The sequence below is a fragment of the Zonotrichia leucophrys genome, chromosome 4, assembly GCF_028769735.1.
Source record: "Zonotrichia leucophrys gambelii isolate GWCS_2022_RI chromosome 4, RI_Zleu_2.0, whole genome shotgun sequence".
Taxonomy (NCBI): Eukaryota; Metazoa; Chordata; class Aves; order Passeriformes; family Passerellidae; genus Zonotrichia; species Zonotrichia leucophrys.
This window is the reverse complement of record NC_088173.1, coordinates 49,815,110-50,101,824: the sequence shown is the minus strand read 5'-3', so window position 1 is coordinate 50,101,824 and position 286,715 is coordinate 49,815,110. Positions and strand designations below refer to the sequence as shown.

Genomic DNA, 286,715 nt, shown 5'->3' with positions numbered 1-286,715 from the left:
TCCTCCATTTAGACACCTAAATAAAAAGTCTTCAGAAAGACTTTTGAAAGCCCCGGACCTTATCATTAGTGACATATTGTTGAGATCTGTTATCTGTGTGGTTCCACAAGTGACCTAGAATAAGAAGAGAAGAATTCTTGTTTTTAGAAATGGAAGAATTTGCCCTTTACGGAGTCTCCGTGACGCAGAAATATTGGGCTGTCTGCTGGCCTTTGCTTTGTCTGTCATTGCATGGGATGTTCTTCCTAAGCAGTGTGGAATTGCCCAGGGGCAATCAGCGATCAGAAGCAGCTGGAGATGATCCAGGATGGTTTTGTTGGCCGTGCTGCTTTGCCAGGGTGAGCAGGGTTGGGGCAGAAAATCCACCGCAGCGCGAGTGAGCAGCAGGAAAGCAGAGCAGGGGGAATTCATGGCACACCACAGCAGCTGTGGTGACTGCTGCAGGCCACAGCCGCAGTGTGGATTGAGGTTGCCCTCGGATTTTTCACTGATTTCTTTCAGCATATCTGCAGCCAGAAAAATCAGGTCTGGCTTGCTTTCAGCTTCACTTTAGCAGAGCCAAAGCAGACTTCCTGCTGTCGGCTGCAGCGGCTTGGGACAGGGTCTGTTCTCAATGTCAGTGAGTAGCACACAGGTCCTGGGTGCTAAGCACAGAAGGGAACTTGTGTGAGCAGCTAAGAGCATCAGAGGAGTTTGGGCTGTGTATTTCTACTGTTGGAAATTGCACAGGGTCTGGCTGCAGATTGATATCAACTGGGAGTCAGGGAACGTGAATATACCGTACCACATTTGATTTTATCATTGTTATTATGAAGACAACACCCCAAAGACCCTAATTCTAGCTTATAGGAATAACTACAGCCTGGCTAATTTCCACTAGGATTTCACTTCAAATTAGCTCCAATTAAGAATACTTATTTTTCCAGAGATAAGCTTTTGCCAGAAAGAGTAGTTTCCTTTAAATCACTGGATTTAGATGCACATTATAGAACTCAGTACGTATGCAGAAGTGTTGGTCTAAGTGGACTACAGAAGAGATCCTTAATTTTGATTTCTGTCTCTAGCTACAGCCTAGCAGTTTCTCAAACATCATCTTTTTGACTAAATAATGAAGGAGAAAATGGTTTCCTGGAGGGGCTTGTGAGAGGCAGAGCACTCACTAATATTTAATATAGACAAAGTTAAATTAGGGGGGAAAAAAAGACTTGCAGGAGATTATTAACCACTTTTTCTGTCAGAAAGATACAAAAAGAATTGCTGTGCTAGGCAAGTCTGTCTACACATCCTAGAAATGTATTATTTAGTAGAAGTATTCACCACTGCAAGATATTTTTCTCTCTTTTGGTAACCTCCACAAGAAAGAATAAAAATAGATAAACTATATGGGCACCCATCAGTCTTAATCCAGAATATACCTGTCTGCACATGAGGTTCTTCAGAAAGATCTGCCCTTTTGCAGATCCAGATTCCACTCTTAAAAATGCAGAGCAGGAACATCCCCTTAAGCAAGAGCTAAAGTCTTCCCAAAACTAGAGACACTGGTCTGCAGTCTTACCTTTTTTCTAGTGTGCTTCTCCTTCCAAATTACTGATCCATAAAATTGCAAATGATAATACTGACATGAGAGTGTCCAAAGGAAAAAAACCAATTTGCCTCCATCAATGGCTTCAAGACAAAAGCCTATATCTTCAGTTCTGCATTTCTTTGGTATGAGAAGAAACAGGTCTGCAAAGAGGCTTCTTAAAATAAAAGAAATTCAGCCTAACTGGTTCTGCCTGTGTATTAAATACATCTGTTGGCTTGTGGGGGCTTCTATTACTCAGAATTGAAGTGAGATTCACAGGAACATTTGTTTACTGTGTATCCGATCAACCACGTTGAACCTTTACCACAGCACCTAAATTAGACAGAAAAGAGCAATGCATTAGGATAGCACTGGCATTTGCAACGTAGTTTTTAAGGTCTGTTCAAAATGAAAAACATACAGAGGTCATAAGCACTGTTACTGGAATGAACTTTTGCAGAAAGCAGGAGACACCCCCTTTTTCAGGGCAAAGATTGCTAAAAGGTGTGATGTGACACTGAAAAGGATTAGATATATAAAACAGAGAATATCAGTACAACAAGATATAATTCAGAAGTCTCCAGCTACAGGTGAGAGACTTTACTGCTTAAATAGACCATGCTTGATTCCTCTGGATTCAAATTTGGGTGTTGGACTTCGAAATTCCTCAAATTTGCATTAAATAGAAGATGTGTAGCTGAGGGCATATATGTCAAACAAAAAAGAGTTAATAGGCAAAGACCCTGCTGTGAAAACCTGGCATCATCCTCAGGGAATATTTCATCCTAAAATCCTTAAGCCTGTTTTGGAGTGATTTATTCTAAACAAAAAATGGAAGGGGTTTGCTTTTGGGAGATAGAAGAGGTTTTTTCAGGGTGTGGATTGCAGCCAGCACAAGTTGAGATGCAAGCACTCTGCAGATCACACTGGCCAAAGCTTTTATATCAGGCAGCAGAGTGATTATCACTACTGTTAATCTTCACTTCCAATAATTTTCCTGTACTTTATGAGTAACATGGGGAAACAGCACAATACTGCCTAACAGCTGTCTGAAACCAAATGTGTTTGTATTTGTAAGGAATGAGGGCATTTGGATGAGTACAGCACATAAAGGATTGTGGATTTTTTACAAGACCTCATGCTGGATTTATCTGTTGTACAGAATAATGCAAACAGCCCGAAAGATGAATAAATTTAATGTTTTCTCTGTCAATAGCAAGAATCCAATGGGAAAATCTCCAAGGTCATGCAATTAAAGGCTAATCCTGGAACTCAGCAACAGGCAAATGAAGGTTGAACAAGTGAATATAGCTGCTGCTCTTTTAATTATGAGAGTTGGGCTTTTCAAGTGTGTGCCTTTCCCTAGCAATTTTCTGTTCCTCCAGAGACCTATGGACTGTTTGAGGACAGAAAATTGAGATTAATTAATCATGTCTCTCCTGGATTCACAGAGAGGTTTGTTTGAGATTCCAGTTCTAGTCCAAAAGCAAAGTGCTGTTCTCTTACATAAACCTTGTGGTATTAAATCAGGGCATAATGAGATCTAACAAAGTGGCAAGTATAATTTTGAAATACTGTGGGTTTTCACTCTTGCTCCTCTCAAGGTCAGTTCCAAAATCTCAAAATCTTCTCCCAGCTCTCCCTCAGTTTCAGTTATATTGTTCAAATTTTGGCATTCCTGTCCGAACCTTCATTTTAGTTCTTTGAACTGCCCAAAGCAAAACTTGAGACATTGTGCTTGACACATTGAGACATATCAGAGTCCTCTTAGGTCTGTGACATGAGATTTTTCCTCTTTGAAGGTAGAAAAAAACCTGTGTGTTCTTCCATCCTTTGCAAAAACAAAACTTCCAGATACATCACCCAGTATTGCTGTAGAAAAGCCTCTGTAATGAACCAGATTTGGCTGATGTTGAAGCAGTTCTGTCTCTGGCTTTTCTTTCCCAGCTGTCTAACCTCATTCACAGCAGAGCCACAGGCAGAGGTGTGGTCCTTGCCTGCACAGTCTGCTCTTGTCAACTTATTTTCTGCATTAGTCTCTCGCTATTGACTCGTGTTTTCCTCCAGCTGCCCATGCTTTTGTACCAGAGCAAATCTCAGTGTTGTGAGATAGGGACCAAGAGGAGGTGCTTGGAACTGTTTCACAGGGTTTCTATGTACAAAAGCATTTCTGAAACACTTAAAATCCTTTGGTTAAAGTAGATCAGTATCTGCCAAAAATAAGCCCTCAGGTGCATTTCCGCAGCCACATGAAACAAGCAGCCACCTGTGAATGAGTTGTGCAAGTTGTGTAGTACCAACAGGATCCTGGTTTTCCTCATCTTTTGCATCCTCAGTTAAGGCATGGGAGTTGCATTTGATAGCAAGTGCTGTGATGTAATGTAAATAAATCAAACCTTGTCTGGTTTGCTGAAGAGGAAATTATTAAGGGTTTCTGTCTTTTGATCAATAACGGTGAGAGACTTGAATTAGAAAGGAAGCAAAGAGCATTGGTGGAAAATGACCACTGAAAGCCACGTAGACCTGTGTGCCTGAAGACTTTACTGAGTATCCAATGAGCTGCTGAGTTATTAACATCAGACTCTGGGCTGCTAAATTCTCTGCACAGACTTTGGACCCAGCTGTGTTCTGGTGTTTAAAAACTCAAATGGAAACCTTGACAACTGATAAATTTATCACACAAGTGTGCATTTTTGTGCTTAGTCTTTAACGCACTGTTAAAGCCTGCTCCCTGTCCCTTTCCTTTAAAAACTGAAGGCAAACTCTTTCCTGCAGGTGGAAGAAGCTGTCAGCTTGTTAAAAATGAATAAAGAAGGAAGAGAACATGTCATTGGAGATGTTCAAGCGGTGAGCTGAACTGTACCACCCCTCTGCTTGCTCTCAGATCAAAAGCCAGTCCCTGAAGTTGCATGGCAGCTGTTTCAGAACAGCACCATGTTTCCCTGGGCTCTGGACTGTGCATACCTCAATGAATCACAGCTCCATGGGCAGGGTAGGTATTGGCAATTACACTGGAGAGGCCCTGCTGGAGGGGATCATCTTTACACAAAGCAGGGAGGAGGAAAGATGATACTCAAGCTGGTTAGAGTACATTGTATCTGCCAAAAATCTCTCTCATAGCTATTCCCTCCCATAGCCATGTAAAACAAGCAGCCACCTCTGATCACACTGTGCAACACATCCCTGTGTTTAAAGGTGTTCATACTTTTGTGCCAATCTGCCCATTAGGAGGGATTGGGATACAGAACTTGCACTTTCATTGTAAGCCTTGGAGAACTTCCTCCATTGTTCTCTCGTTTGTGTCTTGAAATGGTCCTCTTGTGTTACTCTTCAGTAAAAGGTGAAAATGCATCCAAATCTCCTTTAGAATTCCGTTTTTAATCTTTAAAAAGGAAATCTGGAAAAATGGCACTGATGTTTACTATTAGGAGTTAGACTGAGGACAGAGCATCATCAATCTAGGACTGTTCTGTATCCAGGTGACGCTTAAATCTGGAGGTGTGTACTCAGTAATGTGAAGATTTTATTCACAAGGTTAAAAATTCCTCTTGTATCTCTAACTGCAGGATTCCCCTTGGCTTTCATGTAATCCTTGCCTGCTACCAAAGCTAATTTTCCAAGCCTACCTCTCTGCTTAAATAATTTCTGTGATGTCTGTGCCAGATTAGGTGCAAGTAAAATGCGTGTTTCTCCAAGGCCAGCTCTGATGTACTCTCAACCTCGTGATCGTCTCTCACTTGCTGTTGGTACATTCCCTTCCACCTCCCACTGTCCTGTGCTCCAAGGCTCTGCCACCCTCCTGCTACATATCTAAGAGTGCACATTTTTGGGTGGTTACAAAGCATCCCAATTTTAGTCATCTTCAGGCTGCTTTTCTAAGAAATGGTTATTGGAAAGTTGTTAACATTCCCTGGATTTCTGGGCAATACTGTCTTAGGTGTTATCGGTCTTCTGCTGAAGCTGAAAGCTTTCTAGGGCATGGGGCTATTACAGTTCTGCCTGGATAGTCCCTAAAACAACTCATATGCAAATAAAAAAGAGTGGTAATTGCTAGGAACTCAGTGAGCATTATCAAGTAACATCTACTGAGGTTGATGTAATGTTTTTAAAGAGATGGGGCCTTGAATAAGCCAATCTCTCAATGGAAACTGCTGAAATAAGTGTGAAATGATTTCTTTTTGTCTAAGGCTTATGCCACCTTTTTTGAACTGCGAAAGTTTCAGGATGGCAACAATGCCACAAATAATTACTGTTCTAGACTCCATTTTCCATTAAATACCTAGATTCAGTTTGAATCAGTGCTTCACTCTTAAAAACAAATCATTTTGGGTCTTAAAAGTAATTCATCTGCCACCTTGACATTTGCAGGTGCTATTCAAAATCCACCTTAAACTTTTGAACTCCAGGACAATGAGCCAGAAGCTCAGGTGCAATTCATTGAGGTAAATTCATTCTGACTCCAACATGTAGAAGGAAATTCAGTCCAAGAATGCAGCTGTAGATATTTAGGAATGTCCCAAATGGCCATGATAGATCTGTGAATTATCACTATAAAGTAGTTTGGGTGAAAAGGGAAATGTTGAACCCAGTAAAGGGAGCACCTGTGGTGTAACCAGGCCCATGATGGAGCCAACCTGTGACACCTCCTTAGAAGAAAAACTTGGTGTTGATCACCAGTGTTAAAACATCCAAGTGGCGACCCAGTCATGGTAAAGGAATTGTGGGGTCTTGTTCTTCCCTTGTTGGCATAGATTACAGAGGCAGGCTCTGGCCTGCCCATCAGGCTGGGCTGAAAGCACTTGGTAAGTGGATGCTTGCCTAGACAGAGCTAGGAAAGGCTGGTTTGTTTGTCCCTTGACACGTAGCTATTTTCTCCTGTCTGTCCTTTCCTGTGTTTTGGTCAATATGGGCATGGAACAAATGTGACAGGGAATGGATGTCAGAAGAAGTTTCCTCTCCTTTATTTTCTGCTTGGCCTTGCTGCTTCAGCTTCCTAGGAGAAGTTTCAGGTGGCTAAACAGAAAGCACAGGGGCAGCAGCTTTGCTAAGGAGGCACAAGGAGGAGGACAAGAAGCCTCCAAGGAAGCGTGGCACTGGCCTAAAAGGATTGCATTGGGGTTGTGGGATTGGCTGGGGCTCTGATGCCAGTTCTGAGCCAAGTGGCCTATAAGCCTTTGGAGATCTGGGGAGAGATTGTACTGCCCAGGGCTGACTGAGGCTGTTTGATTGCTTTCCTAAGGCAATCTTTCCCAGAGCCAGCAGAGCTCTCTGGTTGCCACCTCAGCGTGGAAGTGCGCACTTAGGGATGTCAGGTCTCTTCTTGTCCCCTTTACAGGAGCAGCTTCTCAAAAGAGCTTTTGTCTGGAGCAACTGCCCAGACAGCTGGGCAAACCCATGCTGGTCTGTTCCTGTGTTTCCTTTCCCAAGAGCAATACCCAACCCTAGGCTGGAGAGCCTGGCATTGGCTGCCTGACCCAGGATGCTTGTGGTCTTCTCAGAATAACACCACCCTCAACATGAGCTTGGCAAGTGCCACAGGGAACACAGGGCAGGAAACAAGATGGATCTGTGAGCAATGTCTTGGGTTGCTCTCCCAGCAGGATGCTTGCAGAGCCGTCATCTGAAGCAGCGTTGGCAGTATTCAGCCATTACTGGAAAATTTAGAGTTTGAAGCTGCCCTGACTGAATCCACCCAGCTTTGCAATCATGGAATAAGGCTGGGACAGAGATGGGTGGGAGGTGAGACCTTCATTGGAGCCACGAGGGCTGTGCTGGCCACAACAGCACGGCAAGAGCCAAAACTTCATAATCCCCTGTGCTTGAAGGCAAACAGCCTTGGCTGAGCAAGACCAGGAAGGGCAAGGTGTGACGTGCTCCTCGCCAAAAAGCGAGGAGACAGGATGAGGTGGGACAGCAGAGGCCGTTTGCCGGTGGTCCTGGCATGTCCCCATGGGTTACACACCTTGCAGTGTTGGGCTTGGCAGAGCAGCAGGGCTGTGGGCAGGCAGGGCTGGCTCCCTGGGATGCTGTCGGTGCAGCCGCCGCCCGCGCCACAGTCTCCCCTTTGTTTCTGGTGCCCGTGCATCCAGAGGCTGTAGCTGCGTTTCCTACACCCACTGGGAGGATGTGGGATTTTCCTGGCTGCAAAATGCAGCAGCAAGAAGCTCTGCAGGCTGGGCCAGTGACTCAGCTGCCAGCAATGGGCAGAGGACATTTCAGATGGGCTCTCCCTTCTCCATGTGTGCAGCAGCCCAAGCCACGGTGCCCTTGCAAACCTTAATCCTTTTGTTTTCCACCCCACTCCTGATTTTGCCACACAAGAGAAGAAATTGATCTCACCAGAAGGAGACACCCCAACTGGTTTGGAGAAACAAACAGATGTTTTTTATTTTCAAAATATTTCATTCCTTTCATCATAGTCATTTCTGCAGAAACACAGTCAGAAGTTGCTGTGTAGGAGTATGGATTTCTGGTAACGAGGCCACCTACACAAATCCACTGCAGGAAATAGGAAGCCCATACCTAAAGCCTCCATTGTCTAAGGCCCAGTTTTGCAGAAGTGCTTAAGCATGGCTTAGTCCTGCTGCAGGCAATGGGAATAGATGATGCTGAGCCCTTGGCAGGAGGGGGTCAGGGCTGCACCATCCTAGACCTTGACTCGGTGAGTCACAGCATTGCAGGCGTTTGAGAGTCGGGAGAATTCTGAATCTCGGCGCAAAAATCCCCACACAATAAATAATATCCTGTTAATTCATCTATTGCATCTTGGGTTGATAGTAGGAAGAATAAAAGTACCTGTTTCTTCCCTTCCACCTTCAAAAAGGTCTTTCATTTCCTGGAAAACCTCCTTTACTTGTGATACATAAGATTTTCAACATTTTCTCTTGGATTTGTAATATTGCTATTTTTAATTTCACTGGCAATAATAGAGTTTTCTTCAGAATGAGCTGAAGCATTTAGCCCAGCCAGACAGTGACCCCGTTTATCAGGGTTCAACAAAACATATTTATATATATTTCACAGCACAAGTAGAAATATTATTCAAACTTCTTGGCCATTTTGATGAGTACTTTATTGGTTCCTAATGTTAAGGAGGAGGATGAGAAAGAGCCATGTTAAGGGATATATTTACTGAACATTAGTCTCAACTGTGGTAATAATCTGCTTAGAGAAAATAATTAGTAGTAGTTTTAGCATCTGTTTGCCTGCTATCTGCTCTAGGTGGACTGTACCTTCACTAACATGGATTTTTTTCATCTAGGCAAAAATCTCTCTTTACTTTTGCAAAAGGTACCTGTAATTCCACAACTAACATCAATAACTTCATTAATAATTTAGTTAATCTGATAGGGGAGAAAACCAAAACAAACCCTAAAAACTTTGTTAAAATTATGTCCTTTCCAAAAAGGAGCAATTCTGCAGCAATTCTGTTCAATCTTATGAGTATATTATGGACTGATTTAAACAAAACATTCAAAAGATTTGTGGAAACCACACTTCTGTTGATTTCTTGGTCAATCATGTCCTAAGCTCTTTAAAGAGGAAACATGGGGAGCACGGACTTAAAACTTACACTGAGATGATCTAATACCATGTTTGTAGAAGCTGCTTAAATGTTGCTTTTTCAAACTGAAATACCTTTAATCTACAATGTTGGTGGCCACTTTTTCCTTGATGTTTATAGCTTTTATAGTACTTCTTATTTGAATGTCTGAAAAAATTTAGAGGAAAATATGTTTATCTGTTTTCTCTATATTGAAATGGAGAAGGAACCATACTAGGAAGCAATTTCAGACAATAGCATGGATGTGTGAATTATGTTGGTTTTGCTCCATTGCACTAAGCTATGTTTTTGGGTCCAAAATAATGTTGGAGATGGGCTAGGTTAGGTGTTCCATTTGCTTCCTATGGAAACCTGATTTATGGCTTTATTTAATGTGGGGGGGAGGTTCATTTCATAGTGAAACTTATGTCACTGCTAGAACCAGTCAGAAGCTTTCAGAGGAAATAAAGTGGCCTTGAGAGCAAGGGAATTTTACACCTTTGCAGGCCAGGCTTTACAGTTTGTTTTGTTAGTATTCTTTGTGTTTAATCTAATTCAGACAAGCAAAAAAAAAAAAAAATCCTTGAGCAATTTCAAGTTCAGCAATTAGTGGCAGCCAGGACTGCAAAGAGTTCAAGAGCTGTAGGTTTAGGTCCCCACGAGGCCATTGGAGTTATGCCACATCCCTAAAGGTCAACACACTCACCTTGGGGACAAGAGTCTAGTTGTCAAATCCTCGTTCCTGTTGAAGCAAGGCCATGATTCCAGCTTTCCCACATCCCAAGGGAGGGCCACAAGCATCCTGCAGCAAGCCTGGCTCTGGCTCTCAGCTGGAAGTGGCTCCATTTGATAGCAGTATTCCCAAAGGGCCAAAAGAACTCTACAGAGTGGTCAGAGCACTCGGGGGGACTGTGTGAAAGGCAAGTTGAGTTCTCTGCTCTCCTGAGAGAGTGCCTGCAATTATTGATACAGAGTGGGAGTTTCAGAAAGTGTGGTTTGGGGGTTTAGCTTTGAACAACTGACTAATAATTACATCGTTCTGCACATGGCTTGTGAGAGAAGCCTTGCGTTCTTCCTTTCACAGAAAATAATTCTGTATCCAACCACGTATTTCAAGGCCAGTCTGGATGATGTTTGTGTGCCTGCTTTCCCTCCTCGCTGAAAGCCACAGCGGAGGCAAAGCAGCACCAAAGCCTCACGCACCTCACCCGTCAGGAACTGGATGCCCTCTAGCGAGGCTGCCACATCTCAGATCCACCGGCCCTCGCTGTATTGGGAGGTGCCACACAAAGGGAGCTGGTTTTGCAGCGTTATCCCCCGAGGCTGCCTTTCCTCAAGTGGCCAAGGCTCGTCTCAGCCTCTAGACGGAGCACTTTGCTGCCCTGTGCCCTGCTCAAAATCCACTTATGCCACCCAGGGCATTTAAAAGCAGCTGGAGTATGGCAATGTTTGGTTTCCAAGGAGTTAACATTGAACATTTCAAATGCTTCGTGTGACTTCACCAGGCAGTTTGCAGGATGTGAGAGTCTTCAAAACTGTAAAGGACCAATTTAAATATTTTAATATTAAATGCCTCATCAGTTTATGGAACTATTTGGGCTCTGTTAGTAAGACTCCTGGCATATGAATGTACACAAATGTTTCCTGTGTTGCTTCCCTCCATCCTCTTTTAAATGCCAAGATTAGGTGTACCTGAAAAGGAACCATTTTTCTTCTGCAGTGTTAGAAGCTGATCCTGTGCTCATTGCTCTGAAAACAAACTCACACCTAATGAAGTGAGAGCAAGCACTCCTTGGCAGTTCCTTGGGTCTTTTTTCCCTAAAGCCCGCTGAAGATTTGCCATAGTGTGGAACTGGCAGGACTGTGGGACTGTACTGTGGGCCTGAGAGATGATGCAGAAGTTAGAAGCTGCATGTGGGAGATTAAAATTGCCATGCAATTGTCATATTTTGGAATATAACTTGGAAGCAATTTTTTTCCTCTTGAACTATTTTATATTTTATTAAAAGCCTGGTACTTTTCCAGTTCAAAACATGTCTCATTAGAAGACATTTGCAATATTATCTCCCAAACAGCTGTTTGCCTTTACCAGTGCTTTGAAATTTAAGTGTTTGCCAGACACAAACTGCAGTTCCACTTTCCTTTCTGTGCAGTGTCTGCCTAGAATGAACACTCAGAGTGAAAACCAGGCTTTGCTGATGGTGCAGAGGGAGGATCTCAGATCTCAGCTGGGTGCACACAATGAGTGTCTGGATTGCAGCCACCTGAGGGGAATCTGCAGGTGCCAGCATAAGGACAAAAGGGATGCAAAGGATGGGTTTACAGCCACCTGCCAGGCTGAAGAGGGGATGATTTCCCTCACTATCCTGCAAAATAGAGCACCATGAGATGCTTGTTAACACTTGCAAGTTCTGTGCTCATTCAGACACTGCTTGACATTCCAGACTTCAGAGATTAATGGGCAAGCCAGAAATAACATTTCACCATTGTAGCACACATGGCAGGGATGATTGTGTGGCTTTTTCCTACCTTCAGGGCAGATAATGGGATTAGAACAGGAAGAGAGAAGTGACATGCATCATAGGTAAACCACAGTCATCAATCTCTTCCTGTGGCAGCATAAAAAAAGTACAGTCACTCTTAATAGGCTCTGGGATTCCCCATAATCAACTAGAACTTCAAATTTCCCTTTCTGAATATATGTGGTTAGTGCTAGAAACTTTTAGTCAGCAGAGTGGAAGAGGAATTACGTGACAGACTACTGCACCTAAGAATTCCTCTCTTAGAAAGAAGAGATAAATGAAAGTGAAAATGGGCTTGTTGAACCATTTAAGACTTTAAAATAGTTAAGGAAAAAGGAGAATAAACACCAAAACTTCTTAACTTGCAAAACAGTTTTATTTCACACTTATACAAAGGTAAGACATTTTAAAACACTTGCAGTACTACAGATTACATCTACAGCCACCATGTTAACAGGGGACTTCTCAGGCCTCTGAAGTTTTTCAGGATTTGAAAGTTTTGAAGCTGATTGTCTATACAGGATAAACCCTCCTGCAGAGCAACATAATCACATAGCAGGCTGGGTGTCACTGCTCTAGAATTCAGAAGGAAATGTGACTCTCCAATTAGTCCTGGATTGACAGTATATGAAAGAAATAATGAAGAAAATGAAGGTACTACTGAAAAAAAAAACACCCCAAAACCTGTGATGTGCAAAATCTGGATTTGGACTGCATGGATTTAAAATATTCAGTGCTCCACAGATGTCCATGGTGAGCTACTTTTTCACTTCAGATGCAAATCCTCTCTGCAGTGCAACTGTCAGCAAGACAAAATTTACCCTCCTGCACCATGGAACTGAACTTTTTAGGTACCTGAAATCCTGGAATAACAGAAGCTCTGGGGATGTCTGGGGAGTAAGAACAATGGCACAAGGTGTTGCCTGGTTATAAACAATAAACTTTGGTCACCCAAGCAGGTTACATTCAAGTTTCATTCTGGTTTCAGGTGATCAGCTAAACACAAGAACATCTACGGATAGCACAGAGCTCCAAAGGAAGAACCAAATCTACATTTGCTTTCCATTAAATCCAAAAACAACTTGCCATAGGAAAACAGTGTTTCATACAGAAATACAGACAAATATACAATTAATTTTAGAGTCTTTCATGGAAATAAACAACAGGAGACAAATACCAAAAGATAACCTAAAAAACCTTCAAAGGAATAAAAAATACTGTGCTTGTCCCTTCAATCAGTAACCTTAGAAAAGGCAAAGTAGCCTTTCCCAGCAGCAGTGGGCATCTTCAACTCTGAAGTGAAGTATCTTTTAGTTAAATAGTAAAACACAGCAGTTTTTATCCAAAATGGCCATCAGGGAAGTTGTTATGGTAGAGGGGAAGGGACCCTTCCTTGACTTCTGCAGTATCTCATTTTGGCAGTATTGGGTACTGCAGCCCTCCTTCCCCAATGATTTTTGTTGAAAAAGAGAAATAAACCAAAAAATCTGCCCTTTCAGACTTTGTTCATGTGGCAGAAAACATGCAGAAGGCACAAGCCCAGTTTTTAAACCTTTTCCAGGTTATCTTTTGGCCCAGCTGTACAGCAAGGCAACAAATATTAGTATAAGCTAGTTTTCTTCATGATTCTCAAAAATTCTTGCTCGCTTACTTCCCCATCTCCATCTCGATCAGCTTCATCAATCATTTCCTACAAAACACAGTGTACATTTCATCAGGCACTGGACTCTAAACACAACACAATCCACTCATTAAAACAACAATAAATCAGAGGCACATCAAGTGAAAACAACAATGGATTTGACTGCTTTTCATATTTCTGATCTCTCAGCCCTTCTGAAATAGGAGTAAATTCCCACCCAATCCCTGGGAGCTACAGGAATGGTCTGTGCCTGTTAGAAAAGCTCTGGCAAATCAGAATTTACCTGAAGTTCTTCATCTGTTAAATTTTCTCCCAGCTCCTTGGCAACCCTTTTCAAGTTTTTGAATGAAATTTTTCCTGTGCCATCATCATCAAATAATCTGAAAGCTTTCAGGATTTCTTCTTTTGAATCCTTTTCGCTCTAAACCAAGAGTAAAGCACATGTTAACCAGAAAGCCCCTGACACTGAGATGTTCCTTTCTCTTATGCTGCCACAAGAACTTCTGCTAAGAGTTCCTACCATTTTTTGTGTCATCATAGCTAAAAAGTCTTCAAAGTTGATGGTGCCACTTCCTTCCTTGTCAATGTCTGCTATCATCTTCTTAATCTCTTCCTTCTTTGGCTCAAAGCCTAAGGCACGCATTGCAACCTGTGCCAAAACAGCAAAACCAATTCTGTTAGGAGGCCACCAGAATTTTGGTGTAAGAGCTGAGCTAAAGCCTGTTTCATTTCCTTGTCCAGAACTCTGGTCACAACCATGGAAACACCTTGGGGTCCTCTACCATCTGCTTTCATCTTGCTGAACAATAATAGTGTTGGTTTGATTTTTTATGGTGTTGTTTTTCCTATATAGTAGTGGAAATCCATTGTTTATATCAGGCAGAGGTAATTTTCAGGTTACAGAAATTGAGATTTCAGAAATTAAAGTTTACAGAAATTGAGGTTTCACATGCAGAAATTGAGCAGAGTGTATGTAAGAAATCAAGGTAAAGGAGGTAAGTAAATGTAAAGTGTTCATGCTTACAAAAAAATCCAACACATAAAATCACAGGGAGACACCTGATATTCATCTTCCCCTTGTACTACTGTATGTGTGCAAGTGCACACACACTGCCTGAGTTGTAACTGAAACACAACTCAGATCTCTTTTTTGTTCTTTTTTAAATTAAAAACCAGGTATTTTTTGGATTACATATATGCAAATATGGTTGTAACTTTCTTGAATGCATACAAAATCTGTGTTTAGTTCTCAGGTGAAGTAAATATTTGATACTCTGATACTCATCCCAGAACAACAAAAGTCTACTTCCCAGGAACAAGCACCTTAGTCATGAAACCTGAAACTGTTTAGTTTCTCTAAAGCTCAAAGCTGTCAGATTTAAACAGCCACACAGAGAAGCCTGTCTGCTTCATGCATTACATGCAGAGTGCACCCCAAATTCAGTCATGACAGCAAGCCATTACTCTTCCTTGTACTCCAAAAACTGCTTTAAAATAGGGTTGGACAAACAGAAAATGCAGCTACAATTTTGAGATCAAAGATATTTTCATCTCAGAGGAAAAAGAAAAAAAAGTTTGAGAACCTTCAGTTCTTTTATGTCAATGCTTCCAGATCCATCAGTGTCAAACAAATCAAAAGCTTCTCTGATCTCCTGCTTTTGCTCTTCTGTAAGTTCAGGTTTCAAGCCACTTTTCTTCCTCTGGGCTGTACCTAAGCCAGGTTTTCTATAGTTGGATGCCTTCAGAAAGTGAAGGGAGAGAACAGATAAGAAACAGCACCTTCCTGGGAAAATTTCAAATACACTTAATTATAAATGAGAACAGTAATACAGTAGAGGTGAGAGACATTTCCTTGCTGCCAATGATAGACATTGATTCTCTAGGTCAATTTCCTTAGGTTGCTGTAGAAAGAAAAAAAGAGATTTTGTTTCTGGGGAATGTGGATTTGGCCTTCCTGTTTTCTGTTTTAAGCTGAAGTATTATCAATTCAAGGAATAATGCCAAAAATCCAGGTGGACAGCCTGAAAATGGAGACTCACTGAGGTGACCATAACCCTCTGCACCTCCTGCCAGTTGCCTTTCCTGCAGGTTTATGTGAAACATGAGTACAGCATCCTCACAGCTAAGGAGGGTGGCTGCTTAGGGTCTTGGCTGTAAATAAGACTCAAAATCAGCCACTCCTGTGGGAAACAAGTGTAAAGGGAGCTGTGTGGCTCCAGGCTGCCTGTCCATCGAGTAGATGTGGGATCAGGCAGCAACACCCAGTGGGAAAGTGAGATAACAGACGATCTGTCCCATAAGGAGAACTAATCTGCTTGTGCTGGGCTGGTGCATCATTATCCAGGACACTTCCGAGACGTTTTCTGCCTCTGGTGTAAGCCAGTGCACGACAGAGTGTCCCACCCACCCATACAGCAGGGAAAAACCCTTCCTCAAGTATAGTTTTGGTTTTAAATCAGCAGCAGACAGATTTTCGTCCTGCAGTCCAATTTGCGCAGGATTGTGGAAGGAAAGGCAGCCCCTCCCACCCCTAGCTCCAAGTGGCTAGGCTTTATAGAAGTAAATAAAACAAGCACAAGGCAAGGGATTTGTTACCTAGTTACTGCTGACCAGTGGCTTCCCTCTGCGGAATTGCTAACGTGTTTAGGGTTGGGATCTCTCTTTCAACTAAGAAGATTCCATTTTCTTCTATTTGTTAATGAAATTTCGTTTTCCAACGTGATTTGTCCCTCCCAGGCCGGACTGCAAAGCCATTTGTCTGGCTCACCCCTGACTTCCCTGTGCTGCTATTAACACACGAATCAGACTTTTACTTTTATATGCCTCACTGGGAAGAAGCCACACGAGACCTTTTCCTGGCTCCCGGAGTCTTACTGTTCCATTTATTTCACATCTGACTCGTGCAAATAAATCCCTTTCAGGTTCCACCTCCGGGCCTGGCCGGTGCCATTCCGACAACGCCGCCGGGGCCGAACGCTGAGCTGCGGTCTGTGAGCTGTGCCAAGAAGAACCAGGCACGCCGAGAGCCGGTGACGTGTTTTGCGAATCCCGGTGGTTTTCCGGGCGCGTTTTTCCCGTTGGAGTAGGGGGCCTTTCCGGGGTGCGCTGTACGAGGTAACCGGGCAGCAGCGACGGCCTGGGGAGGGGTGGAACCTGAAGGGGGTTTGCGGCGGGAGGGGGCGGAGGGGCTCGGGGAAGGCGGCGGTGGGAAGGGAGCCCGCGGCGGGGAGGGCGCGCTCACCATCCGGCCGGGAACGCCGCTCCGGGCTGGCACCGGGCGGGACGAGACGGGAGCTCCGCACCGCCGCGCGCAGCCGGCACGCGCCGCCCAGCCGGCCAATGAGCGGGCGGAACGAGCGCGGGAAGCCGCCCCCCCTCACGGCGCCGGCCAATGAGAGCGCGGCGTGCCCGTGAGGGACAGCTGAGGGAGCGCGAGGGCGGGCCCGCCCGCGGGGAGCCTGAGGGAGCGGCGGCCGTGTCCAGGCAACTCCGTGTCCAGGGAAGCGGCGGGAGCGCGGCCCCTCCGGTGAGACACCCGCACCGGCCCGCCGGGCACCCGCCGGGCCGCAGGAAGCGGCCGGGCCGCCGCCAGTGCAGTTCCGGTGTGTCCGCTCTGGGCGGCTTCCCCCCGGCCGTGTGGAGCGGGCGGGCCGGGACGCGCTTCCTCTCCCTAGCGATAGTAGGACATAATATTCAAGCGGACTTTCGCTGTGTGGGATGGGGAGGAAAAAAAAAAAAAAAAGCTTTTTGGATTGGGAATAGCTACGCAAAGGGCCCTTTAGGGAGATGGGAATAAATTCCAGTACCTGAAGGGAATTTACAGGAAAGATGGGGCAGGACTATTTACAAGGGAATATAGTGATGGGACAAGGGAGGATGGGTTCAAACTGACAGACAGTCGATTTAGATTGGATATTAGGAAGAAATCTTTATTGTGAGGGGGTGACAGACGGGAACAGGCTGCCCAGAGAAGTTGTGGATGCCCCATCCCTGGAAGTGGTGAATGCCAGGTCAGATGTGGCTCTGAGCAACCTGGACTGGTGGAAGATGATCCTGCCCATGGCAGGGCGTTGAAACTGGGTGATCTTAAAGGTCGCTTCCCACCCAGACCATTCTGTGATTCTGTGATGTGAATCTGAGCATAAGAGTTAAAGGACTCAGGGTTCTCAATTTTTGCTGTGTATACTTTGTTATTCAAAAAGGGAGCTTTATTTTAATCTGCATCTGCCGCAGGACCATGGTGTGGAAGATATTTTGAGTGAAAGATTTCTTTTTGATGTGCTAAGAAGGAATAGTTGGTCAAAACTTTAAAGTCTCAGCAGTTTGTAAGTTACGAAGAAGTGGCATTGCTTTTATTTTGCTTAATGAAGTATTCATGCATGTTAATTGGACTAAACAGAATTTGGAATAAAATATGTTTTCCCAGACTTGAAGGTTAAAGTCAGCATGGCATGACTGTTGTTACCAAGAAGGATCCACACAGAGCTCTTGAGTTTGGCATGTAATTTGCCCATTCTGCTCTAATGAACTTTTGCCCTAAGTCAGGCAAATAACTGAAATTCCGGACATTAGGGCAGGAGGAGGTGGTAGTTCCACACAGCCTGCATGCCAGAAGTGTAAGAAATCGTGGGAATTAACAGCTCTTTACTATCAGCCAGCCAGAAACAATTCCATGGTATTTTAACAATGCCCCATTTCAGCAACTCTGCCCACTGATTTCTCAAAATAAGCACACAGGATGAAAGGTTTATATGGAAGAAAGCCATGTTCAGGGGTACACTGTTAAATTAATTTTTGGTGATTTGTGCTCTGGTGTGCTGTGAGGATGGGGCAGTAATTTGTCATCTGTTCACAGATGCTGCCCACTGGCCATGGCTTTCAGAGATGTGAATGCCAGGAGACACATTGGACTCCAGCAACTCTCAGCCTTGGCATCCACTGGGAGAACATTCCTGGGGCCAGTGAAATCACATAAATTCATTGTGGATGAAATCACCAAGGAGAGCACATTGATTTGTTCTGCTGTTAGGCTGCTGGAAAGTTTGGATTTGACAAGTGCTGTTGGGCAGCTTCTCAATGAGAGCATTCAGGCCCAGAAGAAGGAGTTTAGGACGGGGATGAGCACCCTGTTGTTCCTGGTTGGAGCGTGGAGCAGTGCTGTGATGGAGTGCCTCCAGCAGAACGTTCCTGTTCCAGCTATAGTGTCTGTGATGTCTGAGGGGTTGAACTCCTGCTGTGAGAGAGTCCAGTGTCTTCAGATACCAACACACGATGTGAAGAAAGAGCTGTGTTCTAGCAGAGTTAGGCCAAAGGCTTCTGAAAGCAAAACTGGCCAAGCTGGACGTGGTGCTCTTACAAATCCTTGGGATTTGCTGTGTTTTCAGAGAGATATTTCTGCAACAGAAGAAGTAATCCCAATAAATTCTTGTTCCTATCAAGGAGATGATTGTAATTTTAACAAGCTCCTGGTTTCACCCTTGGCTGGCTTTGGTTCAGTGGCTTCATTTGTCAAGGCAGCGGGTGACAAAAGTTCGCCTGCGCTGTCTGGAAGTGCTGTTACTGCTTCCAGCTGTATCACACGGAAGTTAACCCACAGCAGGCACTTCAGCACTCTAGGGAAAGGCCCTTCTGCAGGTCAGCAGGGAAGTTTTCAGGGACACCTTTCAGGACCACCAGCAGATGTGTGTGGGTGTTGTGGTTTAGGACCCCTGGCAGTGGCTCTGAGCCACGGAAACCAGAGCAGCGTGAAGCTGCTACAAAGCATTGCTGCCTATCAGCAGGAGAGAGCGGAGGGCAGTGGCAATTCCCAGATTAATACAGCGGAGATTGTGACATGCTGTGTGCTGGGCCTGCCCGAGAGCTATTCCTGTGTCTCCCCAGGCTTTGTCACCTTGGTGTCACCAGAGCAAGCCTCAGTCATCAAACACTTTGCAGACAAACCCCTCCGTGTTCTGCTGATGGATGGTGACCTCACGGAGGGGTACCGACACTTAGGGTTTAACAGACCGCCTAATGTAAGGACCATCTTGGAGCATCCCAGTCCACAGGGATGGGCAGGAGACGCGTGGCTAAGCAGAACGTTGGATATTCTGATGAGCTTTGAAGTAAACCTGGTTTTGGTCAAAGGAAACGTGTGCAAGGACTTGATGGAGAGGTGCACGGCCAGCAGGATATTGGTAGTTGGCTGCGTGGCTCGGGATGTGCTGCGTGCCTTCGGGGCAGCCACCGGTGCCCGGGCAGTGACGTACCTGAGCCAGCTGAACGCTGCCTCCGTCGGGAGCGGGGCCTGGGCGGAGCTGTGGAAGAGCCGCGATGGGCGTGCGGTGGATCTGGGCGAGCTGCTGCCGGCGCGGATCAGCGCGGGAGGCATCGCGCTGCTCACGGCCGTGCTCACCACTGCCCTGCCTTGCAAGGCGCAGCTCCTCGAGGACCAGTTCTGGACTTTGCTGTATCGGCTCCATCACGCTCTGAAGGACGGCAAGGTTTTCCCTGGGGGCGGTGCGGTGGAGCTCTTGTGCCTCAGTCACATCCAGGCGCTGGCAGAGCAGCCCGGGCGGCCGGGAAGCGACAGAGCTGTGAGAGAGCTCCCCAGTCCCTGGCTGGCAGAGTACAAACCCATTGTGCTCCAGGCGCTGGCGAGTGGCTGGAGGCGGTACCTGGCCGTGCTCCTGCGGAACACTGCGAGGGCCGGCTCGGAGCTGGAAGCGGGTGCCTCCGTGGATCGTCACCTCCGGAAAGCAGCGGCCTGTGGCTCCCCCTCAGCTTACATTTTGGAAGAGTTCAGGAGAGGTGGAGTGCTCGGGAGTGGCTCTGAACCCTTCCCTGAGCAGGTCACAGGTTTAAGGGTTTGTGATAACGTTGCAGCCAAGACGGAGGCGTGGAGGAGAGCTCTGGACCTGGTGCTGCTGGTGCTTCAGACTGATGCCGAAATTATCACAGGCCCCAGAGGGCATCAGATCCTGAACTCACCTGTGTCAAGCGAATTTATGTTTTTATAGGATTTTGAGGATTTGTAAGTCCGTGGGAGAAGGCTGGGTGCAACCTACATGTCTTTATAAAGCAAACAGTGAGATGTGATTGTGACTTTAGAATGTAACAGCAGAAGTCAGAATGAGAGACAGTGACAAAGTGATTTCTTATTTCTAGAAATGAGAATTAAATAACAAACAAAAAACCACTTGTGGGTTTATCTCTAACCCAGGCCATGCATTTCTAGCTAATGGTATTGCCTGTGTTGATGTCCCCTAATGTTTTCTGAAGAAAGGTGGAGATCTCTTACATTATATTGCTGTACCTGTGTTAAATGAAAGAATATTTGTAATTATTTCTTAATTAATACCTTTTTCTTAATTTCTGTACATTGCAAACATAAGAGTTAAACTTGAAATAATGTGAGTGTTTCATTTTATACTGAGAGTTTGTATTTATAGATTCTATTTTTGCATATTTATATGGTCCATACATCTCTGATTTCCTAATGTAGACCCTCTGGAATTTCCCTGGTTTTGACCAATTCAGGCTGAATCCTTCCTTTTGGTATTACAGACTGGATGCATCTCTACACAAAATTTTCCTTTACCTTCCCAACTGGATTTTTAGATCATTTCCATGGGGTCTTTCAGCTGTCCTTGCAGAGAGGAAAATGTTGCTGTTAGTTTTCAGTGCTGGCTAACAACTAAATCTCTCCTGGTGACTGAGGCACAGCATTTTTGCTGTGTTACAGCACTGACAATTTGAAAGCTGGGCATGGAGAGCTGGCACTTCATTGCAACAGAGAGGTGTGTAACTATGGAGATATTTTTTTTCTGAACTTGGCATTCTGAGTCACACTGAAAGTGAAATGTCTCACCAGTCTGGTGAAAATAGAATGGAAAACGAATGGAAATGGTGATGCTAAAGAGAATCCTTGCATTCAAGAGCTTTCTCATGAAAATGCTCGTGGCTGGCAACACAGATAATAAAATTCATCCACAAATAAGGTTTAGATACTTATTGGGGGTATCTGTACTAAAGTCATGCAATGTCTTTGACCTGAAACTAAATATTCTGGTTTTCTGTCAGATCCCAGAATTTGGTGGATTTTGGCAAAATACTGTAGGGACTTACAATTTTAATTTGAAACAGTAGTTCCTAGCAGCATAAGGCTCTCGTTAGAGTACAGTTTTGATCATCCTGCAATTTTTATTTTCATTATTAGAAGGTTGGCAATTTATTATGTAGCTTTGGACCACATTCTTGATGTACCAAGCTGTGAGAAGGAGTCTGGTAGATCAAAAGAGACAAAAGGAGCTGGGGCTGTTAAGTGAGAATGAAATGGAAACACAGCACATAAATAAATATAAACAGACTCTGCTGCTCTGCAAGTGTTTGCAGCTCATGTTGGGCTTTACACTGTTTTTCTCAAGCCTCCTGTACTGAACATTGCATAACCCCTGTTCCCAGGGAAAGCTCCACTTGGACTTTATTTGAATAATAGAGTGAAGTGTGTTATGGAAAATCTGCAGACAGGAATTGTATTGAGGTGCTCCAACATCTATTTATGGGACTCTCAGACACTGGGAGCTGACGCACCAAATGTTGAGAAAGTCCAAAATGATGTAATTTTTCCAATCAGGCTTTTGAAAAGCACATCATGATATATTTAAATGTTGTGATGCCAAACCAGGACAAGAGGTTTTCAGAAAAGCTGTCAGATGTTACATTTGGATTAATTAATGCCTGTTTTTGTACAGGCCAACGAAATGGAACCATTTATAAACTGGGTACATCCTGTATCCTGGGTTACTTAAAATTCTGTCTGATGTGCACAGAAGATTGCCATGTGAGCTCTCCTCAAGGCATCCCCTCCTGTAATTTGGGCTACAACATTCTGCTGTGGCTCCCTCAGCCCCAGGTCTCCCAGAGCTCTCTCACCGTGGAGCGGAGATCCCGCGCCTGCCTGTGTGCCATCGGCACAGAGATGATTTCAACATCTGCCCCAGCTCCTGCCAGGCAGAGGCTCCTCCTCTGGACACAAAGGCTGTTTGTGTAGAGCATGGTGTGATGGCAGAGCTAAGCTTTCACATGTGATGTGCTTGGGAAATTGGGAAATGGCTGAGATTCAGGAGTTGGCACATCTTGCTCCCCACTGGAACCAAGTCCCAGTCAGGTGCCTTGTTTCTCTCTTGCACCCCAGTATCATCATTGCCATCTCACTCCACCTTCTGTTTGGGGCTGGTGGCATTGTATTTCATATTTCTCTTTATAAAACAAAATTTTATGCCTCTGTACCTTGAGAATATCCTGAAATGTAGGAGAGGTTTTATAATTCATAGCAACCAGACCCCTGTCCCAAGCTGAGCCAGCCTGGAGGGCACAGCCCCCTGCCAATTCTGTCCATGTAAGGGACATGGACCAGTGATCAGTGGCTGTCAGGAGGCACTTGAGAGTTTGCCTGCTGCCAGGTGTGCTGAAAATGGGAGCTGGCAGTGTGGGAGACTGTGTGTGCCTACAGTGCTCCCCAGGCAGGAGAGGAGTGACTCTGGGAGGGTGAGGAGGAAACTGTTCAGACTGTTTGTTTGCACTGAACTCCTTTAGATACTCTAGGCAGGGCTGATGGAGAGGCTGGGAGAACATTTTCCTTTTTTCTTAGAGGAGGGAGTTGGAGAGGGCCATTGAATCTAGGAGAAAAGTTATGGAGTGACAAGATATTTTCAGCTCTGCTCACAAGGATGAGGTGACTGCAGGCCTGAGTCATCCCATCAGTCACACTGCCAGCAAAAAGTCCTTCTGAAGAATGGGAAGAAGTGACCTTCTTCCATGCAAAGCAGCTGGGCTTCCCATAACCAACATCTACAGGAGCTGAACCAACAACACCAGGTATCAAGTGAATGAAATGTCTTGTAACTGTTTGGGGTTTTTTGGATCTTTTTGTTTGTGTGTGATCTCTATAAAACTCCTGTGTAAATTCCCTGTTACATGAAAGTGCCAAACTCAAATGGGGCTGAGCTGCTGCCTCCAGAATGGACTTGCTGTTCTGGAACCAGCTGAATTGCCAGGACTGCTGTGAACAACAGGCACTTCTGCAGTAACAGAGGCCCATTACCAGCCTGAAGATTTGTTTTACCCACTTTTATCTCTCTCTCTCTCTGTAGATCAGCAGTCCTTCCGAGATAACTCCACACCAGCACAGTCAGAGCATAGTTTGTATGACATAATTTGAAAAATCTAAAAATTACAAATTTAATTCCTCCACCAGCTTCATTGTATTAATTAACCATTTATTGCAAAGCTGCAGGACCAAGCCTTTTTTTTTTCTAACCAAGCATGAATAGATCTGCAGTCTTAAAGGACTTTTTCTTTACAGTTAATGTTGCTCCAAGACCTAATGTCCACAGGGATGATTCCAGCCCAGGTGAGAGAAGAGGGAGAGCAGCTCAGGTGCATGCACAAACCAGGGACTGGGGCTGATACTGAATAGTGGGAGGGAAAAAAGAACACACCCCTCTGTTCTGGCTTCCTACCTGTTTATCCTGCTCATAATACCCATTTCTGTACATTTTTGAAGAGCACCCACAGTCGTGCTTCTGCTGATTTCGATGCTGGTTTGCTGTGAGTACTGGGATTCAGCTTCTTGCACTGTGTCCCTGAAAACTCTGTAGGGCCAAGGGCACTTTGGGGCAGAGATGCAGAATGGAAGGAGAGAGCAATTCCCCAATTTCTCCTTCCACATCAGGCCCTGGATGAGCCCTGGGGAGTGGCTGCATGTCACATTTAATGAAACCCCGAGTTCCCAGCAGCCATGTGTTCCCATGGTGAGAAGTGTTTGGGAGGAGTCTTTCTCAGAGAGTGGAAAGAAAGGCTGGGCCATGATCATGCACAGATGGTGAGAGAGCTCATCAGAAAGGAGAGAAACCAAGGGCTGTATTTGGTTTCCCTGCCTAGCAGAGATTCAAAACAAAAAACTGTTTAGTTCAAAAGGAATTCTTTCCTTGGGGACTAAGTGCTACTCCAAACAATAGGATTATTTTTTTCATTATTGCAGGAGTAGCAAAGATAGCATGCAGTTTTGATTTAGAAGTAATGGGAAGATTCGCCTCAACTGTGTTTTATTCCAGCTGAAATCAGTAGAATGGGGTTTAGTACTATTCACAACTGTTGTCCACTGTGTTGTGAGACCAAATATTTAACCAGCACTGCAGATTTGGAGAGATGACTGAAAATAACACAGTAGGTGAATTTACTTATTTCCAAGGTATAATTTGAGGCACTGCTTTCACTGACTACACTTCAAAACAAAACAAAAACAATCAACAAAAACTTATTATTTGTCAGGACTGGAGAGCCAGAATCACCCCACAGGAGTTGTATAAAATAAATTTTGTTTATATATATTGTATTTGTACAGATATTCACACATTCTGGAGCAGAACAGTTTCTCAATCAGCAACATTAATTTACAGTGTAGTAATACAACTCTAAACTGATTCACCCCCTCTTTATTTCAAAGAAAACCGTCCAAATATCTCCTTTTATAGAATAGCTACCTATTATCAGTTTGGTTTTGGTTTTTTTTTTTTGAAAGAGCCTTGTAGAAAAAGGATCCCTCCAGTAAACTGAAAGGAATTGTTTGGGGTATTAACTCCTGTATCCCATCTGCTGCTCCCTGCATTTGCAGTTCTGCCTGTGAGTCACAGCTCCTAGATAAGCCTGTACCAGTTTTAGGGGGAGTGAGCACAATTCCACATGTGTAATTCCATATCACTGTAATGTCTGTGATCCCCTGCACTGATGAAAATTAACTGGTACACCTGCAGCAATACAGATATGCTGATTAGATCAGATTAATTAACTGGCAAAGCCCTGCTAATGTGAGATTATTCCAGCTCCCTGAGTATTCCTTGCTGAAGGTAAGGGGCAGTCATTGCTGAGTACCTCTCACTGTCTTCTTCATCTCTTGGTTTATGTGAGCACTGTTTAAATACCCACCCCGAGCATCCCACCCAAACTCTGGTGCTTTCTGGAGCTCTTCGGCTGGGACAGTGTTGCTGATGGAAACATTTTCCTGGGACATCAGGAAACTTGGATGTCATTGGCAGTAAGAGAGCTTTACTGGAGCTGAATCCCAAATCTCTCTTTGTTTATCTGAAGTACCAGGCAGTTAACTTGAAAAAATGGCCATTTATTGTGACCCTGGCTGTGCAACTACTGAGGCTTGTAATTGACATCTCAAACACAAGAGCAGTGCTGTGAAAAAGCACTGAGAGTTGCCAAATGTCAGAGCAGTAATTGCTGTACACAGAGTCACTGTGGCTAATTTGGGAACTGCTCTCACATCTCAGCTCCAGTGCTGGATGCTTGGGACAGTTTCCCAGCAGAGCTTAAGGAGGGCCTCCAGCTTCCCAAATTCCTCTCACAGCCATTCATAAGGCCAGTGAAACTGTGGAAGAAGAGAGAAGTGTCAAGGCCAGGAGAAGCTGGAGGAAATCCAGTATCTCTTGTTTGTTCACATCTCATTACTAAACAGACATTATTATTATTATTATTAAAGTGCTGAAGAAAGGCCTTCCAAAAATACAGGAGCTAATTTAAAAGAATTTTGTCTGTGCCAAGAGGTCCTGCTTGAATTAACTGTGTTTGCTCACCTTGAATGGGAATTCCCAGATGCTTTTGCTGATGTGTGTGTGTGACAAGATGTAATTTCCCAGATATGTTATTCTCAGGAGACTGGAGGGGAAGTGGAAATCCCATTTGGGTCCTGGATTAATACAGGGACCAACCCCTTTCTCATTAAAAACATCAGTGAACTTCCCTTGGTTTTGGGGATTGGTCCCTGAGAAACTGAATTTTGCAAAACCATGATTCTAAATACTGGCAAAGGGTGGCTTTTGGATATTTCTTAGTGACAAGAAATGCAACACAAAGACTGCAAATGATGAGGAGTGCAACCTTCATTCAAAGCCACTCTCTCTCAGATGAAGCTCTGGTAGCAATAACCATTGCTGAGGGATGACATGAGAACATTTCCCTCAGAGGTGCCACTGAAGAATTTGAGGAGGTTTAGAAGCCCAGCCCATCCCTGGGTTAAGGGATGCCTCCTGCAGGGAATGTCACATAGGAAGGGCAGTCGGCTTTGGAATCAGGCATATCCAGCTCTGTCAATCTGTTTCTTATCTTGAAACTGCAAACTCTGTAGAGGAGAAACTCTTTACTCTGTTCGTGTCGTATGTAACAAAAGGAGGCCTTGGATCAGGAGTCAGAACTGTTGTAGGAATGAATGAATGTTTGATGTCATCAAAGATACAGTTTCTTCACCTCAAAGGAAATTTCCTTGATTTGCAAAGCTGATGAAGCTGATGGAATTTCTCTAAAAGCCTTCTCACTTGGCCATACACCATTCCCACTGCTCTGAGCCCCACAGGGATAATATCAGAGTAGCTCTTGGAGAGTAATAGTAAACTTTGACAATGAACACAGTAGCTCTTTTTTGGAATGTGGGGTGAAGATTAAACCACAGCAGTTATAAAGTGCCAAGCAGAGCTCTGAGTAGTCCTACAACACACAGTGCAAACTCAGAGGAGCAGAACATCCGAGCTGGCAGGATGGAAGGAATGTTGTCTTTTCAAATGCCTGGGAAATGAAGTGAGGCCACAGTATATGTGTGAGGGGTTGGAGTTTCACTAATTCTTTTTAACATCTCTTTGAAATAATTCCCCATAATCTGCCATCGTTTCCTTTGCAAGCCATCTCTTTATTTATGGCTTTAATACTAATCTCCAGGGCTGAGTCTCTGTCTGTTTGTCTTGGTCTGACAAAAGTGTTGGAAGTTGCCCCTTGGCACATTTCCTGTATTGATGATGCAGTGCTGGGTCAGGCAGATTTGTAGCAATGCTTTTAATATTGCAAGCAAAAAATGAACAGATTTTATTGCTGCAGGTTAGAGGAAAATCCTTCCTTCTCCTCTTTGGTTTAGTTGAGGTTGTTTTGGTTGTGGTTTATTTTTTTAAGTGGAAACTTAAAATGCCTTTTAGAATTGTGCTTTCATCTGTCTGCCTCTTCCCCTGCTCTGTTTGCTTTCGAGTCCCCAAAATTAGCAAGAGTAATGTTCTAGTTTGCAGTGCAGTAGGAAAGAATAACTTGACTTTCTAAAATGTAATAAACAGTGCAAGACCTGGAACAAGTACAAAACCTTCAGACAAGGTGAAAGCCCCCAGAAGAATACCTCCATTCAAAAAGTCTGGGGATGTCTGCAAACACTGCCAGCAGCTTAAGTCTTGTCCTTTTCCTTTCCAAACATGTGTATTAGGTTTTCCTTTAAAAATACATACTGTATCCCTGAACTCTTCCACACTCCCAGTCAAAGAAGGTAGTATTTCCTTTAGACCAATTGATTCATACACAAAAGATGTGAGACATTATTTTGGTATTGGTTGTTTCCCTCTTGTGATATTGATGGAAAACATTCTCTTTGAAATGTTCAACCTTGAAAACCACCAATCATCTCCAGCTCTTGAGGGTTACCTGGCTCCACGTCTCAGGAATTCCACATTCACTTCTACCTGACCTGATCCAGCTCTGTTTAAAATGTCCCTTATCCTCTGGGGCCTGTCTCTGCTGTACAGGAAATTTTACAGTGGAGAAATAAAGTGCAGTGTACAGATTTGTGTTTTGGTTTGGAATGGAACTAACTGTGATCTTCCCCCCTCTTGGTATTTTTACAACAAAATATCTGCTCTGCAGACAGGGCAGAAAGGTTTTGTTTTGTGTAGGAAGCTCAGCTACAGCCTTAACCTTTCTGTAATGCCTCCAGGCTAAATCAGTGAAGATAAAGCCCTTACATCACACCATCTGTTCTGTACCTGGGCCCCTCAATGCACATGGGATGACTTAGAATAATATGGCTAACAGATCAGGGTAATTTGTTCCTTAAATATGAGCTTTGTCATTTTGGGGTCAAATATGATGGAGTGAGAGACTGTCTGTTGTTTAGTGTGTCATCTGTTCCACCTGGGTGACACCCATCTGTTTGAGTGTCCCAAGCAGAGGATCATTTTGTAGCTGTGCTGCTGCCAGCAGCCTGAGAAGGATTCCTTGTTGCATTTATTTACTTCTTTTTATTTGTCTTGAAATCACTGCTGATTACGGTCTGACTTTCTCTTTGTGGTCAGATGAGAACAGCAGTGAAAATTCCACTGAAATTTGACTTACTGGGAAGGAGCCACAAGTGGTCTAGGATTTATTCTTGGATTGTTTTGCTGTGTCACCATCTTTTATTAGCTGGCAATTTCCTGTTCATCAGTGACAAAGCAGTCAAACAGCACATCCTCTGCAGTGGAGGTTGTCCCTGCATGAGTAGCTTTTTGTATTTTAAGTCTGGGCAAGAGAGAATTCTTCATAGGGGTAAAAAATGTGTGTGGAAGGAAGGGATTAATATTAGGATGATGGCCTCATCATCTGATTTGGCCTCTTAAATCCTTCTGGAAGTGCCAGGTCTAGAAATTCCCGCAATTAATTTTCTTACAATCCCTTCTGTATTCTGCTTCTAACAAAGTCCTGTGAGAATGACTGCAACAGATGAGAAAATTAACTGAGATTTGAATCACATTTGAAATTGGCAGGAAAGTGAGGGGCTTAAAGCCAAGCTCCACAACGTCCTCAGATACAGAATATTTGGGATCAAGAGCCCAGTGTTTGCTTCTGAGGAGAACTGGGGCTGCTTGTGATTTGCTGCAATCAATCAATCAATCAATCAAAGAGATGTCACTGGGAAGGAAGTGCATGAAGGGAGAGCCACCCTGGGGAACAGCACTAGCTGGGGCTGGCACCCTTCCTGCTGCTATCTGGAGTGTGGAAACGCCAGGCTGGACAATATCACGCATCCATTTTTGTTGCTGTTGTTTTGTTTGATTTTTTTTTAGTGAGCTGGTTAGCAGAGGTTGGATGCAGTTGATAACAGGGTCACCTGTGAGAACTGTGTGACCTGCTCAGATGTAATTCTGAGGGCATTAATTACATTAATTACATATTGCTGACATTTCAAACCATAAATAGAGATCAGTGTTGTGTTGCAGCCTTTGCAGTAATCTGAAGCAGCTCTGTTCCACAAGAAGTTTTGGAGACAAGTAACCACTTGAAGCCTAAAACTGTTCCATTGTCATTATTGCTCTATGTTTTCATTTTTAAATCTTGCAATTAGTGTTCTTAAAAAATAATAAATAAAGCAAAAGGCAAATGCAGACCATCTGTGAAATAGAAAGAAATTGTTAAAAGCTGCATCCACGAGGATCTCTGGGAAGAGTGCCACAACACAATACAGCATTCAGCCAGCATGATATAATTACAAATTAAACATCTCTAAAACAAATTCCACATTGAAAATAAAAATGAGTTCTGCTTCTTTCTTTGTGGTGGAGGATCACATTAATCTCAGTTCTAGAAATCACCACCTATCCTCCTGCAAACTGCAAGGTCTGGGGGGTCTGCATGCCCTCCAAAGGTGGGGTTTTGGAGGGGCTGCCTCATGGGGCATTGGCAAAGTCCATGTTTCAGTCAAGGGACTGAGTTCAGGAGGATTTAGAGCACGTGTGGAGCTTGCTGTGTTTCTTAGAGCTCTGACATAAAGGCAGGTAATTCTGTGTTCATGGCTTACAGAAATGTGCCTCTTGCTCCAGGAGATGGCTCATTCAGCTCCTGTCAGCTGGGTTCACTGAAATAAAGGGCTATTGTGCATTGTGTTAACACATAATCATTTTACACTTAACTAGAACACAATCTTCAATATATTCTCATTTCTTGCTTTTATCTAAAGGAACATTTTTCTGGTTTAAGCCAGACTGGATCTGATGGCTCTTGGGGCATGCTTGAGGTAAAAGTTCTTTCAGCTAAATCATCTAAGTATTTGTAATGACAGCTTATGTGATCATTTACTGCTGTATTTGCAAGAGGAACAAATGGAAACTTGAGTCCTTGAAAAAGAAAAGGCAATAGACAAATTCTGTAAATAAATGAAATTGATGATGACACCATATTTAAAATTATTGCTGAACAATTTTGTCATTTAAACAAGACTCTTTTTTCTAGGCTTCACAGAAAAGTGTTACCCTCAGTTTTAGAGGTTAGTTCTGTCTGTTAAATAATCTGTCCTCCCCATTGAAACCAGAAGTATTCCTAAGAACTGAAGATGACTGTAATGAAACAAAGTCTCCAGAATAAAATTTCTCCATGAAGATCAGATTAATCCCGAGACTGAATAAACAAATGTGTTTCTCAGGAAAGTTGAAAGTAGCTGCAAGAAAATGGTTTGACCTGCAAAGGCACAAAATAGTACCCCAAACACAACACAGTTTTTGGAACCTTCCTAATTTAAACCAAAAGAAAAATCTTCTACCTCATGTATGTAATTCTAAATAAATAATCAGTGATTAACATGTTTGGAATAGGAAAAACTGAGTTTTCTGCTTTGAAGAGGAGCATAAACCAATGGCTTTTAAGGGAAGGCCCATCAGAGTTTCCTTTGGACATCTGAAACCAATGAAGATGTCCTTGGTCAACATGAGTACTGCAATAAATGTAAAAATTGAAGCTTCTTTGCTTGCTGATCCAATGTTTTGTTTTTCCCTTGTGACACTGTTGTAGAAAAAGCAGCCATGTATTTAATTGTGAATTTCTTTACTTAGTTCTGGAACTTCAACCTTAGATTTTTTTTTTTAGATTTTTCAATACCTCTGAAGGGACATGATTTAATTTCAGAATTCTGTTTGATGTGCATTGTAAGCTTTGCTTTGGTCACAAAAGCTCCTGTTTCTGATTGCAATTACCACCAGTGTATTTCTTTAACAGAGAGGTTATCTGGGGAAATAATTGCCATTCTTTTATCCAGTCTGTTCATCTCCACACTTCCACTCCTCAGCTCTCCCCTCATGTCCTAGGTGTGTTAAATCAGGGAGCCTCAGCCCTGCTGTCACCTGAGCTCTGCTTCCTGGCTTTCCACCTTCTGAGAAACCATTCTTTGGACAGAGTGCCTTCTGCAATGAGCCCTCTGTGCCTTCTGGGATGAAGATGAGCAGCAGCAGCCCAGAGCTCTTGTGCTCAGTCAACTCGAAATGACAGCTGCTGTTAATAACAATTAGAACTCATTAAAACCAAGTCCACTGGTGGTTTGTATGAAGTGAATGCCTGCTTGCTCACTGGCTATTTAATTGTCAAGCAGACAACAACAGCACTGACTGGAGAGCTGCTATAAATCCAGCTGACTTCCTCCATTTTCAAATCTCCAGAGACTGCTGACAAAATTATTGAGATTCTTTTCCCCTCCAGTGAATAAGAAATGCTGAGTAAAAGGATATTACATAAATTGGCTGACATTTGGAGTGGACTAGCTAATTCTCATTGCCTCGTGTGTGGTGGCTGTGTGTGTATGTGCACATGTGCCTGGTGTTGTCAATGAGCTCCCTGCCCACTCCCCTCTGCTCCCTGCAGGCTGCTGGGAGGCTGAATTTTGGGGGTTACGTAAGAGACAGTCTAGGAAAACATCCCAACCATGTGCAATTTACCCTCAGCACTAACCTCTTTCCTCCATTGTGTCATGCACTTAAAAAAATTATTTTTTGTTTAGTGGCGTGACGGGGATGTGTCTCATCTGAAAAAATGAGGTCTGTCTGTTGTGGGGAGGGAGTTGGGTGTACCAAAATTGACTTTTGCTCACTTCTGCTTTCCATGGGCTGTGGCTGCAGTCCCTGGAGTCAAAAATCTCTCCTTTCTCTAACAGCTGGGAGTTGAAGATCAACAAGGGCAATCGTGCAGCAAAGGGAGATAAAAATGAGCTGTTAGGGCTGTACCTTCACCCTACTGGCAGCTGCTTCCTAAGAAAGGGCTGGCAGCATGTGCTGTGTCTACAAACATTTCTGACAAATAACTTCCCTTGAAAAGTAACAAAAAGTAATGTTGTGAGGTTACACTTTATGGTCAGAGAAGTTGGGGTCATTCATACTTTGAATAAATTGATATGAAAATCATAAAACACATTCCAGTGAAAGTGCTTTTCACCAGGAACATCACTTGTTTGCCATGTGTAACCCTCCTCTGAGCTGTGCTCATTCTGAATGCAGCTTCATATTCCTGCAGGTTTGGGAGGATTTTATCCTACAAGTTTTGGTTGGCCTGTCTTTTAGCACCAGAAGCACACTCCAGTACGTTTTTCTTATACCCCTTTGGAACAGTTACTTTAATACATGGGATTTTTCTCTTGTGGCCTAGAACCTTAATCCTGATTCCACTCAAGTTTCATAGCAAAGATAAATTTGTGTAAGCAAAGTAATATTTGTATTTTCTTTCAAAAGTGGTTGGGATCAGACCTCTACTCCCTGTCTCTTCTTTGTAATGTTCTGCTTTCAATTTCTTAAACATTCTGTTCTTGATCTTTTGCAGGCTGACATGAATGAGAGTTCAGCTCCATACAACAGAGCAGCAATTACAGCTGAATTCCTCCCAGCACCACTGCTTTTAATATGCTAAAATCAATCTGGATGCAGACAGGAGGTGAGCAAAGCAACTCTCTTGTTCACACTCACTTGTACCACATCTGGATTCTGGCCAGTTCCATCCAGTCTCCTGTGATAACTGCATACAGTTTGTTCCTGTCCCTTCATCCCTTTGCTTACAATGCTTACAATTTGCTTTTCTTGCATGTAACCATCCTGGAAAAAAGACTCATGTCTGAGAGGTAATGTAATTGTGTTTTCAATTATCCTCTGTGGGAGTAATCCAAACATCATCATATAAACTAATTTATTTTTTTTTGAAGATGGTACACAGAGCTCCTGTAAAGAAACTGAAATAAGAATAAAGGCTATTCAGTGCTGGTCTGTTTTGTATGTGAGTGGAAGAACAAAGGTACCCCACTTCCCTCCTCCTAACGACCAACCCTACTCACCTCTGTTGGCTCCTAACACAGGATATAGCAACACACAAGCTGCAGCTTTTCCCCTCGGGATTTGGTGTTGTGTCTTGGGCATGTGGCAGCCAAAAAGCATTTGTTTACCCCCTCATAATTTTCAGGGGCCTCTATTCCTTCCTCTTTCCAGAAAAATTACTTCCATCTGCTAAGTACAGTTGTTTAAAAAAGAAAAAAGTTGGATAAAGTTAAAAATTACGCTTTTTGCTTTTTTTTTACGCAAATCACTTCATCATTATTTCTGTCACAGCTTTACTCTGCTGTCCTTACTGCACGTCCTAGACCCAGGCAGTTTCACACATGTGGTGCATGGAGCCAGGACCTCTAGTGAGAGCTGGCTGGGAACTCAAATGTCTTAGAAACAATGGCTGCCATCATCACTCCAAAGAGGCAATGGCTTTTTTAGGGATTTGGATCGAGGCCTGAACTGACTCCAGAGTGCTGAGATGCTTTATTGGTGCTTCATTTGGACAGCATGGGAGATTCCTGGGAATCAACTGCTGAAATGGCAGGCAACAGAGGGATGCCCTAAAGCATTCATTTCTCTAGAAGCTTATGCTCGGGGCATTGAAGGTGAGAGAGTAATGAAGAATGACAGAAAAGGTTTGTCATCAAGCTAACGACTCCAGTGACAGGAATTTAATTGCAGTCATCCCCTAAGCTTGAAAAAAGTTTCAAGCAGAGCTCCCAAATGGGTGCAGCTGACTCCTGAGACACTAATTGTGTGTGCCTGGCAGTCAAGTGGCACTGGCCAGGCTGCACTAAATGTGGAATCAGGTTGGTTCAGAATAGTTGATTCTGAACTAATTACTTAATAAAATCACTGGTTTATTAGATGATTAACCTAACTTTTTATTTGTTATAGGCTCTGGAGAAAAAATACATTGGCAGTAACTCATTCCTTATATTGCACTCCTTATATTGCATTCCTCAGGCAGCTCTCCTGCCCTGAGCTCCATTTATAACTGTCTCATCTATTTGCCTTTACAGAACATGGAATCTTCTAGAAACCAGAGAAGAGCACACAATATTGATGGAGAAAAGCAGGAAAGGGATTGGCTCTAGTGGGTACAGAAAAAAACCCCAAACAAACATAAGAAATGGGGTTTTTTTTACTTCCCTAAGTACATTCTTTGGGCTGTACTCAGGTGGTACTCAGCCTCTTCCCCTTCTGAATTTCTGAAACTTTGGTTTTCTAAAGATCACAGTTCTCTGCTGCTTCGTTCTGTTCTCCATTCCGCAGCCACAGCTGGGAAAGGTATTTATTCTCATCCATGTCTGTGTGATGAAACTGGCCACTAGGAAAAAACCCAGTGTTCCATAAAAATAACTCTGCTCAATAATAAATTTGTGCATGAGGTCATATTCTTAATCTGAAAATAAATAGCTAAATAGTATTAAAAAAAAAGGTCCAAAAAAGCAGCAAGCAGTTTATAAGGAAGAGAGCCATACTTCAGCAACTAATGAACTAATGATGCCTTATGGGCTACTTGGTACCATTGTAAGAAGGAACTTGGAACAAATAATTGTCCTTGAAATCACCTCTACAAATACCCTTGATAACAGTGAAGTAGCTGGCATGGCACTGGTGTCACTTTACATTGCCTGTGGTGGGGCTGTGACAAGAGATCTGTTAGTGAAGATTACAGGAATTGTTCAGCATGAGTTGAAGTCATTTATGCAGGGCCATAAAGGCTCTTGTACACTTTTCTTGGGAATGCACAAGTGCTGTAGGTAAAAAGATTTCAATACCTTCATATGATATCTGTGTGCACTAAAAATATCATCTGGAGGTGGCTGCCAAAGAAGTCAGTGAGAGCTGCTATTTGAAGGGTGTGAGTAAAAAGTAATGTTACCGTAACTTCCAACCAAGTAGGTGAGGTAGCCTGGGGATACATCCTGTGCACATCCTGTTCTTCCTTCCATACTCTGCACAGGGATTGATATCCCTGCTAGGATCCAGGGCTGCTGTGCATCCAGCCTTTTCCTTGGCATGGTGTCCCCACCTCTCCTGCTTAGAGGGACAGCAGCTTCAGGTACAGCAGCTGCAGCATCATGGTAGCTTCAGGGAGGCCAGGGAACACATTGGGAAGTAAAAACCTTAAAGGAATGGTAACCTTAACATCACTCTCTTCTTGCCTGTCTTTAAATCATCCCAGAGCAATTTTTTTTACATCAGTAAAAACAAGGAAGGATGTTGGCTCTGAACTGTACAAGCGCTACTTAATACAAGCAGGGCTTGGCCAGCAGCGCCTGCTCCATGGGCTGCCTTGGCAGTGTGTGGACACCCAGGCAGCTCTGCAGGAGCTCTGGCAGCCCTGGCAGGCTGCAGCTGCCCCGGGATCCCAGCCCCGGGCTGTGCGCTCCCAGATGTGACAGGGGCACGGTGCTCCCTGCACAGCTGGGCTGAGTGACTAACCCTGGCTGTGCACCCACACACTGATGTCAGGAGAGCAGCCAATAGCTCAGAGTGACTCTCCTTGTCTCTGTGTGCACGTCAGCCACAACAGTGGCAAAGCCAACAATGGGCAAGGAAGCAATCAAAGGAAAACCCAACTTCAGACTAGGAGCAACTGATGTAAAATGGGATGTGTAACTCCTATTTCCAGTGAAAGGAATCATCAATATTAGCTCGCTCATTTTAAAACAAATGAATCATTAGATGACAAAGCCCATAAATTGATTCATAAACAGCTGTCATCTGAATATGAAAACTCTGAGATTAATCTGTCTGAAAAATTGCAGTTCAATTGTGAATGGAAATAACAACTAAAATCCAGCATTCATCTTGGCCAGGATGAATTTTACAAAATAAACTTCAGAGTACACATCAGAGTTCTCTCTATCCTTGTGTGTATAATATGTGTATGCTGTCTGGCCACCTGGATTTCAGTTAATTCATTAATATCATTAATTGCAATGACTTTGGCTTTCTGGTGTTTGAGGGGAAGGCTTCTATCACTGTTTGCTTGCTGAGTTTTTTGTTGTTTTGTTGAGGTAGTTGTTGGCTGTGGTGCAGTGACTCAAGGCATGCGATTACTCAGAATGAGCCCTCAATACTTATGGCAATAAAGTTTGGCACGAATATTTTTGTTATTTTTCCCTACAGTGAAGCACTCTTAGACAAGGTGTGGGTTTAGGATTGGTTGCACTTGCTGAGGTAATGGATGCCATGGTACCTTCTTTGAAGAAGACTGAAGAGGTTTGTAACTTGAGTTTTGTGGTAGGCAGGTGATGGGCAGTCTGGTGGGACTCAGGGAGACTGCCACCCTGCCAGGGAGTGAAATGGGGAGCTGAGAGCTACTGTGAGATGGGGAAGTCCTAGGGGAAAGGAAAATGAAGGAGCCCATGGAAAATTGAGCTATAGGGTTATGAGGATTGGCTGAGGAAGGAGAACATGGGCTTTGAATTTCAAGAAAGGAGGCAGGGATTAAGAAGCGTTGGGGAAAGGAAACACAGCTCTGGAGCACATGGCTAGGAGCCATAGTGAGATACAAAGTAAAAGTAGTCCAGAGGACAGAGCTTGGCATGAGGAGCTGGGGAAAGATTTAGAAACAGACCAGGAACCTGGACCTGACAGCAGGGGAAGGGAAAAGAACAGGGTGGGGACAAAGGAGAGGAGACGAGACAGGCTGGGGGTGGAGGGTGGGGCAGCCAAGAGAAAGGAAGATGAGTCTGTGCCTATTTCAGTGTCCTCCTGGTTCTCACTCCTGGGTCTGGCATTACACAGCCTTTCCCTTCATCTGCTGTCAGGAGACACTGTCATCCCCTGATAACGTGCACACATGGACTCCTACACAGCAGACAGCCTGCCACAGGGGACAACCCTTCACTGTTTGGGACACAGAGTCACTGTGGCCTGTGGCAAAGCCAGTGGGCCCAGCTTTATCTCTGGTGTCAGCGGACAGGGAATCTGTGAGTGTTACATCAACAACATGAACAGCCCACAAAGGTTTCAGAGCAAACATTCAGACTCCTAATGACACCTGTAACTCTTGCCTTTCATTCTTAAGTCCCTGTTGCTTGGAGTTTTCATCTTCAGCATTCGTTTTAAGGTACAGCTGGTTTTTCCCTAGCAAAGTCTTCCCAAATGCCATGTGAAGTATGTGATGGCTGGAATTCGTGGCAGAATGAGTTCAGCAGTCAAACAAGGCAGAGGTCAGTAGCTGGCCACATTCATGTCAGAGTGAGCTTCCTCTTTAGCATTTGCTGGGGGCGCCTGGAGCAGGTAATGCAGCTTTTACAGAAAAAACCAATCAAGACTGCACTTGATAAAAGTCATGAGGGTACAACAACGCGGCTTACGCGGCATTCATCCTCTATTTTTTCCTGAGGAGGAAAAGGATATCAATTGTGATTCTTATGTTATGACTATTGCTTTTGCATAAAAGGACGCAAAACACTGAGCAATTTAACCTCCCAGATGCTTGGAAGTTAATGATTGCAGGTCAGCTTTGAGATAATAGCCTGGGCAGTGTTGGGAAAGTCATTTTCTGGCAGATAACAGATTCCATTTTGGCATGTGGACAGTGGATTACAGTCCTTTAACCACCACGAAGAGCTGCGCTAAGCTCTGGTCTCTCCAAGAAGCAAACAAGATTTCACAAGAGCCAGCTGGCTTCAGTTGCACTTACAGCACTTGTAACTTCAGATATCGTGGGAGATGCAGTCATGGTGAACTTAAAGACATATAGGGATGGTTCCCTAGCTGAGAAAGGGGGGATTGCAGAACATGCTTGTCCCAAGCCGGTCACTGCATGGATGGATGCGTTGGGGTGTGGTGGAGCAATAACTGCATCCACCCCAGCTCTGAACGCTGCCTCAGGCTCATTTGGGAGAGTTCTCCCTCCCTAGAAATAAAAGCTAATGCAGCACAAGGGACCACATCATTTCTTTGCACTTCCAAAGGCATTCCAGGGCTTGTCTCTCCTTTCTCAGATGCTGCTGTGCTGATAGCCTGTACAGGGAGCTGTCTTTGCAAGGGCTTCATGAGTTCACTGTGCCACTGGAACTCTTTGTGTTCTGCATGTGATGCTTGGTCTGTGACCTGTTGCTGCAGGGTGTTATGCTCTGGGGAACCCTTCAGTGGGGCCTAGGTTTGGGGATCCATGGAAACAGTCCTGAAACAAAGAGAAAACAAACGGGAGAGTTGTGACATTCCTTCTGGAATACTATCAGCACAGACTGTTACCAAGAGAGAGAGGTTTGGGGTTGTCTCTTTATTCTTGCTGTTTTCTACCTGCCAGCTAATACACCCTACAGAAATGACGCAGAGCAAGATTTTGGTTGTGCAAGTGGTAGAAATTAAATTCATGATGTAGTAAAATGATTTTTTTTCTTTGTAATGTCCCGCTGATCTCATCTCTCCTTGCCCTTCAGTGTGACATGATGAAAGCTGCACGATGTGGTAACTGCTGTTCCTTGGGAATAGTCTGTCTTTGCTGTATTCCTCCATGAGGTTACTTTGGCTTTGTACTATAACATACCAGGGAATGGAAAGAGTATTTTCCTCACTTCCACCTATATTTCTATTTCCAGCTACAGTCCTGTGAATAATGTAACATTCTCCAGAATTAGCCCATGTGGAAGTTATTCTATGTGGAAGTAATTCTATGACCTGTGTAATAATCTCATTTAAAAGAGGATAAAGACAAATCTGTAACAAAACTTCCACTATTTCATGATCACTTGCTAGGAGAGAGAGTGAAAGACACATTTTTGACTTGCAAGGGGTTTGTAGTTGATGTGGAAATATTTAGAGCTAAAATTATTGCAGGCAGACTTGTTGCAAGCAGCTGTGCTTGAGCTTTCCAACCTTAACTATTTTGTGCTTGTGTGAAGATCTGCTTCCTAACAATTTGTGTGTGCTCTGATCAAATGGGATAATGGGTTTCTGAAATTACAACAACCACACAGGCTGTATCTGCCTCCCAAACACTGATTTCCCCCCAACACAGGGAAAAAGATCTCCCTCTAATCTCTGAGCATGTGTTCAAGCACTTCCAGTACAAAAGCAGTTGCTTTACCCTGTAGCAATACAACAGAATGTGTCTTCAATCCTGAGCAGGGGCCAAGTTACTTTGGGACATTTTTTGCCACTGGGATCAGGAGAGATAAATAATTAAACCATGATCTTATGGTTACAATGCAATGCTATGAGAAAGAGATGTGATTTTATGCTTTTTCCCATTAAGGAATCTCTCAACAAGTCTGGATTTCTTTGAAATCCAATATTAACTGAAATTGTTTGAGTTCATGACGTTTGATTGCAGAGTATTTTTGAAATTTTTTTTTAAATGTATATCATCAGTCTTTATACTGACATTGTTTCTTTTCTTAGCCTGGAGTAATTTTGCTAATTTAGATGGATTGCTCTATGTGATGTGGATACAGAGAGAGAGCGTGTGTATATGTGTTTGTGTACATTAGAGAGAAGGAGAGGGGTGATTTTGCTAATTCTGAACTCTAACCCCCATAAATATTTGTACTTGAGACATTATTTCTCATTTCTCATGAGCTGAGGTCACTACTCCATCTCTTAGACCTGCAACAGTTGCCAGTGCTTCTAGACAGTTCAGATCTTTTTCCAAGTGCAGTTATTCTGGACTAGAGAAAATTTGATTTACTTCCAATTTAGACCTCACTGGATTGTTTGTTCTCTTATCTTCAGCCATACTGGGCTGCTGTGTTTCCAACATTCGTAAAGACAACCCAAACCAAAGTTTTGGCCATCTGTGGCATTATCAGATTAAGCATATATGGGGAAAATTTTATTTAGAAAGACATAAACAAGTGTCCACTGGTGCTTTACAGGAATAAAGTACTCCTTTGAACTGGATTGGAGACTGTAAGAGGTTTGTAATAGGGAGGAGATTTTTTTTCTATTGTTGATGTAATGTCTTTCTACTATTTGCACCAGAAAAAGAAAAAAAAAGAGGAAAGAAAATAAGCTTTTGTTTACAAGAAATATTGATGAAGGGTCTTAAAGTCTTCAGAAAGGAAAATGAAAAACTGAACTTGTGTTACAGGTGTTTTTAAAAGAGTGACCATGCACGTAGATTTTCCCAGGCACTTAATATCCATGTATACTTCAAGCAGAGAAACTGTGCCTCAAAACTGCACCTACAAAAGCAGGTGGGCAAAAACTGAAGCTACTTTCTATAGTAACTAATATTTAGAAGGGAAATTCAGCTATAGCCAGATTTGTGGCTGTTTGCTTCCATCATACAAGGCAGGAATCTTCCTCCCAAATTTAAACTCAAGCAGTTACTGTACTTTAAGTTTCTACATGTCCTGTAACAAGTGAGTGTGAGAATTTGTGGGAGACCTTTGGTGTTAATATTCAGTGCTGGAGAAAGGAGATGGATGATTTTTTCCACTGTTAGCTGAGTGCTAGACAACACAGGAACAGCTTCAGAAGGGACACAGCCCATCCATCTCTTTTTGGCTAATTGCTGCTTGGATAGGCACCAAAGAGAGGGACTGGGAAGCCAAGGGAGTGGAGAAGCTCTGTGGTGGAGGGGAGGCCTGGGCTGATGTTCCGTTTCCAACAGCTGGACGCGTTCCCTGCCACCACAGACACAAAGCACCCGCTGAGTGTCCTCGTGGTGCAAGATGGATGAGCCTGAGTATTCCTGGGTGTCTTTGCTTTCCTGGAGTTCCACTTGCTTTTCAAAAGTGAGGGGCTGTTTGTTTGGTTGGTTGGTTTTAATTCTATAGTGAGTGCTTTTCAAACACTACCTTCATTATTCCAGTGTGAGCAAACTGGAGATGTCATCCTGATAAACTATCAAGGACATATGGCCGAAACCCTTTGAAAAGCAGTTTTTATGAGAGGGGATTGACATTTCCTGGGCTCTTCATATGGCCGGATTTGCAGCAGTAACTGCTGGAAAGGCAGGAAAGTTGTTGCCCCTTGGATTAAAAACCAAAAACTCATGGATGGACCTGATGGAGTTTCTTACTCCTATTTTAAAATTATCTCAAAAATTACTCTTGTATTTCTCAGGGTTTTCCTGTAATCACACTAACAATATAATTTAGGTTTGAATTGTGTTTACTCTGGAGTTTTTCCCCTGATGTTCTTGCTGAGAGGCTCTAGAAGTTGAAGAATTATATATTGAATAAATGAGATGATTGGATGAGCAGATGATGCCTTGTGTTTAGTATGACCTCTGTGTTAGAGAGCAGCACTGAATAAAACAGCTTTTTCTTTGTAAGAGGTAAGGCATTCCTGTGAGGAACAGGAAATTGGACTCAGATGATTCTTAAGGGTCCCTTCCAGCTTGAGATGTTCTCTGATTCCATTAAAAATTGTAGCTTGTTACAGAACAGTGCAGGACAAACAGAGAATGGCAGCAGTTCAGATAAATGGAACAGGTTAGAGAAGAGGTCTCTAGGAGGTTCTTTTGAAGTAGCAGGAAGGTGGGCTCGAAGGCACTGTGACATGGAGTGCCTTACACAGGCCAAGAGAAGACTTGAAGGGGTTGGATAATTGAAGGTCTGGGTGGAGGGGAGGCAGCCCTATGGGTGTGATTGTGTGGAAGATCTGAGCTGAGGAAGGGTGGTGGAAGAGGCCACAAAAAGGGAAAACGCTACTGCCAGAATCGCTTTAGTCAATGTTCAATATTAATGACCATATTAAGAGGCTGGACGGCAGAAGAAAGTAGAGTGGAGAAAAGAAAACAGGCGTGTTTTCCATTTGAAGAAGAGAAAGGAAAATATATTTAAAAATATAGAAGGTTGGCAGATCTTGAGGTGAGTGTAGATTGCTTAGGGAATAGGACTTTCATTTTAGCTCCGTTTTAGTTGTAGGCCCCACATACACAATTCCCAGTGACAAGCTTTTAAAAAGTTCTCAAGCCTCACAGTTTTATTGGTGCACTGGATTTTACTGATTTTCAAAAGGATCATTTGATAAGGAATTTAGGCTGGTTGCCATACCTACCCTGCCACCACTGGGTTTGGCCCACTCATGGAGATCAGGGCTCCAAGGACTGAGAAATAGCAGGACTGTGGCCTGTAAAGCGTGGTGTCTGCTCTGCAGCTGTGACAGGGCATCCAGCTGAGAGCTGCAAGGGCTGCCGTGTGTGCAGGGAATGTAAAGTTCCACGAGTGGCTGAGTGGAACCATGGGTGTTTCGTCTTTAGGAAGTTTTTTTGGTTTTAAGCATTTTGAGATTGTTTTTAAAGAACTTCTTAGAGTTTTTTAAATGACATTTTCACCCCTTCCCTTCATCTACTTGAATTCAGCTTCATCTTCTCTTAATCTGCCTTCCAAGAAAGACACAAGGACTTCAGAAGGCTCCATAGCGCAAGGACACAAAATGCCCTGAATGGAGCTTCTGTTGCAGGGGAGGAGCAAGAGGAAACAAGAAGGGTCTTCACTGTTGGCTGTGACCGTCCAGAGCTCTCAGGGACAGTGATAATGAGGGATTTCCTTGAGAAGGAGCAGAGAGTGTTTGAAGTGGAGGGGTGGCTGGGGGAGCTAGGGAAGGGGGATGCTCACGGAGCAGCAGGGCTGCAGTGCCTGCCCGGGGCTGTGCCTGTGGCACCGAGGGGAGCAGCTGACACGGGGCGAACCTGTGCCTGGGCTGGGCCGTGCTCTGCCTGCTCCCTTCATCAGGAGGGCGTGGGGAGCAGCCTAATTTTCTCTGATTCTGGTAAAGAACTAAAATTTATGGCTTGCCAGAGGTCAGAGCTGGGAAGGGAAGCTGAGCAGCAACAAAATATCCTTGACGTACTTGTTAGCAAAGTGAATACTGCAAACTGCGTGAGCTGGACTCTGTGTCTGCCTTGGCGTTGGTTTGTTCCTGTGGGTTGCTGCATGTTGGCTCTGTGAAAAGCCCCGTGTTTGCAGTCCCACCTGGGACTGTCCAGGGCTGCTTGTGCTGCCTTTGAAGCCACAGAGCTTCCCAAGCTCCAGGCGTGAGCAGCCAGCCTGCTGTTACACAGGAGATAAGGGGCACAACCATGTTTTGGGAAACAAACCTTTTCATCCTGTTTTGTTATCAGCCTCAGGCACGAAGTGCATTTGATGGGTCACTATACTTTATAAACTCTGCACATTTGTTTTACTAGAGGGGGAAGGCCTGTACCAGAATTTTCACCTGTTGCCTTTTGCTATCACTTGGCTCCTGCTGGATGGCAGGAGAACTCGTCTCTGGTGAATGCAATGGAACAAAACGGTTACATCGGATTTATTTTAAACACATGTGTCATCATATTGTGATTTAAACAATTTAGTGTGGTGCAGAGGCCACACAGCTTCTTCTGATCTAAAATAACTCACCAGTTACTTTTTTTATAAGGCCAGAGGAAAAGATGTCCGACCGATGTTCGCAGCATCCCGTTTCCAGCGCTGCCGGCAGCGATGCTCAGCCGGACGGAGCCCCGCGCTCCAGGCCGGGGTCCCTCGGCGCGGGGACCCGCTGCCGCCCCTGCCCGGTCCCCCGGGATGCCCGGCCCGGCGGTGCCGGCGCAGGGAGCGGCCCCCGGCACGGCGCGGGGGCGGTCGGGGGCGGGGCGCGGCGGGGGCAGCCCGGTGCCGGCGGGGAGCCCGTTCCCGGCGTGCTGGGCTCTGCCGCCTGTCTCGCTTCCCGCTCTCCCGAGCCGGCAGCACCGTTGCGCAGCTCCCGCGGACCGGCCGGGACGGGACGTGTTGGGAGCTCGGCGGGGCTCGGGGCTTGCGAGGCGAGGCGAGGCTGGACGGCCGGGGCAGGGGCCGAGGCCGCCCGGCGCTGGCGGCGGGGGGCGGCGGGGGCCCGGCGCGGCGCGGAGCTGCCGGGGCCCGGCGCATGGCGGCGGCGGCGCCGGGGAGCATCGCCACGCTGCCCGACGACGGCGGCAGCGGCGCCTTTCCCCCGGGGCACTTCAAGGACCCCAAGCGCCTGTACTGCAAGAACGGCGGCTTCTTCCTGCGCATCAACCCCGACGGGAAGGTGGACGGCGTCCGCGAGAAGAGCGACCCGCACAGTGAGTTATCCCGGGAGCACCGCGGGCGGCACCGAGGCGGGCGGACGAGCGACTCCTCGCCCGGGCAGCGGGGCTGCGAGAGGGGCCGCGCCTCGGCCGTCCCGCCCTGCCGGCGCTTCGGCAGCGAGCCGTGCTTGGAAAGCGCCCGTCAATGTGCCGAATGCTCCTGCGCGAGTAACCGCGAGTACGCAGACCGAGTTAATTCATACCGAGATAATTCATACCGAGTTAATTCATACCCACATCCCGCAGCCGGTGGTCCCGCACCGGCACCCGCGGGGTGTCCCGGGGCAAAGCCTCGCTGGCGGCTCCGCGCTCAACCTGCTGGGTGCAGAGCTTGTCAGGTGCACAGTTTTTGTTACGGGCTTGAAGGGGTCTCTGGTTTGTTTGCGTGGCCCTTATCCGCATCTGATGGTACTTGGCGGCTCTACACGGCGGCGGTGAATGCGTTGGATGCATCAAGGTAGGGAGGAGGATGTTCTTTTTCCCGGTGCAGGTAGGCGTTCATGAGCAGGAGCACTTTTGGCACACAGGTACTCTTAGGAACTGAGGGGTAAATCTGGCCAAGGAAGCAGGCTTTATAACAAACTGCTGTTAGAACACCTCTCTGGCTTAAACTGTTACATGTTGCATTGTTTCGTTGGTTTTTTTTTAACTTAATACAGCTAAAATGTATGGATACCAGCAGCAGCAGGAGGTTGTCCCTCCAGTACCTGATCTTCTGAAGGGAGGGAAAGGCTCCTGGGCTGGGAACGCAGCCCATGCACTGAATGATCATAGGCTTTCAGGGAGTGTGTGGCAGGTTGCTGTTACCAACACAGGCTGCTTTTTGTCCCACAAACAAATTGCCTTTTGCAGAGCTCAGAATATTTTGGAAGTATTCAGCACGGAGGTTTTGTGGCTGCAGTGGTGAGTTTTTGATGCGCCTGTGAGGCGTTTCCATCAGCGCAGGTACAGGGACTGCTGGGTCAGATTGCCCCAGTGTGATTCCCGTTGGAGGGAATTTGTTACTGTGCTCGGTGTACAGGGCCTGCCTGCAGGCACTTGGCATGAGGAGCAGGTGAAATGCCTTACTGGCATTCTTCATCTGCTCTGCACCTGTGCTCTGACTGATGGATGCAGGGACCAGGCTAAACTCGGGGACTAGGAGCAAAAGGAAGTGAGGAGACAGACCAAAGATTCTTAATATTACTTTCCACTTCAGACATTCATCTTTTGCAAAACAATTAGTTTTACCCAATAATTCCAAAGAATTCTTGTAACAGGAATCCTTAAAGGAAATAAATCTCATTAGACCATCAGACATGTCACCTCACCCTAGAAGCAGCTATGGAAATGTGCTGCAAAGGGAGGTGATGTTGAGTGGAGGATATTCAAAGCTGAAGCTGAGTCCAAGACATTGCCATGGCTGTTGGGATCTTGCCTCATTCCCTGTCTTTGCTTTTGAAAAGTGCAGATAATGGTGTGTGCTGTTGTGGGCTCACCTGGCTGGGCCAGGCTGCCGTTTATCACTGCTGCCTTTTTCATCATAGAGCTCCCCCATAATAATTTCTTCCTTCTTGCCTCTTTTCATTATTCTCTCAGGAAAACCAATACTATTTTTTTCATTCTTGAATCCACTGAATGTGTGTTTTCTCTTCCTATTGAACCTTATCAATACCAAAATTTTCAACTGACATCTTGTGCTTTCCTAGTAGTGAATTCTCTCATTTTTTCATTATCAGACAGCTCTTGGCTTGTTGCTTTTTCTTCCTTCCTTCTTCTTTTTTTTTTTTTTTTTTTTTTCTGGACGAACCCTAGTTCTGAGAAGCAGAGAATCATCAGTGCCTGAAGCATCAGCGAGGGTCATTGCTGGGGCATTGCGTGGTTCACATCCTCAGCATCCTCGCTGTAAATACGTCATTCCACACGACTCTGCTCAACTCTGACCTGCTGAGTGCTGCTCTGTGGAAGTCCCTGTGAAATCTCCTGGTATTCCTGGCATGGCAGAGGGCAATAAATCTTGGACAACGTGAGAGGACTTTAAAAAAGAAATTAGCAATGAAAATATGCACCTTGAGTAGTTCAGGGTGATTTTCTTAGTTAAGCAAAAGGTTTTGTAAAGTGGTTTTGAGAAAAGAAATACAATGTCTGCACAACTTGGTTTAGAAATAATTAAAGGCCCCTTAGTAGAGATGCTTGTGGTTGCTGCTATTCTTAGGAATTAATTATACAAAATAACATTTCAGTAGCACATCATCCTTCTTACTTTTAAAGGAAGTTCTTATTTTAGAAGGCAAGTTACTGTCTCCTTATGTTTCAGACCAAAGTTTTAATACTATAAACAGTTTCCATGATCCATGTCCTTTTTAGCTCCCCTCTCCTGCCTCTATTTGAAATACACAATACACATCCGCTTTAGGTTTTACACTCGCCCCACTCACCTTCATTTACCCATAATTGTGTCATTAATGAAATTAAGAATGCTGGAGGATTGGGATCCTATGATTCACCCAGCTGAAAGCCAGGACAGGGCGCCTTCCATGGCCATTATTGCCACATCTGCCACGTGCGCTGCCGTGACTCCAGTGAAGTGCCCCTTTGGACACACTCTGGGGACTCCATCCAGAGCGTTTCCCCTTGAAGAGGTACTTTCAGACAAACAAGAAACAGAAGGCGCTTTCTGAGAGTTTTGTTGTCTAAAGCAAAACAAAATCATGGCTGGTTTGTTGTTGTTGATCAACAACTGTTGATTTATGCCCTGGAAATTGTACAAAGGACCCAGTGTTTCTGGAAAGGCTGTTAGAAACTCTCCAGAGGTGTTTCCCTCAAAGAGGCTACAGTGCTGGTGAGGGGGAAAAACCTGGAGAATGGAAAGGGAACACTTACCCATACATTTAGAACATGTCTAGTAGCACAGCTGGTTCCTTTCAGAGTTTCCCGAAATGAGGAATGGTTGGCATTTATGTATTTCCATAATTTCTTACGCAGCTTTGTTTCATGATGAGCATAACCCAAGACAGTATCCAAGGCATCCTGAGCCATTCTTGTCCATTCCTTAATGAGGTGACAAGGCTCCTGCCTCTCACTTGGAAAGGATTCAGCTGTGTGAGCTCAGTCAACCCTGCAGATGTATGAAACACCTCCTTCCTGCTCAGTACCTCTCTCCTCTTCCGTAAATATCTGAAGAAAATGTAAAATAGGGTAATACTGGTCCAGGAAAATTTCTTAAGAAGGTTCCTTTCATAAATAGTGGTTAATATTAAGATTTTGACTTGTCTCTCTCACAACATTTAAATGGTTATGCTGTAAATGTTTTAGAAGGACTCTGCTGAAGTAAAGACTGACTTTTAGAGCAACTCAGTGAAGAAGATGGAAATCTGGAAATCATGCAATGGGAGAAAACTCATGGTGATCCTCAAACTGAGCAAATGTCAGGAGGTGTTTTCATATGAAGGTTCAGGACCTGGTGTTTAGCTTTCATAGCTAAGTTGTTTGGGACTTCTTCCCCATTTTGGTGTCCCACAGACACGGCCAGAGCTGTTGACAGGGCAAGATCTTTTCCAAATCTTAGCACTAAGTGAGAGGTGACTTGTTTAAAAAAAAAGCCTGCCCCTAAATGCTCAAATACGTTGCTTCTACCTCAGTCCTTCTGGAAACAGACTCTTTTTGCATTACTTTTGATCTGTTGCACAGATCTGAACTGCTTTGCCAAGTACTTTGTGGCATAGCATGGAAATTCGTCCTGGCTCCTGGATGTAGCTGCTTTTAGGGGATGAAGTAGCAGAGATCCCCTGTGAAAAAGTTGGGAATATGCTTACTTTGCTTTTTTTATCATAGAAATACCATCATGTTCCTGTGTTCCTGCTCAGGGGAGGATGCCTTCTCATCTCTCACTGTCTGCTACTCCTCTATCCCAGCTCCTGGTGAGTCTTGCCCACCCCAGAGCTGTGTGACCCAGCAGCAGGTGCACTCCCAAGGTGAACCAAGGCAACACGAGATGTCTCCAGTGGGCAGCGATCTGTCCTGTCCCTCCCAGCTCTTTTCTGCCCAGTCTGGAAGTGGGGAAGGTTCCAAGGGCACCACCACCCACAGGTACACTAGAGGGCAGGATTTAGCCCTTAGATTGTCTCACACAGGAAATCAGGAGCACTTTTAGGTACTTACATAGTCTGCTTTGCAGGAAAATGGTAATCCAACTCCTGTTAGCCTCTGCACTCTCAGAGCTGGAAAAGACAAATACAGATAACATGTGAGGTCAGATGGCTGCTGTTGGTTTTCATTTGTTTCATAAATGCTTGAAATTTGTGCAGCTGATTCTAAGAAAAAGTTTATCTGTAGTGGGGTCATATTTAAAAGCATTTTACAGAAAGTAAATTATTTTAGTAACTCAACCTGAATTTTACATCATAGTCTTTTCAGTGACACTTGGTAAGTTTTCCCCAGCTCCCCTGGATTACAGATAAGGCAGGCAGTTCTAATAAATGATTATTTGATCATTATGGTTTTTAGCACTATTGGGAGCATTGCCCTGGGATCAGAGGCCATCTGTTCCAGGATACTTGAGAGGTGATGGATTGTGCTGAACTGGTGCACAACCCTGGGATTAATGGTGCTTTTGACTGTTGGTGACAGTGTGTTCAGTGCAGTTATCTAATATAACCAAACCAGACCCAGTGCAGCCCAGAGAATGCTCAAGTTACTGTTGCTGAAGAACATACCTAAGTGTATGACATCTGTAAATTGAGTATCTATACCAGGTGGTACCTGAAATGTTTACAGCATGGTTTTTGAAGCCTTAATGTTGGTGATGAGATACTGTTTCAATCCTGATGGAGAATTAATCGCCTTTGCTTTCGTTAGCACCTGTTTAAGACTATGTGTTTCAAAATAAAGCAGCTCTCTCACCCTTCGTCATTTTCAGTAATGTTTGGTAACAATGTGCAGGTCAAGTGTTTTGCCTGTGCCTCTTCTGCTGCCTCCAGACTTGTCAATAAAAATTTTGAAAGGGCGACTCTCTAGAGTGCTGGTGGCATTTTAGGGTTATTATCTTACGTAGTTTTTTGTTTGTTCAGGGTAGGGCCAGATTTTGACTGGAGCTCGATAGGATCAGCCGAGAATACAAATGAGATGATGTCTGAGCAGTTGGGTGGAGGTTGTCCTGCAGGAGCTGTCATGGTGCACTGCTGCTGGAGGGACCCTGGCTGAGCCTGGCGCTCATCTCTGACTTGCAGAGCTTGAAACCACATGGACTGGGTGATTCAAAGGAAAGGAGACTGAGGGTACCGGGAAAGGGCAAGTAGGGCCCAGACTCCATGGCCATGTGCAGAGCCAGTGTGGTGAAATTCTGCTCGTGTGCTGCAGAGCTCAGCGTTTGTCTGTGACCTTCTGACAGGGTTGTAGCAGATTTCATAAAACCAGAATCATTAGGATTCCTGGAATATGCAAGTCACAGAATCCTTGTAGCCATGGCTGTGGAATCCTGCATGGTGGTATTTTGTAAGAGCAAGGAGAGATGTCAGCCGTGATACAGCTTGAAAATATTTGTAGTCTCTTTCTTGGTTCTTTCCTTCCTGCTCTCAGGCCGACCCATGATGCCTGATGCAGACTTACCCCATATCCTGTGCCATTCTCTGGGGATGTAGCTTTGGGGTTATTTTTGGTGTTAAAGGATGTCCTTAACATACTCAAGTGTGCACTTATCACAGCATCTGGATCTGCACTTGGGGAAAGGTCTGCAGCACCTCTGGCAACTGGCATCATTTTTTTGGTATCTTTTCTTGGCTTTTCTGGGTACTGGGGAAAAAATCCTGAAGTCTTTATTTGTCACCACATATCCGTCACTGAGATGCCAAGAAAAGTGCCAGGGAGGTGGTAGGGAGTGCTGGTAGTGTGGAATGGAGTGTCCCTCTCCAGTGGCAGCTGATTGTCACTGCCTGTCCTGTGATGCAATGTCCTCTTCTGTAAAAAGGCAGGACAGGAGACAAGTTCTTCCCAGATGGATGTTTTGAAAAGCATGAGCAGAGTCTATGCAGTTGTCACCTGTGTTACATTTCAGGTTAGAATAGAAATCTTGGGACTGTATTACAAAGAAAGTTCACACAGTCCCACAGCTCTGGGAAGACCCATGGAGAGAGCAACATTCCTGGGTGGAGTGTGCAGTTACTCTGTGGGAGCTGCTGGTACCTGTGGGAACAGAGGTGGATACAAAACCAGGAGCACGGGTTAGTGTGGAGAAGCAGCTACCAATGACCATGTAGAGGCTGCCACCTCTGTGGAAAAGTCACTTAGGGAATCCTGCTGCACAGACCTGGTGGGCAGTTCCTGGCAGACAGTATGTGGATTCAGTTCCTTGGGTTTGTCCACCTGTAGTGGAGCAGTTGGGATGAACAGCTGAGCATGCTCTGGGCCGTTCATTGGAGTATGTAAATAGGAAGGATTCATTTTGTGATTTTAGAGATGTTTACAGACTCACTGTGGATGTTTTGCTGACAGAAATGTTGTTCATTCAGGAAGATGGAGGACAAAAATGTACAATGTTCATGTCTGTAGAAATGCAGGAACTCCTCAAAGCTGAAGAGGTGCACAGAACTGGCTCATGTTGCCAGGTGTTATTTATTTCAATCCCAACCTTCTGCTTGCTTTACAGCTTCAAGCAGTAGCCTCCTCCAGAGCACTTATCTGTGCTAGAGCGAGTACCAGTAGTAGTACGGTGTTTTCCCGTGATCAGGCTCTACTTTCATGGATCAGTATTGTAAGACTGTGATATTTTATTAGAAGAGAATGCTACTAGGAGTGGGGTGCCTGGCTGCTGCTTTGATGTGAAAGGTGAGACTGTTTGATGGCCAGTGCTTGTAGCTGCTGTACTGCAGGAGCACCCTCTTGCAGGAGCTGTCTGGAGCAGTGTGGGACTGAAACCATCCCACAGATCTAAACCAGGGTATGGGCACGAGCAGTGGTCAGGCTGAAGCAGCAGGGAGTCAAGTAGGTTCTTCCAAGCTGCAGGAGGTCCAAGGTCTCTCTTTTGTTGTGAGGAATCCCTTCTTAGCATAGTTCAAATGTACTTAGAATAAAATTGAGGAGTGTTACCCAAATATGCACTGTGTGTTTTATTTTCAGTTAAGGAATTTGATTTCTTACAAAGAAAATTCTTTGCTTAAGCAGGGTTGCATTCAAAAGCAAATTAGAGCCCTTTTGTGAAGACTGGGATTCATTACTGTGCTGGGTCAGCAGTGATTGAGAGCTCTTGTCCTTCACTGCAGCTCGTGCTGTTCCCCTGTGCATGCTTTATTGAAAGGTCAGCACAGGGTGGTTACACAGCTTGATGGAAGGGGATGAAATAGGACGATGAAATAAGACTTTGAGCTTATTGTGGCATTTGCACTGTCCTTGCAATAAAGGAGCTGTGCTGGCACCAGTGCTATACTGTGTGTGCATGTGTACGGCTTTAAATTTTTAAAAATTTGTTTACTTTTTGAAAAAATATTAAAGTCTCAATGATCAGTTTCATTGGTACTGGAGATAAGGGAGGTACAAACCCAGTATAATCTCCATCTCAACCTTTTGGCCAGGTTAAGAGCAATCAGCTGTAAAAGGCAGCTCAATTCACAGGAGCTCCTCTGTATGGGCTCTTCCTTCCTCCCAGCTGCTGTGCCATCTCTCTGGATCCTGGGTGCCTGACAGAGTTCCTTTTTCACCACTGTGCTCCAGACTCTCTGAAATCCCATTTACTTATTCATCTTGGCATTTCTCAAATCCAGCTTTTCCTTTCTGTGCCACTGAGGCTTACTGAGCCTATGGGGCAGCAATGTCTCACTGCTGCTGTGGCAGCCTCTGCCTTTCATCTCATGTGTTACTGCTCCGACATCAGTCACAGCCCTGAAATACCATGTACTACTGACGAGTTGTGTGAGTTGTACCTGCAGGAGGAACACTACAGAATAACTTTTAAAAATTACACATTTTACCTTCTCTGTCTTCTGAAATGCTGTTCCCGTGTTTGCCATGGGTTGTCCCTGGTTTTATGTGTTTGTTTTGCTGCAAGTGCAAAACAGGTCATAGTTACAAGGAGATGAGTGAATGCACAGTAAACATAAAGCAGAACTTCTGCAAGTTCTGTACGTGTCTTGTGACACGGCTCTGTTGGCTGAACAGTTGCACCAGCTTTGTTCTAAGTTCAACACCCAAAAGTGGTTATTCTGAGATTTACTTCAGTCAATACTGAACGAAGTGAAAGCAGATGGAAACAACGTGGGGCATACCTTCCCCTTGCTAAGAAAAGCCCTTTGGGAACAGTCCTAAAAAAACTACACGTGAACAGGCATGCATTATTCTTTTGATAAGGCAACCCTGAAACATTTTTCTAAATCAAGAATATGGGGTGAAAAGAATGGTAATTTAGAGACTAAGCTTTATTACCAGTAGCCAGTAAGGAATGAAGTTCTTCTCTGGTAAAGTTAGGAATTTTTTCAGTGTGCTTTAGCCCCCTTGACTTCGGAAGATGCATTAGTTCATCTGCAACGCCAAGGAGTCAGCAAACAGTGTGGCAGAAAGCATTCAGAAGGGTTTTACATGATGGTGACTTGGAGGTTCTGGCGTTCGAAATCCTTTCGTAATGCGAAGCAATCGCTGTTTACTTTACTCAGCAGCACAAAAGGCCCAAGTTGTGCTTTGTAAGCAGAATTCACAAACTTTGGATTTGCTTTTGCATGGCATTTTTACTTTTAAAGGGCTCGACTAGGTTTCATCAACCTGATTGTACAAGCTGTGAGAAGTGGAAAAGTGTGGCTGCGCGTGTTTTACATGCGGGCACACAGGCAGGGAGCCACTGGTGCCAGAAGTGTTGGATGTCACACTGTTCTGAAATTATTGTTCTGCATGATGGCTTTACTGTCTTTTATATGAAATGTATAGGGAGCACCAGAGAATGCTGTGTGTTTGGTAACCAGTGTTTCATGGGGAGGATTCCCAGTGTCATAGGTGCATGTTAGGTAGAACTGGGTACCTGCAGCAATTGAGGTCAAGGTAAAAATCAGAGAACCTGAAGATGGAAATAATTTCCATTGTATTCAGTATCCATGCTACTTAAAAAGGTGCAAACTTTTAAAATCTGAGAATGTCCGTGTTAATGTGGTTGATTACCATAGTGGGTGGATGCCTAAACAGTTACACAAGTTACTGTTCTGCTTTAAGCCTTGGTTTACTCTTAAGTGTAATCAGAACTTCCTGAAGTGTTTGCATTTCACGAGTGTGTATTTTTGTTGTAGATGTTTACATTTTGGACACCTTGGGTCTGTCTGTGAGTGGTTTTATGCCTCTGGCTGGCAAAAAGGAAAAAGATACACTTAGAATGTTGTCATGCAAAAGCAAAGAAATGTGCCTTTGTATGGGAGCGTGACTCACTGTTTCTCGTCCTGACACTCCATTGGCTTGATTGTTTTTGTTGCAATTCTGATGGTTTGGTTTATTAGCAGCCCACCTCTCCCGCTAAGGTTTGCTGGTTGTTTCTCCTCTCTATTTCTCTTTTTGGTGCCTCATATGTGTTCCAGGTTTTAGGCAGTGCCTGCATAAGTGACTCTGGCAGTGGCTCACTTTTACCATGAGCGTATGAAAGCGAGCAAGGAGTTGTTCTCTTGTTCACGCTCTGAAGACTTGGGGATGCCTCGCATGTCAGCGCTTATCAAAGAGCAGGAGATGTTAAGTTGCTAATTGTGCCTTTGAGAAAGATATCAGAAACTGTCAGAGACTGATGTGAGCAGAGGGACACAAAGATATTTGTAATTCTTAGAGAAAGTTACAGTAGGCATCACCAGGCTGGGGTTTGGATCTGATCCAGCAGACAGGAAAAGCCAGAAGGGAGTGTTAATATACGTGTGTTTGTAAATGCATGCGTAGCTTTGAACCAGCCCCTGGGTTTGGGAGGGTTTGTCGTGTTAGGTGTGGAGCAAGCATGTCTGACTCCTTGTGTTTTGCTTGGACACCTGGCTGGGAATAGATGTTGCCCCTGAGCGTGAAGGAATGGCCAACTTCAGCCACAGAGGATGGAGGAGTGGGAATTCGGCTGTAGGGTGTTGCATTTAGCGAAACTTACTTTCCTTCCTTTTTTTGTGAACTTCCTTGCATTTCTGATGCTTATTCCCTCTGGAGCTGACCCACCTCTGCAGTGAGGTGCAGAATAGCTGCTTTGTGCTTTCCTGTGGGCACGGAGGTGCGGGAGGATGGGCAGTGGGAGCTGGCACAGCAGCTTCACTGCGCTGTCACTCGGGGGCCTCGTGGAAGGATTTTCCTTACAGGGCCTCTGCAAATATGTTGGAGATGGGCCCTGAGCCTTTGGCTGGGGCTGAGCTTTTCCACAGCAGACTGCAGTAACACTAGTCATTGATCCAGAGACGTGCAGCCTGGGATTCTGGGGGTACAGAAACTCCCTTCTCGTAAACTGAGTGAGAGGTGTTTTGCTTTTTGTTCCAATAAAGCAGCTGTATGTTAGTGAAAACGGGGGTTGCAATAGTATCCAATTTTTCCTCTCTTCCCAGGCTGTGAGCTGCTCCCTTTGCTGCAGTGTGGCAGGCAGGGTTCTCACTGTGAAGTGATGGAGTCTCTTCAGCAGGAGGCTGGACTAGAGGGAGTCCTTCTGACCTGAGTTTTGTATGATCCTGACCCTGGGGATGGTACTTGTAGCTCTAGATTGCACTGCAGGCTGTCTGTAGGGTGTTAGCTAGAAGGGTTACAGGGAAAATACAGCTGAAGCTGTAATTGAACCTTTATTTGCTGTGTAAATGCATCCAAAGCCAGAAGCTCATAGTTGTTTTTTACTTCATGGTTTTTCTGATATAGTGGTTAGAGTTCCCATTTCTTTGTGGAGTAGGAAAATGGGGGTTTTATTAATCGCTTTGGCTAATTCATCCTCAAATTTCACCTCCTTCAGATGTGTGAGTTTGCCTCATGCTCCAGTACAGCACCCTCCTGTACTGCCCTTACTCTGCCCTGTCTTCACTGCTCTTTGCTCTTTTTGCCTTTTATTTTATTCCAGACATGTTTCTGGTCCTTTTCTCTCCTCCCTGTGACCTTTATTTTCCCTTTCCTTACTAATCCTGTGGCATTCTCCTGCCCCAGAACATCTTAGCCAGTGCAGCTGCTGTGAGTGAAATACCAGCACGTGGCTTTGGTCACAGGGATTGCCCCAGGCGAAGGGCTTGCCAGCAGATTCCCACTGGGAGTCAAAAGGTAGTACCAGCTCAGCAGTGAGCAACTTCCAGAATGTGCAGCTCTGTTTTCCTGAAGTATTAAGTTGGTAGGTTTTGCCCAGGTCTTTGAAATGAACGCATTTTGAAGGAGATTTTGGCTGAACCGTTTATGGTGCATAGCATGGAAACCTTTTGGGACCATTTAAGCTGTGCAGTTCCTGGGTCTGGGCCACTCTAAAGCTTTGGTTTATTAGAACTGTAAAAGGACCTGAGAGTTTGCATTGTACGTGTGATTTTCCAGTTCTAGTGCTCAGGACAATAAAAGTACTTTTGGAAAATGTTCATGTTTTCTTTATTATTTTGCATTTGCTAACAGCTTTCCTGTCTAGCTACTTGTCCTCAAAATTATTTTCTCCACTGGACTGTGCAAAAGTGCCTTGGAAATTTTTTTTTTTTTGAAGTATCTAAGAAAACAAGGAAAATCCATTTTTTAAGAGAAATCTGAAACTTTGCCAACCACAATGCTATTAAATACCACTTTTAAACTTCCATACTCTTAGAAAGGTCTCTCCAAGTTGTGGAATAAATGCCCATTTGTAACTCTCTAAAATACACTGTTTAGTTTAACCTGCAGTTTGTACATCTGTCCTGTACATAGCCTCTGCAGGAACATCTCAGTGCCTGTTGCAGTGTGCTCCAGCTTCCTTTAGTGCCACAGATTGTGCTGGTTTCTGTGGGTTGGACTGTATAGCTTGTGGTGTTTTTCAGCCAGAACATCAGTGAATATGACTCTCTAACAGACCTCTGTGTATTGTTGGGAAAAAACATTCCTTCTCTATCCATTTTTATATGACTGGAAGGCACTGTAGGTTCACTCGAGCTACATCACTCAGAATTTCTTCGCTGGTGTGAAAAGTGCAAATGCACATCCTGCAATTCATTCCTTCTTATTCAGCAGAATGATTCTATTAAGCTTATTATGATAGAAAAGAAAGTCTTTAGTAGGAGCTGTAAATTTCCTGGGTCCTCTGAGTTGCTTTTATTGTTTAATTTAATAACTTAATGATGACTTAGCCCCAGTCCTGGGGATGTTTGCTCAGCGGGTGAGCTCTGTGTTCTCACAACACCAGCAGGCACCGAGCAGAGCCTTGTGCTTGGTGTTCCTTGTGGATTGCAGGGCATGAATGGGAACAGGGAAATAACTCACTGCCGTGCTAGAGGGGCCAGAATATCTGGGAAAACGGGCCTTTTTAGCCCTTGGTTAATGAGCTCTTTCACAACAATCTGCTGGGTTTTTTTTGGGCTACAAATGTCTTAATTATTTGACTTCCATGGATGGGGTCTTGAGGTTCAGTTGTGGGGAAAACAAGTAGATGTGAAATGATGAATGGAGTCTGCACTGTTGCTGTTGGTGACCAAAGACTGTAAAAAATGCAGATCATCGGTGTCAAGTGATACATTTCTCTTACAACCAATTTAGTTGCAGTGATCTAAACCTAAAATTGTCACTTCTGCTGATGATCATAGAGTCAAAATGTGTTTGATCAGTAAGGCTGTGTTGTATCCTGATATCTCCAGTGTAACCCTGTGGCAAATATTCACTGCATTAATAAAGCTGTAAAATAACACTGAAACCTGAAAAACTCACAGTACTGTTCTGGTTCTGATTGTTCACGTGTTTTTGGGTTAGAGAGGAAAACCCAGTGAAGCTGATTTTCCTTTTGGAGCTTTCAGTATTGCAGCTCTTTTCAAACTCTGCAGGAATACCTTGGGTGTTTGGTTTTTTTTTTCATAAGCTATACAAATTTTTACAGGACTTAGAAACCTTTACCAGAAGCTCATTTTTACAGAATTTGAACTTCTGGCCGGGTGTGATGCTGTAGGATTTCATGTGTGTTTTTGTCCAGAGAAAGTCATGAAGCATAATAAGTCAGTACTGTAGTAATTAATATTAATTTTCAACTGTTCCACAGCTGTTTCTTGTTAAGTGTGTGGTGAAAGCTGTGTGCTTGGCACATCTCAAAAGTCCATTTCCCACAGTCCCTGCCCAGAGCACTTTTCCACGTTCTTGCTTCCCCAGAGGCTAAGGAGTTACACCAAAGTGTTTGGAGCTGTTCACAAGTCTGATTTTGGCCTCATAACTTACGAGAATGATATTTTGGATACTTGATACTGAGATAAAATTGTGCCTGACTTCTAACTTTTACCATGAAAAAGGGTTTGCAGCAATAATCCCAACCGTTTTATGTTCCCTGTATTCCTGGTGTTGGAGTTTCAGTTGGCTTCTTCCGTGCTGTCTTTTTTTCCCTTCAACAAAAAGCCAAATAAGCAACAACCTCTCTCTGAATCTCAAGAGATCTCCAAAATTTACAGTCACTTCAGGCATTTATTCTGATGGCTGAAAAGCTGAAGCTATTTAGAACTGCATCTCCAAATGGAATAAAGGACCTGCTGAACCAAAGCAGGTGGGTGAAGGAAGCTCTCATCTGAGACATTGCATACAACAGGCAAAGGCAGGCAAAAGGGGAAGCTTTCATCCAAACTACTGGGTTTGATTTATGGCTACAGAAATCAGTTAAGGAGTTGTGTTAATAATTCACAGGTAGTAGCTCAAAGCTGTGTGATAGGACCTTACAGGTTTTCATTTCTATAAAATCTTTAATTTCTTTTAATTGATGCGAGACACGTTCCTGCTTTGTATAGCACTGTTTCTTGTGCCTTTGCTGCCTTCACCTACTGCTGCAGTTCTGTTTGTTTGTTCCACCCACTTGTTGGATAGATGAGGTAAACTAATGGATATTTTCTGCTGGGAACTGCCAGAACCCTTAGGGAGTGATATGGACCTGGACAGTCTCAGTTAGGCTCACTGACAGTCTGCCTGTACAGAGCTGTGTGCATTCCGTGTCCAGTGCTGTTCTGCAAACATTGAGACATACCTCTGGAAAAATTGCCATGAAAAATTTCCATTTTCTCGGAGCAGTTGACTGTGCCCTAAGTGGCCTTTCAAGGTATTTCATGGGTTTTAAGCTGCCTTTATGCGAAATGAAGATGGAATAACTCAATCTCGCCGTTGCGAATTCAAAAGTAGCTACTTACTTTCTAAAAACGGGATCAGAAAGCCAAATGTTAAAAATTGATTATTTTCATTGCAAGCTGAAGCTTTCTGTGGTGGAGAGTTTGAAGCACTGCCTGCTGCAATCCCACGATGGCTCAAAAAGGTGAAGAGAGGTGAAACCTTTTGTTTTTTTGTTTTGTTTGCAGTCAAGCTGCAGCTCCAGGCGGAGGAGCGAGGAGTGGTGTCCATCAAAGGTGTCAGTGCCAATCGCTTCCTGGCCATGAAGGAGGATGGCAGATTGCTGGCCTTGGTAAGCAGCACCTGCCTGATGTCTCTGTGTTGCTGTGTCCTGCCCTTGCTCTGTGTGGGGTGGCCTTTCTTCCTGCAGGGCTCACTCGGCTGCTCGCTGTGGGATTTATCAGGAGAAATGAGCTCTGCACAGCTCCTGTCAGTTACCTGAAATAGGAATTAGGAGGAGTTGGGTATTTCTGCCCTACTCCTAGGAGCTGCAAAATTTAACAGGAATGGCTGGTCTGAAAAGGAAAAAATCACAGTGATCAGGAAATTATAAAAACAAATGAAGAGTAAAGTGTCTGCCTTTTTACCCTCAAGAGTAATTTTTTTCCCTTTCACTTACTTGCACATGAAGTGATTTTAAAAGACCTCTTTGAAGGGCAAAGTAAAACCAATTTCTTTTAAAAAATTACTTTCATGGTACTAATCTGTATAAATTATTTTCTCATTTTCCTCTTTGTAGAGAATCACGGTTTTTTTTGGGCACTTGTACTTCCCAACTGGAAAACTGGCAAGAAAAATATTTTTGAAAATGTGATGATAAAATTTTAAAAGTTATATAAGTGTGGATAAATTAAGCTGCTCTCCGGTGAGACTAGTTTAGTTTAAACTCTTGTGTATTTTATTGGTATCAGTTGAATTTTTAACTGTGTTTTAGAGCCAGTGTATGCAGCAGACTCAGACGGTTAATGTCTCTCTGAGCCAAATGATAAATTTTGCTTTAAGAGCTGAAGTTACATTAATTTTTCTTATGAGACCTAGATACTGTAAATCCTCATCCACATTTATATCCTTCAGTGCCTGGTGAAGCACCAGGGCATCCAGCCTGCCAGAATTTTGGTTTGCAATAGCCCCTGGTGCTTTGTTTATTCACACAGCCCCATTCAGCCTCTGTGCAAGTCTGCTCCGTGGCTGGGGCTAACAATGTGCATTCCTAACCCTGGCTGAACTGCAGCTAATGAAAGACCCGTGCCAGGGGATGCAGAAATTATTTCTGATTCCCTCTGCCTCCATGAAATGAGACTGAAAGTAGTTTTACAGGAGCAGGGCTCCCCAGGGCACTCCTCAGTTCTGGCTCCAGGGAGTTTTGTGTGGGCTCGGGAATGCAGTTAAAGAACCTGCTTCAAGTTACTCGGATATTGTGTGACAGCTCAGTTGAAGAAAATGTGAGGAGTTGTCCACTGTGCTATTCTTGAGTTAAGGATAATTGGGAATTTCCTGTGGTGCTGGTGCGGTGGCATTCGACTTCCCATTCTAATAGCACTCCGTACCCTGAGTGACGGGGGAATGGTCAAAATAGGGTGTTTAGCACCATTTGTGAAATGATAAACATAAATACAGGGGTGTGTTTATATTTGGGGTTTCTGCCCTGCTGTTGCATTCTGGGTTTGCTTGTAGAATAAGTTTCCCTTGCAGCGGTTTTTGTTTGCTTAGTTCCTGTAAGGCGAAACGCTTGTGAAGTATTGCCCAGTCACTCGGAATTGCTCTCTCAGAGTATGTAAGGTTGGGTCACTTTGTGCTTCTCACTTGAACTTGTAAAACTCTTTTTTTCTTTGGTGTTGTTTCTGGAAATGGGTATTACTTGAATCATGTTTGCTGCATGCAACATTGTTGTTATTCAAAGGTGGAAACTCTACTCTTTTAAGACTTTTCTTCTGCAGCCAGCCTAACAAACGCTGCTGCAATTTCATGGCTGTAGCACTGGCAGTGCTTTTCTGTGAGGATTCCTGCACTGTGACTTCCAACAGTCTGTGGCTGGCTGTGCCTTTACCATTTTCTGCCTCTAAACACATTCATGAAACTGTTTCTAATTGCCAGCGTCTCTTGCTCATTAGAGCAGGGCTGTGTTTCATGAGAGCTCGCAGAGTGTACGCTGGAAATGTCTGTGGTGAATTGCACATGGTGAAACACTGCTGAAATTTCTTTCAAAACATTATGGAACTTTAATTTCTAAACACGTAATTTAGTCCTCTAATTAGTCACTCAAGTACTATTCTGTCCTTTTTAATGTCTGAGGTTTTTTAATTACTTTTCAGTGTCCAGGATCAATTTGCGCAGAGTCCTTGTTTTGCAAATAAATTAACATTTTTAGAAATATGTTTGCAAATTCTTATTCAGGCCTGTTTTTCATCTTGTTGGATGTTTTTGTAATTACCTGTTGAGACATGCTGCAGGGTTTGTTCTGAGCTGGGCTTTGCAGGATGATTTATTGCACAGCCCGTGCACCGCTGCTGACGCCGGTGACCTGTGTGGGGGTGCAGTGGGTCGTGTTCTTGTGTTGAAATCTGGATGATGCAGCTTTTAATGGAGCATTTCCATGTTCCTTACTAACAGAGTCACTCATGGGGGAGAGGTGATCTCTACTGCTGGAGGAAATGGCTGGATGTGAATGCAGATAGTCAAAACCTCCCCTTGGGAAATGCTCTTTTAACTGAAAATATTTGTGCAGAAATGCATCTGATCCAGCAGAGTTGCGATGAAAAAATGAAAAAAAAAAAACATTTCCCATCTGATATAGCTTATTTTGACGTTCCAGTCAAATTTCATGGAGTGAAATGTGATTATTTAATTTAATGAAGAAATTTCCCAAACTTCCCACGAAAGCAGGAATTTTGACTGACTTGTATTTTATGATAAATAATTTGTTACTTAAGGATATGACCTGTTCATTCTGTCATGCTTACATGGCTTTGCTATGATCAGCCAGGTTTTGCCAGACTTGAAGGACTTGACTCTAAGAGAAATTCTTGTCTTTTGCTGTTATGGATTCAAATTGTGCACAAACAATGTGAAAATAACCTGCATTTAGTTTGAGGAGAGTTCAGGTGTTTCATGAGGTGCTGAGAAAGCACTCTGGATGCAGCCTGGACTGAAGCGTATTCAAAAGGAAAAACCACAGATATCCAGAGTTTTTCCAGGTGCTGAGATTGACAGTGCAGTGGCTGACATCCTGCTTTTGCTAGACAGCAGTCCAGCTCCTGAAATGTCACCTCTGGGGGATGTTCAGGAATACACAGTTCATGAAACCTGAGCTGTCATTTGTCACCTTAATGATGGGGTTTACATCAAAATGTTTACATTGACAATGGACTGTAGGAAAGCACTGGTGTCACATATGCTTTGGGGAGAAATAAGAACTTTTCTTTTTTCACCCTTTTTTGATGTGCCTCTGCCTGAATTTCCAGCTTGGGCAATTGTACTGAATTGTCTGTATTCTGCTTAAAATTTTTGTTCTTGAAGGCTTCTTTTACACATTTTCTGATCAGAACAAAGAATTACACAGTAATTAAAAGGAAGTAAAAAGCTGCTTAATCTGTGTTAGAGACAATAAATGAACCATAGGTAAAAACCTCATATTGTAAGTTTTTAACAATATTTTCACAGTAAGTATCTTTCTTCAGTTGTGAAACAGTTAATCTCTATTTCTTAAAACCAAAGGTACTGCTCACATTCTTGCTAAGTTAGTCCCCAGAATGTGAAGAATTGATTTGTGGTGCTACACCAGTAATGCTTTCTCTTTTCCCTTTTAGAAATACGCAACAGAAGAATGTTTCTTTTTTGAACGTTTGGAATCCAATAACTACAACACTTACCGCTCACGGAAATACTCGGATTGGTACGTGGCACTGAAAAGAACTGGACAGTACAAACCTGGACCAAAAACTGGACCTGGACAGAAAGCTATCCTTTTCCTTCCCATGTCTGCTAAAAGCTGACTTCCACAGCAGATTCTGAGCACCAGTGCCACACAGCACTAAAGATGTCGCCTTTCGTACTCCTCTCTGAAGTAGCCAAATATAAGCAATTATTTGCTGATATTATAACTACTTTTGCAGATACCAGATTAAACCATGAATGTATTATACTGTCTTTATATTGCTCTTTAAACCTGTTGTGCCAGTGTGCGTGGAGGTAAAATGACTCGCAGAATATATTTTCAGGATCAGTGACACTTTTGTTTTCTTCTAGGTACCTATGTATTTTATTTACCCTATGCTTGCTTTATGGAGTAGAGGAGAACAAACCCGATGCACACTCATAGCAATAATTACCTTTAAAAATAATTTATATCTTAGCTTATTAGAGAATAATTATGTTCTAATAATTACCTAAAAATAAGTCCACAGATAACTATAATATTCAACATTGCAATAATTCTAAATTATTACTATAGGGAAATATGAAATGTATTGCTATCATGTCATGTTTCTGTAGGGCTCGGGCAGCTCCCTGTGGTAGAGCTTGTAGAACAGGCCTGTGTAGACAGCTGGGAACTCCCTCATGGTTATGTCAATCCTATCAAACCCCTCCCGGTACCCGAACAGCAAGAGCTTGGCCACGTTGCTGGTGATGGGTGTGGTGTTTTCCGTCCTGGCCAGCTGCTCCAGGTCCATCCACTCGCAGCGGAGGCACTCGTGCTGGCAGAAGCTGATGCGGAAGGAGGTGGGCTCCATGCGGCAGATGATGTACATGTCCGACTTCCCGAAGGCTCCGGGGTGCTTGTGCTGCTGCCTGATGCTTAGGATGGACTTGAACTCTGACTTGATGCCAGTCTCTTCAAAAACCTCTCGAACTGCTGTGTCTCCTGGGTGGAAAGAGCAATCCTTGCAGTACATCTGAGAGTACTCAGCATCCTTAAACCTTTTGGAAAGGTGGAAAGCCTCTTACTCAGCATGTTCTCTATTCTGCTTCAAAAGGTTTTCAGAATGTAGGTGTGTTTTTCCAACACAAGGATAAGCTAATATTTTGATTCCCAAACAACAGTAATCGCTGTGTGCCTTTCCTGTGTATATCCTACAGAATGCCTTTGGTAATGCTGTGCAGGGTGTGGTTTGTAATGGACACTGATGGCTGCAGCTCCACTGATCTGTTAATCCAAGACAGCACTGCACTGTCTTTGCAGTCCTTTGGATCCCCATCCCTCTCTTTGCCCCTGCCCAGTCTCGGGTTCAGATCCTGTGCAGCTGCACCTCTACTGATGTCAGACCTGTTGATCAGATCAGTTTCACTGCACTTCACCCCAAGGGGTACCAAAATGGGTGGAATTCTTTTCAGAAAGTGAAAGTTGGTGCCAGATCCTTTTCAAGATGTACCGTAAGAGTCAGATGACATTTCAAATACGCCACAGCACCAGTGCAGCCCAGAGCCTGTTCTTGCAGGAGACATGCTGTAAACATGCTGCATCTGTGCTGCATGTGTGCATTCTGTGTGCCCCAGCCAGAGTGAGGTCAGGGCTAACATTCCTCACCACAAACGCAGCAGGAGCTTTAAGGGTCTACAGGGTCTGTGTGCTGCAATTACAGCCAGAGAACCACCCACCCATCCAGGACTCCTCCAGAGATATTTTTCTCTTCAATAACAAATTGAAGAGTCCCTAAGAAGTCTGTTAATATTCCACTGATTTTCTTGAAGTCTGCAGTTTCGTTGTAGTCAAATCCTACTTGTCTGGGGTAGGATTAATACTGGTAGGTTAATACTGGCTTTTCCCAAATTAATGTAACCTCCTGGTTGTCTCTGGTTTAAGTGGTCAATGTCCAGAACTGTTGTGCAATGTTACCTGCTCCTGTTAGTTCATTTTCAGTAAGGAATGTGTGCTAGCTTGCTTCCAAAAGCAAATGCATTTTAAAAGACTTGTAGAGATTCACCATCCTGTGGAGGCTTGCATCTTGCCAAGTCCGAGGGGAACAAAGCAGAAGATTCAGGGGTAGTTTCAGATATTGGAAAAAGAAACTCCCTGTGGCAGGTGGCTTTGTTAGTGGGCAGGGGGCTACAGAAGTGAACTGAGATCATGAGAAACTGAGGCAGGCTGTGGTTAAGAAACTTGCAGTAATGATGGGTTTCATTTAAGCGTTGAGCTTTGCTTTCAGATGAAGTGCCATTTTCTGTTTCCCTTTTATTTAAATGTGAGTGTGTATATATATATATAAATATCTAATGACAATTAAACTAGAAGAAACACTAGGGCTGGAGTTTCAGAAATGTTCAAATACAAAAATGTGTGCACTTTGCTTAATCTGCATTATGAAATTGGTGTCACTTGCATAAGTCAGTTTGCACTCATTTTAGTAGGCAGCCAAGCATCTTGTCACTTCATGTAACTGAAGGATTTTAAGCAATGTAATTGCAATTTTTAATTGTAATTTAAAATTTAGTCCCATGAGTGACTTGTGTTTTAAGGTTTGATGTAAGAATGAAAAAGGAAAATTAGGCTCTATTATCTTTTATGCTTGACTAATTTATATCTTTTTGTAATATAATATGTGATGCAGAGAATCGTAACTTTTATTATTCTGTAGTTTAGAAGTGGCAGGAGGGAAGCTGTAGGACACTTTTGTCTTGGGTGGTTTTCAGTGCAGGCTCCAGCCATAACCTCAGCTGTTCAGTGAGGGATGGCTGCTGTGGTACTCAGCAGCAGTGTCACTCTGGGGAGTCCCACTGGAATGCCACTCCTGCTCATTTGTTGTTTCCTTGAGTACAAAAGTCCTGCTGCTGGCACTAGAAGTGAGAAGGAGCCTGCCTAGATAAAGCCATGGCATTTGGGATTCTTTTGAAAACATGGATCCATTTCACCCTGTTAGATTACATTGTCCAGCAAATATTTTGGATTTCCATCACCAGGTTTGACAGAAAGACTTAAAACATGACTCATGAGTAACAAAAACCAAACTCAGCCATATCCTGACAACTAGCAACTTTCTCCATGTATTGAAATAATAATTGGAATACAACCCCACCACACATTGTTGTGGGGAGACTGCTAAACCAGGAGGTATTTTTAAGGTACGGAACAGTCAGGAACCCTGGGCTTGACACCCAGCTTAAGAAGTAACCAGCCTATGGATAATGATTTTAAGGGCTGAGATACAAGGAGAAAAAACCCAGATTTTCTCTTCATAAACACCCCTGTTCATTCACCTGTGAGGGTAAACTGCAGCAGTGTTCATCAGCTGTGCTGTGTTGGAGAGAAATGAGAAGTTTCCTCAATCCAGCATTGTTTCCTACCACAGGGGTGCTTCATGTCCCTGTTGGGAGTAGGTGCCCACAAGACTGAGGCCCTGCACTTCACCCTGGCCCTGTGCCGAGGAGCTCTTGGTCCAAACGAATCAAGTGAAGGGGGTGGAAGGAAGCAAGTGCATTTATTGGAATGGAAATTTTTCCTCAGTCCATCCCTGAAGTCACTGCCCTGGATTCCAGTGTGAGCTGAGAGCTCCCTGTTTTGGTTTTATTTGGGCTATATATGGATTACCTTAATCCTCTGCACCTCTGGCTCATATTGCAGCATATCTGACCAGCCTAGAAAAACTTAGCTGGCCTCAAGCACTCACTTAAAGAAAGTGTGGAAAAGAGTAAATGTTACAAACACAAAACTTCTTTGTCCTGAATGCTACCCTGTTACCATCAGGGTCCCAGGATTGTGTCACTCCATCTATTCCCCATTAATTCAAAGAAACAATCCATCACAGGAGCAATGTGGGTCATGCTGTATTTCGGTGGTGTTCATGTCTTTGTATTTCTGTTGATGGCTGACCTGTTCTCATAGGACTTACCAATGTCTTCTCCTGGATTAGACAGACCTCCTGGAAATTTCCACGCGTTTATAGTCTGTATTGGAGGAAAAATCCATTAGTGAAGTAGTCAGCCTGTGTTGTACTCTTTAATAAGAAGGAGACAATTAACACAAAGTTTTTTTTTTTTTGTTGTTGAAGTTGCAGTATTGTTATTTTATAAATATCAGTAAGTAGGAACTTGTTTGTTCCTGCTGACAGGATGATTAGAGACAGCTACAGTCTGTAAGAACAATGGGAACAAAACACCTACTGATTGAAAATACAAACTGTCTAACAGTCATTAGACAATGTTGCTGCTAGATAGAGTAGTTGAATATTTTTTTAAAAGCTGCTATAGACTATATAATCTTATATTTAATCACTAATGTATTCTACTTCCATTGTTTTGGCTTTTTAAAATGTATATATATTTAATCTTACAAACAGGTATTATGATTGTACTGTTCTATACTGCACTGGCTTTAAGATGTGTCTGTAATGATCATTTAGTGTAACTTGTCATTTTCATGGATACAAGAAATGAGGGCTTGTGTGTGATTTATGTATAGAAACATTTATTGACAATAAAGTTCAATATTAAAACGTGAAGTGCAGGCTTGGTGTTGTTACTCACACTGCTAAAGGAGTCCCAGTCCCTGCACCTCTGGCAAGAGCACAAAGATTTGTAGGCTTTACCTTTACTTCTATGTACTTTCTATTTCTTTCCTTGTTAAAAGTTTATGTAGGAAGAAGTTACCCTTCTCCTAGAAATAAATGCAGTAAAAAGGCACACTGGCCCAAAAAAAGCCTTTTTTGTCTATGCAGCACAGCAGGGAAGCTGTGTGCTTTCCAGTGATTTGAAACCCTAATGACTACATTGGAAAACTATTTTTTTTTCCTGGGCATTCTTAAAGGGCTTGGATAGGAATTTAAAGTAATAGATTAAAAATAGTGCAGATGGAAAACACATATTGGCTTTTTTCTATTGGCTTTCAGATTTACTTTTAGTTCCTGGAAATCTTTGTGTGCTGTGGAATTGTCCTGTCACAATTAAACCCAAACAACTCTTAAAATTCCAACAGCTGTTACTATTTTATTTTTACTCTCATATCTGTTCAAGATATTTACTAAGAGGTGAGCATGCACATTTATATTTTTGTGTATAAAAGGGTAAATAATAGGTATTAATGTTTACAGTGTGCTTTGTTCCCTGGAGCTGGAACCACTTTTGGAGTCTACAGCATGAGAAGTAGGTTTATGCTTTAATTGGTAATTGTTGAATGAAAGCCTGAAAGTCCTCCTAAAGCCAAGTCCTCAACATTTTAATTTACTGTAAGTAAAAATATAAAATACAAAAATGAAAATTAGACATCTTCAGTTACAGGAAACAAGTTCAGAGGAAGAGAAGTACCCTTGTCTTTTGTGTTAGAAACTCAACACGTGGTATGATTGAACCTGCCTATGAAAGTTCATTAAGTTCATTAACTTAATTAACTTCATTAAGTTCACTGAAGTTCATTAACTGTATTGTAGGTCCTAATGAACTTGTAAAAGGAAGTAACTTTATACTATCACAATTTTGGACTGGAATAAAAACAAAATATATTTTGTTTTATATTACAGAATAGGCTTATCTAAATGAACTTCTCTATTTTATAATCCTGCAATAAACTTACCTTATTTCTGTCTTGTACAACTAACACCTTTCCAGTGCTTTCATCTAGAACAGCACCTGGCATAGAAAGAATATTGAAAAAGAGAAAGTGTTGGACAAAGTCATTCAATCCTAACAACCAAAATTTAACATGTTTTGATAAATATAACATGTTTTAACATGTTTTGGTAATGTACAGATAGCAAGGTTTGTACGGATGAATCACAAAGTGGTTTGTCAGTGGAAAATGGATGCACAATAAAGTATCACAAAGAGCTTAAGTATCCCATATAAAAATTCAAAGTTGGCAGTACCAAGATAAATAATTGCAGCTTTTAAGTTCCGGATTAGACAAGAAATGAAACGAAGAACTTGCTTGTGTTAATATCAGAACTAAAGAATGCAAGATCAAGAGGTTACCCAAACAATCTGGCAAAGCTCGTTTCAGCAGAGACAGGCCTGTAATCTTCCTCAAATAACAGAGAATTTTCCAGTGACTCTGGCTGAGAAGCCACCCTGAAGGGGGGGGTGAATGTTTCTTCAGTGAAATTCATGACAAAGCCCCCACCTGCTGTAGTGGAGATTTGAGTGGTTTTGGGTTAATAACACACTCTGGGCTGACTGTGCAGACAATGTTCAGCTGTGTGACTGTCTCTGAACCCGCACTACCCAGCTAACAACCCATGACAGGAACTGCACCATAATCTGAGTCAACTTCTTCATCAAAAAGTGTTGCTTCCAAGTGGAAAAGTGACACTTTCACTTGATGAAAAAACCTGTCTGACTGAGAAGTGCAGCTTTCCCTTATATCCTCATGCTCAGCCCATGACTTTCTCCCACAGATTACAAGTTTTCCTACTTTCTGGAACCCAAGTGCTTTCATGTTTAATTATGTCATACTCACTGGTCATACTTTAAAAAATGTCCTTCCCTTACAACAGGTATTTTTCTCAGATTTTAAAGAGTGCTGTGGTGCAACTTACCAGGATCTTTTCCACATCAGTCATGCAGGGCATTCAAATTAGAGGCTAAGGGTAACAAAATGCTCACATCATTTTACAAGCAGGAGGAGGAGGATACAGACACATCTGTGATGATGTGCATTTAAAATGCTATGGGAAACTATACCCACAGGAAGGAATTATTAAGGAGTGAGTGTCCAGCTAAAAACATCCTGTTTTTTAATAATACATGGCAGAGTTATGTGTAGGAGGATATTTCAAAGATGAAGTACCAGTCTTCTTTCAAGATATGTCAAAGGACATGCTTTAAGAGGCTAGTCACATATCTGCCTCCCCGGGGCTTGTGACTTTATGATTTCATTCCTCCTGTAAATATTTAGCAGTGTCCAAGTTCAACTACTGTAATGATTAAAAGAGGCAACAAAAGGAAAGCAAGAGGAAGTTTGTGATAAGAGGATTTGTTTTCTAGAAAAGCCTCAGCCAAAGGGTTTGCTGAGACCAGGGAGGGCTGGTGAAGGCAGGAAACTGTTGTTTGAATCAAACAGAAAGTGTGTTTGCTCTCCTCTGTTCCCCTGAAATTGAAGCCTGTGAATGTCATTTTTGGCAGTGAATCTCCCAGTGAGGTGATCAGAATCTCTGCTAGGGGATACCTAAATCCAGAGCAAGAAGGATGAAAACACAGTAACAGGATTTGCTGCCTGGTCTCATGTTCCCTTGCTGGGCCACACTTGGTTGGCATCAGTGAGACTGCAGTTTGACTGCCCTGGATTGTGGTTCTTAAAAACTCTGCCTCCTGCTACAAATGTGGTATCTGGACCTTTAATTCATCCAATGCCAGGATGACTTTCTGGAAAGGTTTGTACCTGAAACCCAACCAAGTAATCACTATTACAATACCACTTGGTTTTGAATGTTTTCTTTTAGGGAACAGGCAAGAAAAGCATTTAAACAATAAAAGAATCTCTTAGATAACTCCAGATAATGAGTAACAGAGGAGAAAAATATCCTACTGTTTTATTTATGACTGATGTAAAAATGCATGCAGAGATGCTCAGTGTTGAGATGCACCTGTCAACCGCAGAATGAGTGCAGACACCACTGCTTGCACTGCAAGCATCAGCAGGCAGGGGCAGGTATTTGTAAAACAACTTGGGAACTACTTTTAAGTCACTTTCCATAAGTGGCTTATCAAACCTATCCACCTCCATCTTCCTGTGCAGTTCCACAGTAATGCAGCTGCTCAGTTTAGATTTCCTTACGTACCAGGACTGGCCAAGGCTGCTCATCCTATGTGTGTGCAGGCTCTCCTTCCTGGAGTCCTTCAAGGACTTTGTTTTAACAAGTGGATTAAGGTGGTAGCAATGCAAATAACAGCTGTGTTGTAAGGCTTGTTTGCAGACCATGTGAGGGGGAAGAAAATGCCTTTCACATTTCTTTTACTTTCCTTCCTCAGCTTGTCCTCTCATGCCATTGTTGCATACTTACAGACATGTCATATTTACAATCATGTCACTTTCTGGATGTGCTGCATATTTACAGTCATGTCACTTTCTGGACATGCTGCATATTTACAATCATGTCACTTTCTGACGTGTTGCATATTTACAATCATGTTACTTTCTGGACATGTTGCATATTTACAAACATGTTAATTTCTGGACATGTTGCATATTTACAATCATGTCACTTTCTGGATGGCAGGCCACATCTTCCTTGGTTGGAGGTGGAGCATTTTGGAAATGCTCTTTAAAAACACGTTAATCACTTCACACACCAGAGACTCCTCTGTATCTTTACACATGTGGAAAATCCTGCCGCCTACAAACGGATGCAGTAACTTAGCTGGAAGACACATCACACATTCCACTATTTCTGAACAATAATGGCCAAGCCCAATGAGTAACATTTGCTACTCTCTGCTTGGCCACTCTGATCCAGTCTGGTAAAACATGACCTGACCCAGCTTATTCACACCTTTGTCATCACTTGGCTGCACGGTGCTGAGGCACAAGGCCTGGCTGTGCTGCCTTTGCTGCATGGGAAACTCCAGACAGGAGCAAAGCAGCTGCTGGTCCACTTGGCAGTGAGAGTCACTACCTGCTCCCTGCTCCTGGCCTGGCTCCCTGCTGGCCAGCCAGCCACTCTGCTTTCCACTTAGGATGCTCACAGCACTGACTGCTGCATCTCACTGTCTGCCTACAGCTTTGAGATGGACACTCTCAACAGAAAATTGCTTTTATTTACTGCAGACATGTTCTAATATACTTTTTGGTTAGGGAATAAAGAAAGCCTTGTGTTTGAACCTCTCCTCAATATTCGTATTTAAATACTTTAATGTTTCAAGAAAATGAATTAAAAATAGAATGGATCCTTTCCACTACTCAGGGTCTCCCTCCTAAAGTAGAAAGATAATGGAATAAACCTACCAGGTGGTATCCATGCTGCTTAGTGTATTTTTGGGATGTGTTCCAGATCCACTCGGAGTGGGCAGAATAAAGAACAAAAAACCCCACATAGCAGTCATTATTTCACACTTGTTTACCTGCCCAGAATGATTTCTTGAAGTATTTATGTCCTTTAAAGAAAATCCCAATGATGACTCAAAGCGCACATCTTTGAAAAATGGTAGCAAAGAACACATACATTGTATGTTGTGCAATTTTAAAATCCATACAAGAAATCATGTAATCTGTATACCTGCACTTACCAAAGTTCTCTTTAATGTTTTTTTCTACTTGCAGAGTGCAAAGAGTTTTGAAGCACAGCTGCAAATTATGCTCTGAAAATGTATTTTTCAATATTTGCGAGTCTTTCAGAGTTATGATTTTTCTTTTAGCTCTTTCTGATGCCCACCAGGGTCACAACTCATCTTTTATGGGATTTCCTTTCAAGCAGCACTTCCAGCTCTGCAAGTTCTATGCAGAAAACCTCTCTGTCACTTAGGTTTCCTCACAAGGAGCAACCCGGTGCTTTTGTGAGGAGAATGCACTGTCCTGCTGCAGTTTAATGCCACATATTTTAATGGTGAGGTTTCCAAAATACCTCAGGAAAACATGCTCCAACATGTCCATTGACAAACTCCAAGGCTGCCTTCAGCACCCACCCTGCCCTCTGCTGGCCTGGGAACCGAAGACTCCCACTGCTGGTGGCAGCAGCTCTGTTTTGTAATTCAAGGCTTTTTCACCCGAGCTGCTGCTACACAGAACAAACCATCTTTTATGAGTTCTTCCTAACTAGATTTTTCAAATTGCTGTTTATGGGCCTTAACACCACTTGGTGGAGAAATAACACCCTACAGAGTCCCTGTGTGCCCTGACAAACATGTCAGGGCTGCAACTGGAGAGATGTGCTCTCGCCAGTCTCGTCATTTCTGTGTGTTAATGTAACCCTTATCCAGTACATGAGGGCTCCAAACCAATCTCCAGTCACAGGTAACTGAGTGATGGGATAGGTAATGGCTTATCTGTGGCACTCTGCTGAGTGAGAGAACAAAACCACTGGAATTTGTGAAGCTAACTTCAAGATGAGTGTATTTTTGGCTCATCATCAGTCCCTTGTGTTGTGCTGTATGAAAAAATAAAAAAGAAAAAAGGGGAAACTGTCTTGTCCAGCTCCTTGGAAATTTTCTGTTATGGAACAATTTTCTAGCTGTGGGAGATCTACATGGATAAGAGTATGGTGTTTGTGGGTTTTTTTGTAAAATACATGTTTGGATTAAAGATTTCTAGGCACAGTTTAGATCAGCTTCCAGACCATTGCCATTCAGGCTAATAGCTGCTTTAGCTTCTGAACAATCCACGTTGGGTCAAGTTTTCCCCATTTACAGACATTAACTTCAACACAGTTTAAACAGATATACACATTAAGCACACAGAGCAGAGAAGTGCTTTTTTTCTCTACATTGGTGGTTGCTTTTTCATTCCAAAATGCAGCAGCCAGCTGGTTTCCATGTGCTGGTTGTAGAGAGGAACAATTCCTACTGAAGAGCCTCCTAAGGGCCCTTTCAAGATTTTCTGTGGGTGTAACTACTCCTGTAACTCACCTGCAACCCCCAGCTGGTGTGTGGCAAACCCTGGCAGCCTGCTGGGCCCCTCTGCCAGCCACAGCGTCAGCGTGGACGAGCCCTGCTCAGCGTGGTGGAAAGCAAAGCCTTGGGAAGCAGCCACTGCCACAAGGCTGCTCTGGAGGATGGGGACACGGAGCCAGACAGCAATGCGGCCTTCATCCCGCCACTGAGACACAGACTCTGCAAGAGAGGGAAGTGAGGAGGGTCAGGGACCCCTTTGCCCTTGGTCTGTGTTGCTTTAAACTTTACCACACACTATAGCCGTTGGTAACGTGCAAAAATCTGTATTTTCATGTAATTTACCACAGGGTAAAACTATTGTTGGTGTGAGGAACTCACCAGCAGTCTGAGAGGCTGCCAGGTCGACATTTTATGTGGTACAACTGGGTGTTCACGTGCAAAATGATGGCTTTTACATTTAGGGTCTGTCACGAGAAACAGGGGAACTACTCTTCTGGAGTGCTCTGTCCAGTCCTGGGCTCCTCAGTACAAGGAAGATAAGGAACTACTGGAGTGCATCCAGTGGAGGCCACAAAAAGGATGAGGGGTGTGGACCACCTCTCTGTGAGGGGAGACTGTGGGAGCTGGACCTGTTCAGTCTGGAGATGAGTCACAGTTGGGACTTCATCAATCCATCCAAATACCTCAAAGGTGGGCGCCAAGAGAATGATGCCAGACTCTTTTCAGTGATACCCAGTGACGGGAAAAGGAGCAATGACCACAAACTCAAACACCTGAAGTTTCACCTCCTCACGAGGAAGAACCAGTGAGAGTGGCACAGCACTGGCTTGGGCTGCCCAGTGGGGGCGCGCAGTCTCCTTATCTGGAGACATTCCAAACCCAAATCCACCTGCTATGGTTTGTCAGTCCTGTGTCACCTGCTCCAGGCGATCGGACTGGATGATTTCCAGGGGTTCCTTCCAACCCTACCTATTTTACGGTTCTGTGAACGATCTGTTTTCCTCCTGCCAGCGCCCTTCATTCCCCGGCCGCGGCTGAGGCTCCGTGAGGGGAGGCGGCGGCTGAAGGCGCCCTCTGGCGGGCCGCCCGCCCCCCTCACACAGCGCCCCCCGCCCGCCCCGGCACTCGGGACCCCCGCCCGGCACTTGCCCCGCAGCCACCGCCCGAAGGCGGCCCGCTCCAGCCGCGGGGAGCCGCGCAGCTCGCCCAGGTCCACGCTCACACCCCCGAACTTGTCCGTTCTCGCCCGCAGCCCCGCCAGGGCCGCCCAGCCCCGCGCCCTCCGCAGCCCCCGCCACGGGCCCGCCATGGCGCTGAGCGGGGCGGGGAGCGGCCGCCCCCGGGGCGGTGCCGGCCTCTGCTCCGGAACCGCTCCGCGCCGGCCGCCGGCAGCATGTCCGCCTCCTCTTCCAGAAGGAAGAGCAAGGGGCGCCTGGCCGCAGGCAGCGGCTCCCCACGGGATGCTCACCTCGGAGCTGCCGCGGGCGGGCCGCTGGTGCTGCGTGTCGCCGACGCCGTGGAGGCAGGTACGGCGTGAGGGAGGCGGGCATGGGCAGCCCCGGCCCCGCTGCCTCAGCCCGGCGCGCTGAGGGCGCCTCGTTTGAATCTGAGTCCCTGCCCAGCCACTTTCCCGCCGGCTCAGGAACGCAGGAGCGGGGGATCTCCCACTCCAGGCCCCCATGAATCCTACCTTTATCCCCGCGGAAGGGTGCCGGCGGTAGCGAAATCGCGGTGGAAGGGGCGGCAGCGTGGGGCTGCCCGTGTTCGCAGCCCCGCCGGCGGCACCGCCTCACGGGGGGCCGCGCGCTCCCCTCAGAGCGGCCGCCGTGAGGGCTGGCGAGGCTGTGCTGCCCGGGGAGCGCGGGAAACGCCGGCGCTACTGAGGGGAAGGACAGAAAAAACTGGGTTTTTTTCCTCCCGAAAACTTTAGGAGATGACAAAGTCCCGAAGATGCTGCGCAGAGCGCTGGCGCAGCTGTCGCTGAGCAGCATGAAGTCTGCGGATCTTTGCATAGGGAGGCCGGCCCTGCTCACCTCCGCTGATGGGCGGCAGGAGGTGAGGCCCTTTCTTGACCCTATAAGTGCTTTTCCCATGCTGTTAGCCTGTTCCTGTTGTATTCAATGGAACAAGCATGGATCATGTGTTGAGAAAGATGGTGAATGTGCTCTTCCATGTTTTCTGCACTGTAGTTGCATCTGTATTCTCTGTGTTGGCAAAAATCCGTGCAGCTGATTTTTTTTCCTATAAATTTATAGGTCATGTATGAGTAAATGGGCTATATATTACATCTGTTTTAGACACAGATCTGTTTTACTTGCAAATAAAGTGTACAATTATTTGCTAATTTCTTTTCACTGATGCATGGCTTTTTCTAATCAGCGTAGTGTATGCTTTTGAGTCATCTCCAGAATGTGTAGAGAGACCTTGTGGAATTTTTTATCACATCTGTAGGCAAAATATAACCCTATTAATTTTGAAAGTGTCTTAGATCAAATCTTAAGAGCTCAGTGCCCCTTGTGTCTTGCTCATTGGAACCAGGTTTTAACCTAATCCTTCATATTAACCTTGGCTGGAAATGAGCAGGGCAAGACCTTAATTAACAGGTGTTTGCTTTGAAAACTCTTCCTAGGTCTGTACTGCTTGGCCCACTGCAGGCTTCCCAGGGGGGAAAATTGGGCTGGCTGAAACTACTCAGAAGAACCTGAAAGTAAATCCAGGTGATGCCCTCACTGTGCAGCCTGTGACTGGTGCAGTCATCCAGGCAGAGGAGGTCGATGTAAAGTTGAGGTATGGAACCTGTTATAAACTTACTGAGGTTTTTATTCAACCAGATCCCTTGAAAATGTTGTCATTCTCTTATCATTTCACAGAGCTGGCATTTGGATTGTTGTAGAGTCTGATGACAGTTATTTCCTAAATACAATTACTTTACAGTTACTTTTGAAAGTGTAACTGTGATGTAAATAAACATCCCAGTTCCCAGGCAGTCATTTGCAGGTTTTTTTTTTCCATGAAGAAATTCCTGATGTCCAGAGAGCCATAGTTTCATGTAAGAAGCAAGAACATAAATTACTAAAAGAATACATTGAAGTCCCATTGCTTAAGTAATTCCTAGGTTTCTAGATGCTTTACAGGTGTAGTTCATTCTCTGCAAATTAAACACCTCTGGGTAGTGCTCATATGCATCATTTAGCTTTTCCTCCACTTAAAAGAATCAGACCCCAACACCGTATAGTTAACTACGTGTTTACTCATCAGGAAAGGCTCTGATCTATTAAGAGGTGTCCTCTAAATGAACTTTATACACCTGTTTTCCATCAAGCTGCTTTCTTGACGGCTCAAATCGAGCAGCGGCTTTCAGGCGGGCTTGGGGCTCCCCCCGTTGTTCGCACTTGGAGTTGCAGCAGCAGCGGCTGCTGTCGGTGCCCTTGGTGCCGCTGCTTTTCAGCCCGCAGGGCTGTGAGTGCTCGCAGAAATTGGGGAGTTCCGTCTGCAAATTGGGGGTGAAGTGAGTCTTAGCTCTGAGTCAGCTAATTAAACGACTAGCAAATGCTTTGTGGGAAATCTTGGAGTGTTTTGGTAGTGGGTGTGCAAGTGCTCAAGGCATTGCTTTAGTCAGTAAAAGTTGTGTGTGTGTATCTGCTAAAAGAGACCTGCCTGATCTAAATTTTTCTCAATTCAGTACCTGTAGCAATGATTAAGATGCCTGCATTGCCTATTGGAGATCCTAAGAAATAATAAGTGCAATTTAGGATTTTGTTAATTACAATGTTTTGTTTGGCAAAGCTAGGTTAAATAGGTACACTTCTTTTGTTACTGTGTGTCTGATACCTTCAGGGTTATAGTCCATATGATATGGGGACTGTGAAGTGCTGTGGACTGTGGTTTTGGTTTTAAGTGCTTGGAAAACCAATTTTTTCCCTTCCTACCACAGGGACAAAGATGGAACTGTTAATGCTGAGGAAATGTCTGTTTGTCTGCTGAGAAACCTTGGTATGAGTTTTACTGCTTCTCTTTCGACTGTTCAATTTTTGTAGTTCTGGATACAAGAGCAAGGATTTTCCTTTAATGTTCTCACTCAAGGGCTTGTGGCAGAATAGGGGAAAGTTACTTTGTTCACACTTTGTTCAGGGATCTGTCTTGGGCTGACTGATTGTGCCATGCTGCAGATATCTAATTTGCATTAGCTGTGGCTCCATTTCTCCTGTCCAATACTTGCCTCAAGTCAGGAGTGTTCACACCCATTGACAGCCTGCAGGCTGATACTGCTGGGGTGCACTCCAGAGTTTACTTGCACTGTGAGGAAAAGAGTGCACTGCTGCACATGAATAACAACATTAACTTGAAATTCCAATCTCTGAATCCGTGATTTTTTTTTTGTGTTGGTGGTAAATAAGTGAAGTTGCTCTTCATTGGGTGGTAGGTGTACATAAGGAAGGCAAAAAAGCAAGGTAAGTTATTGAAGGTAGTGAATACAAAATTTTTGCTTCTTACAATGCTAATTCCAAAATCCTCTCTTTATATGAAATTTTAAAAGGTGAAATTGATCATGAGTTTAGATGTAGGAGATTACTGGATAAACATTTGTCAGTATCATATGTAGAGTCTGCTTGTGCACAAAAGGGTCATTCAAAGAACCTGAAATTACCTCGTAATTGCCTTTTGTTTTGTTAATTTATAGCACTTTCTAAGCTTCCTGATAAAGAATTTTTTTGATGCAAGAATACCTTGAGTGTTAATTGCTGCCAAAGTAGATTGAAATAGCATCATCTTTGTCTTCTTTTCTTCTTTAACCTTCTCACAGATGGGAAAATAGTCCTGCCAGGAAACCTCTTGGCTTTCACTTACTATGGCAAACTTTGCAACGTGGTGGCGATGAAAGTGAGGGGGACTGACGGCGCAGAGCTGATTGCCCAGGGCAGCGCCGTTCCCAGTGACTGCAATGAGCCAGACCTTGAGAGCTCTGATTTGGAGAGCAGTGCCTTAGACTTGTCCCTGCAGCTGGGCAGGATGGACATTGGTGACAGTCCCCAGGTTGGCTCCACGAGCACCCCGAGCAAAGCCGTGGATCCAGGCTCGCCAGTCACTCCCGGCGCTCCAGGCTCCGGGCACGGAGACAGAGCCAGCAGGGGGGACGGTGCAGAGCTCACCCAGGATCTGCAGCTGCCTGGGGAGGGCAGCACTGAGGGACTCCCGCTCACTGGCAGAATCGGAGCAGTGAGCCATACAGATTGTTTTTACTTCATTTCTTCAAGAACTAAAATCAACTTTATTGAGCCAAGGACCAGTGCAGCAGAGGATGGCGAGTGTCAGTCCCGGGTCACCTATGACATGATCGGAGGCTTAGGCAGCCAGCTCAGAACTATTAGAGAAACTGTTGAACTGCCCTTGAAGCAACCTGAACTGTTCAAGAGCTATGGTATGATGCCTGAGAGTTGGCTTTCTTCATTAACTTTTGTCTTTAATGTGAATTTTTTGTTTTATTTTTAAACACTAATTACTCCAGGATTATGCACTGAATTTTATGTAACTGATCTGGTAAACTTGTGTGTCCAAATGATGTCAAACTGCTTTATAATTACATTGTGTGGATACTATGGAGATGTTCTGGTTAGCCTGTGTGAGAAACAGTTGAGCAGGGAAGAAATGCATGTCTGCACCAAAATTCAGGCGTGCATGAGCAGAATTTATAGCAAATAGGAAAAGTTTCTGTACTTGGACACTTGAAAGGGGCAGTTGTTTGTGTTGTTGTAAGATTTTGTGTTGGTAGACTCAGTTATTCATATCCTTTAAATGGAAGAGAACTCAGATTAATTCTTCTACTTTTTTTATTCCTGTGCGTTCCTGTAAAATTTCAAGGAGGTCTTTTGAGGCTTTTACTCAAACTGCCAATGTGTTCAGCATGGAATTACAGGGTGGAATACCAGATACATTTACTGTTGCCATATATAAAGTTGTAGGTAATATATATAAAAACTTGGAGCATTTTTGTGACTGTGCTGTGTATTTATCACAAACGGCTGTGTACCTTGTTGAGGTGTGCATTGCTGTGAGGCAGGGCTCTTTTACCTATAAATACTTATTTACTCTCTTGTCTTGGAGGCCCATTATTTCTCTCTATGCCCTCTTTCCCCACACACAGGGGAGGTGATTTCACTGGGGACAGTTTCCATAGCACACAGGTGGCTGTTTCCTGGCCATGATCCTCAGGTGCCACTGGGGTGCTGTGAGGCATCTCCATCATGAGTGCTCCAGCTCAGTTTGCTCCAACCCCAGCATCACCACAGGGTTTGCTTCAGCATGAATGTTCTTCATCCCTAATCCCTGAAGCTCGAGCAGATTCTCTACTCATCACATGATGTTTTCTCAGCAGTTACAATCCTTTAGCCCCCATCCAAACGTTGGGAGTCCTTGTCTGCTCCTGGGCAGTGAGGCTGGAGCTGAGGTGAGCCTGTGGTTCCACAGCCCCGTGTATTGCCAGTGCCAGAAACACCACAGGAGGGAGCAGCACGTGCTTTAACGGGCTGCTGTGAAGGAACCTGTCTGTAGGGATGCTTTTATTTTTTATCCTTTGTCAGAGGGCAGATTAATTTTTTCCCTTTGCCAGTGTATTAGTTTCTAAGATTTGGGCATGTGGCCTGCCTTGTCTGGTTCCCAGTCCCACCTGGTGTTTCTTTGGTTGTGTTTCACCAGTGTCTTTTGTGCTGGGGTCAGGCCTTTGTCAAATGTCAAATGTCTCTGCTTTTTGCTTTCTAATTTTTCAACTTTTGTTTTTGGCTTTTGTGCCCATTTAATTTGGCTTTGCTGGTCTCAGACTTTCTTTGATGGGCTCTGCCTGGGATCACAGTTGTATTTCATGCAGTTTGCCTGTATTTTCTGTCCAGCTTCAACTATACACAGCAGTACCTTGTTCTTCCAAAGTCCCTTATGTTTCTGTCTCTTTGGCTCTTGACATGTGCCATTAAATAGGCAGATTCATCCTTTTAATGTGTGTTTGTCACCATCTTGCAAACATTCCTACATCAAGCCTTACAGTATCTCTAGAACTTTTTTGGAGTGTTGAAGAGAAGTGGTTTTCTGATGTGGGAAATTTGATATGACCCTGTAAGAATCATGAACAACTTAAAGGGTATTCATGGACGTTAGGTACTCAGCTGAGTAATCTTCTTGAGTAAACACAGGGAAGACTGTAATGATCTGCTGAAAAAAATAATGATTTAAATAGGTGCTTTTTAAACAGAATCTTTTGGACTTTAAAAATACAAAATGTGTATGTATGTCCCATTTAAGAGCAGCCTTTTCCCTGAAAGCCTAATTCATCATCATGACATGTCTGTCGAATGAATTAATGCTGGGGTCAAGTTATTATTGGCAGTAACAGGGCCAGTGAGGTGTGCAAGTGCAGGCTGGGCCTGGCATTTATCACCAGTAACTCCTCTACTCTGTTTGCCTGCATGTGCCTGTCCCAAGGGATCCCTCCTCCTCGGGGAGTGCTGCTCTATGGCCCTCCAGGAACTGGGAAGACCATGATTGCCAAGGCCGTCGCTAACGAGGTTGGCGCTCACGTTACTGTCATTAACGGCCCTGAAATCATAAGCAAGTAAGTCCACCCACTTTGTTTGCATTAATTCTGTAAATATAATAGCCCAAAATATACCCTGGCATCTCTCCATCCATTGTGGAGAGATGTAGTATTTGCTGTGGGTTACCCGCCCAAAAGAGTCAGAAGCAAGTGGGAAAGGATTCTTTCAAGTGGGGCTTACATTTCTTGTATTAAAAGATGTTCGTTGGACTTGGCCAGGAAATTTGTGTAAGGCATGGACTGAATTAAAAGATGGGATTAAAACTGCATCTGCAATTGCCTGTAGGTTACTTCTGCAATTAGAAGATGAACTTGTTAAAATGTGTTTTCAACCAAAGTGACACTCCACAGACTTATGTCTCCAGATAAGTAGTTTTCTGTAGGTAAATTTTTTGTAGGTTGTAGGTAAAAAAATATAGATAAAATTGTTTCTAACACAGAAAAGAAGCAGTTCTCTTTATCTGTAATAATTCTAACTTTACCTTTGCCCAATTTCACCTTAATTTCTGGTCCTTGTAGAAACAAAGATAATTGTAGATTTGCCTGGACTTCAGGACTTTGAAAGTGTGAGCTACTGCTTTCTGTAACTCACAAGCAGTAATTCTCCAGGCTGCCTGGAAAAGACAAAAACTGCAAGATTTTTATTAAAATATTTTAATTCTCACAGGTTTTATGGGGAGTCTGAGTCGAGGTTACGTCAGATATTCGCTGAGGCTTCTCTCTGGTATGTTCCTTTGGAGAAATTTATTCCTGGTATCGGTTCCAGCCTTAGTGTTCTTAAAAGAAAAATGTTTCCAAGAAGCTTTGAATTGTGACTTTTTTTCATCCAGTGCTTTTTAAAATAAAAGAAATTTGTTTATGTTGAGCTTAGCTAGGAGGAAAGCAGTCACATTTTAGAATGCCTCTTAAATCTTTTTGGACACTGCCCTTTTTAGGGGATGTTAGGGATGGTGCCAAATCGCTCAAGCTGTGTCGTTAGTGCATTGTGTGCTTGTTTCAACAGATGGAGGCATGAGCCTGAGTTTCACCAGGATCCAGATTTTCCTCTAGTTTTTTATCTTTGGAGGCCAGCTCTAAATGAGTTGGTGTTGGTACTGGATATAGCATTTCTCTGGAGCAGAGTGGCGTCTTGCCCATATTTGTAAGGCCTGGCCAAGGCAGACTTTAGACTTCATGTGACTGGTGCTCATTGTACATCAGCAAAAGATTATTGCATACTGAAGGTATTAATTGTCTAATATAGCATTAATTTTAGTTTTCTGAGTTTTTGTAGAACTGGATGTTTTCCATGAACAGCTTTCCTCTGCCTTAGTGTTTTAGATCTTCCTGAGCACCTTAACATTTTTCCCTTTATTTTTTTCCCCTCAGTCGCCCCTCAATTATATTTATAGATGAGCTGGATGCACTCTGTCCAAAGAGAGAAGGGGCTCAGAATGAAGTGGAAAAGAGAGTTGTTGCTTCACTGCTGACATTAATGGATGGCATTGGCTCAGTAAGTTGAATCTAATGGGACAATTAATGTACATGGGGACTCACTGAACAAAATAATATTGCTTCTACAGTGGAGCCAATTTGAGATGTATCACTTGTGGGGAAATGAAACAGACTTAGGTGAGACTTTGTAGAATAATCTAATGGTTTTTTGGATGCTGAGCAGAGGGTGTAGGAGAGGAATGTCTCCTGAAGACTGTTAGTTTAAAAGAAAGTAGGTTTCTTCCATTCACTGCCTTTCCTTTGCCTTCTACCCCTCTTGTAGTTTTGGAGATCAATCTGAAATTTCAGTGATGGCCCATCATTGAACTAAACGACGTATTTTTAATTGCTCTGAAATCCAAGTCATCAGAATACTTCTGGTGATGTGTCGGCTGCATGATTAAAGGCAACAGCAGCTATTTCAAGAGTGCCAGAGCAGTATGTAGGACATAAACAAAAGCCTAATAAAGAAACAGTAAATTTAATTGACTTGAGTAAATAATGGATTAAGCCCATAAAGTCTGGCAATCTCTCATCTATTGTTTTATGATTATTATTAGCAGGAAAGATGAAAGAACTCTGTCCAGAGTATGAAAATGAATTTCTTCCGTTTATGTAATCTGCAAGTTTCTCATTATTTTCCTGCATGGCAGTTTGAGTTGCCTGGCCTGGAATTGTTCACAGGCAGAACATATTTTCTGGTGGCAAAGAAATATTTCTGGATATTCTTCCTGGAAAGAGTGCTTCATTCACAAGAAGAGAATGACATTACAGGAGACCTCCTAACTGATGGTGCCTCACTGTAGAAGTGAAGAAGCAGAGCTTGAGGAAATTGGTTAGGATTTTTGACCTTGCTTTTCCTGCTGGACTTACAGGAAGCTTTATAACCTCCTGTCTCTCTTGGGTTTGATACCTGAGCTGATTTGTTTCCCAACTATGTTTATTCAAGGTCTGCTGATACCTTTTTGTTCTTGTGCCAACACTGAATTTTAGCTTAAGCACTTCTTTTTCTCTCCTTGGTTCTTAATTTCCTGATTTAGGAAAGCAGATTCTTGGGGATTAAAGTGGGAGTGCCTCTTGTATTATCTGTTTGACATTGAATTGTATTTTAGAAGTAATACTTTGTGTTGTTTGATGCCTTCAGGAAGGCAGTGAGGGGCAGCTGTTGGTCCTTGGGGCCACCAATCGCCCTCACGCCCTGGATGCCGCGCTGCGCCGCCCGGGGCGCTTCGATAAGGAGATAGAAATTGGAATTCCCAATGCCCAGGACCGCCTGGACATACTCCAGAAGCTCCTCAAGAAGGTTCCCCATTCACTCACAGCACAGCAGCTGGCACATCTGGCTGATAGTGCACATGGTTACGTGGGTGCAGACTTGGCAGCCTTGTGCAAGGAAGCAGGTAAGGCTTTGTTTATTTGGGGTATTATTTTACTGTTAGTCTCTTTATTGAAGCAAAACCAATCCACAGTCTTGTGGAGAGCCTGGTTTAAGCATGGCTTAAAGAAAGAGGCCATGAAGGTATTCAGCTAAGGGAAAAAGCAGCCTCTCCCAGGCTTGATCCTGTAAATAATTAAATTCTCAGCCACCTTTTATATAAACAACAAGATTCTCAGACCGTTCTGTCCTTGGCTGCTACTGGGAACAGACGGCCAGTCTGGGAATAGATATGAAGGTTTTGAGACCCTTCCATATTATGGTGGGAACACTGATCTTGGTTTCAGTAAACTAACTTCAGGTATTGTAAACAAAAGGAGGAGCTGAAGTTTTCTCTACAGCCTATCAGGAGCTCAGATTTTGCAATATGCATGAACTTAATTAACACGGTTATAAAAAGTGATTGATTGAGTGAATAAATGGAGTCAGATGCGAAAATCAACAAAGGTGATCGCTCCCTCACTTCGACACAGTCTGTGCTAATAGCTTTTGAAACACTGAAGGTTTATTAATTCTTATGCCAAAGGAAACACAGCCAAGCTCTTCCCAGGCAGGTGGGAAAAATTCTTTGAATATTAATAACTTTTAACATGGTGTGTTAAGATCAATAACCCTGGGGAATTGCCCATGCCATTTCTAGGATCTTAGACAGCTTGCTCTCAGTAAAGCAATGGTTTTGGGAGTTAACTAACATCCCTAAGAGTTTTTCTACTTTCTAGACAGCCCCTTGCACACAAAAACCCTAGGTCACTCTGCCCTGCAGGTCCTTGTTCCCAGGCTGTGGAGGCAGTGGGCCTCAGGGGTGTTTCCTGTGTCTCCCATATTTTGTGCCTGTATTCCATTTTCCTGCAGAGGAGGAGCTCCTGTCAGGGGCGAGGCTGCTGGGTGCACCTGGCTCAGGTTGTGCAGCAGAGCTGGAGAGGTGCAGAGCACACCCTGAGCTGGGGGCTGGAACGTGGCCCTTGGCCTTGGGAACAGGCATAGCCCTGGAGAATTATCCATGCCAAGGTTCAGTATGTTCCAGGGAATGCTTCACTTCTGTTTTCACTGGATGAAATATTGCAAGTACGCTCTATCAGATCCTGGTTTTTGCTAGAGTGCATCTGCACAGTTTGAGCATTGGAACTGAAATCTGCCCATGAGCAGCCCTTTAAAACAGCTGAGTCAAAATCCAGCTGTCCAGCCCTGCTTACACGTGTTTGCTCCCTTGTAGTTCACAAATAAGTTTGCTGCATGTGCTGGTTACTTTTATTTCCTTTGGCACCGGGACAGCTTCCTCTGGCAGTGGCACAGAGCGCGGATAATCCCTGCATCGGAACTGACTGTGAAGATGACAGATGTTTCATTAAGGGTGATGGCACCTGGAACAGCCAAGGCTTTGCTTGCCAGCTTCCAGAATTTTTAAGGGATAGTTCTCAAATAGGAATTTGTGGAGTTTTTATGAAAAAATCTATGACATTATTCCTTTTCTAGTGCTTTCCTCTTGGCTTCAGTTGTGTTTTAAGCGCTGTTTTTAGTTAGAAAACATAATTTTTTCCTGCTTGTTTATATTTGTTAATTAAAAAGATAAACTCCCCTTTTTTTTTCCTTCCCCTGTGTTTTTGGAAGCCTGTCAGTCTGCCTGTGTCTCAGTGCTCAACTAGTAAACACTTAACTAATGTAATCTCAAGTTCTCAGTGAGAAGTGTTGTGGTTTCAATTCCAAACATGACCCAGCTGAGGCTTTTCCTTATGCATGTGCAGATGGCTTCATAATCCAGCTGCAAATAGATGATATTTACCCACTTCTTGAGGACCTCTTAGAAAATAAATCTGGAATGTTGTGCAGGTCGAGCATTGCATAGACAAAACCCTTCAGGCATCTTACCTGTGACTGCTTGCAGGCCATGGTGTTATCCAGGAGCTTTGCATCCAAAGCCAGAGGTGGGAACGAGGGGAGGAGGATGTCTCCTTCCTGTTGCACTTCTTTCCTCGAGTTGGAATCCGTGCTGTGGGATTGCCCTGGCATTTGTTACGGTGGGGTGACCTCTGCTGGGGAAATACAGACCAGCGCCCTTAACTCCTTGCAGCCCACGGGAAGTTTTCCTCCTCAAGAAATTGCACAAGCATGAGTCACTCGAGCTGTTACATAAACTGAATTTAGGTTGCTCATCATTAAGGAATGTTCTTAGTTGGAGAATTTTTTTCTTTTTTTTTTTTTTCCAGGTATGCTCTTTATCTGTTTTTTATATTACATTTTCAACATCTTGTAAAACATTACTGCTTTCACTGGAGTTAAGCTTAGCAAATACTTTTATAATATACTGTTTCTCCTCAGCAGAGGACGATTCCTTCAAATGGCAAATTTTCCAGTGTTTTTTCTAGTTTTTTGTGTTGTTCCAAGATGCATGGGCTCCTATTGCTTCACTTCAGAAACTCTGCTGTGGGCCAAGCTAGCTTGCTGTCCAGGAATGCTCTCTGATATTCAGCCTAAGCTTCCCTTGTTTAGTTTTATCCCATTATTTCTATTTACATCCTTGTATAACACGTTTGCTCTCCCTCCTTAGTGTTTACACCCTTCAGATATCTCTAGGCTGTTCTCATGTCCCCTACCTCCTCATTCATTACTGAGCCAAACTATAAATATTTAGCTCTTTTAATCTTTCCTCATAAATAAGTCCTTCCTGCCTTCCGAGAAATTGTGTGGATTTTTCTCTGAACTGCCTCCAGTTTGTCAATAACTTTTTTGGGGATGTAGGCCTTAGAATTGAACATAACATTTCATATATATATATATTACATCATCAAACGTGGTATAAACATGCAGGTAGGACATCTAATGCACATTTCTAAAATGCTTAGCATTGAGACAACATCTGAGTTAAGAATTCTTTCACAAATGTTAAGGTTATTTGTGCTACATTCAGACTTGATGTATATCTCAGTACAGGGGAAATGTGGAAACAAGCTTAGAAAAAGGATTTCAGAACTCAGGACTACATGCTCAGTTTTGGGCACAGGATTACTGTTGCTTGCTGATTGTATTTCTCTTGTGGTCTGTGGGAGACTCTGGAGTCCTGCATACCCCATTTATATCCTTAGGTTTGGGGCTGGAAAGACTGCAAGGTTGCAAGCTAAATATGTTTATATTCTTAATACAAAGTTTAGATCATTTTCCAGAGGACTCATCTTTCCTTATCTTTCTGCTTCAACTCTGTTTTTTTAACACATATATTGTGTATATACTGCTTATATAAACCAAGAGAGCAGTAATTAGTAACATGGTAAATGTGGTATTTGCAGGGCTTTTGCATCTCTAGTCAGGTTTCTCAAGATACTTCATTATAAAAGCTTTGATGTTTGCCTTCTATATAATTCTGAAGATCATTTGTTAATGGAAAGTAAATAAGCATTGTAGAATTAAACATATTCCAACTGTTTTTTTTGGCAGAAGTTGTTTGTTCTCCAGTGCAGGATTTGCTTAGTGGTACTGCTGGGGTCAGACAGTCAAGTTTCATGTTCTGTTCAGCAACTCTGCATTTTCATGGGAATTTTGAAGAAGTTTTGGGGGCCTGTAATGTCCATTTTGTGTTGGATGTTTCTAGGCCCCTGTGACTATGGTGTGTGCAGAATCCTGGTGTGATGTGTGCTGGGATGGGCAGGGAGAGGAAAAGAGGACAAGAAACTTGGAGAATCTGTGCAGTGTGATCTGAACTTTCCCAAACAGGGTGTTGTGACCAAAACTCATGACACCTTCATATGGAGATGCTTCTAATAATCAGCTAAGAGTGGTTTTATTTTTATAAAGAAGATAAACTGAAGATACAGTTCTAGCCTCTCACAAAAATGAAACCATAAAGCTGATTTTTATAGGATATCTACATGTCCAGGTTACAATATCTGTCATGGCTACACTGGAGAAATGAAGATTTGCTGTGATTCTCTATTGCCTAGCAAGATCCTTGAGATTTCCATAGAAGATAACAGCCAAATGTGATAAACCTGCAGATTCCATCCTGGGGGCATCAGCTTGCACTGGGCTCCTCTTGGCAGACTCCTGAGGACTTGAGTACCATCCAAGGGATTCACACACAGAATTCTTGACAAGAAAAGGGCTGATTTATGTGTGTAGCTGAGAAAGTCGTGTTCTTCAGGTTGGGAGAGGTCTACAGTATCCTAAATTATTTAGTAGACTGTTTTTTAGTGTGAACAGCTGCCCTCTGAATTGTTTTGTCTCAAGCAGAGGAGTGTGTAGAAGATAGACTGCCATATTCTGGCATATAATATCAGTGTTTGTATGACCTTGAGATCTTGATGCTTCTCCTTTATTTAATTTGCCACGTGGTCTTTTATTAATTACCTAAAAAACTATAATGGTTTTAATTTATTGGTGAAGATAAGCACTGTACTTCTTTTTTAAAAAAAAACCAAAACATATGAAATGTTAATTATGTAGCAGGGACATGAATGGTATAAACTGTACTGAATGTTAGAAGATGCTTAGCAACAAAGGTTTCCAAATATAGCAATTTATTATAAACTTATCCTTCTATGGCTGCCTGTAGCATTTCAAGAGGGTGAATATAAATATAGCTTGATTTCTTCAAGGAGTGGGTTCAGTCATATTGTTTACAGAGAAAGGAAGTATTTGCTTTGTGACTCTCAGAATTTATCTTGAACATCCTTGCTCATTACACATCATTTCAGTGTGCTGATATAAAACACTTGGGCTGTGATAAGATAGCATCATGAGGAGAGGAAGAACAAATGGCTTTGTTTAAATAGTGGTCACTCTGGCAAGAACATTGATTTGCTTCCAGTAAGGATGCTGCAACCACTGGGACTTGGAGACTTCTGTGAAAGAGGCACTGGTGACTTTGTTTTGCATCAGAAATTTTTTTAATTGCCTAAAAAAGGTATCACCCTGCTTAGCCATTAGGATTAGAATGGTTTGCTGGCTTGACCTGTCTGTTACAAAATAATCTTAGAGAAATAAGAGGTTGAGATGCATTTTTGACCAGTATGAATCAGCATTACTCTGCTGAATCTGTGAAGCCACTTTGACAGGCATGTGATAATGGTCAACAGAGTCAATTGTTGGTCAACAATTGTGACTCGGGTTCTGCTGGGGGTGTGCAGCAAATGTAGATATTTTCCCTGGATTGTGCTGCTAGATGTAGGAATGTGGGCTTGAGATGCTGTTGAAAATGCAGATTTTGACAGAGGCAGTTGATGACCAAGGCAATGGGATTATTTGTTTTGCAGGGTGGTTTTTGGTTTGCTTTCTAATTAACCGACTGCAGTTGCAGTGCTTCCCCTTTCAAATCTGTTTGACATGCTATAATTATTGTATTCCCTTATGGAAAGTGACTGAAAATACCATGTCTGTGTTGTTATTTATTTATTAGTAGCAGGGACAAATATTGAAGCTGTGCTGTTGCAAACAATCTGCTATTGCATTGTCTAAAGGAGTACTGGTTCCCATGTGATATTCAAAATGAGGTGGGAAAGGCTGCTTGCCTTTTTGTGGAAAGGTCATGAAGAAAATGTGGGAGTTTGGGGAATATTAATAACATATCTAGTCAGATGGTCAATATTAGAAAAAAGTGTTATGAAATTTTTGCAGAAAGGGCAGAATATTGGATTTTGAAATGCACTGAAAAGCACAGACATGATATAAAAGTCAAGATATAAATGAATTTTTGGACTGGGACAACTGAGTTTTCTGGCACTGTGTTCCATCACTCGAATTTATGGTGTAAGGAAAGCAAGAAAATCCAATGCCCATGTTCAGTGTTAAGAGTGTGAAGTCGGTGCTGTGCTCTGTGGTGTTTAACTCGGGTCCCTGAAGCTGAGGGTGTTTCCAAACCAATGCAATTGCCTGAGCAGGTTAGGAGCAAATGGGCCCTTGCTTGCACACACACATGGTAAAACAATGTGGCTTTTTTGGCCTCTGTAACATGGATTTTGGGATTGTTTCTTCCAGCAGCAGCTTGGAATGAATGATGGCTTTTCTGCAGAACTGGCTACATCTACAGCAATGCCGGTGCACCCTGTGGTGGTTTTTGGAGTTTTTTTCTTAAAGAAAATCTTTTTTCTTAAAGAAAATATTTTTTCTTAAAGAAAGTCTTTGCTTTTTTTTTTTTTTTTTTGTTTTGTAATGGTACTTGATTTTTGGTTTTGCACAAGGAACATTGCACTCACTGCAGTCAGGGCATGTGAACTTTTGGTTTTCATCATAACTAATTTTAAGTGTGTGTTTATCCAAAATCTGCAGCTAATTGGATGATGGGATTGCTGACTTCATGCACACAGTTGTGGCTTGAGTACTTAATAATCTGTTTAAAGCACATCCCATTCTGCCTCCTGATATTTATATAAGCAGGAAATGGGGATTATTTTTTCAGAAGAGTTGATCAAAAGCTGTAACTAATATTTTAAATGAACCTTCTTGGCAGATGTCACCATGTTCTTGCTTCTGCAGCTCGAGTGGTATGAAAGAAATGATGTTATTCATGTGTGGCAATGCAGTTAGTAGGCATTTGTGTGTGGAATGATTGCTTACTATTGGGGGATACCACTTAAACATTTTCAGGCAAAGTTTTCATGAGTCTCCTGACTTGAATTTTTAGCTGTATCCCTTGCCAACATTCCTAATTACAATTAGACTGGGCAGTTAGCCATGAGCTGTTGCTTATTGTCTTTCTGCCCTTGCTGTTCTGGTAGCCTGGCAGTGCTTATTTTTTCTCCTCACACACGTGTGACCACCCTTAGGTACATTTGTGTCTGGGGGCAGGCTAGGAACAGGCAGTCTGGTATTCCTTGTTTCCCTCTGTTGTCACAGTGTCGGGATAAATGACGTGTGTGTGTACCTGATGTGGGAACAAAGCATTTCCTCTACGAAAGAAGTTCTGAAAATGCAGTTCCTCCTTCCTTCCTTCCTTGCCCTCCCCTGTCACACCTCTCAGCAGCTCCACAGACACGTTCCAGCAAACGCCAGGGCTCTTCAGGAAGGACTATAAATCGTGGATATAATCCCTGCACTAGGTTAGTGCTCAGGTTAGCCCAGTGAATTTGCAATGTTATGGTTACAAGGGATTTAAGGGCATTATCTTTCCTGTGCAACCAGTGCATGAAAGTTCTTCAGGGATTTTTCCCACATAGCTCTGGCAGCTAAAGACAGATTGCAGAATATGGTTTTGAGAGCAAAAAGTCAAGGTTTCTCCTTCCTGACTTTTTTTCCCTAATGCAGTTTTATGTACGGGTTAAATTAAAAAAAAAGTTTAAAAAACATATTTAAACCGGCTTTAAGTTATATGAAATGCTTTTTCTATGCATAAACCTGTTAAATTTTGAAGTGTGGCATGAAAAGATCTGGAAGTAGAGGGAGATGGAAGATGCCCCCTTCAGTGCCATAAGAAAGCTGGGGTCTTACCCATCCGTGCCCCTCTCTTGAGCTTTCCACTGCCAGCCATGTGGTAGAGGATCACGTTGGATCTGACAGGGAGAAATGATGTGTGTCAGCTGGCTTTGGCCAGAAGAATTTGGGAGGGAAATGCCAGATCAGCAGAGAAAGAAGAAACATTTACTCTTGTAAACAATCTTACAAGAAGATAACAATTTCTTTGAAGATACTTAAGAATTCTGGTGTTGGGATTCTGGTGGAGTAAGTCCAGACAGGATGGATTTGCAGAAGGAGTAAAAGATGCATGATTAACCATGTTGTTGGGCTCAGTTTATTTCCTCAAGTGCTGTGTATATATTCTGTTTTGGAAACCTAAAGTATATATGTTGGTCATTCTGAGTGGCTGCTTCCTATTATTTACAGTGATGTGTAATTATACACAGACTCTGACAAATAATAGCAGTGTCGTGGCATCTATTTTTAGGCTCAGATATTTGTTATTGTGACCTAACGTGCCAAAACTTAGCCAAGCTATGAGCAAGAAAATCTTACAGGCAGACAATGCTGTCGACCTTGTGCATAGCCTGGCACCAAAGAAGGAGCATCTGTCCCAGGACAGGGCGTTCTGCTGGGCTTTTCCCCTCTGTCCACTTGGTTTCCTCTGTTCTAGACAGACAGGATGAGTTGGTGAGGTAGAGCATACAGTTGCTGGGCTGGAACAAACTGTTTATTTTCCATTGTTTGTAATCATGCAGGCCTTATTATGCTGCTCTTTTTTTTTTTCCCTTTTCCTTTTTATTTTATTTAATTTTTTTGTTTAAACGGGGGTTTTCCATTCACTGAGGATCGGTGTTATTCACTATGCCTTTACTCAAAATAGATATCTTGTGCCTGTGTAAAGTGCCACTGACCCTTCCACACTTCAGTCCTTCCTCCCCTCATGCAGGACTGGAGTAAAACAGGGAAAACCCACTCTCCCACTTCTGAGTCCCCCCAGGCACTGCCAAAGGGGTTGTTGGAACTCATTAACCCTGAAGAATGGAGTAACATCGGAAAAGCAGCAAGCAGAGCTGAAACAAGTGCTGTGCTCAGAGCCAGTTCACAGCAATGACATTATGGTCAACCCAAAACATTCCCATGTGGAAGACACCCAGGTGCCCGATGTTTCCTGAGGTGTTCCTGTCTGTATCTGCATTATAACTTGTGTAGTGGGGGACATGGCTTTGCTGTAGGATTCCATCTCTTGCCTCTGCACTGCTTTTGGCAGCAGGGTTTGCATCCTACCCTGCATTTCCTTACGTTAAATCCATCTTTCAGCATCTCGAGACAAGGATGTGTTTTCCTGCCTCTGGCAAGCCACTGGCTGTATCCTTCTCCTGTTACTGAGGCTCCCTCCCCCACCCCTCTTGCTGGAGGTCAATCTGAAGTGCAGGAAAGAATGATTATGATAACAGGAGGAAACAGGAAGAATCATGCTTTCTTTTTCAATCTGTTTTTTATTATTGTTTTAATGTAAAACATTGTTTCAATTAAATGCTGACCTGTGCAGCGGCGTGTGCGTGCACATGCTGAAATGAATTCCGGCTTTGTTTGGAAAGCTGTGACCTCTTTATTCCTGTTCTGGATCAAGGCTGTTGCCTTTCAAACCTACTGCTGAGGACTGAAATTTCACTTGTACTCCTCGTAGCACTGGCTGTAACAAACCTTAAGAGCTGTGGTCTCCTTGGGCATTTTTATTTGGTGTTCTCTCTCAATTTTTAAAATAAACGTGCTTGGTTTTAAGAGGTACTCATGTCAGGGGAAAAAATAACTATGACATTTAAAATGCCTCAAATGAGTACTTGGTGGAGTAGGTATAGAAATGAGTGGATATCTTTATCCTTTACTTGCTTTCTCTATGCCTTAATTTAGTGTGATATTATTTACTTGCATTTTTTTAAACTGAGATTCCTGTGTGAATTGACTGCCCTGAAAGAAATGAGAAGACTGGACCTCAATGCCCACTCCCACCCCACAAAGTCTTAGCTGCAATGACACTGGAATAGTATGTTGAGTTTGCTATTTGTTTGGGTATAAATTTTAAATCTGGGGGGGTGAATCTGTGTTGTCTCATTTAAGTTGTTTGTTTTGGGTTGGGTTTTTTTGCTTAAAATGAACTTCTTTGGAGGAAGGAAGAAGTGGGTGAGAAATTTGCCTGAGTTGTTAAACTGAGTCACTTACATTTTATACTTGTCCTCTGGTGACCAGATTTTCATTTTTCTCCTTGGCCTCATGGAATGTTTTTATTTATATATCTTATTAGTTTTGGATGTTCTGTGCAAGGGGAAACCTGAAATACAAACTTTTTTCCTTTCTGTTATTGTATTAAGAGCCTGCGTATTGGATGCAGGTGCTCTGACTCTGCCGTAATTGGCACTTTATGGAGAGACACCAGCTGTACTGCTTCACAGGGGACGTATTAGATCTCTTCACACGTTGTATATATTGTAGGAAATGCAGAATTCCTGTCATTGTCACAAACTTTGCATGTCTGCTTCTACCAGTGCCTCTGCAGAAAAAAAAAGACAACAATCTGCTGAAAGTTAAAACCACGTCTATTTTCAGAAACGGCTTATCCCTTTTATTGTCCTTTCATGTAGCACTAATTGATGTTTTGTTTGGTTAAATATAGAAGAGACTTAACAAATGTTTGTCTTTTTATGGTCATGCAAGGTGAGCTGGTGTGGTATGAAGTGCTTCATTTGTTTTGGAACACATGGCAACAGATACTGCATATCTGGATGTGTGTGTACCTGCACATAAAATTATACTCATCGTGTAATAATATACCAAAAAAAAAAAAGTTTAACATTTTCAGTTGCTGGACGGGTTTGGAAGCAGAAGCAATAAAACTCTAAATTATATTAGGCCTTAAAAGGGATAATTATAGAGGGGAAGCAATCCTGCTTTTGAGCATCTTACACAACAGGAGCTTCAGTTGCTCTCTTGGGAATGCCTGGGAGCTGCCAATGGTACCTCTTGGCCCTGCCTGAGGAATATTGATGTGTGAGTAGGTGGGACTTGTGTGGCTTCTGAGGGATTGATTTATAGGAGGGAACTAGGAATTAGTATCAAGATTTATAGATACTGTATGTGAGTGATTTGTCCAAACAAAAGAGTGGGTAAAAGCTCTGCCTGCTTTTGAAAAGTGTAATTGCTGAAGGGAACAAAGAGCTATTGAGTGTCACAGGGAATGTTTGTTCCATATCAAGAAAAATGCAGGTGTCTGGCATCTTATTATATGGGAAAATATGGTTCCAATGGAAGTTAAAGCAATCTCATCAGATTTTTTTAAAAAGTTGTGAAGATACTGTCCAGATAATAGAGAAGTGGGTGAGGTTGTGGATTTCTTGTGAGCTGATTTAACATCTCCTTGAATGTTCATTGTCCTGCTTCCTCTGTGGTTTAAAAATGTGTTCACATCAATGTATGGACATGGGGAGAGTTTCATCTCTGGGAAAAGGGGAACAAGGCTGTTTCATTCTGTCTGTTGGAACTGATACAATTGATATTCTATCTGTGGTTGTTAAATCCCCTTTTTTGTGCTCTCTTTTCAGAAATGTCTAGCATGTTTTTTGACATAGTTCAGGCCCAGCACTGAGACACTTTGGAGCATCATTTCCTTCCCTGTGCTGCAGTATGTTTGTGTGTGGAACACAGTGCTCATGGGCACCAGGAGGAAGCCTGCCTATTTCCATGTTTCCTTGTTTCTCTAGGTTTGTGCGCGCTGCGGAGAGCGCTGGGGAGGAGGCCCGGCCTGGGGGACAGCGCCGTGGCTGGGTCAGTGGTGATTGCCTTCAATGACTTCCTGCAGGGGATGAAGGACGTCAGGCCCAGCGCCATGAGGGAGGTGGCAATCGATGTGCCAAAAGTAAGTTGTTTTGTGCAGTGCTGTGGCAGCTTTGTCAGGGCCACAAAAAGAGAGGAATTTCATGGAGTGGAAGCCTCAGGTTACTACTGAATGTTATGCATCATCTTTCTGTTTGGGTGTTTGTTTATTTATTTATAACTGTGAAGAACTGTTTGCAGAATGGTTCCTAATGCTCCAGGAAGAGTTTGGGAGTGCAGGATCGTGTCTCCTGATCTCTATTTTTTTATGCTGAGTGGATTAATGTAGTACAAACCTTCAAGGAAGGTCTGGAGCAGCCATGGAATCTGGGGCCTTTTGGGAAGCAGACACAAACTAAAGCAGAAACCAACTGTTAGCATTTGTAGCCAAAGTGTGTTGAAATAAACTGTAAACAGTTTGATTGCTCTGATTTTTATGTAAATGTGGCCTGAATGTCTTCAGTGGTATGATATGGTTTTAAATGAAGGCAGAATTCAATGCTGTAGGCTGATTATGACTGCCAAACAGTCACCTGTCAAGCGACTGTCATTATATGAACAGTTCATTTGGTGGTGCCAGGTTCATCTTTACCATGCTCACTGCCCTTTCTTAATTACATATTATAGTATTTCAGTAGCAGACCCAACATAAATTGGGCTGGGGAACTGACCTGGTCTAAGGCAGCTCTGATCTGTGCTAAGAAGATTGAGCAAAATAATTTTCTATTTAATCTGACTAAATCCTGATTCTGTGAGCAGTTGTGTTGGTGTTCCTCAGCAGCTCCCCAGGCCCTGAAAGAAAACATTTGTTTCATTGCATGAAAATTAGTCACTTGGGAATTAAATTGCACAACTGTAGACCCTTATTCCCAAACTTATAGGAATGGGAAATGAAATCCGTGAACCGGATGCTGCACGCAGCCAGCTCGGATGTCACACTTGGCTTGCTAAGAGCCCGTGCTCTGCAGGGTGGAATTGCTTGGGCTGGCCCCAAACAGCTTTTCCTGGAAATGGTGTCATGGCACCAATATCCTCAAGGCTAAGTGGCTCTGCTGAGAGCCAGAGTTACTGATTCTTGCCTTGCTCGTGTGCTCAGGTTGTTATTCCTTTGCTGTGCCTCTCAGGCACTCCAGTCCCTTTGGAGCCAGGTGGAATGCTGCCCAATGGCACAACACAGGCAGGTAGAAGCAAAGTCTTGGGCTACTGCAGGAAATCTGTTCTCAGTCCTGGTCATCCTACTCCTCAGGTTCCTCTTGTCCACTAAACCACCCTCCTAGTGATTGTTTTCCTTGATTGTCACGTGGTTTTATTTGTTAAACATCCACTGAGTTATTGGAGTACTACTGGAATTCATTCCTTTATTAACAGCCTAGTGGAGATTATTTTTGTTATGACAGGACCTGCATTTCCACAAAGCAATGCGTATTCTCTGAAAGTGTAGGGTAAATTTCAAGCCATCTGCTTGCTGTCTGGGGTGAGTTTAAAATAGATTCTAAAGTAATTTGGGTGCAACAGATTTTGTGTCCTGCCATATCACCAAAGGAAGGGAGTTTGGAACTAGATGATCTTTAGAGTCCATTCCATCTCCAAGTATTCTGTGAAGGCTGTAATCTAAAAAGTCCTTGCTAAAAATAACTTGATACACTAAATAAATGATAAGGTGTGAGATTTTTTTTCCCCAAAGAGAAGACAGGAATTTGAACTACATTTATAATATCAGCTTTTTAGGTATTTATTGTAGATGGAGTACTCACTTGGCAACCCCCTTGGTGTGGATGGGCCTTTGGCCCATGTAGTTACTTACAAGTAAAACCATTGACATACATGAGATTTTTTTGATTTTCAGCTTCATTTTTTAGATGGTGGGGCTCTTCCATACATATTTCATTGCTTTGCAGTAGCCATGTGCCAGTCAAATGACAGGAGTTCAAAGTAACTCCTGAATAAAGCCACAATTCCTTTCTCTTGTGTCTGAATTGTGTTGGCTGTGACCAAGGCAAATGTAAAATCCTTGCTGCCTAGTTCTGTGTACCATCTTGCCTTCCATTTTAAAGAGCCTTTCTTGAACTTTACTGTGTGTACAACCTTTTTTGAAGGCTGCTTTTTCTGCAGCAAGGATTTAGGGGAGAGAGGATGCACATTATAAATCAGGAAGTTAATACTGCAGTTCTTTGGAGAGTTGCACTGCAATTGCTGTTCCTCCCTCTCCTGTGGGTCTTTATGAAATTTTTTTCAGAGCGTGCTGTGGGTTTTGCTTGCCTTTTTCACTCCCTTTAGTGTAATTCAACACTCAGATTTGTGTCTTTGCAGGCAAAAGATTCTGGATAAGACATTCTTTGCCAGTCTGCTTTATTTCTTTATTACTGGTGCTTAGTAACCTCTGGGGAGCTGCTGCTCTGTGTTGCACTCTGAGCTCTGTTGACCTGGGGGGAGCTAGAGGTTGCAGCAGTAATGAAATGTTGGTGTAGCAGAGAGCTGGTTCTGTGTGTGTGAGCCCAGCCCCAAGGCTCATCTTGAAAGCCATTTCCACAGTGACAGAACTGTCACACCTCATTGCTGGTGTTGCAAGACCTCTCCTTTGAGATCCTGTGCAGGTGAGAGCAGTGGCACTATTGCTGGTTCCCCAACCTCTCCTCCCTCACCTCTCCCCCCCCCAACACTTATCTCTCTCCTTTTGAAATGAGGACAAGTTTGTTCTGTTTAGAATTCACCAGAATGTGAAGGTCGTAGTTTATTAGCTATTTTTGCTTTTAATACTATCGCAGCACCAGTTCCTCACCTTGTACTGTCAGAATTTAAATTGTAGGCAAAGTCAGAATAAGTCTCCAGATTGCTGAAAACAACCTTCATGTAAAGTGACCTTACTTCACCTTTTCTGTTCAATTCTGTCACTTGTGCTGGTCTTAAATGCCGTGTAGTGGGTCTGAAAAATCACTTGAACGATGCCTGACTGATATTCAGAAGACTGAATATTTGCAGAGGATAAATGACTGAATATTTAAGAGAGTAAAAGTAACATTTAAGTTTTATCTCCCTGGCTTTTTATGTGCATGTAAAGTACTGCTAATAGATTTTGCCTTCTGTTGCTGAAACTTAAGGGGAATTCATGATGGCCTAATTAATTTCAAGATGCTCTTGTTCATGTTTGTCAAAATCTTTGTCTGGATAGAAAGACGTGATGACTAGTCCATACTTTGCCAGGTATGAGTAAGGATTGATACTGAAAAAAGGAGAACAATGTTGTCTCCTTATGTTGTCTTCTGCCCTCAGAAAAAGTTGTCTAAGAGTGTCAGATTTAGTTCTGTGCAGTTACAAATCTACATAGAATCAAGAGCTGTGGGGGTAGGTAATACATCTTAAATGAAATTAAAGTCACACTATGTGTGACTATGAATAGTCACACTATTTAATATCTGACTCATAAACACAAACTTTTGTTATGTTTGCTGTTTGCTCTCTGCTCTCTTTGTAATTTTCTTCTACGTTGAAGTCTGACAATCTAAGAGAAATTTTATTTGATTTGAAGTTTGCTTGGTCTTAAATAAAAGTGTTTGCACCACATCCAAATGCTTTTTTTCATCACTTCAATACAGACTGAATTACCTTTCTCAGGGACTGTCTACTTCTAGTTTCCACTCCTTGTCCTGGCATCAGGGGAAAATAGGGACAAACCAAGGGTGACTCCAGGTTTCAGCTTGGGGGAAAGGCAATACCTTGCCTCTCAGCAACACCCTGCTTGCTTTTCACATGTAACTCCCTTTCCAGAGCTGAAGGATGATTAATGTTGAGCAAATTTCTGGAAGAGTGTTTTAAGGCAGAAGATCATTTGATTTAGGTGTGCCTTGACATGTTTAATATTTGAAGTGGATGGTGACCAGAGGAAGAGCAGGCTGGGAAGATGTGGAGAAAATTCTCAGGCTTGTTGACAGCCATGCAGGAAGAGGTGTGGCAGGTTTTAGATTGGTCTGCTTTTTTGGTAGGACATAACACATGCCTTTATGTATTCCTGACAGTCTTGTGCTTCTTGTTTAATAAAGACTTTTTGAAGAAGTGACTCATTGAAAACAACTTTATTAAAGAACCAGTACACATTCTGCAGAGCATTTTTGATTTATTTACTTTAATAGTTCTGCTCTGAATTGTCTGAATTCAGCAAAAATGCTCTGTTCTGCAGGTATCTTGGTCAGACATAGGAGGACTGGAAGATGTCAAGCTGAAGTTGAAGCAAGCAGTGGAATGGCCTCTCAAACATCCAGAGTCCTTCATCCGAATGGGGATCCAGCCTCCCAAGGGTGTGCTGCTGTATGGACCTCCTGGGTGCTCTAAAACCATGATAGCAAAAGCTTTGGCTCATGAAAGTGGCCTCAACTTCTTGGCAGTGAAGGTAGGCCATTCACACTCACATTTTCTTAGCTCCTACATAACAACTGATGGTTTTACCAATTTCCAGTGTTAAAATCCAGTGACTCTTAGTGTTTTTGTTCCCTATATGCTCCTGCAAACACCTTGTAAAAATCAAGTAAATTTGTGTTTTCTTGTATGCTATTAAAAGAATTATTTTGTCACAGCACAGATCTGGGATGGACAGGTAAGCTGTGGAGTGAGGTCTTAAATATTGGCATTGTTTAAAGTCTTTCTAAAAGTGGCAACAATATTTATACTGCAATTAAAGCAATGTAAATGAAAAGTGCCTCTGGATAGTGGATAGCTGCTGTTACTGTAATAATTACTTGCATGCATGGAAATATCATCTAATCTCTTATATTCCTTTTCATTCCTCAGGAAGGTCACTTTCTTTATCTCACTGTTTGTGTTTCATTACAGATTTTTTCTTGCCCTATTTGCCTTTTTTCCTGGGGAAATAGTTCTACTTCATCAGTTTTCAGAAAGCTTGAAAAATCAGTTATATCTTGAATACTCTTGTAAAAATGGGGTATTCTCTCAGCATTAAGAAACACTTAGTATAAAAAAATTTTGGATTTCGTTGCCAATGAATCAGTGTAATTGATCACTGTGGGTTGTATGGAAAACACATGAATGGAAGTTATTTAATAATAATACTGAGCTTCACTGCATAGGAAAGAAAAAAAAAGACAGCAGAGTGATTCCACATGGGGTAGTCTAGCAGCTGTGTCAGATTGTTAATGAAGTGCAAGAAAAAACATTTGTTTAAGTGTTTTGAAAGTATCTCCTCCTCAACAGTAAGATCACGTCCCCTTCTCTGTTGACCATCTCCTGACTCACAAAGCCTCCTGTGTTAGTTTGCACACAGCTTCCTCCTCCTCCTATCCTTTCAGGCACGCTGTGGATCCTCTCTGGGTTGACCCTGAAGCCAGCAGCCCTTCACTGCCCGGGCTCCCTGGGATTACAGGCAGCCCTCTGGGTCACAGTCACGTCAACAAGGGCAGCCTTGGAAACCTCAGCCCTTAAGAAACGCTACCTTTACTGCCTCTTCCATAAAGACAAAGTAGTTCTTTGTGCTCCAGAGTTACTGGTAAACAAGGTAACCTTGTCCTCCGCCTCTGCTTAAAAGAAAACATTCCTCTTTGTCTCACCCTAAGCACTGGTGCCTGAGAGGGTGGGGAAAGAAGGTAGCAGTCTGGAAAAAAGAAAATCAGTTGAAAATGGATGTTGTTGCTGTCTTGTATCCCTCAATCATGGCACCATCAGACAGTTTACTGATGCAGTTAATTGTCTGAGAGTGAAGGGTGGTTCATGCTGACCAGGAGGTATCCAAAGCTGCAGTGTACAGTAATGCAGCATTTTGCCATGGTGCAGTTCTGCACGTGCAACATTCCCCATCACTGACAAGCTGCAGAAGTGTCTGGCTCTAGGAAATTGCCTGTGATTCCCGGTTGGTTTAAATCCTCTGGCCTGGAACTGGTCAAATATTCAATGTACAGATGTTTCAAGAAGCACATCTCTGGAGCATGTCCAACCTTGGACATGTTGACTCCAGGAAGGGAACATAGCCCACTTTCTCTAACTTCACATTTGTTTCCTGGACAGAAAAAGGCAACATCCATCATGTACTAAATGTGTTAAACATCGTCTGTAGCATTTTCTCAAGCACAACAGGCATGAATTAATTTCCACTGCAAGTGTTCCTGCAATAAATCCAAACTAGATGAATTTGTGGGGTTTTGGTTTGTTTTGTTGGGGTGTTTTTGGGAGAGGATTTTTCTTTTCTTGCTTATAGCCCTATTAATTTTCCCCTTCTCTACATTATGTGTTGGATATCCATCCCTGGAACTGACATCAGGCATTTTGAAACGAACGTGCAATTCTTGATGATTTACTTTTCAGACTTGCATTTTCCTTCCAGACTCTCTGGAGTAAGTAATTCTGATGAAAAGTGTCTGCTGTACAGCTTGTGGGATACTCTCTTGGGATAGTGCAGGGGGCAGAGGTTCTTGGGCCCTCCTGGAGCAGGGGCTGCAGACAGGCAGGAGGCACAGCTCTGGGTGCTGCCTCTCCCTTTGGCTGTGAAGCCTGAGAGGAGATCGATTCTGTTCCATGCAGTGCTTGCTCGGTTCGGTGATTTTTGGACGGCTGGAGCTATTGTGTGTGCCCAGTGCATTTTAGAGCCACGAGCACAGCTCCCTGCCATCAGTGCTGGATGTGCTGTCCTTGTCTGAGCTGGCTGTCCTGCTTCAGTGCAGCAGGTATCGCCTCCACGCAGGCTTTGTTTGCCAGATGTGTCTGTGCACTTTGGACAGCTGACTCTGTTCAGTGAGACGTTTCAGCTGGGTTTTGAGCAAACTGCTCAAATGTGACCTTTCCATCTGTCTTGGGCATAGGGAGCTGTCACAAGGCAGCCTCTGGCCCATGTCTGACTGGCTTCTCATGAGGTTTGGGAGATGGGCTGAGTCTCCATGTCATTTCTGGGCAGAGGAGCTGAAGAAAATAACGTGATAACAGATGTTTGACGTTGCATCCTGTTCTCTCCTGAAATCTATTGTGAGGTTTGAATGGTTAGTGTTACAATGAATGTTGCCCTTTTGTAAACATGCTCTTTGATACTTGGCCAAAAACTTTTTATAGCTGTATTTGCACCAAGATTGGTGACCTTTTGCTTTTCCAGAGCAAAGCAGCTTGTTGGTTGGTTTGTTTTACAAAGCAATCTTGCATATCATTCCTAGGGGGAATAGTTTATTTTTGTTCCTTCTCTTGACTTTCTTTGTTTCTAATACAATGTATCTGCTAAATTTACTGGGGGGGAGGTTGTCAGCTACTTTCCAGGGGATGGCTCTTCCTGCTCCTTCTTGCCAGCCCCTTTTTCTAACTCTCTTGTAGCATTGAGGGTTTTCAAGGTTTTAGTGGTCATCTGGATTATTCCCCCCTCCAAATCTCTGTTACAGAAAAGGCAGCAACTGAATTGTTCTCAGCTGCTTGGAGATTTTTCAGTGTTTTGCACTCATGGATACAAGTGAGTGTAAGACTGTGTGAAGGAATGGATTAGGATAATTTTTTCGTTATGCAGGATTGAACACTAGTCTTGACTTATCAACAGCTTTTGATCTGACTGACTGCTTGTTTCAGTCAGCCTTTTCTGTGCTTTGTCTTTCACAATCCTCTTGTGCTTGTACCAAAGTTTGTAATTTTCTTCTGAAATGTGTTTTATGCATTTTTTGTGCTAGTAAGAAAAACCCCTTATATTCAGGTATCGGACCTATCCATATGACTATGATGGGGATATAATTTTCAGCTTCTGCCAGGCTGATGACACCTTGCTGTCATATACAACCTCTCTGACATTTTTGCTTTAGATGTCATCTAGCTTTCTGAAACTGAGCATGAAGGAAATGAAACCCTTTGTCACTGTATTTCCTCGTTGGACTATTTGTGTCATAGGTATTTCTGTGGACTGTTTTGACAGTTCCTGCACTTAGGGTCAGTTTTGACTGGCTGGTTTTTTGAGCTTTATTTTTTGTGAGACCACTAGGATTTTTGTGGTGATATTATATTTTTGGAAGTAACTCGCCTGGCTTGCTGTATAGCATAGATAATTATCTCTGCATTTGTCTTGCATCTTAGTTTATTTAGATGCATTATGACTGCCTTCTTGGATTTTAAATTTTTTAGTTTATTTTATTTTTAGGAAATCCTGTGTCATTGTGTTTTGCGAAGAATCAAATGAGTATTACTTTTCCTTACATATTTTCTGTGGCTTTTCTGGGAAGCAATTAGCAGAGTCTGTGTGGAATCTTTTTCCCCCTCCTATTATTGTGCTATTTAGGTCATTAACTTTACTACCAAATAAAAAAAACATTGAGCTTTTTCTGGTTTTAACCTATTTCAGAATGAACACTGGAGTCAGCTCTTAAGATGTCAGGCTGGGAGGTACCATCTGGATACTCATCCAGATAAATTCTATCACCCAGCTGTGATGGTCAGATCCATGGGGAATTGGAGTTCTGTTTTCTGTCTAACAAGCAGATTACCTGAGTTTATAAGATATATAACAAGAAAAATTATCTAACTTCTATATGCTTTTGCAGGTTTCAGAACCATCATTTTTCCTCTTGCTGCTTAGTGCTTTTTAACATTTGTCTGTTTAAAATCAAAAGTAAGGCCAAGCCTCACTTAGGGGTAGTGACAAAAAACAGCTTAAATTTTAAAAAGTTAAATGCCTTGCAGTACAGCTAAGCGAGGCATGGTAATTTTTGTAAACAGGATGAAGGAATACTTGAAAAATCCCCACCACACAAAGCAAAGAAAACCAAATCCACCTGTGACAGTAAGGAGTGTTTAAGGATGTCAGCACTGAGCAAACCACTGGTACAGATGATGTGAACTATACTGTTCTTAAACTTTATTTTGAAACATTCGTTAGGAGATCCAGCTACAGTGTGATTTAAAAAAAAAAAAGAGAAAATATTCCTGACCTTTTATTTGCTGTTACTTAAGAGCTTGGGCTGAAGGAATCTTTTCTTTTTGCAATGAGCAGTAATTACAAAAATATACAGAGTTCCCAGGGCTCTGACTTCACCTTGGCTTGGTTCAGCTTCCTGTGTCACCCAGCCGATGCTTTTGTACCACTCCCCGTGCTTGACATGTGCTTAAGCTTAGTTTGTCATCTAGGTCAATTATGTCAAAATATTTTCCAATTCAAGTTTCCTCTGCTTTTCCCTTCTGCTCTTGGCTGTGGCAGCTCCCACAGATTAATGAGGCTTGGAAAGGTCGACTGCTTTGCTTTGTGAAGAGCTGTCACTGAGTTTTGGGGAGATAGCTGAGCCTTTTGATGGGGATTTCAGTGAGCAGAAGCCTGAAATAAGAAAGCTTGGTGACTGTAAGTAGTTTAAAAGCAAGGCATTTGAGATGAAAAATGCAGAGGCATTGTGGCTTTATGAGAAATTTTGGCAAACGTTTGATAAAATTTCTAAAAGGATCCACAGTAACACATTTACGAAAACTTGTTAGTTAATTAGCAGATAGTAAAAATAACTCTGTTTGAAAAATTGGACATTTTTTACAAGGGATAGCAAGTTGAGATACTTTGTTGAGCTCTTTTAATCCTGAAGCTTTCTGCATATTGTACTCTACTAAAAATCATTCATCCATTCTTACCATAAACTTACCAAAAGTGACTATACAGGCAGAAAATGGTTAGATATAATCCCTATCTCTTTGTCCCTTCTCAATTACATTGCAAATTTATTTTTTATTAGTGCTTAGTTTTTTTTCTCTCTCTTCAAATTACCAGTGGAGGAATGGAGTGTTGCTGGAGGTGTGAAGTCTCAGCAAATAGGTTTTGCAGCAGGGGTGGCTCATTTTGTGTGATTTTGGATCCTGCATGGATCCTGCCCTGATGATGCCAGAGGCACTCCAAAGGCATTGGTGCATGCAGTGAGTGTAATTCAATGTTTCCAGTCAGCTCATTCTGCAGTGCAAATCCTGGCTTCTGTCTTGTGTAAAGAAGCCTCAGAAGATTGTCACTGGAGTTTGCTGGTCAAGGCAAATGGCAAACAACTCTGAGGCCTGGAAATAAAGAAAACTGGATATTATAGTTGCCTTTGCAGTTTTACCATGCTGCTTGTTACAACTCCACTGCAGGGACTGGGGATAACAGGGTTTTGCCAGTTTGCTCCCTTACATACTTTGGAGCCCACAAGCACCTGCTGAAATGGAAGTTTTTCAAACCCCAGATAGGTGTCAACAAGTTTTTAATGTCCTCTGGAATGCAGGGCAGAGGGAAAGGAAGTGATTAAAGTGGTGCATGGTGCTCAGCCTGGGGTTTCCATGTGCTGAGAAGCTGGGAGTGATGCAGGTGAAATCTTGAAGCAGCCCTGAAAGAGAAGAAGCAGGCTTTATTCTTAACAAGCAAATAGAATGCGTTTTCTGAGCAAATATTTTTCTATGCAGTGTAACCAATTACCAGATCACACACGAACAGCCTCTGCCTTAGAAAGAGCCTTACTGTTAAATTAAAGCAAGTTTCAGTGTTTATCTTATTAACTTGCTTCCCTACAGCCACCCTCAGTCATGTGCTGCTTTGGTTGGACTGTGGGAGGGATGGAATAGCATTTTGCCATGGAGATTACAGTGCCAAAGGACTCAATAACTAATTTCTGAGTCTCTTCAGTGTTGTTAGAGTAGAGCATAAGGCTGAGAGAATTGAGATTGTTCAGTCTGGAGAAGAGAAGGCTTAGGAGTGACCTAATTGTGCCTTCCAGAACCTAACTAGAGCCTACATGAAAGATGGAGAGGGACTTTTCCCAAGAGCAGGATAAGGGAGAATGGTTTCAGAGTAGATTTAGATTAGATAGATTAGGAAAAATTCTTTACTGTGAGGGTGGTGAGGCAGTGGCACAGGTTGCCCAAAGAAATTGTGGATTACCCATCCCTGGGTATTGGATGTGGATTACCCATCCCTGGATGAGGCTCTGAGCAAATGTGGTCTGGTGGAAGGTGTCTCTGCCCATGGCAGGGAGGTTGGAACTAAATGATCTTTAAGGACTCTTCCAACCTGGGCCATTCTGTGGTTCCATGACTCTATCTCACCTTCAGTGTCCAAACTGGAAAGAATTAAAAAAAGATGCTGGGATTAACCCTATGAATGGTGTATTGCTGGGGTGGGATCAGACTTTGCTGTTCTGAGCTGGATGTCTAAGCTTCTCCTGCAGCCTTAAGAGAAATTAGCACGTGGCACCTGAGAGGTGAACATCTGTCTGCCCAAATCAGTTCATGTGAATGTCTAATTCAGATGCCATTGTGTGACTGTGGGCACTGAACTTTGCCCTAGGAACACAATGTGAATGGTTGAAAAATAATTTTGGCGCCTCTGTCCTTTTCTTTTCGTTCTTTTCTGAGATTCACAGTACAGAGCTCAGTTGCTAGAGACATTATTTGAAATTAGATATTAATTCTGACTGATACTTTAATGCCTGATGATTTCTGCTTTGAATATGGCAAAGAAGGAATTGTGCATTATCTTGTAATAATAATCTAGAGCAGTAATTTATTTGATGTGATATAAACTTTCTAGTTGGATCTTCAGGACCTAGGAATTGTGCTCTGTGGCTAGCACAGTTTGATGTGTCTGTGTAAGAGCCCAGAACCTGTGTGTGAGGTTATCAGGTATTTCTGTGGAGTCTGGACTGAGCTGTGTGCTGGAGACACAGCTGGAGCTGTGCCCGTGTGACTCAGAAAGCTTCAGTGCATTACTTGCCTGATTGTCAAAAGAGTGAAAAAGAAAACATGTAAGAGAAATCACTGCCTAAATTTCCTACCCAAGTGGTGGAGAAAATCTGCAAGTGGTCTTAAGGCCTGCTCAGAAAAATGACTGATGCTCTTTAACTTCAGGGGTAGCAGATGTCCCTCTTGCAGTTTAAAAATGCTTTGAGAACCTCTGTCAAAGCCATGTGTGCACAAGCTTATCTCATGTTGCTGCATGTATACAAGGGTTTTATCTTTGTGCAGTTAATCTTGGAGAGTTAATTCTGATAATACTTTAAATGCAAGAAATTTGGGGTTTTTTATTAAAATAAAAAAGAAATTAAAATTCCTCCAATCCAGACCATAAGCAAGTAGAAGGTTTCATGATGCATGGGGATATATCTTGTACGTAGGGATGGAATAGTCTTTAGGCAGAGCATGCCTGGAAACTCTCTCTGCTTTGAGGCTGAATAAAGAAACCTCAGCAGTATCCAGTGGGCCTGAATTGGCAGATTTTTTACTGTCAGTCTGGACTCCAGCTCACAAATGCTTATATGCATGGCTAAGCTACAACTACTTCTGCCAATTTTCTGCTCCAAATCTTTTGCTGGTTTTGGAGTCCCTGTGCAAATGTCCACAAGAAACAGGTTTTATTTCTACATGTCTGCTTGTATGGAAGATGACTTGTTGCAGATGAGAACAGAGCTGTGCAGCATTAAACTGGCCCATTTTTTTACTAGCACCTCTTGGTAAGTCTATCAACAGCTATAAAAAGCTTTTAAAAAGAATCCATATGCTCACCCCTTGGCCAGAAATGATCTTTCAACAAATGTCAGCTAAGTCAAGCTCTTGTCATTTGCTTTTTAAAGCATTTAGAAAAGCACTGAAAAATAAAATGAAAAAACTCTCCTGGTATTTCTTCAGTGGCCTCCAAAGCCTGCTAAAGGTGAGCTTTGTGAAATGAGAAGCTGTGTCAGCTGCCAGCAGGTGACTTTGTGGTGGCCTGCACACTGCCTGTCCTGCAGATTTGTTTTCCAAACAAGAGCTGCCATCAATCTGAGCTAAAGGACAGCACAGGTGCAGACAGGGTAAAGCAAAGGCTCACCTCAGGTGGGACCAGAGCTCACCCAGCTACCTCCAGCTGCTTTGAACATTTCTAGTTTTTGTGTTGTGGTTTTCAGTGTTTGCATGACTGAATTGTACAGCAATTCCTCCTCTTCTGTGTGTGCTTTGTCTTACTTTGGAGCCTTTTCTTGCCATGGACAGTAAGGATGAGCTGCTCACAGTGAAAAACATGACACTCAAATGGAGTTCTGGTATCCCTCATGAAGGGTGAACTAGGAGACTTTCAAACCAATTTTCATGAAAATTCTCCACAAAGAGGCACAGCTCATTAACATGTAGCAGTCTTTCACCTGGAGTTGATTTTTAGTGAAGAGAAAAATGGAGAAAAACTTAATGTCAAAGCTTACAGCAAAAAGTTACATTCAAAATAATTCTCTTTGAAACATTTTAAATGGTATTTATTGCTTTGATGTTGCCTTCATCATATTTTAATGCTTAATTAAAAATAAAACTACACGCATCTGAAATTACATTGCACCTTAAAGCTCAAACAGGGTAGTTTTGGGGTTTTTTTGCTGAGACAAAAGAAAATGTCAGGCTGTTTGATGTTGGGTCACAGGAGAGGAGCACACTGTTGGCACAGATGTGTGTGATGTTGGTTTCCATGGGAATACTGATGTGAATGAAGATTACTTATGGGAATAAGGGCATGAAAGGGAAGCTCCAGAGGCTCCAAGGAAAAGTTAGTGAGAGAAATCTGTAATTGTGGGTAGAGTCTGCAGTGGTTTCTCATTGTGACAGAGAGCTGGATGGGAAGAGAGGACTCTGCTCTCATTCCTTAAGGATTTGTCAGGGCTGTGCTATCGGATTCCTCATCTGCCCTGAGCGTGATGAAGGACGAGGGCCCAGAGCAGCTGGGCTGTCTCTGAGCTGCAGTCTGGCCCTCACTGGCTGCTCCACGCTCCTCATGGCTGATGGCAGTAGCAGCAAAAGGCTTTGTGCTTCTCTCTCTCACCTTGTATTTTGTGTTTCTCTCCTCACCTTGTTTTTCCCTTCTGTCTTTCCTGCGTTCCTCAGTTTTGTGTGTGAATAATTCTGTTTCCACTCAGGTACCCACCAGACTCCAATTTTGCAGTCATTGGAGGCCTCCAGGTGCCACTTGAGCTGCCACAGCAGTTGCTTTAAGAAAGAAAACAATGCCAGTTGTGTAATTTACCTTTCCTGCAGGCCAGGCACACAGTGCTGGCCCTATCAACTCTTACAGTGTGGCTATGGCCAGGCTGCTGCACTCACCTGGTCCTTTGGATAAAGGACAGTTCTTTGAAAAGAAAGAAATAAAAATGGTGTCTATGCCTGGATGCTTTGCTGATATCAGATAACTTGTGCTTTGCTTTCCAGAGGATATTATTTTTTACCCCTACGTGAGCACAGGTGTTTTCCAGTGTCAAGGTAAAGTCAGTGCATTAACTGTTACTGCAGGAATGAAAATGAGCATGGAGAGGGGAGCCTGCAAAAACCAGTGTGCTGCATTTTTAGAGTGATGAATCTGTGTTCCACCACCCTGGGAACAAAGTCCAGATGGTCCCATTCAAAGAGGGCTTGTAACAGAGGCTCTGCCATTGCCAGTGCATAAATGTGTGTCTGCCACACATTCTTAATTGTGACATACCTGCTGTTAAAGCTGCCCTGTGCCCTGGGCTGAGTTACCTGAAGGCACCCACAGCTGGGAGGAGGTGGTTCAGCTTTCTGACTGTGAAGGATGTTGTTTCCTCTGGGGGAATTACAAGGACACCTGTTGTTGCCTGGGAAATAGATGGGAGCCACTGGCTCTTTTCGTTCAGGGCAGCAGATAATGATCCTTGTTTGTGGCTGCAGGTCAGTGCTGATGCAAACCAGCCTGAAGTCAATGAGTCATTACCAATCCCAGGAGAAGCTGAGGCCCATTAGGAAGCCTTATTTAAGGAGCCTATCCTACAGGATACAGCAGAACAGAAAATACTCTGAGAATCTGCCATTGTTTTACTTTTTAGAATTTTAAGTACTTGTTCAAGACTGGAATGCTGACCCTGTGGTCTCCAGTCCGTTCCTGGTGGACAGGGCTGTGAGGATAAGCAGGCACCACAGCAGCTGGCACTCATAATCCTGCTTGGCAGGCTCAGCAGAGCAGCAGGAATGTGCATGAGCTCAGACACTGAACAGCTCCCTTGCTAGGGATGGGTTTCAGGTGTGCTGCTGTGCAGCTTCTTGCTTCACCTGCAGAGTGTCAGGTTCAAAGAAGTGCTGTTAAATGTTTGTTTAACTCACTGCTGTGGTGCTTGGCTGGGCAGGATGCAGGTTGAGAGTGCAAGGAAATGCTTTGCTGTGATTTGTTCTTCTGGCTCCTTTGCAGCCCCTTGGTGTGCTGCTGTTGAGCACTTTTAAGACCCTCACAGCATTTGGTTTTGTGGTTAATTCAATTTCTCATTAAGGTACTGGCAAAGTATCAGGAAGAGAGGACTAACCAACATGCACAGGTACTAAAATAAATGGAGAAACCCTCTATCTCTACCAAGCTAGGTCAAAATGCACCCATAAGACTTAAAAATGACAAAATCTCAGAATTTTTTGTAAGAGAGCGAGACCAGTGTAGCACTGGCAGACTGTCTCAGTCATTTTGTACACAAATGTATCATGGTTTTGAATCTTCTGTTTTTCAGGGGCCTGAGTTGATGAACAAATACGTTGGTGAGTCTGAACGAGCAGTGAGAGAGGTGAGAAAGGGCAGGCTGTGGATAACATTAGATACAAAGATTCCTGGGCTTTCAAATTCTTCTCTGCTTATGAGGTTACCATTAAACTTGCTGAAAACTCCTTCTGGTGTAAGCTTAAAAAAGAAAAGAAGAAAATGAAGCAGCAGGGATATTTAGCTTTCTCCTGCATTGGTACATGTTGAGTTTGGGATCCTGTGGCAGCTTTTACTACTCTTTCAAAAAAAATCTGTTTTAAAATAGAAACAACCCAAGACAAGACAGGCTGATGTCTGTTATGTGAAACTCTGTCACTCCTGAGGTGTGCAGGGGGTGAGAGTGTACTGTAAATGCTTCCTTCCCTTAAAACTGGGTATTTCATTGTTGTTTTTTTGTAGATCTTCAGGAAAGCCAGAGCAGTGTCTCCTTCAATTCTCTTCTTTGATGAAATAGATGCCTTGGCAGTTGAAAGGGGAAAGTAAGTAATCCTGTTACAAAAACAACAGACATTATTTCCTGATAAATGATTCTTACACTGTACAGTCACAGTTTTATTTACCTTTCTAGAATTTTTTTATTAAATATCTTCATTCTTTATACAGAAGGGTAATGTGTGACTTACTCAAGCCTATTTAACTTGGCATAAACAGGTAAGCTGATGGAGTTCCTCCTTTCTCATCTCATTAGCAGCAATGAATCTACTGGTTCTCATGCTATTTGGCTCTTTTCTGTGGTTTTACCTTTTATTTCCAGAAACTTAACTCCTTTTTTTTCCCAGGCTTGTTGCCCTGGCCTAATTTGGTGTCTCCATCAAGCAAACAGTAGGATCATAAGCTACATAACACAAATTTCCAAGGAGAATACTCATAAAACTAAATTTACACCTATGTTTAAATGTTTTGCCAGACTGGGAAGAAACTTCATTAAAAGATTTGGGAACCCTTGTGTCCTTTCATGTGTGACATTAAGAAGGGATTATTGTGCAAACAGCTAATAGTATTTTCTTAATATCCTGCTTTGTGATCATTCCAAGAGATGTTTAGCTCATGTCTGAAGTAGAATGATTGCAGTTTTTAGTTGCCACTACAGCATTTAAGATTTGACAGGCTCTGTAAGTGGACTTTCTTGGGGGATACCTCATTATAAATGTAACTGCTACTTGCTGTTGCAATAAATACTTTTATCCTGTTTTATTATGCATGAAAACCTGCCAAATAGGTGCATTAGAAAGTATTTGTCCTGTTTAAAGGCACATCAAAACTTCAACATTTTTCTGGGAAAAAAGCTCCCTCAGCATCCCTACAGGTTCTTTTGTATTGCAAGAAGGATAACAGGAAAGGATAGCAGGTGTCATTTTGATGTTTTGGTGACACAAATAAATTATTTGTGTCACAGGAGGTGGCATCACATGTAGCATAGAGCTGCCCTGTGAAGCTGCTAAGACATGAACATTCTTACTGTTGAAAATGCAAAATCTGATTGAAGATGTTTTCCTCAAAGTCCTTCTCATGTGCAACGTGGGCTGCTGTGAAATTTGTGATCTTCCTAGAAGTGCTATGCTCTGAAGCAACAGAGAAATTGCAAAATGGTTTGCTTGAATCAAGCCATTGGAGGGGAAAAGAAATATCATCCCCTGCTGCAACTGTTAATATGTTTAGCTTCCAGAACCAGCACTTCATCAAGATCAAACCTCCAAACCTCTTGGAAGGTTAAGCCATAATACATTTTAAACAGTTTTTTCACACAGTGCCCTGGAGGTGGTGAGTTTGTTTGTTTGTTTGCTTTTTAGGGAGTAAACAACATGATTTTACCTTACCTGGGACTGTGGGGGGTAGCAGGCCTGGCACAGCTTGCTGAAGAATGTGGTGTGACCTGCTGCAGTGGTGTTGTGCTGGAGACATCTGGTTTTGGAGCTTTAAAAAGAACAGGGCGGGACACACAAATATTTCATTGTCAAATCTGAACCAGATGGGAGGTAAAATATGTAGCAGAGTTCTCATAAAATTCATCTGAAATTAAATGGTGTAGGAAACCAGACAAGGCACTTATTAGAAATGGCCCTTTTTTACAGGCTGACTTTGCACAGTAGGAATTTGCAAATGCACTAGAGATGCTAACGATTTCAGGCCTCTGGAGATCCATTTCCTGTGCTATTACTGACTGTGCTGAAGTTTTCAAGGAAACACCTGTTTATATTGTCTCCCCATTCCCTCTGTTGGCTGAATTAGTTTTCTTTGCCTTGGCAGTGAAGAACACTCTGTGATACAGCTTTGTGAGAGTTGAAATCCTTGATAGGATGCTGTGGGCTTTGTGCAGAATGTGCTACATTCCGTATCTCCTGGGTAGGCAGCCTCTCCTAATCCTACCAGGGTATGTCCAGAAATCCAGAGAATCCGAAACTGTTAAACTGTGGGAGTAATTTTATGTATAAATCTGATCAGAAATATAGATGTGAAATAACATTGAATAAATGACTTAATGTTTTTGTTCTTTAAAGCACCCTGCCAAGTATTCATTAACTCTTTCTTTAGATTTGACTAAAACTTGTGGTTGTTTTGCTCCCAACCTTCTGTAGAAGTGACTAAACAATCCCTTCTCAGCAGCAGGGGCATATGAACTAATAGATTTTGTAATTAAATGAGTGTAGAGGCAGACAGAGAAAGCTAAGGAATTTTCTTGTTTGGACCATTCATGATAACTCCTTTGCATCAGGTAGTGGATTCTGTCACTGCCCAAGCCATTGTGCAAACACTGTGGCTGCACTCAGTTATGCCACAGTGTTTTATTTATGACACACTCCCAAGCCATAATTCATTCCATAATTGTTACACATCTAAGATGCTACCTAATGGAACTGTCTCGTGTAGCAGTTTTGTTTTACAAAATCTATTTGTGTGTGTTTATTAGTTAGAGCAAACAATACTTTGAAGTCAGCAAAAATTATAGTAATTGCCATTGTTCATTGTCAAAATGTTTTATTTGGAAAAGATTATTTCTTATCCAGCCTGCTTAGAAGTCCCATATGTTTTATTGATATCAACTAAGATTTTTTCCTTGTCTGCCCACACTCTCCCTAGTTTGCATGTAGTGGACACAGTAATACATCTTGATCAAGGAATTAAGCAAGTAGGCTGGAGGCATACCAATTTTAAAGACAGTTTATGAAAATATTACCCTGCAGCTTTGAAGAAAAGTAGTTCAATTCAAGGAGCAATTGCTTGAGATAAAAATCTGATTATCCTTTATGAAAGAAGAGAGAGTGAATCTGAATGGTCTTGAGTTTCCAGAGTAGTAGTGAAGACATAAAGATACTTTGAGCTGTGTTCACTTCTGCATTTTATTCTGTTACTCTGAGCTTCTAATGCTCATGGAGGATTTTTCCATTTCTCTCTGATTTATGTAGAGATGTTAGAGTAAGTTTAGAGAGAACTGAAAATGAAAAATTAGTGGCTCAGTGGCCTGACTAGAGAAAAAGGGAGGCATTCACCATGAGTGTTTCTAAAGAAAAATTATAAACCTGCAGCAGAAAAGATGGTAGAAAGTTAGAGGTTTAAGGTTTGAAGAGGAGAAATGATAGAGAAAGAAAAAAACTTCTTCAGTCATGCATCAGGAGAGGTGAACTTTGAGATGCACGGAGCCTTTTCCTCTGCTTTGTGGTTCTAATTAGCATCTGCTTGCACAGATTATGACTTTTTCCTCTGCTTTCCCCATACTTTTGAAAGATGCTGTTATGACTTTTTGTAGGACAGATTGCACTGAGGCAGGACTGGTCCAGATACAGCAGAGTTTGTGAGCAGCAGAGTTTGCCTTGAAGTGATCCTGTGCCTGCACAAAGCTTGGGAGACTTTACAAATTCCACAGCTGCTGAGAGTTATGGGTATTTGTTACCCTCAGTATCCTGACCATGTAAAACCTAATTCTTCTGGCCATTCGGGGTTGCCAAGAGGGAAATGGCTTGGTAATTAGTCTTGAAAGTGATGAATGAACTTGGGTCTGTGTAAATGCAGTGCAGACAGTCTGTTTGCTGAACTTCAGAAATCTCCGTGCTTTGGAAATGGGACATTGTTTATATAAGTAGGATTTTTAGGATTTTTCAGCAAGAGACATCCTTTTCTTGTTTTTCAGAAGCAAAGCATTTCCCCTTTAACTGCAAGTCTCTATAATGTAGGATGGGAAATGCTGCAGACTGCTGTGAAAGGCACTGATAAATGCTATATTCCAAGGGGAAGAAAAAAAAGGCAGACAAGGGGCAAAATCAGTACCTTGCATTTGACATGTGGATGCCAAAAGTTGGTAGAGGAATATTGCTAACCCTTTTAGAGGATAAAAGTGACAAAGTGAAGGGACTTTGCTACCAATCCCCTGAAACCACAGCATGATGGTGCTTTTTTGGGGAAAATATGTTGTCCTGCATGGTGGGGGAAGGACAGATAGATAGATGCCTAAGCCACAATTTAAAATAGTCAGAACCACTGAAAGACACACTGTTTTCCCTTTTGGTATTAAAATCTTTGCAGTCTCAAGTTCTGAGGCTCTTGGGCTTTTAGAAGAACCTGTGAAAAACAGCAGCTTCTCTTCTGTAATGTACCACCTCTGCCCTTAAACAGAGATAATGATAAATCTTCTCTTTTTAAACCAAGATTCTGGGATATTTTAGCTCATATTTATTTATCCTCTACCCTTGAACTTGTCATTGTATTTTAGTGCCTGTGCAGATTCCCTGATGCAATGGGCAGTGTCTGCCATGGAATGAGCTCAGTAATGAATCCAGTAATGAAACCCATGGGCTGAATTCTGTGGGGATGCAGCAAAAGGGAGAGGTTCTTGGCAGAAATCCACCTTGCACAGGGTGAATTAGCAGTACTGAAGCTGGAGGAAGTATTGTCCCCCTGATATTTCTCATGCAAAGCCAGAAGAACACTGTCAAAGTATGGAAGATATGGAGAGTCCCCCTGCCATGGTTGTTATGAGGGACCCATAACTTTGTGTTTCTGGCCTCTGTTGGCACTGGTGTCCCAGAACTGGGGGACATCAGCAGATTCCCTGCAACATCTGAGCCATGTTTGCACATGATGGAGAACTGAGGCATTCAGAACTTTGGTGACTGCTGTATGAATTCTTTGAACTTTTGGAATTTGATATCCAAACAAATATCGTCTGGGGAAAAAAGCTGCATGCCTAGTGCCAGCTTTTTATTTTAGGCCTAGCAAGGACTGGTGAAAGAAGAAAGTTTTGAAACAATTTTATTTTACAGTAAAGCTTGTAATTGGTTTTGGAAGAGCAGTTCTAACAAATTACTCATAGCTCATGTGTGCATACAGCAAATGTCTGCAATCCCTTTAATTTTAAAGTGATCTTGTTAGTGCTTTTGGCTATCAAGAAGCATTTATCATGTGATTTTGCATCTGTGTTTCTTCCTTTTGGTTTACAACCCCAATAATTTGTAACTTCCCAGCCTACATTATAATTTGGGTATTTGAAGTCAATAGAGACTTTCATTAACATCAGTGAAAGTATGGCTGGATCCATAAACCCTTTTCTTGAAGTCATCATTTTAATGATAGGCAGGAGGAACATAATTGTAACTAAAATTTATGAACAGTGAACCTATTATACATAAATATTATTGTAATGAAATGAAATTCAGTCTAGTTAGTTACTTCTAGGTCTCAAATACTTACAGACTAAACTGTGCTTTCTTGCCTGGTAGATGTGATTGATTACAGATTTAAACTTGATTAACTTCCAGGAATGCACATAGGAGACATGCTGAGAAAAACAGAATGAAATAAAGTGGGAAATGTACTGTGCATCAGGTGTGTGCTTGGTTTGGGGTTGTTTTTATTTTGTTTCATTGCTTTTTTTTTTAAGGCAACATCAGTGTTAGCAGAATAGGAGAACTGATGATGTTAGCATCCTTCCTGTCAGGCAGGCAGTGCCTGGGCAAGCTGCAGGTGTGGGCTAATGCCAGTCTTCCATGGATGTGCATCTGGAATTAGCTCCGAGCAGATGGAAATGGGTGATGGATCACCACCTAGACACTCAAGCATTTGGAGATGTTCTTGGGGAAAGCCCTCTGGAAGAAAGCCTGTTGATTCCTAACCTGTCTCAAGCTGGCCTCCTTTTCCTTTTCTCTCTTTTTGCTGTGTTTCATTTTTCTGGGCCTACTTCATGAACTTTTGGAAGCTGCAATAATGAGAAATGTAGGTGAGTGGAAGAGGCTGCTCACACAACCGTGAAGGATAATTAGGATGTGTCTGCAGCTGCCTGCAGGCCATTTGTTTCAAAGTCACCTGCTGACAGCTGAGCACTGTTTCCTGTTTTCACAAAGCTCATCATCTTTTTAGGAAAGTTTGCTTGCAAGCTGGAGACCACTCAAGGAGTACTTGGAATTCTTTTATTTTTCTGTGCTCTTCTAATGCCTCGCAAACCAAATTACGTGAACTGCATTTAACTGGTGAATCAACAGTTGGCAAAACATCATTTTGGCATGGAGGTGACAATGAAGATAAAAATTCTACCCAGACTGAATTTCCCAGACTTTACTTAGGTTTCCTCTGGGTATTTCCCTTCTGTACTACTTGAATTTTGTGCTTGACAAGAAAGGGAAGATATGAAACAGTATGGTGGGTAGTAGTTGATAGAGTTGGTGCGTACAGGATCCAACAGCATCTAATTGTAAGGTGCTGATGGAGGGAAGGGTTTAGGATCCTCTTCTTGCAGGGTTTTCCTGATCACACAGGCAGGAAAATTCCCTCCCATGAGGAATATTTCTTGTCTGAGCACTAAAGGGGCTTGTGTACCAGAATGTTTTGAGGTTGTTTTTTTTTTGTCAATGAATAGTGATGCCTTAAGTAATAATATTAAAGATTTGCATGTATATATTGTTCTTAGGCTTTTTAACAACATCCAAGCCTGTAGTATCTGTAGTGGTCTTAATGATGATTGTTGAAGTTGTACCGTTCACAGAAATAAGTTTGGCCCAGTGTTTTAATATTGGACAAGCCTGCTTTTCCTGACTGGCATGCCGGACAAAATGCCCCAGTGATGGAATTTTTGCACAAAATTTGATATCAGGGACCATCCTGTAGTTATTGTCTTTCTGGTAATGCTATTGGAGTAGAGAATTTTTTATTTTTCAAGTGCTGAGGAAAACCTTAACCTGGCAGAGGCGTGTTGCAGCCGGGTTGGGAGGGAGAGCAGTAGAAGCGTGTGACAGTTAATGAGGATGGCGGCACGGAAAAGCCGGCCTTGGCAGGTGCTCCTTGCTGACAGCTTCCCCCTGAGCAGCCCCCACACAAATGTCAGACTCAATAAAAATCCTTCAGGCTGTGCAAGTGGGAGTCTGCTGGCAGGATGCTTCTGGATTTCAGGAACCTTTTCTGTATTTCAGGAACCTTTTACCTCTGTAGTTCACAGAGAGGTGGAGAGTCCTGCCAGCAGGGTCTATTTCAACCTGTTCACATTTTTTTGATCCCGAGCATTCTGTCATGTCAATGAGTTTTACATTTGTTTTGATATGAAATTATTTCCAGAAGTTTCAGTGAAAGGGTTATTTGAGATGATACCACGTCCACAAGTATTTTTAAAACCTATAAATTTTGGTTGTGATTGCGATTCTTTTGTTTGAGGGTGAAAAATAATAAAGGCAGGTTTTATCCATGTGTAAATCTTGCCTGATGGGATGCTTTGGAAGAGAAGGTGGGCTGGCCTCCCTTGTCACAAAACCTGATTACAGATTTAAACTTGATTAACTTCCAGGTTAAATTTTAAATTACTGATTAAATTACTGCAGATGGATTAATCCCCACATAGATTTCAGCTATGTGGGGATTAATCCATCTGCAGTAATTTATCCTGAATACTTCTCCTGAGGTCATTCTCTGACCTTGCAGCTTTGCCTGAGGTAGGGTCAGCTGTGCAGGAGAGGGGTCCTCCCAGACTTGCTTCTGCTTTGGCAGCCTCACAGTTGCTGTGATATTAACAGCTCTCAAAATGTTACTGTGTCAAGATTTCCTGCATTTCCCCATCTACAGTTTAGCAGTGTAATTAAATTAAGGTCCTGATTCTGAAGCCAAGGTATTTTGACAGGCTTCAGTGCCATTGAAGTCAATGGTGGGATGGAGACTCACTGGTTCTCCTTTACGAGATTTAAGTGATGGTGGAGATTTAAATATATTTTTCAGTGAAAATGACATCTGGATTATTTTTTCAGAAGTGCTCTAGATGGTCAGATGATGCAAATGTATGTTTGCTTTAGTTCACAGTGGTGATGCTTACCAAATTTCATCTTGGGGTGAAACTGCAGTGACTGCATTCTCAGATTGCTTTTAGTTTTCAAATATTAAAAAATGTGTTAGAAAAAGGGTGGGGAGGGGGAAAGGAAATTAAATAAGTAAAATGTACAAAACAAGAAGTTGCTGTCAAAAAAATTCCTATAGCAGGAAGGGTAACAGATTTAAATGTGATTTCATACATCTGGTTATGTCTGGAAACAAAATCTTCTTGGCCTGAAGATCTGTATAAGCTAGTGAACTGTATGTACTCCTTGGTGTAGTGATAGGATCAGGCTGTGGTTGCTTTTATATCCCCTGGAAGCAGTATGAGAGTAGTTTAAGGTGTCCAGGGGGAAATTTCAGTGCCCACTGATACATGAATCCAGCTGGCTTGAATGGTCATTGGATATAGCCAGAGGAGATAGAAATAAAAGCTGTGGAGAGCCCTCTCCTGCTATATTGATTTTGGAGCTGGTGCTCCTGATCCATCAGGACAAAGGCAGAATGAATTCAGATTAATTGTGAGTCTTTGGTAAGCTGTAGAATACATGGTTTATTCTGCCAAAATGTGTATTGGGAATGCCTTCAGCCAAAGTAAAATACCAAGAACAAGTTTGTCTTTCATATTCAGTGTGGAGAGTCTTACCTGACAGGCTTCAGGAATCTTCTCTGGTGGTCAAGCTGAGTGCACATGCTGTGTCTGAGACTGGTGGGACACTTGCAAGGTTAGCTGGAATACCACATAGAGGAGGATTTCTGTCTCTAACTGCTGTAATGACCTTCTCTACCTTTAAAAACTTCATTGAGGATTGTAAATAAAGTGCAGTTGGCAAAAAATTAAAACAACACATAGCCTCGTGTATTTGATTAGGGCAGCACCAGCAATTCTCAGGCAGGCTCCTCTTTGCTCCCACACTTTTTATTTCAGAGGTATTTCTGGTTGGGCCACAGCTCCTGGTGCACACACATGGCCCTGCATGGATTATGTGAGGGGCTTAGCTCTGGCTGCCTGGATTTGCAGGCAGCGTGTTGACAGGAAATGAGTTTGTACCAGGACGTGCCTTTGGAGGACCATTTCCAGGCAGTTGTGAGGGTGACATCAACGCGTGGAGGTCAGGGGGAGGCAGGGGAGGGGGGCCAAGGCAGCCCCTTGGCTGGAGGTTGGTTTTGGCAGTGCCTCTGTGGGACTGCAGGGTTCATCATGGTTTGTTTCTCTGGCTGCTGTTTGCGTCCAAACTCCGGGCAGCCTTAATGAAGGTTGCCTGTGCCCATTTGGGAACCTGCTGGGAAAGCATGGGAAAATGGAAAATGCCATCCTTGCCTGTTACCCCTGGACAGCACTGGAGCTCACCATGGCTCTGAGGCAGCTCCCAGCAGCTGGGGAAGAGATCTCTCCCTGTGCCTGCCTGGGATTTTTATAGGGTGTCCTGTTAAGCCAAAAGCTATTTTATTGTAGGCTGTGCTGAAATGGTGTGATGGCTTAGTGAACTATGTAAATAAAAGCACTGACGTCAGAAATCCGTGGTGTCATAGGAGCCGGGCGCTTCTTCACTTCATACTGATTTTGGTATTGATATTTTTTGCATGCATGGACTTTAAAATTGTTTGATTCACTTTTAAGCGATAATAATAAAGCCCCTAATAATGTTCTAGAAGCCCTGCTATTGTCTGAGATGTGTTATACCATGAGTGATTGCCTAACTGCAGTTTTCAGATGATGCCTTAATTGCATGGAAGTCTTTGCAAAGTGCATTTTCCTGTGGGGATTTTCCTTAGAATAAACACTTCTTTAATGTGTTGTGGGTTTTGGTTTTTTTTTGTTTTTTTTTTTTTAGTCAGAAGCTTGTAAGGGAAATGTTTATATTGGGGAAAGATGTAATATCCGTTCTAGCCGCCTCTCTCTAAAACTAAATTTTTCTTTCTTTTTTTTTAAGGAAACAAAGAAAAGTTTAGCATCTCCTCCAAAGTCTTCTAGCTTCAGATCATCTCAAATAACGTTAACATTTTTGTCCCAGTTTTACAATTATTTTTACTTTTGCTCAGCATTTTCTTTTGCTCAGTCTATTGGGTATAAAGTGGAGTAAAATTGAAACTCATGGAAGATGGGAGGCCTGGATCCCTACTGAGACTAGCTAATGTTACAAAGTTGATTTTAATTTCCTTTAAGCTGTGTGTCTTTCCAAAAGCATTTGCTATCCATGTCCAACACCTAAAGTGTTTTATCACACTCAGCCCTCTTTAAATCAGTGGGACTCTGACCCATGGGTATGTTAGAAATACTCAAATATGGCTGGGGAATTTCCAGTGTGGCTGCAGAAACTCCAGAATCTGACAAGCAGGTAACCCAAGTCCCTTCTCTAATATTTCTTAGCAACCTAAATATTTTACTCTCTTAGCCAACATTTATTATAGCTCCTTTAAGATGTTTTCCAGACTGAGTGTGATAAGTTCACTGTTGTGCTCTGGAAAATTGCAGAACTGGTTGTAGGATAGGAAAGTTAGGGGATTTATTTGGAGCTGTACAACAGTGATGGAACCATTACTGTTGCTTTGGCTCTGGGACATCACTGTGGTGGCAGTGCTGCAGCAATATATGTGGATAATAACTGTACAACTGTATTTGTGCACTCTCTGTCTGGAAATAATTGGATCACTTACATTTTAGTATATTTAATATTTTTATTTTTTGGAAAATTAAAACATCAGGATGATCATATGGCACTTCTGTGTGTGTGTAGGTCCTGTTTATCTATATAAGTCTTAAATAGAACTTTTGGAAAAGGACTTGCAAAAAATTTGAGATCAAAAAATTATCTCCATCCTGGTCTTGTTTTAAGTATCAGACTTCTTTTTGCTTCTTGCTTTATAGGGATCCAGAAGAACTGGTGAGATTAATTTCTTTAAAATTGTATTGAAAAGAGCCGATTTAAGGGTAGAGAAGTAAAACCTTTCCCCTGTTCAGCAGAAGAGGGAATAGCCCTTGAAGAGCAGTCCCATTGGTGAAAGATGATGGAGGTGTGTGCCTGCCATCCACAGGGGAAGGTTGTGTGGAAAACAGTGAGGTTTTGGTGTGTGCCAGGAGAAGGATTCCCACTTTCTGGTCAAGGAGGATAAAACTCACATTTGTGGTACAATCTCCAGCTGCTGTCCCTAGCCTGCTTCAGTTTCCCTGCCCCTTCTCAGCAGAGGGAATACTTTATGCTTGTCTGCTTAGGTTTTTCACATATTGGTGATTTTAAAACTGAAGTTTTCAGTTTTTTAGTGTTGGGTTTTTTCCCTGGTATCTGGAAAACAAACTGAGTCAAAGGACTGACAATGCAATTATGAGGCAGTTGGTCAACACTCAATTTATTCTCACATGGAGAGAATATAAAAATGTAGAGCAACTCTGCAAAACACATAACTGCCTCATTTTTTATACTGCATAGGGGGGTGTAAGCTCTTACTTGGATGGTGTTAAAAGTAAAGAAGGTTTGTCTGACTAGTAATGAAGTGGCTTGAATTCAGTTTTCTTTAAAATGTTTATTCCAGATATCCAGATTGTGGTAAGTTCTTTACAACCTCCATAGCAGGGCAATAAGTAAAAAAAAACCCCAAATCTCAGTTGCTTTGCTGAATACCAAGAAAACCTATGGTACTCAAATTCTCTGATTTGGTTTTACCCACTTCTTATCACTGATGCCATTTCAGAGGGCGAAGGCGAAAATAAATATTGTATCTTTTCCTTTCTCCTGTTTTGAGGAAGGCAAAGATAATGCTTTGACTTTTTATTTTTTCTGTAAATCAGCTCTTCAGGTGCTGGGAATGTAGCAGACCGTGTCTTGGCTCAGCTGCTGACAGAAATGGATGGGATAGAACAGCTGAAGGACGTGACAATCCTGGCAGCCACAAACAGACCGGACATGATAGACAAGGTACAAATAGATGCACTGTTTATATCCTGTTCCTCTTGAAAAGACCACATTTTGGTATAGTTCCATCTCTTACTCTCCAAACTGCTGTCTGATCAACTTAATGATGAAGAGTAGAAGGTTGGAAATGAAGACAAGGCAGAGCAATGGTTCATGTTCCTCACTTTTTTCCCCTCTCTACAGATTTTTTAACAGAAAAAAAAAGTTTTATGGTAGCCTTAAATATCTGTTTCCTAGAAGAAGCTTTCCTTAAGCCAAGCTCATTGAACTAGTGCAGCAACATTTCTGTCAAACTGCTGCTGTGGTTTTTGCTTCTGTTGTGTTTGTTTATGCAGGAGTTTGCTGGAGTTGGTTGGTTTCATTAGTTACTTCCTTTCAAGGATTAAGTGTCTCAGCAATTCAGTTACCAACTGTAAACAGGGAAATTTCTCCTCAAATCCCACAGCAGCTCTGCTGGTGTGACAAGAACATTTCAAGTTCGTAAAATCTTGAGGGTTGTAACACTTACTGCAGAAAGCATCCAAGCACACACCCAACCTAGCAGCCCTCTAGAAAATGCACTGTAAAACAGTTTACCACTGTGGTGTCTTCTCACAGCTAAGTGCAGTAGATGGATCAGTCTGAAGTGATTTCCTTTAAGATATGATTGGTACTGTTGGTAAGATTCTTTATTCCACAGCTTTTTGCCTTCACAACATTATTGAATTTGATGACACGTTAATGAAATAAGTTTATCTTTTTTAGAGTTTCTTATAAGTTTCTTAAATCTCCCATTGTAAGCTGTTTTTGGAATCATCTTTTCTGTTTTTCTTGGAGCATTCAGACATAAAATACATGTGAAATGTATATGTTTAAGATATGGTTTGTATGCACATGAAGTCTTGAGAAGAACTTGCATTTTGGCTGCAGAACACAGCCTCTTCCCCTCTGAAGTGAAGGAAGCCACCCAGCTGATGAAGACCTGACAAAGGCTATCTCAGAGCTTACTTGTACATTTATCTGTGAGCCTGCCATGACAAAGCAGAGCTAGCAAAGAGTTTTCAGTAAAAGGTGATAAAACTCATCAGTGAAAAATGTGCTTGTGCAAGATTGAAACTTTTAAGATTTCACTTTTGTCAAATTGATTTGTGTAGGCACACAGTTTGTGGTAATTGGGGTGGGGACTGTGGCCAAACCTCACCCCTAATTGGCCACAGCTGTGCAGGACAGGTGACTGCTATTGAAGGTAAGGAGAGCCCAGGGCACTGCCCAACCAGCAAAGGGAGCAGAGGGCACACAGGTGCAGGGCATCAACAGGAGGGGATGAAAGGCTGGGCTGAGGGACAAGAAGGGCAGATGCCTCTAGCCTTCTGGAGTGCTGTGGTGTTGCTCTGTGTGGGTTGAAGCCTTCTGATACTCTACAGTGGCACTCTGTGTGTTGTGGCCATCTCAGCTGTGATGTATGCTGTGACAGGTTTGGAGGGTTTTTTTGTAACTGTTTTTTGGGGTAAGACTAAGCTGAATTTGAAAACGTTCTGGTTGTTGAACAGCAGGGAAATTTCTTTTGGTGTCAGTTCAACATTCTGCTGTGTTGTCTCCATCACCACCTGGAAGCTGAGTTCTATGTCATTCTCCCTTTTGCTGGATTTCTCCTGGGCACGTGGTGAACACTGGTTTCTCATATATTGGGTTTTATTTGAAATACTGGCAATATTGGAACAGAACTACCGTGAGTTAAGGGTGCCACCCTGCAACACAGAGGACTTTAGGGTAGAACCTAAGTTACTGTGTATTGTACCTACATCACTCCAGATGTAAATACAGACCTCTTAGCCTGGGAATGAAAGTTTTCATTTTGACATGTTGCATAAAAATGTAATGTATTCTGTACATATGAATTTTATGGGAATAGTGAACTTTTAAGAATGAACAACACAGTTCTGTTATCCAGACCAGACAGGCTGTACCATGAGTTGTACTTTTTGCCTTTCCTGAAAGAAAGATCATGATACCAGAAAGCATTTGTACTTCACTAATGGGAAATCTTTCAGTAGGGGTTTTAGTTTACTCTGTAATTGGTGACCCCTTTGTGAAGGTAAGAATTTGTTAAATTAATATTTTATATGGAAATAGTTATGCATGTCAAAAAGTGAATGTCTTGTTTGCATAGGTAGGTATGGTGATTATATAGTAATTTTTGAGGATATGACTTTTACATATGGTATTAAAGTGCAATGCAGTTTCTGTTCTCTACTTCCAAAGGCTGGGAAAATGTCTGCAATGCTTTTTTGTGACTATTCTTCAGTTTTCAAATCAAGAAATCCTTGAGGAATGTGTGTTTCTAAGGCTTCTATGCCTGCAAAATTGGTAACAATCCATCCAGCATTTTAATTTATGTGCCTCCTGCTTAACTGACAATGATGTGATGATTAATCTCTTGTAATTTGCAAACAGCACGTGGGGATATCAAATGTAAGGGTATTCCCCAGAGCCTAGTGCAGACTTCATTATCCCTGCAAACACTACAGTACATTGCTTTTGGAGAGTGAATAGATTTGAGTCACGCTTTATACAAAGTTATGTGTAATGAGAAACTTGTTTGGGCTTGTCACAGATGCCTATTAATAACTTATTTCTCTAAGATGTCATGATTGTATTGAAGTAATACTGCATCCTAAAGTTGTGTCTCGTGTTTGTGTCTCAGCTGCTTTGCATCTCATTCATGTGATGCTGGGGAGACTTTGGAATAGTTTCTGTTTTCTGTAAGAATACAAACCCAGCACGTACTGTTTTCAGCCATGTATGGTACAGAAAGTGATTTCTCTTGGAAGGGAAATATTCTGGAACAAGATGTTCTGAACATTCTTTGAAAGTGATACAGAAACAAAACACTCTGAGTCAGTAATAATAGTAAAATCTTTCCTTTTCTTCTTCATTCTATAAGCAGAATTGATGAGCAATAACTGGAAAAACTGCCTTTTGGTTTTAGTGACTTACCCACTCAGGAGTGATTTTTCATGCCTAAAATATGTAGCAGTAACTTTATGGACCTGCTTATGATTCAAAGCCTGTTTGTATTTTCCTATGCATCAGTTGTCCTAATGAGAGATCACTCATCCCTACATAACATTTTTTGAACCCTGTGTATAAATTGCTCAGCTTGAAGTGAAATATTCTGTCCAGACATACATGTGAACAAGTTTTCAGGTGTGCTGTGACAGATTTCTATGGCAGAAAACCTATACCAACTCATCAGGATTCGTGTGCCCTGTTTTTCCTTTTCTCAGTGGAGCCTGTGGAACTTTGCTTTTTTTAGTGTGGGCTTACTTCTGGTGTAAAAAGGGTGAATTGGTATCATTACCTACCCATACAGATATCTTTTTTCCCCCTCCTCTTAAACAGCATTTCAAACTCCATTAGCAAGGGTAGATAGGGAAAAAAAGGAGACTGCCAGATCCCCAGGGACCTCGGTGAATGTTTTAGCACAGGAAGCAATATGCACGTTGGTTTTCCCTCCTGCTGGCTCCCATTTGAATGTCAAACACTTTAGCTGTGATGTAAAACACGAGGTGAGGCACTGAGTGAAGGGATGGCCCGTGGTACAGGGTGACATCCTGGTGCTCCTGACAGTTTCACTTCTCCTTATCTTGGGGTGCAGAAAAGAGTATCCTCAAATATGCTATTTGCATAAGAATGACAGGATGTGATAGGACAAATGAAGATTAATGGGAGGCTGTGCTGTCAGCATTGCCCATTGTCTCCAGATTGATGATGGTCTGGATTTTGTCTGCATTCATGAGCTTCAGTGTAGTTGAAACTGGAAGCTGTCCTGGTACCAGAATACTGAAGAGCTGAACCTTTGCAAATGCTTTGTTAGCACAGGAGGGCAGTGCTTGGCTCCCCATTTCCAACCATCCTGCTTGTTGCTATAAAAACATGTATTTTGAATATTGTGCTGGTGCAGGGGATTTTTCCCACCTCCTTTTGCATGTTTATTTTGCTTTTTAAAAACTTCCTGCTCCCTAGCCTTCCTCCTTACTTTTTTCCTCTTCCATCACCTGCAAGTTTTGCTGCTCCTTATATAAGCTTTGTTGACTTCATTCTATTAACCAGTGTCTTTGAAATTAGCTTATTTAAGAGTCATGTGAATAACACTGAGTTTTCTGTTCTGGGTGCATTAACAAAGTAAAACAGAACTGCAGCGGATATTCTTCCTAGAAACTGCCAAGCGTGAGGAAAGGGAGCGAAACTCCCTTCCCTCATGCTTCAGTTGGATTTGGAGGAGTCTTCTGGGCAGAGAAATCAAGCAGGCATTTATCAAATTGATCTGCCCCTCAAAATGTTGATTACTATGTAGTTATGGGACAATCTTAATTTAAAATGGCTTGTTTTGATGATAATAAAAAAATGCATGATAGAACCATTTGGCAGAATCAGTAAAGAAATTATAATTTCTTGCCTGCAGCAAAAGTGAATAATCTTTCCTCTTTAAAAACATCAAAGTTCACTCATTCTGAAGGCTCATGGAAGAAATTCAGATATTTAAGTTTGCAGTTTTACAGGTTAAAAGGAATAGGGAAGTATCTTGCACATTTATTCCTTATTGTCTGGAAATGTGTACGTGCCGTTACAAAGCAGGTGATGCAGTGGCACAATCTTACTTCAGTACCACGTCACACATTCTCCTGTTTTTTACATATTTGCCTGTTTGCGATTTCTGTTTTGCCCAGATACATCTCACTAAAGGTTATCCCTGTGTTCCAAGTCTGGCTTGGTAGGATTTTGGTTTTCCCAGGTGTTGTACAGGACTGTACAGTTAGAAGGCACATAATCCATCATGTGTCTTGCAGGGGTAGGGAATGAGCAGAGTAAGGAAAGGGGGATAAGTCTCTTGCTGCCATTTCTCAGCAGTGCAGATTTCATCCAGATTTGGAGGACAGGGGACCAAAGATTGGGTGCTTTTTAGAAGGAAATGGTGCAGGAACATTTAACTTTCCCACCTCTTGTGATGCAGTATTTCAGAATAGGAACTGAAGTATGGGAATGCAATCACCACATCTCTCCACACTGCTGAACCTTTTAATTATTATTTTTTTTTACTTTAAATACTGAAATGACTCCCTGCTTGTCAAAGGACACTCCTCATATTCTTGTAAAACCCTGGGATTAAAAACAGTGAGTGAGATTTTGTGGGTCTCCTTTTCAGTCAGCCAGTACCTAGAGCATTTACATCATCTTGTCCAGGTGCAAGTATGACTCTTTGAAATAACAGAAGATGTGGGATTTCTTTTGAAGACAAGATTGTTCTGGAGCATATAATAAATTTTCAGAAAATGAAGCTTTAGGGAAAAATAATATCAAACTACGTGACACTGAAAAGAGGATCAGATATTCTAAAATACGTTCACAATTTTGGCACCATCACATTTTCCATCAATTGGTTTTCTCTGGTATGTGTTTGAGTTTTTCCTCTTAATTTTCATAAACTTGCAACTCTGACTGGGACAAAGAGGTGCTCTGGGAAGTGTTTTAGAGGTTCAACTTTCCCTTTATTAATATCAGATCTTTACACTTTAGGGTGATTAGAAGCTTATTACCTTTACTTAAAAAAAAAAGAGCAAAAGAGTGAAGTGAAATTATTGAGAAGTTTTCACATTTTTTTTTCACCTGCGAAACTGAAATGGCTGAATCGATACAGTTGATGACCAGTGTTGTTTACTGGCTGAGGCTTTCGGGGGGTTGAGACCTCCAGATTTTGAGGCTAGTTTACATAGAGAATCCATGGTTTCTAAAGATCCTCACCACTCTTAGTGTGCAGAGGTAGTTTTGGAGTTCATATCTATATTTGTATCTCTTTACGTCAAGGATCAGGTTTTAAGATTCACCTGAATCTCCCTGTCTCCCTTCCCCTCCACCTCCTTCCTCACAGATGAAAACTTTGTTTTCTCATGAGCACAGCAAATAAAATATTTCCAGGTGTGCAAAAGTGATTTTTGTTTCCAACTATTCGATTGTCAGAGTGTGGAGGGCTGAGTAGTAAATCAGCCTTAAGGCTGCTATGGTTTTAAAAACAAAATCTTAGTGGTGACAGCTGAAGAGCACAGTGACTTTTTCACTCAAGATTTATTACTTGCCTGAAAAGAAAGGTTGGAGGGAAAACTTGTTGGTCTGCATATTTTCTCCTTTAGCTGATATACTATAGGGCCAGGACAAGTTGGCTTTATTTTGTCTGTGAAAACATACATTTAGACAGTATATGTAAAAATATAATAGTTTTACTTCAAATAGAACAGAAGAGTCAATTCACGCTTCTCTTGTTGTTTACAGCAGAGAGCATTCCTTGCATCAGCTCACTGGTGTGTTTTAGCATCACTTATACTTTTATAAACTTCCCTGAAGCACATGCCAGAACATTTACTTCAGGGTATCAACGTGTATTTATTTCATTCCAGAGATGGAAAGGTGAAGGCCATGAGCCAAAGTTTGTTCTTACTCAGCCCTCCTGCCTGGAGGTCACACAGTCCAGCTAAGGTACACAGGGTGCTAGCCAGCCTCTGTACACAGTGGGAACTTGGAAAGGCTCTTGGTTCATGTCTGCTGTGTAACTGCTGTCCTGGTTCAATGAGTCTGTAACTGTGGTAGCAGGTGTGGTTTTGGAGGTTTGTGGTTTTTTGTTTTGTTACTTTTGTTTATGTTTTTTTTAACAGTGACATGAAAATTATGCTGTATTTTAAGATAGCATGAGAATATCTGGGGTTAAAATGAATAACACCTCTAAAAATGAAGGGCATGTAAGCAGTACACACAGAGTAGGTGTAAATTCCTCAGAGTTGGGTTAGGTCAAGCCTATTCTTCATGTAGGTTTAGTAACAAAGCAAAAAACTTGATCTAGAGAAGTAACACTGATTTTATGACTAAGTGCAATGTACCTGTACAGCAAAGTAGAGAGAGGGCAGAGAAACAAAGTGCAGCAAGGCACTATGGCACTATATTGCACAGTCAGTGTGCTGGATGGCATGAGTCTTGGTTATATTTAATTAGCTTCATTAGGGTGGTGATAGCAGTTAAAGGAGAGACATTCCAAACAGCCTTGGGTTTTAAATATTTACAGGAGTGACGCTGGGAGGGATGTAAGTGTAATACTGAGAGCTGCAGCAGCTTGAGGAAGGGCTGCAGTTAGGGTGTTTGGGCTGTAGCCACAGACACATTTAGAGCTTGCTTTGCACTTGGTCTTCTGCCCAGCTTTCCTCTTTGTGGATGCAAAATGCACAGTGTTTGTCCAGCTTTTTGTGTATGCTATATTAAAATAGCATTATAGAGGATGTTGTGTTTGTCAAGCACTCATGAGTTAAGAACTGGCTGCAATCTTCATTCAGTGTGTGCATCGTAATGCAGGCTCTGTTTACGTTAATTAAAGATGTGTGCATTGTGCATGATTAATTAAATTGCATTCATTTAGAAAATTATTTTTGCAAGTCATTATGATTGCCTCTACTTTAATTACCTTAATACTCACATTTCCTTGCTTTTGAGGGTTCTGATTAACACTGTTTAAAATCAGATGAACCATCACTAGTTTCTGGGGGAGAATTATCAGGTTTCATTGTTTTGTGTCATACTGAGATCTTTGTGGTTATCAGCAGTACAGGACCCTCTGGGTCTGCCACAAAAAGCTTGTTTATTTGATATATGTGATAAATTGACAATATTAAGCTCCTTTGCTTAATGCTTTACTGATTTTTTTTTTTTTTTTTTTTTGTGGGGTCTGGAATGGGACTTTTGCCTGTTATCCAGGATATTTTCTGACAACAAAGGAGTGCTTTCGCCCCACTACCCAGACTCTTGGTTTTCAGTGTGTTTTCTCTTAATGTCAGGCTTTTTATTCTGGATGCCTTCTTTCTCATTTTGCCTGACTCTGTTCAAACCACTCCCTGCAGTCATTTTGGGAGCCTAAATCCAGTATGGGCTGCAGACTCCTTGAGCCTTGGTAGGATCAGTCTTTGAGTAGGCAAAAGTTGGAAAAGGTATCTACAAAATGTCAAGAAGCTTCACAAAGCCTTTTCAAATTGAGATGTTTCAAGTCCTCTGTAATGTGGTCAGGTCTCAAGACCTCTCTCCAAAGGTTAGGGTGAAAGAGTTTTATTTTTATTAATTTTTTAAGAACTGTAAATAAAACTACATTTTTCCTGGTCTCCTTCTCATGCAACAGCTGAAATGTTTTGACTGGAGCATTACAAAACAAATCAGTCTAAGGCAGCCAGCCAGCTTGGAAAGGACAAGAAGGTCAAAGCTCAGAATAGCATAAGCTACTAAATAAATTATTTTATAATATAAAATGTTGAGTGACTTCTATATTAACTGTTGATAGTTATCTTTCCCCTAATAGGATAGGGAGCTGTTCCAGTAAAAAGGGTGAAACAGGAGGCCTGGCTTTGTACAGGTCACTGGTTTGGTGTCAGTCAGAAGCAAGGGCAGCTTGGGAGGATGAGGTGGCCAGCACACAGTGCCGCTATTTGGTTGCACTCTTAAAGATTGTGAACTTTTCACTTCTCATTTTAGGTTTAGGAAACCTCTGAACCTCAGAGCTTTATAATGAGCAAGCTGAAATACAGCCAAGCTCTTTACATCAGTAAAAGACTCTAAAGAACAGCTGAATTTAGGGATTAGGTGCTATGCACTTGTTTCTCAGTAAGAATTTTAGTAATTTTTTATTTAATGTTCTTCATAGATATTAGATACCATCATTAATCCTTTCAGTTGGTTAGAACCATTTCTTTGTGAAATTTCTGTGGGGAGAAGGAAAAATAGGAGATCACAATCAGAATTTCCAGGAGCTGATTTTTAGAAAATTTTTATTGTATTAGAGGAGATCCAGCTTTAAATTCTATTTGCTCCATCCGTGATGAAAGCTGGATGTCTTGCACATGTGCTGCACATAGTTTTGGGGATGAATGGAAATACCATTCCTGTGCAGTATATGTAACACTGAAAAACAATAGGTTTGTTCAGGAAAGACAGGCTCTTTCTCTAAGAACTTAGTTCAATTCTTAACATAAAGCTGAATGTGGTAGTGTAACAATGTAGCACAGGAGGAAAGGGAGCGATCTGAAGGTGACTGATTAATAATGGATCATTTCATAAGGAGTGTGGAAGGATTGATGTGAACTGAAGTGCAGAGCTAGGGCTCTCCATGTCCATGTGAGATGTTAATTAACATCTGCTATAAACAGTGCAAACTTGGTGAATGACTGCTAGAACACTGGGTACCTCAGGGTTGGATTGGATATGCATAATAATGAGATTTTGGGTGTGTTTTAGGCTGTGTGGTTCCATGTATGGGCAACTGTAAGAGTTAGCTCAGACTCAGGACAATTTGTGATTTTTTTTGGGATAACCTAGAAAAACATGTAAATGACAAGGTGATTGAGAGCAAAGGGTCTGGAAGTTTAATGGATATTTTGATTGAGCAGTGCCAGGTGGGACTCAGCAGTTCTGGAAACCTGAAGTGACTGCTTCTTTTGGGGGTTATATATGACATATTCTTACCTAGCTGAGGAATTCAATTAAAGAGGGTGTAGTCACTTCTTCCTTTGTTTTAAATGTATGTGTATTTGCTCCATGGCAAGTGAAGTTTTGTGCTACAGAGAAGCATAAACCAGGTATATGTGCTTTGAATGCACTTTAAAGCAATACTTTGATTACTGTCTACAGCATCTTCTTGAGGTACTCTTCCCAGTCAGGCACCGGAAAAGATAATTTTGGGAACTGCCCTTTTTAGCAGAGGTTTTGGTCGTGTGATATTGTTCCATGCAGAATGAGAGGAGAGTCAGCTATTCCTAAACAGAAACTGGCTTGTGCCTTTGATCATCCTTGCTGCCCTCCTCTGAACCTCTTCCAGATCTATTACATCCTTTTGGAGAGCAGGGGACCGAGGTGCAACATGGGTTTGTGTGGTGCACAACGATGTTTTCTGGTCTGATCTTTACCCTTTTATTAACAGTCCTGAATTTTTAATGCCAGAAATGCTTTTTTGACTGCTGCCAAGAGCCAAACTGGAGTTTTCATCACTGTCTATTAAGATGAGAAGTGGTAATGATTCATCTCATGGCACATCTGTTTATTTATGAAGAGAATATTGAATTTCCCATGTTTGGTGCTTTGCTTTTACTTACATTGAATGTTATCCAGTTGCTGTCTCCTGAGAGTCTTGGACAGTTCTTTACCATCAGTCTTCATCCCTGTTTCTTTGAATAACTCTATCATTAGACATTATGGCTCCTATATGATGTAATTTCTCTGGTATTAAACCTCATAAAGGAGGTGTAAATTTTATACAGGAAAAACAGATGGAGATGAAGGGGTCTGCACTGTGTTGCAATGGAGAGGTAACAGGCAAGGCCTCTCCCCTGCCAGTGCATGCTGTTATCTACAGACAGATCCTGACAAGCACAGTTGGACTCTTACTGAAAACAGAGAAACAGAGGAATGAGAGATAAAGCATCACACAATATAACGAACTTGGGGGAATTTGTATTCCTTTGCACTGTTGTTTATTGGTTCTGAGAAGGAGAGGGAGAAGAACAGGAAGCCTGGCACTGGTTTTGGTGCACGTTTGGGTACAAAATGAGCAAGCAGACGCAAAGCAAAAATTAAAAAAAAACCAAAAAAAAAAAAAAACTTTGATCATTCTGAAAGAAGTTTGTGTAACAGCGTACATGGAGAGAGCCTAAAAATGTACATGTGTGGAGAGCCTAAACCTGCCTATCTGTTTATAAAGAGGAAAACAGTGAAACAGGCAGTCCTTGAGGTTTACGAGGTGGTGGGAAAAAAAGCAGTCTGTATGGAGGGCTGTGTCTTTACAGTAGGCAGCAATGCCCAGGAAAAGTGCTGAGTGCCAGCCCCCCCATTCTGGGGGAATGCGCTCCTGAGAGTGGCACAGAAAATGGAGAGATCACAGCCTTGGTTCTTGCAGACAAGAGTGAGTCCTCTTCAGGCTGCAGAGATCTTAGCTGTGCTTCAGAAGTTGTTTTTCTTAGTGGTGAATGCTTTCTGCAGAAGTCACTGAGCAAGGAGAGGCGGCGTTAGCCAGTTTGCAGGGCAAGTCTTATTCCATTACTTAACAGGGAGGCACGTGAGCTATGTAAGCAAGAACACACGCCAGGGTGTGTGTGTTCATCAGTCAGCATGTGGGGTGTGTGTAATTGGCAAACACACACCTTGGAACATGTTCCTGCACCTATAAAATGGCCATTTATTTTAGTTTTATTGAGGAATGTAAATACCCTCTGCGAGCTTACAAAATTCTCTTTTTTACATATATAAAATTGAAACACTGTTCTTTCATGCATTTAATGCTGAAGTGTGTTAAAGTCTTTAAATACCTGTTTTAGTGCTTAAGTACTACTTTGATCTGATATCTGAGCTTCTCTGTTGTCTCCATGCACTAAACAATTCCATTTGAGTGGGTGTGAGGAAATGTAACTTGACTTCATCCTAGATTTCCCTGTTGATTCCTATTCCTTGTGCTCCTCTGAGCTTCCCCACCTGTACTTAGAAACAATACATTTCCCAGGGGGGCTGCAGTACAAACCTTATTCTTCACTCAGAAGGATTGGCTTCAGAGGGTGTCACTCTTGGTGATGGTTTGATTCTGTGTATCAGCAGGGAAGGATTTTATCCTGTTGCTTCAACTGTCTGCCTGCTCTCCAGATAAAAGTGTTGCCAGGGGGTTGAAGACTACAAAAAATTAGTGACATGGAAATAGGCTGTGCCTGAATCATTGACATGGAAATAGACTGCAGCTCTTTGCTGCACTTCTGGAAGTCTACTGCCTATAGAAGACTGACACCTTCTTATTGAAGGCCTCTGTCTCCTCTGTGCATCGTGAGCAAGAGTGATGGAAACAAAGTGGAAGAGCTGTAATTGCTGTAGGCGCTGTAATTGAGGCATTAGGTGCAGTTCTGTCACTGTTTCTCCAGAAATTGCTGATTAACATTCACAGAGCTCAAAAGTCTTCCCTCTGTGCGACCCCACTGCGTGTGAAAGGATTTCAGCATTGTGGCTGAAGGGGAAGTCTTGTGTTTTCTCCTTTTTGGGTTACTTTTTTTTTATTTTAGTTACTTTCCAGCAAAGAGAGCAGGGAAAGGAGAGAAGCCACCAGTGAAGGCTCTAGGTCATGTGCAAGATTTGTACAAGACCATTTACTGGCTTTGTAGATAATAGGACTCTGTCCTGCCTTTGTTTTTCATGTGAAAACAGAGTATGTTTTACAGGAGATGCCACATCACAAATAAAGAAACTGTTTAAGCAGACACATTTCCACAACAAAGGCATATTTTGACGTCATCTGCCAGCAATGCTGTGACAGAACATAAATCATGTGGGCTCTTAGAAAAGGAAAAACATGAATTGGAACCATTAACCTTCTGAGACAATGAAGACATTTGGAAAGAAATCATTTTAATTAGTAATGTACTAAGAGAAGAAAAGTTGTGGTTTGATTCAGAATCTCCAGAATTTGTGTACCTGACTTGCCACCTGAAGTTTTGGGCTCACAGAGAAATGCAAACTCATTATTCTAATGGCAGCCTGTTTTGTTTTGGTTTTTTGTTTTTCTTCTGTGGTAGGATTTCCATGGGTTAACATTTTATTTATGTGGATCTTACTCTCATAAAAATACTAATGCAAAAGATCTTAACCTGGAACTCCTTCATGCTCAAACAATTTTCTTTTCCTGTCAGCTGAGGATTCCATTTCTTTCTGACACTGGAATCATTTATGTATATGCTTTACTGTAAAGCTCAGTGTGGATTTGAATGTCTGCAGAACTGGAATTATAGAAACTAGGAAAGGGTGTCTAAAGTCAATATCTGATTAGGCAGAAATACACCATGCATAGAAACAGGGCTGAAACAAGCCTTGTTTTGGCACCCCTTGAGCTGAACCCCTTGAGCTTTAACATTGTCTGTTTATATAACATATTTATATATTATACCCAAATTACTAATAGAACCACTTGTTTTTTCTACTTTTCCTCGTATAGTAATGGAGTGAAAGAACAAAGTTTTGCTGAAGGAAAAATATTGAGAAAAAGCTTATGGTGGGATATAGTTCTCCCACCTCACCAGAGATGAGGGAGAGAGTGAGAATGGACCCAGTGCTTTCTCAGCCTGATGCCCTGGGCTGATAACTTCCTGCACATGGGCAGGCTGCACAGCCATCTTCTGTAGGTGCACCACATAAAGCTGGGTTTGCCAGGAGAAATGGTTTTGTATGGAACACGAGAGGAAATCTTGCTGCTTCAATTTCAGCTTTGAGCTGTAGCGATCTAAATGTTGGCTTGTACTGATAAAAAACATTCTGGGTTAAGAAAAACCACACTTCAAGTCCTGTCCTCATCCACAATGTGTTCTCTTCCAAAGAGGTGGTTGGTGTATCCACATCATTCAGTCCTTGACCAAGTATCTGTTATCTTGGAGGAACAACAAATGTCAGGGTCCTGAAGGTGAATTTGCTTTCTTTTGTGCATGTGTTTTATTGGGGTACGATGGAACAAAGACTTTTTATAATTTTGAGTATTTTTGTGGTAAGATGGGTTGTTGTGGTGATCTCCCTTGTGGAAGAATGTAAAGCTAATCTGTTATTATTCTGTATTTTCCTTGGGTTTTTTCATAGTTGCCTCAAATGTGATTCCCTATTCTGTAAGGAGCAGCTGTTGAACCTGATTCTGTTTCTTACTATCACAATGGTCCTGGGCATGACAATGCTTTGTTTCAATAGTCATTTTATTCATGCACATGAAATTATTGAATTTTCTGTGTCTGCTAATCTGAAAATCAGCGAAAGGATGCTAAATATCTGGACGCTTGGTCTAATTGTATTTCTTTAAACAAAGACACCTGTTATCTCTAGTTATCTAATTTATTTGTTACCAAGAACTGGAAGAAGAAACGCTGAGCATTTTGAAAGTTTTGTGCACGTGTTTTTAAATTACTCTCCAGGTTCCCAAAACTTGGGATCAGCAGATGGCAGTCAAACCAAAGTTCCATCTCTTAGCTTGCACAGAGATTTCCAAATCCGGTGCCTGTGGGAGAAAGTGAGGAGGAAGAGAGACTCTGTGGCAGAGTTGTGTCAGAAGAGATGTTCTTACACATCTGTAAATAGATACAGGTTTGTCAGACCTTAGAAAAGAGAAGCTTTGATTTCTCTCTGTCTGAGATTTGCAGAGGCTGTTTCAGGTCATTGGACTTGGGAAGCTCTTGAGTTTGATTTTTTTTTTTAAACATCTGTGAATGTTTTGAGGAAGAGCAAACTGCTGATTAGGTTGTCTCACTAGTCTTCTAGAGATGAGTCTATTTTAAAATATTTTCTTATTCTACATGTGTAAGGAAAGAGCTTAAATTTTACACCTGGACTGTCTGTCTTACTTTGGAGTATGTGTTATTAATTAGTTTTTTTTTTTCATAAAAACCATAAGTTTCTTTAATTCATGGTGGTTAATGCTTAAAAAGAAAGATTTTTTTTTTTTTAGACTTTCGACTTATAGTTTAATTATTTTTTGGTGGAAGATCAGCTAAGTTGCTGAAGGTTGTTCAGTATTATATGGCCTTTTTATTTAGATACTATTCTAAGTAGTTTGACACTTGCAAAGCAGTACAGCTGTATTTAAGTTGTCAATGGAGTAGTTTGCTAGAGCTGCACCTTCCATGTAACACAGTTATTCCAAAGCTTAGTTACTGAAAGCATGAGAACTGAAAGGAGTTGTAGGGTTTGAGGTATCATGATGCATTTATTGTACTATTACTTCATTATATTTTCATGTTTTTCACTTTACAATGTCATTGAACTTTGACCTGTAGTTTTTTGGGTTTTTTTTCATTTACATTGCAAATTCTATTTTCTGTTTTCTCTTGTCTGCTGTTAGGAGGGGAGAGGGAGAAAATCCCCCTAATGGAAAACAAGCTAACAAAACAAAACACTTTGTGGGAGAAATACTCACAGGTTTTATCATGAGTCAGTATTTTCAGTTCACACTTCACATCTCCCTTTTCCCTGGAGGGATTAACACTGCCTATTAATTGAAGAGCACAGTTTATACTGAGCATTATTTAACATATACTGGTGGAATTACTGTACTTCCTGTTTTGTATTCACAATAATAGGTTTCTGAAGAGTTGCCTTTGTATAAATACCTCACTGACATTTCAGACAAGTGTATTCATGTCTTGGAGTAAGCACGAAAGAGTAATGTGTTGGAACACCGCTAAAGAAGGAAATCTCTTTGTGTTTCATAAATGATACCCCTAAAGCCTTTTAAAAATCTGTGTTTTTAAATGACAGCTCTGCAATGGTTTTGTTTCTTTGCTTTATGTTATTCTGGCTGGAATTGGCTGTAGTAAAGCATAAAGGGAAAATTGTGGCTTCAGCAAGGAATCTTCTCTGCACCTGGAGTGCTCTGCCAGGAAGGGTCAAATGCCGTCACGTGGAATAGCAGATCTGCAGAATGTGTTAATGTTAAAAGGAAGTGAAAACTTCATAACAAACGAGCTATTAATGCGAGTACAAATTTCCTGATATGTCTCTTAGTCCCATTTAAAGTCACTTGCAAAAAATCAGGGGGCCATGGGGAGCCCAGGGAGTGAAGGTTTCCACCAGACTTCACGTCCAAGTTTTGTCTGTAGCGGTTGTGGGACTGCAAAGTTCTTATGATGGCCAAAGCTGATAATGCATGATGGAGATCAGGTCAGAACTAATTAGGTTTTATTATCAAAAGTCATTTGCTAATGCTTACTGACCATCTGGTTAGTTCTGAAATTTATGTTGAGTCTCTAGAGAATAAGATTAGAGATAACAGTAATAGTGACTTTTTTTTTACATGAATGTTGAAATTAATAGAAGATATTTACCCTCTGTTAAAGGGTTGTTAGCTCTCTGATAATGTTTATATTTAATGTTTATTTTTTTAAAGGTGCACAAAATTGACACTGGGCTAAATCACTGGTTCTGTTTTCTTTACCTCTTAATTAGTTTTTGCCATGTGATGTAGGCTCTCAGGGTATGTGAAGTGGTTTCTTACATTCCAAAATGTGTAGAAAAAGTAAGAAATGGGAGGATATTTTTTTCTCCTTCAAATGAAAGCTGCTAGGTGTAGCTTTACATATTTGCCACATTTACATATTTGATGAAAATACTGTAGAACAAAAGCCAGTCTTGTGTTTTTGTGCTCTCGGTTTCACTTCAGTTTTCACCTGGTCTGTAAGTGACACTGCAAAGATAATGTGTGTTTAATCCTGAAATCATCTTTGTCCTGTTTTACAGCCTGAGAGGGGAAAGAAATGTGGGGAATTTCCTTTTAAGATACCCTGGTTTCCTGCCTTCTCTTTAATCTCCACACAAGATATGCTTCCCAGAGAAGTGTCAGCTGGCAATTGCTAGCAGCAGCAATGCTGCATGTGCAGGCCCTCAACTGAGAAGAAATTCAATCAAATGACACATAAACCTGAATTCCCAGCAATTTAAGTACCTTGACAATACATCTGTGCATGAGTTTTGATTTGCCTGCCTGAAGCTCTGCTCGTGTCTGCTCTGCTGACAAGGTTTGCACATTTGTGACAGTGCTGGTGTAGCTGAATGTCCAAGAGCTGCATTTCTCTGGCTGAGTTGGCAGAAGGCTCTGGTGGAGCCTTTCTGCTGATGTAGCTGTACCTTTTCCCTGAATGATGTGAGCCAAGCAAGGGCAAGAAAAAATAAAAGCCTCAATTCTTTCCAATTCTTTGGCTGCTGTGGTAGTAAATCTGTATTCCCCTAAAGAAATAATGTCCAACATTAACTACTCTGACTGAAATATTCTGGGCTTGTTCTTAGTTCTGGGCTGACTTGTCTCTTTAAGGTTCCATGACAGTGTTGCAGATGATTCTGAGAATTTAAAAAAAAGAAAAATAAGGGTATAATTTGTCTAGATTAAATCAAGTCTCTGAAAAACTCCAGGCTCTTTATCTTCGGAGCATTGGTGATGATCCAAACAGGAGGATTGCTTTCCCTGGAAGGATTCACCTAGATTTGGCCATGGAAAATATATTTGCTCAGCAAATTTAAAAAGCTTATCACAAAGTTCTGCAGGCATGTTCTCTGTGTTTTGGGTAGTCTGGACAACATACTGCTGCTGAGTAGCTGCAGCCCCATCCTCCATGAGGTCTTGTCTGCAAAGCACGAAGCTGGACTTTGGGCTTGGGGAAAGGAAAGACCTGGGAATTCTGAGGTTCCCCTACTGTGCTTTATGGCAAAGAAAAGGGCAAAAGGATCCAGAAAAATCATAGTTTCTTGAGTGGATGTTAGCTGGCTGGATTTTATGGTTGTCATGGCACAGTGCTGCAGACAGAAGGCAAGCAGGGAGCGCTCACCCTGTTTGCAAAATGACATGATTGAGATGTTGCTTGTGGTTATATTAGATGCTTGTGGAGAAGCAGAGGTCTAATTGTAGCTGCACCAGAGCTCTTAACTAGCATCTATTTAGTCACCCAGACTTTGAGAGAAGTCTGTGTTTGGTTGTGATGCTGGTAACCACTGCACCACATTCCTCCTTAGGGGCAGAAAAAGAAGCCAAGTCTTATAAAGAAATAATTTCTCTGCTGCCTTGCAAATAGTAGTGCAATCCACAGGCTACAAATCTGTGGTGGGGTGTTCGGGTGGCTGGGCTCTGCACAGAATAACATCCTCCTGCTACCACAAATTATTCCCATCACCCAGATGGGAAGTGTCTGGGCTGTGCATTGGCTGTTTATGTTGGTAAATTCAGGAAGGCCATGGTGATGCACCAACACCATGTTGGGTGCTGTACAGGAAAAAAACCTGTCCTGCCAGCCCCAAGAAATGAGGGCCCCAAGTTGCCCTTCTGTCAGCAGTGTGCCATAGGACAGACTTTGTGCTTCTTCTTCCAGATAGCTTCCTTTAAGCTTCAGAAACAAAACCTGCACAGAATCTGATAGAAGACACTTTAAAGTTGTAAAGACAGATGCTGGGAGTTAACCAGACCTGCATGGGCAGCTGCAGCTTGATTTTGTTCTCGTGTGTGTGTGTGTCACAGGGTCCTGCCAGAGGTTCCCCAAGCGCAAAGTATTTGTTTGAGGGATTACTTATGGATGGCCCAGTGCCAGTGAAAATATCTGCTCTGAGTACAGCAGCAATCAAAACCCAAACAAAGCATTTTAAGATATATGCTGAGCAGTATGGGCATGACATAAAAATAGTTTGGTGTATTGCTCTGGGATGGAACAACGTGGCCAGTGCCCATGCAGAGCTGTGGAGGAGGCTCAGAGATCAGCATCAGCCCTTCAGGGAGTTCAGACACTCTCAGATAAGGGAACATGGCTTTTATCATTACAATTTTCAACTTGGTTAATTAGAAAGAAGGCAAACGTGAATGGGGAACAAAGATGGAATAAAAATATCTATTTGTATTCTTTGTAAGTTGAAGGAGATGATGATGCTGAGTGGATAAGCAGCTACCTGGTGACTAATGGGGGCAAGTGGCTAATGAAAGAACCGACTTCAAAAAGCTATCAAAGAGAAAAATGGCTGGCAGCAATCACTGCCATGCAGTGACAGTGAGGTAAGCATCTTAGCCAGATTACACAAAGGATTTTCTGTTTGTTCAGCTACTGAAATGAACCAGATTTGAAGAAGAAATATTATATAAATGTGTTTTATCGTGTCTGTGTTTTAAAATGACTCTAAGTCCTTAAAGTTGATTGTATTACTCACACTCTGCTTCCTGGAGTTTGGAGGATCCTCACCAAGTGGAGGCTGAAGATTTTGACACACAAACAACAGCAAAGTTGTGGTAATTCTTCCTTTGCACAGCACATGCTTCATTTGCTGCAGCAAATGTGTGGTAATTTGCCCATCTGGATTTGAGTCATATGCTGCCTCTCAAGGTAAATGTGTGTTCCAGCCACCATGGCAGGGAACTTGAAAGATCAAATGTGGTTGCCATATATAAAAGTGTAAATAATGCAACTTCTTGTTATCAGATGAGTCATGGTGGTTTTAAGTCTGCAAGTACATGCTCAGCTTGTAGGATGGAGAGAACACAAGTAATACTTCTTCTCTGACAAAGGTGTGTGTGAAATGACATGTTAAAATAGGTAATCTTTGTCTAATAATGGTTGCTCATTTGGAGCTGATTTGGAGCAGTTTTCTGCTTTATACAGTTCTTTATGAGGAAGTATGTTGTTGCAAGCTCTTTTATTATTATTTTATTTTTATTATTGGTTTTATCGTGTTGGCTGTGGAAATATTGCCAAATCCTTCATGGTGAGCTGTAGCAAAAACACATGGGATTAATCAAAATGCAAAATAATATATATTATTTCACTTTTATAGGGTAGGAATCCCATGTGTGCATGCCAGTTAATTTTGTTCAAGGAAAACTTCCTCTTGCACTGCTACTTATCACAGAAGTAGAAATAATGCTATAGTTGCATTTTTACAAATCCAACCCTTTACTCTGAAGATAAATAGGAAATTTTTCTTTGGTTGATTCGTCACCATGCTGTCAATTAACTGGAACAGAAACAAATCTTTCTGTACAGTGTGAATAGGCAAGCAGGAAATCAATGCAGAAGTGTTGCTCTCTTTGCCCTGTATCCAGCAGGTGAATATTAACATGAACTGGTAGGTGCAAATACCTCTACAGACTATAGGCATGTACAAGTTATATTTTTACATGCCCAGATCTATTTGACAGCTTTTGAAGTTAAAAAATGGTGCAGTAAGGAACAGGACTACAGACAGGTGAGTCCCAGCCATGATTTCAAACATCCCTGTGCAACTTGGATAGTTTCACACACAGTAGCAGACCAGTGCCTTTTATAAATAAACAAATGTCATAGGTGATGAACAGTTAACTAATTGAAACTGTCCACCCTAGCCAGCTTTATAAATGGACTGCCATTTAGCAAGCCAGAGAGGGCTGCACTTCTTTTTTTTCCTGATGATTAGATGAAAACTCTTTTCTTCTAAGAAACATTTTCAATAAAGTGGATTGATGTCAGGTTCAGTAATGCATGTAGAAAAACTTGGTAATTTACAGAAGTATGTGATGGTTTCACTCGTGTAATTTTGATGTAGTTGCATTACTCAAACTGTGGCTGTAAGGAGCTTTCTTTAAGTCTATGTCAATATAGTATTTAAACCACACCACACAAAACACCTCCATGTAATGCCATTTTTATATGTTTGTGCCATATAATTTTTTGAAAAAGCTTTGTTGAATATCTGTTGGCTGTTCTTATGATACTTTTTGTTTAATCTTGAGATTGACTCCTCCTTGTGCTTGTAAGAAATGAGTGTGCTTAGTTAAGATACGGTAAGAAGTAAATCTAAAATACATAATTAATAATATCTAAAGTAGTCATAGAATTGTGACCTGGTTGGGTTGGAAGGGACCTTAAAGATCATCTAGTTCCAAGGTGGGGACACCATCCACTGGACTGGGTTGCTCAGAGTCCCATCCAGCTTGCTGTTCAAGAACAAGGCCTGATGCATTGCAACCTTACCAGCCAAGGAGAAAAAACCCAGCAATCCAGATTTCATGGTGAACTGCTTTTTTGGCATAGTGGTGGCTGTCTGGACTGACAGGTTCTTGGGGAGGGTAGCTATCAGATGGTGTGCAGGGCAGGCAGATGATAGTGTGCGAGTGAGCCATTCCCTTAGTGGTTCTGGAATTCTGGCTTCCAAGTGCCAGTAGTAGCCAAATGTAGACAGTGATTAAATTCTAATTATTCAAACTTGAATAATGTAATTCTTCATATTTTAGTAACTACCTCTTGATTCTTACTTTAGCTCCATCTCCTGCCCCCCCCCTTATCTCAGCTGTTTCATTTTAGCATCTCAAGGGAGAGGGAGAAAAGAGGCTGTGAATGTGTGGGGACAGCCTTGTGCTTGTGGAGCAGATTACCTCCGGGACATGCAGCTGAAGTGTTTGAAACACCCTGGAGTTTGGCAGCTTTCCGTTTGCTTTCCCTTTTCCTTCCTTTTTTTAGTCCTCCAGTAATAGCTCCCTTGTTCCAAAGAACAAAACCAGCACTTAGTGGTCATTCAGAAAGATTCATTAAAAACAGGAATGGAGTAATTGTAAACAGGCACCCCCCTCCTATCATACCTCCCCCTTCCATTCTAGCCCAGGGCACAGCAGCCTTGTGTGTCTGGCTCCAGACAATTTTTGGGAGAAAAGAGGGAACAATAGCCTTTGGAGGTTAAAATAACCTTTCCTTATTCAGCTGTTACAGTACTTTCTTAGAAAACGATTGAGAAAATAACTACAATTAGAATTTTTTAAAACCACACGCTTTAACTGGTAAATGTTCTCATTTATTCTCATTTATTATTGTTCTCAAATCATAGTATGACTTTTATAATCAAAAAGATATAGTGATTATGCTAAGATTTCATTACAGAAGATAAGAAAGGTGTGAAACAGCAATGAGAATGTTTTTTAATTAATGCAGTTTTCTTTTAGACTGGAGTAATCAGTGGCTGATAAAGTTTTGATTCACTCCTGGTTTGTCTTTTTTACAAGAGCTATCCACTAATATTGCATATTTGTTAACCTTTGTGCTTCCCAGGAATTATTGGCAGCTGCATGGGCTGCAAGGAGTAGCGGTGATTTGCTGGATAGGAGGTGTTTGTGGAAATTGTTTCATCACTAAGAGACTTTTTAAATTATGGAATTGTGGAAGGGAGTTGAAGATGTGCTCTGGGTACCTCTCCTCCCCCCCCTTTGCCTCTGCATCTGCAGAACCCTTGTAGAGTGTCTGCTGCCTTCCCACCCACTTAGCTCTGCCCAAGACTGACCTGAAGCTGGAGCTGCTAAAACACCTTGGATTTGGATGCAAAAACAGGTGCAGAGTTATTTTAAAGCTTGCAACTGCTCCAAAATTGAGCTTACTATTGATCCAGGCAGTGCACTGGACAAGGGATGGGTTCTTAGTAAGAACTGTGGCATTTTTGATTGACAGATGGTTTGGCAGTGCTTCTTGTAGAAACTATTTCTTTATCTGCAGTAGTGTGAGAAGCTAGAGTTCAATTGGAGAGCCAGCTGACTTCAAAGCAGGACAATCCATGAGTGAGGCACACCAGGCAGTGACACTGTATGGCAGTGATTGCTATAAGCAATTTTTATTTTTCTCTTTAATAAACAGTACAGCGGCAAAACCAGCAGGGCTGCTCCCCATGGGGTGTGGAGAAATGTATTTAGTCTGAGGGTTGCATTAATCAAACTAGTACATTAATTAATTGGGTTTGAATCATCCTGGATTCCACTGTTTTGCCAGGGGGATCTATGTGGAATTGCTATGATGGTGCAAGGATGTTAAGGCCAAATTACAGCCCTGTTGCTATCCTGACTGGGTAGCGTAGCTGCTTAAAAACAAATACCATTAGCAACAGCCTAATCCATCTAAGTATTCACTGCTGTTATGGAAGTGATTGGGAAGAAATCATATGATTGCCATCCTTGGGCTAGGATCATTCCTGTTTATTTAAAAGCTCCTCAGAGTGACCCATTTTATCCCTTTTTTCCTCTCTGCCTTAAGCAGAAGAGGCCAGAGCAGGAAAGCATGGCAAGGACAGGACATGTAGGGTCTCTTCCCATAGCAAATGTAAAGAGACAGGTTTTGAGTGCTGGATTGATGGCATGTGGCACAGCTGCCCTCACCTCCGGCCTGACCCTCGTGGCACAGGACACAGTTAGTGCTCCCAGAAGTGATGGGTCTCTAATGGGAAGTCGTGCGTGGCTGTTGAGCTGAAGCTCCACACCTGTTCTGTGTCACAGCAACATCCCCTGCACATGGGGGGAGTTCTGGGAGTTATTTATTTGGGTGTTCATTTCCTGTTCTATCAGCAAAGCTTTCACCTCAGTCTTTTTGGCTTGTGCATGTCTGCAAAGGCCTCTGGAATCATACTGTGATGAAGGATAATAATTACTTTTTTCACAACTTTGTTTTATCACTTCACTAAGTAAACATGGAAAAAGTTGTGAGAATTTTCTAATGTATTATGGAAGAATATACCAACCCCACAATTGGTTTGGCATGCTGTTACCTCATTTAGCCTTCCTTTAGCTCTGGCCTTGACCAGATTTGCCTGTTACAGATTATTGTTTTCAGTCAGAGGCTGTAACAGCATCACACCTTGGCAGCATCCCCTCACCCACACAACCACATTTTTCTGTGGTTTATGACTTGCTAACCTCAGTCTTTCATTGGTTCATACCTATTTAAGTAGGTGGTTGTGCTGTGTCTTCAGAAAGCATCACCAGAGCTGTGTGCTTCAAATTATGCTTAGGGAAGGTTGGATTTCTCCCTGAGCCTGTTCAAGTTGCAGGGGAAGTGCATTATGATAATCTCAGTATTAGTTTGGGTCAGTGTAACCCACCATAAAGCTATTATGCTTTGATAATGAGTTCTAAATACAAGAGTGTGACTCTGAGAGTGGTACTTTCTTTTGAGGACTTTCTTTTATAATAATGCATGTAGTCAGTTTCTTTTGGTATAGAAATCTTCAAGCTTAGTTTAATATTGTACTAAATATCTGCATACCTTGTAGTCATCCATCTCTTCCTTCATTCGATCTATTTTGTACTTATTTTACATTTTGCTGTGGTTAAAGACCCCTGATGAGAGTGATCAGGCTTGGGATTCAGTGATTAGTGCTGTTTTAGATATGCAGATACCATTCATACAGCTGGAGCCAGCTGTTTCTGCCTGATTTTGATTCCAAGCTGCTAATTGCTGTTGGCAGGGTTTTTTTACTGCTGTGCTGCCCTTGATTGTCCTTGTAGTTGTGAACTGTCAAAATATTGGGGTTTTGGGGTCCTCATTCTTCACCACGTCGCAGTTGTTGTGTTGAACCTTGCACAGGTGGGTTGTTGCAGGGATCATCCTGATTTGGTTTGTGGATGTGAGGAATTACAGAAGGTAAGGCACACAGGGAGTATGAAGTACAAGCATCTTTGGAAAACAGGATCATTAGCCCCAGAAAATCCAAAGCAAATGCTTTTGCAGCCTGGCCTCTCATCAATGTTGAGGTAAAAAAGAAATCTGAGAAATTTGTGTTTAGAGTCCTATCAGGATTTCTGAATGTGCTCTTGAGAGACTAAAATTTATGTTTAAATAGCCATTGCATGTCATTGCGAAGATTTAGTGACAGGAAAGGAACTTGAGACACGTGATTTTCTTGTCACAGAAAATGTCTGTGCTTTTGAGTATGAAGACATACATGGAATATCTCAGCTTTCTGTGTGTGTTTTTAGTTTTGAATTCCACTGTTGACATTGTGCTCAATAGCTTTTGTGAGGGGTAGATATAGAGAGCGTCCAGCAATGGGTGGAGGCAGGTCATGGTATTGACAGAGGAGATAATACTGGATGGAAAAAAGGAGAAGCAGCAGGGAGACAGTGTAAATTAGACTGATTCAGTTACTTTTGAAGTGGTAAGTGCTGTAGTGTTGCCATAGTTGCTCTTCTTGCCTTTGTTCTGTCATTACCTAAGAAAAGATTGTTGTTTGATAAACAATGTGCAGCATTGGATGCCAGATGAAAGCATAGCCAAGAGATTAGATTACATTATCAAGGGAGAAAGGAAGGAAGATGCATTGAGAATGGGTCTGTTACAAGTCACCAGGTAATTATCAAGCTCCATAATTATAAAGGGACAGCATCTCCTTTCTAATGTCTGTTTTAAATGTTACTTGTGATTAAAAGCAGATCATTTTAGGAGGGAGGAGTGAGCTTTGTTATTTCTACATCCAGATTGATGTTGAAACAAAGAAAAGCTGCAAAAGTGGGAGAAGTCCTCTGATGGTGTGTATACACGTGCATGTTGGGAGGGCAGAGATGTGAGAGCTCTGAACTTTGGATTTCCCAGCAAAGTGGATGCAAAAATCAGTCTGAAAATAGTGTGGCATGAAGTAAATTAGTTTTTCTTTTGGTAATGAAGTCACAGGTCTGGTGTAGCTAATGTAAAGAGTTGATGGTGATGTGTTGGGGTGTCCCTACAGGTTTCAAAATTGGGGGAATGACAAAGTTCCAAATGGCAGATAGGTTATTCTGTATCCCACCTAATGCTGTTCTCTCCACTGATAGATATTGTTTGGCAATGTGAGATATTTTTCCTTCTGTGTCACAGGTCATTAGAAACATTAGTTAAATTTTGCCAGCTCCAATTACTATAATCTTAAATAGAAAGACAGGTTTCCCCCTCTTTAGAATCACTATGTGGTTGAATAAGGGCTGTTTTTCAGGCCCATTGCCTGAAATGGCCAGACAGCCAAAACGGGTTTCCACCCACATAAAATTGTCTAAAATCCCACAATTAATGCTATGGAAATACCTGCATGACCACCACTCCTCTCTGTTAGATTCTCACTGGTGATCTATGAGAATATTGGGAAAGAAGACTATCTCAAAATTATGCACAACAGTTTAGAAAATGCCTTTTTATGTCGTCAGTGTTTGTAACTCTGACATGCTAGGAAGATTGCCAGGATGATGGGACTGCCATGGCCATTCTACTGGTGGAATTCTTTATTTTCTGTTGTTGCTATGTTTGCCTTTTCTGCCTGCCCATCCCCATGGCTGAATATGTAGATGCTGTGGTTGCAAACATTTCTCCAGAAAGGTGAGGCTCACCAGGTGCAGAACACCTGCCACTGCTAAAGGGCTTGGGAACACCTTTCAGAGAACGTGTCCTGGACAGCCAAGGAAAGGACAGACTATGGCTAGAAACGTACTTTAATTGGAAGAGCATTAAAGTTCCATAGAAGAGGAATAAGAGAGGAAAAAAACAAAACAAAAAACCCCCAAACCAAACAAATTAACTAAACAGCTTTCAGAAATATGAGAGAGGGCTTCTAATTTGGGCCCAGACCTGGAATATGTCTTAAATCTCAGACTACTTTGTCAGTTAAGTTCAGTTGCAAAGGGAGAGCAGGCACATGCCTTTGGGAGCCAGAGAGAAATATTGATAAATAAACTGCAATGGATAGTTCTTCCATTCCTTACAAACAATGCTGTTAGAGAGGACAATGAGGGTGTTGTTTTAATGAGATTCTAATCCGTGACTGGAATAGCTTTGCATAAAACATGGAAATTTTGCTTTGTCAGAGGCCTGCGAATGGTACTGAAACTGTAATTGTGGTCAGTGCTATTGTGAGATGCAAACACTGCAAGATGTGGTCTCTGCTATGAGTTCTCACATGTTCCTTTTATGTGCCTGGTGGCTCCTCTATAAAGGCCTTGTCATAGTTGGAAGAGCAGGGAGCAAATGGACTTGCTAATGCCAGAGTCAGCCTGCATTTGGCATGTGGATGGCTGTGGAATCAGCAGCATTTACTGCACAGTCTGCTGTGTTTAGCCTGTTAGTCCAGAGTAAAATCTGAAATTCTTAGTCTCATGTTAGACTTGATTCTCTTTGAACTGATTAACATGATTCTTTCTGACATTCGCCACCATATGTGGTCCACATAATGTGGATTTGTCTGTGGGAAGCAGCCTGCCCTGACTAAATAAAACTTAGCCTTCCTGAAAAGCTTCTTCCCCTCCCACACCTTTTTTCTTTTTCTTTTTTTTTTAAGTAGGTTTTGTGGAAGTGAAGTATTACTATGGTATTTCAGAACACAATCCTCAGATCTTAAAAAAAAAGAAAACTAAAGGCAGGGGACTAGAGGGATGGAGGAAGAGAAAAGCTCTGCATGGCAAACCATTATCTCCAGGAATGGAACACGCCCACTAGGTATTTTTCCATCAGGAACCATTGAATTAGTCCTCTGCATCCTGATCAGAGAGATTGTAAAAGTGGGACGCTTGCAGTGAATAGACTGCTTTTTGTCAATAGCTTTGAAACTGCCTGCCAGAGCTCGCATGCTTTTGTGCAGTAATTTGTTTATTATTACTTCCTTCCTATGAAATCAGAATGAAAGGAGTGACAAGCAAAATACACATTTGGGTGAGATTTTGCAGTTTGAAGTGTTTCATAAGAATGATTCAATGGTGTGCGTTTGTTCCCACTTGCAGTGGGAACCCAGAGGGGAATATCTGCTGGGGTGTACTCTTCAGGAAATGGGAAAGCAGCAGGATGCTCCATCCCTGCAGGGGACACAGTCACTACTGAGATGTGAGAGATTGCATTGAACTCAGTTCCTTGAAACATTTTGTGATACCATTCAAAAATTGGTTTGGCAGCATAAATTAGCTGCATCTCATGGCCACAGCAGTGTGGTGAAAGTGTGGGTCAGCAATCACAAGCTGCAGAGTTGCCAGGTTGTGTGACTTTGCTACCTCAGAGAACTCATTTTATTCGTTGTTTCAACATGCAGGCTTTACCTGGGGTCAGAACTAAGGCCTGAAATGTGAATTTAGGTGAAGGATTTTTACCTTCAGGTAACCAGTGCTTTGGTTGGTTCCTCTCCTTTGACTGTTGTGTCTCAGTGAGGAATGTCACAGTGGGTTGGAGGCAGGGGTGGTGTGAATGAGCAGCCACTCATGTTAGCTCAGCACCATCATGTTTAACCAAACAGCTGTGAGGGGAGGTTGCAACTTTAGATTTGTTAACCACAGGTAAAAATAAGTTGCTGATCCTCAACATTAGGCACTCCCTACCCCACTTATTCAGCTGCCTGGTTCCTGGAGGAATAGGTATACTAATGTATTTTTGGTTTTGTTCAGAAGAGAAGACATGATTTCACATCACCTCTTCTTTAACAAAATAGGTTATACACAAGTACAGAACAGACTTGCTTAAAAAAGTTGGAAGTGCCTATTGTTTTTTATAGGTATTTGTTGGCTATTCATTTCTATTCAGACAACATGCAATGCCTGGTGTTTTTTTCATGGAGGCTTGGCATAGTCAACGATGAGACCATCTTAACCTTGCAGCTCTCAGCAGCAGTGAGGTGAAGGGAGCCTGGAAAGTGAGACGTGTATTCCATAGCAAGTGTGGGTGATTAGCAGTTGGCAATGAGCTGATATGAAATGATAATGCAAGAGTGGCTGTGGTAATTGTTGTGTTGTCTGTGTCTCAGGAAGAGGTGTGTCTGCCTCTTGCCTGCAGTAAAATTGATGACATGGTCTGATAGACAAGTGCTACATAAAGACTGAGAGGAATTTATAGGCACCTGAAGGCAATACAAGCCGATGATGAAAGGCGTTCTCAGTGTTAGACACTAATTCATAGTGAAGTGAAGTCCTCACAGGGGCTTTGTGTCTGCAGTGCAGCTCACTGGGGTGAAAGCCCACCTCAATGGCAGCAGGTTGTAATTCAAACTCACTTTGGCGCCATGTTGAATTCACAAGTGAAAAGAAAGGTAGAATTATTAATTAGATCTTAGCTGCAAACTTCTTGCTGCAGCTCTTTCTTAAGAATCTTTTCAATTACTCTACCTTTTACTCATCTCTTATTTTTCTATCTGCTTTTTTTCTTTTTGCTTATCTTAAATATGTGTATTCAATGCACATCAATAAATGCTTCAGAAGCAGAGTAAAAGACATATTTGAACCAATTGGGTTAGAATTCTACAATTGCCTCTTTTACAGCTAACTAAGCATTTTGTTCTGGGGAATAGCATGTTTTCTCAGTCTTCCTGTCTGTCTCCAGAGCCTGTTTATGTATTTCATCAGGTTTCTGTGAAATAGGGGTAAGGTGACACACTCAAAAGACTTAGTAGTGCTTAAGAGCGGTTTCACTTCCTAAAATATTACTCAAGGTTTAGGGACTGCTATGAACTAGTCTTATTATTTTGTTTTCTTCCAGAAGACACCAGTTTCCAGTGATAATCCACAGAATTATTATAGTACCAAATGCAGAATAGAAGACTGGGGCAATTTATGGGAGCAGATTAATTACTGTTATGTCCTGTGCTGTAATCATGGTGTTATGGTCATTGTGGTCTGGTTCTGTAAGAGAGGCCAGGCTTGTGGAGAAATAAATGAAAGAAGTGGAAGAAGTTTCAGGCACGGGTTACCGTGCTCTGGAGAGTCGTGTGTTTGCCAGGAACCTGCTTTTTTTTCCTTTGTCAGCTGATTCATCAAAGATAGTGCTTTTCCTGTGTCCTGTTGGAGAGAGAGTCACAAACTGCATTTTGGATGACTGTAGCAGTCTGAGCTAGTGAAGAATTGGTGTTGGTATTGCGTTTTCCTTTCAGAACCATCAGATGCTCAGTGCACTGGTGGAAGGACATGATCTTTCATTTCTCAGAATGCTGAAATTCAGAGACTACATTTTTATGCATGTATAAATGTTGTTGCATTGTATAATTGCCTTGTGCTCACCTTTTCCCCACATACTCAAAGTCTGTTTGTTTTTCTGTTTATGGTCTGTATCATTATGTTTGCTTGCAAAGCTAAAAGTAGAGGAGTGGCAGAATTATTTTAGAAACATGAGAGGTGCCAACAATAATGGTGATGATACGAAGTTCATAAGTATTTTTATTTATTTCAAAACGAATTTCAGTCTTTCTTCACACTTTGTCTTTTTGTAAGTTTGAAAAAAAGAAAAAGAAATTGGACTATGTCATTACATCCCATTAAATGAGGTCAAGTTGTACTCTAATGCCTAAAGTTATCTGAGACTCTTCTCAAATATGCCAAACAAATTCTCCATTTCCAAGGTCAAAACCAGCTAGATTGCAGTGACTCTGGAAGCTGTCTTTTTTTTTTTTTTTTTTTCCCTTTTGGAGCCATCTTGCTGTTCCCTGGATGGCGTCTGCTGTTCACTCATTCAGTTCATTCACTTGAGTCAGTCTTTACCAAACTCTGGGTGGGTTTCCCCCCCTCCGTCTCCAAATCTTTCTCAATTGTTTTTCTCTGAACCACAACTTGCCCTTTTCCACCACTAATGATGCTTTTTTTTCCTGACTTGCTCCTTTTGTGAACACTGGCCTATTCAAGGCTGAATTTCTCATTGCTCCCAGCTTGACCTTTCCTCATTTTGTTGACTTCATGCTTTCAAATTTTGCCTGCTTTTCCTCCCTCTCTTTTTGTTCTTCTTCTCTTGTCTTTTCCCCGGCACTGTATTTCTCCATCTTAGTGTGTCCCACCCTTCCTGTTCATGTCAGCTACCTCTCATTTTGTCACTTGGGGCAAAATCAATCACCTTGGTAAGGAAATTCGCAATTATATTGTATTTTCCTTTTCAGTTCTTTGCTTTGGAAATGGTTTCCCTGATTCTGTCCCATTTCCAGTAGTCATTTACTACCTCAGGTTTTACAAATTGATTAGTTAAAAGAGCTGTACTGAGTCAGAAGAGAATCAGCTTTTTCACATCAACATCCCTTCCTCCCAGAGCTAAAACAGGAGCTTCCACAAAGCTGCAAAATTAATGAAACTTCTGATAAATTTGTACTTTCGCTTGTTGGCTGCCTTCTGCTGAATTTTAGGAGGCTGCAGCTGAACTTTTGGTGTATTAAATACCAAAGAACCTGCTGCAGGAAAGAAATTGTATGCCCAGCAAGCAAGGGCTAAAACCTTAACTGGAGTTACTGCCAGTGTGGACACTGGATAATTCACATGGGGATGGTACGGGCTCTGTTAGCCTTGGACACCATGTGCTGGCACAGATCTGATTTTCTGGTGAAAACAGACCAAAATGTGTCTGGTCTCAGATCTGGCAAAACAAAATTCAGAAATTTGAAGACTGATATATGTTGGGTGTGTATTTGTTTGCTGTTGTAGTTGTTTGATTTGGTTTTGTTTTTAATATCTTGTTTCAAGTGTAAAAGTGTTTAGGTGTTTTTCTAAGCTTTATTTTCCTCTGATTCTTTTACACACTTCCAGCATTTTCTTCAGTTGCATTTCTTTCTTGCCTGACTCTTGTCCATTCCTCACCTCTGCACTTCTTTCCCAGACTTCCCTTTCCTGGTATTTCTTGCTCTGAACTGATGGTTGCTATGCTACATATAGCAAACCTTTCTGGTTTTTTCTGAAACTCTTCTGGTGAGTTTTTTTCCTTATAATTTCTACTCTTCTTATTTCTCCCTAGTGCTAACTAAAACAAAGCTGTCGTGGTTTGAATTCACATTATCACTGTCTTTTGACCATTCAGATCCTTTTCTGAAATGGACAAGTGGTTTCTTCAGTAACAAAAGCAGTGATGCCACCCCAATTCTCCTTCCCCCTCCCTGCAATAGCCAGTGAATTAAAGTTACAACAAAAGGAGACAAGGAAAAGGACTTGTGATGGCACAAGTGGGCAGCAGCGTTGCTTTGGTTGCCATGGCAATGAAGTTGCCCATTTTGGCATGAGAGCATCAAGAGATTTAAGTAATGACATCCATTAAAATATGGTGTGGGTTTCCGGCAAGTTGGCAGCAGGGCTGCAGGGTTATTCTCAGCTATCTGGGGCGTTTTTGTCTGCTCTCTTAACCTTCCTGATTGACCTGTTTGCAAAAACATTCTGTATCCAGTGGCTGCCTTCCAATCGGAGACAGCCCCGAGGGTAAAGTTCACTGTTTAATTCTACAAGTGCTTAGGGACAATGCCTATTATAAAGGTACACAGAAGACTGTTGTGCTTGCTCTGCCAGTGTTAATGGAACTAATGTATTTGTCGGGAGAGGAAAATACAGCTACCCCTCTCCAGAGGGGAAGCACAAACTCTCACTGAAAGGAGAAAAAAGATAGAAGAAAAAGGAAGTATCAGGAAAACTATATTAGTAGTTATATGGATTCTCTCCTGGTCTGTAGGATACATATACTTGGAGAAGAGTAAAATGACAGCTAAATCCTTGCTTCAAAAATAAACCACAGAATAAAAATCACTTTGTAAAGCATCCCATTTCTTGCCTACTGCATTACTTCTTATTTCCTGCTACAGTAGCTTTTGCAGAATTTTTCATACTTGAGATATTCAGCTATTTAAAAACCTGGTTGGACTATTATGGATGTTTTCCATGGCAGAGATGATGGCTGTTAATTTGTTAGGGTGACTTCTGAAATGCGGTTTTTTGTTGATGTGGACATTTGATGCTGTTTGCAGATGTACTTGAAGGTGCATCCTCTCAGGATGCGATTTTTCTTCATGGCAATATTTCTTCTACAGATATTGAGCTGTATTGCTTTTATTTACACTCCTTATTTTTGCTAGCAGAGGAAACATTTCTGGATATTGTCATAACATAATAACATTAAAGGAAGCATTGATTTTTCTGATCTAAGCTACTAAGAAAGTAATGTGAATGGAATGGGCATTTTCAGTTTGTGAATACTTCTTTGTTTTTATTTCTGTGCTTGCAAGTCAGAGTATTAAATATTTATTTAAGTATTAAATATTTAAATATTACTTTATTTAAAGCCCTGATATTTTTCTGCTTGGTTGTGCAGCATTTGCTGTACTTAATTTAAAAAAAAAAACAAACAACAAAGGAAGTTAGATCCCGGCTGACTGCTACTGTTGCTTGTAGAAATAAAAAAGTTAAAACTTGAGCTGAATGGTTGAAGAAAGTGTGAGTTTAGACAAAGCTTATTAATTGTTACTTAGCCTGCACCAATGAGTATGAGGGAACACCAACATATGAGTTTTCATATAAACATGCAACCACAACTACATAAACAAGTCTCTGAGCTCCTTTGAAATCACAGGCAGCTTGAAACCATGAGCAAGTTTCCTATGGAAATAACTTATGGTTAAACCCTTTTAAATTCCATTGGCAATTGAGAAAATAACCTGTTATTTAGGTCATGGAACATTTTTGTCTCTTACTTTGCTTGTACCCATTGCATCAAATGAGGCTTCCCCTTCTATTAAATGTGACTTTTTACAATTGGTTTTAGACTTCATGTTTATTGTAGCTGATGGTGGGAGGCAGTGGGGACTAAACACGTTTTGAGTCTAATTGCAAGTGATTGGTTTTTCATTTTTCCTTACATGTCATTGTTTAAGTTCTGCTCTTTTGACATGTTTTCTCCTAAAGCACTCCTGTTTACAATTCAGTACTTCTATTAGCTTAAGGCCCAGCTAAGCAAATCCTGTTCTGTGTTAGTAAATGTCTTAGTTCCTGACAGATTCTGCAGCAGCAATCTGATGGGTATGACATTTACAGCATTAAAGCTGCAGTGGTGAGAAATAATCTCTATCTTGTCAGTTTATGGTAGAATCCAACATCTCTTTTAGTGGAATAAAACAGTAGCTGTTTCCCACTGCGAATTAGATGCATTTTTGGTTGGTTTTACTGGATGAGGTTTTTTGTGATTTTTTTTTTTTAATTTAATGGTAAAGAAATCAACTATTTCCCACAACAATCTGCATTTGTAAAATGAGTTGTGGTTGTTACAAAATTTTATATAAAGTGTTTGGATCCATAAGCATGAGGAGATAAACATATTTCTCAGACTCAGAAGGTTCATTCCAAGCCTTTGTTTTATGCACCCAGATGTTTTGGATTTACTGGGTCTACACTGAAAACTGGGTGAATTTGGCCAGAAACTACATGATTTGATCATAAAAAGTCGTGTTATCTTACAAGAAAGAAAACTTTCATGATAGATGGAATAGTCCCTGAGCTGTCCAATGGTTCCCAAAGTAGCAGACAGGAGAACTGCTGGTCTTGGCTTTCCTTTTCGTTTCCAGTTAACAGGAAAAGAACAAATGTGTGGAGATAAAGGCTTTATCCTCCAAGGAAGTTCTTTGATCCTGTGGTGCCTATCCCAGTGTAACTCTTTATGAGGACACTTGTACTCCAGGATGAAAATGCCCCTTTTTTCTGTGTACAAAATACAAGCAGAAGAGGGTAGGGAGCATTAATCCTGGAATACAAGTGTCCCAACAGGATTAGCATAGCCATTATTGTCCCTATAGACAAGCCTGAGAGGATATAGAGAGTTAAAACAGTCTGTATTCTCCTAATTTTCTTTTTAAAGTTCAAAACACTCCCTGCCATGCCTGAGGCTAAGTTCCGAGTTGAGGGATGCTCCATTTGAGTGTTTTTCTGTACCTGCCATTGCCCCTTGGGTATCACAAAGAGGTTTCACACCCAAAATGTGCAGCAGGCTGTTCACCTGTCCCAGTCACAGACCCTGCTAGGGGGGAGTGTTTGCTTCAGGTGGGGTAGGACGAGATCTGTGCTGCCTCACTTCCAGAGCTTGGGGTTATTTAGCATGTACAGTCATTCCCAACTTGCTTTTTTTGTTTTGCTCATCAGTGCAGACGTGTTCTTAAGGACAAAAATCACAGTGGCCTGAACAAGAAGGAAGCTGCTGACAGCTTTACTACTGGTTTTTAATTGCTGTTATTCTCTGTGAGCAGTGTGGCTTTTCCAGAAGTAGTTCTGTGGAATTCTGAAAATCATACCCTGAGTGTTAAAAAGGTGCTGTATTTTACTGGGAAGTCTTCCTTACTTTTTTTTTTTTTTTTGCCACTCCTAAAATTATGCTAATGGAGAATTTACTGTTCACTTTTTGAGCGTTTATTATTCTGGAGTAGTCCCCACTCTGCTTCATAGCTGACATTCTAATTTGTGCACAAGTACTAGTTTTTTAGGAATACTGGATTTTTAACAGGAACAGCTTGAATTTAAATTATTTTTCCAAACTCTCGTACAGGCAAGACAATATCCCTGTTTTATAAAGAATTGGCAGAATAGATTCAATTGCCAATCGTGGGAGCATTCTGAAAACCTGTGTGACAAATTCAGTTATATTGAGGGAATGAATTTTTTTTTCCAGGTTTTCCTGTTTTAAGGAGTCCTCTGAAGCTGATTCTGTTTGTAATCCACACTCCATGTGTGGAGCACTGTCTTTTATTCTTTCTTACACTCTGCAGGTTGTTGATTGCATGTACCTTTTGAGTCTATCCTCTGGCACCCAGGAGCATAAACAAAGCTGCAGACACTGTGTTTTCCTCTCCCAAGCAGCATGATGTGTTTGTGAATTCACCAAGTAGCCTTGGGTTCTACTTGGGTTTCCCCATTGTTGGAAAGGCAATTTATTCCTTTAATGAGACCAGAGATTAAGGATTTAATTAAAGGGAAAGTGTGGGTTGATACAAAAACCAGTTAATAAATAAGTTAAATTACTGGTCTTTTCAGTTTGAATAGCTGATGAGGTGTTGGATTTCTTTTGACAGTGCTGAGTTGTTGGGAGTGATTGTTTGGGGGATTTTTTATGGTTATAACCTCTAAAGAATACTGTGCCCTTACTTTTTCATAACTGAGAAACCACTGAAGTAAAAAAGTAGGCAGCTCCAGAAGTGGACTTGTGTGATTTAGGAAAGATCATGTGAAGATTCTGTGGTTTAGAAAAGATCAAGCTGTGAGGAGGAGAAACCACCCAATCTCTAGAGTGGCATAAAAAGATTGACCACAGGAGGGATATTTTGCAGCCATGTCTGTGAGCCTCCTCAGCCAAGAGGTCTTTCTTCAGTAAAAAAGCAGAGATGCCACCCCAGTTCTCCTTCCAAGTTAAGCATACAGCCACATGAAAATTAAAATAGGTGAACCAAACACAGCTCCCAGATGCATCCTAGAAACAATCAGGTTTGGCTAATGGACCTTATTTCTGTCTCACTCCTGTCTACTGGGCATTATGCTTTGCCACCCTGTGCTTTTTCATATCAAAATATTTTCAGATATTTTTTCATATCCTGAAGGGAGTTTTGTCTCATTGCATGGTGGTGTTACATGGGTGCTTCTCTCTCATGGCTCTTGGGGACATGTGCCTTTTCCCTTTCCTCTTCCCTGCATCTCCCTCTTTAGGAGAGGCACAGTTCAGAGCCAGCTGCTCTTACCAGAAATTCACACAGTTACCTGGCAGCATAAGGGGAAACCCTTTGAAGTTGTGAATAGGAAGGAGCAAGGACCATCTTGGGACTCTGGTGTGTGTTTCCTGGGCATGGCCACAGGCTCTGAAGTCACAGGTGGCAGGAGGGAGCTCCTTTTAGCCCCAGGTGTGTGGGCAAGAGGCTGCCCCGCAGGTGGAGGAAGCTGCAGCACTCCTGAGCCATCTGGCACAGGTTAGGCATGCTCATGGGCTTTGCTCCTTGCAGTCCCTTCTGGAGCTCCAGCAGGGAGCCAGCCATGGCCCAGGTCCCTTTGTAGTTGCAGGGGAAGTTGCTGGCTGGAGATAAGGCTTCCAAAGATCCGGCCCAAATCAGACTGGATGTCTGGCACCGGGCTGCAGCCGCGCGAGGAAGTCCTCCGGCATCGGAGTCAAATGAAACGCGGGTCAGAGACTATGGGGTCACAAGAGAAAAATTGCTAAGTTAGCTTGAAATTCCAGGTCAAAAGCTTTTCCTCCTTTTATTAAACACAGCAAAAGGCATTTCTCATTACCAGGGATACTGATAATGCAGTATTCTAGAGATGCAGATCCTTTTGTACTCGGCCTCACACGGCTGCCTGTGCTCTGAAGATCTTTCTTGAGGCTGAGACTGGTGCATGAAAACAGTATTCCCTGGGGTTTTGTGCAAGACAACTGGCATATTTTGAAGCAAAAAAGTAATGAAAACCATGTTATCTCCATTGTTGTACTCTTTTAAAATTACTGTATTATACCTAATAAAAATATCCTTGATCATATGCAGGGGGAACAAAATCCTGGATGTTCCAGGGCCCCCTGTCTCATGACCAAAGCCATCCTGGAAAGGAAAGGGGGATGTTCCCTTTTGAGACCTTTCTCCTTCTCCCTCTTTACTGTGCTTTTCTAGATTTGTCTCCCTCTCAGCAGCTTCTCTTCTTCACCTCCTGTCCTTTCCATGCCTGGGAGCTACCTCAGGAATATGTAGATGTGTCCTTCTTGGAGTTTCAAATCTTGTTTTAGGCTCTTTTCCCCATTCCCCTGCAAAATGGACTTGCTGTTGGTGTGTAAAACCCCACCAGATTTTGGTTGTCTCTTGAATGATTGTTTACTGGTTTCAAAGGTCTGAATGACACAGCTTTCTGAATCATGTGGCTGACATATCCTCTTCAGCTTTTGCTAGCAGGCCAAATTATAAGTAATACTAGTAAGATATGTTTGCAATCAAAAGTTCAGCATGTTATTTTCTTGGAGCCACTCTCACTGCTGTCATTCTGTCTCGTTGTGTACAACATTGTATTTTCCTCCACATTTGAATGTTTTGCTTCCATCTGAATTGAAAAGCCATAAACAGCTTTCCCTCTCAGACAGTGGAGTCCTTTTTTATGACATTTAGCCACAGATGTTGGTTCATCCCTTTGAATTTACCTTTCTAATTTACCATTACCTGTCCTTGTTTGTGAGGTAAGTTTCTTGATGAGACTGCAGCCCAGGGCGGCTGGCCAATATTCTCTTAGTTTTTCTTGGAACATTCAGTTTAGGAAGTGGACTAATTAGCACGTAAACATTGTTTAGCAGAAGAACTCCAATTAGCAGTGTTTGGCCTGGCTTCAGCGATAAACAAAGTTTGGATGCACGTCAGTGTTTGTCCTAACAGTTTATAAAGTCCTTTTTGTGGTCCTAGGGGACAGCACACATTAAATAGTCACTGCAGTTGAGGCCATGAGAAAAAGCTTGCTGTGTCAAGCTTAATAGGCTGTGCATGATACATTAGTGAGCTACATTGGAAGTTTTCCATTAATCTTAATTATTCTGAAATACTAACGAAATCTTTACAAATATGTCTTTTTCTTGTTATTGTCTGTCTGGTACCATAGGAAAAAAAAAAAATGAAACACGCTTCAGTCCTTGTAAAATAATGGAATTGAAGTTTTCAATGTGTATTTTTGTGTTGTCACTGTATTTTTTTCTCTGTTTTGTTAAAGCCTAAAACTAATCTAGATTCTTATCAGCACAAGCATAGGCAAGCTTCTTGCCCCAAGAAGTCAGCTATCCTCGTTTTGGCATGACAAAATTAATACTGATAAATGGGTGGGATAAGCTTGGACTACCCTTTTGGTAATATTGCAGGTAGCCAAGTGCAGCAGATAGCATACCCTTGGTGGTTCTAAGGGAGGGATGCCCACAGCCATGGTGGGCTCATCTGTAAGAAACTGAAGACTAGAAGGTTGTTGAAGTGTATAATAACCATTCCTCCTTCTCTACTCCACGTGCCTTAGTCACAATTTTGTTGACTTTTTTCCTGGTTGTCCTTTGAACTCCTGTATATGAGCAGGGGAGTTGGAGAGAGTGGATAACTTCATGTGCCCATCCCTTCTGTTGGCACTTTTAATTTATGATCTAGGCAAACTGGCTCAGGGGTTGAATCTTTACATCATAGACAGTATTGGATGACTAAAGTAAATATGAAATATTCTATGGGTACTAAAAATACTTGAACTAATTGATGTAATCCTAGCTCTGCGTGAGAAGAGGATGCAGGGAAGCTGCTATGAAGGTTTTGCTGGATTAGCTCTTTTTGTATTTCAGAAATTACTGTAAGTAGAGGATCATACAGGACAGGTCTGTTCTTAGCTGTATAGTGGGTTGAAAATCTCTTTTTTTGGTCCTGACAGCATTATACAGACCACAGAGGCAGCCCAAAAGAGATCAGTTTTATGCTGGAAATCTTTCCAACCAATTAAAAGACATTGTTCAAGTGTCTAATTTGGATTTCATTGATCAGTTAACTGAAAAATAACAGATGCAAATAAAGGAAAACTATTTCCTTTCTCCTTTAGAGAATGAGACAGATCCAGAACTTCTAGACAGCCACACAAGGGTGTCTGTTCTTCCCTGCAGGATCCTGGGTTGCATGTATATTACTTGTCATTAAACAGTGCAGGATGTGAAGCTGCCCTTTCCCTCAGCCCTGGCTGGTTAACTGAGAGAGTGAAATAGTCCACTCACCAGGGGAAGGAGCAATCTAACCCTAATCTTTAACTGTTTATGGCACTTCAGTGTCACCCATGCTCTGCCATGGCACATTCTTTGTGGATGGCATTCTTGATGCTCCAGCTGCAAAAGGATCGTGTGCTCCTCAAATTAAATTTGTTGCAGGTTTTTTGTAGCAGTTGGGGAAAGCCCTTCCTTCAAAAGTGACCATCAGAATCTACTGTTGTTCCTGAAAAGGATGGGATGTAATTGATGACATGGTTTAAGTTCATGTTAGCTTTAGCTAAACACATCCACATTTTCTGGGTTTTTTTTCCTCCTTTTATAAATATTTCACTCTAATATGTTTTCTATGTTACTAGTATGTCTCCTCCTCATTCCCTAATGTTCTTCCATTGTCTCCCTCTTCCTCTCATTACTCCCCTCACCAACAGGCCAGCTTTTGATTTAACAGTTTTGTGGTTGATACTTTACTCAAATACTTGAAGAATTATCAAGTGAATGGTGCCAAGGGCCTATTGAAAGATGTGCTCCTCAGAAGTTTTTTTGTCTTCTACGAACAGAATCAATAATTAGCCTCTAATTACATTTATTAGAAAATAATAGACTCTTCCTACCTGCCATTATGTGAAGGTATTTCAGAGGAGTAGCCAGGTATCACTTAAAAATCTTTATTTGATTTGTAGTAGTGGAGTTCTCCATGACTTCAGCACATCTAAAAAGAAGTCTTTAAATATATGGCATGGAAAAAGGTGCACAGAAATTAATTTCATTTTAGATGTACAAATTTTCTAGTTATTCACATTTGCAAATTTAGTTCTCATTTGCAATGATCTGATAAATGTGTCTCATTAATTTCCAATTTGGTCAAAATTTGTTCATGGTGCTTTTTTTTTAAGTCCTTTTTTATTTTTCTTTTAATTACAAGGGACACTCTTGGGAAATATTCCAAAGACCAGGTTAAAAATGAGCTGTGATAAAAACGGTCCCATAAAAGATGGGAACTGATTGGTGGCAAGGTTAGTTGATAAAAATGGGTCTTGCATCAGAAAGTAAGTTATTAACTGCTTGATTTTTCTTGAGGTCTTCTGTTCCCTTGAGCCTTGGGAACTTTATTGGGGTTCTAAAACAAAATACACCCCTGATTTAATTCCAGCACATGCCAAGTAGGTGTTGTGCACTTCTGCAGGTTTTAAAAAGACTGCAGGTGGTTTTTGTTATACTTGCAGTCTTAACTGTGGGGCTGTATTCTGGAACACACCTTTGTGAAAAAATAAATTTTATTTGAAAAGATACAAACTATTAGTGGAAAGCCTGTGAGTGATACCTAAAAATAGAGATGGTTCTCTTCATTAAAATAGCCCAGGAGCTGATGTTCATACAGTCATGGCTGGTGTTTGTACATCTAAGGAGCAGGTGAAGCAGTGAGCACAGGTTACACTGTATAGGAAACTCAGAGTGAGCTAAGAATTCCATCCAAGTTTCTTCAAGTCCAGTAAGCAATTTTGCTTAACTACTCTTTTATGGTTTTTTCCCCCCCTCCCTGTTGATTTTTTTTTTAAAGTCAGCTATAGAACAGGGCTCTAGTGAATTGAGCAACAACTCATTTCCTTTGCGATCACCAGGAAATACACGGAGCAATTAAGGGTGGCTGGATGGGAAAAGGGCTTTCATTTCACTGAGATACAAAAGTTCCCAGGCTTTCCTGGCTTTTCAGCAGCCTTCCAGGTGGTCTGGCTTGGAGCTAAGTCCCCCATGTTCCAATGTCCATGGCAGGAGCAAATTTGAGGAAACAGGACTGACAGCTTGAAGGATTTAATTTTTTTTCTCTCTGTGTTTCATGGTTTAACAGCTCCTGTACAAATCTCAGCTTCTATTTCCTACCTGTTTCTTTATTATCTACATTAAGAGCAAAGAACTTCCACCAACAGCCTACAGATTGACAGAAAGTTGTTCTTTAGTAAGAAGGAATATCTCCCAGTATTCCTTGAATTCTCCATCTGGGTAAAGATTTAACAAATAGGGGGCTATGTTTTAAGGGAGGGTGACCATCTGCTGGTCCTCCTTTGCACAGAGATGCTCAGTGGCTGTTTTTCTTTCAAATGTTGACCTAAAATGTAACATTTCCCCACAATGTGAGCTCCACGTGACAGCGAGTTGTAACTTGTTGAAATACACTGTGCCCACTAGTGTAAAATGAGAGTATCAGGATTTCATGTGGAAACATGACTTTGGCTTCAAACTGATACAAGAGATTTACAAGATAAAAGACCTGAAAACTCCAGCAAGTCCTAACAAAATAGTCTCTTTAGGTAATGCACACTAAATAAATATTATTGTTTATTGGAAACCCTTTTCCTGTTAGAGTCTATTTTGCTGTTTACTTCTCTAGGATCTGAATAACAATGCCAGTACTATTTTCTAGGAGATTAAAAAAAAAAAAAAAAATCTGAGTTTTATCTCTCTTTTAAAAATTCAGATTTTTTTTTTTATTGCTGATTTATCCAAAGTGAAAGAAAATGAATTACAGACATATCCCTATCTAATAAGGTGGTGTCAGCTTCTGCTCCCTTGCCTCCATGGTTGAGAACTCACTATCTGCTTTTAAAAGAGATCTCACAGTCATAACAGATGCCAAATGTACTGAACTTTTTTGTTCACTTGCTGATAATACTGGATTATTTATCCAGTATTTATCTGGATTTATTTATTGTAGAGAGCTTTATGTGTGTGGTTGTGTGCACGTGTGGATTATCTCAATTTTGTGTTGTTCCCCCCTGCCCCTTATATTAATGTTCATGCCATGGCAGTGTTTTCAGTGCCATTTGGAATCCTGTTTAAAGCTCCTGTGGTAGAGTTCCTGTGTCCTTCCTCTCTGAGGCTCTGAAGTGCACTGTGATCTGTAAGAGCCATCACAGCATTAAGGAACAAGAAGTGCTAATCTGGGTTTTACCCCTTCCTGGCTCTCTAGTTCAGGCTGCCTGTGGGAGGAGAGAGCTGAGCTGAGCTGACCTTCTCACGGGGCTGGGGTGAGCATTAATTAACTGCAGACACAAATTGCTGCATGGGTGCTGGGGAATGTTTGACCAAGATTTTCAGCTGGTACAGTTCAGCTGAGCTAAACAGAAACTTAGAAATATGTAATTATCTGATGGAAATAGATCTGAAATATTTTTAGCGCTGTAAAATGCAGAGGAACAATTTCTCTTGTATCTCACTGTTCAATATACACACCAGACTTGAAAATTTGCCTGCACCTGTTTTGGCATCCAATCCAACTAGGATTTTCTTTCTGAAAGATGGGAGTGAAGTTTGTTACCTGGAATTGTAAAAATAGAGATTGATGCCTTATCCTGTATCAGCAAAATGTGTCATCAGCCTTCAGGAGGGAGTTTTGAATGCAGTTCCCAAGGGGCCTCCGCTATCTGAGACATCCAAAGACTCAGATGCTGTCAGCTGGGAATCCTGACCTAGAAAAATGTTTGTATATTTTGATTTTCCACCTCAATTTTCAGTAGATACTCCAGTTTACAATAATATTAATTTGTTAGCTGGAGCCAAGACCGGGAAAATATGACTGCTCTCTAAAACCTCTGTAGCTATTGTGGAGGTTTGATAGCATTGGACACAGAGAAAACTGTACTCCCAAAGTAGTGTTAATATCATTGAAACACCTGATTTTTGTATAATCTCCTATTTTGGAGAGCAAATGAGAGAGAGGGTGCTCTATACATGTGCACATAATAAATGTCAGTCTGGTTTATTCCTTCAGAATTAATGTTTGTGGGACTGGAACTTCTGTAAAAGGCATTAGCACGGTGAATATTCTTGCCAGTGCCACATTTGTGTGATTGATGAATGATGCCTTGGTCATGAAGCCCTTGAGGAACAGAGTGCAAATAGCAGATTTTTTCATTCTTTTTAATACTTACCCTTTCAGAGATTTTACAGGTAAAACTTTGAATAGAGTAGAATTTTTTAAATGTTGTCTTTTGACCACAGTGTACAGGGTGCTACATTTCCTTCTCATGAGTTCCTGTTTGGGACAGACAAAGCAGATGTTTGGCTTGGAAGCAGGCTTTATTTGGCATGGTGGCAGGAAGTACTGAGAGATTTGCTATTGACATTTAATCCCTGATGTTTCTGTAGACTGAAAAAAACTTTTTTTTTTTATTTCTCTCTTTTTTTTTTCCTTTTTTGTTGCTTGCTTGAATCTATGTAAAATGAACTGAACTCATAATACATATTTGGCAAGGGAGCTGGAAACACAGTATTCTGTTTCTTACAATCTTGACAGTCTTAGTCATAAATCCCAGTCCCCTGATTCCTCTGATCACAGTGAGATTTTTTTTCTTGCAGGTGTTTAAAATGTGAAATTAGATGTTTCCCCCAAAGCTGTATGTCTGATCTCCATCACTGCAGCAATGTGACTCAAGGGTCCCCAAATCATTCTGGTTTAGGAAAGTTTCTTCCTGCATCTGGTCCATGTGTTGTATTAATCTACATTAATATTAATTAATAGGTATTAATATTAATCTGTTTTAAAATTAGGGGTAAAAAAGAAGGGGGGAGAGCAGCTGAGAAGATAACTGGGCTGTGAAGGCAACCAAGCTGATTTGCATGAAAATACTGGGATGAATTACTGTTGTAATAAATTCTGATGGTTTTTCTGTAAAACTTCTGGGATGGGAGTTTTCATGCATAAAGTTATTCAGCAGAGATTTTTGCTGCAAAAATCAAAAGTGTCAGAAAAAGAACTTCACCTTTTTTTCCATACTTGCATTTTCACACAACAGACTTTTTCTTTTTTGGTTGATAATCTTGGTTTGTGGAGGCCATGAAACTGCCCCTCTTTTTCCCTCACCTGTGGTTCAGGCTGTGATGATCTGTGCTGTGCTGGAAGCAATGAAGTGATGCTCTGAGCATTTTATATGCAGCAGATTTAAATCCTGCAAAAGTAAAGTTTCTGGGGGTAAAAGCAAACTCCTGGAAGGATCCAGCTAGTGAACTTGATTTTGGGTCAATATCTGGAATGCTTCATTTTTAGTGGACTGGATTGAGGTGGTTTGGGCTTTAGAGCTGCACCAGCTTGAACTATGTCTCAGATGGGAGTATGTGAGGGCAGCATTCTATTGTAATAAGAATGCTTTGGAACCAGAATAAAACTCCCACTATTAGGCAGTCAACAAAAATTTTAAATGCCTTTTGTTCTTAGGGGTATTTTTATAAAATCTTAACAACCCGTGGTTTCCCGTTTAATTTGAATATAGCTTAATTCACCAGCTTGCCTTTCAAGATGGTCCTGGATTTACCACCTGAGCCACAACTTCCTTCATGTCATGCCAAAGTAGTTTTAAGGGAAGGATGTACTCAAATAATGTGGAAAATGTGTCCAAGAGAATGAGTGTGTGATAGCTCTTGGGTTACAGAGAGCAGCGGAGTCTGCAGGAGAGGAACATGGATTACCCATTAACACTTTACAGAAATAAGTCCTGCAGAAATAGTTACTGACTGAAAAGAGTAAAAAAAAAAAAAAAGAAGGCCAATTATTTTTCTTCACCAGTTCTAGTTTTTAGGCCTTCCTGCTGATTCTTGAATGTGGGTGCTCTGTTTTAAAGAAGAGGTTATCTGTATAATTATGCAATTCTGTTACTATATAGTGACTGTGTGCTTACCACCAGTCATTAATGTAGTTCTGCTACACCAGGTGTAGTTGTCCTTGTGTGGCTCTGAAAAACAGAGTGGTTTTAAAAGCTGTTTCAAGAACTAAAAGAAATGGTGAAGCCAGCAAGCATACCATGGAATAAGAAAAGCTCTTCTTTAGAGCAGGAGGCTTCATACATTAAGAAATGTAAGGAGTTGAATCATTATAGATGATGTTCCTCCTGCCTTCCCACAGCTGGAATATTTTTTATTTTGTGCTTTAGTCCCAGGCCTTGTTTTTGTTTAGGTAATCTTTATGTCAGGTTGCAGAGTATGTTCCTGTGCAGTTTTTCCTAGTACTGACAGCCAGAAACGGTTTCCAATCCATGGTTTTTAAAAGTTTTCTAGGCTATTTATGGATTAAATGAAACTGCCTCAGGTCCAATAAATTTGCTCATTAATGGTATCAGCTTTAGGTTTTGGAGCTTTCTGGGTTTCTGTTATTCCCACTGCAGTCTCCAGGCTGTGGTCTCTCATCAGGCAATTCTGTGCACACGGAGCTGCCAAAAAATCAGAATAGGAAAGAATTACATGCCTCAAGTTGTCGTCGCATTGTTCACGGGAGCCTGCCTGTGGGAGAAAAAAATAAATATTCAAGGCAGAAAACTCTGCTCCATTCCTCAACCAAACCATGGCTGTGCCAGCACAGAGAGCTTCTCTGTCCCTAAGGAATGAGATTGTACATTTTTTTCCCCACTGCTGATCAGCTGTGCTAGAACTGCTCACCCATCCTGGGTACTTGCCTGTGGCTGATTTAATGGGAAAAGATCTCAGCAGCTCCAGCAACCTAATTCCCTCTGCAAAGAGTACACGTTCCTTGGCACAGGCATAGCTGTTGATCCCCAGAGCAATTGGGATTGGCCTAGGAGTCTTTGGGAGTGGGGAACATGTGAAGGAGGTGGTGATGTCTAATGGGTGAGGCCTGGTGAGAAAGGGTGGATTTTTAATTTATTTTTTTTTTCCTACTGCTTCAGTTATTTTTGATAGGAAAGTTTGGTGATAGAATAACCCCAGGCCTTGTGTTTGGAAGCTAAAGGATGGCAAGGATAAATTTAAAGTAAATTTAAATTATTTAAATCTGATTTTTATTTTAATTTCCTTTTTTCCCATGGTTTAATAAGTTAGCACACTCTGGTATTTTTATCTACAGCTTTAGCACGAACAGTAATCGTTGCCAATCCCTGTAATTATTATTTTGTGATCCTTTGGGAGCCTGCTGTACCAAGGCATTCTCTTCCCGTTGCTTCGGCACCTGGGAATTCAGGCTCCAATGATATTTTCCAGCAGATGTGACTCTCGGGGCTTGTTTATTTTTAGCTGGGGATTGTGCACCTTGATCTCGGTAGGAAGCTTCCTGTCCTCATTGTCTTTTACAGCCGGTTGTAAAGGCAAGTGGCTTATAATGACCTACCCTTACTTCCCCTTGCTGCTTCCAAAAGACACAGGAATGTCATCATCACATGTTATAATTTACTCAGGGACTTTCCGATGAGGACCTCACAGGTTTAACCTTTCCAAAAGCTGTGTTTGTTCAAGAGGGTAATAGTGTTGGTAGCTTAAATGTTGAGGCTAAGAAGTTAGCAGATTGTTTGATAGGTTCATTGATCTTTGTTCCCTGCATGGTTTTTATTTCGGGGCAAGTGAATCTGTGTTTGTCAGTGACAGGCATATTTTGATCACCGGATTGCATTATAATGAAATTTTTGAGGAAAACCATTTTTACTTTTAATGTTACATATCAAAGTTCTAACTGTTCTTAAATTAGTTTTAAATAATGGGGAAAATGGGGGAGCATACAGGCATTATTTCTATTTCTCCATCATAAAAGGTAGCAACTACTTTTCATAAAAACATATTTTAGAACATCCCGAAACTTTAAGCCTTGTGTGTGTGTCTGTGCTCCTGCACATAGGTGCCTGTGTATACATTGTCTCTGTGTCTTTAGACCAGTTTAAAAGCCTTGTGTAGCACGTTGTGAGGAAAAGTTTTTCCCTTTAATTTACGGATACTTCCAGTGTTCGTTAAAGGGAAAAAGAGCAAGAGAGGGCTCTGATCCCAGGCTCAGGTATTTCTGCAGCCCCTGCGAGTGCTGCTGTTGCAGTGCTGTTTTGTCGGTTTCCTGTTGTATGAAAAACAGTTTAAGGAGCAGATTTCCATCTATTATATTCTTCAGAAAGCAGGCAGGATGATCCAACTGATGGTTGGGTTTCATATACAGGGGGTTTGGAATAAAGCCCAAGCTTGTGGATCATTTCATCTTTTGCTCACCTGACTTGTTTTGCCATTACAGGGAAAAGAATGTTTGTTTCCTAAATATTCCATGTGATAGATAGTGGGAACTCTCCATGCCCACTATCTTTCTCCCCCAGGAAGCTTTTTCCCCACTAACGATATGCAGATTTTATTTTTGGCAATTGTTTTGAATTTTGGAAGAGGGACATGATACAAGGATCCTCTTTCAGTACTCTTTTGTTAAAATTGGAAAAGAAAACAGAGCCATCTTTTTCTTTGCAAAGTGAGCAATTAACAGGAGAGTGCTGCTGCTGTTGGTGCTTGCCATGTGGTATTTATTATTGGGTAACCTGGCATGATAATAATCCTATGAGTTGTCTTTTGGGGAATAGACTCAAAGATCTTCAGTTCTCCTTGGAATTCTTTAAAAAAAGCCAGAATTGTTTTGAACAATTTGTTTCAACCACCTGTCCCAGAACCATCTTTAGTGAGCTGTTGTGATTTTCAGTGTACTCTGAGAATAGCCTGAAAAGTTTTGATGCTTTCCTAATTGCTGCTTCACAATCAGCACCAAAACAGACCTCCCCAAAACATCTGAGGGTTTTTTTGTTAGAGCAGAAGGTTGCACAGAAGTTTCTCTTGTCCCTGAATTATTCTCAGTCAGGCCACTGTTTTTATCCCTAATAGAAGTCACTCCTAAAATGCATTCTGTTGACAGTGAGGGTGCTGCAGAGTTTTGGCTTATGTAAAAAACAGTCAATATTGGAAAAGATTGGTAGAAGGACAGGTAGAAGGGACATATTGGATGTGTTGTGCAATTTTTCTCCACCTACTTTTTACAGTGTTAAAATCACTCCACACTTGTAAAAGTGATAAGGTGGTCTGAGGGGACCTGGCAAACTGGTACAGAGATCTCCCTGTTTTGTTCTGAAAGCATTTGTGTGCACTCCAGGTACTGATCCTGATGTGATCCTGAACAAACCCCTCCCAGCATGTACCTGCAAAGCTCTGTTGAATGGCACATCCTGACACGTGAAAGGAGAATTGGGGGGCTGAGCTACCTGAAAGAATGGCTTGGCATTCCAGCAGGGGAGGAGAGCTGCTTTTGAGGAAAGAATGGAGCTGGGGAGGAGCCTGGCCAGTGGTGGGTGTGGGTGTGAGGGGGGTCAGGAAGGCAGGCTGGAGCTAAAAGGACCACATCCCTATTTTTCCAGGTGTCTCTTTTGTAATATTTCACTTTTTTTTTTTTTTTTTTTAAGAAGAGGCAGCACATCCAGTTATTCAGAGAACTAAGTGACAAGAAGAGAGAGAAGCCAGGCTTGTGCTGTGCTTTCATTAAGTGTTTTACTGCAAGTGGTACCTCATTTTATAACACTTTCTCAATTACAGGGTCTCCAACACACTCATTGCCCCTCATTTTCTTCCTCATTACTTTATTGCTTTGTTTAATCCTTTATAATGTGTCTAACCCGCTGCTCTAAGGTTGCTACAAAGGTCAGGCTGCTCTTGAGATGTTTTTGCTTGAAATAAGTGAAATGGTTCCAAATTGTCTGTGTTTAGTGTGACCAAAAAACCCAAACCAACCCAATCATGGAAAGCTTCAGAAATGAGTGACTTCTTCCCTGATCAAACAGGACTTCCAGAATTGGTGCTTGCCTTCTACTTAAAAGATTCAGGAGGCCCCCTCCATGCTTGAAACATATATAAATGATGAAAACAATTAAATGTGTACATATTTTACAAGATTTAACTTGACAAGCCTGAATAAACTAGCTTCTGCCCTGCACCTTTGTTCTTGCCCTAGGACTTTCTGTGTACTTGTGATAGACTTTCAACTCAGAAAAAATTCTTCATAACCAAAAGACTTGGCATCAGAATTAAAACACAACTGTTTCGGGAATTGCTCATACCTTTCCCACTGCTTTGGCAGTATGACAATTGCAGGTAGAAAAATTAAGCCACAAAGTTCTCCTGAGCCCCCTTTTGCTGCAATTGTTTGGTGCAGTTTTTACAGAAGGATGTCCTGCAAATGCAGCTTGCTAAGAGAAGAGATGGAGTGTGTGCTTCAGTAAAAAAATCTGTTTTTCAGGTTAGGTTTGCATCTTTCCCTTGCATTGTTTCAGGGTGAGTTTCAGTTATAAATAATAAATCTGTCTGGAATTCTGCACTGGTGTATCTTGTGGGCTGGGTGTAGTTGTTGGTGAGAGCTTCCATCTTATTATCTCACCAAATTTATTTTCATTTTGATTTTATATGGTTCCTAATTAACTGAAATATGTTTGTATATTTGGATGTTTAAGTTCAAAATATTACAGTCAGTGATGTCAGAAAGGCAAACACTATGTAAGGAGGAAGCCTGATGGTGTCTACTTGTATTTGTAAGTGAAACTATGATCCCTCCCATAAGTTATTTCTGGTTGTAATAATTTAACAGCTTGTTGAAAGCTAAAGGGGTTTCACTACCAGAAAAAAAAAAAAAAAAGGCACATCTAATGTGAAGGCATTATCTTTGAGTATAAAATGGTAAAATAGCAGTAGCTCCTTTGTAATTTGGTAGTGCATACTGAAGATTAGGAATGGTAGTTGGGGATATGCAGTATAGCCAAGAAATACATGAGACTTTACAATCAGCTACTGCATTATTTTGTTTGTTTTCATGGAATATTGAATGGTGCAGGATTAAAGAGGCTTGGGGAAGTGTTGAAAGAAAAACCTTCAACTAGAATTGCTGGTAGGACAAATTGTTCCCTGTTCCCCAGCCTCCATATTTTCTAAATTCGGGTGACTTTGTAGCAAGAAAGTTTTTCAAACAATTTTTTTAAAGATATTGTCATTAGAAAATTGTCACCTGCCTCATAACTTTTAGCGAGCAATCTGAGCTGGGAAACTGACAGAGCCATCTTGGTAAAAGCCCATTAAAGGATCCATTTCTGACTTCTCATACAACTGTTGTGGTTTTTATGATTTGATGACAGACTAGGAGATACCTAGTGATGTAAAGGGCATATCAATTTGGAGGAATACTTGGCCTTTAAAGAAAAAAATTGCTGTTATGATTGTGGAGAAACCTGAGACGTGAAGTTATATAAGTTGCAAACAGCACTGAGCTCAGTTTACAGGAGAGCTGTGTGTGATGCTTCTGCCTCTCACACGACTGTAAATTAGTGTTACCTGTCAACAGGTTGTTATTCTGTTTGTTTGGCCTGTAACTGTTATGGAAGGAACAGGGAAAGGGAGGAAATCAGCTTTGGTCATGACCCAGAATCTGATGAAGGTATTGGAAAGATTTTTGTTGCCTTTATTATGGTTGAGGTCAGATTCTTGGAGTTTGAAAAAAAATCCAGGAAAGGAGAAAAAAAACAGAGGCTTGAAAAAGAATTTGTCATTTGATTGCTTTGTGAAACTACAGGTTAGATCAAGGCGAGCATTTTAGTCCTGAGTAAAGAGAAATAATTTAGACATTTTTCATAAAAGAAGGCTTTGCTGGATAGCTATGATGTGAAAAACTTTGTGTCATGTACAGATACTCTACCAATTTGTCACGTTGTTTTAAAGTAATCTCAGGAATGGCAGAGTAGCCAGACTAAAGATTCATCTAGTCCAGTTTCCAGACTCTAGTAGCTGCCAAATAACAGATGCCTAAGAAAGAACACAGAATGACTTAAATTCCCAATTTGCTGCTCCTTGCAGGGACAGAGCACCAGAACATTTATCAGGAATATTGCTACTTTTCCTTTCCTGTCTATTAGAGTAATTGACAAAATACACACAACCAATGGTTTCTTGACTGAGAGAACTGCAAAATAAACAAAATAAAACCCAAAGGAAGCTTTCCACTAAGACTGAAAATATCATTGGACAGCAGTGATACAGTTTTAGCTTTGCCCATAAAAATGCTAAGTCACAACCCTGAGTTATTGTTTTACAACTCTGCCTGATTTTTCATTATGAACATTGTCTTTGGCTATTTTATTTTCAAATATTGTTGGATCAGCTCTATTAATAAAGGTGCCCTCAGGGTATTTTGCAGCTAGTGAGGTGGTGTTCTGGGTACTGATTCAGCACTGAATAAGAAATTATTTGTTACCTTTTTGTTTGCAGCAGCAACAAGTTTTAACATTAAAGCATTATGGTATCTGATTGCCTACAGGAAAGGGATATAATATTCACTTAGCAGCCAATGAATGAATGATTAAAATCTTAAAAGCATTTAATAAGATGGAAACACAGAGCAGGGCTGTTCTCTGGTGTAAAGTTACAGAAGGGGTTCACTGGGTCAGAGAAAGAGTATGGGAGATTGGATTTTTTTGTTGTTATTGAAAAAAGTTGCAGTGTTACTTTTGCTGTCAAGTCAAGACAGCTCTGAGGGGAAAACCATAGATGAGTGATGGTATGTTAAAAACAGCACAAAACCAAACAAAAGAATTGGTTCTAGCCCTGTAATATGACCAAAAAAAAAAAGAGTCATTATTGTGAAAAGATGTGCACATAGTTTCTATCCTGACCGTTAGTTAAAGCTGTAACAATTAGCGTGATGTAAACAGAATCTGAATGTAAGGAAAGTACTCAGCTGAAATTGCAGTTCCAGGAGTTAATTAAGCACAGGGACAGCCTCATTGCCTGTGACAAGCTCAGCAGAGTCTGACAGCTGCCTCTTGCTTACTTGTTTATTAATAAACCGGCTGCCTTTAATGACATCTGAACACTTCAATAGTTCAATATATTGAAAGTGTTTCATGATGCTTTGTACATTTTGAGTTTAGCAACCTCTCTCTGGAAGATGAGAGGTTATAATTGGTTCTTAACGACCTTAAGTTGGCCAAAAATTCCTGTTAAACAATTTTTTATGAGCAGGGAGAGAGCCCAGGGCATGGTGTGCCTAGCGTCCCAAGCACAGTTTGTGCTCAGGTCCCCAGGGTGAGGAGCAGTCTGAGAGACATCACACATGAAACAGAGAGGAAAGGGCACTTTGGAAAGGTGAAGTTATCTCCATTTAATCCTCTATAGCTTGATGAAACTTTGCATCTCCTGAGCAGGTTGTACTGGAAGTCTAGGACTCCAGGACTAGGGGGATGTATCTCTGCATATGAGAACTGCTAATATTTTCCAGGGATTATTCTTCTCCAACTTCATGCTAAGGCATGGAGGCAGATAAATGGAGGCAGTACCACTTGAAGGTTCCCAGGAACACTGAAAAACCTTTGGATACCATGGTCTTCATCTGAAAGTACTATTAAAATAAGTTATGTGATATATTGGAGGGGGTTTCCTCACAGCCCTGAACTGTTTCATTTTCTTCCATTTTTGTCTGTCTGCCCTGTAAAACCCGCATTTTTTGGGTATAGCAATTGGATTTGGCTAGAATAGGATCTTCTATTCATTCATTAGTTTTTCTGACTGACTTGGTCCAAGCTGATAATTGCCTGCAGAGGAGATTCCTCACCTCACCAGAGCATCCCTGGACTGGTATCTTGGGCATGCAAACAACTATGAGCTTTGCAGTCCATTTCTTGATTTTTCAGCTTTAAGAAAATAGCTTACTGAGATAAGAATCTTAATCCTGTCAATAAAATAACAACCAAAAAAAAAACAGGAAAAGGAAAGGGGAGGCTGGACTGACAGGTTTCTCTAACCCAGAAGACTGTGAGGTGTTGGAAAGATTTTTCCCTTGCTCTTGTCTGTCTCCACAGAGCCCTCACTCACCCTAAGGATAGCAGCACAGCCTCTCGCCATCAGTGCTGGTGGCGGCAGCCAGTCTGACCTGGAAAGGAGCCGAGGCCCCGGAGATCTCCCCTCAGACCCGGAAATGTCAGGAATTCCCTCCCTCATCCCGCTGTGTTTATTCAGGGCTTCACCTGATGGCACTGTCAGGAGGCAGCCGGAGGCTCTTCCACAGCCGTGCCTGGGGCTGGGTTTGTGCACGCCAGGCTCTGTGTGCCTCGCAAGGGACAGACTTCCATCCAGGCTTTTCTTTAAGGCACAGCACAGATCAGGGGAGGGTGCCCAGTGGGTCCCTGGCAGAAGCTGAGCTCCTCTCCTGAGCTGGTTTGAGAGACAGGTCTGTGCCTAAAGGTGTGTGAAATCCAGTGATGTGAACCCCAGACTCACCTGGACTGGTCCTGAGAGGTGACTCCTTTCACTGGAAAGCATTCATTTATATTGTCTGTGCAAAAATGGTGTTGACATAGGTTCCACCCTGGAGGTGACTGGGATTTGGGGCTGCATGCAGTGATGCAGTACCTCGTGCTTTAGGAGTCCTTGGTATGAAATGAGACCTCGTACTTTTTTTGGGTCCTGTACAGGTATTTCCTCAAAGTCCATTTTTTTTTCTGGTAGATGGAAAAGCACAAGCATGCTTGTGATGTTGAATTCTTAGTGATAAGCCTGCCCTTAAAACCAAAAGTTTTTTATTTGTCTCTAACTTCATTGAGAATATTCTCAGTACTATGGATTTTATTCTCAATAACTCAGTTTTAGAATAAAATTTGTTTTACCAGTATTAGTTGGTAAAGAATCTCCATCTATGTTTTGGGAAGACAAATATGCATACTGATATGGATGTTGGATAACATCATTGGACAACGGGAGAAAATTTCGTTCAGTATTGGTGAGGAACATAATTTCAGATGATTTGTGTTAAAGAGACTGGTGGAAAATGTCAATGAGGACAGAGAGATCAAGATGTCACACAGATATGGGAAGAGGGTTGGGATTGGGCTGGAGGGAGGGAAGAGTGAGATTTTTAGGATGGTAGAAACCAAGGATGTGCTTCATGGGATAAGAAGTCATAGAATAGAATAGAAGGAAAGATGGATGAGGATTTGAAGGACATGAGTAGATGAGTTGAATGAGTTCAGAAGGATGAGAAGAAGACTGAAAGTAGAAGGAAGAGGCTGGATGAGCAAAGGGAAAACTGCAGCTGGGACAGAAATACAAGAGGGAAGACTTGGAGATATAAATGTTGTTGGAAAATGGAAAGCTGAAAGTATTCTATTTTTATATTTTCTGTGGGAAGAAAATTTCCAGGTTATAGGTGCAAAGGAAGTAGAGGCAAGGAGAAGCAGTAGACGAAAAGTTGGGAAAACAGACTTAGGATTTTGTAAGTTCCTTTTGCTTAAGCGGGAGAAATAGAGCTGACTGAGCTAGGATTGTGGCAAAACTACCAGTGCAATGGAGGGCATCAGCCAGACCTTGAGCCTTCCAGCCCAGATGACCCATGGCACAAGAGCAGGAGCAGAGGAAACGGGTGCTGGTTTATTGGGAACATGCAGGTCTCATGCCAGGTGTTTGGTTATCATTGTGTCAGTGAGTATAGATAGTGTTTCTTAAGTCACTGTTTAGAATATTGTTTCTCTGAAAAAGCCTCAACCATGTTGTCCTCTTACAAAAGTTATTCCTGTCCTAACATGCTGTGAGTTGGCAGGAGAAGGTGTGACTGTTCCTGCACTGTCTGGAATTTGGACAGTTTTTGGCTGTAACCTCTCAAGTAAAGGTAACAATAACAAGAAGTCATTGCCTTATTGTTTCTTTTTTCAACTATAAATTACAGACTTTGGGTTGTACTGTCAGGAATTTAGAGCTGGAAGCAAGTTTCTGCCACCTTGTTCCATTTATGTTTTAAATCTTACTTGATGAGTAATAGAAAGAACAGGCATTTGAAGTGAAGCAGGATTGAGGGAGAGAGATTGTTAGAATTTTCAGCAGGACTGTACTCTGGGGCAAGAAGAAATGCAGGTTAATAGAGTTCAAGGAGTTGTACTCAGAACCTTGCCATTGCATAAACCAACAAAATTGGGGAAATCATTGTTGGGATTTCTTTGGCCCAGTCTACTGCTGAAGTCCAGCCTACCTGCCTTTATCATAGGTTGCTCTGTGGCAGTGACATACAAGATTGTAAGAACTCAAGAATTGCTTGAGACCTATGAGGGTTAAAAATCTGCACAAATGTAAGACTATAAATAAAAAACCAATATACTAGTTCTAATTTGAACACAAAATTGCTTCGAAACTTCTGACAAACCACTCCAAGTCTGTCCTCCCATATTTCCCCACCTCTAAAACTCTGATGTTTATTTCACAGAAATGTGACAAATATAAGCTGTTGCTGTTACTATTACAGTATTTTGAAGATGGAGAGTGATAAATTATTAGCCTTAACATGTGATATACTGCTTGCCTGACAGAAAATCAGAGAAGCTGTGGATGGCCCATCCCTGGAAGTGTCCCAGGCCAGGCTGGAGCTTGGAGCAGCCTGGTCTAGTGAATGTCATCCCTTCCAATGGCAGGGGTTGGAACCAGGTAATCTTTTACCTGAGCCTTTCTCTGACTCTATGAATATCAGCTGCAAGTCAGCAGGTTCAGAAAGGCTGTAGCTTTGAGTCCTTGTCAGTGCTCAGTTGAGGGCATGGATCTGTGTGGGTGCTGGGTTTGGGGGACAGCATGAGAAAGCAGAGCACCGAGAGGTCCTCAGGTGGTTTCTAGAAGTGCAGATGTTGGGGGTTTTACCTTTTTGCCTTCCTGTTCCAGCCCCCAGAGGAAACATTTTCTGCTGATTTTCCTTCCTAGTAACGATGCATTTCTGTGTGTTTTGTGGCAAGTTGCAAATGAAGGTGAAGTTGTTTTGTTTTTTTTGTCAGGGGTCTGGCTTTCACACTCCCTCTCTCCAAGTCCAGGCCTGCAGTCTGTCCGCTGCATATCTGATTCATTTTAGTTCCTCCAGGGATGTGTTTGTGTAACCTTTTAATACCAGGGACCTGGGTGACCTTGGCATAACACCATGAATCATAGATGGGAAATGTAAAGTTAGCAAAAAGAAATGAAGTAAGCGTAGTTACGGTCAGAAAAGCAATTGTACAAATCTCATCTTAGGCAGCAGATAGACTTCCTGTGTATGTTTTGAGTTGTCTCTGCTGACTTTCCTGACAAAAAAATGAACCCACAGGGATCTTAATTGGCTCTCAAAACCCAAGCTGATTTTGCAGGCTGATAATTAGTGTGTTTCTGTGAGCATATTTATATACATGTTGAAAACAGCCTGTATCTAATTTAGATCCTATTGAGAAACACAAGGCAGGGACATCCATGGTGTGATTTCCGTTATATTTATTTATACAGATTTCTAAAACTCATTAAGAGTGCATTCTGCACTTTGGACTCATGACACATAAATCTACATTTGTATCCCTAATTTATTGTTTTTTATAAAGGCCCGCTCAGCACATCTTAAATCAGAGTTGCACACCACCCAACAGTAAAATCAGCAAGTCTGTAGCCACATAAATCTCTCCAGCCTGTGTCCATCTCCTCTTTGGAGTTCAATTGCAGTTTGAGCACGAGATCATGTGTGGCACATCCTGGATTGCAGGCACTCAAGAGTGAGTTATTCCCAAAACAATTTTTTGAAAATTGATTTTCCTGAAAGGACTCCTCTCTTTGTTTCTTCCCCCTTGCCCTCCAGCTGAAGAAATGTTATTAGCAACTGTGCTGAAGGTGTCTCAGAAAAGTGCCTGAGCTGTGGTAATTTCTCTAGGTAATAAAGATATTTTATATAATACTATATCATTAATTCAGTATGATGTGACCTCACTCTAGGTGAAACTCTCAAAAGTACTTTGCTGAGTCTTTTTTCAGAGAGGAGGGCCTGACTTGTCACTGGAAATGCAAAAGAATCACATATTTGGGACTCACGCTTCTAAAGCACCTTGAAAAATCTTGCAGTGCAATATGAAATTGCACACATTCCCTAGCTGACTTAAGTATTCGTGTTTTATGATTTATTCTAGTTAAGCAAACTATAGTCGTTATTCCAAAGATCCCTGCTGGCTTTTTGGTGGAATGTTTTGGAGAAAACAGATATAAAATAGCAGAAAATACTATTGGTTGTCATATTTTTTTCCCCCTGCCTTTGCCTCCCTTCAGGTGAGAAGTTCATTTTCTTTGACAAGGCTATGTAGAACATTTCCTGCATGTCACATCCAATATTCATTTGAATATAAATGATTTGCAAGTTGTTATTTTAATATGTCAACAGAGTTTTTTAAAATCAGAAAGCAAATGAAGGCACCAACATCTACAGGGTCCTCAAAAAGCCACTGATACTTTTCCTCCTTTCTCCATGGAAGGGCATTTAAAGATCTAGAATCAATTGCACTTGGTTTGGATTGGAGAACATTTTTTTCAAGTGACTGATTAATGCTCTGAAGTTATCAACAATTAACTGTTACTTTGATTAGCGGCAAAACATGCCCATTGAAACAAATAGCGCCACCTCTGGTTCAGATATCTTTTTCTTCTGATATTTCCTGCTGCAATTTTGCCTTTTCTGAAATGTCTTTTTCTTCATCTTTTGTTTTGTTTAGTTTTATTTTATTTTGTTTTGATTTGTGAGGAGGTGTCGTTGCGCTGCAGTTCCGGGCGCAGCCAGCAGGGGCGCTGCTGGCTCCCGGCCAGGCGGGGCAGCTTTCAGGACCCCCCTGCGCCTCCAGGGGGCGCCGTGGTGCAGCCGCGTCTCCCTCACGCGGCAATGGCGGCCGTGGAGTGGCTGCTGCAGCGAGAACCGCGGAGCCACGGCTGGCATGGGAAAGGCAGACGCCTCCCCATGGTGACAAACAAAATGTAACAGAAAGGTCCACAGCCTTAGCAGGAGCCATGGAGCTCGGGTGGACACACAGGCCAAGGCAGTGGCAGCCAGCTCCTCTGTAGCAGCTGCTGCCCACACCCGGGTGCCATGCTCCTCGGGAAAGGGGTCAGCATCCTGGGTTTTTCCCTGAGGCACCCCAATGGATGGTGAGGGGCCTTTCCAGGCAGATTGGGTGTTAATAAGGTTCAGCAGCTGCTCTAATGAGCAAAGCTCCCCTCAAGGTGGGGGAGGACAGCAGGAGACAGAACCCCACAGTGGTGGCAGATTTCCCCTCAGCGATCACGGCCTGTCTCCCATCGGATAGCGAGACAGGGAGAGGAGCTGAGCCCTCACCACCTGGCCAAAATCTCATGGTGTCTGCTCTTCCAAAGAGAAAACCCCTCCAGGTAAGAGTAGCCAGCTGCACCCTTCCCCACCTCGGCCATTTCTTTTCTCTCTTAAGGCCATTTTTTTTCTCTCAGTCGTTATTGTCTCTCAGCAACAAGTGGGACAATTCTGTCTTGCATTGGTAGTTTTCCCTTATATGAATGATGGGAGGCAATTTTTAATTTTCCTTCCTCTGAATGAAGCTTGGATTTTCAACTATCCCTTAATTTTATGTAATACCTTAATTTTATGCTATATGATTGCCTTCTTGGCAATAAAATCCTTCATACTGTATTGTACGGTAATTATTCTCCTTTGGAAGTCAGCATGTTTTCATCTCATAATTGTCCCTCATTATCCAGGCCCTGCTGCAGGAAGAACTTCAGATTTCTGAGAAATATTTGGAGCCAGTTGGCAACTAAGGCACCCCAACATAGTTAGCAGAGAGAGCTGTGGCCTCGCTTAGGCACGAGTGTGAGAGCCTACGTGTAACTGGAAACATTTGTTTTCCTGCTGTTTGTGAAATTATTGCCAGGAGAGGAGCATCAAACAATGCTGTAATGTCTTTTGATGTTTCTCCCTTGGTCTTAAATCAGGCTGATGTTAATTAGTTTGGTGGGGTGGGTTTGGGTTTTTTTTAGTCATTTAATGATGAGTATTCGAGTATAAATAAAACAATTTTCTTTGCCTGCACCAAAATATTGCGGACTGGTGAGATGCTACTTGAGGAGTAGAGAGACAATGTAAAAGCCAAGGTTTTACACAAAAATTCAGTCAGTAACAAACAGAAAAAGTATGAGTACAAATTCTTTAGCAGCTTTAGGGTCTGCAATTGCAACCAAATGTTGATAGGAGCTGAAAAGTTCTTTCAGTAGCTCCTAGAGAGCCAGGAGCCACCCAAGGCAAAAGGTTAACAGGTGGCACAGGTAGAGTTTGTAAAGCCCTACCAGCAAATATCTGTGTTCAGGAACTTGGGTTTATTCTGAATCTTTCAGTATTTCTTGATGCAGATTTCCCCCCATCCTTGGAGCATGCTTTGTTTTCATAGAGTTTTAGACTTTCTGTAGCCTTATATGGAGTATTTGTGTTCGGTAGAATTTCTCTAAACAAGCCACTATAGAGAATGACCTTTAAGCAGAGAAAATGGTCATTCCAGAGGATTGAACAGTAATAACTTGAATAAAATTAGAAAAAAAACCCCTTATGACAGCTTAATTACATACATTTATCTTATGACTACACAAAATTATATTAATTGTACTTCTGGAGTATGGTAAGCTGTATTTTCATATAGAACATACCAAATAATTAAAACATTGCACCTGTTTAATGTCTGTTGTTACATTAGCATTTTGCCACTAGTCAGATCTTTTAAATAATGTTTGTTCTTAGTTATGCTGTTGATTATATATTATAATTCAATATCCAGAGGCCACAATAATTTTGTAGGCTAAGTGTTAAGGGATACACAAATAAGATGATAATTTTATTGGTGTAAAAGCACATCATGCTAAATGCTTCTGGGTTTTCTTATATATTTACCTTGGGTTTGTAATGGTGTTGATGAGGGTAGAAATAAATTCCAACAGTAAAGAGCAAAAAAAGGATTCATCTAAGCTAAGCAAACTGTGAGGTTTTTTATTTGCTGTGAGGTTGGAACAGGCTGGCCAGGGAGCTGGGGGGTGTTCCATCCCTGAAGTGCTCAAGGCCAGGCTGGATGGGGCTTGGAGCAACCTGGGCTGAGGGAAATGTCTCTGCCCATGGCAGGGGGGTTGGAACTGCATGGTCTTTTAGGTCCCTTCCAACTTAAACTGCAATTCTGTGATTTCCTTTAAAGGCAAAAATAATTTTATTTAAGTATCTCTTCTAATGAAAAAAAGAATTGGAGCTTGAACTGCCCTGGCTATCAGTGGTGTGTGCAGTGATTAACTTCAAGAAAAGCATCTGTGTGCAAGCCCAGTCCACTGAGGTTCATTGTCAGACACTTCAAATATTCATGGTCATGACACAAGTCTGACTTACCCTCCTCTTAAACAAGAAAGAAAAGAAAACACTGGAATATTCTAAAGAGAAATTTCTTTAGGCCCTGGTCTCACATGATTATGCCATTGCTTCTCACCAACAGAGAGACAAAGACCCTGAATGTTTTGTAGAAATCTTTCATCCAAGAGAGTACATTCCTGAGAAGTATTTTTTGGGTGTGGCAAAATCATTGATTTTATTTCTGAGTCAATCTATGAAGGTAGATCATTACCATCATTAATCAGTTTAATATTTCAAGATCAAGTCTGTAGATGTGTGGCAGGGACAAGGTTTTGCCTTCACTGGGAGATGATGAATTTTGAGTGTTGCCTTCTTTAAAGCCTTCAGAAGCTTTTGCCTGTGTAATGTTTTTCTGAGACTGGAAGAGAAGTGCCCTAAGTATAGCTAATTATTTACCTCCCTCATCAAAGGTAAGCAACACTTCTCCTTGGGGTGAGTGTGTGACTCACCACACTTAGCTGTATCTGTACTTTCCCCCTCTTAAATATTTTAAGTAGAGATAGTGGAATGTGAGCATGCTTCTGGAGCTCTAAGCTGGAATGTCAGTTTTCTGGGAAAAGAAAGAAAATATACCTTAAATTAACCCACAGCTGATTTTGAAATTCTGAATTTCTGGAATTATTGTCTTTGCTGGCAAGGTAGAATGGCATACCCATGCAGCCTGCCTTGGTGAAGCTCAAGTCCTAGATGCTTTTTAGAATTATTCTGGGTGATTTAGATAGTGCTGTCTGAACTTAAAGTTGTGCAACTCTTTGTCAAATGGATTGGTCATAGGAATCTTTATAATGATGATTCTTGGAACATTGGGACCATTGTCTGCTTCAACCTTTCTGCATGTCAGCAAAAACCACTTCTGTTTTTCTCAAGAAAAGCGAATTGGAGATTCTCTCCTACCACAGATGTTGGGTTTGCCCATACCAATGTTGTTGGGCTTTTTTTACTGTGGTTTGGTTTAGAAATTCTCTCACCCCTTGCACAGTAGAGGAAAGACTTCAAACTTGTTATATGTGTACCTTTTCTTACCTTTTTGGAAAGTTCTATCCAGATTTGGGTGGATTTTATTTTGAGTAAACTTTCTTTTCTACACACGGCAGAGTCTGGCAGCTAAATTAAACAGCTGCCATTGGGTGTGATCCATTCTGACACTTTGGGTTTGTCACCCCCATCACTCAGAGGGCTGAAAGGTGAGAGTGGGGTGTGACAGCATCCCTGTAGCTGGCTATCAGGTGGCTGAACAAATTGGAGACAACTGATGTAGAAGTCAAAACTGGGAAAATCAAGCAGATGGATCTTGTAAGGGATGCTTTAAATGTCACAGAGAATGTAGATTACTCTGCACGCTTATGAAATCAAAACAGAGCTGTGAAACCCAAAGGCAGGGTATAACCTTCATTTTCTTCTGCTGAGTGGCCTACCTAACAGACTGCTACTGCTTTATTAGTTCCAGTGGTAGATGTCTTTACTGATATTTCACATAAAAACTGTAATATTCCATATGGTGAAAGGGGTTTTCTACTATGCTTCCTTTTCTAAAATGTCACATGGGAAAAATTCCCATAAATAATGTTGTTTCCACCCAAACAATGTTCATACTAGGAATAGTTCTCCTTTCTCATAGTATAAAACAAGCTGGGTAATTCTGGAAAATATTGACCTAGTTCTTTCATGTGAAAAAAAAAAAAAAAGGCAAAGGGAAAACCACAGAAATGAACAATATAGTTAATTCCACATGGATCTCCTTTTGTATTTTTATATGTGAAATAGCATTATGGGCAATAGTAAATATGCTTTTAATGTGCCAGGAATTTAGCCTCAGGTATTTGGCTGCCCTCCCACGTCCTGCTTCCACTGTTCTGTCAAACCATACAAGGATAAGCCGTCCCTGGATGCTGGGTGTGCATGGTAGCAGAGACTCCAGGGTGACATGTTCAGGCAGTGGGGAAGGTTGGGCATATTCCCTGGAGGATGTGCTTATCAGTGGAGTTTAAAGAATAGGTACTGTTACTGATGGTTCAATCCTTCAGATGAATTTTCAGTAAAATATTAGCAAGTAGTTTTCATGCTTCAAAAAATTATACAAGAATAATTTCTAAAATTGTTTGACCATGGCTAGTCTGGATAGAAAAAGATACCTTTTGAAGGTGCTGCTGTAGTTAAAAAAAAAAAATCAGCTTTTTCTATGAATAATCAATGTTTCAGATTGGTTTCTTTTAACAGAAATGAGTGTTTTCTTTGGTAGCCAGTTGGGGTTTTTACAAGAGACATCTGGTCATGGGAGGATGTACTTTGGTTTGGAAATGCTCTTGTTGTGCTTGCAGAACGTTTGCACCAAAGTTTATGGCATCCAGGCAGAGCCCCAGGGAGATACCATATGACCTTTTCTGAGTCTTTAACTTGCTTTTCTGACCCAAAAGTTTTCAGCCTAAAATTTTTCCCCAGAAAAAGAAGGGCTGCAAAACCTATGCAGCTTTTGCTGCCAGTGTCATTCCAATGCACTGTCAAGCTGCAGTGCTGATTGGGGCAGATCCATCCAAGAGCTGCTTTTGTGTGTGAATCCTATTGACATCTTTGACTCTCTTAACTTACCTTAGTGGAAAATATTCTCTCTTTCTGACTTCTTCTATTATCTTCCTCCTCCTATGTTTCTCCCACGTTCCTCTCATCCCTTCCTCTGTGGTCTGGCTCCAGCTCCAGGTGCTTTTTCTCTGTGCTAGAAACAATTAATGCTGGTTTAGTTTTTAGCTACAGTTCCTTGGTAAGGAGGCTCTTTAACCTGGGCTTCAATTCCCTGGAGCAGGGTGGAGCCATCTGTAATCCTTGGGTGTTGATCACAGTGAGTTAGAGATAATTTCCAAAGCCTGGAATTCCCTGTTGGCCAGGAGGATTCAGTGGTGGGATAATAAGTAAGAGTTAACCACCCAAGTTTTAGGATTTTGAGGTTATATAAATTTGCTGATTCATATGATGAGAAAGCCACTGGCCACTGTTTAATTTCTGGGATCAGCCTCTGCTGCTGTAAATATTAAGAGTGCCAGGAGAGAGGAGCTGCAGTGGTTTGCAGCAGCAGGCTGGGGCTCTAATGTCTTAATAAATAACTGTGCATTGTTACAGTGATTGTGAATGCAATAATTGTAAGTGTACATTGTTACAGTGACTGTGAATGCAATAATTGTAAGTGTGCGTTGTTACAGTGACTGTGAACGCAATAATTGTAAGTGTGCGTTGTTACAGTGACTGTGAACGCAATAATTGTAAGTGTAAGTGTGCGTTGTTACAGTGAGTGAATGTAATAATTGTAAGTGTGCGTTGTTACAGTGACTGTGAATGCAATAATTGTAAGTGTGCGTTGTTACAGTGACTGTGAACGCAATAATTGTAAGTGTGCGTTGTTACAGTGATTCTCCCTTTGCTGGACTCATCAGTGAAGAATTTGGAGAGGTAATGGAAGGGTACTGTAAATAATAATCTAAGCTCTCAAAAAAGTTATTTCTAGTCTATCATAGAACTGACTGAGCACTCCAGCTGAGCTTGATGCATAAAAACACAGTACATGTAATATGTAAACTATGTGTGGTATTAAATCTCATTAAAATGGTTGCTACTGTAGAGGAGATTTTGTCTTCCAAAAAAACCCCAAAACCCACACATGATGCAAATTCCTATTAGAAGAATGAAAATTGTAGAGATTAACAGCTACTTTTCTACCATATACATTTAAAAATGCCACCTGAATTATAGTCTCTCATCAGTTATAAATGGCAATAGAATAGCTTTTTTCTGAATGAATTGTCAGATTTTTAGAGCACATTGTTAATTCAGACTCGTTTGCAGAGATTTTTCAAAAGTGGAGTGGGTATTTTAAGAGTGTTAGAAAACCGGGTTTGAAAATCTGATCAGATCTTCAATTCCATGGTTTTCTCCATGGTTTTTTTCGTGATTTGCAGGCAGAGATTCTGTGCGAGGGCCTTGTCACTCTGCTTCCTGATAGGACCAGCTCCTCATTAAACTCCCCTAGGAGCACTCCAGAATGAACTGCATGTACATTGCCCTGCAAAGAATACATTGTAATTAATGTAAAATGACTCACCGAGAATAATTTTCTTTGATAATCATGCCATTATTTAACAATAATTCTTGTGGGTTTACTTTTAAGTAACTTCTCGTAAGGAGTGTATATGCCCACAGGTACTGTTTAAAAGCTAGTTGGGTAATTAAACATTTTTGCAGTAATTGTTACCTCTTAAAGCTGCTTCACTGAAATTAATAAGAAAGAAAACTTGGAGAAAAAAACCAGCAGGAAATACACAATTGAAAAAAGTCTGACTTAATTTAAAAGAAGACACAAGTAGGAAGTTAAAGGAAGTGTCTCTGATACAACTTGGATGTGCCAATGTTCGTTTCACCAATATGAATAGTAACATCAGCTGCATTATGATAATTTAGCATCCATTAGCATACAGTAATGAATTGAAATTTAGAAGGCATTTTTATTTTATTCCAGGCTTGCCAAGTTGTAATTAAAAAATAAGTGAGAAATCATCCTTCCTTTTGATAAATTCAGTACAGTTTTGCAGTGATTATTGTAAAGGTGATGGGAATTTTTTTTCTTTTATCTTTGCTCTCCTCCAGTCACAGACAGGGACGGCAGGGATGTGGCTTGTTTCTGTCAGCCTGGCTGAGCTGGTTTGTGGATACAGAACGGAGAGGAGGGAAATGGACGCTTTGTGATGAAATCCCAGCAGTTTGTGGATAGTGAAGCCTGGTGCTTGAGAGAGCTCTCAGAGCTCCCTGGATTTCTGCAGAGAGAATGTTTCCTGGTCAATGGTTGCATCTTTGGCAGGCAGAGGACCAGGGATGCTTGCCTGGCAGAGCCCTGCAGTTCTGCACAGCTGTGGCCAAGCAGGCTTTTGTCCATCCTAGGACTGCATTGGTGTAAGGAAATAAAGTATCAAGGACTGTGCAACTCTGCATTATGGGCAAGGACTGGGAGGATTTTTCCTATGAGCAGAGTGGGATGAAAAAACAGTGTTAACTGGGAGATTCATTTCCACCTCTCAGCCCCCCTGAAGTTTTTGTCTGTGGATGTTTGCATTCTCATATTGTCACATGAGCCAATAAATCTTCCAGGAATTCTGAAACCCTGTGAGTTATGGAACACTCATGTTGGGCTGTATGCAGGTATATCAGCAGTGAGGGGAAAACCTGCAGAGATTCTGAGAGCTGCAGTTGGAGACTGTCTGTGCTGCTGAGGGGGTCTCCAGCACAGATCCCATCACCCATCTGTGTAGATTATTGTGGTCTGGCTTTTTTTTGCTTCACTTACCTTTGAATGCTGGCAGTTCTGAAGTTACAGTTTAAGCATGGAAGGTTTTGAGCTTTTGAACTGTGTTCTCTGTTATACAAGTGCTGGTTTTGAAAAAGAGATGTTAAGTGTGTTTGCAAAGGGGGGATTTGAATTGTGCACTAACTGCATTTTAATTTGCCTTAAGCAGATGAAAAGTTGTAGTTTTGTCAAAATCTGACAGTCATAATCCCCAGCTCTGTCCAAGGAGCAAGTTATTTCCACTTACATTTTAATTGTCTTCATTTTTGTGTTTAAAATGGGGTTTGATTCATTGTCAGCACCATTTGTGACCATTTTGATGGTGCTCATCATGAGAGAAGCTGAGTTTCCTGGCACAGATTTCCCATAGAATAATTTTTGCATGCATGTGCTATTGGTACAAAAAGATTATATCTTTGCATCCCCAGAAAGAACCTAAAACTCTTGCTTTTTCCATCAGAGCATCTTGAGCAAAATGAGATTCTCTGTTTCCTCCTGCATATTCTGGCCTTCAGCCAAAGCATGGCTTTATGAATTCAGAAACTTGAAGAATGAATATAATTTTGAAAGCTAAATAATATGTGGGAGGAAATGTCGGTAGTTGTAAAGCTCTTGTGTTAGAAATGTAGCTATGTGAAGCAGGATTTTTTTTTCCCCTAAATTCCTTTGATAAATCCTAACCCTAGAGCCCAAGAGTTGTCTCTATTCAAAGGGCAATTTGTATTTCCTCTTGGTTAGAGGGCGGCTTTGAATGCTGATGGCCCTGTGAAGTAAGTTAGAGTCATTTAAATTTTAAATGTCTCAGTGCGGTTCCTGCAATTTGCAAATGCTTCGGGAAGTTCCAGATCAATAGGAAATCGAGGTAGGTGTCTCCTTAGGAGCCACATCGCCCTTGGGCAACGTCGGGCTTTGGGCACACCATTCCTGAGCTGGGCTATTGTCTGTTTTAAATGGTACCTCGGGAGGAGCAATCAGATAGTTACGTTAAATTGACTACGTTTGACTCTTCCTCTGAGCAGTGATTAGAGCCCAAGATAAAGCTGGTGGTTCAAAGTGACTTTAACTTTCAGGATCAAACGCTGCTAAATTCCGGGAAGACCTTAGCAAGAACACTGAAGATATTTCCTGTTTCCACGTTGCAATAACTAACCACTGGAATTCGGTAGGAAAAACACAACGTTTCTTTCAAATAATGGGGCAATCGAGTCTTTTATCTTACACATTGCAGTTCCCAGGTGCTGAAGAGGGTAATTCTGTGACTCTGGCAACAGGATGGGAATGTAACAAGCTGTTTACTCTGTTAGCTGACAAAGTGTACAGCTCGGGTTATGGCAAGATTTTTGTGTTTTGAAATTGCTTATGGTTTCCAAAATCTGCATTCTGTAAGGAGAAGTGTCTTGTTCACTTAGGAAATTCACACTTAGTTGGACACCTGTAAACTGAAGGGGAGTAAACCTCCCTCAACACTTCACAAGAAAGCTTAGCTGAAGGAAACAATTCACCTCAGGAGCTCAGCGTGGCTTCTTTTGGGCCTTTCTGCCCGACAGCTTCATAGCTGGCACATGAATGCAGCTTTCCAGACAGCCAAGAACTAATAAATCATAGTCGGTTTATATATGTAAAAGTTGTTGAAATGATGCAAATTAAGTGTTCAAACAGACCTTTTCAGGGGGAAAACCCAATTTCTGTGAGTTATACTACAAGTAAATGCAGTCTGAAATGAGATACGTTGCTGACTGTATCAAAGGAGCATGAACAAGTGTTAAAAAGGTGATAGGAAAGCACTTTACCAGCATAGCTTACACCTCAGGACACTTCCTCAGGAAATAAACTAAATATTTTCAACAAGAAGAGAAGGAAATAAGCAATGATAATATTAAACAGCTGAGTAGAGCAATGATCTCTAAATCTTGGCAAAGAAATAGGCTGTAAGTAGACCATCATAAAGCTCACAGCAGAGAGGGAAAACCACCACAAAGGGAGAGCTGTAAATGCATATGGATCCAGAAAATGACAAAAAAACCAAGGTCAAAGTAACTGAATTTTTAGTCGTTAGAAAAGTGTAATTAAGGAGAGGGAAAAAAAAAAAAGAATAGCAGAAATTGAAGATGGCCTGAACTGCTGTAGTAATTCATGATTCTGTCCATTTTTGTTGCTGTTGTTGCTGGAAAAGTCTTCTGTGGTGTTTCAGGCAGGATACAGGAATGAGTTGAAGTTCAGTAGAACAGAAATTCATATGCTGACCAAATATAATCATAAGCATAACTCAGCTAAACCCTTATTTGAAACACCTCCCCCAGTGCTTTAAAATCTAGATTGTACTCAGAGCTTTGGAGATATTTGAATCTGTCCATCAGGACTGCTACTGTAGCATCTTGAAATGACAGGGTTTGTTAAGACAAGTTCATTGAGGCTTTAGGTCAAGGTGCAGCTTTGTTGATTGAAGAACAGCTTGACTGGATGAATCCTTTTTCATGCAGACAAGTAGAGGTGCAATCTTTCACCCTTGCTGTTTGGAGCCACTGTTCATTTAAGTGGGAAAAAGTGGGAGATAAAAAAGGTAACTCAGGTAGTACATTATGTTACTTAACAAAAACCACCACTGGCTTCTTTTCCAGCAGACACAGGCAAGAGAAAAGGGGGAAAGAAAAGAAAAAAGAGTGAGTTAAAAATCAAATAGACTTAATGAGAACCACAGTAATTTTCAGCCCTGATAATGTGATGCAAAAATAAGCAAGATACAAACCAGGCATCTTCACTTTGCATGGCAGTAAGGTGGGGATGGACAGGATGTCCAGAAGGAAATAGTGCAATACATCAGTGAGGCAGCAGCTGTATTTGACCAGCATGAAGAAGATGTAGGTGTTGATAATTCACAATTTAAAACCAGTGTAGGAATCTTCCACTGAAATTGTTTCCACCTTAACAGTTGGATGTGAAAGCTGGAAATCCACCAAAGGTACAGAGAGACGTCTAAAAGCTTTTGAAATTAAATGCCTTGGGGAAATAGTAGGTATTAAATGGAATGAATTTATAACAAATACTGAGATTCGTCGAGGAGTTGAACAAGACTTAATCTCCTAAATTATCCAGAAATGAAGATGGAAATATCTAGGATATGTGGTAAGAATGAAGCCAGATCTGATGCCAGACTGTCTGCCATGGCAGGAATGCCTTCAGGCTGACTGCAGAACATGTAAAAGGGACTGACCAAAATAATCCCTCTATTGCAAGGTGCTTAGAGCCAGAAACATCACAGGTGGCTTCACAAAGTGGGGGACAGTCAAGGAGAAAGCCAGATGGACAACAATCAGCAGGGTCCTGCATTTGTTTGATGGAACTCTTGGCAGGGAAAAAATGTGAGTTCAGTGGCACCAAATGCTTTCCTCTAATATTTCTTGTCTGCTAGGGGCTATAAACACTCGGCAGACCCGCAGAATGATTTCAGGACTTTTATCAGCACCGCTGCAGTCCTGATGAGCTGAAAGGATGTATTTGAACCCCAGAGTTGCAGCTCTCTCTGTTACTTGCAACTGGCAGCTGCAGTGAGCTCTGTAATTTATGTAAACCCTGCACCACCCACAAGACTCCAAGATCAACACACAAAGTGGTTTCTGCCGGTATGAGGGAGAAAACCACCAGGTTGTCTTCCTGCATCCGGGTGGAGGAAGTCAGTGATTGTCTGCTTGCACTAATAAGAGGAGGCATGTCTGTGGGGCCTTTTCTCCAGGCAGTGTCTTGGCTTCTGACCCAGCCAGTGCACTGCTGTTCTTAATTAGCCGTGTCTTGACTGCATTAATATCCTGGCATGCAGCTATCTGGGATTCTGGAGTCAGCCATGCAGTTCTTCAGTGTTACCCACTCTTTCTCTGTCACTGGAACCATGTCACCTGCTCTGTGCCACCAACAGCAGCTTCAGTGACCACATCTGGCTGTTCCCAAAGTCTTTTTGCTCATCTGGACCTGAGAAAGTTCTTGAACTGCTTGAAGACTCACGGTGCATGTCTGATGCTAGATGCTCTGCGTCAAATAGTGCTTCACTGTGTGAGCATCGCTTTGCAGGTGCTGGTTAGAGGCTTCTTAGCCACCTGTTTCTTTTTCTCCTCAATTTATAACTTAAACATGGGTTAAGAATGCACCTTTTGAAAGAAGGAAAGGGCTTCATTTGTGTTCAGACATGTATCCATAGCAGAGGAGTTGAAAAAGATGATCTTTAAGGTCCTTTCTGACTCAACCATTCTGCAATTCTTCCACTACCAGGTACTGATTCTTCTGGTTGTTCCTTTATCAAAAGCATCGTTGGCATCCTGTGCTGTTTGTTCTGCTCAGCAGGCTCCTGCCTGGCCACCAACTGTGCCCTTGGCAGGGAGAAAGACCCCTTGGATCCCTCCCCAAGGCTGCCAGGTGTTCCCAAATTTCCCTTAGTCGGTCTCAAATGGGTTTGGCACCTGCATTGTACCCGGTATGTGTTAGCTGTGAAAGGGCAGGAGGGCTGTGTCTCCCAAAGAGAGGGGTTTAAACCAGGATGTGTTTTTTTCACTCCCTGATTGTTTGGAATATAGGCCTCAAGATGGGTTTGTAAAAGGCATAATCACCCTAGTGTTCAAGTACAGATGAGTGATGTTTTTTGTATAGTGGCTTTATTCTCTCTCTCTCTCTGAGTTAAATGACTTTTCCTTTAGCTTACAGTTATTGTGACTGGTATCTACTTTATTGCTTTAAATGGTCTTCCAGAACCACAGTAGTAAAATAAGATCTTTCAAATAATGAAAACCAGAAATTTACTTTTTTTTCAGCCACAGTGCTGGCAGTAATGACGGAAAGTCATTGATTTCCTTTTGAAACTGTTTCTGAATTGTTTCCTTGATGTTGCCTACCTCTCTGCTGATTTCTTTCTTTAGAAGCAGCTGCTTTCACATATCTGGTTTGTTCCGGGAATATTTCTTTTGCACTTTGTTTATCTGTAGTATGTCTATCTGTAGTTTGTCAGACAGGTCTGTAAAGTTTGGTCACAAGCCAGGAGAAGTCATGAAGAATTTTGTGGTAGGGTAGTCACTGAAGGAACCAGGTGTAAGGAATACAAAAACTGGTATGACAAAAGGTTATATAAAATGGATCATGCAGCTTTTAGAAATACATCTTCTTGTCTGCAGCACAGTTTAACTTCTCCTTGTCATACACTGAACTATGTTGCCTAAAGAAGTGTTCAGAGCATGTCCTGTGGATGAATCCTAGGAAAACAGAAAGTAAGAGATGAAAAGCTGTTACAAGGCAGGTCCTGATGGAGCTGAGCTGCAGTCCGTTTTTGTCATTTGAGGCTTAGTTGTCTCTCAGAAAAACATCTCGTCCCATGCTGGTAATTTAATCAGTCAGAGCACTGGTAATATAAAGGTAAAGCTTATGTGTGGAAAATAATGTGTTATGTGGTCGATCATTGTTGCAGTGTTCGAAAGCTTCTGAGGAGAATTGTGCTATTTTGGCAGGAGTTCAAAATTCTCTTTCCTACAAGGAACAGGTTCGGTGGTTTGTTTTTTCTCTAACATGTCATTTTGAGGTTACATGGTAACATCTGTCAGAGCTATGCTAACCTCTGTCATCCAGCTGTTATAATTGTGGTATTTTCCTTCCTTTTCCTTCTCTTTCCTCTCCTTTCTGCTTTCCCTTTCTCCCCCCTCAGAAAAAAAAAAAAAGGTAAAAAAACCCAGCAATGAAAACCACCTCCTTTTATACTGAAACTTCAGGTGGAATGAAGTGGTTATAAAAGCATCTGTCAACACAGGAATGGTTTGCCAAGCCAAGTATTTGGGTTGGAAGTCATGCCTTCCCAACTGCTTGAAAACAGGAAGTATCTCTGTTAAGTGATGGATAGCTCTACTTTGCTGAGAGGAAGAAAAGGCTTTTTTTCTTTCTTTTTTTTTTTCTTTCTTTTTTTTGCCTCTGGGCCAACAATTGAGCTCTGCAGTTGTTCCATGTATGTAAAGAAAGATTCCTATGGAAATGTAGATATGGGTGCACACATCTGTGTGTATGTGTGTAGATAGATATATGTATATATTTGTGTGTGTATGAATATACAAATGAAAAAAAAAAGTACAAAACTCAAAACCAACAATACACTTTGTACATGATTGGTCCCTGTCAGAAGCCAGCCCAGGCACATCTTATCCCAGTGATTCCTGTAAAGCTCTCAAAATCTGTCAGAAACAGCCTGCAGGATTGCAACGGCTCCTGGGTGATTAATTGCCAAAAGAGTCTGGTTCCAGGTTCCATTACATGTAATTGTTATCTTTTTCTAAAGGGGTTCTTTCATTAAACCCCCACTCACCCCCCCCCACCAAAAAAAAAAAAAAAGGGAAAGGAAGAAAAGAGCTGACATTCCTGAGGTTTTGCACCTCTCAGACAGGAGCATGGAGGACTCTCTTATGTAAACATACACTGAAGAGGGTGTGTTATGTTGTTTATTAGCTGATGATAGATTTTTTTTTTCTCCTTCACTTAATTTTTAACTTCACTAAAAATAATTTCTTAGAAATGAGGGAGAAAAGGCTGCATGGAGTGGGCATCTTCCAGTGTCTTCTCCACCTCACTGTGAGACCCAGAAAGTGGCAAAGGACTTGATCTCTCCTGCTCCTTGCTAAAATTGCAGGAAAAGAGCTGGAAATTGGGACATCCTCTGTGCCATTGTGGTAAAAGTGCTCAGACTGGACATGGGGAGAGGGCAAAACCTTGTGTCTGACACCTGCTTTGCAAAGGTGCCTTTAAAATGTGTGGTTGAGTGTCCTGAAGGTACAGGCAGATGATGAAGAATAAATTGCTTTTCTGAGGCCATGTTGACAAAGCAGGAGGGATCGAGAGCCTGATTCCCTGGCAGTGCCTCAGTGGGTTTGAACACATGTAATTTGGAGCTGAATTTCTGTGGTGCCAAACTGGATTTGCATCAGCATGGTTGCTTGGGTTTGCTCTGGTTTTACTGCATTGAAAAGGGGCCGTGTTTCTGACAGGTTTAGACTTTTATAGATGGAGGCCTGGGCAAAGCTTGGCTCCCAATGAGTGCTGCAGTGATTTGTGCCAACTGGCCAATTTAACTGCTTGCAATATCAGATGGAGAAAAAAAGCTCAGAGATACTGGTTCTGCAGCTGCAGAGTATCTGCCTGCAGATGTTTCTGCCAAGAGAAATGGTTGAAACTGTGTTTCTTGAGATATTTTAATCCTATCTGAACAAAACTACATAAAAAGGTGCCCTGGTATTGTCTGCATGGGCCAAGGAGCACATTGTTCCTCACAGTGGTGTTTGCACGGTCGCATTGCAGCAAAACAATTCTCCTCAAGTCTCCTTTCTCCACGATTCCCTGTAAATTGGTTTTATCAATCACATTCTGCCAGTGGCAGGATGGTGATGTGCAGTGGTCAGGGCACTGCTGTTAGTCTGATTAAAAAGATGAGAATGTTTTGTGGCATCCTGCTTTGTGCAGGTTTGGAAAGCCAAGCCTGGCCTTCCTTAGAGGTTTTTGAGGCTTGATATGCTTTCATATCAACTCTGGAAATTTTTGATTACTTAAAGCACTGCCTGTTTGTAGTTATTGAAGTCACACTCCTATCTGTTTTAAATCACCACCCTTATTGGAAATGACTGGGTGCTGTGAAACATGCAGAAGCAGGGCATGTTGTTCCAGCAGGTGATGACAGTGGTTTCAATTGATTCAAGGCAGTTCTTTCCCCAGGCTTCATTTTGTAAGGAAGGATGATTTTGCTGTTTTCCTGCACACTGTAATGTAAGCTTTTGCTGGAATAGCTGAGAGACTGATCCGTAGTGCTGGCTTGAGGTGTTAGTTCATGTGGGCAGCCAGCAAAGAGAGCAGATCTTGAGAACACATGGAATTATATGAAGAAGTTTCCCTCTGTTGATCTGACAAACTGGAAACAGGTATGAATTGGTGGTGGAAGGCAAAAGATTAACTGGAGATGTGTACCTGGAGGATAAGCAGAGGGAGTAGCTGCTACACAGGCAGGGGCATCTGAGGGACAGATCATGTTCTTATTTTGGGATTGGTTCACTCTCTGTATCTCTTCATCTTGCTTTGGAGTGGGATCACCTCAGCTGTCTCCCAGCTGGAGCTGGTTTGCTGTTTGCCAGGGTATCAAAGCCCACATTTGCTCCGTGCCTTTAACTGGTGCTGCTGCTGAACGCCTGAGCAGAGGGCTGCTGCCGCTCGGTAGCGTGTTCCTGCTGAACACCTGCTGTCAAACTATCATGTCCTTTCTTGTCAACTTGCACAACGCTCCAGGTCTTGAGCAAGACTGACACCACAGAAAGGCTGTGCAGCCTGGCTTTTATGAATCTGTGTGCAAAGCAAAGCCTTCACATAAGGAACTGCAGCATTCTCTAGGAGCTGATTTTTAATAATGTTTGATAAAATTCTGTTAGCAAATGTGTTTTATGGAGTAGTGGATGCACAGTAGGTTAGGGAACCAAAGTGCTCCACCCTGAGAGGAGTAGTAGATGTTGTGTAATGACAGCAGAGAGTAATCTGCACAGATCTTGGGAGATGTACAAGGGTGGTGACCAGCAAAAAAAGTCATCAAAGAGGGGAACTGGTTAGAGATGTTGGCATGGGCTGAGGGTGGTGACAGACATTGGCACAGAAGGAAGAAGGTGGGGAAGTGGAAGAGTGTGAGGAAAGGGGCTCTTGGCAGGAACGAAGCAGTATCGCTTGACTCGGGAGCCTGTAATTACAGGACTCCAGCCTTGTGACACAGTGAATAAGTGTGTCACCTGGAACAGAGGAATTTGGGGTTGCCTCCTGAAGCAGCTCGTGCCAGATGGAGCGGGAGTAAAAGCCTTATGGGAGAATCAAATTTAGTCTCCACTGGACTATGGTTTTAAGTCTTTAATGGTAATACTCCCACGTGTCTTTTCCCTTCAGCACCTTCTGTTAATTTTGGCAATTAAGCCATGGTTGCAAAAAAGCCTCCAGTAATCTCTCAGACAGGATGGATGAGCTTCCTGTACTTGAAACTTTCAAAGATCCTAAAATGCCTGGCACTTGCTGATCTGTTGGGCTGGGAGCATGACCTGCTCTGGCACAGTGGGAACGAAAACATCAGGCACTGAGGTGAGCCTCAAAAGCACAGGGGAAGCACCTTGATGGGAGCTGCCTTCACTCCTGCCAGAGGTAAATGATGGCACAAGAAGGCCTTAACACTTCCCACACTTGCAATGCATCTGTCCTGACATGTGGGCAAAGCCATGGAAAACATCTCACAAACAGCTACTGCTTGCACAGGCTGCAGGAAGGCTGTGATGGGGTGGTGAGGCCCTGGCACAGGCTTCCTGGAGAAGCTGTGGATTCCCCATGCCTTGATGTGTTCCAAGCCAGGCTGGATGGGACTTGGAGCTACCTGGTCTAGTGGAAGGTGTCCCTGCCTATGGCAGAACTGGATGATCTTTCAGGTTCCTTCCAACCAGGCCATTCTCTTGATTCTATGATTCTGTTTCTTTAAAATGACTTAGAAATGTTCAAATACTCTAATGGTGAAAGTAAAAATAAAAATAATTGCATTGCACAATGAAGTTACAAGATATAGAGCATCTCTTGTATTGAGGAGTCCATGTAAGTAGGAGCCCTGACCACAGTTCATAAATAGCAATTGTTAATCTAAATTGGAAGGATTGTGTTACAAAGGAACTATTCCCAGTCCTCTCATTTTCATCAGTGATCTAATCCCAACAGACTCCAGAGGCAAAATTAAACTTTTAGTTGCATTTTTTAGGTTTCACATTAAAAGCAATGTATTTGCTTGAAAGGAGACAAATTTAGTAGAAAAATTTGTTCCTACTTGTGGAGATTAATTGCAGCAGAGAATATGCAGTAACACTGATTCTCCAGATGAGCTTCTCTACCTCCTGAACTGATTTGCTTTCTCTTACTCACCTCAATATGCCACTTACTGCTCAGGAGTTTTTAAGTTGTATTTCATTTTGCTAAAGTTAGGTTACCTTCACGCACAGCTCATGTGTGAGCTTTTGTTATGAGATGTGATGAGGAATGCTTTTGATGAATTGAGCATGGCTGCTGGATTCCCATCAGTAGGAAAATAATTTTTTTTCCTGTCCCATAGAGAGCTCAGCTTGTTAGGCTTCTGCCATTGTTGTAGTTCTGCATTCTGTGGCAATGTGATTTTTAAAATGGCCAAGTAACCTTTGACAAAGCTAACTAAAGGTAGATGCTCAAAAAAAAGGGAAAGAGGAGGAGGAAAATTAGCAAAGCCCTAAGGTTAAATCTAGTCTGTTCTTAACAGGAACCACAAATATTTTCCAGGCTTCACCTATTAATGTTTTCTTTCCTGAAATAATTGTCTTCATAATTGCACACAAAATACATGTTTTTGACTTATCTATCTTTTCCAATGATATATTTTGAGGAAATACTCCATTTTAATTACAAGAAAATGAAAGGTTCCTTTTTGAAAAGGCAGGAGTTTCTCCTTAGAAAACTGTGGTTTTGCTGTCGATGATACTCTATATTACATGAGAGTCTAGTCTTCCCTCTGGGAGCATTGTATCTGTGTACCACTCATAACCTTTCAATGCATGGGCACTTGTATAACTGTTGTGGTAACAGCAACAAAAAAAATCCCATAAACCTGCAGAAGAATTGCTGAGTGGTACGAAGTATTCTGGGTTCGAGCTGTTCTGGTTTCTACCAAAACCCCAATTACTTAGTTTTGTGCCCTTCCTGGTTGGAGTAAATTATGCAGCCCTCACATCTCGACATCAGTGAGTTATGTAGCTCTGTGCACACATCAATTAATTTTGGCCCCGTCAAGTTCCCACCTCCTGTGTGCTGCTTGCCCCGAATCGGGTTTGCATCTCGCAGTCGCCAGCAGTTCATCTCGCGCTCCCGGCAGCTGCACCTGCCCAGGCCTGCAGCCCTGCTTCAACTCTTCAACTCCCCCTCCTGCCTCTGCTCAACTCTTCACCCTCCTCCTCCTCCTGCTCCACGGCTTGGATCCTTCCTCCCGCTGAGTCCCTCCTCCTCTTCCTGCTCCACAGCTTGGATCCATCCTCCCGCTGAGTCCCTCCTCCTCCTGCTCCATCCTCGTGCCTTGCCAGGTGGTCACCACCTGATCCTGTTGCACCCAGCCCAGGGCAGTGGGGCTGGCCCAGAGGTGACCTGGCTGTCCTTATCGCTCTCTTCCCCATTTTCCAAGTGCACGTTGCAAGATTGAAGCTCCATCTTCTGGAATGGCCTGTGAAAGTCATGGCATGCTTGGAGCAGCCATCTCCAAATCCGTACCTGTGGTGAAGGCTGGATCACACAACATCCCACTGAGAAAAGCAGAAGCTTCTAGGTCTGTACAAAAAATGGTGTTGAGGAGAAGGGTGGTGCCAGCACCCATCCAAATCAGCCCTGCTGGTTAGCATGACGTGCAGGTGCCCGCATGGTGTGCCCCAGCAGGCTTCCCTAAGCAACCCAGAAGAGTTCACTTCTCTCCAGTGAGCAAAGACATCATGAGGGTTGTCTTGTTCCCTTACTGCCAGCCTCTGTGTGCAGCTTGGTTCTGAATTCTGAATTATTTTGGCCTGAAAGAAAAAGCATCTCTGTGAGAAGTGGGCAGAGTTGAAAAGCCTGGGAGGCAGCGTGATGTCCTGCAAACGAGAGAGGCCTCAACTTGCTGTTGTGTTCTGAGCACCCAGCAGCAGAACAGCTCTGCAGCCCAGCCCCTCACTAGGCCTTTTTCCTCCAGGAACACCAGATAGGTCAAAGCAGGCCCATTCCTCACTTTCTCCTGCTGATTTTAGCTCCTCAGGAACATGGGGAGGGGGAGCCTGGTGGCTTGCCAAGGTGGTGGCAGCAGAGCCAGAGCAGCCAGGCTGTGCCCAGGGTCACCACATAGGGAGGGCTGGTGGAGACCAGCTCTCAGTTCAATCTGCTTTTGTCTGCAGGGGCTGGAGGGAGCCTGACTCTCATCTCATGCCGAGGTTATAGAATATTTTCTCTCCTTTTTGTCTGTGTTGATATAGCCAGCGTGCACTGCTGCAACTGACTTGTGCTTTTTTTGTGCAGTTCCCAGCACATGTGGTCACCTTGGATAAGGTCCCTGGGCCTGATTGTAGCAAAAAAGTAATGATAGCATGCTTAAAACTTGGGCCTTCAACTACCACCATAGGTAAAACACAAAGCACTGGGGACAAACGGGAGAAAACACAGATTTTAGTCACTGACCAGAAACAAGTGTGTTCACTGTGTTGGATCTGCAGTTGTGTTTTGTGCCTTGGAACTGAGAGCCAGGCACTGGAGAGCTTGCTCCCAGCTGATTGGCACTGAGCATTGTCCCTGTCCCACCTGCACCACAGCCCTGGTCATTCATCAGTGGGAAGTTAAGCTGGCTCTAGAAGATGTTTAATTATCTGGGTGTCCTGATGAAACCTGCCTTGGTTTGAAAGAGGCACCACCGTACTCTTGTGAACATTTCTTGTTTCTTCAAAATAACAGAATTAGCTATGGGCATTTTCTTAAGAGCATGCAGAACACAATTGCAGTTTAATTCCACTCCCTCCAAGCCTAGTCTTGAAAAATGCAAATTTGTCTTTCAAGTGTGTTGGCAAAAAATGGCAACTTCCTGATGAACACACACGATTTAGACACTGAATTGTACACTGGTCAGGACATTGTCAGTGAGCTGAGTTCTTGGGTGGGTTCATCAGGACTGGAAAACAGCACAGTCTGCTGAGCAGGTATCAGTGGACAGCTTGTTTCTTGCTCTCTTCTGCAGGGATGCAGCATTGGCCACTGCAGACACAGGATGCTGGGCTGGTATTGACTTGTGGGCTTCCCAGCCGTGCTCTGTCCTTGCACAGCTCCATGCAGCACCACAGGACCCTGCACTTTCTGCTGAGCATTTTCATGGATTGGTTTAAAAATAACGAGATGTCTCTTCACATTCAGGATACATTTTTCCACTCTGAAGCACCACAACAGTCTTTTTAAAGAAACTCTAGGAAGGGTGTTGACTTGATCAGTGCTGTGCAGGAAGGAAAGCTCTTTCCTACTATTTTTTCAGCATGACTTTCACTGACATGATCAGGCTGGGAAAAGACTTATTGGCTGACAGCCCAGGACAGCCATGCAATATCTCTAGTCATCTGGAACTCAAACTAGTCTACCCAAGGGAGAACCATAACATAAAAACAATTTAGGTTACACACTGAATCTTATAAACATTGTTCAGTTTCTAAAAAATAGTTTAAATACTATTTATGTATATTTGCTGTGCATGGGATTATTGTATTTTGCTTTTCTTTTTTCCAAATGTTAAGAAAGGCTGGAGGATTTTTACTTTTTTTACTGTAGATGGTTTTCAAAAACCTTGGACATTTTTTTTATAAACATAGGGAAATAAGCTTCCTCCCTTCCTATAAATTTAAGAGTTTGGCCTCTCCTCTATATTGGATATAATTGCTTTATATATAGATAAAGTTTACTTTTTGACCCTGTCCAGAAAGATGTTTGAAGGGAGCTTCCAGAGGCCCCGTGGTCCCCCTCCTGCTCAGGACTTTCACCAGACCAGATCAGAGAGAGCTTGACTTCTTCTGCTGAGCCATAAAACCCCCAAAGGCAGAATTTCCACAGCCTCCCCAGTAACCTGCCCTGAGGCTGTGCTTCTCTTCTAGAAATATTTTCCTCCCATCCAGTCTGAACCCTCCATGCTGCCTGTTGTGGGCATTGTCCTATCTTACATTTTCCGTCTCTGTTTGCTCTGCCACCCTCCCACCCTCAGTATAAACTGAACACCCAAGTGCATCCCTGGCCTCTCTCTGTTGTTACCTTATTTTGCATAAGAAACCTCATCAGAGTGATCTGCTTGTGTGTAAGCATGTGCAGCTCTAATAACCTGGGATAAAGCAGCGTGGATCCACAATGGAAGATTCACTCCAATAAAACCCTTCTTTTCTCTCATTGTTGTCTTGTTGGAAGATCTGAACTTGGGATGTGTCCATTGCCACCTGTTCTTCTGCCAAGTCCTAACATTCCAGCACACCTTGCAACAAGTCCAGAAGTATTGTTTTAGGAAAATGACTGTGGTTCCTCTATGATTCCTTTTTTCCATAAACTGGTATTTCACAAGCTGAGTAGCCTTACTGTCTTTTCTTGTGCAGGTTCATGCTTTTGTGTAAACTGTTGATTATTTGGTGGTGGTGTTTTTGGGCTGTGGTTTTTTACTGCCTTGGTGTGCTGTAACTTTTGCTGTGACACTTTGATTGCAGGCCCTGCTGAGGCCGGGGCGAATAGACAGAATTATCTACGTGCCATTGCCAGACGCAGCCACTCGCAGGGAAATCTTCAGGCTCCATTTCCACTCCATGCCAGTCAGCGACGACGTCTGCTTGGCCCAGCTCGTGGAGCACACGCAGAAATACTCAGGAGCTGAGGTAAAACTTCTGCAGTCGGTGCACAGAGGGGGTTTAAAGTTGAACTCAAGTGTCCCTGGAGCTTTCTCGGAGCGCTGGTGGGAATTATGAAAGGGAATATTTCAGATATTCCTGTGTTTCTGCAATCTGGGGCTTTTTTACTTCAAGGTCCCCATCAGAGGAGTGGTGCCAGGGGAAGGGTCTCTTTCAGGGTGAGCCTTCATACAGTTGCAGGCAGCCTCATTAAGGACGTGCTGCCAGGACTGGAGGGAGGTGGAGGCAAGCTGTCCCAGACTTCTCAGACAGTTCCCCCACATCTCCAGGAATCTTTTGAGTGCAGGATTATGACTGAGAGCCTCAGGAGGAGAGAGGACAGATGGAGGTAAGAAACAGTGTAGGGGAATTGCAAATGAGTTGCATTGAAGCTTGTATTTTCCTATTCTGTATAATCAAGACTTCACAGCAGCATTTATTGTTATAGCTCATTGCTATTATTTAGCTTCTGACAGTGAATGTCAGACAATTATTTCCTGTCCTGGGTAGAAGGAGAAACTTTTTCAGATGCTGCTGCCTGGCAGTTGTAATAAGTATCAGTACATTAGTGGTCACCATTCTGCTCCCTGAATGTTATTCATGTCAGTGTCTCATGAAAGGATATTTCGTTCTTTCCTCATTTTAATTAATTGAGAGTAATTATATTAATTCAAAAATTCAAAGAATGCTAATAAGGTTGCCAAGCTGAGCTCTTGAAAGGTATGAAATACCAGAATTTCCACCTTGCTGTAGCCAGCCCTAGTGTCTGCATTATCCCACCATCTAATTACATAGCCACCTTCTGCTTTTTCCATAGCAGAGTGGAAAACGTGCTGTGCTTGCCTTGGCTCTCCATGTCTCTGTGTGCTGTTTACAAGGGCAGGGAAATAAGCTAAACTTTTGTCTTGGGTGACTGTGGAGAATTTGTGTGATTGCTTCGAGGCCCTTCTCAAAGGACTGGTGGTGCTCCCAGGCCAGGCTTCCTCTCATTTAGCTGTCACTTAGATGCTGCTGGGCTGGAAAATGCTGTGTTGCCTACTCATAACTTCTGGCTGGTGTGGGCACTGCTGTGTGTGCTGTGGGGTCATTTTGGGAAGCTGTGTCACTGCAGACACCAAAGCCAAACCCATGAGAGATTTCCTCCTCCACAGCACAGGGCAGACTGCACTCTGGGGATGAATGAATGATTGGAAGCTGTGTAGTGAGCAGGGCTGGTTTGTGTAGCACATCTCTCTGCCCAGAATGTGGGCTCTCACAATGAAAAAAAAAAAGGCAACAATGAAAAGGATTTCATGCTTAAATGTTGGTCTGGAAGACTGTCACAGCTCTACTGCTTCCATGTTTTGGAAGTAACAGTGTCATGTTTATATTTGGGGGACAGTGACCCAACTTGGGAAAATCTGTCTGCCTCTGGCTGAGTTACAAGCCTCCAAAAACATAAATATAAACATCTCCTCTGTCGCATATGGCAACTGTTGCCTTACCAGGCAACAACTGCAGTGCTTGTATTTTAGAAATTCCAAGCATATGGGGATTTCCTTTGGATCTGGATCAGCTGAAAAGCTAGTGGTGAATTCCAGTCCCTGGTTGATAATGAGTCACAAATGTCTTGGTGCTGGCTTTGTGCAGAATCAGAAATAAGTTAATGGGTCATTGAATGCCGCTACAGACTGCTTTCAGGGAAAATAAAAAAACCTGCCTGTTTCTAATATGGCATTTCTCATGAATTTTGTTCTTTTGCATCATGCAAAGTATTATAATAACTGGGATGTAAAGAGTAAATACAGAAAAAGCCTCAGTCAGGGTTCCTTGGAAGAATATATAAAGTCTGGATAGTTGGCACACACAGTGGCCAGTTTCATTAAAGCCTTTTCTTCCCAGTGTCTCCAGCTTCCCAGCTTTACAAATAGTTTCCGCTGCTGAATGGCAAGTTCCCACTGCACTGTTCTAGCCTTTGTTCAGAGGAAGAAATGGAAAATGCCTGGTTTTGTGACTGGAAGATGCTGCATGAATAGGGAGCTGCGTGTAAAGATGCGTCGAATCATCCTGACATGAGCTGAATAAACAGCCAGGAAAGTGGATAGTTCAGTGTGCATCTGGCTTCCAACTTGGCCCCTTTTCAGATCAGATACTTGTGTGTTTTTGCCTGTCATCGCTTATGACCAGTTATCTCTGTTCACCTGCTGGATGTACGTTTCTCTTAATGACTGCCTTTAAAGATACATCAAGATAGCAAAATGGGGTGATTACTTCCCACTGTTTCATGTGAGGGAAGGTGGAAGATAATTTATGAGGGTGAATTACAGTCTCCTTCTCTTGTGTGTCAGTGAAGTCTAATAAGAAAAAAGACATTAGATGAGCAGTGTCTATACAGTTAACTTTTAGGTTGAAGAAATCCTCAGCTTTCTGGAAATAATTGAATTTGAGTGCAATCTTCATTTCCAGACCTTTCTGAAGTCGTGCTCAGCAGCAGTACTTGGGCTCCTCTTCAGGGATACTGCATTTTATTTTGGGCCAAATTGCAGGAGGTCCAACTTTTATAAAACTGATAATTTTTTAATGGTTTTGCATAATTAGAATGTCTGTGCTCTGAGCTTGTTCACAGTTTGATCACAGCTTTTCCTAGAGCATTTTCACTGTTGTACTTCATGCTGAGAAGTTTTATCTGTTTCATTTCCCACTGAAGTAGGGATAATTAGAGATCTGACCACAGAAGTATTTAAAAGCAATGTTTTAAAGTACGAGCAGTGTTAGTTTTTTGGGTTTCATTTGCTTGTTTTTATGGTACTGCCACAGCCAGCTATCCTTAGGAAAGATGGGCTTTCCACAAACTTAGGTGCTCCATTTTTCAGTTTGGGGTTAGACAAGCAAGGGAAAAAGAAGAGAGTGCTTCCCCACTGGAGAAATATTTTGTTCAAGAAAGTAGGTGATAAAAAGGAAAATAAACCCAGCAGAGTGAGAGATGTTCTTTTATTGTCTGAGCTGCAGTCAGATTAAGCGTTTGTTGCAATTTAAAAGGCAGAGAGGGAGGTTTTAGGTGGAAACTGAAATAAAGTGTTGAGTTGTTTTCAGTTTCAAGTTGGTTGGAAGTAATAAAAAATTAAATAATCTGGGTATGATGACAATATTCCTCAGATGAGTGTGCTTATAAAAGTAAGATAATGGGGACTGACTGCTTTTAAATTGGTGGAAAGCAGGTCATGGTGAAAGCCAAGGCTGGCATGGTTTCTATAGTATTATCAGTTTCCATGCTTACAGGACACAAGAGTAGAGCAGGAATCTTGGAACCTGTAAATCTTTCACTGGTTCTGAATCGAAGTGGAGCAGTTAATGTAAAAAATATCTTTCTCACTTTGCAATAACTCGCAATGGGAGCCCAGAAAATGAAAGGGAAGAAAAGCAAGCTGATGAAGATTTGCTCTGGCTCAAATAAGAGCAGATGTGATGCCAAAAAGATTTGTGCAGCAGCAAACTAGCTGAAATCAACTCAAGTCTTTGACTCTTAAAATATGTATTCCAAAACATGCTTGTTCTTGTTTACCAGATATTGACATATTTAAACTAGTAACTTTAATTAAAAACACCCCCAAACAACCAGACTTCTCCAAAATCCTCTGTTTCATGCAGAGGAAGATAGTAAGTTCAAAAGGAATGAGGATGTGTTCCACCATAGGTTCACAGGAAGGTAAACCTCTCTCTTTTAAGAGACAGGGGAGGATTTGTCTGTTTAGTAAAGAGCATCTACAGTAGAGGAGAGAGAGGGTTTAGATGTAGGGAAAAAAATGGACATTCAAAAGATATGGATGTGTTACCTTCTTTACATTTAGCTGTACATGAAGGAAAAGATCTTCCTGACTTAAGGAAAAGGCTTTCTGCTTAACAGTATTAAAGGGCAGTGGATTCAATCCTATGTAGTACCTGAAGTATTACAGTGAAATGTAACTTTTCAAGGTGAGGAATGTCATCAAATTGAAATGTAGCAAGATTAAGGCCTCAGATGAACCTCTGATGTTTCTCTTGGACTGGTGCAGAGGATCTGTTAATTTATGTCACTCATTGAAAAGTGAGCATTTTTGTGTGGGTGGATGAGGAAAAGTCTCAGCCTTTATCCAATAGGGGTAGCATGGGATCACCTCCTTCCTACACACATTTATCAGCGCTAAGGATGTATTTGGCACAGGTGGCTGGAAGGTGAGGAAATACCTGGCATTGGGAATGTTTTCCAAATGTTATGTTTGGGATAAACGAGATGAATCACCGGAAAGGAAGTCACTAACTACCCAGGACTTCCCATGGGATTTTGCCTGCTGCTGGTGTCACCGGAGGCTCCTACGTGCGGAATGTGCTGGGGCACACTGGGAGTGAGGGCACTGTGAGCACCTGGGGATGGCACTGGCGTGGCAGTGCTGAAAGCAGGACTTGGGGGCATTGCTCTGCCTCTCCCTGCTCTTTTCAGTCACTTCGGAAAGTTCTGGTTCCTGTTGCCCATTTGTCAGAGGTGTTGCCCAGAGTGGGTGGATTTTCATCATGTTGTGTCTCAGCTGAGGCCTGATAAAGTGCTGTGTGCTCTGACCTAGTGAGGGTGTAGAGCATGGCTGGCAATCAGCACATTTATGCCAACCATAAGGTTTGGTGTAGAGGGGAGTATTGGCACTGAAATTTATGCATGGCGAGCTCATCTGGGAAAGAACATTTTCTCCTTCAGTGAGATAATGATTTGCTAATAGTTGAATCAAGCAGGGGAGATTTAATGCATCTGGCTGAAGGGACATTAGTGTTTCTGAAAAGGTCAGACACATTAACAGCTCAGGAGGACACAGTCGAAACTGCTTCCTAAGGAACTCAAAGAACAGTGATCCTCAGAGGAACTCGGGCAAAAAAGCCAGGAGGAATTTGAATGAGCACCAGCCAGTGCTGAGGTATGAAATTTTGCTTGCTTCTCAAACCTGACTTCTTTTATTCCCCATAAAACCCAAAAAGCTGATATTTTGATTCTTTAAATGCCAAAACAGTTCGGATGCAGGAACTTACAGCTGATTTCAACATGTTTTTCTTCATTAACTACTTTAAAAGTATTGTCACCCAGGTAAGTGAGCACTCTTGTGTTTGCTTTTGCAGGGTTGTTTTGTATTGTGTCCAGTGTCTGGAGAATGAACGTGAGTAGGAGCATCACCTGTGTCAGGAGCAAGCTCCCTTCCCTTGAGCTTGCACAAACCAGCTGTACTTTCACTAAACCAACTGAGGCCAGGGGAGATGCCTGGCTTTGCCAGCAGCACCAACTGTGCTGTTTGCCTCCTTTCCCTGTGTTCTCCTTCCCATTTTCCCACAACCTCACCCATGGCAGAGTAAGCAGGAGCTCCCAGTTGCTCAGGGTGGCAGAGGGGTGCATGCTGCCAGCACAGCAGGGCACTGCTGAGCTGCCACTGGCACACAGGCTTATAAAAGAGGGACCTAGGCCCAGCCTCTGTCAGCCAGCTGTACTTGCCCTCTGCTCTTGCCTCTGGCTTTGCTGCTTTATTGTCCTGGGCTTGGCTGCAATTCCCAGCAATGGAAAAACATGTTGCTCTTTAAAAGCAGATGGGAATTCATTCCTGAAGGAAAAAATATGTCTCTTTAGCCTACTGCTATTGTTTTCTTTGAGATTTATTTTTTGCCTGTGAGTTATTTCTAGCAACTTTTAATTTAATTTTTTTTTAATCAGACAGTGGGGATTATTCTTCACTGTCTTAAAGCACACGCTCTTAGTATAGCAGTGATCACAAGTGGGGGTATGGAAAGTTCAGAGTGCAAATTGCATTTGCAGTGATCAGGAAGGAATTGAAAGTGTTGGCTTATTTCTGCCTTTTGAAGTACTTTCATTGGTGTAATACAAATGCTTATATCAGCTCAGAGTTGACAAATAGGCTTTTATGTTAAAAAAAAAAAAAGGAAAATAAAAGAGAAAAAGTGTGTTTTTGCTCACACTGACCTGTTTTTCTGATTTAAACCTGTAGTGCTGGCACTTGATCTCATAAGTTATGATGTGTCACGGGGTATGTGGTTAGGAGCGAACTTGCTGCTTGGAGTTTGTCTCAGCTCTAGTCCTAAAGTATAAGACAAGGTGTACAAATTGGAGAAAGTCACCAAAAAGTTACTGCAGTTCAGAGAAAACTTATTCCTGGTCCTCTACTCTTATATGACAACTTCAGGGCCACATCCACTCAACATACACAAGTCACTGTAAATACTGAGTATTTAGTATAGTAGTAAAAGGTATGTCTGAAGTTTTCTTGTTTCATTGATTTGTATCCACTTTTTTCTTAAACTGGGCTGGGTGGGGAAAGTAAATATTCTTACATATTCATTGCTATTTCTCATGGCCTTAAGATTAGCTAGTGTCTGACTTGCTTAAGTGCCTATTAGGATTAATTTTAGTAGTATTCAATGTCTGACTGTCCATCCTCATTGTTCAATTTCTCTTCCTTTACATGTATATTCATTTTCCCCCTGGATATGCTGCATTAAGAGGAGGGCCAAGTTGATTGGAGGGATGGAGCACCTTTCCTGTGAGGAAAAGCTGAGGGAATTGGGATTGTTCAGCCTGGAGAAGAGAAAACTTTGGGGTTACTTAATTGTGGCCTTCCAGTACTTGGAGGGACCGTGCAAGAAGGGAGGAGTGTTTGCAGGGCTTGTAGTGACAGGACAAGGGGGAATGGCTTCAAACTGAAAGAAAATAAGTTTGGGTTAGATTATGATGAAGAAATTGTTCCCTCTGAGGATGGTGAGGCCCTGGCACAGCTTTGCCCAGGGAAGCTGTGGCTGCCCCATCCCTGGTGGAGCTCTGAGCAATCTGGGACAGTGGAAGGTTGCTCAGATAGTGTCCATGGCAGGGGGGTTGGAAAGAGGTGATCTTTAAGATCTCTTTCAGCCCAGGCTGTTACATGATTCTGTGATTTCAAGGAGGTAACACATTCCAAGGCATGATGTCCAGCATCTGTTTGGCCAGGAGAGCTGCAGGAAGTTCCCCACTTCTGCAGTGAAATTACTTTCCATCCTTAATAGAATCAGCCCTCCAAAACCACGGGTTGTACTTGGTCAGTGACATCTGAAATGGTTCTGATTGTGATCTTAATTAGCACTAGGGACATTTAGATGTAGTACCTGAAGGCTAATTCAGGATGTTTATACCAGATGAAAGCATCCAGAGGAACACCTTGTGCTGACCTACTTGTGTTTCTGGGACCGTGCCAGTTCAATTGCTGTCATGGTAGAAGAAATGTTAATGAATGGCAGAGGAATAATAGGGCCCAGGTGTAAAAGGCTGTTAATCTACCTGGCTATTGTTGCTGTGAATGAAGAACATGTTATTTTAATGGCAACACTGACTGTTTACACTTCACTGAACGGCAAAGATTGGCGAGCTGGGGCTGTGTGTGTGAATTAAAATGTCTGAACATATATTGGTATCTTTGTGTGCAGGGAAAATAGGATGTTTGCTTTTGGCAGTCATCTGCAAAAAGTAATTGTTTCTGTTGCAAAAATTTGGAACCTAATAATGAATAATAATAACTAAAAAAAATCAAATCACAATAGGGTGTGAATTTCTTGAACAATAAATGTACCTAATTTCAAGCTTAAATGCTCTCACTAGTCAAACTACCATTGTGTAGTACGTGCAGCAACTATTCAGTTTCCATTGCTTTCTCCCATGATAGAAATGATATTTCACTTGTGTAAAGTGAATTTTGAGTTTGTTTTCTGAGGGGTGATCATTGATAAAACATTTGGAGTGGGAGAGTTTTTTTGTTTCTTCCTTAAGTTTTTGACTTAAATGATTTGCTTTGATACTTCCTGTCCCTAACAATGTGTGTAAGGCATAGGCATTAGTTATTTGAGTTCAAAAATGCACTCTTCTATATTCCTTTCAAAGAGGTTTTGATTATGTGTAATTTTTTTTTTCTTAGTGAGATTTTTTGGGGGTAGAATAGTTGAAATGTCTGCTTTTGTTCCACTTGCTTTTTTTATCCACAAACTCTAGCAATGGCATTGTTGGAGCTAGTGGCTTTTTGGTGAGATTAAGCTTCTCAGTGTTAATTCTGAAACCATTTGAGAAGTTGTTGGTAATTGTCACTGATGCTGAATGTGGGAACAGGGAATCTTGCAGCCAAACCTCCATTGTCAAACGGGGCAGTTTTCATTCTTGCCATGTAACTTCTGTTTTCCAGAGCCCTGCTGGAAGCTGATGGGCACAAGCACTGCTGTAGCTCAAATTTTTGCATAGCAGAAGTTGCAAGTTGTTATTTCCAAGTTATCTTTTATGGTTACCCTTACATACATATGGAAAAGCTTTGGATTGCCTTTGGCAAAAGGTTTAAGAGGTTATTGGCAGATGGAAGCAGCACAATAACAACTCTGCAGCAAATTATTAGCTATGTTAGAAGCAATTCCATGGTCTGTTTTACTTTTTAATTAAACTTTTTTCAGACTATCACCTAGTTCTCAGCTTAGGCTTTTTGTTTCCTGTCTTTGAGTAATGAAAATGTCAAGGATAGCTGGGTAGGAAAAAAGCCTTTCAGGTCCAGTCTTGTGTAATTTGTCCATGGCATTGCATGTATAGAAGGGAGCCATCGGATCTGGCCTGACCACTTGCAGTGGGAGAAAACAGAGCAAACCCCAAGATGACTGCAAGTGCTAATTGGTCTTGACATCCCCATTGTCAGGAAAGGAGAACCAAGAGTGTTTTGTCCAGTTTAAAAGAGCTGCTTTGGGTTTTGTTTGATGGTTTATTTTCTTATTTTGGGAAGTTGGGGATGGGAGTTATTTTCTCAACGTAATTGGCATCTTACAGACGTAGCGTTTGTTACTTCATTCCCTAGCAAACAAAGTGAATTTGTGATAAAACTAGAAAACGACTATTACATTAACACTGCACAGTGACACACACTGTTGGAGGGAAAGGAGGGGGAGAGCAGCAATTTGTCCTCTGTTTTGTCCTCTTGCCCGCTTTTCAGTGGGATAAACCAACTTTGTCTTTTTCCAGAACTGCTCCCAGTGAGCTCTCATTCAATGATAAACCAATGAAGAGGGGGCAAAAAAAATTTTACCCAGCTCATAGCTCAGACTCTGTTTGTGAGTCTGTATAAGGAGAACTTTTTCTGCTCAGTTTCTTCAGCAGCTGGGTTTTGTTGTTCAGCTGGGGATGAGGGACCAAAGAGCAGGAGCCAGCAGGATGGGTTATTGGGGATTTTTCCCATGACAGGCAAGGACAGGGGCTTGAGTATTCATCATTGCCACAGGGAAGCAAAAAACACCCACCCCAAACCCAAAAGCCACGTGCCACTTGTGTTTCTGGTTACCTGTGCCAAGTGCTGGTCGTGGCTGTGTACTTGGGGAGAGGGGCTTTGGGGGGTCCTCTTGCCAGGGAGAGCTGAAGGGCTCATCACAGGCTCCTCATGTCATGGGATCTTGCCATTTCTGTGGTCATTTCTGTGTTATATGAACCATGGGAACCAAACTGCGCTCCTTTGTTAGCATAACAGAATTTGCAAGGCAGGAAAATGAGCACAGTGGTTTTCTGTAAAAAAGGGAGAGCAAAACTTTTCTTGATTTTGACTTTTCTAGTTTAAGGCCTGAGGACTTCCAAAGAAGTGTTGCTGGCAGTCTTGTTTTAATATTCAAATAGCAAGAGCTCATCATAATGAGATGTCAGCTCTCAGAAGTGGAATATGGAATATAGTTGAAATGTTAAAAACTGAAAACTTGCTCTTCATTTCTAACATTTGTCACTACTAAATTTATTAAAGTATTTGTGAAGTAAGCTGACAAACCTGGGGTTTTGGGGGATTTTAGGAGATTTTTAGGCATATAGTTATCTGTATAAAGACCTTTCTCTTCTTGTTTATGATTTTCTTCACAAGAAAATGTTCATAAATATCATGGACTTACCCTTATAAAACAGATTCTGCTTTTTCCTCTTCTTTGTTATGTACTATCTTTGCACTCCTGCGCTAAAAAAAAAATTTGTTTATTTATTAAAATAATCTATAGTTTATCATCATTAAACCATGTTTATTAGTAACAATATTTATAGAGGAGCAGGAAGAAAGGAAAAAAGAAGTTTGAAATTAATTTGTCTTCTGTCAGTGCTTGGAAGTTGGAATAAGAAAGGGAACTGGAGCACTGGGACAGTATCTTACCCTAGGCTAGTTGTTTACCATTAAAGAGAGAGCTTGCATGCGGGAGGGAGTGTTATGTTTTGGACTTACTTCCTTGTAACTCATAAATCTTGGCTGTATAAACGTTCAGTCATTAATTAAGGCTTTCAAATTAATCTGTTTCCTGACTGGACTTGGCTGGTTTTGCATAGAGCAGTGCTGTTGCCCAATCTCCCAGTTTCGGAGTGCTCTCCAACGTGTGCTATGGGAGGATGGTGTTTATTGTGGAGAGTTAATGAACAGCACCAAAGGAGGGAGGGGGAGCCCTGGGTTACCAACATGTGCAGGAAATAGGGTGCTGGAATCAAAATGGGATTGTGCACTTTAATTGCTTCCCTTACTTCAAACAATGGCAAAAGTGGCTATTTTATATTGATAAATGTCAGGCCTAGGCAGAAGTATTTTTCATTCCTTTCATTATTCTTACATAGTGTTCTGGTTTTGCAGTTCAGCCAGTTTACTCAGGGTGATGTATAAATACAGCCAAAACATCTCTCTCATGTGATGGAAAAAGATTTCAACTTGTGTTAGAGACTTCTTAAAAATTATTGGTAGTATTATCACTCGGGTGCTGCTCATCTGAGATTTGTGTCCTACTTGTTTTAGCCTTTTTTTACAAATGTGTAAATGTGTGTGTATATCTATGTGTGTGTCTCCTTTCTTACTTATGCAGGCAGGGAGGAGCTTGTATCATACATCATCATACATTTAATATTTCTCAAATATTAAGTATTTTCAGAAATTCATCCTGGAGATGTGCCACTTTTTGTAGGCATTTCAAACAAAAGTATTTTCATTACCTGGGTATTAGATATTAATTAAAGCAGTCAGCTTCCTTCAGTTCTGCATGTGCAAGGGATTTCATAAATAACTTGTAAGGTTTAGAATAGCCATATAGAAGAAGAGGGTGGTGAGGGGGGCCTGGCACAGGATGCCCAGAGAAGTTGTGGATGCCCCGTCCCTGGAAGTGTTCAAGGCAAGAATGGATTGGGCTCTGAGCAACCTGGTCTGGTAAAAAGTGTCCCTGCCCATGACAGGGGCATTAGGACAAGACAATCTTTAAGATCTCTTCCAACTCATACCATTCCAGACTTTTTTAGTATAAATGATTTTTCCATGACCAGGAAAACCTCTTGCCTTTTAATGGTGTCAAAGTGAAGGTGTGTTTTCAGTGTCACTTAGTCCCAAACTAAGCCATTCCAAATATTTCCAGGTCTTTTCAGTGTTGCTTTTTACAGATTGCTACTGGGAGGCATGTGTGAGGAGCACTGGCCAGAGGAATCCCTCTGCTTTTAATCAGCACTTTGAAAAACTCAGTGTATCTTCAATGCTAATGTCAGCACATGAAACAACAGCCTCACCTTTAAGAACAACTCTGCCAATCTTATGTGTTTTTGGAGCAGGAAAAGAGATTTTTGTGAAATTTTTTTCAATAGCAGCTTCATCTCTAGAAGTTTGCCACAGACACACAGCATCAAAGATGTGCAGGCAGTGAGTGACCCACTGAATTGGGCAGGTGTGGAAATCCAGGTGGGCTTGTGGTGCTGGGTGAAAGTACCATGTGGAGCATGATAGCAACACTTGCTAAATATAAACCATAGCATTGAGAAACTGTGGTAATAAATCTCTTATTCCAGTATACATTTGATTGGAGACAGTCCTGGGCTTGCTGGGAGATAGGATGGATTGTTGGATTGTCTCGTTGGTTTCTTCTTTCTTATGGATTTGATAAATCACTTGACACATAGTATTTGGTAATAAGTAAACTGTATTTCAAAGCCTGAAATGATGCCTGGGTGACATTTATAATTTGAAATCTCTTGTTACATAAGACTTGACATTCACTGTTGTGTTCAGTGGTGTCTGTGTGCAACCTGAGGGGCAGAACAAATGACAATTCGCCTTATTGCTTGCCATATACAGGGTAGGACTGGTTTTGCCCTGTGCAGATTCAAAATTAGGAGCTCCACTCAAAATACCTGTAGGCCTTTATTACAGATGGTGTGTTTTGTGGCTACCCATTTATTCTGGGACCTGTTTCCTGAGGGCTGTTCCCTGGAGCTTGCATCAAGCCCCTTGGAAATGGCTGCTGCTGGTTTCGGTGCCATCCCAAACCTCTACTGTACAGCAGAAGTCATTCTGCCTATTAAAAAAGGGCTTATAGCTAAATAAATCAAGTAAATAAAGGGATCAGTTCATGTGGTGGTGGGAGCCATGATCAGTGACCACTCCCTGCAGCCCAGGAGCTGCTCTGCTCATCTGACATCCCCAGAGCTCTCCAGGCTTTCCCAGCAGAGCCAGTGCAGAAACCCGAGCAGGATTCCCTTGTGATCATTGCTCCTGCTGTGGTTTCCCAAGGTGAACAAAACAATGATCCTGGTGTTAAAATGATAAACCAAGTCCAGTCCTAGCCCAGCCAGGATCTGCACAGGACAGGTTGTTCCCTGTGAGCTGGAACAACGCTGATAACATTTAGCAGGAATAGCAAATACACATTAATATTTGCATTGTGATAACAGGAAGAGTCTATTTTGAGGTTTATACTTGGTACTAATAATTCATCCTTGGCTTTGAGATCATTCTTGAAAGAAAGTATCTGTTTCCTACAGAAACAGTCTTTCTTGTATGTCTCTCATTTTTCAAACAGAGAGCTTTTAGTCACTTTATTTTTACCAATTGAAATCCAGCAGTTTTATTGTACTAATATTTAGCCTGCCAGGACTTTTTAGCACCAGATTTTTTTCCTTTGAAAATAGTGAGGGGCTTTTTGCTGTTTGTTTCTTCTTAATTCATATGCAATATTTAAGGAAAGCTTAATTAATCCCAGCATGCAGGGAGAGGGGAAGGAAACAGTGCTCAGCAATTGAGAATATATTTAGCTACATTTATACAGAAGTGATTGTATTACCTAAAAATCCCTTTTTCTTTATTTTTGGATGAGTTTGGGGGCTAGGAAAGGAAGGCAGGCATGGGCTTGGTAAAAGAGGTGGAGGGGGGAAAAATGCTTCCAGGGATCCAGAAAAGAGAAATATAATGAGCTCTGTGTAGAGCTGAAGCAGGTCCTGCTCTTGAAAGTTCTTGAGTCAGAGGTTAGACTTCAATTTTAGGAGGTTTGCAATGGCTGGAAAAGCTCTGGAAGTAGAATTCTATTCTCAAGGTGTGAATGTAGGAGCAGGCTGATCCTGGATAGGAAGGCCAGTTCTTGTTACTGTTTTTTATTAAAATATTTTGTTACTTCTGCTGCAAATTAACATCGGTTTGAACATTTTCTCTCTTAAGTATTGTTAAGTCTTCCTCATTAAAAAAACATTTCCTCAGTAATAATAGGTTCCATATGTAGATGTACTGTGTATGTAAAGTGATACATATTAATATAGCAATTGCCCATGAAAATGTGTTTTTTTGCTTTTCCACCATGTAATGACCCTTCCTGCTCCTGCCCCCAAACAAGCAGAACAACAAGAGGGCCCTTTGAACGGAAATGTGCAGTTTTAAAGCATTTTCCAGACCCGATGTTTTCCGAGCTGGAGCGGAGCTGGCAGAGGAGGCCGGCAGAGATGGATCTCTGGCTGCTCCAGGAGCAGCCTGACTGCAGAGCAGGGTCAGGCCCGGGCTGGCTGTGCCTGACAGAGAGTGCTCCCAGGTGCTTCAGCTGGGCCCTCCTGCAGGAGCCTCTCTGACAGCAGAGGCTCACTCAGGTGCTTCCAGCTGAGCCCTTGCTCAGTGCCTTGCTGAATGCCAGCACTTTACAGTGCTCTGCACTTCTTCTCACAAACCTGTGGGTAAAGCCTTCCTTAAAAACCCCCTTTTCATTTTTAGAGAGCTACAACAGTATCCTAACATCTGCCTGTAGAAACAACACCCAACCTCCATTTCATTTCCAATCCAAACCTCCAATCCATTTCATGATTTTATTCATTTCATAAAATCATAGAGCTTTAAAAAGCCAAGTTACCTTGTGAAATCTCTATTTTTTTAAATCTTTATGCATTTAACAAAAGGAATATTTCCATGTGTTCTAGTTAAGTGTTGGAACATGATGCAGTAAGTCAGTTTGGCTGAGGAGATGTTCTCCAAGTATCCTGCAGCAGATGAGCTTGCCAGCTTCCGCAGGGAGAGGAGGTGGGGGACAGCTACAAACATTCTTCACTCCTGCCAGTTGTGAGTTAAAAGAATATCAGAACCATTTCCCAAAGCAACAGGGACACAGCAAATTTTTCTTCAACCCACAGGTTGATTGGAAATGAAAAAAACAATTCAAATCCTGAATAAGATTAAGTGGTAATCCAGAATAAGATTAAATGGTCTCATTACTTACATGGGAAAAATGTAGATATTAATTTTACTTTTATAAATTTTGCTTCAGACTTCCTTCTGATAAAAAATTATTCAGAAGCACTAAATTAAATTATTTCTTTAGTTCTGTATCAGTGACTTAACTTTTTACATTAGAAACAGGATTCGGAATGTTTCACCTTGGAAAGATTTTTAAAATTTCAATTCAAAATGACTTTTTCAATTTTGTTGCTAAGTGGAATGGGTGAGGTTGAATTTGACCCTTTATTTATTTGGCTGCGCATTAAATAATATATTCTGCTTGGGAAATATTCTACACTCTATTCAGCAGAATAGAATGCTTCTGCAGTTCTGCTTTTGGATGCACTTAAAATTAGAGGGAGTTGGTTTTATGAAACAGAGAATAAAAAAGAGTGGTTTTTCACATTTTGATAGATATACTCCAGCATCAACATCTATTTTCAGCTCTTTTGCTGAAAGCAAATTTATAATTCTTTTGCTAAGAAAACTGAGCAGCCTGGACTGATAATTTGCTGGCTGCACTTGTACATGGACCCAGGTGTTCATGTTCTTCTGTTTATATTGACTCCACAGTTGAAAGATAAGACTTTCTGTCTCAGGTGGAAATGGTGAAGTTGTAGGAAATAGGTTTCCTATTCAGAAAAAAGAATATTTAGTTGATCTGTATCTCAGAACGTATTCTGTTTGGAAAATGTATTTAAATGATTGTGTGATTATACATAGTTGTGGGCGACTAATCTAGTCTGTTGCTGCAGGTCATGGGAATAGTCATAAAAAGTATTTACTGTGGATGTGAACCCGGATGTGTGCTTTCCCGACATGTTTCCCATATGGTCTGTAAGTAAACAGTAAATCCGATAGAGAAGAGCTGAGGAAAGAGAGGAAGTGGGTACGTGGGGATTCTGCAGCATTAAAACCCTGCATGGTTTGAAGCCCTAGCTTGTTTTGTCTCTGAACAAAAAAAAAAAAAAAAAGAACAAGTCTAAACAGAACAAAGATGCTCTGAAGACCTAGGGACCTAGGAACCCACAGAGATTCAGGCACTGACAAAAAAAACATAATTTTTTTATCAGAAAAGCCTTGGTAGAAGTGCAGAGTCGAGTGGCCACCTCTAGAAATGAGTTGCTATTTGCCCACCTACACTTATGGCTGTGGCAGAGCCTGGCATGCATCTGCAGACTGCAGCCTGCAAATTCTTTTCCTGAAACCAAAAACTAGTTTTAGGGGATTGCTGGTTCCATTTTGACAACTCACCATTCATGTCAGACATGTGATTCCCCCTTGGTCCTCTCTGCTTGCTTTGGGAAATCCGAACAGAGGAGGCAGGGATGTGTCAGATGGTCTCAGTGAGTGTGGATGAGGGTCTGAAAGCACTGCAAAAATGCCTTTTTTTATTGCAGCTGAGGAGCACACAAGAAGTCCTGAGTTGCAAACTCTGTACCCTGGATGTGTGAGTGGGAGGGTAGGAGTTGTGCCTGGCAGGAGAAAAACTGTTTTCACACTGCCATTTCAATATACATGAGAAGTTTCAATCTCTACTCAAATATTTGCTCTGTGTTTATCTGTTTTACCTGATTTACCTTTAAAGCCGTCCCAAGTCTCTGAATTGTGGTTTCTCCATACTTGTAGCCTAAGCAGGCCACCATGGCAATTCCTCTGTCACTGAAAGAGGCCATTTCATAGCTCTGGTATCTCAGGCTGGGAAATTTTCTCTTGGATACAGCTCACACAGGCTTTCCATGCCCTGCCATCCCTGTGATTTTCCTGATTTTTGTCTTCTTTCACAGACTAAAGAAAGTACAAGTTTTCAGTGGGAAATGATTGGGAGATTAGAGAGAAGTTGGCTCCAATCCAAAGGGTGGTGAGATATATTAGAGCAGTTTGTAAGATAAAGCCAAATCTCTATTCTCTGTTACCTTGTGAGACTCCAGCCTAGGGCTAAATGCAGCCACAGACGAATGCTCTTGTACTTCTGAGGGCACGTCAGTGTGAGGAAGTTATCCTGGAATGAGATAGGCTGTGAATGTAAATGCAGTAGCTGCTCCAGCCTAACATCCTGTGGAGACAAGGCCTTGGTGAAGTGGCTAAAAGCAGTGGAATGACTCCAGTGGCAGCTGAGGATGCTGAGCCCCCTCTGCATTCCCCCCTCAGCAGCCAGCCCTGCAGGCAGAGATGGGCTGGACACCATCTCCCAGGCCTTTTCTTTTCCAGTAGGGATACATGATCTAACCATCTTTGCAATGGCTGCTTTTCCTGTCATTGTGGAAATCAGATTTATTGCTCATGTTATCAACTGTCCGAATGAGGTGGATGAGGTGATGGCCAGCAGTGTTACCATAGGTGAGCACAAAACATAGCTTAACACTTGCTGTCATGGGGAATATTTTATCTCTGCCTTCTCTTACTGTTTTTTGTCATTCCTACAGATTATCACTCTGGCTTTGATTGTCTCTGTGGGTATCTAGGGTCTCTTAGTGTGTGTTTGTAGTGCTGGAGAGATCAGTGTGTGCACACATTCTTCCTGTGGTACTCTGGGAGTTAAAACTCACCTTTTTTAATGCTTGAGAGGTTGCTACACACCAGTTTTTAGGCCTCTGTGGTGTGTTTCAGTTGTTACCTATTCTTTATGGTCTGCTGGAAATGAGTGTTTATTTTTAAAATGCCTTTTCCCAGATTAAATAGAGCATTAATTAGTGCGTGAGAGGAACAGGGTGCATTATTCCACCGCAGCTTTCCATGGCATTGAGAGCTCATTACCAGATGTAGAGATCATAAACAAACACACATGGCTGCTGCATGTAAATCTCCTGCAGGAGAAATTACTGCTGATCTCTCCTGATTACATCATTTTGTCTTCCAGCTCATTAATACACTTTTGACCATGGAGACTATTTAGGTGCTAATAACTCACAAAGCAATATACAGGAAAGTATTAGCTTTCCATATTTGTTAAACATATTTCCATCTGGAATTCCTGTCCATGGTCTAGACGACTCTTTTTTTTTTTTATTTTTTTAATTTTGGAAGAGTAGTTGTGGAGTCAAAAATTTTCCTTGATAATTAGTGTTTGCTTCCACAAGGTCTATAGCAGGATATACAAATAGTCTTCCCAAAGCCACATGAAGATGATGATACAGAAATTAATCTGAAATTACTAGGCCAAAGTCTTTGCTGGCACAATCCCCAGGGGAGTTGTGCCAGCAGGTAAATTGGCTTAAGGATGAATAAACTTAATGAAATCTGGGAATTACTAATTTAGGACTTGATCCTGCCTGTTACTGAGGAATTGGATCCCACTGCAGTAACTCCCATGGCAGTCCCTGGAATCAGTCCCTGCCATGCCAGGCACTGCAGTGGCTGCTGTAACCCCTCCGCTGCTGATGGTCCGTGAGGTTTGGGACATGAATGAGCGCTGACCTGAGGAAGGCAGCTCATCCCAGCTATCAGCAGAGCTTGCTAGGTGGTGACAAAGGAAATTCATGACAGACCCAAGACTGTAATCCTACATTCAGTCCCTCTCAGGGATTGTCAGATGGCTGACTCCTGTTAATAGTGACTTTTGCCTAACTCTACCTTGGCAGGTAATGTTTCACATAGTCTGGTGGAAAAGACCTCTCCCACATTTCTCATCCCTTTCCCAAACTCTCCAAGGGCACCAGCCACACACTGCCTGAGCAGCTGACCACAGCAAAATGACCTGGCAGGGATGAGTAGCCTTGTACCAGAGTTTCTTCCTATTTTCCTTTTACTGGAGACACCAATATATAAAAAATAGGTAGAAATATAAAGCACCAAAGGAATGTGACACACTGTCATTAATGTCAACTTCTTTCTCTGACCAGAGCATGAATTGTAGCATTTGTAATTTGATTGAATCCTGCATTAAAATCTGTCTCTACTTCTGATAGTGGATGTTACTGAACCCAAAGTTTTGCAGAGCCACCAAGTACCATCACCTTAAAGGCAAAAAAGGTCTTGTTTGTTCATGGTACTTGTCCTGCTCAATGACTTATAGTTTCCATTTAGCTTCCAATTATTAAAAGCAGATAAGGGGTTTGGAACATATTTAAGCATGTGCTTTACTTCAGTGGTGTTTGCTGACGTCAGAGGAACCCAAACCAGATGCCTGTGTGTTTTCAGGGATGCTTTCTTGAAACAAGGGGAGAGGAAAAGAGAGGAGCCTCTCCTTCCCTTCTTGGCTCTCCTCTTTTCATGTGTGAGTAACACACTGTGCGCCTGGTTTTGTTTAAATCCAAGGATGGCAAACAACCACACTCTGTGAAAACTTCCTACTTCTTCCCATCCTTCTTTATGGTTTGTTTTTTTTTCTTTTTGCTATTGATATTTGGGAACCTGTGGAGACAAAGTGATGTGAAACTTGGAGGTCTGACAGAGGAATTTATTCTGGCAGTGGCTGTGTGAAGCCCTGTGGTGCCATGAAATCCCCCTCAGTTCCACTGCTTGCTTTGCTTTTTCAAGCACAGCCATAGCTGGGCTGGTGCTTCATTTGCAGGGGGTCTGTCAGAAGACAGGGAGATAGATGGATGGGAGAATCTCCCAGCTCCCAGGTTGGTTGAATTGCCTCTTTTAAGGTAATAACATTCCTGAAGCTTGTTCTAATATTTTATAGCTTTTGTGAAAGACATGGATACTTGTCACTAAATTACAAGGCTGTGAGCCCAGTAAACCTGTTGGTTCTGAATCAGGGGTGCTTGATGTTCAGATGAATTTGTATCCCATTTAATGGCAGTTGCAATCATCATGTACTTCAACTCTACAATAAAAGAGTGTGTGTACAGACTCATCTTTTAAAAAAGGAAATAAATTTATAGGGATTTTGTTTGTGGGTTTATGTTTTGGGTTTTTTTTTAACAGGGAAACATTCCCTGACAGGTTTGCAGCAGCTAAGCAAGATGTGTGTTGAATTCACATTCACATGTAAGTGTTCTGTGGCTGTCCCTGCTTTTCCAGCTGCTCACTTCATGTGGTGACAGACCAAACAATTGCTAAGTGACAGTGTTGAAAACAAATTTGCAGGTTTCTCAAGAAAGTGTAAAGATGAGACTTTTCCACCATCTGAGCTTAAGGGCCATGTGCATCACATCTGAAATATTCCAGACTTTGTAAAGATGAGAACAGGAATATTTTGGAACTATGAGTGTACGCAGTTGGGGCACTGACAGCTGCCTGTCACATCTTTTTCTCCCCACCAAAGTTTGCTTTATGTGAATAGGGTTAAGCTGACCCTAACCATGAACTCTAGTGCTGATCAGAGATTTCAAACACACCCTGCTGTGTGCAAAAATGTCAGTGTGAACTCATGTTGAAGCAGTATAGACTTGATTAGGATCTCCTCTTAATCGAGAAATCATATTACAAAGTACATCTTCCCCAATAGTTCTAAGAAATGCCTTGTGGCAATTAAAGCAATTGCTTGCTCGGTAAATAATACCAGGAAGAAATCTAGCACATTTTACTGCTTTTTTCCCCTCCTAGATACATACATTGTGTTAAAGAGAAGGATCAGCAGTCCATCAATAGTACATTAATTCAGAAGTCCCTTGGTGGTTGATTTAATAATCCAAGTAGTGTGTACTAGCTAAAGGAGAACTGGGAAGTAGTGTGCACACTCACTGCAAGGTTTTCAGGCAGTACTTAGTTATAAATCTTGCAAAACTGAAAAAAACTCACCCTGATAAGATTACCAAAACATGACAAATGGCAGCCATAAATAGATTTTTGACTTCCTGCTCATCTCTTCTTTCTCCTGCCCTTCGCACTCTGCTCTGGTGTAACAAAGCTGTCAGGGCTGTGCAGCTCCTCCAGGTGAGGGTCAGCTCTTGATATATTTTTGATCGTTGTGTGAAGTTCCCCTGTTAGTATGTGGTCCCCTTTTTAACCTCTTTGCAGATTCCCCCGATTATCCCAAATCACTTTCACATGGAGCTGAGGTTAAGCTTTATTTCTCTTGGCTCGTCCCTTCCGTAGCAGACACTTCGTCTTCACTTTGAAAGGACAAAGCGATGTTCAGCTGCCTGGGCCTGCGCCCAGCGTTTGATTTATACATTATTTAATTTCCTTTAGAAAATTGGAAGCAGAACTTTAGGAGTGGAAGTCAGTCCTTTTCATTTGTTTAAGGATCTTTTAGGGCTAATATAATCATCGATAGTAGATGTCAGCGTGATTAGGGTGACTTAAGGTAAAGCAAAGAAAATTGAATACCAGGAGAAACTCTTTCGCAGAGGAGAGGGTGCCAAGATTTACAGCCATGCACAACATCTGTGGGTTATGAATTGGGGCATTAAAAAATGAAAACAGAAAATCGCCAGGTTTTTGAGTGACACATTGAAAACACCTGCCTCCCCTGGCTGCAGGCTGGGGCAAGAAAGGCTCTCGCCCTTTGCGATACGTTTGCAGTCGATCCTTGGAGTGTGGGTCTCTCTGGAACTTAATTCAACCAAGGAACTAATTCTGCAGAAATTCCTCACTGAGTCCAGAGGTTTGCATTTGGGCTGACACTGCATTCACTCCTGCAATTAGGTCTGCACATGGCTCTAAGTGACCGCCAAGACAATTTGAAAATTTCTCATGCAGTAGAGTCAGGAAATTAAAAATTAACTCTGGAAAGGACATCATATAATATTTGGCAGTGTGGTTTGAGTGCTGTGTCCACTGAGGGGTAGAAAGTCCTGCTCTCACCAAAAAAAAAAAAACAACCCCAACTGAAAAGTTGAAATATGCCTTCCATGGGATTTTGCATGATCCACAGCTGAGGGAAATACAGGAAGGGGAAAGGCCTGTGGCATGCATGTGCTTATGGATACAATATGACTTACTTGTGGCCTTTAATTTAGCAAAATAGCATTTAATGAAGCAGAGTGAGAGTCCCACATTGTTTCAGGCTCCCTGGTGCTGCAGCTGCTGTTCCCAACATGGATATGTGAGGGGAGAAAGGGCTTCAGTGCTGCTGTGGTGCTATGGCCTTCCAAGTCTCAGAGTCATCCATTTGATCTGGAAGTCACTTGAGAAATGGGAGGGGCACACTGCAGCACAAGAGAGGCTTTCTCAATCACAGCCCTTTGAGCTAAAACAACCACCTTCACCACTCTGGGCTGCTGAGAAGTACCAGTTGTGTGGTGTCATGCAAAATGAAAGGAAGGAATGAAGTCCAGCTTCCCCGTGACATTTCATGCATTTAAAATTTGCTCACCCCATAAAAAACAAATGATTGATATCAAAGAATCTTCCAGATAGCATGAAAAGTAAAAAATATGATACCAAGTGGGAAATGTTAAGAACATCTGCTCTTTGCAGTACTGAATAATTACAAAGCTGAGAGAAAATAGCATCTGGTTTTTGGTTCAGTATGGAAAACTGTGCTTCTGTGGCAGCATCCTGGATGTGGTGTCCTCATTCTTTTGGTCACCTTTTATTGTTTTTGCAGAGACATTAAGACTTTCTGTCTGTCCTACTATCTGTACATCTAGTGTGAAATGAGTAAATACAGTACACAGGGAAGTGGAAAGTTCACACTTTCTCATGCACACAGACAATTCCTGAGCAAATCAGAGCTCAGCTCTTGACAAGGATCTGGAAACAATACCAGTTGTAGATACCCACACAAGGCAGAAAGAGCAGCATCTGCTAAGGACAAAGTTAATGATACAATCAAGGTGTCCTTTTTTTCTGTCTCACAGACTCCTGTCTACTTGGCACAAGCTGTTGGATGCTGTCATCCTTGGGGTCCTCTGTGCCATGCAAAGTGGGCTGCTGGGTGATTCCTGAGCCTGTTAGATAGGCTGGAATGGCTTCAGGGAGAGCATTTGTGCTTTATTGTGTCATTGTATAACTTGGCCACACAAATCAGCACAGTAAAACATTTATGGAAGTTCAGGAGAAGGCACATGTATGCTGCAGGCTCTAGCTAGCAAGAGGAGTGCACCCACAACACTGCAGGTAAGAGGAGCTGATGGTCTTTTCCTGTGTATTCACTCGGGCTCTGGTAGGCAAAGCAGCCCTACAGCAGGAGGCAAAAAACCTGATGGTAACTTCAGTTTGTGAGTGTCCCTCAAAGTGTGCCTCAGGATCATTTCAGGACTGTCCTGCCACTGCTTGCATGTTTCTTAGTGCCTTTTTGTGATCTTTCTGCTGTGGTCCTTAGTTGTGTTACAGCTTCTGAGCTCACTCTTGTGACATCCTCCTTTGGGCTTCATCCTCTCCTTCCTTAAACACTACTAAGCATAAATTTCCTACTTTTCTGGCCTTAAATTGTTTGAGTATCGTGCTAGACTGCAACTTCTAAGTTAAAATGCTGTTAATATTAAAAAGCAAAGCTGCATACAACATGGAGGAAGGGGAAGGGACACTCCTCTGCTTCCCCCATGCATATTTGCAGAGATGCTGAGGGTAAATTTTGAATGTGAAGCATCTTTGTGAAGAGAAATTCAAGTGACCTGTTTTCTAAATCTTCATAGTGTTGGAAATTTGCATTACATTGTCTTGCCTAGACAAGGAAGGAGGGGGGAAAAACCCAAGAGACCAATGGAGGTTTTTGCAATAACATGGCACAAGTGTAGAAGGAGTGTACAGTTATGAAAGAGAAGAATTTGTTAAATTAGATCTGTTATCCATGGAGTAAGCAGATCTGGATGGCTTTCAGACATTATGTGGATTCAGTTTCCTCAACTGGAGGAGGGAACCCAAATTTCAAATTGTAACATTAACAATGCAAAAGCAGACACCTTAATTGACTTTCTGTTCCATTAAAATATAACCCTTCATCAGTCCTTAACTCAAGGTAATTGTTGGTACCTCACTTTTCTTGTTCCATATATTTGCATCATTCATGGTTTCTTTTCTTGCTGCAATTGCTTCATTTCTTTTCTTGCACAAGCAAACCCTGCATTAGAACTTGAGTAAGTTCTTTTCCAGCATTTTTTGCTTCCTCCTTTAGGAGTAATAACCATACACAAAGGCATTTTGCTGGGGCTTAATGGCATTGCTTTCTAGGTCTGCCTGTCCTCCCAGCCACACTCTGCCTCCCTGGAATACAGGCATGCAGTAGTCCTCCTCCCTTATTTTCCTGGGAAACACAAGCAGCTGGTGCCATGGGAAGCTCCAAGAAGTAAACTTAGAAACAGCTTGAAATTCCTTTAGCTTTCTGCTGGGGAAATAGATACTCCACAGGAAACATCTCACACCTTCCAGGAACTGAGAACCCAATAAATAAAGGATAGAGAGCTTCCATTGAAGGCATTATGTGTGTTCTCCCCGAATGTCTTTTCTCACCTCAACCCAGGATGTGAATGCACGTGTCACCAAGAAAGTATAACCCTTACTATTGCAGCATTTGTGTGCTTTCTGTCCAAATTGACAGAAAAGCTAAGTTTCTAGGAGATTGGTCATTATTTTTAAATGAGTGAGTTTGCTTTTACTGTATTGTATTATGATAGCTCATATGTAGGTAACTACAGTTGCTATTTTTAACCTGCTGTGTAAGGTCCAAATCAGGACAATATTTCCCATGGCTCCAAAGACAGGGTGAAAGGCAGAGTTTAAATGAACCCATGAAAAAAGTATTTTTTTTGTTTTCCTTCTTTGCTAGTTGGATTCAAAAGTTTGGGGTTGTAGCAACCTTTAAATGGTGATATAATGTAATAGAAATGGGCTGGAGCTGAAAGGAGACGAAAGACAGTTTTAGACTGGCTGTGTTCTATTGACCAAAAAATAATATTTTTAGGGAAGGGAGAGCACTTCTTCCAGTTCTTTTTGCAGAGTTGCTTTTGTTTGCTTTGTTTTGATAGGAGTCTGAGGCCTCTGCTCAGGTTAAACTTGAGAAAGGAAAGAATTATCTTCCAGTGCAAGAAATAGGGAAAATGCTGAGTATTTCACCCAGCCTTGTAAGTGCCTCAAAATCTGAAAAGCAAGCAAGCAAACGCAGCAACCGCTTAACACCTCCACCCTGATAGGTTTCATAAGGTGGGAGCTGCCAAATCTGTTTTATACAGTTTTTTTTTTTCCTAGGGAGAAACTCATGACAGCCACAGCTAATGATGAAGTCTTCTAGTTTTAAATTTTTAGTTGCATAATCCAATCTCTCTTGCTGGCGGTGTTCGGCAGAATACCCTTGGCTCTGTGTCCAGGCCCTCTGCAGCACCAGCAGACTGTGAGTGAGAACACAGGATTCTCTTAATTACTTTTAATTAAAATGAGTGCGTGCACACACACACACAGAAAGACTCTGTTTTTCTAGTGGCTTGGCTTCCTTTTCCTCATTGAAGGGAAGAAGTTAAACTGTCCCATTAAATGTTTATATAAAAATGAAATAATTCTGAGGTTAACCAGAAATGCAGCTTAATCTTGTATAGAAACATGCATGTGATTTTTTTTTTTGGGAGGGGGCATGGTTTTTTAGGGTGTTTTTTTTAGTTGCACAAATATAGCTGAAACTTGAAGTTGGCAGAGAGTGCTGTTCAAAAATATTTAGTCCCAGCAAGTAAAAACTCGTTTTGTTACGGAATTCCTTTGTGAGAGGTGTAGCTATGCCATGTCTCTGCCAAAGTGATGGGAGCCATATCGGCGGAGCGCCTCTTGGAAAATAGCTGCGTTTTAGGCTTGTAGTTACAAAATTGAAATCGGAATTTACATGTTTTATACATTGCTTGGAAGGATACCACATCTAGTAATATTTTTTAAGAGAGTGGAAGGAAGAAAAAAAGAAAGCTTGCAGATGGAGCCGAGGCTTTGCTCTGTTAGAACATGTCGGGATGAGCAGAGGTATGTGTGATGACACTTAGCATGTACCACTGAGAGCTCTGCTTTATTCTCCTTAGCTGTCATCATGTGCTGGAGTTATGATACATACACCTAATTTTGGCTACATACCTCATCTTTCCCTTCCCTGGGCGTGTGTGAGCTTTATAGAATAGCAGGAGCTACTGATACATGTGATGCTGTCTGCTGCCCGGGCACAGCCCCTGCTCAGTTTCTGGTACTGGAAGAGCAATTAAAGGCAGCATTTTGGGGTCACTCTGCCTCATTAATTGTTGCTATGATTGTCCCCCATGTGCAGCTGGCCAGTTGTCTGGCTCAGCTCTTGGTTCACCATCAGCTGATTCTGAAGAGCAGGAGGACTTGGTCTTTGCTGTGGCCTCCATGGAAAGGGTGAACCTTTCATGGGAACCCCCCTCCTGGTCAAATCAGATGTATTCAGGCAGCAGGACAGCTTTGTGTCCCCATGCAGCAACCTCAGGTAAGCTGTGGCCACCCACACACGTGGTCACCTGTACATTAAGCCACAAAATTACACAAATAAGCAAATGGTACATTAAGTTGTGCAGACTGCTCTGAGCTAAGGTCACTTACAGACATCATTAATGGAGCTGGTTTTATTCAATTACATGTGCTTAACAATTTCTCATTAAAGGAATCAGGAATAGTAGAGATCATTTTCTCTCAGAGACACAGGATACACATAATCCTGGGTTTATGGTTTGGGATGGAAGGGACTTTAAAGATAATCTCATTCCACCCCCTTGCCATGGCCAGGGACACTTTCCACTAGACCAGGTTGCTCAAAAATTAATAGCTGTCCTTTACATTTAAAAATTGCAAAGATGCTGCCTCATCAGTACAGACCTGTTTTAAAGTAGGCAGTCTAATGTCTGCTCATAATGAATGTCTCTTTAATAAACAAGGGAGAAAGAAGTCTATATTTTTATGAAAAATAATATCTAATTGTAGACTGTCATTGCTGAGGGTCGGAACTCATCCACTCCAGTGCAGTGTTCCTAAATACAAAACTGTAGAGATGTAAGTGCTTTGAGTTGAGGAAAGATAATAACAGTTTACAACATAGATGCTTAGAGATCAAAGATGCCTCTGTCTCACTGAGGCCCTTGTGCAGCCTGTGGGGGCCTTTCACTATTTAGCTGGGAAAATTTTAGGGAGCAACATTCATATATCCTAAGCACATCCACTCCATAGGTCCCATAGTTCAGTACCTGAGTCTGAGGAGTGAATGGATACTGTCTGAAAAGCATGATGCTAATGCACTTCATCGTTTTCTGGTTAGAACAGATTATTCACCCTTTGCAAAATGCCCAGATGTATAACTGTATAATTTTGTGGATACCCATCCATGGAAGTGTTCAAAGCCAAGTTCTGAGCAGCCTGGTTTAGTGGAAGATTCCCTGCCCATATCAGAGGGGTTAGAACTAGGAAATCTTTAAGGTCCCTTCAACCCAAACCATTATTTGATTCTGTGATCCATCCCATTGAAATCTACACAGATCATGGAACTGAGCAGAATGAGGAGGTGCACATACAGGGTGATTCTTTGTCTTTCAAACATTGGTCAAAATTTATCACAAGGTGTTAGTTCCATAGTATTGGAAACTTTTTCCTCTATACAGAACAAGATTTTTAGCAATCTGTAACAATTTCTCTGAGCAGTCAAGAGAAAAAAGTTGTTTTCTTGTCTTGCCTTGGTTTATACATAGAACAGGGGAAGGTGAAACACAAGAGAAGTACTACATTTAAGCCTTTTTGAATCACATCAAAAACTTCACCTCTCAGCAGCTGAGACCCTCTCAGTTTATTCCATTTTAAAGAAAAAATTATACTTGTGACATCTTAAAATAGCATTTTCATCTAGGGCAGATCTCTGTGGCAGCTCCTGGAGCATAACTCATCCCACTTGCTGTGCTCCCCACTCCTCCCATGCCGACTTGTCGAATCCCCCCTGAGCCCATCTCAATACCCCAGCAGCAAGCTAAGGCTCTTTTTATTTTATTTCTGGATTAGTTTTCTGATGGTCTGCTGCATTGAATCGGTGAATGAAAGGGCCGGCTTAGCACCGGAGCCAGCACAAGAGCGGGGCGGGAGCCCGCAGCCGGCAGCGGGTGGTGCCTGCACAAAGGAGAGGGGGAAAGCGGGGCCGTGGCGTCCCACACTGACCAGGGGTGACCTGCTGGGGGTGGCACAAACCTCGAGGTATTTTTACATCTCTGCCCAGCACTGCTATGAGCCCCCCACAAATCCCTTGTGGGAAGTTGTGCGCTGCTGGAGCCGCGTTGAATTATTTATGTGGATTTTAAGAGTACAGTCAGCAAGCTCTCCCATCTCCTCTCTGCCTACAGAGCAGCTTCTCGCTTTGGAAAGGCATCCATGCCCACCTTTTCCCTTAGTCCCAGGTGGGTCCTGAGAGCTTTTCAGAGGGGATAAGTCTTTTCCTCTCACAAGGCAGCTCCTGGCACAGGGGTAGGGCAGGAATTCGCCCGAGTGAGACACAGATGTCGGGACCCGGGGGTTATTCATGTCTTTTTCAAATGCCGTGTGTGAAGCTTTTATCCCTCCCTGGCTGAGCGGGAAAGGCGAATCCCCAGACCTGGTCCCGGCTCCCTTTGAGGTGCCCGGCGGGCGCTCGGCCTCGCAGGTACTGCTCCGCCAGGAAGAGCCCCAATTTGTGCTATTCACAACCCGCGGGGCACTATTCTTGTTTCCAGGCTCCTAATCCCTCTCTCACACACAATCCCTTACAACTTTAACTGGCGGGGTGGAGGAGCGAGTTAAAAAGGAAGGAAAAAGGAAAATGAAACACAATGTAGAGCCAGGCAGTGGCTGCCAGTTACGGCACACACAATCGACACCAGCTGCAGCCCAATTAAAGCCGACATTCACAGGTGTTCCCAGCACACTCGGCCCTAACAAAACCACTTTCTTGAAAATACCTACGGCTTTAACACAGAAGAGCTTTTTTTTTTTTTTTTTTTTTTTTTTTTTAGGTTCTTTAAAGCTATTTAGAGCACTTTAAATACAAAGAAGCTGAAAAGGACTTCGAGTCGGCTGGAAAGAGTTGGTGCTTAATGCCAGAATGGGGGAGAATTGGCCCAGCTGAAGCAGCCAGTGTAACCATTGGTTTCTGGGGAAAGATGGGTCGGGCTCAATGCTGGTTATGCAGGGAACAGTAACTGGCACTGGGCATTTTATTGTTGCTGGGAGTGGAAAGTGGAATGGGGCAGGAGAGAACGACTAGGTGTAAATCCTTTTCTGCTGGGGGGCTCATCGTTGTTTGTAGCATAGCTCTGGGCTGGTATGTGGCTTTGATTTTTACTGATCTCTGTGTGTGCGGCTCAGACAGCAAATTTTAATTCTCCTTTCCTCCCAGGAAAGCTTGATTCTGGTGCCTTTTTCACTTTAAAGCAGAATTCTAAATGAATTTATTTTCTGATCTTCAAGATCATTCCTGAGATAATAAATCAGTCCTTCAAGAAAGCACTGCACTGGGTATTTATACATGAATTCAAAAGTATTCTCATGGTAAGAGATGACTGTAGACAGCAGATGAACACATTGGTCAGTAAATTGCTCTGACTCCATTTGAAATGAGAATTCTGTTTGGAAAACTTCCTTTGATAATGATACTAATAATAACCAAAGTAGGGGATACTCTGGTACTCTTAGATTCAGCAGCTTTTTACCCCACCTGGCTGCCTCTTTACTGCTGCAGTAGCACCCATGCAGTTACAGTAGGTACAGCTTGATTACCTGGTGTGTTGCTATTTAATCACTGCTGTCTTTGACAATTGCTTGATGCCTTCATTACTGCCTACAGTGGCTGCTGAAAGCCACTCTGGATTCAGATGCAGTCACAAAATATCTATTTTGTCCCTCCACGCAGTGAGATGTATTTTTGCCTTTGGAATAGGACTAGGATGTTATTCCTGTTCCTCACAGCACACAGAGATCCAAAAGACTGAACTTTTATTTATCCTTTTTTTGTGTACTGAAAAGGTAAAAATTAAGATCCCTTAGTATTTTTATTTGAAACTCATTAAGAATTGCCTTGCAGGTAGGTAATGCTGGTTCTTAGCATTTATTTATCGAGGTAGGCAGATGCTGTTCATCCTACTAAATGCAATGGAGAAAAAATAATATCACCCAAGCTTCAAATTCACAAATAAGTTGGCCTAAATTAGGTACTGTCACTTGGGAAGAGATGCTGGAGGCAGCGTGGATAATGTTGTGAGAAAAATGCTCTCAGCACAAATACAATGATGAGAAAGGAACTGCAAGCAGCCCAGGGACAGAGCTGTGGCCTGGTACAGCCCCCTCTGTGCCCTGCACAGCTTCAGGCACTCAGCAGTGAGAGCTCAGGGCAGAGCTGGCCAAGGCAGCAGTGGCAGGTGGGAGGAAGAATGGACAGGTTGGGCAGGAGCAGGGTCTGAGTCACTGAGGACTCTTCAGCTTGCAAAGACTTGACTGGGAGGGAAGGAGATAAAGCTGTGTAAAATCATCGATGGTGCAGGGAAGAGCAGATGAATCACCATTCTCATAACACAGGGAATAGGAAGACTTGCTGAAATTGCCAGGTTTGTTACAAACAAATGTGCTTTATTATATAAGGATGATTGGACTGTGGCACTTGATACAGGGTGATCTTGTAGAGGCCAAAAGAAGAAGTGATTTAAGAAAGTCACAGGGAAGTTCATTGGGAATGGACCTGTTGCAGGGTTTTAAAGCTGGTGGTGTGGATGCAGCTTCTGGGTTTGGAGTGCTGCTAAGCCTGGGAAAAAATCCATGTCTTGCTGCAAAGGGTCTCCTTCCTCTGCTGTCAGTTACAGCCTCTTCTGTGGCCTTCCCTTTTTCCCTCAATCCACAGAAATGACATTTAAAATCCCTTCTGTTGCTCCATCTGGTAAGAAATGTCCTAATGTGGCTGTGACAAGGAGTCTCCATGACAGACCAGTGACCTTAGGCCAATAAGGTCTGAATTCAGCAGATGAATTCATCCTCCTCTCACTGTGGCTACACCACTACTTGTGTTTGCTTTCCATGAGTGATTGAGCTTTATCAGCTAGTGAGAATGCTTGTGAGGACTTTTTTTTTTTAAAGTTTGCATACTGAACAAAGCAAAATAATCAAACTTGCTGTGTTGAATCTCTTACCTCAGAAACCTGATCCCCTGGGTTAGCCAAGGAATGGAAACAAGTCCATGTGACTCTGTGAGGGCCTGCATTTTCAACACTGTGCTCTAACACCTGCTGTTTATTATTCAATAATATAGAAAATATTTAGTCCACAAAAATTCTGAGTGCAGCCAGGAAAAGGGAGAACAATAATTTATGCCTTAAATGTATGCCTTCCCTTGTCCCTTAAAAGCAGCTGAAATGCTTTTAAGAAGCCAAAAATAATGAGTTTTCTGGTGCTTCCTCATGTCTAGTGATTTTCAGTTATCACAGAACTTATGGTTCAGTATTTAAGAATGAAATTAAAACAAAAAAATCATTTGGAGGTGAGTTGCCATCATTCACCTCAAAAGGAGGATAGTGTTGGCAGAGCACAGAGAACAGGTGAAAGCTTCATCAGAGCTATCAGCCTGTGGGTGAATTCCTCCTGGGTGTATCGGTGTACAAATGAAACAGGAAGAAATAGGATTGGCAGTGGTGTTCCTTCACTTTTGGATGTGACAGCTTGACAGTGTCTCCTTCAGCTTCTCCTTCACTAAACCAGCTGCTGACAAGTGAACACCTTGACAGTGTCACCCTGCTTCAGCATTTCATGCAGTGGATAGGTGATGGTGTCTGTGAGAAGAACAGGGCAGTCAAATCCTGCTGGACTGCATTTGGGGATTTTTTAATGATGCCTGTGAAAACTTCAGAGTGTGTCTTCATTTTGTGGCCTTACTGGAGTATTTATCAAGGGGAAATGGACCCCTCTTTCAACACGGGTTCTGAGTCCAGAATGCTTGGGATCTGTTTTTCCATCACCAGTCTTCTCCCTTGTGAAAGAATTCTGGGGTCAGTGGTAGGCAGGGAGTGCAAGGGGTGTTTGATCTTGGGCAGGTTTTTTTCTTTAAGTAGCTTAATATTCCTGTTCGAGATGGGGACGCAGTCACAATGTCTGCTTAGAGAAAAACTGGTACAGAAAGACCAGGGCCTCTCTGTTAACTTTCTGGGTGATGTATTACTGATCTCCACAAGAAGCTGGTGCACTAAATCTCAGCTGCACTTCCACGTTCAGCTGTCTCTGAAGTCCTGAAAAGCATTAAAATGCGGAACAGCAGTGTTTAGCTTTGGTGCTCATTAGAGCAGCACAGAACTAATAGTAATATTGTTGTAACTTGACAAAGCCATCTAAATCCATGCATGTTTTCTTGTGAAAGCTTCCTAAACATGCTGCTAAATCCCCTAAAAAGCTACTAAACGGCTTTGGCAACCATTAGCAGAGCATAAGCGAGGGAACTCCTTTCAGTAAGTGAACAAACAGAGAAAATATGCTGAATAGCCGGACAAATGTGTTTCAGTTGGCTCTTTCATTTACAGATATAAGGGAACAGTCAATATCAATCACTGTTTTCCCTGTTGCACTGGAAATCACAATATCTCTTTTCATTCCACAAGCTCCTTTCAGCACAGTAATGTGTCTTTAGAGTGACACTGGCATCAGTCTGTTTCCGCTGTCTGAAGTCCAGAGAGCTTAAAAACACATTGCAGGGTATGAGACCTTAACCTTCCTCCCCTTCCACAGACCCCTCTCCTCCGAGCCTCCTTTTGGAATTAATTGTTTTTATTTCTTTCCCAGTGCAAGGCTGGGAAAGAAAAGTGCCCGCAGAGCCTGGGAATATCTGCTCTTGCACTTTGGGGATGGAAAAATGTATCGCCAGTGGTTGGGATTTGAATTTATCAGGTGTTGTGGGGAGTTCAACACAAGGTAATATGATTAGCAAGTTAATTTGCAGCATGCTGTAATGTGAAATTTAATGTACTGTGGTTGAAAGTTCGAGCTACATCCTGTTTTTTGGATGTCCTAATCACCCACAACTTCATTTATTTTAAAAAAATTAAAAAGTTGGGAAAACTCTACTTGTGATTATTTGGCATTTGGAGTGATTTGGTGTTCTTGGGTTTGCTTTCTTCAAATAATGTTGATAATGATAATTATGATGATGATGATAATAATAATAATAATGCTGTGTGGTTGGATTTTTGTTGTTTCTTTGCAGATAACAGCAGTGTGCAGGGAAGCAGCCCTCCTGGCTCTTCAGGAAGACATCCATGCCAAATCTGTCGCTGGCCGGCACTTCCGGAGCGCGCTGACGGTCGTGAGCCCGAGGATTCCCGACTCGTTAATCCAGTTTTATGCAGATTACCAGCAGCAAAGTGGACTGCACGCGCTCTGAAAGGCAAATTAATACATTCCCCATTCACTGTGTGAATGGCACATTTCCTTTGTGAAGCTGTCAGAAGCCAAAGAGTTTTGTACTGGGAGCGAGTGGAGTGTCTGGAGTTAACTGAGTGTGGAATTGCTGTAATAAAAGTTCCTGTGGAAGTTGTGCATGTCATAGGCATTGTCCTAAACTTTAGATGTTACCATAACCTGCCTTTTAGGGGCAGTCAGATTTCTCGTTTAAATCAGTTTATCCATGTATCAAAAAAACCTCCAAAGATCAAATTCTGAAATTTGGTGGATTTGTGACCTTAAAGAGAGAAGCAACAAATGCTGTTATTGTCTCGATTTGTTCCTACCTCAACCACAGTTGATCCCAGTGAGAGGCCTCATTACAAAAAATGCTTACAATTATTGTGAATTTTTTGACTTATGATCTCCAGCAAAGCTGCCAAACAGGCTTTCTGAGATGAAGCCAAGGCATCCTGATTGATTACAGCCAAACATTTATCTTTAGTCTTCAGCAGCTCCTTTTTAGACATGCTGGCAGGTAGGCACCTTGGAAAACTGTCCAGCCCTTCACTGGCCTGAACTCACTGCCAGGTGTCAGCAAAAGATTCTTGTTGTTCATGTTTGTTTCCATCAAAATAAATAGGAATGTTGATAAAGTAGATTATTTAAAGCTGGCTGCTTAAAATCCATAATGAACCCTAATTAATGGATGAGAAAACCTCTTTGCAAGAACTGTTATAAATGACCACAAAATACTTCAGGGACAGATAAAATCTTCTCAGGTTGTTTCTTTGTTATATCGTCTGTTGAAACGATGACAGGTCCTTGTGGGCTCTCTGCTCTTGCACTCAGGATGAAATGCAGTTAAGCAAACTAATATTCAGGGTTTTTTCCCCACAACAGAAAGGCTGAGCTTTTCTAGTCCAGACATAAGCAGTTGAGGGAAAGATAAACCAAAACCAACACAAACTTCAACAGAAAGGTAATTTCTTCACCTTGATTATGGTTTTTCTCTCTTTACTTAGTTCCCCACTGTACACATTTTGTAGCTTTTAAACAGAAATCTACTATTTTTAAATGATAGCTTTTTTTATTACTCTCATTCTAACCTATTGTTGCTGTAATTTGCATTTAATTTTATTATTGCTGTAAAGGATTAGAGGATGAGGAGAAGGGGGTCTTTTACTTAGTTCAGCTGATGTGTATGAGGTTTTTTCTTTTTTTCATTGTTTGACTCTTCAGTATTCCAACAGACAAAGGGAATTAAGAAAATTATAAACTGGAAGAGTTGCCTTGGGGATCAAGACTGCATCTGAAACTACTTTATCCTTCTTTTCTAAATTCAACATACTCCAGCTCAGAGCTCAGGATGTGAACCATTCATCATAACCATTAAATTTTTGAGGTTTCCAGAAATTAAATGCCATACCTTTATCCCCTGGCACTTCACTCCAGTGTGTGCTCTTGAAAGGAGGAAAGAGAGACTGCAGTTTTCACTGCCAATAATGAATTCTGTTTGTGATTTTGTAGCCTAAAAATAACACTACGTGCTGCTCCAGATGAGTGTTAAAACTAGCCGGCCATTCCTTGGGAAGTGCTCAGTTTATTGGGTACATGCACCAAGGAGTGAATGTGAACTGAGAAACTACAAGAGAGGCAGGTGGGAGCTGGCTGCCCTGTCCCTTTGTGGAACCCTGCTGCCATCAAAGGGAAATTTTGCACACTAGGAGAGAATGCTGGCCTGTGTCTGCTGTTTGTGCCTTGGGAAAAATCCCATCCCTGCAGACATTATCCTTGTACCTGTATGGTGCCACATTTATCCACAGGGCACCAAATCTCTGGGTACACATCAATATGCTTGAAGTGATTTTAAGTGTAGGAAGCTCCTCTTTTTATTCTTGGGTTTGTGGCATTTGATTTTTTTAAAAAGTAAGAAATTATAAAAAAAAAAATAAGCAATGACCAATTTGTGAAGTCCCCAGGAGGTGTCTGTTGCTTCCAGAAAATTCTGTTTGGAAAACTTTGCCAGTATGATGATTCCCTGTCTCTTTCCTAAAGAAAGATCACTGCTACTGTGGATGAGCAAATTGAAACATGGCTATGAGAATTCTGGAAAATGACCAAAAATTTGGTTTTGATCAAAACACAGGGGCAGTGTAGCCCTTTGATAATGCAGCTTGCTGAGAGCTCTTGCACCCTGAGCCTCTGGTTGGAACTTACTGATGAGGGCACTGTAGGACAGAGCACTCCAGGAGCATCTCCTGTCATTTACAGGAGCAAGTTTGGATTCAGGGCTGACTCCTCACAAGGTGTTTTGCTGAACACCTCGTGCCTTGACACCTCTCAGTTCTATTCCAGAGTGAGCCCATAAAAGCCTGAACACCTCTGTGCTGCAGAGCAGCTCAAAGATAGAGGCACTCTCTCTTCTGCTGGATTTTGTTGTTGTGTTTCCATGAGATTTAATTTTAATAAAAGGATTGAGGCTCAGTGAATTTCAACAGAGAAGGCATCTGAGAAGAATATGTCTGTCCCATCCTCTCTTTAACTGCTTAGATTCCTAGGCTTACTTCTTTAAGTAATTTCTATTCTTTAAGTAATTTCTATTCTTTAACTTCTTTAAGTTTTTGAGAAATAGTCTTTTTCCTGCCTGCCGTTATCTTTTGGAGCTGGATTTTGGCCCAAATACTGCTTGAGTCACAGAATTGTTAACATTAAATCAACTTCTCCATGTTTCAGGCACACTTTGTTTAAATGCAAAATCTAAATCTACCTTTTTTTCCTGCAATAACAACCTCTTGCAAAATGGTATAAAATGTCTTTTGACAGTTTTGCCAGAAATTACCAGGAGAATATTTCTGATCAAAATGCAAAATTGTCTTCACTTAACTTGAAAAAAAACTTCAGTCCTGTGTTCTACCTACTGCATAAAACAGATTTTCACTGCAAGCATGATATACAATTCTTAATCCTAGAAGAAGGAATTAGGTTTATTGTGGATAATTTTCCTGCAGCCTCTAGATGAGAGCAGAGTATAACTTTTACCAAGCTCAGGTGCAAGGGCCAACATCAGAGACAAAATAAAGATAATTTATTTCAAAGGTGGTTATTCAAAATCATTGAATTTAGACTTTAGATTTGAAATCAGCCCTTTCAAATATTATATCCTTAAAGCTGATTTTTGTGGATTCTGTATCCTGGCTCTTTCTTTTCAGCTTCTTTACTCATTTTGAATGTCAAAGTGTGGTGATTCCCCTCTGGAAGCTGGGCACATGCCAAACAATGCTCCAGGAACTGAGTATCCATGGAAGGCTGGGAGTGATGTTTCCTAGTGAAGCAGGAGTCTGACTCTGCTGATAAGAGTGTGAAAAGAGGAAAAGTGGAAGTCAAATCTGGTGTTCTGTCTGTAGTGCCCAGGAAGATGAAGTTCAGTGATGGGCACAGGTTGGTGGGCAGGAGAACTGTCTCTGCTTATTGCAGTCAGGGCTGTGAGGAGCCTGACCCTGAAGGGTTTTGGTTCTTTCTGGCTCTGCCAGAGAAAGCAGCTGATGAAACAGAATTGCCAGCACTAGAAATGCTGGTGTCCAGGGACTGTGGTATCCTAGTATGTAGTGCTGGAATTGGGGAGGAATTGGACCTCAAAGATGAAGGGTCACCCACTAGAAGGTACAACCTTGGTAAAAGGCCCTGAAAGAATTAGTAAAAAGCAGGCACAGAGAACTTGCCTTGCTTGCTGTGATCCCAGAGTTGGGATGAAAGCAGCTGTGCTTCCATTCACACTCCTGAGCTATGGGATTACTCCTGGGGCACGGCAAGTGGTGTGCAGTGGGGGCAGAGTTACATTTTACATTGGGACCCCTTTGTATTTGTATTTAATATTGTTGCTACAGTTGTAGTGAATTGGAATAATTTTTATCTCCTAGGAACCCCAAAATCTTTTGCTGATGTTTTTTTTCCCTTGACATGGAAGACAATACCAGAGGTGGCATTAATGTGTGCAGTTCGATAGGCAGCTTTTCCAATGTAGTAGGTGCAAGAGGCAGAATTGCTGCTGGGGCTGGGCATGCTTTGCCCATTTGGCAGGCCAGCATCAGGAAGACAAATATTTCAGCTGAAACCTCCTCCTGATCTTGTGGTTTGTGTCTGCTCCTTCTGCAAGTGCTACCTGTTCATTTATTAACCTCCTCTGCTGGAAGCTTCACGGAGCGTTTTCACCAGGGCTTTATGCGTTCTGTGTTAAACATTTTAAATGGCGTCATTCTTCCACACAGACTTAAATCCAACAGCTCCAGAGCCCTGACAGAGAAGGAGATGTGTGTTTTCTCTGTTAACTGGCCTGCCAAGGACAGGAGGGATGAGGGGGGAGAGCCCCTGTGTTTGCGTGGCAGGACTCCAGCGAGAGCGCAGGTGTTGGGAGAGAAGGCAATGGCAACCAGATGACATTCCTTCCCCTTGGACTGGCCATTGCTCAAACTGATTGTGGGTCCAGCAGTTGGACTGGATGATCTTAATGGTTCATTTCCAACCTAAATGATTCTGTGATACCCTTCCAAGAAAAGTGTTGTCTGCGTGTGCCTGTGTAAAATCCATGACATTAAAGCTTGGGTTCCTCTGACTAAAAGATTAGGGGGGTGGAATCACACTTGGCAACCACTGGGAAGATACAAGAAGGTAATCCAGACAGTGATTTATCCCAGCTGAGAAGTGAACTACCTTTCTGGAGGTGCTGGTGGGGCAGCTGATGTCAGAAGAAGCCCTCAACACTTACCTAGAGAACACTTACCTTGAGGTAGATGGAAGAAATTGAAAGCAGCAACCCTTGATACATGGAGAAAAATATTTTATCAACTTGTGCAAATATATCCTGTTTGCCTAAATGGTTATGGAAATGCTGCTGGTCTCTTCCTCTCACACCTGTGTGTGTGTGTGGCATTAACCATGCACCCCAGGGATTTTTTTAATCTCTTTTGCTAACACTGAGGAGTTTTCACATCCCTGTTTGGTAAAATGGCTCTGCCATCAGCCAAGTGTGGAAAGGGCTTTGATAACATTCAAGGTGAAACACTTGTCAGCTCTCACTTTATCCAGGAACGGATTATCTGGGCTGTGGAATAATGAGGTCATGTCTTTCCTCCACACCGCTGGCAGGAGCTTCGGATTTCACACAGGGGCAGCTGCTTACACCAAGCCTGCTCTACTTAATGCCTTTAAAGCTACCCTGCCTCCCTGTCAGCGAGTTCTCCCCAAGCTGAGGGTGTGAAACTTGCTCACACAGCCTCCTTTGCAGGGCCTGTGAGGGGCTCCTGGTGCTTGGATTGCTGTGCTGTCCCAGAGTTGGGTGGCTGGGATGCAGGAGCACAGGATGTGAGAAACAGTGACCTGTGCATGGCTACTGCACCCAAAATATAGAAGTGTGGAGCAGGATTTGGGGGTGGGTGGACCAAAGCCATGCAGCTGTTTCCAGGTGTGCCATGAGCAGCTTGCAGTCTGAATCTGCAGCTTTAATGCAGAGCTGTGGCAGTGAGAGTGGCCATGGACATGAGAGATCCCTAAAGCACACAAGTTGTGGGTGTTAAAGCCTATGGGTGCTTAAGTAGATTAGCAAACAAACAAATCCTTTAATATTCTGGAATGCTTCCTCACCACCTAAGTAGGGATTATTCCACCAAGCCTTCTGCCTAGTGAAAAGTCTGCCTTTCAGATAGCTGTGCTCTTTAATGATTTGTACTCTTCAGTTAAAAAAGAAAGAAAAGGAAAATCTGAAAGCATATCAAAAGTGTCTGTGTGGATTTCTGGAAAAGCACAAAAATGATAAAAAGAGCTCTTAAAAATATTCAAGACCTTGTAAAAACTGAGGTTGCTGCCGTGCAGGCAGTAGCATATGTAGGATGCTGCACCACAGAAGTTGCTACAATTTTATCCTTAAAATTTGTTTTACACAGCCCACTACGACTCTATGTACAAATACGTGACACAACTCGCCCACCACTTTTTTCCTAGCACTGTGAAAATCTTGGTTAAACTGTCAGCTTTCTATCTGAAACATTCAGAAACAACCAGTTACCTTGGTCTGATTCCACTTCCAGGCTTTCATCATCTGGGATTTTGGTAAAAAGCTGCTTTTGTTAATGTGTAATGCCTCATAGTAACCGGTTACACTTTTACTACAAAGGGGTGTTTTATTTTCCCGAGGGATGAATAGTAATCAAGGATCAGCTGGTAGTGCCAAGTGCCCTGATAACACAATTGGCTGCATACAGCTTTGTTAGGCCCCTTCCTGCACTGCCTGGCTGGGAGACTTTAAGAGAAGATGTTGGGAGAGCTGTTCTTTACCTACTGGGCTGTGGGGGAGCTGAATTTTGGGATCACTTTGTGTGCTGGGTGAGGAGGTAAGAGCTGGCTTTGGAGCACATGAAGCCCTCACTGATGAAGGACAGCAAGGGGAGGGTGGGAGAGGGGATGGATGGAGAAAATGCTTGAAAATAAACATGTGAATTAGAAAAGTTACCCTGGAATTCATCACTGACTGATTTTTGTGGAAATGTGTGGGGGTTGATGGAGTTGGAAGGAGACAGAAAGTGGGAATACTGATTCTAATCAGAGTAGGGGCTGATTTGTGTTATTTTGATGCTGATTTAGGTGAGCTGAAGGAGGGCTGCAGTCACCCTAGCCGGTGGTAGGAAGTGTCTCACTGCTAAGCACAAAGTGGAGTCTGGCTTTGATCTCATTAACCCCATCAGCACTGGAGTAGCAGGTGTGTTTCTGGAGCTTGACTCTTTCAGACACTTGAGGTGCATAGAAAGGGGCAGAGGTCACTTCAGAACCAAAAAAGGTAAGACACAGATCTTCCTCTTGTGATTTTTTTCAGAAATTTAGGGTCCAGTAAATCAAGAGAAATGAGGGGAATTCTGCCCCTTTTTTCAAAGAGAAGAGGAAAAGTTGAGGGAATAAAAATTTGAGGAGAAGTGGGGATTTCTAAACTCCACAAGAAAAACAATGAGATGGAGAAGAAGGAAAACCCACAGCAGGAATAACAGGAAGAGCATCTTGAAACAGCTTTGCACAAAGGTGGGCTTTATATCTTGCAGTCAGTTCTATTAGGATGTGACTTAGCCTGATTTTTTGAGAATACTCAATATCCTTAATAAGTGCCCTATGATTTTAAGCTGGATTTATCCTGCTGGATTGTCTTGGGAGGAAGGGTCACAGCTACAGAAGTTGAGCCCAAGCTGTGCAGACTACTTTGAGACTTCTGATTTAAAAATAGGATATAGAAGTAAAGTTGTATGTTACCTCTGAAATTCCACTGTTCCATCAATGAAGGGACCCCTACCTGCAATGACTTTGATAGTAGAGTGTGGGTGGAAGGAAAATAATTGTGGTTGTGACTTGCTGAGCCCCTCCAGTTGTAACACACTTGTCCTAAGTGAGGGCTGGAAACAAAACTCACATCATAACCTCAGGTTTTTAATCTCTGCAGATCATAATGAACTGTTTTAAAAGGGTGGTTGGAGGGTTAAGCTAGGAAGGACAAACTGGTAGTGTAATAACATCTATATTAAAAATAAAAAAACCCCAACCAACCAACACAGATGTAATGTATTATATAATCTCTGTTAAACTTGCTCTGGGAAACCCTCCAAGAGCCAGTGTCAGTCTCCATTTTGTACATGTCTGTACATAACCTTTGTAAGAATTTGTGTGAAGTTGGGTGGGGAAACAGAGAAACACAAAGTGAGAACAGAATGTAGCTTGGCCAAAGCCTTTCTGCAATGGTGCAGTAAGAGCAGGGACACAGGGGGGTTTGCTCCTGCCTGGGCCTTTCCCACCAAGCCACCCCCCCAGCACAGGTGCTGTCAGCCTCTCTTAGTTGCTTACAGATGCAGCATTTAATGAAATCATTGCTAATAAGTAATGGATAGAATAAGATAGGGGCTGTTTGTTCTCCAGGAGCTCGGGCACTGCCTGTCTCAGCATAGATGGTGTTCACTTACCTCCCAGCAGAGTAGTTTGGAACAGAGTGCATTCAGGCAGGGTGTTTGGATACAGGGGCAAAGCTGCTGAAAACAGAGGAATTATAATGAAAAATCCCCTTGTGAAATGTGAAAGAAGCTTTTTACACTCTGCTGACAAAACATCAGCCCAGCTGTATCGATCTACTGCTGAGCTCTCGTCAGCTTCTGTCCTTTCCACCTTCCTCCTGTCCTAGTCAGCTCTTCTTGTGACACTTTTGGAAGTCATCTCTCTTAACAGAGGTGTTGTTGTGCTGTTTCATTCCCATTCCCTGCCAGGAAGGATTGTTTTCCTCTACACAATTCAGCAGAGCAGCTGCTGGCACTGAAAATATTGATGATGTGGAGGTGATTTGGAACATGGCAAGTTTCCTCAAACAAACAAGTAATGCAGTTACATTCATGGGCTTTGGCTGAGCTTTCCTGTCATGAAATACACTGAGAAAATATTTTTTTCAGGCTTTTTAAATTTTAGTCTGAAACCTAAGTTTAAAACAGAGCTGATGGACCAACTGCTGTCTAAGCTATCTTTAACAGGAACAGTGGGTCTGGTTTAGCTGTTCCTCAAGGAGCAGACAGGGAATAATTCCCCATTTACTGCATCTCTCACATTAACTTTGAGTCTTTATAAACACAAACTAGGATATGTATGGGTATCCTAGTACCTAACAGCATGTGGAAAGAGGGATGTGATTTAGAAAATGCATGCCTTGGGCATTCTTAGCATCTCAGCTTGGTTTTCCTGACATGATGCCTCCTTTCAATCCCTTTTTTCTTTTCCCACAGAGGTCTGACAGTAGGAATTGTCCCTTCCTGCCTTAGAAAGAACTCTTGAGCAAATTATTCTTTCTGTGTCTTCCTAAGAAGTGCTGAGCACTTTTACTTTATAGCAATTGGCACCCTGGAAAATTTAAGTCTGCAGAAGCTAATGAACCTACAGGAGTGTTTGTAATTGACTCCAAGTTGTTGTTTTTTCATGTGGCAAGTTTTAAAAAAACCAGCACATGGTTTTGAAAGGTAATTCTTGACATCAGTCCAGCTCCAAAAATGTTGTTTTCCATTTTCCTCCCATGTTTCACACTGTTGGTGTGTGATGAAATTCGAGTAGTGCTACTGCTGAGCTGCTGTGCTCTTGTAGCCTTGTGGTGAGAGATCTTTTCCATGTCTTTTCAACCATAAAAGAGTAAAAGCAAGGTGTGGTGTTGGTTTGTTTGTTTTCTCCCCTGTACAAGACCTGCAGCAAAGACTCAAAGAATATGGTAAAATATATTGAATACTGATCTTAGGTGCATAAAAGTTTAAATTTTTTGTAAGTGGGACATTTGGAGGAGAATTAGAAAAGTCATGTTGGTTTGCTATGAGAACAGAGTGGTGTGTAAGTTCTAACAGATTGATGTTTAGGTTTTGATAACTGCCCTCTGCAGAGCTGCAATCCAGCCAGGTGGTGACAGCTATTTCACTACTCTGAGAGGTATGGACATAAATAATAGCTGAGCAGTTGACCTCAATACCTGCTGGTGCTGAAGATGACCTTTCTTGAATACTCTGAGGTCTGTCTGGCCTTCCATGTAGAAAATACTAGGACCCACTAGGGAATTGTCAGATTTTTTTGGGGTTTTTTTTTGTTTGTTTAATAATCAGGGAATTACTTCAAACATTGAGTTCAGCCAGGCAGTGATGTCCACAGTTCTAAGCTAATATAAAATGTGTGTTTTCTGTTTTTCAACTGGACACACTTGTCATTCTTATCTTTATTCAGATGCTTCTTTTAGGTTAGATGATACTGCTGAAAACCTATGGAAAGATTGTTGTAGGCAACAGTGCAGTCCCTCCCTTGGGAATGTTGTGGTATTACAGTGCTGCTCCAAGAAATGTCACCTTGCAGCAGCATCACTGCAGTGTTTTAGAAAGCTAATGGGTAGGCTAATTTCGGAGGAAATTCTATTTTCTGTGTAAATTTCAAAACTACTGAACTTGGGAGACAATAGAGACAGATCCTGGCTAGGCTTTGAGATGGTTTAAACAGGGTATGTGTCACTAATAGATGTGGTCTTGGCAGATGGAAATTCTCTGGCTTCTCAAAGACAGCATGTTTAATTGATCAGGGAAAGAAACAAGAATCACAGGAGTGGTTTCAAAGTAGAGAGTTATGGAGGGAATCTAAAAGAGGGACCACCCCCCCAACACACACAAACACAGAGTTTCTGGTGTCACAACCTCCCTGTGTTAAGTGTGTGTCTGTGCATGTCCCCCTGGGTGGGAGCCAGCAGGAGAGGCAGTGCAAGCTTTCTCCATGGCTTGTGTGGAACCAGAGCAGCCTGTCTCCCACCCCAGTGGAAATGAGGGGGTTTTCATCAGCAATGTGACAGTATGTGCAGGGGCATGTGTGTTTTCTGTTCTTCACTGTCAAGGGTTTTCCCAGTCCTTTTTGGTGGGAGAAATCCGACCTTTTCAACCCATAGGCTCTTGATGGATATTATTTTTTACACTGTCTCCAAAATATCAAAGTCTCCTGACTTCCTCAGTCTCAAAGGGAACCAAGGTTAACTTTGATTTCCCAGGAACAGAATCTGGCCCTTGACACTGAATATTCTTTGGCAGGTCGTTGTTACTACGGAGCAAAATTCCAAGATGTGACTGGCAAGCTCTTCTAGAGTACAACAAACCCCATCAAACATGCAGGGGGTCTCTTGGCACTTTATACTTGAATTGCCAAATGCAGAATCTGTCAGAGAAGTAAGACCCAGAAAATGGGAAAAGGATGAAAAAATAGAGGTTAATAGCAAATTATATTTTATCACTCTCTCGTTGGGATGTGGGAAAGTGACATCACTGTAGTCTTGTAGATTTGTGGCAAGAGATTTCAGCAATAGAAGAGTAAAAGAGAGGTGGGGGGCTGTTTATTTGGTTTTTTCCCCTGAGAAGTTAAAATCTGTAAATATTGAAGTGAATGATGCTGTGGCCAGAATCCTATGTGAATCCTGTGACATGTTCCTTTTCTTGTAGCCGGTTTCTGGTGAGAAAGCAGTGACAGCTTCTGAGCTATCTGAGAACTGGCTCTCTAGAAACACATTTTCTTTAGCACCATTTGGTACCACACAAGTGTATGAAGGCTCAGAGGAAGAAGTTGCCATGAAAAAAATTGCCTGTTGCAAACTTCCCTTCAAGAGATCTATGGAAGAACTTCCTTGCTGTTTGCATTTGCCTGTTAAAATCTCTCTGAAATGCCTTTCAGTGGTAAAGCAGAACCAAGAACATGACACAGATGTGAGGCTACTGCGTCCCCACAGAAGCTGCTGCAGCCACGGAGGGAACCTAAACTTTGGTTGTTGACACACTGTTCTCAAGAGCGACAAGAGAGATTGTGTTCATTAGGCCAACCCCATCATTCTTGCTAAAAGCAGGCTCAGGTTTCCATGTATATTTTCAAATCAAATTAGAAACGCTGCTCCCGAGACCTCCTTCAGCTGACAGTGACGGATTGCACAACCTGATAAACAGGAGGCATTCCTGGAGCTGTGCTAACACCCCAGTTGCCACAAGTGCTGAGATAATAAAAACATGCACAGAGCCATGGATTTAAATTAGCAGAGAGCTTCTCCTCTTCCCCCAGTGAAGCAGCCCACTCCTGGGGAGAGGCCACTTCTCCAGCAGAAATGGGAAAGGTTTGTGTCTGTGCAAGGAATTGTGTCCCAGTGCAATGGAAAAGGCAGTTTGCTCAGTGCTAGGACCGGAGATAAGGACTTGTAGATAATTTATGGTAGATGAGAGTAAGTTATTATTGGTATTCAGTAATAATGACAATTTTTCTTTTTCACAAAACTGTTCATACAGATGAAGATGGAGTCATATTAGCTAAAATAGTTAACAATTAATACAAAGTAAGGAAGATATGGTCAGTAGCTTAGAATATCTTGTGCACATGCAGGCAACCCGTGTAGCAGCTACACATGAAGGCTAGAGAGGCAGTTCTCTGAGGAAGATTAAACTTGATCAGGAAACAGTAACTCTGGGTACCTGAAGGAGAGGTGTAGAGGTACCAAGTTGCCTGTATGTCAAAGGAGTGGTGGAAAATGAAGAGACTTGCTGTGGCCTACCCTTAGGAGAGTGAAGTTTTGCCTGTGGTTACCCAAGGAAAATTACTGCTTTCTTTGATACAGTGCAGGAGATGGGGAAGGGCAAGTGTGTTCTCAGATTTTCAGCCTATTTTACAGACTTTGGCATTTTCCTCCTGTTTAATTTGGGCACAGACTAAACCCCTCTCTCTGCAGCATTTCCCCGGTGCTTTGATTCCACATTCAAATGTTCATGAGGTAGGTTCACGTCGAGGTTCGTCCTTTTGTTGTTGGAGGTTTGCCTGGCTGCTGCCTTTTACTGTCTCCTCTGCCTCTAAGAAAAACTGATGTTATCTCCTGAAGTGAAAGCTACAGGTTCTATTTGTAACTGAGGATTTCCTGTGTGCCTTTCCCCAGCCCCAGCAGTGACGGCAAGAGGCAGCGGCGCACACGGGCTGTGCATCTTCAGAGAGCTTTGAGAACAGCCCCTGCACAGGAGCTGAAGAAATCCCCAGCCACCCGTGCCTTTGATCTCAGATAAAGGTCAACCTGTCTGCTAGAAAGTGTGATGGGAAACGCTGCCACATCAGCCTTCGCTTTCTCTTCCTTACGCTGAAGTGATTCACTGTACGTGTCAGGGTATGCCTTCACCACAGCACTCATGGTGTTCGGCTCCTGGGAGCAGCTCTGTTTATCTCATGCACCAGCTTAAGCCAGGGCCAGCAAGATTTCATGAGAGCTGCTGAGAAACTGCCCACAGCACTTGTTATTACAGCAGTGTTCCATAGCCTGTTGTTGGTTTGTTGGAGAGTTTTTAAATCATGAAATCATTTAGGTTGGAAAAAAATCTTTAAGGTCATTGAGTCCAGCCATCAACCCAGTGTCACCAACAGACCAGTCCCTAAGTGCCACATCTACACAACTTTTAAATCCTTCCAGGGCTGGTGATTCAGCCAGCTCCCTGAGCAGCCTGTTCCAGTGCCTTCAATGAAGAGTTTTTTCCTGCTCCCCAATCTAAATCTCCACTGGTGCAACTTGGGGCCATTTCCTCTTGCCTTGTAGTATATATATAGGCCTGGTGGTGTGTTAAAAAATTAGTTATGCTGCTCTTGTCCCAGCAAGCATTCAGAGTTTCTGAGACTCTTCAAGCACTGACAACTACAAAGTTCCACCTGACCCAAACTCAAAGTTGCTGACACACAAAGCTTTGGGGAGCTGCAGGTTCCAGTTGGTTCTCCTGATGCCATCTCTGCAAGATCATCACTGGTGAGGGAAGTAACTGACCTACACATGCTACAGGTAAGACTGGCACAACAATTTGGTTCATAATTTTGTTATACATGCTAATGGAGGGGGTGTTTAGTTGCCTTTGAATTCCTCTGTAACCTTAGAAATGTTGTTGCAGCTGTGAAGATTGGTTATGAAGTGACAAGTAACATGCATAAAGGGAAGCACTTCCCCTGCTGAGTCTCCTCAAAGCCATGTTGGCTTTGTGACTGGGGCTGAGTGTGTCTTCCTTCCTTCTGGGATTTGTGTGCCTTAGCAAGGCTAAGTGATGCTGCTTAGGGAGCAAAAGAATAATATTTCCAGGTGGGATCCATGGAAATAGTTGTTACTGATGGTGGGAGGATCACAGTTTATCCAGTGCATCTTTACAAAGGTCACTTAAGTCACCTAGAGATAAAAGTTGCTTCTAGGTGTGGATTAGGAAGAAAACCAAACAAAAAGCTAAGCAAGGATTGTGGTTTTGATCTGTCCAGTGCACCTTCTGGCACTCGGGCTGCCATGAGGGAGAAGTAGCATGTGACTGCAGAAGGTGGGGATTATCTCCAGTACCTGATCCTCAAAGTGGAAACAGGGGTTGGATGGCTGCTCTGGGCCATCTTTCAGTCTCTTGAACCCCATTCCAGACAGGTTTTTCTGAAGGATTTACTTCAGGCACACAGGGCTGGTCTCTATTGACTTGGTGTCAGCTGAGCCACCTGTAGATGACGGTTTGGAGATAGAAAATAACTTGGTTGCATCAGATTCCTGCCTGAGCATCAATCCTCAAATTAAGGCCATGGCAGGATGTAGCCATAGGTGCCAGTTCATTCTCCAGAATGTAGCTCTCCTTTTTCTAATCAGAACTTCTCATTGCTATAATTTCCAGGATTAATCTAGTGAGATGGACTTCTGTGAGGTGCAGGAATGTTTGCTTGAGCCTGTGGAGAGCCTTTGGATATCGCTGGAGGGTTTTTCCTTCTTTCCATGAAGTATTAATTCAGGTGCCAGGTGATAGTGAACACCTGCCAGTACTCTTGGTTATTTGACTGACCCATTTAAGCCTGGTATTATGTTTCTAAAATCAAGCTCTCACACTTGGCATAGAATTTTTTAAGGTGGTCCTGGCTTAGAGATGTGAAAGGAGAGGTGTTGAGTTGTTTTTAGGGTTGTATCCTAGGAAAAACGTATATGAACTTTTGTGAGAACAGAGCCCTGCTACTTCCAAAGGCTCCAAGATGAACTCACACCACTAAGAGTACTCTGCAGGAGTAGTGTTTTTTTAAAATTTTCTTAGTCATTTTGGTTCTTCAGTTGGATTTTTTTTTCTCTTCATAGGTTTTTGTAACTCTTATAGGTTCCAAAGTTTTCAGATGGATTTCACTGAAAATGATTTTGTACTTTGTGCTCAAGGTGTGCCTGAGAATGCTTTTGGTGAACAACCACGCTTTCTAAATCCCACAGCAATATTAATACTGATTTGGTGTACTTTCATTCCACACCAAGGATTTTTATGCCATTGTTTGTCCTTTGAGCCTCTCTCATTGGAGAATGGTATTTATGGTTTGTCTGTATCAGCAATCTGTTAATTACAAACTCAGAAGTATTAGGAGTCATACTGTCACTAGGTACTATATTCTAGTATTCAGTATAGAACCTCTAATGCATGGAAATTTTATTTCATAGAGAGATAGGTGATTCAGATAAAGGTTGTGCATAATGATGGAAATTTTAAAAATGCAGTTTAGGTGATTTTTTTCCAAACTTAGTAAAGTTTAATGGAAAACAACTCTGCTACATCCCACGAGCGTGAGCTGGGTGCACAGACTGTCACCGAGTGCCCCCTTTGTGGTACAATCCTGTTTGTAGGGATTGTTTGCCTTTGGATGTATGTTCCTGCTAAGCAGCTCCACATATCCTTAGCACATACTTCTTTTCTTTGGGGCAAAAGGTGGGAGAATGGTTTTTTTCTGAAAGAGATTGCTAGTGTGTTTCAGATAAACTTAAGGTGTTCAGCCAAGTACTGGAAGCCTCAACTATTCCAATACTTTACATGTTGTTATGAAATAATTCTCAGAATTTGAATGTGCTTTACATTATTTTCCCATGTTCTTTTGGTGGCCTGTTTAAATACTCCACTCAATGAGAAAAACCAAACCCCCAAAACTCACATGCCAAAGGTAATATCTAGACATAAAACTACTGGCTTGGAAAGCATCCCTGTATCTCTGGCACCATGGCAGAGATGCAGTGGTGAGCTTTGGGAACGATGGCAAGAGCCGCTTCCTATCTCATGGCAGGATGACAAGAGGGAATGCTCTTCTCGGGTCCTCAGCTGCCTCTGCAATAGTCAGAAAGAAGCAGAAAATATCTTGTGAATATAAACCAAGGGCTGTTCCACCTGGCTTGAAGGGCGCTGACAGTAAAACACAGTCAGGAATCTCTCTGTAACGCTGTCAGACAGAGGAGCGTGGCAGAACTTCAGCCCTTGAGCAGAGCCCAGTGCCCAGCGGGGCCGCGGCAGCTCCATGAGCGCAGGCGGGGGCAGCTCCGAGCTGCGCCCGGCCGAGCCCCCGGGGCGCTCCCTCTGCCGGCGGGGCCTCGGGGCCGGGAGGAGCCGCGGCTGCGGGACAGCGCGGGCCCGGGGCCGCAGAGGGGCAGGTCCTCCCTCCTTCCCTCCTTCATTCCCTCCCGCCCTCCTTCCTTCCCCGGCGGCCCGCGGGAGCGGCGGTGCCCGCGCGGGAGCGGCTCCCGGCGGGAGGGCGGGGAATCCACGCCGGGATTTCTGAGGCACACTGACATCAGGGGGGCGCGGCCGGCGGCGGGCGGGGGCTGCGCGCTGAAAGGCGGCGAGGCGCGGCCCGAGTCACTCCGGAACGGCGGCGGGGCAGCGCGGAGCGGCTGCCGGCACTGCCCGGGCTGGATCCGCGCCGCCAATGTGCCGCGGGAGGCGGGCGCTCACCCCGGCCCTAGGTAAGCCCGGGCGGCGCTCGCCGCGCCGCGCACCCACCTCCCGCCGGGTCAGGTGCGGGCGGGCGGCCGGGGCTCCCCGCGCCGCGCTGGGGGCGGCCGCGCTGCGAGGCGTGCGGGAGGTGCGGGCGAGCCGCGCTCGCTGCTCCGTGGGGCACCGGGCGGGAGAGCCGGGCCTCGGCTGCCCGGGCCGGCAGCGCTGAGCTGGGCGCGATTCGCTGCTCGCAGAGAAGCTCCGGCTCGGTACTCGCCCGTCTCGCCCGGCGCGGGGTCTCCGGCGCGTCGGAGCTTTGCGCGACCCTCTCGAGCCTGCGGAGACCTCGGTGCCAGACTGCGGCGTGCGGGGTCGCCTCTCCCCGCCGCGTCCTGCCCCTGCCCCGAGCCTGTCACTCGGCCCCCGGCAGCGACAGCCAGCACATGGCTGTGTGCGGGGAGCTCGCAGGGCCAGTGCATTGCGCTGCCTCTGGCTTCGTTCGCAGTTCGCTGAGCTCTGCCTGGAAAGCCAGAGCCGCTTCTTGATCGCTGTAAAAAGAAAATTAAAAATCAAAACGAAAAAGAAAAAACCCAACCCAGTCTTTCGCACCAGAGGTTGTGGTTGCACTTTGCCAGACGGGACTTGCGGCAAGGACCATGCGGTGAAGCCGAGCGCCGGAGCGGGACCGCAGCGCTGCACTCTGCGATCGCAAAGGGAAATAACAAACAGCCGGAGCGGGAGCCGCGCACCCGCCGCCTCTTCCCGGAGACCTGCATCGCAACAAGCCCCGCTGCCTGCCGCAGCCTGCAGCCGCCTGAGGCTCGTTCCACACACTCCGCTTTGCAGGAAGGGCTGGATTTGCTCCCCCTCGCCTCCGGACCGAGAGAGCTGCGGCCGAAGGAGAGCGCCGCTTCCACGGGCGGCCGGGGCCGCTGCATGCTGAGCCCCGGGAGAGGGGAGCTGCGGTGGGCAGGAGAGCGGGGCTTTTCTCCGCTGGCCCAGTAGGACCTGGAGATCGGCGAGCGAGGGCTGTGCGGGGACGAGGAGCGCAGCCCGCCGGCCTTCCCCGCCCCGGGGGCCGGGAGAGCGAGGAGCCGAGGCCCCGCCGCCCCCCGCCCGCTGGATTTGCCGTTCCCGACGGCTCCCTGCACATCAGTAAGTTGGGACCCGCCGTGCGCTCACAGCGGGGCCGGCGCTGCCGCAGCCAGCAGGTGCCGCGGGGCGCTGCGGCGCCCGCCCGGTGAGGGGCGGCCCCGACCACCCTCCCACCGTCCCCCTCCCGGAACGGAGGCACCGTGCTGCTGCGGAAGGCTTGCTAGGGACCGTGGCCGGCTGCGAACGCGCAGAACGTCAAAAACACCCCTAAGCGCTTCTCGCAGGTGGGGGCTGGAGGGGCTCAGGCGGGGGTGCCGAGGCGCAGCGCGGGAAAACCCCGGGGCTGAGCGGCCGCTCGGCTGCCGCTTTAAGCGCCAGGTAATCTGCCCTCCCGAGGCAGGGACGGGCTAAGATCTGCCTTCCCCTGAGGAAGAGAGAGAGAAGGAGGGAAAGGAAGGGGAAAAAAAAAGCCTGTGTTTTCATTCATAACTTTTTTTTTCTTCCCCTTTTCCCCTCCTCTTCCTTCCTCTCCGTCAGCGCCGTGATCCGCTCCGCTCCGCTCGGGGCGCAGAGGGCGCCGCGCCGCCGCCGCCCGCCCGGGGCTGCGGGGAGCGGGGCGGAGCAGGGCGGGCCGGGGGGGCTGGCGGCGTGTCCGAGCGGGTGTGGAGAAGGGGAGGGAAGCGGGATCCCACCCCCGAGGTGCGGGGAGGGAGTGCAGCCCCGGGTGCAGAACCGTGAGGGCTCTCGCCGCCTGCGCCGTACGTTATTTTATTATTTTGCTGTACTCGTTTTTATTTCATTGTCCGGGGGGGAAGCAGTTTACGAGCGATCTGCGCGGGGGTGGAGGTGGCTGGTTCAACTCTCGCCCCGGTCTGCAGCTGGGCTTGTCAGTCTGCGCCGCGTTGATGTTGCGCTTTCCCCCCAAAGATGGCACTGGATGTCTTTTGCATTTTCTTGGGATATTGTTTTTCATCCCCTAGGGAGCCCAGCTCCTGGCTGCTACAGCTGTAAATCTTTCCCTTTTCGCATTCATTCACCCTTGGTCTGTTGTGGATTTGTATTCAGTGCTCGTGAGGAAGGCTGCTTCTTCTGTGGAGTAGGAGGAAATTCTTTGCTGGAGAGTGGCGAGGCACTGGCCCAGGAAAAAACTGTGAATGCGCCCGTCCCTGGAAGTGTCCAAGGCCAGGTCGAATGGAGCTCTGAGCCACCTGGTCTAGTGGAAGGTGTCCCTGCCCATGGCAGGGGCTTTGGGACTGCAGAGTCTTTTAGGTCCCTTCCAACCAAGCCATCCTGTGATTCTGTTCTGTGAATTAGAAGCGAGAGTGTTTGGTTTTCTGTTTAATCTGGTGACCACAAAGCCCACACAGGTGATGTTAGATGTAAAATGAAATCTTTGACTACTGGCTGAGGACAAAGATGTTGTGTCAAGGCAGACGCTGTCACTTTCTGCTCATGGTGACTGCCTGCTAGAAGAAACATTTCCTCCTCTTGTTCTTCCTGTGCTTCCACACCACGGTGCCTTTTACTGTCTGGAGTGGGGAACAGCTCCATGCTGGCTGTGGTCTGGGTACACAGGACACCCTCGTGGCATTATTGGATGAGGTTTTGAAATGCGTGATAGCACTCACCTTTCTCTGCTTTCAGGTAAACACGTCCCGGGGGGTTATGAAAAGGGACTTTTCCTCTGGCTGACAGTAAAGAAAAGCAGTTTGTTGTCTTGGTTCCCTGCATAAATGTGGCACTTAAATACTCAGCTACATTTTTGTGTAGGTGCAGAACTGTCACTGCAGTTTTCTCAGTGTTGCAACCTTCGAGTCTCTCACTAGGCAGGATGGAAAGGGATGGAAACATGTAACATCTCAACTATTTTCCTACTATTTAAAAGATAGACGAGCAGATGTTCTGTTTATTTGAGAAGCTTTTAATCTCTCTTTTGAAAATGGGTTTGTTCTTTGCTTGTGTTTTGAGGTTCTTGTTGAGGGGTTCTTATCTGCTCTTAACGTTCTCATGAACGCTCAGGTACTTTTTGTTTGACACCTAGTTCATCTAAGCCTTTTCTAGCCCATTCTTCTTTCACACTCCGGCCTGTGGTCAGGAAATATTTGAAAACAGGCTGTTTGCACCCTTGCTTTAATTTTATAAAGGAGCATATTAGATGTGTAAGGCTGAGTTACTTTCTCACAGAAAATGTCTTGGCCACTTGACAGCACTTAGTTCAGGACTCTGTAATGCACATACGTCACTTGAAGAGGGAGACTTTCCAAATGCACTAGGAAGCAAATCTGTGGAGCCTTCTGATGCTGCACATTCAGGGAGAAGAGTGAGAACTGGGCTCGTTCCTCACTCTGCCATTCGGAACAGGAACATGACCGAAGTGGTGTTCTTGGCTGTTTCCAGCTCAGTGTCAGGGGCATTCGGAATTGCTGTTGCTAGAGACAGATGCTGAGTTCAGTAGCAAGGGAGAGGCACTTCCCATGGCTTGCCAAGAAAGCATACAAGTTAATACTGGATTTTTATTTTTTAAATTTTTTTTTTAAATGGCATGGGGTCTCCTTTGCATTCCTGATCCATGATGCCATACCCAGACTCTCCCCATTGCTGGACTTTGGCCAGATCCTCAGCACTGCTGTAATCCCCTGCTGAAAGTGATCAGTACCAGGTGGCTGGGGCAGTTTGGGCTTTGCCAGATCATTTCTGTTTTCAGAAAGTATCCGGTGCTTTATCCCTCCGCTGCCCTTGATCTCGAGTGTGTATATGTACACACGCAGTGTTTATTTACACCTTCTGTCTCCTTCCTTATTTCAGGATTTCAGATGCATGCCAGGTTCCCGCTGAATGCCAGCAGCAGAGATCACTACAGATGGAGCCTCAAAGTCAGCACGGCAGCGGCGGCTCCCTGGTGGTGATTCAGCAGCCCTCCCTGGACAGCCGGCAGCGCTTGGACTATGACAGGGACGGCCAGCCCGCCACCATCTTGTCACTGGACCAGATCAAGGCCATCAGGGGCAGCAACGAATACACCGAGGGGCCGTCGGTGGTGAAGAAGCCGGCTCCGCGGACGGCGCCGAGGCAGGAGAAGCACGAGAGGACTCACGAGATTATACCGATAAATGTGAATAACAACTACGAGCACAGGCCCGGCCAGGCGGGGCACGCGGCCCACCCGCAGAACGCCCGGGCTCCCGTGCTGAGCCGCTCCACCAGCACGGGCAGCGCGGCCAGCTCCGGCAGCAACAGCAGCGCCTCCTCGGAGCAAGGGCTGCTGGGGCGCTCGCCGCCCTCCTGGCCGGGCTCCGGCCACAGACCCGAGCGGACGATCCGGGCGCAGCCCAAGCAGGCGGCGCTGATCGTGGACGATCTGAAGGGGCCTCTGAAAGAGGACCTGACGCAGCACAAGTTCATCTGCGAGCGGTGCGGGAAGTGCAAGTGCGGGGAGTGCACGGCGCCGCGGGCCCTGCCCTCCTGCCTGGCCTGCAACCGGCAGTGCCTGTGCTCGGCCGAGAGCATGGTGGAGTACGGCACCTGCATGTGCCTGGTCAAAGGCATCTTCTACCACTGTTCCAACGACGATGAAGGGGACTCATACGCGGATAATCCCTGCTCCTGCTCCCAGGCACACTGCTGTTCTAGGTACCTGTGCATGGGAGCCATGTCCTTGTTCCTGCCTTGCTTGCTCTGCTACCCTCCGGCCAAAGGATGCCTAAAACTCTGCCGGGGCTGCTACGACCGCGTCAATCGTCCGGGCTGCCGGTGCAAGAACTCCAACACGGTCTATTGTAAACTGGAGAGCTGCCCCTCCCGGGGTCAGGGCAAGCCCTCATGATTTTGGGAGGGAGGTTTACTTCCCCCAACTTCAGTTTTTCAGGTTGTAGCTCATTTTTTTTCCCTCTCCCCATCTTTTCTTCTTCCCCCCTCCTCTCCCATTTTGTGAGGACTGTTGCTTTCTTTTCCTTTCTGTCTGCCCAACTCCAGACATATGAGCTCTTCCCCTTGCATCTTTGCTCTCCTCCTCCTGCTGACTTGGCTGAGTGTGGAGCGTTTCACGCAGTCACTGCTGCTCTTTGGTAAGTGTGGACCTGGGATCTGCACCTGCCGCTCCTTCGGGCACGGTCTTTGAGTTTGTAACTGAACCACTCCTGAAAGAGACAGTGAGGGCTCACTGGGCTCTTGAAGCTTCTTGCTCTGTGAATATCTTCCCAAAGATGGTTTTTTTTTTTGTTCTCAGCAAGTTATGGTTTTTTTCTCCTTAACCTCCTGGGTGCCAAGGAAGAATAACTTTCAGTCCTGAGTGAGCTGGATTGTGAAATAACTTTTTGTGTGTGTTCTTTCTGGAGAGGGATGTAAAATAAAGGCTTCACCAAATGAAAGGCCTGACTCTTCTATAAGCAGCCTGCTTCTTTTCGCATCTTTTTTTTTTCCCTCTCTTTTTCTCTTAACTTTTGGAACATTCTCAGACCTGAGAATTGTCCAGCCTTTTTTTTTTTCCTTTTTTTTTTTTTTTTTTTTTTTAATATTTTCAGTGTAACTTCAGTTTTTGCTACACTATGTAGATCTTCACATTGGAGACATTGTGGCTGCAACATACTCATTTGTTTCTTCTGCTGTCCAGTCTTTGAAGGATATTTCTTACTCCACCCTCCTAATCCAGTTTTTATAGTCTGTCAGTATCAGTTGATATTAAAGTTGGTGGTGTTCATATATCCAAACAGCCTTCAGGTGTCATTGAGTCACCTAAATGTTCTTGAATCCTTCAAGTCTCTTGTGATCCTTTGGCTTAGTGAGTTTAGCTCTGCTCTGTACTTTATAATTTTATTCTGTCCCTGTTTTATTGCCTTAGCCACAAATTGTGGTCCTTTTTTGTATATTTTATGTATAAAACACAAAGTTGAATCCCAACTATTTTTAAGACAAAAGTCTGTTAAAACTTTTTTTATTGTAAAGAATATTTATTATGTGAATCTCTATTATTTTATGATATTTATTGCAAAAGACTTCGAAAATGTACTCATGTCTGAATATAACAAAATATCAATACTTAACGAAATAAGGATGACACGAAGAAAGTACATATGTTAACTATAATGCAGAAAATATATTAATTAATGAAAATGCCTCTGGATTTCTTTTGTTACAATGATAGGTTGTGAGCTACCTGTGTGTATTGCTGGGCTCTTCCTCCTCCTTCAGGTCTGTCAGGTGACAACCAACCTCCTATTGATACTTCAAAGCCACTAGTCTGTGCTCTAGTTTAGTTTACCTAATTTTAAGTTTAAGCCAACTATGTATCAAATAAGGGATGTTTAATACAATTGAATCTGTGTTGTGCTTAACAGTGCCAAGAAATAGAGGCTCTATTTATTTACCAAAGCATTTGGAAATACATTTGTGGAGGAGGAAACCACAACTTCCAAGTTGGTTTCTTTTTTGGTGTTTGGTTTGTTTTGGTTTTTTGGGTTTTTTTTTTAAGGAATACCACATTAACATGCAAAGCCCTTTTAAATTTTCCCATATAGAATTTCCTGGCTGGTTAAATTGTGCAGCAGTGGAAGAAATTAATCTCCCCACCTCAATTCTAAATAAAAAGCTTGGAGCCAGGATGAAAAATAGTGATTGTGTTGCTGTAGTTTGGTAGCTTTGAAATCTGGGAATGTGTGTGTGTTTGGGCCTATGTCTATGACTTATTTGGTTCTTTTCCCATATGTTTTCCAATGTCAACTGAGTCTTCTGTCCTTAAATTAAAGGCTCTTAAGGTTGACCTAAGTGTCACAGCTACTTGTGGCCATTTAACACACATTCAACAGAAAAAGCTTTTCATTAAGAGTGAATGGGGAGACCTCATTCTTTTCCTCATGTGGGTCAAGGCTACATCACTATTCTCCTGAACTTTAAAAGTTTTAAATGGATGCAATTTCACATGGCGTTCAGAGTAAGTGGTTCTAGAGAAACTCCACTTCAGAACAGAGCAGTGACTTGACAAATGTGTCATATCTTGCTCTTTTTTGAAGTCCTGCTGCTTTGAATTACCATATTCAAGCTGCTCTGACTCCCAGCACGGTGATGATTTGAATAAGCTCGGCTTTTTGTAGTTCATTCCATCCCAGCTGATGCAGTGTCATGGAACAGAGCTGACTGAGAGGCTGATTTTTTATTGAGCAGCACAGATGACCCCTGAGAGGTACAAAGAGACATCATCACCTGAGTACACCCAGCAATGCTTTGCAAGGTGCCGGTGGTGCTGCTCCTCTGTGGGACAGAAGTGACAGCCTGGGGGGCAGCACTGGATGCACGTGGATTCTGCTTTCCAAGATTTCCCGGGAGGAAGCAAAGGCAGGAATGCTCCTGAGGAGCAGGGACTCGCTCTCCTTCGCTGTCCCCGCGCGTCTCGAGGAGCGACACCTGCAGACGGCCCACGGACACAATGGGGGCCCTGTGCAGCGCTGGCCACAGATGCCCACTGGTAACTGTGTGCTGACACCCGGGAACACGGAGCCAGCTGCCTCCTCTGCTGCACCCTGTGTGCTCCAAGGGTGCTGCTCCTGCCTCCTCAAGGAAAACATTGCCCTCTGTGCCTCTGTCTCTTTTTTCAGCCAGGTGACTGATTTATCTGGGGGCTTGGGTTGGTTCCTAGCAGAAGAGAAGAAATCCCAAAGGGTGCACGTGTTCTCCATCCTTTAATGTTTGTCTTCCATCAGGAGCTAGGTTGTGACACTGTTTCAGATCTCTTTAAGACAACAGGTATGCTCTAGTTAGTCATGCTAATGCTGCCTTTACTAACCAGATTTTGGGAATAACTTGAGGTTGCAGTGCCTCTGGAGAAAAAATTTACTGGGACCTACACAGCAAAGAGAAGAAAACAGTTCCTTGCAGGTCTTACATGGTTTACTCATTGCCAGGTAGAGCAGACAGTGTTAGAAAAATGAGAATAATGGGGTTTTCTCTTGGGTTAGATGCTGTATGCTTTGTATTTAACATATAAATATGTGGGCACACAGTTTGTGGTGATTGGGAGTGGGGCTGCAGCTGAGCCTCACCCCTAATTGGCCACAGCTGTGCAGGACAGGTGAATGCTATTGAAGGTAACGAGAGCCCAGGGCACTGCCCAACCAGCAAAGGGAGCAGAGGGCACACAGGTGCAGGGCATCAACAGGAGGGGATAAAAGGCTGGGCTGAGGGACAGGAAGGGCAGATACTTGCAGCCTTCTGAAGAGACAGGGTCTTACTGTGTATGGGCAGACACCAGAGGCCTTCTGATGAGGTAAGGCGTTACTGTGTATGGGTGAATGCTTAGAGCCTTCTGAAATTGTGTGGTGCTACTCCGTGTGTGTGGCTGTCTCAGCTGTGACACAAATATGTCTGAGCTCGCTCCTGGCTACTCTGGAATGTAAGGTCATTGCTACTGTGCCATGGAGGTGACTGGGGATTCCTTCAGGCAGTTTTGTGGTGTAGAACCATGCAGGGTTGGGTCAGAGCACATGAATGTCTTTCCAGCTGAAAGAGAAGGGAGCAAGCTGGTGGCTGGAGGAAGTGAAGCTGTGAAGCCTCCACAGCCTGAAACAGCACAGGTGACTTTAAATATGCCCCAAGTGGTCAGCCACTGTGTCTGTTCCACTTTCCACAGTGGAATGGCCATCCAAGGATGCTGTGTCCTGTTGGAAGGGGGGTTGCTGAGGGGGTTTCCAGCAATGAGGGCACTGAAGTGCACATTTCAGTCCTTCAACTCCACATTTATCAGCAGCCTGTTTGAGGTGACTCCTCCATGTTTGCAGAGCACCAGACTGTCAGGGCCTATTGCAATGTAGCTCATAACAATTACCTTTTTTTCCTAATATTTCTGAGATCCTGTTTTGAGAAGCCAAGAGAACTCTGTGTAAAATGATGGTGTAATTAGGCAGTAAGTTCAGCTGACCTACTGACCTAATTGCATGGGTGATGGATTTGGCTGAGGCTGCCATCTGCTTCCAACAGCAAAGGCCTCCTCGGACATGTAAGGTCTGGGCTGAAGGAAAAATGAAAGTCCAGCAAGCTGGAATTCTTGCTTTGCTTAGTGTCTCAAAACTCATGATAAGAGAGATGAGTTTAGGAGACAGTAATTTAGCAATAAAAACAGTGGGTAGATAAAGTTTCCATGTTCCGTGCTGGAGGAATCCATGGCTGGGGTGGGAATTTGCCCTCAGAGTTGAGGTGTTTCTATAAAGATGGCTCCAGTACACCAATGCTGGGGTGGGTGAGGGCACTATCCAAGGGGGGATAATGCCTAGCAAATGAAAAGTACTTGCTCTTATTTATGGCTCCATATCATAAAGACAGGTGGGAGAGGATTAGCTCCTCTGTCTGTGATAAAGCAAATCTGTTAAGAGGGATTAAAGAAGTGTTTTAATGGACTTATATGAAGTAATAGATTTTTGTCCTGGAGGAATGTTCAGGACTCACTGATACTTCTGCATTTCTTGTTCTGCTAAAATTGCCTCCAAATTCTAAGGAATCCTGATTAATTGTTGGCCTTCTTCCAGCTGGAGCATTTGTGTCAGTCATGGTGGTGCTTAAAAAAAACCACCCTGGAATAAAATTCTGTTCTGCTGTCATAAAGCTGGATTTAGCAGCCTTACACAGCACATGGGGCTGCACAGGTCTTGTTCTGATGACCCTTCATTTGCAGGGCAGTTTGCTTTTGGGGCAGCTCTTATCATTTGTAGTTCTTGCCTGTGGTTGTCTTTCACCTTCCTGTGGTTGGTGGGAGGAGCCAAGGCATGGCTTCTTCCCTTGGCATGACCTCCCCAGCCATGAGGAGCCTGTGGTAAGGAGCTGCTCAAAAAGATCACTGGAAGGATCTGCTCAAAAACCTTGTGACCTCCAGAGTGATATTTACAGCCTGGTTTATATTTCTGATAAAGGGGTGCAGCGCAGTTGGTTTTCCCAGGAGCTGCCAGTCCTGCTCCTCCTGGTGAAGCTGTCCTGAGATACTGCCTCATTTACTTACCAATAAATACAAATTTGGGAAAGTCTTCCTGCAAATCACACATGGCTTGGCTTTTTAGTTTAAGTGTGTATGGGTGAGACACTAGTCTTACTGAATAACCAAAAAAGAGCCAGAAATTCACCTGGATTTTTCAATATTTCTGGTAGATGCATGGGGCAGTATTATAAGAGAAACAGTGTGCTTCTAGAACAAGTACATATTCCAAAATTAGCTTGTAAGTGTGGTAGCTCTTTAATTTGGAGCAGAGAAGCATCCATTTGGTCAGTCCTTGGAGAAAGGTGTGCCTGATGGCCATGGCTCTGGCCTTGTAAGCACGCCCTGTTTTGTGAACCTTTGTCTCCACGTTGGTTGGGTGCCCCGACCTGAAAACAAACATCCTGCAGAACACGATGTCAGGAGGCACAAACAGCCTGACAGAGGCTCTGCCCCCAGGGGCTGAACCCCATTGTGTTTGTGCAAGAAGGAGCACAATGGGACATCCTGCCTGACCCCGCAGGGTCGCTGCCAGAGTATGAGCGGGTTTATTCCAGGGAATATTTCTTCTCAATGGAGCTGATGGATTTACACCAGTGAATGAGCTGGCCGGGAGACAGTGCCTGCACTGCCTTAGGAATGCCCAGTGCTCATAAATGTTAGGATGTTCTTAGTTTGTGGGATACAGTGACTGTGAGAAGTAGCTGGAGCTCCCTAAACAGGCTGAAATTACATAACTGATTAACTTCTTAATGACTATTTTAAGTGAAACCTCCTGTTTTCTGGCACAAGCTTCCATTTCCAAACCACCTGAGAGTTCTTGCAGGAAGATTCCTCTTCCACACTCCAGTCAGGAGGAAGGGATAATTTACCTGGCCTGATGAATGTTCTCTCCAAAGCTTCATTTCTTCTGTGATGTCTGATCAGTTGTTTTTGGACCTGTACACTATGAGTAGCACACTTCCAGATGAAAATGAATAAACTATTGCCTGAAAGGAAGGGGGAAGTGCTGGAGCTTTTCTCTAACCCAGATATTTGGAGATTGCACAGTACCTTCTTTTTATACCCAAGTCTTATCTAAATCCAGTCTCATTTACCTGACCCCTTCTTTTTAGGGAATAATTGTCCACTTGTTCATTTTTCTACATGGCATGCAAAGTTCTTCTGGATGGAATGTGCTATGACTACAGGAGCACCTGTGCTGTCACTGAGAAACTTTTTGATTTCATACACTTTTACATGTCCTGTATCTCATCCAATTCAACGTGAGGATAAACCTGGTTAGTCAGAGTGGGAAATACAGGATAGTTGGATGTCATGAATTTTTGTTCTGAAATTCAGCTCCAGGTATGAACTTTGGTGAACTTTGGCTGTACCTGGGCTCGAATTTACTGATCTGCCAAGAGTGTGTGAGGAAATATTGTTAGAGTTGAAAATGCACCAGTTCTGCTGTGTTAAGTAGCCAAAGGTCTCTCTGGAGCAAGTGGTAGAGATAGAAGGTGCCATTCTGGAGTCTCCACAGAGATTTTTGTACGGGCTCTCAAACCTGGAGTTCTAGGGCCTGTGCTCTTGTATCCCCACTTTCCATCCCTTGCCTTGTACTGGAGCAGGAGCACTTGCCATGGTAGTTCCCGAGTCATCCATCACTGCTGCCTGGTGCAGATAACATCCCTAGAAAATTGAACCTCATCTGCTCTCCCTCCTGACAGTTCTAACCCACTGGGGCTGGGACAACTTTATCTGTTCAGGTGGCAAAAATTGCAAAGTATCTCAGAGCATTTTGCACTTGGACTTAAATTCTTTCAAATTAACTGTGCCCGATAAAACAGCTCTGAAGGAAACTGTTCTTTGGCTCCTGGGAAAACTGGGGCTGGAGGGCTGTGTGGAGCCACGCTGTGAGGCGCTGGCACAGCCAGGAGCCTTTGACCAGCAGTGTTTAATTACTGAGTCATTCTGTGCAGATGGATGGATGGGAGAGAGGAGAAAAAACCCATCCTGCTGGAAACTGTAGCACTTTCTGGAGAACATTTAAAACATGCCACGGATGCGGTGGCTTAGAAGGATTGTTAATACTCTAGGGGGGAAATATGCAATCCCAAACCAGGGACCAATTTGAAATGTGCTTGGTACAGCACACTGTGTGGTATGATCCACCTGTAATGAAAGTTTCCACCTTTATTAGTTCTTGGGGTGTTTTTTTTAGTGGCAGCGGTGCTGATGTCTGGGTGTCAGCGTTTGGTTATGTGGGAAACGAGGTAAGGGTCTAAATAATACATGTTACTTGAGGGGCTGGAAACTAGAGCCATATCCTATGGCCTTCTAATTAAAACTCTTTATTTCCACAGATTTATTCTGTGGGCCTTACTAAATAGATCAGCCTTGGGTTTCTAATGGTGACTACTTGAGGAGGAATGTCGCCTTTGTTCCCCTGAATGGTGGGGAGCAGATTACCGGGCTGCCAATTTCCTGCTGCCTTTCAGAGCTGCAATTTGAGCCCTATTTGCTCCTGGCTCTTGCACAATTGGAAACAATGGGTGGCTTCTTTCAGGTTTCACTTCAGAGCTCTTAGAAACTGGGGAAGTGGCAAAAGCCCTACTTTACAGGTAATTAACAATAGATAATGTTTGCTCTGCGTCCCCCCGTCCACCCCCCCTTTTTTTTTTTTTTTTTTTTTTTTTTTTTTTTTTAAGAGCTGATAAAGGTAGAAGTCCACACCGAGCTCCCAATACAGAACCCGCAGGTGCAGTTTTGTGGATGCGGTCCCGGCCACAACCCCATCAAGGTGATGGTGTGGGTCAAACCTCCAAGCAAAGGCAGGGGAAGCCACACCAGAACAGCTGCTGGGCTGCCAGCAGTGCTGAGGGCCCTGTTCCAGTCGGCCCGGTGTGTGTGAGTGTTTGCTGGTGTGAACCTGCCCTTTGATTTAGGGCCCCTTTTTATTGTAGCCTCTATCTCCTTTATTGGGTGCGCTCTACTCATACCTTGTTGACGTTTATGTAGGATAGTTAAATGTTTTCTTGAGGATATTCCATTCTAGGCTACCACCTGTCCTGTAAAGTTTATCTTAAATACAGAAGCTTGTTTTACCACATAAAGATAGAAGTGGCTGTTGTTTAATCTTATCTTGCTAATGGAGGGCTGTGGATGCCTACCAAGAAGATGCAAAGAGATGCTCTTGCAATGTTATCAAAAGTTATCAAAAAATGGTTTAGGGCAGATGGACAGTGTCTGAATTGGGATGCTTGTGCCTCTCTGTGCTAGAGGTGCTCTTCTTCCTTACCTCCCTGCCTGAAGGCACATCACTGTAGGTGACTACTGGAACTGCAGATGTGGATGCAGGGCTATGAACCAAAAATGGGCTGTATCCAGCAGCACAGGAAATTCAGTCCCTGCACTCCGTCTGTGTATTGCATTTGAACATGTAACCAAAGTATTAAAAAGCAAATGAACAAAAGAAGCAGTTCTGCATTTCATACCTGTGTTTCTGAGTTTCCCGTGGGGATTGCAGATTTTCATTTGCTTTAACTGTGAGCATGGCTTTTGCTTCTTGTTTTCACCATCTGCAAGGCTTAGACTCAGTAAAATACTCCTGTTCCTCCTCCTTCCTGTTGTAGCTGCCCCTCTTACTGCCATGACTTCGGTGATATCTTTTAGGCTGTAAATCTTACCATTGAAACCATCCCAGAAGGAGAGAAAGATTGCAGAGTTGCAACATTATGGATGTATCTCTGCTCCAGAGCAGGAGCAGATGGAAGGATGCCCATGCCCTCTGTTGCTCATCCTCAATGAACTCTGAAAAACAGGAGGAAGAGATTCTGAGCAGAGGCTTGGAGCCAAGCTGTAAAACTGCCTCACTGGTAGGTTTGTTAGGAGATTGTGTTCTTTCCCCCTTTCTCCAGTTCCTTGCAGATAATTTAGGAAGATGGAGGAGATCTGAATGAACAAGATATGTGCCCACTATCCTTGCCACCTGTGAGTCTGCAGCAGTGCTTCCATGAGATGCCAACACAAAGAGTTTTTCTGGCTCTCCTGTGCTTATGGACAATGCAGTTATATAATCTTGTAAAACAACAATGGAAATGTCTCCCATGACAGGAGCTGTATGATGGATAATCCTTTCCTCCTCCTCCTGCACTCTGTGGGCAGAGGGACACGTGGGGGTATTTGCACATGCACTCAGTGTACACCAAAGGTTTTCCCCTCCTGCCTCTAAGGCCTCCCCAGCACCCTTGGGCAGAATGTTCTTTGTGTCAGCCCTGCTCCTACGTGATGTTCTGCTGGGGAAAACGATGCCTCCCTCATGTTTCTCAGGGGATGTAAATTTGCCAAAACAAATGTTGGGGAGAGGAACACCTGACAATTCTGTTTTGATTTTATGTAACCTTTACAATGCACTCCCTGCAATGCCTCCCAGATAAGGAGGTGGTGTGCCAAAGACAGAGAATGGTTACAGCTCCTGATGACCTCATCCCATCTCCCTGTTTCAAACAAGGAACTTTTTGATGGGTTACAAGACGTGACATCAGAGTTCTGGGATTTGTGCCTGCAGTGCTGGTGGGAAGCATCCCACGGAGCGAGCCCACTGGCTGGGCAGAAAGGGCAGCAGTGAGGCAGGCAAAGTGTGAGTGACAGCAGCCACAAAGCAATGGAGGAGTTGGAAAAGGTTGTACAGTAATACATCAGAGTCAGAATGGAAAATGCTTTTTAAAATTCCCTGCATCCTTCTTTTGCCATCAGCTTGAGTTCAAAGCAGTCAAGTTGTTCAAGCACAACAGGACTGCCATGGGCCTTGGCAAGGGCTGGAGGCTAAAGGCTGTCAGGCTCAGCAAAACCTGGAGTTAAGCACTTTCCCAAGTGAAGGAGCCAGATCTCACCAGGATGTGATGGAGGTGGCTCTGTCTCTGTTGCCCTCCTGTGCTGGAAATGCAGGGATGGCCTATAAAGTCAGACCCCAGAAGAAATTTCTTGTTTAAGGAGTCTCAGCTCCAAGTTTCTGCTGAAGCCTCAGCTCAGTCCAGCCATCCAGGGGAGATGCTACCTGGCAAAGGAGAGCAGGAGAAAGTACTGACTCATCTGCAATTATTTTCCTAACAAAAGGATTCGGTGCTGTCAGGTGGTCCATAGCCTGGGGGTTATATTCTTATCTAGACTTAGGCAGGAAACCCTTTGATTTACAACTGGATGTAAGGAATAGCAATTGCTTGCCTCATCTGCACAGTAGATTGCTGGCATGTATTCCCCTTAGGTTACAAGCCTAAAGGATCCCACATCAGCAAGACACTGGCAATGTGAGTTGTTGGCTAAGCCAGTTAGGATGCTGAGAATGTGGCAGACCAATGCTCCAGGGTTTGTAAATTCAGGGTTAAATGGAAAAACCTGCCTGGAAAGCTCTGAGCTACTCAGCTAGTGGCAAACTCCTTTCTGCCCCTTGAGAGCACCTGGGATGCTCTACAGAGTTAGAAGGCCCAAACTCCCCACAGCTGAAGGGACACCCAGGACGAGAGCCTTTGGTTATACAGAGGGGTATTAAGCAGGCCTGCTCCTCTTGAGGCAGGTCACAGTCTGGCCTTGATCTCCTTCAGGCTTGCCCCAAGACCTGCAGCCTTAAACCCATAAGGGTTTATGACAGGAGAGCTGTGCTGTTCTCCTGCCTCCCTTCTGGAGCTCCAGTGGATTTGGTGAGTTTGTGCTAAGGATATTGGCTAAAATTGGCCTGTGATCTGTGATCGAGCTACAAGGGCTTGATATGAGCATTACAGAATCTGCTTCCAGCAAAATGCTGGGTTTGAGTCAGCCAGAGAGACCAAATGGAGGTTCTTACCAACTTAGTCTTTGTTGGGTGCCTAACTAGAGCTAAGGCTCCTGCAAGGACAGGGGCTTTGGCTGCCTTTTGTGATACAAATGGGCTATGTTTAAAGCCCTGTTTGTGGCTGGGAATGGGAAACTGTCTGTTTGAGGGTATTAACTGTCTGGTAGCACTCCTGGCCCTCATTGAGGTGGCCTCAGGAGCAGGGTAGCTGGGAAATGCCACTTGCAATTAAAACCTGTATCTAAAAGTGCAGTTCTGCTGCTTGTTCACGCTGAGAAGGGTTTCCTATCTTTCAGAGTCTTTTGGTCGCTGGGCTACATTTAATAGGATGAGATTTATTTTTTCCCCCCTTTCCCCCTTGAACCACAAAGCTGCCAAGCTATCCAAGAAAGAGGCTTGTAATTAATGCTAAGTGGAGTGGAAAGCAGGGTGGCTGCTCAGCATAGGGCATGCTCTGGCCTCAAAGAATGCCAATGGAGCTCTGAAACAACTGTGAGTCTCCAGGTTTTTAATCTTGCTATGTGGGAGTAGGAGCTGCCCCCACTGCAGTGAATCTGTTTGGCTCCATTGTGGCTGGAATGTGAATATTGTACTGCTGGGCCATGGAAGTGTCCCTTTGGATGGGTTTCTCTTTTGGGGCACTCCAGGAAAGGCTGGATTTGCTTCTCTTTAAAAGCTTTGTCAAAGTTCCTGCAGGTTGTGACCTTGCAGTTTGGGGCTGTGATCTTCATGGTGATAACCTCATCATCATCTCGCCTTGGCCTGTCCCTAAAGGGTCTGTTCCAGGGACACATTTTCTCAGCCATCCCCTCCTCCTTGCACATAGCTTTGTTGTTCCACTAAGTGGTTTCACTTTCTCAAGTGTTGAAAGTGGCTGTTAAAGCAGCAGCTGCCTTAACCTGGGGCTCACCTGCTTTACATTTGGGATTTTTTCCCCTGCACCTTCAAGCTGTTTTCCCACTGGGTTTGATGAGGAAGTGGAATGCAGTTTCCATGTCTGCTCTATGGGTTCTAGACCTCAACCCTGGGCAGTAACAGGGCAAGGCTTTTTGCTCAGCTCTCAGAGAGACAGGGAATGTGGTGGGCAAGTCCTTTACTTGTGCTTTTCCAACCACTTCTGGGTGTCTAAAAATCCTTAGAGAAAAATGCCTGTGACTGCCAAGAAACCCTTAGCTAAGAAAACAGAATAGGTCAGTACTGAGTGGCAAAAAAAAAAAAAAAAGAAAAAAAGTGAGGAGCAGGAGGAATGACATTGGGGTTTTTTAACACACTTTATAGTAGGTCCATTTCTACTCTGTGGTTTTAGTTTTTGGCTTTGCATTCCCAAACTGCATCCTGCATTTCTGCATCTGGTGAGACTATAGTAGCAACACTGGTATCTTTGCACTGCCTCAGCTTGCAGAGCTGTAGAGAATAAATACCAGAGCTGTTGCCTTGGCCATTTGGTCACCTTGCTGTTGGTAGTGGTTTTTTTTTCATTCTCTAACAAACAGGCTGTGGCAGAGGACCTGCTGTGTAGGTTCTCAATTTAAACTTTTGCTTTGTGGTTTTTTTTTTTTTTTTTTGCTGTTGGTTTTCTTTCCCCCCATTTAAAACAAAGCCCCTCAATTGTCAAGCTGTGTCTGACTTACTCAGAATTCTCGAGTTGTGCTTCCTTTTTGAAGGTGGCAGTACAGAAGGCCGATGTATGGAATATTTTTCTCCTCCAGTGTGTGCGTGGATCTCCCTCCAGGCCGTTTGTCGGTGTTTCCCAGCTGCCCGGGTTTCTCATGCAGATGAGCCTTGCAAAACGGTTTCCTCCTGCACCCTGTTAGGACAAAGGCTCAGTTGTTGTTTTCTGTTGATAAACTGGACATTTAACTGCTTCGTTTCCCCCCTACTACAGCAGAATTAGTCGGGGGCTATTTGCTCAGGCCCCAATCCCTGGGATTGCTGGGACAATCGCTCAAGAGGTTCCGATTTAGAAACCAATGAATGTCAAGCTGAGCCTCTGAACTAAACTTTCTTTGAGATGAGCCAGAGTGACCTGCAGCGAGCTCTAAACAAGAGTGCAATGACCCCCCCTCCCCTTCCCTTCCCGAAAGGAAAAATATTTCCCAGACCACTGGGAACCCTCCTGACTTCCTCTCCTGTGAATTCTGGATTAGTGTGATTTGCATGCTTAAAGTTAATTCACTGCTGAACGGAGGAGGTGTCTGGGCGCTTGAATAGATTCAGCTCCTCGCCGCCGAGTGCCAAAGGCCTCCGGTGCGAACCGCGGAGCGAGGGAAAGTGAGGACATGGAGGACAACTGCAGGGCCGAGGGGAGGGAGGAGGGATTGTACCATTTGTACTGAAGTGTTTGCAATTCTGCCCTCCCACAGGCCATGGCAACTGGACTGAATGTAATCTGGCCCTTTTATTTTCTTGCTTTCATTCAAGTGAGGCCATATAACAAGTGGGGAGAGAGAGGAAAGGGGGAAATGCATGAAGTATACATAATAAAGGTGATGCTGCTGGAAATGTCATTTGTTGCTCAAAAATGCCACCAAAAAACCCAGTGTACTGGATGGGTTGGGAATTTGAGTCTGCTGGGTCCCTGGGAGGCTTCTTCTTTAAGCCATCCTTAAAAACAAACAAAACAAACCAAAAAAGCCCTGTCTGGTCATCCACAGTCCTCACTCCCTGATAAGAGCCATCTCTCATGGCCAAATTAAAACATGGGCTCCATCTTGCAGCTCGCCCTTGATAAGACGCGTCCATCCACCCGTTAGGAAAGTTTCCGTATCCAATTTTTTGGTGCCTGGGAAAGCTGCTTTAAAATTGATGGGGGAGAGAAAGAGGGGGGAAAAAAAAGAGAAGAAAAGTTTGAATCATTGCATGGAGTCACTGGCCCCGCTGAGGGGGCTTTCTCTCTCCTCTGAAGAACAGACCACGCACAAAGCCAGATGGTTCCCGTCTGCTGGCTTTATTCAATGCACTTCCTCCCACAGACGGGAGCCCTTTTGCCCTCCTTCCACCCCCCTCTTTCAAGCATCCACCACTGGGCCTTTCTGTTCTGCGGCTGGAAATAATCTTTTATTGCCCAGTTGTTCGGAAGTGACCTTTTGCCCTTGATTAGATAGCACCAGGCTCTATCGCCGGATTGCTTTTGAGCTGGCAGTTGCTTTTTTGTGTCCGCTGATCCGGTGTCAGGGAGAACAATGCAAGGCTTTGCAAAATTTTAGTCCGGCTAAGGCTCCATGTGGGATGGCGGGGGTAGGGAGGGACGGCGTTGGATAAAGCGGCCTCGCGGACCATGATTAATTATATGAAAACATTTCCTTTAATAAACTGAAAAACAAATCGTGTTTTGCTTTGGGTTTTATATTCAGCTCGCGCACTGATGCGAACCGCCGTGCGCTCCTTTCCAAGCCCTTGGATCCCTGGCGGAGGCAAAGGGGCAAAACTGCTCCTTGTCCCTCTCCTACGGGGTTTTTGTGCCTGGCTGCTCAGGCAGGTGAGCTGAAACCTGCCCTCAAAACTTCCAGCTGGCGTTGAGCTCAGTGTTTTACTCATGGGGTGGATGGAGGAGTTATTTCAGGGAGAGGCTCTCAGGCCCTGGAGGAAATAACTGATCCTTTTCCAAAAAGCAGCTCTGCAGGTAACTAAGTTTCAGGTTTTGTCTACAGGTAACTAAGAGTCCCCTTTAGAAAGGGGAATCTTGGTTACCTGTAGACAAAAAAGTTGGTATTTATGGAAAGTAAAGGAAATTCTGTAAAATGTAGTAAAACAGAAGAAGAAAATTCTCTCTTGAGAAATTTTAACACCGAAACCTAGAACTGAGTGTGCATTATACTTGGCATAGGGATAATATGCTCTTCTATTATTTTCTATGATTATTTTCTATTGAACATAAAATGCATTGCATTGGGGGGTGGCAGTCTCTTTCCTAAATAAACGGGCCTTGAGCTTTAGCCTAAAACCAAATCAAACAAAGCCCAAACCTGCCTTTCCCTTCCCCATCCAGCTTGATCTGGACTGACTTAGAAATAGCAGGACAGAAGCTGCTGGCCTGTGGGTTATTCAATAATCTGTAAGCTAAAATCAAGAAAGCTGTTTTTTGGGGTATTTTTTGAGTCAGGTTTTCAGTGTTCAAGACAGCTTAGTCTTAGGCAGTCTGGCAAAATAAAAAAAATAATAAATTTTTAAAAAGTAAGTACATCTGGTTTCCAGTCCAGGAAAGGAGAAAGATCCTTGTTCTGCATGAATTTTATTCTTTGTGTTTGGGTCTGGTGGGTTTTTTTGTCTGGGTTTGGGTTTTTTTTTTTTTTTACCCTGATTGGATTCTGTCACTACCCAATTTTGGAGGAAGTTTCTCCAGGGAATAATTTGCTGGTTGCCACAATCCTTTTGTTACTGCTGTGCACTACACTGCTTCCTTGAATAGTAACCTTTAAAAAAAAAATATGCATCAGCTCTCTTGGCCTCACAGATTCATCAGCAGCTTTTAATTCTGTCAAGGCCACCCCTTCATCTGGCAAATCCCAGGAATGTCTGTGGTGTGAATGGGGCACGTTCAGTGTCAGGAAGGCAGCTGGGGAGCTCTGTTCCCTGCCTGCCTGGGCTCCAGCTGCTGGAATCCCGGGCCCAGTGAGGAATGGTGTCCAGCCTAGTGGCCAGCACCACAGCAGGTACCTTCACCTGGCTTCTCCTGGCTCTCACAGCAATCTGTTCCACAAGCCTGTTGCTTTCACCACTGTTAGATGTCACAGGACTTCTCTGTGAGGAAGAGTTTGCTTATGATTCCTAATGAATTCCATGCTTTTTTTTTTCCCTCGTGCCCCTATTTTAGCCACTGAAGAAGTGTTATCTTTGGGCAGCAAGAAACACTGAAATATTTGTATAGATTCAGATGCACTGCTTGGAACATTTGTCAGGTGGTAGCTTGAGGGCACCTGAGAGGCACAGGTTGTATCAGCTGTAGCTCTCCAGGCTACAAGAACTCTTCAATTAACACAGGCTGTGTTAATTGAACCCATATCTGTCCCCATATCTGTTGGTTGTAAACACAGCAATGACTGCTGCTCTGTCTTCTTCCCTGTGCCAAAGTTATTGCTGTGATAAGGAATTTACATCTTAGAATATTTTAGGTTGTAAGGAACCTCAAAGCAGTAGTTCCAGCCTAATTTGTTTTTATATAGGTTTTAATTTGTGCAGGAAAGGATACTTTTTTTTTCTTTTTAATGAGAATTGATGAAGAACAGCTATAGGAAAATTTATATTAGCGAATTTATTTTAATTCTTTCCACTTGCCCAGTCTCTCATGTAGGTTCAGTGATGGTGGTATGATAGCTACTCAGTCAGGTTTGAAAGAAGTCTGTGACAGAAGATACTTCAGAGTAACTCATGACTCTTTATCAAGTGGAAAAAACATGAGCCGGTCTGAGGCAAAGAAGCAGATCTGGTTTTTGGCGTAGGAACCCAAGTGTCTCTGTGTGTGTGTGTTTGTAACGGGACTATTTCCACTTGCTGATGTCAGTGCTGCTGTTAATGAGCTGCCCACGGTCCCTCAGAAATGTTGATTTCAGATTCCCACCCCTCTTTGCCCGCAGACTGCCCCTGGTGGGACGCTGTGCTGGGCTGCAGCACGGGGCTCTCAGGCTGTGCCCCAGCATCAGGGTCTCAAATGCACCTCAGCACTGCTGTAGGGCACAGACAGGAAAAAAACAAATGCTTGATCTTTTCCATTCTTTTTTGTGTGGGGAGGCTTCAGGTCAGGGCTGTGAGTTGCTCCTCTTCCTCGGTCAGAGAGGGAACCCAGGAGATTTTTTATCCTCTAAGATGGTACCAGGTCTGAGACCATTCCCAGCACATGACAGGACAAGGGGGAATGGTTGCAAGCTGAAAGAGGGTGGGTTTAGATTGGACACAAGGAAGAAATTCCCCCCGGTGAGGGTGGCGAGGCCCTGGAACAGGATGCCCAGAGAAGCTGTGGATGCCCCAGCCCTGGAAGTGTCCAAGGCAGGGTTGGATGGGGCTCTGAGCAACCTGAGATAGTGGAAGGTGTCCCTGCCCATGGCAGAGGGTTGAAATTACATGATTCTTTCTGAACCAAGCCATTCTGTGATTCTATGATCAGTCCAGCCATGTCTAGCCTAGGGTGACTTTAACTTGAAGCAATACACCTGCTATTATCCAACTCGGATGAAAGGGGGATGGAGCTAACTGGGAAGCTCAGGGGAAGAGTGCATTTAATTATTAAATTTCTACAGTGCCTGAATACATTTTTCCTTCCTAGACTTTTTTGAATTCCTCCCCTCTTTTTTTTTATACTTAGAGAGGAGGTTGAATATCAGAGGTGGTCTTTGCTTGCTCATAATGCTTTCTCTTGAATTATCTTTTAAAAGTTTTCTTGTGTTAGATTTGCCTAAAGAAATTGCCTTGGAAAACTAACAAAGCATTAAGACACCGAAAAACTGAGCTGCATACAGAAGAGACTTCAGATACTTGAAGTAAATTCAGGAGTTTCAGGATATGCGTGCATGTGGTGGGCGATGGGAAATGAGTTAATTTTCTATATTCCTAACTTGTTCCTTTCTTCTCCAGCGCTGTTTGCCTGGGAAAACAATGATTGCCTTTCAGCCTTTTCTTCCCTTTCAAAGAACGGGGATTTAGTCAATGGGACTATTTACATGCAAAACGTGAAGCATATGCATAAGTGCTTGCAGGACTGCGGCCTTTCATTGTCGCTAAAGCAGCGCTGCTTTCCGGTGGCAGATGAACTTGTCATTTTAAAACCCGTAATAAACAAAATTAAGTCATTGCGGGCAGGTAATTAGGCTTAAGAAAAATAAACAAGCTTTGAGGAGTTTAATAAATGTTTTCCTCAACCCCCCAGCTGAAGAAAATGAGGCGCTGTCCTTTGGAATAATACAGAATGCAGAAACAGACATACTGAAATAAAATGGGCGACGATGGGAAGTGGGGTAAAAACCACTCCTGGTTGTGTTGAAAGCAAAACTTTGAATAAGATGCTGAGAGAATTGGGTCTTCTCTACTTAGTTTATATTTAGCTTTGACTTATTTTCCTGTCTGTACTGGGGGACCTGCAGATACCTCAGAGCTCTGCTGACCACAGGTTTGCTGAGTGTGTAAAACAACAAAAGCTCGACAACCAACGTTTCCAGCCGCTCTGCTGTCGTTCAGCCTGATAGCTTTAATTTTCTTCTTTGAGTAGATTAACCAAAGCACTCTATTTTTGTCTAATTTGGTGAACTCAGAACACAACAGATAAGGAAATTTGCTTATCAAGATATACGGTGGAAACAGCTGTAAGTGTGAGAATATGTTGCAATGCTGTTGTTAAGGCTCCTTGAGGTGAGAAAAGCTTCTCTGTAGAACTGTTTTCCATGTAATCTTTATGTTGTAAGTATCCTACTTGAATTGCACTGGGATCTAATTCCAAAAATTGGTTTTTCAGCCAGGATTTCTCAGTGTGTAAATATTCAAGCCTGAGTTAGGCTGTAAAAATCCCTGGCTTCCTAGAGAGCCTCTCTGCCTTGCTCAGCTCCCATCCTCATGGCAATAACCAAAACCATTCCAAATAAGGCCGAGGGATCACTGTGAGCAAGGGCTCTATGTCCTGTACTCCATTCACAGGCACTGAAGACTTTTTGAAAGCTAAACAAATAATAACCCTATCAAAATAAACCAATTTAAAATGGTAGCAAATAAAAGGGGAATACAATCATGTGTTCCTTCGCCTGACTAATGTTTCTATGTGCTCAGGCCTCGGTCTTATTGCCTTTATGAGATTTACATAAATTAGTCATCACATTTTATCATTTTCCTTTTACATATGTATGGCTGTTAGACCGTGTGTGAAAAAATGTCATGAGTATCAGAGGTCTATTTGCATTAGAATTTCCAGTGGAAATGTCAAGTATGACCTTTCCCTTGTCCGGGTGGCTAATCCCATTTGAAATTCCTGCCATGCTCCTAGGGAGGGTCACTGCGCTTGTGAATTCAAGCCCAGCACCTGCCGCAGCCCCGGCTCCTCCTCTTCCTCCACGAGCCCAGATGACGGAGGTGGCAGCCCGCAGAGCCCGCCTGATGCTCGGCCTGGCTGCGATCTCTGCTCCCCGCTTATGGGGACAAAATGCCTTGCTAACAATTTCCTAATTTTTTTTTTTCTTTTCTTCCCTTTGTCGGCATGTTGTTTTTGAAGGGTTTAAAGACGCGGCAGACAGATTAATGATGACTTTTGAAATACAGGAACGGGGATTTGGAAATTTTAGGGCAGAAAAATAAGATTTTTTTTTTCACCTTAAGAAAGAAAAAGGCAAGAATAAAGGTGTATGGAAGTTCATAATGTGGATAAGAGACGCACCTTTCATGATGAGGGAGTTGAAGCCTTCCCTTGTGGTTGTAAATCAATCTAGAGGCTGTAAGCAGGTGCAAATATATTGGCAGGATATCCACATGCAATAAACTAACCCTTGCTTTGCCACTACGTGGGTCTGTTGACAATTTCCCATTACAGGAAGTGCTTTTTGATATTCAGAGGAAATCTGCTCTTGGGTTGTAATGTCTATTTCTATTGCAGTGACTTTTTAATCCCATTGTATGCTGAGGGGATTGGAAGTAAAATTTCCTGCAGCCTACAGGAAAATAACTTTTATAACCTTGCTTATCTCCAATTACATTTTATTATTTTTTAGATGTTAGTTTATTTAAATATTTACTTTGGGAAATAACCATCAGAGATTAAGTTCTTGGTTCCTGTAGTCATGTGGGTATTATCTGTTTATGGCTGCTTTCTGAACCAGCCCTCAGTCAAATAATTTTCTATCAGACTGCAGCTGTACTGGCAAAACAAGAAGCACTGGTGCCTTAATCAGTTCCTGACTTTAGAGATAGTATGGTGAGTTCCTGGGCCTCCTGCACCTTATATAAAGTTTGATTAAGGCACAAAGCCAAGATAGTGGGAATGCCAAACTTGCTCCCAATTCTGCTGCCAGACTGCCCCACGAACTGTAGCAAACAACCCATTTATAATCCCTAAGCTTTATGGCCCTCTATAAATTGACAATAATTCCCTGTAATGTGTGGAAGAGGCTTGGTGAATGGAGATTCTTAGGGGGAAAATATTAACTTTGCAAATAAAATTCAACAGTAGCTTGTGTAATGCTGTTGGGAACTTAGGCAGCTCGCTCCTGCTCCTGGTTTGGACCCTCTGGCCTGGGGGGAGAGCTGGGTGGGATGCTGAGAGGTCCACAGGGAGCCTGCCTGTTCCCATGACTCACAGACAGCTTTCCATGCCCTGTAAAACCACCACGCTTCAGTCACTGTGTGACAGCAGGATGGTCACTCTGGGTGACCAAACCGGCCACCATGCCAACTCAGCTATTCCCCTTCCAGCCTGAGAGGATCCCTTTCCTGCAGCACCCAATTGAAATCGGTCCCAGCACCTTTATTGTTCCCCAAGTCTGAGCATTTGTCTTACAGCAAGTGTTTTGGTGGGTGATCTGCATTCTGATACAGCATAACCTTCAGTGCTTTTCCTGAGGAAGTGACTGTACTGACAAATGAAGCATGTTTATCTGCTGAATAGAAAAAAATACAAAGTAAGAAATGTATTTAACCGGGAGGTGACTCAGTATGTGACAGGTGGGATGCTGGTTACATATTTTCCTTAAGGAGTGGTAAAAGATGACAGGAACAAATCTGTCATGTCCTCCCAGGGTGTGTACGTGGGCAATGTGAATCAATATATTACAAACACGGACATTGTGGTGGGTGGTTTTAAACTCAGTGCTCTGAAAACACTGGGGGCTAAAGTCAAGGTCTTTAAGCGACCTCCAGCCCGAATGCACTTGGCTAAACACTCCCTGCAGGTTCCAGTAATGGCTGGATGTCTGAGCAAGCACAGTCAGGACTGAGTCCAGTGAGAGCAGGGCAGCTTCCTTTGCGAAAAAAGTCTTGTTTCATCATGTTCTGTGTGTGTGTTTATCTGAAAACAGAACATATTCTTGAAATGACTAGTTATTGTCTGCTAACAGTTTCTGAGTCAAGAGTGCTGCTTGCCTCTCCAGGGAGCAGCAGGGCCTGCTGCCAGCACAGCACCTGGAGGGAAGTCTGAGAAGGCTGTGGACACAGCAATTCCCCTTCTGTCTCTGGAAGTCTGGATGTGATGTATCTGCAGTTTGTGCCATCAGCTAGACAGGCCAGCACACACCAGAGCTGAGTGTACTGGGCAAACACCAGCTCATTACAACTGTAGGAAATACACTTTTGTTAAAGAGCAGGAATCTTTGTATATCACTGTTAGATTTTAGGCCTTTCTGTGGAAGAGGAGAAAGGAATTGTTAAAGGCTGGAAAGCTGAGGTTACCTTTCACAGCCAGCAGTGGGAATGGACGCAGTCACCTTCTCTTCCCCTCAGACTTCCTCATAGCCACCTCTGGTACCCCACCCTGCTCCTTCAGGAGGGATCTGACATGGATGAAAGGACAGGGATGATCGCTGTAGTGCCCTGAGCCCCTTGGCAACATTCTGTTTACTGCCTGGTCATTCCTATGGGCTCTTATGAGTATTCCCCACGTTGGACAGATGGCTCCAGCCAACTGGTCTCATGGGAAGGGTTCTCACATCCTCAAATCTTCCCGTAAGCCTCGCTTTTTCCTTTAACACAGAGCCTGCTTCCTTAAATAGGAAGTTGCACTTAGAAGTGCAACCTCCTGTGAAGATTTAGGAGCCTCTCCAGGCTGCTGTATCTCTTCCAGGCACTGTGCTGATACAAACAGGCTGGGGTTCTGATGCTGTGGAGACCTTACAAGGTAGTGGCCAGAGCCTCTGTAATAAAACCCTTCTGCTTATTATTGGCTTCCTGCAGCTTTCACATGCTACGATCCAGCAGAAAACAGCCCTTCCCCAACAACCCCGTTTCCAGTGGCTTTACCCACTGCCATTAAAAATTCAAGTCAGATCAGAAATATTCTTTAATGCCTCATTAGTAACAAACACTTCATGATATATCAGTTAAATGGCATGGGTGTGACATGACGTGATTGTACTTCAGGAAAGCAGAAGACAAATAGGGTCATAAACAATTTTTATAGTGCTGGGAGTGGGAAGAGAGAATTTAACATTCTAAGGCATAATATTACATTTGAGCTATGGATATGTCCCCGTCCCCTTTACTCCGATCTCCTGAGATTGCTGTACCACAGGTCAGCATTTCTCTTGGTACACAAGTGGCATCATTTACCTCCTTTATTTATTTAATTTGTTTATTTATTTTTAAATATGGTTGTTCTGAGGAAATAAGGGGACTAGAAATAAGGGGTTTGTTGTGCCCTGGCTGAGGAACAGATATCACCAATGTCACCGGGAATCTCTGAGATCTGACCTGTGAGTGGAATTCAGGTGTAGTCCATTCCCTTCCTGGCTCACTTGGAAAAACAGGAGCTCATTAATTGTCATGCTGGCTTGTGAGGTCACTCTCAGTCTAGGGAAAAACTCCCCAGTTTTGACCTCATAAAGGTTTAAGCCCTAATCTGTTAATTCAGTCAGATATATATTTCTCCATGTGTTTAGAATTTAGGTCCAAAGTTGCCCCCAACACACAAATATTTGACAAATGCTGCTAAGTACTAGATAAAATAAATAATAGATTGCATGACAAGTAGGGTGGTTTTTTTTAGATTTCTCTGTTTTATATGACTGTGATTTCAAACATATGTGGTTAAGCTTATCAGATTTCTAAAAATGAATGTTCTATAAAAATCACACTGGGCCCCTCAGCTGTATTTTCCTCTATTATTTATAGACAAATTGAAAACAAATGGTCTTCTCTCTTTCAAAAACAAAAAAGCACAATGAAATGGAAGCAGCTGTCAGAATGGGCTTTTCCTCCCCAAGTCATCTGCAACGCAAACTAAATGGGAGATTATTTCCTTTAATCTGCAGTGCGTTGCCATTACATGGTGGTTTTGGTGGCAATTCCGGTGGAAGCTGAAGGGAAAAGTGTCAAGACTGTCACAATGGCAGAGAGCTCAAAGGTCCTTTTTGGGCCATGCCACACATGTGCAGTGCTGTACTGTTGGAAGGGATGTGGAGGAGACTCCTTGGTTGTTAGAAAACAAGACACAAATTTAAGGGGTGGGTAGTCTGGAGCCAGATTCATGCCTCCTGAAGGGGACCCCATAAAACATCTGGGAACGGATTTGGAGCTCAGAGGGGACACAGGTGCACTTATTGCACTGGAGTACAGCATTCCCTCTAGCTGCCTGTGCTTTTAAGAGGATGCTGAAAGATGGGAGACTGCAGAAAGCTTGTGAGCTGGTTTAAAGGCTTGTGTTTTGCATGGCAAGAAAGAGATCAAGAATTCTATGTATTTAGCTTATCACAAAGAAAGGCTGAGGAGTAAGTTGATTACAGCACTTTTAAACACCTTTGTGGAGAGGAAATATGTACTAAAGGGCTCTGCAATTTAGCTGGCTAAGTTACAAGACTGAACTTGAAACCAGAAAACTCAGAGCACAGGCATGTATCTTTAGGAGGGATGTTTAATAACCACTGTAATAAACCACTGAGGAAAGTGATAAATTCCCCAGCTCCTGATTTATTCAGGTCAGGGCTGCAGCCCTGCTTGGAAGCAGTGCTTAAACCAAACATGAGCTGCTGGGATGAGCAGAGAGACAGCCGTGATTAAATGACCTCTTGTACAGGACTGTGAGTGCAGTCCATCCATTAGTGGATGGCAGCCTGGACCTGCTGTGAAAATCACCTCACAGGACAGGGCCAAGAGCAAAAATCATCCTTAGAAATAACTCCACATGGCACTGGCAAGTGTTACATAATTCCTGGCTGGATCACCAGGCTTCTGTAGTTCTTCCGGTTTTAGGTCCTGTTGGAAAAGGTCCAGCTCAAGCTTTTACTTCTACCCTGACCTCAAACTAAGACACTCAAACTTCTATTAGCAAACAAAACCATATTTATTTTTTTATTAGAAAACTGCTGATTTATACTATAGTTACCTTTCATGAAATAAGCACACAAACATTCATAAAACAAGCATCCTCATAAAACCTCTGGTACCAGGTGAACTAATCTGCTCGAGTTACCCCAGTGTGTCTGCTTGCCTCCAGACAATCTTCCCTGTGAGCCTGCTAAGAACAGTGACTGCATGGGAGCAAGCAAAAGGTGGTAGAATAAAGTTTACAATGGGAGGGGCAAGAAATCAAGATGATGAATGAATGCTTTGATAGCGCGGAACGTCGTTAAATTTCTGAAAGCTGAAGCAAGGGCAACAGGAAAAAAAAAAAAAAAAAAGAGATCCACCCTATAACCTTTGATTTTAAAATAACCCTGGGTGTGTTGCTTGCAAGGTATCTCTGTTTCCGAATTTTAGAGGCTTCAAGGACTGAAAGCTTCTGCTGATCTGATTGCATTTTGTTTGCTCCATAGTGTCCACACTTAATCAATAGAAGTCCAAGTAGCTCTATGAAGGCCTGGACTGGGAAGAGCTCTGACATCCCCTTACATTGTCATTAATTAAAAAAAAAAAATAAAATTACTTACTTTTGGTGGCCATTGAGTGCTTTTTCAGCAGCAGAGAATCTTGCTCTCCACTGATCCAATATCCAAACTCTGAGTGGGATGTCCCTCAGTGGCATCAGGTCAGCTGCATTTTCACACTGCCTTTGTGAAAATGTGGTGGTGTCTCCTGGTTGCTTGTCCTTTCCATTACAGTGCTGAACAGAACAGGATTATGGCCTTAAAAGTAAAATCTTCAGCTTCTCAACAACATGCAATGTGTGATAATAGTTGCTCATATAACAGTCATATGTGATAATATATGACTTGTTATTTTAGAGACAGGCACTTGGGTGAGGGTGATGAAGCAAGCTAATTAATGCTTTGGAGTTGGTTAATGTAATCATTGTTACTTGGAGAACATTCAGCATGCTCTGAAGCATTGTCCAGGGTTACTGTCAGGGACAAGCTTGTGGCCAAAAGGAGCTGTTGCACTGATAATGTATGGCAAATCCTTACAAGAAAAAGGAATCAAAGTTAGAACTAGTTAGAAACTGAAATATCTTATGTAGATAATATATTCACACCTTGTATTTTATTTTTGGATCTTTCTGGCAAAACCACACAGTTAATGGCCATGACTGAAGAAAAATATCCATTAGCACAGCGCTACTGTGTGGTATGTGCTCCGTAGCCATTACTTTCAGAAATCACTTAGTTTAGGGCACTTCCTTGTGACTTTTCTCTCAAACACACCCTATTAACAATGCACTTTGTCTCCGACTGTATTGCAGCTGATGATAAACAGATGGATCTCGGTCACTGGATGAATATGAGAAAGCTGCTGGAGCATGGTATGGTTCGTATTCCCATCCAGCTGCCTCAGGCTTCTGTCCTCTTGAAACCCTGCTGAATAGTGAAGGCTTCTAATTAGGGTGAGGTTGAGGGTCTCTTTCTGGCCATATATCACTTTCTTTGGCAGGGCTTCCATGGACTTGCAAGAGGGAAAATGCACGATGCTGTCAAAACAGCGTCTTCTTCAGAATGACCTGAAGAAAAATGGGGTTTGTGTGAAAGCTGTCTCTTTGGGGCAGGGTGGGGAAGGGAAAAGAGGAAAGAACGACGGTGAAAATCGTTGGCATCTCCCCTAAAGCAGCTCCTGGCATGCGGATGGGTTTGAAATGATGCTGCGAGTCACTGAGGACACAACCCAGCATCACAGGCTGCGGCACATGTGCGACCATTAAGCGGTGATCTCTGGATGCTTGAATTGCGCTTTCGGCTCTTTTAAGATTTTAATTTTTTTTTTTAAAGGATAACTTGAAGGGGTCTGTTTTCATGTTAAAGTTGCCTTTCGCGGCAGTAAGGTCTAATGCGGCACATAGTGCCACTGTGGCGAGGAGATTTTATCTGTGTGAAGTGTCATGGTTTGACCCGGAAGGAGTTGGGAATTCTGGGAAGCTGTGGTCAAACCAATGAAGGTTTTGAGTTTCATACTGACACCTGGTGTAGCCAGTGGGGTTTGGACACACCTCCGAGAATACACAGGGGTTAAAAGCAGGGCACTGCCCTGGCATTTCCTCTTTGGGACTCGTCGGGCGAGGAGGTCAGATCTCTCTCCCCCGCCCGGCCCGCTGCTGCTGGGCGGGGGAGGGGACAGCCATGCGGTGAGGCCTGGGGCCAGGGCCTGGACAGAGGGGGCTTCGAGGATGGAAGGGAGGGGGAGCCCCAAGAGACATCGGGCAGCCAGCCACCCCCCCCCCCCCTCTTCCCCCCCCCCAGGAGAGCAGGAGAGCAGCCAGCGAGAAGGGGGAGGAAGACTGCCCGGCCGCAGTAGCAGCGTGTGGGCAGCGTGCGTGGGAGCCGTCCGACAGACAGAGACTGAAAACTTTTAACCCTTTCCTGCATGATTGGGGCCTTGCGAAAATGCTAATCCTCCTCGAAGCTGAATAAGAAGGGAGATGAGAGATGATATGAGATAAGGACCTTGGCCCGGAGTTTGTGGAGATGATTGGATGGGGAGAGATGATTTGGAGTGGCCTTTGGGCTGGACGTTTTTCTTGTAGCCATGGACTCAGTTGTTCCTGTGACACAGACTGCATTTAGGGGGAGGCAGTGCCTCAAAACCAGGAGGGTTCATTTGTGAGGACCCCCCGGCCCCAGGGGGTTGGAAATATATGGGGGGGCAGTTGTCCCAAAAGCAGAGACTGTGCCTTTTTGGAGTGAGACAAGGCATCCTTGAAAGACCACCCTAAAAGCAGCTCTGATCCATGTCTCGGTGGTGAGAGCACTGAGCATGGAAGGAACATGTCACAAGCGGCAAATGGACTTTCCGGGCGGTGCCGGAGTGACAGGGAAGCACACGAGGGTCTCAGTGTGTCTCCACGAGAAGCCTATGGAACAAGAAGGACTCCTTTTCCTCTCCATGAACTGCAGTTTGAGTATACTAATGTGTGGGGCCAAGGCTGAGCAGTTGTTTTGAGAGAATGTATTGGATTGGGAAAGTCAGGGAGTGGGGAGGAGGAAAAGTGGTTTTTGTAAGGTTTTCAATTTTTTTTCTTTTCCTTATAGTCTTTCCTATTTTTTCCTGTAGTTTTAGGTAATAAAGTGTTATTTATGTTTAAGTTGGAGCCTGTTTTGCTTATTCCTGGTCACATCTCACAGCAGACACCAGGGTGAGGCATTTTCATGGGGGCACTGGCTCTGTGCCAGGCTCAAACCATGACAGAAGTTAAGTGGTCTGAGGTGATTTTAAGTGCACTGAAGTCTGTAGGAAGTACAGAGGCTGGAACGGAGCCCTGGCACTGCCTAGATGTGCCAAAAGCACCCGCCAACCTCTTGGAGAGATGTTTTTGTCCCGGCTTTTAGAAAGCGATGCCCATAGCGAACAAAGTGGGTATTGAAATAATGGAAATCGAAGTCAGCGGCCGCGCTCGGCGGATTCTTCGCCCGCTTTCTGTCTGAAGGGCTGAGCCCACCTCACCGCAGAGGTGACGAGGGGACACAGAGGTGACACAGCGGTTTCTCCCCTCACGTCTCCCATCTCAGGGCACGGGTGTGGAGGTGTTCCGTGCAGGCGCTGAGGGGCACGGAGGGCGATGGTGCGGGGCCCGGGCGCCGTCTCCATCGCAGTGGGCGCTGCCTCAGGGGCGCCCTCACGGCGCCCGCCCGCCCCGGGGCTCTGAGGGGAGGCGGCGGCGGCGTTCCCGTCACTCGGCCTCCTCACGGCCCCGAGCAGCCTGAGGCGACCCGCGGAGGGCCTGGCGGTGCTGAAATGGCTGGAATTGGGTGTTTTCCAGCAGCCTTCTTCTCCTGGACCACACTGTGAGGCGTGAAAAGCCCGGTTGCAGTTTTGTCCGCCGTGCCATTTCGGGGTCGTGGTGCCCAGCCGTGCTCAGGGCTGAGGTGATGTGCGGACAGCCCCCCGGTTGTCCCTGTGGGGAGGATGGTGCCCCAGACTTCACTTATTTATTTCCAGATGGGCCAGAAGGCTTGGTCACTGTTTTTCCGCTGGTTGTATAATAAGGTTTTATAATAAGGTTTTATACCTGCGCCGAGACAGCCTCCCATGGAAATGGGAGAGGCCGCCCCAGGGCGGCTGGAGCTTTGCTCAGCCTCAGAAAAGTTGCCCCGCTGGGTTGTTTCCGCTCCCCGCCGAGCTGATAACCCGCACCTCCCCGACAGCAAACAAACCCTGCCGTTCCCCAGAGGTTGGGACACATCCTGCAATCCCGCCTGGAACGGGGTCACTCACAGCTGCCAGCCAGTGACCCACTTTTCCAGCTGCTGCCAAGCGTGCGCTCAGCCTTCAGGCAGCCCCGGGGGCTTCGAGCTGTGGCCCTGCCCCCCAAAAAAGTGGTGATGTGTGAAGAGAAAATAAGAGTTTTAGCAGGGGAATCTCATGTCCTGGTCAGTAGTATTTGAAAACCAAAGGGAGGCTAAGATGGGTGTTAAAAAGTTACAGTAAAATCAAAATCTGGTTCTGGAAATCAACATGTACTTTCCCAGTATTTTTTCCTCACTGTAGTGACTATCACAGTTTAGGTCAATCTAATTTTAGAGGGGCATTTTAAAAATATCCAAGACTGATCCTACTGGAGGGAGGGGGCGAACAGCTGTTTAAAATGAGCCTCTTGCAGTGTCTGTGAAAATCAGAGGTTTGCCCTGTTTTAGCATTATCTTTTCTTGGTTATAGGTTTGCTGGACGTTTGCTGTATACAGGAAGGTGGACCTCTTCTTTCCGTGTCCTTTTTCTCTTTCTCTTTTACATCTTATTGCTCATTCAGAAAAACCCCATATGGTCACTTTCACGCTGATTTCACCACTCTCTTCTAAGCTGTTTTTGGAATGTGACAGGAAAACCCTAAAATAGATTTCTCACCTCAAGGATGGTATGTATCTAATATATGTATTGGGACTGAATATTTTCAAGCACAGGCTCAACAGAGCATTTATTTCTACTGAACCATGAGAAATGATCTTAAAGGCTTTCTTGGAGTGTATTTTGTACATGAGTTCAAATGATTTTCAAATAATTTCAATAGTTTTTTAAAAGAATGATGCTCATAATTTTTTAGATGTGAGAAATATCTATTATGTAATGTTTCCCCTTAGCAATTGAAAGTATTCATATCTGTATGTGAAATTGATGTTGATATCAATGTATGTAAATTTCACACACATCTCCCAATTTGCCCCACTTGCATGACAATATTTTTATGATGTACTCTTGTGTGTTCCATTAATCTCTCCCTTTCACCTTGGGAGAGAGAAAAAATCACCTGCACATCTGTCCCTACTCTGAGAATAATAAAATCTTTATGCACCAATGAATTTTCCTCTCCAAACCACCGACACCAAACTCCTCACATGGGGCTGCACAGGGAATTTAAAAGTAGGATGCCCTGTGGCAGTTAATCGTAGCTAATGCAGAGCCCAGGAGGAAGAGGAAATTATTTTATGACTGTAAGTGGAAAAAAGGACAAGGCAACAGGGCTGGGAGAGGAGCTGCCGTGTGCAGGGGAGCCTCAGGCAGCAGGAAATGGGCTGAATGCATCATGAGGGGCGCCCACAGATGCACTGGGGCTGTCACAGATGTATTTAGGTCACTGACACTCTGAAAGCTTTATGCTTTTTGAGCCCAGGGGCTGTGACAAAGGCCTGTATACCCAGAGTGAAGGCTAGCATCCATCCGTGGCTGGCCGTATTGTATCCGCAGGAATTTCAGATCAATGAAGGATGTTAGCAATTATGTGCTGAAATAACTAAGTACAATGGGATGAGGTAAGGAAAGCGATTCAGCCTTGAATTTGAATTTCTTTTGGTTTCAGTCAGTTTGTGCCAGCACCCCTTGCAATGCACACTGAGTCTCTGGGGCTGCCCTATATTGTTAGGACAGGAAATTTGAGAGACACAAGTTCAGCAGCAAGCTCCAAAGTTACGTGTGTGGATGTGATGCTTTCCCTGGTGTACAGACCAGTTTTGCTGCTTGGACACCTGAGGTACTTTGTGAATGTGATGCTGGTTCCTCTCTTTTGGCACAAAATATTTCATAGCAGGTGTTGTTCTGGTTTTTAAGCCTGAGAAATGTCACTTGGCTTCCTGCAAAGCTCCAACCCCTGGTGGGCTGTGAAGAAAGCCCCATGTGCCGCCTCATGCTCTGCTTGTTCCCTGTGGTTCTTTCCGCTTGTGATTCCCAAAGGGCCAAGTACAGGGCTGTGTGCCTGACCCCCGTGTCCAGGCCACTGGGCAGACTGAAGGAAGGAGGAGGAATTCCTTTGAAGTTGTGGAGCTGCTCCCCAGTAGCTGCCTGGAGCCCAGTGGTGGGTGCAGTGTCCCATGCTCCTGTCGCTGCTTCCCTGGAAAGGATCTGATTCCCGCTGCTCCCTGCCGTGCAACCACACCAGTTCCACTACAGTGCAGCCTTCTCCCACTTGCAGAGCAGTGGGCTGAGCCTGGCTCTGAGCAACCTCAGGATGACAGAAAACCCCATTACGGACTTCCTTTCTCAAAAGCCAAAACACACGCTGGGAGAGCCTGGAGTCTGTGACTTCCAGTTAGAGCAGTTAATCAAAATGTTTGCCATGTATTGTGTGCGCTCCTTCACAGTTTGTGCATTTATCTTTTTAACATCTGCAGAACAGCATGGCTTGGATAGGTTTCTGTTACTACTCCAAGCCTTCATTGGCTCTCGAGAATGAGTGAAGAGGAGCCAGACAACATAAAGGGCAGGCAATCAAAGCTTTTGACTCTTAGATCCTCGCAGATGGGCCTTCTGATGAAATGACTAACAACTGCTGCCAGATCAGCAAGTAGCAACCACAAGGCACCTGTATTTATTTAACTTTCATTTTGCCAGATAACTTGTCTTTATGCTCTTGGAGTTTTAACTATGGATTATAAGTCACGAGGCTTCTTTCTGATCTCCCTAGCACAAGTGCAGAATGAGTCACTTGAGATTGGTTGGTGATAAGAGTTCTTCTGCTGTACAAGTGGTGGATGCAAAGGCAGGAGGAACAGGCCGAGGTGCAGATTATGAGTCCAGTGCTGAGTTTGTTTCAAACATCTTTATTGCCAGCCTCCGGGGTGAAGCCTTATTATGGCATGTACGAGAGAGGAAAGGTGTTTAGCAGCAGCCTTTGGTTGTT

The 286,715-nt window shown here is 42.9% G+C and overlaps 6 protein-coding genes across 14 annotated transcripts; 4 read left to right on the top strand and 2 right to left on the bottom strand.

Moving 5' to 3' along the window:
• Nucleotides 1-11,983: 11,983 nt before the first annotated feature.
• Nucleotides 11,984-16,649, bottom strand: LOC135446979 (centrin-2). 2 transcript variants are annotated; one of them, XM_064711603.1, is made up of 6 exons: nt 16,513-16,587; nt 15,867-16,407; nt 14,855-15,010; nt 13,792-13,920; nt 13,555-13,692; nt 11,984-13,319 (listed from the first exon to the last, which is right to left on the bottom strand). In XM_064711603.1, exons 4-6 carry the CDS (start codon nt 13,912-13,914, stop codon nt 13,230-13,232), a joined length of 351 nt encoding a protein of 116 aa, XP_064567673.1. In that variant the 5' UTR covers nt 13,915-13,920; nt 14,855-15,010; nt 15,867-16,407; nt 16,513-16,587; the 3' UTR covers nt 11,984-13,229. The 2 variants fall into 2 exon arrangements, with proteins under 2 accessions (XP_064567673.1, XP_064567672.1); XM_064711602.1 differs by lacking the exon at nt 15,867-16,407 and having other exon boundaries at nt 16,513-16,649.
• A 67-nt stretch (nt 16,650-16,716) lies between these two features.
• Nucleotides 16,717-20,666, top strand: BBS12 (Bardet-Biedl syndrome 12). Its single transcript, XM_064711601.1, has 2 exons — nt 16,717-16,797; nt 18,127-20,666. The coding sequence occupies exon 2, from the start codon at nt 18,143-18,145 to the stop codon at nt 20,267-20,269; it is 2,127 nt and encodes a 708-aa protein (XP_064567671.1). The 5' UTR covers nt 16,717-16,797; nt 18,127-18,142; the 3' UTR covers nt 20,270-20,666.
• A 23,199-nt stretch (nt 20,667-43,865) lies between these two features.
• Nucleotides 43,866-66,841, top strand: FGF2 (fibroblast growth factor 2). The gene is made up of 3 exons (XM_064711599.1): nt 43,866-44,174; nt 58,598-58,701; nt 62,216-66,841. The coding sequence occupies exons 1-3, from the start codon at nt 43,997-43,999 to the stop codon at nt 62,399-62,401; spliced, it is 468 nt and encodes a 155-aa protein (XP_064567669.1). The 5' UTR covers nt 43,866-43,996; the 3' UTR covers nt 62,402-66,841.
• On the bottom strand, nt 62,882-74,190 carry NUDT6 (nudix hydrolase 6). 2 transcript variants are annotated; one of them, XM_064711597.1, is made up of 5 exons: nt 74,025-74,190; nt 72,891-73,094; nt 67,909-67,964; nt 66,233-66,287; nt 62,882-63,270 (listed from the first exon to the last, which is right to left on the bottom strand). In XM_064711597.1, the coding sequence occupies exons 1-5, from the start codon at nt 74,182-74,184 to the stop codon at nt 62,882-62,884; spliced, it is 864 nt and encodes a 287-aa protein (XP_064567667.1). In that variant the 5' UTR covers nt 74,185-74,190. The 2 variants fall into 2 exon arrangements, with proteins under 2 accessions (XP_064567667.1, XP_064567668.1); XM_064711598.1 differs by lacking the exon at nt 74,025-74,190 and adding an exon at nt 73,845-73,907.
• AFG2A (AFG2 AAA ATPase homolog A) lies at nt 74,183-236,942 on the top strand. The gene is given in 17 exon segments (XM_064711589.1): nt 74,183-74,258; nt 74,261-74,401; nt 74,806-74,930; nt 75,505-75,662; nt 76,810-76,868; nt 77,680-78,294; nt 80,346-80,475; nt 81,125-81,181; nt 81,826-81,949; nt 83,075-83,330; nt 94,504-94,658; nt 98,790-98,999; nt 110,035-110,088; nt 110,463-110,542; nt 122,128-122,254; nt 201,578-201,742; nt 234,269-236,942. Coding segments are annotated over 17 exon segments (2,709 nt in total). The 3' UTR covers nt 234,446-236,942.
• A 133-nt stretch (nt 236,943-237,075) lies between these two features.
• On the top strand, nt 237,076-257,509 carry SPRY1 (sprouty RTK signaling antagonist 1). 7 transcript variants are annotated; one of them, XM_064711592.1, is made up of 4 exons: nt 237,076-240,830; nt 241,081-241,273; nt 246,926-247,807; nt 254,616-257,509. In XM_064711592.1, exon 4 carries the CDS (start codon nt 254,671-254,673, stop codon nt 255,631-255,633), a length of 963 nt encoding a protein of 320 aa, XP_064567662.1. In that variant the 5' UTR covers nt 237,076-240,830; nt 241,081-241,273; nt 246,926-247,807; nt 254,616-254,670; the 3' UTR covers nt 255,634-257,509. The 7 variants fall into 7 exon arrangements, with proteins under 7 accessions (XP_064567662.1, XP_064567663.1, XP_064567661.1 ...); XM_064711593.1 differs by lacking the exons at nt 237,076-240,830; nt 241,081-241,273 and adding an exon at nt 246,576-246,766; XM_064711591.1 differs by lacking the exons at nt 237,076-240,830; nt 241,081-241,273; nt 246,926-247,807 and adding an exon at nt 250,613-250,744 and having other exon boundaries at nt 254,616-257,508.
• Nucleotides 257,510-286,715: the final 29,206 nt, after the last annotated feature.

Coding starts and splice junctions, on each gene's coding strand:
- LOC135446979 (XM_064711602.1), bottom strand. Junction 13,693..13,791: donor CTATGATGACACAAAAAATG/GTAGGAACTCTT, acceptor CTCTTGGTTTAG/AGCGAAAAGGATTCAAAAGA. Junction 13,320..13,554: donor TAACAGATGAAGAACTTCAG/GTAAATTCTGAT, acceptor TGTGTTTTGTAG/GAAATGATTGATGAAGCTGA.
- NUDT6 (XM_064711597.1), bottom strand. CDS start 74,184: ATGGCGGGCCCGTGGCGGGGGCTGCGGAGGGCGCGGGGCTGGGCGGCC. Junction 73,095..74,024: donor CTTCGGGCGGTGGCTGCGGG/GCAAGTGCCGGG, acceptor CCTCTCTTGCAG/AGTCTGTGTCTCAGTGGCGG. Junction 63,271..66,232: donor TAATCCAGGAGAAGACATTG/GTAAGTCCTATG, acceptor CTTTCCACCCAG/GAGACACAGCAGTTCGAGAG.
- SPRY1 (XM_064711590.1), top strand. CDS start 254,250: ATGCTGAGTTCAGTAGCAAGGGAGAGGCACTTCCCATGGCTTGCCAAG. Junction 254,309..254,615: donor CTTGCCAAGAAAGCATACAA/GTTAATACTGGA, acceptor TCCTTATTTCAG/GATTTCAGATGCATGCCAGG.
- BBS12 (XM_064711601.1), top strand. CDS start 18,143: ATGGCTTTCAGAGATGTGAATGCCAGGAGACACATTGGACTCCAGCAA.
- FGF2 (XM_064711599.1), top strand. CDS start 43,997: ATGGCGGCGGCGGCGCCGGGGAGCATCGCCACGCTGCCCGACGACGGC. Junction 44,175..58,597: donor CGAGAAGAGCGACCCGCACA/GTGAGTTATCCC, acceptor TTTTGTTTGCAG/TCAAGCTGCAGCTCCAGGCG. Junction 58,702..62,215: donor ATGGCAGATTGCTGGCCTTG/GTAAGCAGCACC, acceptor TTTCCCTTTTAG/AAATACGCAACAGAAGAATG.